Below are 288,358 nucleotides of genomic sequence, written 5' to 3' on the forward strand. Positions count from 1 at the left end.
CCAAATCACTATTGATCAGAGAAATGCAAATTAAAACAACTCTGAGATACCACTACACACCTGTCAGATTGGCTAAGATGACAGGAAACAACAATGAACAATGTTGGAGGGAATGTGGGAAAACTGGGATACTGATACATTGCAGATAGAATTGTAAACGGATTCAACCATTCTGGAGAGCAATTTGGAACTATGCTCAAAAAGTTATCAAACTGTGCATACCCTTTCATCCAGAGATCTTAAAGGAGGGAAAGGGACCCACATGTGCAAAAATGTTTGTGGCAGCTTTTTTTGTAGTGGCAAGAAACTAGAAACTGAATGGATGCCCATCAATTAGAGAATGACTGAATATATGGTATATTAATATTATGGAATATTATTGTTCTGTAAGAAATGACCAACAGGATGATTTCAGAGAGGTCTGGACAGACTTACATGAAATGATGCTAAATGAAATGACCAGAATTGAGAGATCATTATACATGGCAACAACAATATTACATGATGATCAATTCTGATAGACATGGCTCTCTTCAACAATGAGATGATTCAAATCAGTTCCAATTGCTTATTGATGAAGAAAGCCATATACACCCAGAGAGAGGCCTGTGGGAACTGAGTGTGGACCACAACATAGTATTTTCATGCTTTCTGTTGATATTTGCTTACATTTTCTTTTCCTTCTCAGGTTTTTTTTTTTTTCCCTAGATCTGATTTTTCTTGTGCAGCAACATAACTGTATAAATGTGTATACATATATTAGATTTAACATATATTTTAACATATTTAAATGTATTGGACTACCTGCCATCTAGGGAAGAGGGTGGGAGGAAGGAAGGAAAGTATTTGGAGCAGAAAGTTTTGCAAGGGTCAGTGTTGAAAAATTACCCATATGTTTTGTAAACAAAAAGCTTTAATTTAAAAAAAAAAAAAAAAAGGAAATCCCATATATAACAAAAAGAAAGTTTTTAGCGGGAGGTGTCCAATAAGGAAATAAGGAAAGGGTCAGGGGATGGTGCCCATAGGCAGGGAGCGTATGGTGAATGGGGTGAATAGAGATAAGCACTGCACTGGGAAGTTTGAGGGGCATGGCACTTCTCTGGTTCTCAGCTCTCCTTCACTCCTTCACTGTTCATGTGCCCTTGGAGTATCCTCTGCTTCTTGATCCTTCTCCCTCAATTCTGTCTTTATGGGTGGGAGAAGGAGTAGTGGGAGGGGCGGCAACACCATTGGGTTTTGCCTTCCTCTTATGTCCTAAAAACGAGAGGCATTAGTTAAAGCAAGGGAGGAGGGACAGGATACATTTGGATTGGGAATAGAGGCATACCCTGTGATTGAAGAACCTGACCTTAATGGGCCTCTAAGATGAAATCAGAAGACACACTCCTTTTAATCTAGAAGTTATTAAAGATCTGAAAAAGCCTTGTACCCTGTATGGGTCTACATCATCTTGTATTAGAATATTAGTAGAGAATTTGGCTTATGAAATCCTAACCCCTAATGATTAGAAATCCATAGCAAAAACAGCACAAGCAGACTAAAGCCTTATTCTTTACCCAGTGTTTGTGGCTAGAATCTTGTTAAAGGCCATTAAACAAGTAATACAATTATCTGAGAAAGATATACTAACAAGATATACACCTTTTATACCAATCTACAAATTAATGTTTGCTGTGAAACCATCATCCCGAGAGGCGAATTTTATTGACCAAAGTTCCAAATTTTACACACAGGTCCCTCTTAAGGATAGCCTGTCTATTACTTAATTGGTCATGGGTTTTTGAAGAAAAGGTTTCTAAGATCTCTCTTAAAGGACCAACCATCTTTACAGATACATCTAAACATAACATTTGTGCTGTATATTTTCCTGACTTAGCTTTAAAAAGAGTAGTCAGAACTTCCTTTCAGTCCACTCAGCAGGATGAATTGTATACAATTATGCTATTTCTCCCTGGAGATGTAAATATAATATCTGATTTCTAACATAATAGATTTCTAACACTTTTTAAGGAATTTCAGGAACAAGTGAGAAACCACTGAGTTAAGTATTACCTTTTGAAAGTCCCCTCTCATACTGGTTTTCTAGGACCTATTTCTTTTCTTTTTTTTCCCATAATTATAACTTTTTAAATTGTTAATTTAATTAATTAATTAATTTGATGATTTAAAAATTAATTTAAAAAGCCTATCTGGATCCTAGGCAGGCTAAGATACATTTTGCTACAAAGCTACAAAAGGTCATATTATCCAATCAATCAAATCAAATCAAATCAAAATAATTATTCTCTCTCAGTTCTCAAGAAAGCTGGGTTATCCTTACATGCTGACTCCCTTTAGGGCAGGATAAGTACTCTAAATGTGTAACTATTAACTTGTGGAAGTGATCGCATGGGCTGTTTCCAGGGGCCAATCTTTCAGTCAAAAACCAACCAAGGAACTTGGAGACAGCCTCAGGTCAGATCAGCCGCTGGTAGTGAATTTTTTTTTTTTAATAACTTTTATTGACAGAACCCATGCCTGGGTAATTTTTTTTACATCATTATCCCTTGCACTCACTTCTGTTCCGACTTTTCCCCTCTCCCTCCACCCCCTCCCCCAGATGGCAAGCAGTCTTATACATGTTAAATATGTCACAGTATATCCTAGATACAATATATGTGTTGCAGAACCGAACAGTTCTCTTGCTGCACAGGAAGAATTGGATTCAGAAGGTAAAAATAACCCTGGAAGAAAAACAAAAATGCAAGCAGTTTATATTCATTTCCCATTGTTCCTTCTCTAGGTGTAGTTGCTTCTGTCCATCATTGATCAATTGGAACTGAGTTAGATCTTCTCTTTATTGAAGAAATCCACTTCCATCAGAATATATTCTTATACAGTATCGTTGTTGAAGTGTATAATGATCTGGTTCTGCTCATTTCATTTAGCATCAGTTCATGTAAGTCTCTACAAGCCTCTCTGTATTCATCCTGCTGCTCATTTCTCACAGAACAATAATATTCCATAACATTCATATATCACAATTTACCCAACCATTCTCCAATTGATGGACATCCATTCATTTTCCAGTTTCTAGTCACTACAAAAAGGGCTGCCACAAACATTTTGGCACATACAGGTCCCTTTCCCTTCTTTAGTATCTCTTTGGGGTATAAGCACAGTAGTAACACTGCTAGATCAAAGGGGTATGCACAGTTTGATAACTTTTTGAGCATAGTTCCAAATTGCTCTCCAGAATGGCTGGATGTGTTCACAATTGCACCAACAGTGTATTAGTAATTAGTGTATTCTTACACAATTAGTGTACTTCCAGGACCTATTTCTTATGGAAACTTGAAGGCAGATCAGATCACCTTCTCACCATGTATGCCAAGACTCCCCTATTTCAGGTCGTCCAAAAATCTCATTCTAAATATCATCCAGCTGCAAGAGTTTTATGTCTGTAGTTTGGGATAACAAAAGAGAAAGCTAGAAGCATAGTAAAAGCCTATACAACTTGCCTTCCTTTCTACACTCCTACACTCCCTCCAGGGAAGACTCCTCCAGGTTTAAGGCCCAATGAAATTTGGCAGATGAATGTGACCCATTGTAAATCTTTTGGCCATCTGTCATTTATCCATGTTGTCATGGCGATCTTCTCAGAATTTGCTTTTGCAGTGCCAGTAGCAAAAGAGATGGCCCCAGTAGTCACTGAATTTCTTACACAGGCCTTTGCAATTATGGGTGTGCCACAAGCAATAAAAACAGATAATAGACCTGCATATACTTCCAAACATTTTGCACACTTTTGTGCACAGTATTAGATTTCACACCACTGGCATACCCTTCAATCTTCAAGGATAGGCAATAGTAGAGAGGAGAAATAATGATATCAAGATGTTCCTCCAAAAACAAAAGAGAGAGGGAACCACAGGTAACCCTAGAGAACTTCTAAACTTAACTTTTTATACTATTAATTTTTTTGTTTTTGGTGAAGATTCACTGGCTCCAACAGACAGGTTTCATAACCTGCTGGAAGGGCAGTATCAGTGTGAGCAGCTTCACTATCTTTAGATAATTTCCAGGTGATGTGGAGAAATACAGAAAGAGGGTAATGGAAGAGACCAGACAGACTAACTGCTTGGGGCAGAGAGTTTGCTTGTGTCTCTACAGATGAAGAAGGAATCTGATGGGTGCTGATGCACCGTTTCTGCCTTGTCCATTAGAGAGAGATGGAAAAAAAGACGACCCAGGAAACATTGGGTGGTCCCATAGCTGACTACGTTAGTCACTGAAAGAGTATGGTTGTTACCCCTATGCGTATGGCAGTTGACTAATAAGGAATATTACCATGACTATAAAAATAATTGCTAACAAGACTGATACAGAACTTCAAAACCTGCAGGAATCATTGGATTCCCTGGCATATGAAATGATGGATAAATAGATTAGCTTTGGACTATCTTTTGGCTGCTTTAGGAAGTATATGTATGGTTGTGAATTAATAATTATTTTCTATACTTTCCTTCTGGGCCTCATGTAAGTCTTTTATAGTATCTTGTTTATTCACATTGCTTGTTATATTACTACTTGCCTGCTGAATCTTGTTTTATGGACTTAACTATTGATGTATACCTGCTTCAATTAAAACAAAAGAAAGTGGGAGTTGTAGATGCCTGCAGATAGGGGGGAATCTTGGGCAAGATATAAGATCATTTAGTCTTTTTTTTTATTATTATTATAACTGTTTATCTACAAGATACATGCATGGGTAATTTTTCAGCACTGACAATTGCAAAACCCTTTGTTCCAATTTTTCCCCTCCTTCCCCCGACTTCTCTAGATGGCAGGTTAACCAATACATGTTAAATATGTTAAAGTATATGTTAAATACAACATATGTATACACATCCATACAGTTATTTTGCTGCACAAGAAGAATCAAACTTTGAAATAATGTACAATTAACCTGTGAAGGAAATCAAAAATGCAGGCGAACAAAAATAGAGGGATTGGGAATTCTATGTAGTGGTTCACACTCATTTCCCAGAGTTCTTTTGCTGGGTGTAGCTGGTTCTATTCATTATTGAACAAATGGAGCTGATTTAGTTCATCTCATTGTTGAAGAGAGCCATGTCCATCAGAATTGATCATCATATAGTATTGTTGTTGAAGTATATAATGATCTCCTGGGTCCTGCTCATTTTACTCAGCATCAGTTCATGTAAGTCTCTCCAGGCCTTTCTGAAATCATCCTGCTGAAGACCATTTAGTCTTAAAGGAACTTTGCTGACATTTCTGGTTTGGTTTCCCTGTCCCCCCCTAGGGGCATCTCAGCTTTCCTGAGAAGTTGGGAGAGGGCTGACAACCTGTGTTGTAACTAAAGTAAAGTTGTACTAAAGTGGCAAAGAGACATCTGCACACAATAGCAAGTTGTTTATGCACTTGCATGTGCAGTGTGCTATAGTTATATAAGTGTATTAGGGTATATAAGACTGAGAAATTTTGTGTAAACGAACTTCTGTTTGATCATCCTTGTGAGTTCTGCCCCTTCATTCCTCACCTATGATCAGGATTCGGGTTGGTAGCAAAATCTTCCTGTGAGCAGGTCCAGACAGAATATTTCCATTTTGATGAAGTCTTCTGTTGTGTCTGGAGCTCTCTGGAGGATCTCAGTACGAGCCCAAGTCCTTGGTGGTCCTTAGAAGAGGAGTGAAGAGGCGGGACTCACATGGATGGTCAAACATGGAGTCCATTTATTCCAAAATTTCTCAGCCTTATATACCCCTACATAACTATAGCATACTGTGCATGCACTAATTATACATTGTATGTTGAACCACATAAATAACTTGTTATTGTATGTAGATGATTTGCCACTTGGTGTCACAATACAGGTTGTCACTACCTCCTGACTTCTCAGGAAGGCTGAGAGCCCTAGGAGAAATGGGGAGTCAAACAAGACATTGTCAGCAAGTTCCTTTTGGGCTGAAGGGTCTTATACCTCACCCAGAGTTCCTCCACTACCTATGGCCTTCTACAGTCTTCAATGTTAGGTGTGGTTAGCAGAATTGATAATAATTAATCCTCAAGGCAGGCAAGGAGAAGGCACTGGCAGAGATCAGTTATTTCCATGGTCTCGCCCTCTGGGGAGGCCTTCTAGTCTGAAATCGAAGTATGTCAAACTTCTGAGACCCACCCTCTATAGAGGTTTCAAGCAGTCTCATTATAGGCCATCCCATGTCTGTGCCTTACTATGGATCAGTTTGCCACAGCACTCTGCCTCGTGGTGTCTTTCCCTTGCCCCACCATGCATATGGTATCTCTCCTCATTCCACTATGCTTCCCAAGCTCACTTCTCCTGACAGCTAAGAAACTCTTTCAGAGTGCCAAACCACATCATTTTTACTTGAATTCTAACATCTGCCCTCCTGTTCAATTTGTTTTTATTTACTCCATAATTTCTCTTGGTACATGTTCTTCATGTTTCTTTATGTCATTTACTATCACTAGATCTAGAATGCCACATGGAGACACAAGTCTCTCTCAGAAGTAGTGTCTTGGCGCCCTGAAGTCAGGATGATATGAGTTCAAATCTGACCCCAGACACTTAACACTTCCTAGTTGTGTGACCTAGACAAATCACTTAACCCCAATTGTCTCAGCAAAAATTAAATAAATGGTGTCTCACTGAAGAGGTCAGAGTAGCAATTCCTAGTTTAAAATAAACATGTGACAAATTCACAATGGCCACTTTATTTGCCAAAAGGTAGGTTTATTTAGAAGAGATTATAGACAAAATGAAGAGGCAAAATAGGTGGCAAGAGTGGCAAATATGAAATAGATCCGGGAGAGCAATAGGATTATCATGATCAAAGAAAGGAGTTTGGAAGAATTTATTAAAGGAATATGCCATGAGGCAGAAATATGTTACTGGCAGATTAAATCCAGAAAGGAAAATCCATAAGGAAAAAGATGACATTAAAGGGAAAACACTGAGAAAAAGAGAGACAGAGAACCTTATAGTGGGACTTAGCAAAGATCTTCATCGTGGGTATATCTTTTATAGGGCAAACACAATCTTGTGGGTTTCTCAGGGGAAGTACCAGGAAAAATTTGGTAGCTCAGAGGGAGGGATCAGGATATGAATGGAAGGCACCTGGCAGAGGATGTCCCAGAATTGTCTAAAGATATGCTAATGTCTTAAAGAGTGTTTAAAGATTACCACAGATTTGAGGAACAGACAATGGAGACTGATCAAGAGTTTCATTCTTACAAATCACTATATAAACAGGATAAACTGGGACTTGGTTATGCTTGATAATAGCCAGATAGTCTTCCTGACAAAGAGAATAAACTTAAAGTCCATTATCACCCTGAAAGTATAATTTTCTCTCAGAAGTCCTTAATACCCTAAGATTAAACCCATGGAAAGTTCTATTGTTAGAGAACATCCCCACTCCTATCCCATCCCCAAGAATGTTCTTCAATGAGCTCTCTTCTCATCATTGGGTTAGAATGTCCCTTTTCAGTCTCTTTACCTCATTCTCCCTCATCTTACTCTGAGATTATAGGACTTACTTTTTCCTTCATTGTTTTTTACCTTTATCTTTAGTCCACACCACTGGAAACCATGGGATTCAGTGACCTATTTTTATTTCATATTTGTCTTTTTCTGTATAGTGATTCAGTGATAGAAATATCCCTGACAACATCCATACAGAAACAGGTATGTAAGTGATTTTGGCCAGTGATGTCGACTGAAAAGCTTTCCAGACAGGTTGTGTGGAGTGCAATGCAGTACTTGTTTTCAATGCAGTATGTTTCCTTAATAGGTGTCTATTAGGAATTAAGGAGTACACAGAGGTTCTCATTATGACCAGATACTTCCTCCTCAGCAGGAAACCACCTCAGAGTAATCACTGAGAAAGGTAACAAATCAAACCATATACAAATGCCTTTTTTCTTAAAAAAGTTTGAGTCAGCTTATGAGGAATCTGAAACTTTTAAATGCTCAATTATACTAAAAAAAACCCAATGAATTTGCCACCATGGCACATGTCTCACTACCTTGGTCTTCAGTCACTTATTTACATAATTGAAAAGGAATCTGAGAAATGTAAATATGTAGTTACAAAAAATTGGGGATAGAGTGGGAGAAGAGCATTCACTGAGGTCTGAACCAGCATCAAACAGAGGAGATTCATCTACCTAAAAGGGACACACTCAGAATTCTAAATAGAATTGGTGAATTTTTGCCAATTCTTGGCTAAAGTTTTTTTTTTTTAAAGCGCTAAAGGCCGTTTTGGAAAACAAGATAGTACTTCATTGAAGAGAGCAAAGCATTGTTGATACCCTAGTAATAATCACAAAGTTAACATCCAATTGAGCTTGGAGTTAGGAGGTATCTTTAGAAGTTCACGGAAAAATCAGCTCAGGGAGTCAAATGGATCAACCCATTCAACAATCTGCCCAGTTCAACTTGTAATAGAGATGTCATCACTGGAAAAGACAAAGTCCAGCTGATGGGAAACCAGGCCAACTTATCCACCATTGACACAACCCATCACAATTAATTTCATTAATACTCCTTGGGTAAAGGGAACATGCAGGTCTTGCAAGTCATGAGTAATGAGTTGCCAAGGCCATTAATCTTTCCTACATATGGATTATTATTATACTATACAAGTTTCTGCCTATTATACCTACATGGACCCTGTCTATATATCTGTGGAAGAGCCTCAACCAAGTTTCTTTTTAAAAAAATGCTTTGTAACTAACTTAAACCATTTGAAAAAACATCCTTTTAAAATACTAATAGAATCTACTGGATGTTTGGGAATTGACTCGAGAGGGCCTCATGAGTCAGTGATAGTAAGAGTTATCCACAGGGTTATTCCTGGAACCTGATGTTAACAGTTGCCCCGTTGAAAACCCAACCAACCAGAGTTCAAATTGGGGCTATGAAAGCAAAGGGAATACTATACAAACTTCAGCTAATTTCCTTTCTCTTCCCAATATGATCCTGCAGGATTATTTAGAAGGCCCTGGAACTTAGATGAATGTCTTTAACTTAAACATACAGTAAGCAAAAGAGTTTGACATGGGAAAAAAAGCATTGTAGTAGTATTAGCAGAACTGAGTTTGAGACATCATTTATCTGGTCTATTAAAAGTTTCAGCCTCATTGATAAAGTGGGGATAAAATTACCAAAGAATGTTACAGCTGGAGAAAACTTTAAAGATCATCAAATTCAACCCTTATTTCAGTTGGCCAGGCAATACGCATTTACTGAGTGCCTTGTTAAATACTGGAAAAACAAAGAAAAGCAAAAACAGTTCCCAAATTTAAGGAGCTAACATTTTAATGAGAACAAAAAACATGAACACAACTAGGTACTGTTGTAGTAGTAAGTAAGTGAAAGTTAACATTAGAGGGGAAGGCACTAGCAATAGCAGGGATCAGGACTCCTCATAAAACATGAGATCTGAGATATTTTGAAGGAATCCAGAAAAGTTATGAAGCAGAAATGAGGGGAGGAAGGTGAGGAGAAGGAAAATTTCAAAGATGCATAGATACAAATGTCCTCCATTCTTAAAAAGAAAAAAATCTTCACTAGATACCACTACTCCTTTGAACTCTTTTCTTCTCCCTTTTCCAAAAAAATTCATAGAAAAGTTACCTATTCTTGTGGCCCCTCCTCACCTTTTCTGGTTTCTGACTTCACTGAAATTATTCTCCAAAACTTCCAATTATTTCTTAATTCCTAAACATGACAGTTTTTCTCCCATCTCATTAAGCTTGTCTTTGACAGGGAATGAATGGGATGGAGTGGATGAGGTTCCTGGCTGTTTCAACATCTTTGGTCAATTACTTCTTTGTAATATCATTCCCGTGGAATCTTCTGATAAGGCTAATTCACCAAACATGTTTTTGGTGGAATCAATGAGCAAGATCAGATAGGGGATCTTGTATACCTCTTAAAGTATACAATGCCTCACCCATTTCTGGGCCACAGGATCAGTATATCATGATAGCACTCTTTGGTGCAATTATGATAGTCTTTACTATCAAACTCTGCAATTAGTCTGTTGACCAACTATTAAGTGCAAAACACTGATTAAGTGTTTCTGGAATTGGACTGAAAGATTAGTTACCATATTTCTTGATCAAAATGACCAAAGAAAAGAAATATTTACATCTGGGGTGGAGGTAGGGGGAAGGAAGTTCAAGTAAATGTAAACAACTCCGGCATATTTTTCCAAGAAAAATTTTATAGGCTAATTTAGGTCAAAGGATACCTAGTTTCTTTTAGAAAAATCTTTTTATCACCCTGGCATGGATTCTGTCAATATAAAGTAATTATTAAATAAAATTAAAAAAAAAAAGAGATAGTAAAAGGATATGAACAGATGATTTTCAGATGAACAAATTGAAATTATTTCTAGTCATATGAAAAGGTGCTTTAAATTGCTATTGATCATTGAAATGCAAATTAAGACATCTCTGAGATACCACTACACACCTGTCAGATTGGCTAAGATGACAGGAAAAGATAATGATGAATGTTGGAGGGGATGTGGGAAAACTGGGACACTAATACATAGTTGGTGGAACTGTGAACAGATCTAACCATTCTGGAGAGCAATTTGGAACTACCCTCAAAAAGTTATCAAACTGTACATACCCTTTGACTAGCAGTGTTTCTACTGGGCCTATATCCCAAAGAGATTTTAAAGGAGGGAAAAGGGACCCATATGTGCAAAAATGTTTGTGACAGCCCTTTTTGTAGTGGCAAGAAACTGGAGACTGAATGGATGCCCATTAATGGAGAATGGCTGAATAAATTAGGATTAAAATTTTATGGAATATTATTGTTCTATAAGAAATGACCAGCAGGATAATTTCAGAAAGGCCTGGAGAGATTGATTCTAAGTGAAATGAGCAGAACCAGGAGATCATTCTTTACAGTAACTATAAGACTATACAACATTCAATTCTGATGAATGTGGCTCTCTTCAACAATGAGATGATTCAAATCAGTTCCAATTGTTTAGTGATGAAGAGAGCCATCTACACCCAGAGAGGACTGTGGGAACAGAATGTGGTTCATAACATAGCATTTTCACTCCTTTTGCTGTTGCTTGCTTGCATTTTGTTTCTTTCTTTTTTTTTTTTTTTACTGGTTTGATTTGATTTTTCTTGTGCAGCACAATAATTATATAAATACATATGCATACATTTGATTTAACATATATTTCTGCCATGTTTAGCATATGTTGGACTTCTTGCCATCTAGGAGAGAGTGTGGGGGAAGGGAGGGAAAACTGGAACATAAGGTTTTTGCAAGGGCTAATGTTGAAGAATTGTCCATGCATATGTTTTGAAAAATAAAAAGCTTTAATAAAAAAACTTTTTAAAAAATATGATATGTAACAGTATCAATGCCAAGTAAATTAATGCAGACAACTAGAACCAATATAACTTTAATTTGACATAATAAGATGGTAGAGGGAAAATTTTTTTTTAAAAGAATGACTAAGTTTAATTAGTTTTAGAATACTAATTCTCACAATTGTATTTCTGCTAGCCCAGAAGGAATTATCTTTGACTTGAAGGCATTTTTTCTTCTTTACCTTACCCCACGTGAATAACCACGAATAAATGAAAAACTCAAGATACATGTATAATTACTTTATAGGTATTTCTTCTGGCATAGTATAAAATATGTGTCATAAATAGTTAAATACTTTTCCTCCTACATATGGAATGGTTAGATGTGCACAAAGATTAATGTTTCATGAGTTATTATCAATAATATAAAAAGGAATACTACTCTTCTTGTTAAGAAGCCACTTTCATGATACAGTCACACACAGATATACATGCTCTTTTCTTATATTGCAATCATTATCATCATATTGCTATATACACCTCACATTATTAGTTTGATGTATGAAGCTCCCTTTTAAGGCAATCTGTATGAAATTATATTACAAAATCGGTTTTGTTGTATAAAATTTCAATTAAACAGGAAAAAACCAACAAACTGACATATGACCCATAACTCCTAAGAAAGCACTAAACCTAGAGGAAAAAACCCTTTCTTTATACAACTATAAAAAATTTTAAGCTGCTTTGCAACTATCCTTTACTAAAAGTTAGATACATTACACCATTCTAGCAGCAGATTAATAAATACGAATTAAATATTCTATTTTACAAAAAACATTTAGAATGGTTGATGTAAAAGTAAAGAGACTAGGGGACAGACAATTCTTACAAAGTCATATATGTTATGAAAGAATAAGACCACATTCAGATGAAAGACTTGTTACTGCTAACACCACTCTAGAGACAATTATGTGAGTTGTTTTAAAATAATATGGTACCCTGGTTGCAAATATTATTATTTTTTAAAAACTGAGCTTCCAGGAACTAAGAAAAAGACTATTTGTTTCATAGCTTTTATTAAGCAAACTTTATATAACCACCACATAGTGGCAAGAGATATATAATAGCTGTTTCCAGCTATAGAAAAGTATTGAATCCTACACTAACATACAAATCATTGAGATGTAACCTACAAAAAAAAAGAAAGAAATATTTCAATTTGTATTTCATTTTCTTGAAGGCATTTTTCATAGAGACCATTTTCATTTTCTTGGCATTTCTGTGGGTGCTGCTCAGTAACTATTTTCATGGCCAGCCAAAATGTAGAGATTGCTGTGTGCTGTAGGATTTTCTGTTGGCCTACTTTCCAAAACGACAACCCTGCAATTAAACCAAACCAAAACAAAAGGACTGTTTAGAAGGAAAAGTACACATTGCACACTGCACTAGAATTTCATTTCACAGTTCACATTCTCATAAGATTACACAAAGAACACAGAAGTGGAATTATGTTTGGCTTTAAATTCAATTCCTGAAAAATCTAAAAATTCTTCATAAAGGTTCTCACCTTAAAGAACCAGAAATCTTTATTATATGGAATAGCTCTGGGAGGGACAAAGGAGGTTAGGTATGAAGGGGCAATTTTAGGCACTGCAAAACCAAAATATGTCAACAAAAATTTTCTTTAAAAAACCAAAAATAAGAGTTTATTCATTCTTAAATAGAAAACTATTATTTTATATTTGTTTTTGAAATTTGAGTTCTAGGTTCTCTCCCTCACCCCAACCCAAAGTTATGAAACTATATGTGAAGTTACGCAAAAAATTTACATAAAAGTCATGTTGTGAAAGAAAACACAGATTTCTCATCCTAATGAAAAGCAAAACAAAATTTAAAAAAGAGTAAGAAAAACACAAGTCTATATTCAGACACAACTCAGTTCCTTCTCAGGATATGAATAGGATTTTTCATCGGAAATCCTTCAGAGTAGTCATTAATCACTGCACTGCTGAGAATAGCAAAGTCATTTATATCTGGTTATCCCAGAAGACTACTATTGTAGACAGTACATTTCACTTTGCTTGAGTTCATAGAGGATTTTCCAGGTTCTCTCCCGCCCTCCCCTCCCCCCGGCCCCGAAAGCATCCTGCTTATCACTTCCCATAGAACAATATTCCATCACAAACACATACCATACTTTACTGAGTCATTCCCCAATTGACTGATGGGCATCCCCTCAATTTCCAATTTTTTGCCCTGAGAAAAGAGCTGCTATAATTTTTATACCTATAAGTCATCCCCCCCCCCTTTTTTTTTTTTAACTTTTTTGGAATTCATGCCTAGTATTGATATTGTTAGATCAAAAATTATGCATGAATTTATAGCTCTTCGGGCATACATTCTTTAACAGAAACAGAAATGCCTAGCTAGGAGAATGAGTGAAAGAAGCCCAATTCATCCCAAGAGATCTACTTGGACTAGTTCTGAAGGTAGTGAGAAAACAGTAGCATCATCACCTTTCTCTCTAGGGCATATGTAAGCCGTATCAATTATGGACCATAACAGAATAGCTTGAGGAAGAGGTTTAAGAAATATGGAAGATTAAATCTGACCATCACTGAAATTATAACATGAAACAAAACACAATTCACATTTAAATAGATAAACTTTACCTCTGCCTAACACTCTCTCCAGGAGAGGCTGCTTTTCTTCTTCTATCACAATAAAAGGGGACCTAGATAACTGGGCAAACTTCTGGCTCCTTTAGGGATCCTTTTGGACTACAGTTCCTTCTGGTGCCACTACTTTCATGTGTTCTCATTAAATTCCCTCTATTCTTTGAGCACCCTAGTCGTGATCCCTGTAATTATTCATTACTAGCTTCTGAGTCAGTATTTCCCTTACTCAAATGCCTGGCTTTCTTCAGTACTTGGCTCAGTATTTCTTTCCATTTTAAAATCCTATTCTCATACTGGAAAATTTCAATATTCCTGTTGACATGTCCGCTGGATGCCTCAGATTTGAGTCATCAACCTGCTTAATTCCCATGATCTTTATTGTTTCAAGGAATTCACATCTTTGATCTCACCATCATAGTAACTATCTATCTTACTTCTATGCGCTTAAATTGTAAAATTCCATTCTCTGCTCATAATCTGCTGCCCTCCCATTTCTCCCTTTGTCTTATTCTCCCTATATTTGTTCATAATTATCATTACCTGGTGTTGGCCTATTCTATCATCTTTGCTCTGGCTACACACTGTACTTTCTACAGGTTTGTTTTCCCTTATTTTGACTTTTGCTGTTCTTTCAGGTATCCCAGTTTACATTTTCCTCTGTGCTGTTTTACAAATGAACTTGTATGCTAAAATGGGGTTGCTACTGGTTATCAGGTTTCTTTGGTTGGCAAGCAGATTACATTTGCAAGGATTTTTAGGCTTTTTTAGTCTTCTCATTGTGGCCTTCCAAAGAACTAGATTTGGGGAGTAAGATGTGACCTCAGAGACCATCTAGTTCTATTCATACACAAAAGGAATTTCCACTGTAATATATCTGACAAATCTGATATCTGCTTCAAATCTAAGAAGGGAGAACCTATCACCTCTCAAGGAAAGCAATAGGCATTTTGGGATCTATGTTCTTCTTTGCAGTTTCCATCCATCGCTCTGATTTTTGACTTCCAGAGCCAAATAGAACAAGTCTAATTACTTCTCTAGTAAACAGCCCTTGAAATATTTGAAGATAGTTAAAGGCCTCACAAGGATTATGTGACATGGACTCAGGGACCTGGTTGCCTTCCTCTGGACATGCTCCAAGTTAGCAGAATTGAATATAACATTCCAGATAGAGCTAATAAGAGCAGAGTAAATGGAATTATTGTTTGTATACTCCTGGAAGCTATATCCCACTCAATGTAGCTCAAGATTATAATAGCTTTTTTTGACTAGGACATTATATTACTTACTCATATGCAGTTTGCAGTCTACTAGCCCCATCCCCAACATCTTTTCAGAACAAATGCTGCCTACTTTTACCTTTCGTTTGGTGAAGCTGAACTTTTAGTACCCCAATGCAAAACTTTCCATGTATCTCTACTGAATTTCATTTTATTAAACTTAACCCAATGTAGCTTGTAAAAAATTTTTTTGGATTTTGACTCTGCCATTTGATGTGCTGGAAACACACCTTCCAGTTCCCAAATGATTCTGTCATCTGTAAGTTTGATGAGCAATGATCTATGGTTTATCGAAGACACTGATAAAAATGTTAACTATTCCAAAGCTCAGCACACATCTCTGGGCACTCCTCTGGAGACACTTTGCTAGGCTGATATTGAACCTTTCACAATTATACTTTGAGTTCTAAACCATCCATTTTTTATCTTGTTATTGTTTTTGGTGAGGCAATCAGAATAAAGTGACTTGCCTAAGGCTGAATTTGAATTCAGGTTTTCCCAACTCCAGGGATAGTGCTCTATTCATTGTACCACTCAGATGCCCCTGAACTATCTGATATAACAAATGTCCAATCCAAATCTCTCCATCTTCTCCATAAGAATAGTATAAGATAACTTTGCAAATTTCTCTAAGAAATACTAATGACAGTTAATGTTTTTATTCTTATCCAATTCTTACTTTTAAGAATCAACCTCTTATTTAAAAAAGATGACTTGGCATTGTTGTAACTGCATGAAATAATGTCTTTTCTTCTTTATCCTTTCTTCTAACTTTTAAAAAAAAATTTTAATAGCTTTTTATTTACAAGTTATATGTATGGGTAATTTTACAACATTGACAACTGCTGAACCTTTTGTTCCAATTTTTCCCCCTCTTTCTTCTAACTTCATGATAATTTTTAGCTTAGTCAATGGACTGACTGAACAAAGGAAGCTAATTCTTACATAATTCGCATATCAGTAGCCAGTTATTTCCCATATGATATAGTAAATTTCATTTTTTGTGATGTTGTCTGGTACCTTTTATATTTTGGAAGAAAATATTCATAAAATAGTATGAGCTTCTGAGTAATCAACAAGGTTTGAATATCTTATTTCTTTATCTTAGACCATATTTCGCTATCCTTCCCTGTATCAACTTCACAATGAAATTGAGTATCAAAATTTATGCTGAATAAATATGCAGATCTTGTCATGGTCTTTATTTAATTTCTTTGTCATTCTTTGCAATGGTTACTGGTTAAAAAGTCACATTTATTTTTTATACTTATCCTGAGTATTTTAAGAATGACTACTTTATGTAAAGATTTTTCTTATTGCTTAGGGAAACACAGTGAATCCTTATATTCTCTACCATTTATAATCTGTGTGATTGTGTGCAAATTATTTTAACTTTATGGGGCTCAGTTTCCTCATCTGTTAAAATAGAGATGATGACAAGATAATCTCTTAATGTTCTGACTACGTTTACATCTTTCTCATGAACTCCTTCATTTGCCTAAAAGAGAAAAATCTGTGGGCCATCCATTTAGTTGTACCTTTTACATTTTCTAATTTCATGTTAATACTGATGTGGTTTATTTTTTATAAGATCTATTAATTTACTGGTTTTTCAGAAAAGATTTCATAGTTAAGGTACCAATAATTAAACTTTTATGTACAAACTGTCCAAAAATAGTGTACCCCTTTTCTTCATGACTGTCACTTCAAGAATACAAGGGAGTGGATGAGATTGAGTATTATTTTTTATTTTCTTTTGTACCTTTGCCCCCAAATATATCATCAGGTAAACCTGCTTATTTTGATCTCTATATTTAATCTTTTAATCCTTAGACAATCTATTATTGGGACTAGCAACATAAGAATTTAAATTGAAAATCACTCAATGAGCAATGCTAAGATAGATAATGGGTATAAATTTGCTCTAATAAAATACAGCATATGACTTTTATGGGAGAAGTAGTGTAAAAGCATTTCAGGACTATTTATAACTAGAAGAAATATACTGGTTTTGTATCATGTATCAAAAAATGAGATTATATTGAGGGCAGCTACGTGGCACAGTGGATAAAACATCACCCCTGAAGTCAGGATGACCTGAGTTCAAATCTGGTCTCAGACACTTAACACTTTCCTAGCTGTGTGACCCTGGGCAAGTCACTTAAACCCAATTGCCTCAGCAAAAAAGAGAGAGAGAGAGAGAGAGAGAGAGAGAATATAGATGATACCCCAAGATAGTAAATGATCAAGAGATAGTTCTGTAGTTATGTTAAATAAATTTCTTATAACATTTATGGAAATAACCTAGATTAAAATTCACATGAGATGGCATGAAGGAAGAAGGGATAAGCAACTGGCTGTCAATTGCATCAGAATATGAAATTTTAACTAAAGGAAAAACCTGTATTTTTTTTTTAAATTACATTAAGAGTCAGATGACATTAAACCAAGGGCCTGTACAAAGGTTTTTTTTTTTTTTTCTTTTTACTGATTGTACTTGGTCAATAAATATTATATCCTACATGGAATAGGTTACTTTTATGGCAGGCAAGCAAGAAAGAATGGATATTTTGTTTTCCATGTAGTCTAGTCTGAGAGAAGGGAAAGAATTTTGGTGAATGGTACATTTTTGGATGTATCTTTAATTTTCTTCACAAAGAGAACTAAGTTTCCTTAAAGTAGACTGAGAAAACAAAGAATACGCTATTCCTTTTCATGGATGAATAAATGCTGAAAATTCAAGCTGAATTTTAAAATAACTGTTAGAAAACAATCTGAAATATTTTAGAGCAATTAAAGTGTCTGATATTCTTCAAAGCAAAGATATGTGCCTTAATTTTAACTTTGAACCAACATGATTAACATTCTTTAGAAATAGCTATATTAGTTACACCACTAAGAGATCTCTAAATTGACTGATTAAATCAACAAGAAAATTAGAAATTTCCTGAAATAGCTGAGTATATATCATGGATTCTGTTTTTAGCATTTACAATCCTTTAATTTTTTAAAAAAATTAACTAGTTATTACCTGTCAGAGCCTAGCAAACGGAAAACTCTAGTTTCATCTGAGATCTCCTGGGTAACCTAAAAAACATTAATAATGATAAATTAAATAGCATGTCAAATCACAAATATAAAATTTCTTCTCATATAGCATAAAATACAGTAAATACATTTTCACAACAATATTTATTTATTTAAGGCGGTAACCATTCTTTCAAATCTATCAGCATTTACGAAGAGCCCAGTTAGGGGCTGTGAGAAATAGAAGACATACATAAGATGTGATCTCTGCTCTCAAGAAGTTTACAGTCTTATTGGAGAGAGAAGAGGAACAAAACAATTAGCAATGAATACAGAAACATATACCGAGTTTTGTAGAGCATATTAAGCAGATCAGAAAAGTAGAAACCATCAATTCTACATATGTATTCTTTCTTACACTTTTTAAAGAATATGTCCCATTAACAACCCTCTTATAGTTTCATTCATTTCTGCGCTTCTTTCTGGCCCAAAACATCTTCTTGTAAGATTAGATCAACTCTAATTAGTTAGCAGTTTGTAAAGATTCCAACATATAACCATATTCAAATACCCTCCAAACAACAAACAATCACCCTATGCAGCTACTGTCCCATTTTCCTGCTTTCACTGTTAAAACTTCAAAAGATCTGTCTATATTATATCCAATTCTTGATTATTTCACTTTCTTTGTGGCTTTAAAATGTGTCAAAATTTCCATTTTTTTTTTGAGGGGAGAGACAAGGCAATTAGGATTAAGTAATGTACCCAAGGTTACACTGTATGTCAATTGTCTGAGGTCAAATTTGGACTCGGGTCCTCTTGCTCATTACTCTCCTATCATTATGCTGCCAAACTGTCCTGTTTTAGATTTGTTTTTTCCTTTATGGCAAAGCAGTTGGGGTTAAGTGACTGGCCAGGGCTCACATAGTAGGTTTCATATATGTATGCTTTGGGAAACGTGCCACCTTCCTTCCTGTTTGTGATGCGCCCAGAACAGAGATTTCTTAGTTTTATTAATGAAACCTTAATTCCTAACTTCTTTTCTAGTTCATAGCTCTCCAATAGTTCCTACAGATCTTCAACTTTGACTTTTGTCATCTTTTATCATTGTTTATAATTTAAGGTAACAATTGTTTTAACTGGCATTTATTTTACTATTAAAATTTAGAGCACCCTTACCTGATTATTTTTAAAAGTTAGTTACTTTTTTGAGAACCACTTGTCCATATCCTGTTTTCATTTATACTTGAGAGAATGGCTCATGGTGACATATTTGTGTCAATTCCCTTTATGTCTTAGAGATCAGACTTACACATATGAGGCAAAGAATATTATCCCCAATCAACTTTTATCCCCTTTTAACCCTACCTAGTTGCACTGATTTTTGGGGAGGTGTGCAAGTCTTTCAAATTCATGTAATTTAAGTTATTTATTTCATTTTGCATTAAAAATCCCCACTACACTAAGCTGCTTTTCAAATTTGCTTTCTAAAGCTATTTAAGTACTGAAAACCTGGCATCTTGGTGACAAAATCTTTGGTCATAGCAACTTAGGAAATATATCAAAATATAAAATAGCTTCTGTCTTCTGAAAAGACTGTAGTAGAATGGCAGTAAAGATAGAAGAATATAGCAAGAATCATTTATATCATCTATAAACTTTTATGTGGTTATTTGTACTATAAAATGTGAGCCTCTTGGTCAATAATCTAGACAAACTGGACATACTACTATAGAAACTAAATCATAACACTTGTCGAGTTTGCTATAAAAGAAACTAGAATAAAGAAGGAAGTTTCATGTGAATGGAAGGATAGTTCACAGATACTTTATGCAGGGGAAAAGTAATTGGTGAATTGGCAAAATATAAAGCACATAATTTCATGAAATACCTAGCAATTTTATATTACAGTGCTCAAGTATGTGGCTTGATGTACTAACATAAAAGTCCAAAATCTTGAACTTAAAAAAACAAACAAACAAACAAAAAAAAAACCTCAAACAAAAACTGAACTCATTTCTATATAAACAAACACATACATACAAATTGCCCAGGAAACTGTGACTATTTCATACTGTTTGCTTTTTTTTTTTCTTAAGCAAAATAAATTCTAAGTGTTACTTTTTGGTTTTGTTTTATTTTTAGTTCTTTTCAAGTCAGTCAACAAGCTTTTATTAAATGCTTAATACATCCTAAGCATTGTCCTCAGTGCTGGGGATATAAAGAGAGGCACAAGCAATTCCTGCTTTCATGAAGTTCACAGTTTTATTGGGGAGTTATATATAAACAACTATGTATATGCAAGATATAATGGGGTAAATTGATGATAATTTCAGAAGAAAGGTTCTAATATTAAGAAAGACCAGGAAAGACTTCTAGCAGAAGCTGAAACTTTTAAAAAGCCAGGGAAGCTAGAAAGCAAAGATAAAGAAGAAAAGCATTCTAGAGATGGGGATCAATCAGTAAAAATTCATGATTAGAATAGAAGTGTCTTATAAGAACAGTAAGGAGGCCAGTATCATGGAATACTGAGTGTGATTTATTTTTATATTTAATCATTTGTCTTTTGTCTGTTTTAGGTAAGAGGTTCATCACCTTCCTCTCATGTTTGTGTGTTCTCTAACATACCCCAATTGTGAGAAATATAAAGTTCCATTATCCTGCTTTGCCCTTTCTACTCTACTATATTCCTTTTCCCATTTTAACATCCTAAAGAAAAGAATTAATCTACCCACAATTGTTTTGATTTCCTTATTTAATCCTTTTTGAATTAATTTTGAAGACATTAAAGAATACTTGTTTCTTCTCATGCTTGAATGTTAGTGATACATTATTATTCTGTTCTAATTGCTTAAAATACATTTACCTGTCTTTTGAAAGTTTTATCTTTCTAGTTCAAAAGTCTTAGTCAGTTCTATTCTTTTCTTTTGTGTGTGTGTGTATAAATTTTTTTCCAGTTACACGTAAAACAATTTTTAACATTTGTTTGTAAAACTTTTGAGTTCCAGATTCTTTACCTTCCTCCCTCTTCATCCCACCCCTTCATTTAAAGGATACAAATTGTGCAAAACATTTCCACAAAAGTCATGTTGTGAAAAGACTTATTCCCTCACTCTCCAAAAAAATAAAAAAAACCTTAAGAAAAATAATTTTTTTAAAAAAAAAAAAAAGGATGCTTCAATTTGTATTCAGACAGTCAGTTATTTCTCTGAGTATGGCTAGTATTTTTCATCTTAAGTCCTTCAGAGTAGTTTTGGATCATTGTACTGCTGAGAATAGCAATTGCTATTTACTTTGTACACAGTACATTTCATTTTGCATTAGCTCATGGAGGACTTTTTAGATTTTTCTAATAGTGTCCTGCTCATCATTTCTTAGAGAATAATGGTTTTTCACCATAATCACATACCACAATTTATTAAGCCCAATTGATGGGAATGCTTCCAATTTCCATCTCTTTGCCCTAAGAAAAGTCAGCTCTGAGCTTTTCATCCAGAATGATTTAAGTACTCTATTCCATTAAAGATCTGGTTTTTGGGGATGGGGAAGTGTGGGGAATATAGGATTACACTCAAATGGTGCTGACCAAGTTATTTAGTAGTAAACCTCTCTGTCTTAAAATACTGTATTTCAAAATTTCTTCTGACTAATAGTGAAGCTGCCAGATTTTGCTTAATCCTGACCATAGTTAGTGCTCAAATTCCTTTGAGAGAAACTTGCAATATTTTTCTATGATGCAGAAATTCTGGAAATTATTTCAGGAGATGAAAGATGGATTTTTTTCTATCTTCTTTAATATTCTTTTGTTGTAGTAGATTTCAACAATTTTATTTATGATTTCTTGAAATAAAAGTGCATAGGTTTTTGAAAAATCATGGTCTGTTTTTGAGTCGTTATTTTTTATATTACGTACTTTATATTCTCTTCGACGTTTTTTTCAGGTTTTTGATTGTTTCACTATTTCTTACTATTTCTTGGAGTAACTAAAGTTTGTTTCATTTATTAATAGTTTTCAGAAAGTCTTATTCCTTGGTAAAGTTTACCATATTCTCTTCCAAGTGATTTATTCTTCTTCACATTATTTTCTAGTGCTTTATTTTTTATTTCTTGCTTCTTTTCTTTAAGGCATTAGTAGACATTGTAGAAAGGCCACCAATTTCTTCTTGAAATTGTTACAGAATTACTGTCTCCTTTTGAGAGATCTCTAGGTTTGCAGTAATTTTTTATAGTGGTTGGCATTTTCTTTGATTCATTTATCTCTCCGTTATTAAAAGTTCCTGAATTGGGCTTTGTGCAAATGCCATTCTCCATCCCTTCTATACTTCTATTAAGGTTTTACTTGGTCTGGGATAGGGTCCTGTGTTTCTCTGTTGACTTCTACTTCTTGGGTTCAGGTCCTTCTGCCTATTTGAAGTTTAAACCACTGGCTTTCAGGACCCTTTCTGGCATCTCACAGCCTCAGAGGTAGGGCATCCTGGTCTAAATGCTGTGGTCTCCTTCTGGCTACTGCTGCTGGTTCTCTAGAACCTCCAAGAGCCTCACCTCATGGAGGCTGCCTTGTGATGCTGCTAGTATTCCTTTTTCTATTGGCTTTGGGCTTCTGATTGATAACTGGAGTAGAAGGAATAATTTATCAATGGATTTCTTTATTTGAGCTCTTATGAATTTTAAGTTTTGTTAAGAGTATAAGGAAAGTCTGAAGCATGTGGAAACTTTTTAAAAAAGTATCTATGAAATTCTATGTGTTACTTTCAAAACTGTCTTTCTAGTCTAGGCTCCTTTCTGTTTTCTGTAGCCAGTCAACAAATATGCACCATGCTTAGTGTTAGGGATACAAAGAAAGGCAAAATATCACATTGCTTGATTATATTTATATGTGATAAGAAAGGGTTGTTTTTTTTATTTGGAAACAGAGAGTGGGGAGAATTAGGAGGGAATAAGGCCTAACAGTGATGCCTCCCATTCCCCCAAAAGAGGAAAAGAAAGCACAATGCCAGAGCAGTTTTTAAAATAATATATAGAACAGAAGATGAAACATTTGGAGAGACAGTCAAGAACAGCTTGGCATATGGGATTTATGATGTATTTTTTAAAAAGTGAACAAGTAGAATGTAGCGAAGATCTGCATTTTCATAAGCAATCTTCTTCCATTAGATCCCATCAATGAGCTTCTCCCGATGATTAACAGTTGATATTAATTGCCAGTCAGACAATTAACTTTTAACTGGTACAAAATATCACCTTAATTCAAGGGCAGAAGTCCATAGAGAGTCTAAGGGAAAGTGGGCTCAAGTTTGGAAGGCATGAGGTATCAAAGAAGATAACTTCTGGTTCTTGGAATTGTGGTCCTTTGGCTCTCCTGATAAGGTCCTTCACGAAATTCCCCTGAAGTACCAAGTGTTGCTTTTTCTTAATCTCCTGAAGCTGCCTTCTCTCACTGTGTCTACTGCTGTTCCAGGGACACTGCTAGGATAGTGATGACAAGATAGATTTTCTGACCCTTCAAAATTCACCTGCTATGATAACTATATAAATATGTATGCATATATTGGATTTAACATATATTTCTACCATGTTTAACATATATTGAACTACTTGCCATATAGGGAAGGATGTGCGAGGAGGAAAGGAGAATTGAACACAAGGTTTTGCAAGGGCTAATGTTGAAGAATTGTCATGTATATGTTTTAAAAAAAATAAAAAACTTTAATAAAAAAAAATCCACATAAAAACCAAAATTCATCCGCTAGTCAAGGAGGGAAACTGAGGGGCTGGAGTTTATATAGCCTTGTATTTCACACCAAATAAATCCTTCTCAGAAGCTTGGATAAAACCATCCTGTCTTCTGGGTTGGTCAGAAACCTGAAACCCGGAATCCAAACTAGCTTGATATTCTATACAGGTTCCAGAGAAAATGACTGGGTCATTGCAAACAATTCCAACAAACTTTCTATGTAGTGTCATTTCCCTTCTTCCAATTCATTCTTTCCAAATTGAGAATGGATTTTTCAAACTTAGTTTAATGGCATCAATTTGTTGACTGAATAAAAGTATTTTCATCTGATAAAGACATCACTTTATTTTACTTTTTATATTTTACATATATATATATATATATATATATATATATATATATATATATATATAAAACTTTATACTTTACACTTTATGTTTATATATCATTTTACTTATATTATTTTAATTGGAGGTAGGATGATTTTGTGATTCAGCTAACTCCTCCACCTCTAAATTTAAATGTATTAGCACAGAGTAGAAATTGAATATACTAAATAAACTCAGATATAGACCTAAGCACAAATGTCCCCAAGGTCTTTTGAATCATAAAAATTTAAAACACTGAAAAATCAATGAAAACAACTGATAGAAACTTACTTCATCAGACTTGAAGCTTTTCCCCTGCATTCCATGTTTCCAGAAAGCTAACACACTGTCTTGAAGGCATACTAAGAAAAAAATAATAAATTTAAACTAAAACCAGTATCTGATGGTTTACTATAAATTTTGTTTGAAACTTTTAATATAAAGAACAAGGAAGTTGCTTTAGTGTCTGGTGTAAAATCTCAGAGTTTATATCATTAATTCCCAACATTTTTGTAGCTAAGTCAATCAATTTTTTGTTTCAGTAATTTGCTGGAAATTGTTTATATGAATTTTCAAAACTATATCCCCTAAATACTCATTTACACTAGAGGAAAGTTATGATGATCTTAAGATCAACATTATTCACATGTTTTATAATCCACAACTAATTCTTTAAAAGGAATAAAACACAGATAAAACATATCTAATAATTAGTTTCCAATAATAGGTAACCAATTAATTAAGTAACCAATAATAGAGATTTGGAATTTGGTAATTAGGGTGTCCAGACAAAAAATTATTATGAAAATTCAAAAAGAAGTAGCAGTAAAGAGAAAGTAAGGTGCTGTTACATAAAATTCTTATAAAAACCCCGCTATTTATAGAAATTAGATACCTTATAATTTAGTTGGGATGAGGAAGTTGTTTTTTTTTTTTTTTTTTAAGAAGAATGCTCTCAGCATGATTTTGCCCAACATTTAAAATAAATTACAAATGATGGATTCATAAAATGCTTTAAAAAACAATGTTTTTATGAGAGGCAATTGTGAATGAGAAGAAGAGCAGATCTGATTCATACTTGCTAATGTGACCCCAGGCAAATCATTTAACCTTTTAGTACCTGGGGCAATTTTCTATTACTGTAAACAACAAGTGTGAAACTGAACTTTTTTTTTATGGGTGTTCCCTTTAATGAAACCATAGGTTTAGTTTAAATAATAATAATGGTAATATTAGTAATATATGAACTGTTACATTTGTTTGTTATTTAGTCATTTTAATTGTCAGACCCCATTTGTGATATTCTTGGCAGATATTGGGATGATTTGTCATTTCCTTCTCCAGTTCATTTTACAGAAGAGGAAAGGGAGGCAATTAAAGTGACTTGTCCAGGGTCAAATAGCTAGTAAGTGTCAGATCACATTTAAATTCAAGTCTTACTGATGCATTGTTGGTGGAATTGTGGAATCCACCCATTGTGGAGAGCTATCTGGAATTATGCCCAAAAAGTTATCAAACTGTGCATACCCTTTGATCCAGCAGTGTTATCAACTTATATCCCAAATAAATATTAAAGAAGGGAAAGGGACCTGTATGTGCCAAAATGTTTGTGGCAGCCCTGTTTGTAGTGGCTAGAAACTGGAAATTGAATGGATGCCCATCAACTGGAGAATGGTTGGGTAAATTGTGGTATATGAATGTTATAGAATATTATTGTTCTGTAAGAAATGACCAGCAGGATGAATACAGAGAGGCTTGGAGAGACTTACATGAACTGATGCTAAGTGAAATGAGCAGAACCAGGAGATCATTATATACTTCAACAATGATACTGTATAAAGATGTATTCTGATGGAAGTGGATTTTTTTGACAAAGAGATCTAACTCAGTTTCAATTGATCAATGATGGACAGAAGCAGCTACATCCAAAGAAAGAACACTGGGAAATGAATGTAAACTATTTGCATTTTTGTTTTTCTTCCTGGGTTATTTTTACCTTCTGTATCCAATTCTCCCTGTGCAACAAGAGAACTGTTCAGTTCTGCACACATATATTATATCTAGGATACACTGCAACATATTTAACATATCTAGGACTGCTTGCCATCTAGGGGAGGGGGTAGAGAGAGGGAGGGGAAAAATCGGAACAGAAGCGAGTGCAAGGGATAATGTTGTAAAAAATTACCCTGGCATGGGTTCTGTCAATAAAAAGTTATTATAAAATAAAAAAAAATAAATAAAGTATAAATAGAAAAAAATATATAAATTCAAATCTTATGTATTCTAGGCCCAGCCCTCTACCCATTTCACCACCTAGCAGCTTACATTATAAGCCATGAGGCATCCCTAAATTGTAAATTTACAATTAATGTAAAGTTTCATAATAAGCAGTGATAATTTATTAAAGAAATAGGCATATTTAGAAAGACACAAGTATGTTGGTCAGTCTTAATATTAACAAACAAGAAGTAATGGTCTAGATATTTATATCTTTTCAGAGAAATTAACAAGCATGGACCATAGTATAAAGAAATTAGAAAAAATTAATTACTTATATAATATTTATCTTAGCATCAAAACATTTGGTAGTTTGCGATTTTCTAGTTCAGTAAGTTTAACTTCTTTCCCTCAACTAGTTGTTTTCTCTATTCAAAAGCTGGATTGATGGCTTAATACATTTTATGTCAAGGTTAAACTCCCAGACTTGAAAAGATAAATAAGTGTACAGGTTTGGAGCTAGAATAGAACTGAAGAAGTCATCTATTCCAAAACTTCAATTACAGATAAGGAAACTGAACCCAAAAAATGTTCAGATAGTAATATAGTAAAACCAGAACTTGAACTCAGATCCTGTGTTAAAAATCACTGCTCTTTCTACAGGATCATAGTATTCTTCACCTTCAAGTGACAAACTTTATTTTCAAATACAATTTCCACCTCATGACAAAGCTTAAGCTTTTGTGATTATCATATCAATATAGTGTTATAAACCAAAATTATCATATCCCAAAGGGAAACTACCAAATGTTTTGGACTTCCAATTTATGGCAATGTTTATTTTCCAAATTATTAAAAAGAAATTCTGGTTCACAAAATCTTTTTCACAAATCTTCCAGCCAGTGGACTTTCTTTTCAACACATGCCATTTAATGGGCCTCACTTCATCTATCTATCTATGATTGATGAGATGAATAATATTTCTTGTGCAAAATATTAGCAAACATGAAAGAACATTTTTGATAATATATAGACACTCTAGAATCATATAAGGATAAACTAAACATATTTGTCAGTTTTAAAATTTTTGTTCTGTCTTTAAGGCAAGTGAAAATATTACAGGTATAAGGGGAGATTAAAATCAATGACCATTCACAATATATTGAACAGCATTTTACAGATAAGAAAGTCTTAATATATCGAATATCCTGTCACAACACATAAATAGCTCCATAGTATGTAACAAACTGGACTCGATATAACTCACTTGATGGAATAAAGGAGACAATGAAAAAAACAAATGTAATTTCAAATTACTTAGAATTTTTCTTTAAAAAATTAGCTATGATCTAGTAAGCTAAATATAGTTTGAACAAAACCTATTTTCCTACAAAAAATATTAAAGAAAAACTTATTGACTTACCTACAGATTCAATGCAAAAATCAAAACTTAGCTCGGAGGCCAGTTTCTTGCTTGACTTCAATTTTCCTTGAAGATTTACAATTTTCACAAATCCTCAAAGAAAAAAATTCAGAAAAATCAAGCATGAAATAAATATTATAAAAATAAATGTAAACTGATATACATGCAATAAGGAGAAGTTTTGAGAAAAATAATTATAACTGTGTCAAAAGTACCTTTTCCTCTCAATGTATATATAGTCAGTAAAGAGTCAGTTTGTTTTGCTTCTTAATTATGATTTAATATGTATTTCTGCAAAAAAGAGTCTTTATTAAAATGCCCCCTTTGGAAAGATGGTACATATTATAAGTTCTTTATTTATAAAGCACACAAAATATTATAGTATCTGTAGTGGAATATTAATATATTAAATTATTTCAGAAAGAAAAAAAAATTTTTCTCCCTATTAAATTATTATTTAATTGATACAAAAGTAGTCTTTCATCTTAATAGTTCATTTGTACAAAGTATTAAAGAATACATTTTCCTACATTTTGATTTCCTTGGAGGAAATAAAATTGACCATGAAATTTAATACGAATTAAGATGAAGAATACATATTAATTTCTTAATTTTCTCTAAGGTTTAAGTTTATCAGCTCCATTTTCACTTTGACCATAGCAGCTCTCTTTTTTTTCAAAACTAAATTCTTATCCATAACCATACTTTTTGGCTAAACATCCAGCTTTTGCCTTATGGAATCCTGCTTGTAGTATTAGTCACTAATTGTCTCAAGTTTATTTCCTGGGCCTGGGATCTTCCAAATACCATTTTTACTCTTAAGAAACAAAAAAAACAATTCAATAGCCCAAGAAACTTATGATTGTATTTTATTGATTCTAATTAATAAGACATTACTAGTATTATACAAAGTGCTTTTGAAATATTATCTTATTTGATCTTATAACAATCTTGAAATGTAGGTCTTCTTATTAGCATGATATTAAAGTTGAAGAAATTGAGACAAACAGAAATTAACTGCCTTGTCCAATCACTGTTTGGATCATAGGTTAAATTTAGAAGGAATTTCACAGGTCATCTAGTCCAGCCCTTTCATTTTATCGATGAGGAAACTGTGGCTCGGAGAAATTAAGTAACTTGCCCAAAGTCATTATCAGCTAAGATTTGAATTAAGATCCTATTCATTTTGATGAATCCCAAATTCATCAATTTTTACCTTTCAACCACTACATGAGGCCTTCCCTAAGTTAACCATGCTTTTAAGGACCTCTATTATCACATGGCACATTGTTTTGCAACTTATGAATGTATTTCAGAGATTATTGTGCATTATAATTGATCTATATTTGTTTTTCATTCTCCTACTGTGTAGGAAGCTCTAGGAAGGAATGTTAACTACATTTACTATCTGTACCCTGGTATAGTGTTCTATGTAAAACGTATTTTACAATTATTTTTATAAATACATCTTACCATCTAGAATAGAATGAAATTATAAAGAACTACAATTATTCTAAGCACATTTTAATTTCCTTGATAATTCATAGAATAATTCATGATTTTATAAGATTTAACAAATATCATTTATCACCATACAACAGCATCAGGAAAATAGTAATTTGATCATTCTGGTTGTTTGCACTGACATTAGGATGCTTTTACTTGAGGGGAGGAATTTTTCCCTAGCACAGTGCCTAGCATATGGTAGCTATTTTAATATTTATTGATATATCAATTGAAATATGGAAGTTTGCTGCATCCATTTAGAGTTGACTCTATAAAACTCAATCTTTCTTATTCCTTTGGCATTGGCAACAGGGTATTAAAAGGTTCTCATCTGTAGAACAATGAGGTAAGTGATCTCAAATTTGCTTCTAATTCTTTAATTCCACTAAGCAAGATTCTATGGACTACTTCCACAGAATTACAAAGTAGCATATTGAAGTTTGCCAAAAAATATTAATAATATATTTTCTCAAATGTTTTTACTCCTATATAAATGACTAAAATTTCCAATTCATTTAAACTTATTATAGTCAGTGAAGCAAAGTCAAATACGGAATATATTCTAGGAATCAGGGCTAGTAATCATACTATTTCTTATAAATTTTAAGTTACACAAAACAAACTAAATATTTTAGGCACAAAAGAAAAAAATTTTAACAGCTAAGTAGGCATCTCATGGAGAACAAAGAAAATTCTGAATTAACTACCAAACAATCAATTTTTACTAGGCAAAAAATTACTGTCAACATGAACTAAAATGGGATAACCATGAAACTTTTTGAAATAAAGTTAAATTTTGCAATTATATAAACTGTTACAAAACAAACAAGAACCGTACTTACTGTCTAAACACACTAAAACGGTATCTCTTTCCAACTGTGTCACATGAATGGAATCTAATTGCTGGGTGCCTTGATGAAAGAAAAAAAAAAGGTTGTAATTATGTGCAATCTTAAAAAAATGCAAAGCACAGAAAACTAGAACTTGGATTAAAGATAGTTCAGTCAAGACATATAGTAAAGAAGAAAAGATGATAAAAGTAGGCTTGCATTCCAGACTTTAAAACATATTACAAAAGCAGTTACTGAAATCATTTAGTTATAGGTAAAAAACGAAATAGAGTAAGAGAAGAAATTCTAATTACTGTCATCCATGCAAATATAGACCTCCCCAAAATGCTCAGTATATTTACAGAAACTAAAAACTAGGGAAAGCATTTATTATCTAATGAATATACTTAGAAAAATTGATCAACTATCTAGGCTAGAAACATGTAGAACCCATACATTCCACTGTTACCTTGCTAAGTTCAATTAGACGACAACTAAGTTAAAAAAAATTGCACAAAAATGGAAATGGATCAATATATTTATATTAATTGTGGGAATAGATAAGTCATCTATTAAAAACAAAAGGAATCAAAGAGAAGATAGATGTATTTGATTATATTAAATAAACGGTACAAATTGGAAAAGATGAAAAAGATGGGAACAGTTAATGTCAGAGTGATTGTAAAAAGATAGGCATTAGGCACATTAATGAACTGTTCATTGTGGTGTTCTAAGTTAGTTCAACTATTCTGAAAAGCAATCTGTAATTGTGCCAATAAATAGCTAAAATTTCCACAAACGTGGCTTAGAAATTATGTTAGGCATATAACCTAGGAAAATCTTTAATTAAAATGTACCCTCTTCTCCCTCTCTCCCCCACCCCACGGACATGTACACAAGCCCTAAAACATTTACTGCAGAATTTCTTGTACTAGATAAAACTGGAAATAAAGTAAATGCCCACTGATTTGGCATGGCAAAACAAACTTAGTAAAAGAATATAATGGAATATTATTGTTTTAAAAAACAATAGCTACCATATGCTAGGCACTGTGCTAGGAAAAAATTCCTCCCCTCAATTCAATACAGAAAACATGAAAAGACTTAAATGAATTTATGCAAAATGAAGTAAGCAGAGCAAGAAAAACAAACACAATAACTAAAGTAAACAGAAACAACACCCAGATAACAAAACCAATTATAAAAATCCAATTTGGTCCCAAAGCAGACATATAAGAAGATAACCCTTCTCCTTTGCAGAGGTGGGGAGGGGGAAAGATAGGGAACATGAACATTGGATTTAAGTTTTAAAAAAAATTTATTTTTAAATTATTTGTTATGGACTTCTGGGGGCGGAGCCAAGATGGCGGAGCAGGCACACACGACTCTCTAAGCTCCTCTCATTACCCTCATAACCAACTATTTAATCCAGTCTCAAAAATAACTCTTCATTGATTAAATTCATGAAGATTAGAAGCACTACAACTTACTAGCCAAAGTCAATCCAGAAAATTGCCAGGAAAGATTTGTCTTGAGGGGCCAGGAACAGACTAGCACAGGCAGCAAGAGAGTAGCGTCTGAGCAGACCAGGGGCGGGGGTGATCTCTGTGGCTAGAGAACTTATAGGGACCACTCTGCTATTTCTGCCTTGACTACAAAGCAATAAACTGGCAGAGAAATTAAAGCCTAAAACAGAGGGTACTCTAAAAAATGCCAGAACCTAACGAGATCTGGCTATAACCCCTCAAACCCGGAAGTGACTCAGACAGACTTTACCGCAGCCCTGCGGCCACATCCTGCAGTTCGGGCTTTTGCGGGGACAGTTACTAATCTGCAAGGCAAGGGGGCACAGCCTGGGCAGCCTCTAATCGGCAGAGTTGGGGGCTCAGCCTGGGGCAATAGAACCTCCCCAGCTGACTGCGCTTCCCAGGCTTCCCGGGCAGACATTTCGGATCCCTGCAAATACATTCACTGCTCAACTGCTAATACCCAGAGTGCCAGGGCAGGCTTTGGCTTGGGAAGTGAAATTCTCACTGCTCAGCATCTAGCCCCAGGGCAGTCGTTATCTCACACAGTGGGGGATCTTTGAAGGGCACTTTCCTAACTCAGCCCTGCAGGCCTGAGCTACTTTCCAGTGGGGAACTCTTTTCCCAGAGCACTCCAGTACCTCGCTGCTTTTTGCAGCCATCTGGCAGGACAGCTACCCGTCCATATACCTTTCACTGCTCTGCAGAGGAAGCTGGTAACCTCCTGGCTCTGAAGCCAGACCTTACAGGCTTTAACAAAATGAGTTAAAAAAATCAAAAGAACGATTGATAGTTTCTTTACAGAAAGAGAACAGCTTTTCAACCCTGAAGAGACTAATAGCAGACAGTCTCCAGACAATTGTTGGTCTCCAATACAAAAGGCTTTCCTAGAAGAGACTATTAAAAACCTTAAAAGAGAGCTAGAAGAGAAATGGGGAAAGGAAAGAGAAGACATGCAAGAGAGTACGGAAAAGGCACATAACTCACTAAAAGAAAAATTTGATAAAGTGGAAAAAGAAAACAACTTCCTGAAATGTGAATTGGAAAAGGTAAAAAACTCCCAAGAAGTGCAGGGAAGCAGAATTTGTGAATTGGAAAAAGAAAATAACTCACTAAAAAAAAAAAAAAAAATTAGTGAAATGGAAAAAAATTCCATAGAGCAAAACAACTCAACTGGACATATACAAAAAGAAGTAAAAAAAGCTTATGAAGAAAATAACTCACTAAAAATCAGAACTGAACAAATAGAAATGACTGATTCATTGAGACATCAAGAATCAGTCAAGCAAAACCAAAAAAAATGAAAGATTGGAAAAAAATGTCAAATATTTACTTGGAAAAACAACAGACCTAGAAAATAGATCTAGGAGAGATAACCTGAGGATCATCGGACTACCAGAAAATTATGATGAAAAAAAGAGCCTAGATACTATTTTACAAGAAATAATCAAAGAGAACTGCCCAGAAGTAACAGAACCGGAAGGGAAAATAGGCGTTGAAAGAATTCATCGAACACCTTCTGAAAAAGACCCTAAAATAAAGATTCCAAGGAATATTGTGGCCAAACTTCAGAACTTTCAGACTAAAGAAAAAATTTTACAAGCAGCCAGGAAAAAACAGTTCAAATACCGAGATGCCACAATAAGGGTCACGCAAGATCTGGCTGCCTCAACATTAAAGGATCAAAGGACCTAGAATCAGATATTCCAAAAGGCAAAAGAACTTGGAATGCAGCCAAGAATAAACTACCCAGTTAAGCTGAGTATTTTTTCCCAGGGAAGAAGATGGACATTTAATGAAATAGAGGAATTCCATCTGTTTCTAAGGGAAAAAACCAGACTTAAACAAAAAATTTGATCTCCAACAACAGGAATCAAGAGAAGTAGAAAAAGGTAAAAGAAACTCTTGAGAACTGTATTTCTGTTGTGGATATACATAAAAACCACAAGTATAATTTGATTTTACCGATATAACATAAAAAAGGGAAGTAGAAATGGAAAGGGGATTGTGTCAGAAAAAGGGAAGAGGGGAGATAAAAAGAGGGAAACTATATGCGACAATGAGGCAAAGGAAACCGATCATATATGAGGGAACTTAGAGAGGGGGAGAAACATTGTGTGAATCCTACTCTCATCAGAGTTGGCTCAAAGAGGAAACAATTGACATATTTGTTTTACACAGATTCTTCTCTCACTTCATTAAAAAGTGGGAGAGGAAAAGGGAGAAAGAAAAAGAGTAATAAGGGAAGGGTACAAGAAAGGGGAAGGGATTCAAAGGGAGGAGGAAGGGATACTAAAGAGGGAGAGCTGTGTGATGTTAGTGGGACCAATAAGTTTAATACTAGGGAAGAAAGGAAGGAGGGCAAGAAAAAGAAAAGTATAATCTGGGGATATTAGGATGGCAGGAAATACAGAATTGGTTATTTTAACCGTAAATATGAATGGGATGAACTCTCCCATAAAGAGGAGGCGGATAGCAGACTGGATCAAAAGTCAGAACTCTACAATCTTTTGTTTACAGGAAACATATTTAAAATAGGGAGATACATACAGAGTAAAGGTAAAAGGCTGGAGCAGAATCTATTATACTTCAGGTGAAGTCAAAAAAGCAGGGGTAGCCATCCTTATCTCAGATCAAGCAAAAGCAAAGATTGATCTAATTAAAAGAGATAAGGAAGGAAACTATATCTTGCTTAAGGATATTATAGACAATGAAGCAATATTAGTATTAAACATATATGCACCAAGTGGTATAGCATCTAACTTCCTCAAAGAGAAGTTAAGAGAGTTGTGAGAAGAAATAGATAGCAAAACTATAATAGTGGGAGATCTCAGTCTTGCACTCTCAGATTTAGATAAATCAAATCAAAAAACAAATAAGAAAGAAATTAAAGAGGTAAATAGAATATTAGAAAAATTAGGTATGATAGATCTCTGGAGAAAACTGAATGGTGACAGAAAGGAGTATACTTTCTTCTCAGCAGTACATGGAACCTACACAAAAACTGAACATATATTAGGACATAAAGACCTCAAAATTAAATGCAGGAAGGCAAAAATAGTAAATGCTTTCTTTTCATATCACAATGCAATAAAAACTACATTCAAAAGTTAGGTGTAAATAGACCAAAAAGTAATTGGAAACTAAATAATCTCATCTTAAAGAATGATTGGGTGAAACAGCAAATTATAGACACAATTAATAATTTCACTCAAGATAATGACAATGGTGAGACATCATATCAAAATTTATGGGATGCAGCCAAAACACTAATAAGGGGAAATTTTATATCCTTAGAGGCTTACTTGAATAAAATAGAAAAAGAGAAGATCAATGAATTGGGCCTGCAACTTAAAAAGTTAGAAAAAGACCAAATTAAAAACCTCCAATCAATTACTAAACTTGAAATTCTAAAATTACAAGGAGAAATTAATAATATAGAAAGTAAAAAAGCTATTAAACTAATAAATAAAACTAAGAGTTGGTTTTATGAAAAAACCAATAAAATTGATAAACCTTTGGTAAATCTGATTAGAAAAAGAAGAGAGGGAAATCAAATTAGTAGTCTTAAAAATGAAAAAGGAGAACTTTCCACTGATGAAGAAGAAATTAAAGAAATAATAAGGGGTTACTTTGCTCAAGTTTATGCCAATAAATTTGATAACCTAAGCGAAATGGATGACTACCTCCAAAAATATAGGCTTCCCAGATTATCAGAGGAGGAAATAAATCGCTTAAATAGTCCCATTTCAGAAAAAGAAATAGAACAAGCTATTAATCAACTCCCTAAAAAAAAATCCCTGGGACCAGATGGATTTACATGTGAATTCTACCAAACATTCAAAGAACAATTAGCCCCAATGCTTTATAAATTATTTGAAAAAATAGGGAATGAAGGAGTCCTACCAAATTCCTTTTATGACAGACATGTTACTAATACCTAAACCAGGTAGGTTGAAAACAGAGAAAGAAAATTATAGACCTATCTCCCTAATGAATATTGATGCTAAAATCTTAAATAAGATATTAGCAAAAAGACTACAGAAAATCATCCCCAGGATAATACACCACGATCAAATTGGATTTATACCAGGAATGCAGGGCTGGTTCAATATTAGGAAAACTATCGATATAATTGGCCATATTAATAATCAAATTAACAAAAACCATATGATCATCTCAATAGATGCAGAAAAAGCATTTGATAAAATCCAACATCCATTCTTATTAAAAACTCTTGAGAGTATAGGAATAAATGGACTTTTCCTCAAAATAATCAGGAGCATCTATTTAAAACCAGCAGTAAGCATCATATGTAACGGGGACAAACTGCAACCATTCCCAATAAAATCAGGAGTGAAACAAGGTTGCCCACTATCACTGTTACTATTTAATATTGTATTAGAAATGCTAGCTTTGGCAATAAGAGTTGAGAAAGAGATTAAAGGAATAAGAATAGGCAATGAGGAAACCAAATTATCACTCTTTGCTGATGATATGATGGTATACTTAGAGAACCCCAGAGACTCTACTAAAACATTATTAGAAACAATCCACATCCTCAGCAAAGTTGCAGAATACAAAATAAACCCACATAAGTCATCAGCATTCTTATATCTCACTAACAAAACCCAACAATTAGAGTTACAAAAAGAAATTCGATTTAAAGTAACTACTGATTATATAAAATATTTAGGAATCTATCTGCCAAGGGAAAATCAGAAACTTTATGAGCAAAACTACAAAACACTTTCCATACAAATTAAGTCTGATTTAACCAACTGGAAAAATATTAAATGCTCTTGGATTGGGTGAGCAAATACAATAAAGATGACAATACTACCTAAATTAATCTATTTATTTAGCGCCATACCAATCAGACTCCCAAAAAACTACTTTGATGAACTAGAAAAAATAACAACCAAGTTCATAAGGAAAAACAAAAGGTCAAGAATTTCAAGGGAATTAATGAAAAAAAAAATGAAGGTGGCCTAGCTGTACCAGATCTAAAATTATATTATAAAGCAGCAGTTACTAAAACCATCTGGTATTAGCTAAGAAATAGACTAGCTGATCAATGGAATAGGTTAGGTTCAAAGGACAAAACAGCCAATAACTTTAATAATATAGTGTTTGACAAACCCAAAGACCCCAGTTTCTGGGATAAGAATGCATTATTTGACAAAAATTGCTGCGAAAATTGGAAATTAGTATGGCAGAAACTAGGCATTGACCCACACTTAACACCGTACACCAAGATAAGGTCAAAATGGGTTCATGACCTAGCCATAAAGAATGAGATTATAAATAAACTGGAAGAGCATAGGATAGTTTACCTCTCAGACCTGTGGAAAAGGGAGGAATTTATGACCAAAGAAGAACTAGAGATCACTATTGACCACAAAATAGAAAATTTTGATTATATCAAATTGAAAAGTTTTTGTACAAACAAAACAAATGCAGACAAGATTAGAAGGAAAAAAATAAACTGGGAAGACATTTTTACAATCAAAGGTTCTGATAAAGACCTCATTTCCAAAATATATAGAGAATTGACTCTAATTTATAAGAAATCAAACCATTCTCCCCAATTGATAAATGGTCAAAGGATATGAACAGACAATTCTCAGACAAAGAAATTGAAATTATTTATAGACATATGAAAATATGCTCCAAATCATTATTAATCAGAGAAATCCAAATTAAGACAACTCTGAGATACCACTACACACCTGTCAGATTGGCTAGAGTGACAGGGAAAGATAATGTGGAATGTTGGCAGGGATGTGGGAAAACAGGGACACTAATACATTGTTGGTGGAACTGTGAACACATCCAGCCATTCTGGAGAGCAATTTGGAACTATGCTCAAAAAGTTATCAAACTGTGCATACCCTTTGATCCAGTAGTGTTTCTAGTGGGTTTATACCCCAAAGAGATATTAAAGAAGGGAAAGGGACCTGTATGTGCCAAAATGTTTGTGGCAGCCCTGGTTGTAGTGGCTAGAAGCTGGAAAATGAATGGATGCCCATCAACTGGAGAATGGTTGAGTAAATTGTGGTATATGAACGTTATGGAATATTATTGTTCTGTAAGGAATGACCAGCGGGATAAATACAGAGAGGACTGGCGAGACTTATATGAACTGATGCTAAGTGAAATGAGCAGAACCAGGAGATCATTATATACCTCAACAATGATACTGTTTGAGGATGTATTCTGATGGAAGTGGATCTCTTCGATAAAGAGAGCTAATTCAGTTTCAATTAATCAAAGATGGACAGAAGCAGCTACACCCAAAGAAAGAACACTGAGAAATGAATATAAACTGCTTGCATTTTTGTTTTTCTTCCTGCGTTATTTATACTTTCTGAATTCAATTCTCCCTGTGCAACAAGAAAACTGTTCGGTTCTGCACACATATATTGTATCTAGGATATACTGTAACCTATTCAACATGTAAAGGACTGCTTGCCATCTGGGGGAGGGGGTGGAGGGAGAGAGGTGAAAAATCGGAACCAAAGTGAATGCAAGGGATAATGCTGTAAAAAATTACCCTGGCATGGGTTCTATCAATAAAAAGTTATCTTAAAAAATTATTTGTTATACAGAATTGTTTGTTTTTTTGTGAAGAGAAGAAGGGATACAAAAAAAGGAAGAAGTTTAGATGATATAAAAAGATAAATAAAAACCTATTTAAAATAAATTAAGCAAAAAACCCAATATAATCAAAAGAAAAAACTATCATGTTTGTATAAAAACTTGACATCTAAAATATGAGGAATTATTTTAAAAATGTATTGTAATTACTTGTTCCTGGCAGACAAAGCATATGAACTAACAATTTACAAAAGACATATATTGATAGTAATCACTTGAGAAAATGACTTATCTAATTGGAGATATAAATCAAAACAGCTTGGAAGTACCATTTCAGATATCACAATGGCAAAAATAATGCAGAGTTAATGAAATAATGGTGGTGAGGTAACAGAACATTAAGGGAAATATTCTGGAAAGCAATCTGGCAATATCAAATTACAATAATCACACTTTTTGATCCAATAACTTCATTGCTGAAAACATACTGCGTGAATGTGTTCTAAAGTTTTAATAATAGCATATTTTATTAATTGGCAGAAAATAAAAAAACAAAAAGTGAAAGCAACAGAATGGTTAAATGATGGTGCAATAATGTAATAGAATACTAAGTACATTTAAGATCAACAAATAGGATCAGCAACTATAGAAAAAGAGCATGGGGGTGACAGAAGTAGTTGTTTCTGGAGCTCTCAGATCACATACATTATAAGGGGGCTTAAGGACCTGGTCAGATTATAGGAGGCCCTTTGCTGGTACTGGTACAGAACTCTCTATTGTATTACCCATACTTGGATTTGAATGGCACTCTTGAGTGGCAGTCCCAGGCTGAAAAAGAGCATTAGCACACCAGAGTTTGTGATTATAGGGGAGTAGGGGACTCCTGTCATAATTTCAGGTGAAGAGTGTGGTCACTTACAACTAGAACATAGGTCAGTAGAACAGTAAATGCATTTCTCCTTAGACCATAATATCTTGGAAGAATTAAAAACTTACAGACTTCCAGAACTAGCTCTGAAAAAACCTAAAGCCAGGAAAGAGCCCAACTTTAAAGTTAAAAATCAAGAAGCAGGCTAGATAAAACACAAAATATCCTACCACAGAATATTACTATAGCAATAGAGAATATCAAAAAGCAATCTCAGAAGAAGATAACAAAATCAAAACTGCAATACTCAGTCTCAAAAGAAAAATGTGAATTGGATTCAGGTTTCAGGCTCAGAAAAGAGCTGAAGAAGGGTTTTAAAAATCAAAAAACAGAGGCAGGGAAAATACTGTGAAAAGAAATGAGTGACGCAAGAAAATCATGAAAAAGAAAAAACTAATCACCTATCTATACTCATATGAAAAAAATCACTACTAAAAAAAATACTGATTAAAAATTAAAACAACTCTGAGCTACCAAGCTATACCTACTAAAGAACTGTGAGTAGAATTGTGAACTGAATAGAACACCAGCCCTGAAGTCAGGAGGACCTGAATTCAAATTTGACCTCAAACACTTAACACTTCCTAGCTGTGTGACCATGGGCAAGTCATTTAACCCCAACTGCCTCAGCAAAACAAAACACACAAACAAACAAAAAAAAGAACTGTGTGAACTGAATCATTCTGTAGAGCAGTCTGGAACTATGCATCAAAGGCAACAAAACCACGCATATGCTCTGACTCAAGCAATACAACTAGTAGGTCTATATCCCAAAAAGATTAAAAAAAAAAAAAAACAAAGAAGAAAATAAATATATGTTCAAAAATATTTATAACAGCTCTTATAGTAGTGGTAAAGTGGAGAGAATGCCCATCAATTGGGGAATAGAGACTTACATGAACTTACACAAAATGAAGTGAGCAGAACAGGCAAATATTATACCTAGTAACAATAATATTGTATGATAATCTGAACAACTCAGGTATTCTCATCAATACAATGATCCAAGACAATTCCTAAGAACTTAGGATGTAAAATGGCTATCCCATTTCCAGAAGAAAGAACCAATAAAATCTGAACGCAGATGGAAACATACTTTTGTTTACTTTCTTCCTTTTCATTTCTGTTTATGTTATGTTATATTTCCATGTTACGTGGCTAATAAGGAAATATGTTTTGCAAGATTATAAATGTATAACCTATATCAAACTGCTTGCTTTCTCTAAGAGGGAGAGATTTGGAACTTGGTTGTTGTTGTTGTTGTTGTTGTTTTTTTGATAGCTTTATTTTCAAAATATATGCAAAGAAAGTTTTCAACATTTATCCTCGCAAAACTTTTGTGTTACAAATTTTTTCTCCTTCCCTCATCCCCATCCCCTCCTCTAGGCAGCAATTATTCTACACACATTTCCACAATTATTATGAAAAATCAGATCAGAAAGAAAAAAAAAAGAGAAAGAAAACCAAAAAAAAAAAGCAAACAACAACAAAAAGAGTGAAAATATTTGTGATCTGCATTCAGACCCCATGGTCCTCTCTCTGGATGCAGATGGCTCTCTCTATCACAAATCTATTGGAACAGGCCTGACTCACCTCATTGTTGAAAAGAGCCAAGTCCATCAGAATTGATCGTAACATGATTTTGTTCTCTAGATTCTATGTGCACAATGTTCTCTGGGTTCTACTGACTTCACTTAGTATCAGTGGAACGCAAAGTTTTAAGAAACAAATGTAAAAAATTATTTTTACACATATTGGGGGAAATAAAATATTAAATAAATAAAAATAATTACAGAAAAACTTTTACAAAATAATTCAAAGAAAATAAAGCATAGCCAGAAGAACAAAATAACACTAATTACAACCATAGGGAGAGGGATTTGACTTCTGAATGGAAACTCCCCTTATTCATATAGTAGATCATCTTCTTGTAGCCTTTGAGTTGTCTGTGATATAAGAGATAAAATGATTTGGTCAAGAGTTACATGTTTCAAGAAGGGTGGGACTTCAACCTGGATTTTCCTGGTTTTGAGACCAACTTTCTAGTCACTCCACCATGCTCTTTTCTCCATTATATTATTGTGCCATTTAAGAGGAAAAGTAAACTAGAATGAATGGACAAAGTACCTTGATATTGGAAGTAACTGAAAAGTTATGGCATTCTGTGCAGAAATTTATTTACATACAAATAGTGAAGCAAATTTAATGAATTTTAGAAATGGTATTTATTAATCAAATAATAAAGAAGCATTTATATATGACAGGCATTGAATTAAGCAATGATATAAATACAAGGAAAGAAATCCCTATTTTATTGTTATTTTTTTCTAGCTCATTAAAATAGTTTCTTGGGAGTCTGATTGGTATAGCACTAAATAAATAGATTAGTTTAGGGAGCATTGTCATCTTTATTATAGTCGCTTGGCCTATCCAAAAGCATTTAATATTTTTCCAATTATTTAAATCTGACTTTATTTCTGTGGAAAGTGTTTTGTAATTTTCTTCATATAATTCCTGACTTTCCTTTGGTAGATAGATTCCCAAATATTTTATGCTATCGACAGTTATTTTGAGTGGAATTTCTCTTTGTATCTCTTGCTGTTGGATTTTGTTGGTGATGTATAAAAATGCTGAGGATTTATGTGGATTTATTCTGTATCCTACAACTTTGCTAAAGTTCTGAATTATTTCTAATAGCTTTTTAGTAGAATCTCTGGGGTTCTCTAAGTATACCATCATATCATCTGCAAAGAGTGATAATTTGGTTTACCTCATTACCTCTAATTCCTCTAATCTCTTTCTCAACTCTTATTACCGAGGCTAGTGTTTCTAATACAATATTGAATAATAATGGTGATAGTGGGCAACCTTGTTTCACTGCAAGGTTGATCTTACTGGGAATGGTTCCAGTTTATCCCTATTACATATGATGCTTACTGATAGTTTTAAATATATGCTCCTGACTATTTTAAGGAAAAGTCCATTTATTCCTATATTCCCAAGTGTTTTTATTAGGAATGGATGTTGGATTTTATCAAAGCTTTTTCCGTATCTATTGAGATGATCATATGGTTTTTGCTAATTTGGTTATTGATATAGTCAATTATGCTAATAGTTTTCCTAATGTTAAACCAGCCCTGAATTCCTGCTATAAATCCTACTTGGTCATGATGTATTATCCTGGAGATGATTTTCTGTAATCTTTTTGCTAATATTTTATTTAAGATTTTAGCATCAATATTCATTAGGGAGATTGGTCTATAATTTTCTTTCTCTGTTTTCAAGCTACCTGGTTTAGGTATCAGTACCATGTCTGTGTCATAAAAGGAATTTGGTAGGACTCCTTCATTCCCTATTTTTTCAAATAGTTTATAAAGCATTGGGGCTAATTGTTCTTTAAGTGTTTGGTAGAATTCACATGTAAATCCACCTGGTCCTGAGGATTTTTTCTTAGGAAGTTGGTTAAAAGCTTCTTCTATTTCTTTTTCTAAGATGGGACTGTTTAACCAATTTATTTCTTCCTCTGTTAATCTGGGCAAGCTATATTTTTTAATGTATTCTTCCATTTCATTTAAGTTATCGAATTTATTGGCATAAAGCTGGGCAAAGTAATTGCTAATTATTGCTCTAATTTCCTCTTCATTAGTGGCAAGATCTCCCTTTTCATTTTTAAGACTAACAATTTTATTTTCCTCTTTCCTTTTTTAAATCAGATTTACTAAGGGTTTATCTATTTTGTTGTTTTTTTCCATAGAACCAACTCTTAGTTTTATTAATTAATTCAATAGGTTTTTTACTTTCAATTTTATTAATCTCTCCTTTTATTTTTAGAATTTCAAGTTTAGTATTTGACTGGGGGATTTTAATTTGTTCCTTTTCTAGCATTTTTAATTACAAGTCCAATTCACTGACCTTCTCTTTCTCTATTTTATGCAAGTAGGCCTTTAGAGATATAAAATTTCCCATTATTACCACTTTGGCTGCATCCCACACATTTTGGTATGACATCTTATTATTGTCATTTTCTTGGGTGAAGTTATTAATTATGTCCATGATTTGCTGTTTCACCCCATCATTCTTTAGTATGAGATTATTTAGTTTCCAATTATTTTTTGGTCTATTTTATCCTGGCTTTTTATTGAATGTAATTTTCATTGCATTGTGGTCTAGTTTGAAGTTTTTATGTTCTAATATATGGTCAATTTTTGTATAGATTCCATTAACAGCTGAGAAGAACTCCTTTCTGTCTCCATACTTTTCTAGTATTCTATTTACCTCTTTGACTTCTTTCTTATTTATTTTGTGGTTTGATTTATTTAATTCTGAGAGTGCAAGGTTGAGATCTCCCACTATTATAGTTTTACTGTCTATTTCTTCTTGCAGCTCTCTTACAGAAATTCCTATTTTAAAAGAATCTGAATTCTAACCATAGAAGAGTATATTCATATAAGTATATACAGAATAAACACCATTAGAATAAATATGAGGTAGTTAAATATAAGGTAAAAGAAGGGGCATTAGCAGTTGAGAGTGGGGGGAAAAAAAAACTTCATGCAAAAAGTTAAATTAAGCCATAAGCATTTATTAAGGTCTTTTATCTGCCAGGTATTATGCTAAGTCCTAGAGATATAAACAAAGGTCCATAGTCTTTGTTGTCAAGCAACTCATAATCTGAGAGACAACATACAAACAATATGGGCAAATATATCATATAAAGGATAAATTGAAGAAAAAACTCAAAGGGAAGGTGCTAATAAAATTAAGTAGTGATATTACTTCACTATTTTAGAGTTGTAAATAACCATATCCTTGAGGGAAGAGAGGGATTCTGAGGCAGAGTGAGTAGGGATACATTTTCCGCAAGGAAGAGAACAAATGAAAATGTAAACAACTAAGGTAGCATGCCAAGTATAAGTCTGGCTGGATTTCAGAGAAACTGATGTCCATTTAGAATAGAAAGATAGTCTGGAAAAGCCAGAGGAATTGATATTTGGTCCTGAAGACACTAGGGAGCCATTGGAATTGATTGAGGAGAGTGACCTAATCAGATTTTCACTTAAGAAAAATCACTTTTGACAGTTGTATAAAAGGCAGACTAGAATGGGGAGAAACTTGAGGCTTCCACTTAGAAAGCCATTATAACAGTCTAGGAAAGCAGTGATTAGTATCTGAATTAAAGTTTTGTGAGAAGAGAAGAGATTACAGAAATAGAAGGAGCAAGGTTTGGGAAGCAATTTGAAATACAGGGTGAGGGAAGAGGAAGAGTTGAAAATGACATTGAGGATATAAATTGAGGAGATGAAAAAGATGGTACTTTTAACAAAGAGAAATATAGAAGAAGAATGGATTTAGGAGAGGGCGGAGAAAAGATATTAAGTTCTCTTTTTGACATAGAAAGTTTAAGATCTTATGTCCTAAACTGATGTGTGGGATGGGTATTAGACCCCCTTTCCCAAATTAACTAATCAAACATCTTCAGGTGCAAAAAGAAAGCATTTATTTAATCCCTGCAGAGAGAGGCCCAGACATATCTGGGTAGTTATCCCACCTCCTGCCATGTCACATCTGGAACTTGGCCAGATTCTGACTTGTCCAGGACATAAAAAGGAAAAGACCTGAGCTTTTTCATTGGATAGACTAAAAGGAAGTAACCATCCTTGACCAATAGTCACAAATGTTGTCTGCCTCCTATGGGTCATCTCACTTCCTGTAACTTCACTAACTTCCTTCATCCCAAGGTTCAAGGCTGGAAATAGTGATCATGTGACTTCCTCAGTTTCCTGACCTATAGGGATCATGTGACATTTCTCAATACTGAGAAATACTTCATCCCATCAGTTTCATTCACTGATGATATAGGACTGAAGTTCTAAGGAGAGACTATAGAGTTCTGAGTCATCTACACAGAGATGCCAATTAAAATTATGAAAATCTCAAGAAAGAAAGTAGGGAGAAAAGGGAGTTCGAGACAGACCCTTGGAGAACACCAATAGCTAGTGACCCATATGATGAACCATATGAATGTTTGCACAGGAGAAAGGAAGAAGAAAAAGTATATTGTCATATGCTGAGTATATTGTCATGAAATTCCAGAGAAGGTCCAGGAAAAGAAGATGGTCAATAGTGTTAAACGCAGCACAGATTTCAAGATTAAAAACTTGGAAAAGACCATCAGGATTGGAAATCAAGAGATTTTTACAATAAGTCACAATCATGAAGAGATGCAATGTGATTAGTGAACACAGCTGGCTTTAAAGTCAAGAAGATATGTACTTGTGTCTGAAACATTCTGACATTCCAAGTTCCCCACTATCATCCAGGAATTCTGGGATACTTCAAATTGCAGAAAAAGTACTTAACTAGAGGAAGTTTCCTTTGTATAGTTGAAATTGCAAGGTCTAGTTATAATTCTAATAATAAACTATTAAAAAAGATGAAATTAGAGATTAAAGGTAGGCTAGTTTATATCCAATAATAAAGTTTCAGAGAAGGTGCTGCTCTTGTATGGGGGAGTTCCTTCATTATAGGCTTAATTCCTATTTTGGATCTGTTATATTATTTCATATTCATGACAAAGAAGAAACTTTTCAAGTAATTTAAAACTTTAAGTAATTTTCAACTAAATGTCATTTCTGGTAACAGCACTGTGAAAAAGACTAGTGTAAACAAAGAAAACAAAGATCCGATTATCCATTAGACTTGCCCTTCTCCCTCTTCCAACCTTTCAAGAGTAGCCCAAAGGATCTTAGCTTAATCTACTATATATCTGTAGTCATCTTGAAATGGTTTAAAAGACAAAGATGCCAAAGTCTAAGGGTATGCTCTTTATGACAGAATATAGTCATTAGATTAAGCAGTTAAAGTATAAAGGGAAATGTCTAATTACTTAGAAAGAATAGCACAAAAAAGTGATCTTGTCCAGAACAGTTGATCAGAATGGAAAAATACCTTGGGGTGGGGAGAAAAACATTTAACTTCTTGAAAAAACTTAAGTAATACTTTATAATGTTTGAAGAAGTTGGCAAAATTTCCTTAGTAAATTATCTTATATTACAATACAAGAGACACAAATTCCTGATTAAAGCATCAAATTATATTTAAATGATTTTCTCTTTATTATGGAGGTAGGCAAGGAAAAAACCTAAAACCAGTTATGTTTATTTGTTAAATTTGCTTTTGTTACATTTACAAAATAAACAAACAACAATTTACATTCTAAAAGGAGAAAAGAACTCTACTCACCTGCACCAATTTCTGTAAACCATGAAGATGCGGAATTCAAATTGATTGTCTCAAATTGAACAACCTGACCTGATTCAATCCCCTTGCTAAGAGCTACACACACCATGGGGTATTCTTGCTCTGGTATCACTAACATTTCAAATACATTCAAAGGGCTTGGCAAAGGAAAATCAAAGTGCTGCAGGAAAATAAATGAAAGAGCTTTAGTTAAGATATTTTCTTTTCTATTATTCAGACAGCTAATGAATATACCAAATATGTATTCACTTCAATGTGTAATTCCAGAAAGCACTACTTTTAACAGAACTTATAACATGATGTAAGTTTCTAAAAATGTGTTATATGATTTGATTCAATCTTCAATAATGTGAATTTTCTCTAAAGATATTAGCTTAATAAAATTAAATTTACTTATATTAAAGAATAAATTAGTGAGGAAGTTTAGAAAAAGACACAGTACTTTTAATTCTGATAAAATTTTGATACCAATAACAACTCTTTATTAAATTATCAGAAAAGAAATTATAAATATAGAGAATATACCTTTATCAACATGAATTTCTGCATTGGCTCATACCATTGAAGCAAAACAATTCCAGACTGCAAAGCTCCACAGAGGTACTTGTGTCCTGTGTAAGGATTTCTCACTTGAAAGAAATATAAAACTATGAATATCACCTAATTATAACAAGAAATGACAAATCTAAAAGTACTAATATCCAAGTTTTTTTCATATTATCCTCCTCCATTCATTTCTAGTCAAAATGAATTACTGTTTTTTTCTTCAAATACGCTGCACTCTCACTTCTATGTCTATGCTCATGCAGTTCCTTCCCTTTGCTAAGAATTCCCTCATCCATTAAAGTTACATCAAATACCAGGTCCTCCAAGAAATCTTGGTTAATTAAGAGCTTATCAATTATTCTGGAAAGAATCTAAAACTTGTATTCACAAAAACTGCACATAGTCTTTGACCCAGTGATAGCCCTATACACATACCCCAAAAGAGATCAAAGAAAGAGAGAGGTAAAAGATTCATATGCAAAAACGTTTAAACGGGCACTTTTGTTGCAGCAAAGAAGTGGAACAAAGGGAGTATCCATTAATTGGGGATGTCTCAACAAATTAGGGTATACAAATGTAATGGAAGATTACTGTAACTATACTAAATGTTGAAAATGACAGAATGAGAGAAAACTATGAAGATTTGTATGAATGGATGCAGTTAAAGTAAGAAGATTCAGATTAACAATTTGTATAATGATTGCAGTATTATAAAGGAAAACAATTGTGATAGACCTAAGAACTAACTTCAAATGACTGGTTTCCCACCCCGTGGCAAAGAGGTGAAGGATTAGATGTACAGAACAAGAAGTCATTTTAAGACATGGTTAATGTATAGATTTTGTTTTCTTTCTAATTTGTTGTGAAAGAGTTTTTTAACAAGAAGGAAAAAAGGAAAATTACTCATAGAGCTCCTATTACATGCCAAGCACTGTGCTAAACATTTGACAAATATCTCAAGTTAATCTTCCCAACAGTTCTGTGAAGTAGATACTTTTATTATCCTCATTTTCCAGATGAAGAAACTGAGGCAAAAAGTGGTTAAGAATATAGAGCTAGTAAGTGTTTCTCAGGCCAAATTTGAACTCAGGTCCAACACAACAAGAAAGAAAATTTGAGGGGAAGAAAAAGGTAGTGACAGATATGCTAATAAAAAGAAAAAAAGAGTATCAATGAATTATGTTTGTGGAATGTAGAGAAAATGATGAAATCTGGCCTTATTGTTATATTGTTATTAAAAAATATTTAGTAAATGTATTTTAATGCATAAGTAAAGTTTATTATTTGATATGACTGAGGTTTGCTGAGATTTAGAAAAAAAGTTAATTCTATTCATAGAATGTCCTTATTCATCAGATAGAGAAGAGGAATCAGAATACAAACAACAGACATGGATCATATTTTTTTATTAAAGCTTTTTATTTTCAAAATATATGCATGGGTAATTTTTCAACACTGACCCTTGCAGAACCTTGTTTAGCAAAAAATTCCCTACCTTCTCCCCACCCCTCCCCTAGAGGACAAGTAATTCAATATATGTTAAACATGTTAAAAATGATTATATTATTTTTTTAAACTTACTCTCGTGTATTCAACATATTTAGATAATCTGAAAAGTAAAATTATCTTTAAAAAGATCTTTCCAAACAAAATAATGTTCTTATCACTTAACAATAGAAAAATAATGCTGGAAACAATTATTAAAGATTGATTTTTTAAAAAGTTTCTATTAAGCTAATCTGATAATATATCAATGAGCTGTTATTTCCTAGGTATGAGATCGCTAACTAATATTACAAACTAAATATAACTCAGTCTTTAAAGAATTGTTTGAGGCTACTAAACAAAATAAGGACAATCAAGTTTACTCTTGGTGTTAATATTATACACTTATGTCCTTTTTTCAAAATTCAAATACTTTACATACTTTTAAAAGGAACACTTTGCCTTTTATTAAAGCTGACCATCATAACTCTCTTGGCAGTCAGTATAAGTTAAAAGGAGAAAATGCCTTTCAGATTATTCTTCCTCTTTTTTACTTGAATCCTCAACAATAAAAAAGGTTCAATAGTGTTGTTACAAAAATCATTATTATCTGTGCATTAATAACCTTAAGCTATAAAGTACTAGGGGGTATGGGTGCTTTTATATATTATGTAGCTCAATAAACAGAAAACAAGCACAGAACAAAAACATAAGCAATCAAGCATTTATTAAATTTCTAATATGTCCAAAGCATTATGATGAAAATGTAGATGTAAAAACAAAGTGAAACAATCCCTCAAGTGGCTTATATTCTAATGAAGGGAAATGACATGAATATCTATATCTATTTATCTATTTATAGATAATAGTTATAGACAAAACACCTGGGTAGGAATATAAAGAATATATATTAAGTAGAAAAAAAAATAACCTTAGAGGAAAAGGTACTTTCAGTGAGAAAGACTAGGAAATATCTCATGTAGAAATTGATGTCTGAGTTGAGTCATGAAGTCAAGGATTTCAAAAGGCAGAGGGTAAGGAGGGGGAACACTCTAAACACTGATTATAGCTAGTTAAAAAAAAAAAAGTTATGAAGACAGTAGATAGAACACTGTGTATGATGAACAGCAAGCAGGCCAGGATACAGGTTGAGTACTTGGAGGGGACTAAAATATATACGAGAAAATGGAAAAGGAAGAATGGCTTCAAATGTCAAACAGTAGAGTCTATATTTCATCCAAAGGGAAATAAGGTTCTGAATTTATCAAATAAAGGGATGATATGTTCAGGCTTAAGCTTTAGGAAAATTACTTTGGTAGGAGGTTTGGTTTGGAAGAGGAATTGAAATGAAACTTGAGGCTGAAAGATTAAATGGTTAATTCAATAAGACAGGTAAGAAGGAATGAGGGCCTGAACTGGAATGGTGGCATCTGAGGTAAATGTGTAGAGTGGGTGAAAAGAGAGGCACAGAGAACACCAAAATGGGAATCTGAATGTTTGGAAAGACAGTAGTTCTAGTCAAGAGGAAAGGTGGGAAGAGGAATGAGTTTGGACGAGACAGATGAGTTGATTTGGACATGCTGAGTTGGAGATATTTAAAGGAAATCCAGTTCAAAATGACTGAAATAAAAGTTGTTGATGATATGGAACTGAAACTCAGAGGAAAGCACAGGGCTGGATATGTAAACTTGGAGTCATCTTCACAAATGACAATTATTACCATGGGAAATGTTAAAGTCATCAAGTGAAAGAGTACAGAAAGAAAAGAGAAAGCATAAGAAGAGAGAAAACCTTGGAGTACATTCAGTTATTGGGAATAATGTGGATGATGGACAAAATATGGGGAACTGTTCAGATGAGAATAAGAATTAGGAAAGAGCAGTGTCATGAAAATTAGAAAGTGAGTATAGAGGAGCAAAGTAGTATTATCAAATGCTAAGGAGAACTCACATAGGATAAAGGCTAATCAAATCATGGCATAGGAAAGTAATGGAACATTACTGTATCACAGAAAATGAAGAGATAAAAAAAATTCTTGGTAGTATGAACTAATACAAAATAAAATAAGCAAATCCAGAGACTAATTTATACAGGGACAGCAACACTGGGAAGTAAAATAATTTTAAAGAACTTAATGACTCAAATTAATGCAATCATGATGTCTATAGAGTATCTATGATAAAGCATGTTCTATAGGGACAGCAACACTGGGAAGTAAAATAATTTTAAAGAACTTAATGACTCAAATTAATGCAATCATGATGTTCTATAGAGCATCTATGATAAAGCATGTTACCCACCTCCTGACAGATAACTGATGAATAAATTTAGAAGATTTTTTTTTAAATACTGTCACTGTGTGGATTCATTTAACTTGACTATATTTATGTTACAAGAATTAGTTCCTCCCTTTTTTCCACTAGATTTTCAATGGGACAGAAGCAGTGATGTCCAAAATAAAAGGTCCATTAAAACTTTCTTTAAAATGTACAGAAAAGGAGGAAATTAGAAGGAAACAGAAACAAGCAGTATAGGTTTCAAAGTAACAGATAGAATTATATAATCTCAAAAAAGCTATTCAGTGGTGATGTAATTTCATAGAGAATCCTTTTTAAGGTTCTACCATGTATATAGAAACACTCCTTTTTGGTATTTAAATTCAGAATAAATTTTTTTTTTAAAGATTATGGGTAATTCTGAATCCAATTCTCCCTGTGCAGTGGGAGAACTGTTCGGTTCTGCAAATATGTATTGTATCTAGGATATACTGCAACATATTTAACATATATAAGACTGCTTGCCATCTTGGGGGGGGGGGGGAGGAGAGAGGGAGGGGAAAAAACGAAACATAAGTGATTGCAAGGGATAATGTTGTGTAAAAATTATCCTGGCATGGATTCTGTCAATACAAAGTTATTATTAAATAAAATTAAATTAAAAAAAAAAAAAGATTATGGGTAATTTGAGAGGGAAAGTTTTCAGTTAAGTCGGAAGAAAGAAAGTCAGATTTTAGCAGGTTTAGAAGGAGATATAAGGTTAGGAAATGGGGAGACAATAATTAAACTTTTTCAAGGAGTTTGGCTGAAAAAGGGATGAGATAAAGGATGATTATCAATATCAGAGATGATGGGATTTTAAAAAATTCATTAGAAGATGGGTGATACTTGAATGTAGACAGCAGAGAAAGAACCAATAAATAAGAAAAGAAGGAAGATTGAAGAATGGTATAAGAGAATGACAATAGAAACTATATTCTGGAAAAGATGGGATGAGATTTCAATGATTAATGTAGAGGGACTGGCCTTCACAAGAAGGACCACTTCATCACAGGCTAGAATAAAAGAAGAACTCGCAATAGATGACATAAAGGGACTACATGAGAAGGAGAGAAGAGAAAACTCACAGATGAATAGCTTTGATTTTCTTGCTAAAAGATGGGGCAAAATAAGAAGTCCCCAGATGAAAGGGTTACTATGGAAAACTTTAAGAGAGAAGGGAAAGTTCAGGGAAAAAAAAAAAAACTATTATGGTTTGTGAAACAGAGAATCCAATATGGAGTAAAACAAATTGCTTTGCTTCTATAAAGGCTTGCTTCAGATTTGCTACTGTAAATATGTAGTGGATCAAGTTAGCATGGTTCTATTCAAGAGCATATAGGCAGGAGATGTAGAAGATAGTGTTAATATTCCAGAGTTGAGGTCAGTATGAAGTATGAGTATATCAATTTGAATGGCAAGGACAAGGGAGAGAATTGGCACTTATTAAGCACCTATTATGTGCCTGGTACTGTGATAGGTGATTTATAAATATAAGTAGGGATAGAATTAAACTAGTTCACTAGAGTGTTGATATTTGGAAGGAAAGAAAATGTAGCCAGTATGATGGCCTAAAGTACTAAGGAATAGAGAGACAAAAAGTCCAAAGAAAATGAAAAGTAAGTTTTGGAGGAATAAAGTACAGAAAGAGATGGGAGTTATATATTACGTTCAGCTAAAGAAACTTCATTACGTGTGAATGATAGCAAAATCAAAGTGGAGGTCATAACTTTGGTGAATCAAGGAATGAAGGGCATTTTAGTCAACAATGTATATATTGAAGTACCACAGAATGGGTCAAGGAATGGTAGTGGAGGGAGTCTTTGAGCCAGGCAATTGAATTCATTTGAGAAGGGAACAAGAATATCTTGGAGACCAGTAGATATCAGGAACCAAGATCTAGACAGAGTGCTAAGATTTAAATTTAGGGGATCTCAAAAGAGAATGAATGAGGACAGTAGTGCAAGGGAGTCTGGAACTGGCAATGGGGAGAAAGGAAAAGTCAGACTTTCCTTCAAGAACAACTGATTCAGATGGTATGAAGAAAGGTATAATATCAAGCTAAACCAAACCAAATCAAACCATGATAAATATAGTCCTTAGAGGAAGACAATAAAATGCATTTAGAATTATACACATAAAATAACAATATATGGTCCTCAAACTTTTTAATACTATGATCTCCCAGAGATGTCACCAAAAAAGAAAACACAAAACCCTAATAACTCTATAACATTATTTGGAACACTCTTCAAATAATATTTAAATGCAAGCCTTTATCATCCAATTAAAAAAGCATATTTTTACTCACCTATGCAACATTTGTGACAACCTTTTGTATCTGGAATCTTTGTTGTTAAGGCAAACTTCCTGAAATTATAAAAAGATCTTAAAATACTCTGCTATCCTCTTTGATAAGATATATTCTACTTTTCAAAACACAAACTAGATTTTCTTTTAATGATTATTGGAGAAAATACTTCTTCTATCGATTTGGATTTAAAATGTTATATTTATGTCTTTTATTTTTATATTAGAAACTTCTGGAACTACCCTCTAATCTCACAGATAGATTCAGCCTGAATCGTCCTTTCTAAGAGAAAACACAATTAAGCATAAGCATCTGATATTGTGACCCAATCTGACAATGTATCCAATATTAAGGCTTAGTAAGTAATCTTTTGGCTCTCTGTAAAATAATATTCCAATCCATTCATCCACCTTAGAGTTTGTTTTTTTCCCAACCATTCCCCCAAAGCTTGTGATAATGGTTTTTATCTGATGGTTTCAGCCTCTTCAAGACCTCAATTAGGGTTTTCTTGGTAAAGCTACAAGAGTGGTCTGCCTTCCTTCATTTTGCACATGATGAACTTAGACAAACAGGATTAAATGACTTGCCCAGGTTCATACAGCAAATGTCCAAGGCCAGATCTGAACACAGGAAAATGAGTCTTTCGGATTTGGGGCCCAGGAGTCTATCCAGTGCTCCACTTAGCTGCCCCTAATCCTTGTGTTTTGCTACTACAGAGAGTAATACAATGACTTTTAGACAATAGTCTTTGTTTTTATCTTTGATTTTTCTAAGATATATAACTGGTAAGTATAATTGCTTGATCAAAATCACTTAAGTACTTTATTCTAAGTTGATAATCAAAATGGCTGAACCAATTCACAGATCCAACAGAATATGAATGTGTTTGCCTTTCTATAAGACCTCCAACATTGACTATTTCATCATGTTTTGGCCAATCTTTGTCAATTTTCCACATGTGAAATAAAATTATATATGTTTTCATTTAAATTTCATCAATAATGATTTGGAGTATATTTTCAAATGGACTTTTTAATATGCAATTGTTTTGAGAATGCTATATCTTTGACCACTCAGCCATTGGGATGTAGCTCCCATTCTACACATTGCATATTGTGTCAATATCAAACTTTTATTGACAATACCTAATGCAAATTTTTTCCCACTATGATTCTTCTAATTCTATTTATATTAATTTCATTCCTTACACAGTCAAAGTTGTCTATTTTATCTTTTATGATTGCCTCTATTACTTGTTTAGGAATCCTTAATTAAAGATTTTGTCTGCTTACCTAACATTTTCATATTTTTTTCTTGTTAATTGCTTTTTAGTTACTGAAATACATTTTAATAGTTTTCTATAATTTTAGAAACTAACAGAATTTGATAAAATTTGCTCTTAAATTAAAGTAGTACTGCCTGCTCTAAATGCATGAATTAATTTAGGCATCATAATCACTTTTAAGTTAACTAGTACAGATATTGTAGAGGACAGCAGATAGTGGGGGAACTCTGGGAAAGATATATCTGAAGCAAAGGTATTTACAGCAAGGTGTTTACTCAGTGTGATTGATGAGATAATTGTTCTCTAGTTCAAATATACTTAGTGTGATATAATGATGTAATCACTCTAGTATGATGTAATGATATAATCACTCCAGTTGGCATACACTTGGTGTGATGTAATGATGCAATCAGACTGAGGTATTTAAGGGGCTGAGAGGACTGGAAAAGAGACCTCAAGTTGGATCTCAGATTCAGACTCAGACACGAATACAGAGGAGACACAAAAGAGGACTCAGATATAGGGGAGACATAGAAGATGGAGACAGAAACAGAGATCCTCCTGGTGGCTCTCCTGCCTTCATCACTCCTCCACCTATGACCAAGGTTTGATCTGAGATCCTCCAGAGAGCTAGTGTGGACATACACCAGTCACAGTAAACATTTCCCTTCTTAAGAATGTTTGTAATTATGTACATATATAAATCTTTATTGTGTGGTGGCAGATCAACTCTCAGATATATTATGCATTTTGTAGTTACTTTAAATGGAATTCCTCTTATCATTTTTTCCTGATTTACAAACAAGTTCATTAAAAAAAAAATGACTATTTCTCAAAATAACAAAATCAATATTTTTGTACCTTGGCAATATTCGGTCTGGGAACCGGTGAGTTTGAATATGGGCAGCTAATCCTGGTTTTTTGGCTTGTTCAAACAAGGCTATTAGATTATGGGAATAGAGCTGAAATGTTTTTCCTACAAAAGAGAAATATGTTATTTTTGTTATACACATCCATAACAGATTAATGCAATTTTCAAATAAATGTGTAAATATTTACCTTCTAGAAATAAAGAATCCAGAAATGTTCAAAAAGCCAAAGCCAAAGCCAAAGCCAAAAAAAAAATAGAAATTTTAAAAAAGTTAAAACAATTCTGAATAAATTTCAAAAGTGGCCAAAATTATGTTTTATAATAAGAAATAAAGTATTTCTTGGTAGTACATACTAAAATGGAATTTGCTTTTAAATTATGTTTTTAAAGAAAATTAATTATTCACAGTAGCACACACAACAGATATAATTATTTATAACAAGTAGGGATAAGGAGAGGTACGGCAAGATGTGCAATACAGACTAATAAAAGCACTTTGTAATACAATTAGAATATAAAGCAAAATATTCTTTTCACCATGACAAACACATGGTGTTCTTATCCTGCTCATATCCTAGAAAAACCGATATGTTTTTTCTTGTTCATTGCCACATACATTATGATAGCTACTGTGTTTCCCCGATAATAAGACCTATCCCGAAAATAAGCCCTCCCCTTACTGTGTAAGATTCCTCTAAAATAAGCCCTCCCCTGAAAATAAGCCCTATTGAGATTACTACTGTAGTGAAGGTGATCCCTGCGCTACACGCTACATTACGGTACCCTCTGTATGCACCGTCCCTCCTCCCTCCCCCCTGAGTGAAACGCACGCCGCACTCTGAGCTGCATCCAATCAGAGCTGCAGCAGTGAGTGTGTCATCCTGTTCTTCCCCAGTGATTTGCTTGCTGGCGTCATTGAGAGCAGTGCCGGGGAGGAGAGCTGAGGCAGGGCTAACATAAAAACCCGGTATGTAAGCGGGAGTGAGGGGGCGTGATGGAGGATAAAAGAACTCAGGGGGCATCATGGAGGATAGAAGGAGCACTCAGGGAGCATGATGGGGTTAAAACATTATTGAGGGGCATGATGGAGTGAAAAGAAGGACTGATAGTCATAATTTTATTATTCTGTCTGTTTTGACCCCCGGACATGAGTACAAAAAGGAAGAGCTATACTGTTGAGTACAAGAAAGCAAATGTAGAGGAGTCACATGGCAAGAATCTTGCAGTTTTCTGTAAAGAAAAATTTTTGGATCTTCGAATGGTCAGAAAATGGAGAGCAGATTATAATAACCTCAATCAACAGGTGGATGAGGGAAAAGGGAAAAAGCGCAGGTCTGGATCAGGTCGGCAACCCTTATATCCTGACTTGGAGATCCTCATTGGTGAATAGATTGCTGACAGGAGAGCAAAGGCCTTGGTTGTGCGCAGGGCTGATATTCAAGCATTTGCCCTTTCAATGGCACCAGAGTTTAAAATGGTCTCAGAAGGATTCAAAGCATTACAACACTGGTTAGATGGTTTCCTTCAATGGTATGAACTGTCCCTAAGAAGATCAACAACACTGTTTAAGCTGGAAGATGCTCAAGTTATTAAATGTGCACTTGCATTCAAGTCCTTTATTGATAGGATCGACGTTTCCAAGTACCAAACCTGCAATATGATTGCTATGGATGAAACTGCAGTGTTTATGGGACAAGGATCTTAAACAACAATTCATCACAAGGATGCAACATCAATCTACATTCCCACCACTGGCTATGAAAGTGCACGGGTCGCCTGTGTTTTGGCAATTCATTTGGATGGAAAGAAAGCCACACCTCCAATCATCAGTAAGGGCAAGAAAGATAAGATTGAACGTGTATCAGGCATTTACGTTCTTGAAACCGAAAAAGCCTGGTGTACACAAGCCTTTATAAGAAAGTGGGTTGATTTAATGCTGCTACATATTATGCGAGGTAACCAAAGAGGTCTGATAATCTGGAATTCAGCCAGCACTCACCATGCTAAAGAAATGAAGAACTTCCTTGCAGAGAGAAGAATAGATCAAGTAGATTCTTGCAGAAATGACTGCCTATCTCCAGACCCTTGATATTGCAATAAACAAGCCATTCAAGGACCATTTGCGCATGGAAGTCAATGACTACATTGAAAATAGAATGGAAAGAAATCAGGTGGAAACTTTGTGGAAGCCCTGTCTGCAAGAAGTCATGACTTGGGTGAAGAAGTCATGGGATAAAATTACTGACAGCTGTGTTGCCAAGGCACTACGAGCAGGTTACCTGGACAAGACATGTTCATTTAAAAAGAGCTATATTGCTGGACATGACAGATCGGGTCCACTTCTTCTGAAGGAAATAGAGGCGCAAGACATCCAGGATGGAATTCAGGGTATGGACACTTATGACGATGTTGTTGAAGAAGATGACATGATCATTATTGAATAAAGGTACTTTTTTTTTGTTCACATTTACCTGTTTATTAAAATTGCTGTCAATGTTCATTAAAAAAAGCCCTCCCCTGAAAATAAGCCCTCTGGTGTTTTTCTGTCCAAAAAAAAATAATAAGACAGTGTCTTATTATTGGGGAAACACAGTATGTAAGTATCAGGTAGCTATTTACATTAATTTAGTGGGTTAAATATAAATAAAAATAGGCTAAAATCAGCGAGTATGAAATCAAAATTCATAAAAAATTAAGAACATTTAAAATAGATGTCATCAGTTTTTGCTGCTAAGTTTTGTATAATATTGAATAATTTTGGCAAATATTTATTTTAGTAAGCCTAAAAGTGATTCTTTGAAACTTGATCAAAAGACAATACAAAAACATTGTCATCTAAATGATGAATGTCATTATAGGTGTAAAATCATATATTTTGGGGTAGTATGACTTTTAATGTTGTCATTACAGCACCACCATTCAGTAAGTCATCCATGTTCAAAATCTCAAAATTATCTTTTTCTTGTGTATTCATCAATCTCGTGTATGTGCATGTGCACATGTGTGCGCACACATGCAAGTATGTGTTCTATTTATTACTTAGGAGCCCATGAGCTAGCAAGTTTTTTAAGTTATCTAGTTAAATCCTTTTATTTTATGGATGAGGAAACAGCAATATCCCTAGAATCCATTCCTTCCTTTCTAATTCTACTGTTACCTTAGAATGGGTTCTAATACCTTACAACCCTCTAATGGTCTCTCCACCTTTAGTTTCTCTCTGTTCCAAGCCATACTTCATATCATTAATAGATTAATTTTCAACTAATCTGTGTATAGACTTGACCCTGTCACATCAAAATTTATATCTTTAGACTACTTTTTAAGATCCAGAAATTAAGTGTTTTGCAAACCTTTCTGGACTCTATTCTCTTCCACATGAAATATACCACAAATAGACAGGCCAATTTCTTGTTTCTTGTATATATCAATACTTTCCTACTTCTATCTCACTCATCCTTTAGGACTCAGCTCAAATGTTATCTCATTCAAGGAACCCTCCCTGATCCCCTAATAGCATATTATCTTTCCTTTTTCTATATTCTTTTTGCATAAATGTACAGGTGGTATATTTGTGTATGTACAGTCAACCTGCCCCAATCCCTACTAGATTGTAAGCTTCTTAAGAGAAAAATCATATCTTAACTATATTTTTATCTTTTTTTGATGTCCTGCAGTTTCTTGTTCACTAGGCAATTAAATGGCTGTTAAATTAATGAATAAATATTCACTAAGCACCTGCTATGTTCAAGAAATGGTACTAGGTAACCAAGATACAAAGATGAAAAAACAAATGAAACTGCAACATTCTTATTAAATAAAAATTATAGTTACCAGAAGTAGAGAATTAGGATGTGATGCAAATTTGGTCTCTTTAATTAGAGGAGAAGGGGACATTGAGAAAAAAAAACAGCTAGAAAAAATGATGACTATCCTTGAGTATAAGTCCTGACTCCAAAGAAATTCTACAAATCTGGCCTTGTCGGACCTACTAATATTTGTAAGAAGTTTTAGCTCCCTTTGTCTAACTTAATTAAAAACTGTGAGGACTATGAGAACTTTTAGTTATCCAATGATCATACATCCATTGGATTGGATGACATACTGAGTAGTTACATAAATAATTTCACCTTCCAGACAAAGATAGGACATCCAGTACTTGGCAGTAGCATGAAAATGTGATGATCCAATACTATTGCAAAGAAATGAATAGTATGGATTGAGAAGGGCAGTTTTATGTGTTAATTTTATGTATCAGTTCAGAAAGAAAAAAATTCAGCATTGAAAAATTTACATAGTAACTTCAGTTGAAGCTTATTTCTTCTCTGTATAGAAAGAACTTCATAGATAAATGAAGAATACAAGATATTTGCAGGAGGAAAGGCCACATCTCAAAAAAAAAAAAAATCTGAATTCAAGTATGTTCCTGTACTTGAGAAATTATTTATACAAAATTCAAATACTACTTCAAATTTGTTCTGTAATACAGGTCCCTGAAAAATCCCTACCAAATAATACTTATTGATTCAATTTAAGTCATTGAATATAAGTAATAATATACCATTATATTTACTGAAAAATTTGCTATAACTCAGATTTTTCACTAATGTAAAGTGATGTTCCCACTGGTTAAATAGAAATTAATAAAGTTGAATTATTTTGAAAGTTATATTCAATAGTAAAAAATAGATGAAAAAGTACACATATTACTGGAAGGCAAGAGGCAGTATAAACCCTAGCATGATATTAGATTTGTTCACTATAGAAAACCTAGAGATGATAGTGAGGTAAACCCCTAATGCTGATTTCTGGATGATATATAAGAAATTCACTAAAATTATTCAAAACAGAAAAAAGAACAAAAGCGTTAAAATCTTATAAATTTTAGCTGGCATAGTGAATCTGCATGCTACAAAGCTATTTTACTAAAATAATCAAAACAGCATTTAGTTTTCAGTAGTTTAGATTAAATTAATTGAATATGTACCATGCTTCCTTTTTGACATATATTATTAGGCTATCACATACATACCTGATAATGACATTAATGTATTGTTAATAACATACAGCCAGGTACATTTCCGTGGAAATAACTATAGAAAAAAAATCAATATTTTAATATAATATAAAATGAAAATACACAGGCACTTAATTCTTCCATTTCCATTATACAGATATTAAAATATGGCTAAGATAAATCAAAGCTCAACCAAAGGGTAGCACAGCAGATAAGTTCATGACGGATGTGAACAGACTCTAAGATATAAGAAATAAAAACATATGAAGAATAACTGGAGTAAAGAATATCAATAAAAAATGTATGAAAAAAAAGATGGGTTGCTAATATGATTAGAAAGGAATAAATGAGAAACAGTTTATCTCCCTATCATCCTGGCCATGTAAAAAGAAAGTAAAGAAAGGTTCCTAGTATTTTGGGTGGACCATCTTGTGATCAACTGGAAGGGTTCAAAATGAGAAAGATGATCATTTCATTGAATTCATATCTAGACCATATTTAGAAACTGATAGAGAAATTACAGGGCCAGATCAAAAAAGAAATCTTCAGGGAAATGCAGTCAAGAGGTGAGAGAATTGGCAATCCTATCATAAAAAGATTATTTTAGGAACTGGGGATGTCTAGTGTGAAGAGAAAAAAGCTTTCTTTCAAGTATGTGAAGGGCTATTAGGTAGAAAAAGAATCTAGCTTACTTGGCTTTTGCCTCTGAGTTCATTACCAGAAGCAAAAGAAGAAAGTTTAAGACAGGTAGAATTAAGTGTGATAGGAAGAGGAAAAATAAAAACAACTTTCTAACAAAATCAAAGGCAGTGAATTTTCAATCACTGGAAATTTGCAAGTTGGAATTTTCACTTGTTGGGAATATCTTGGAGAAGATTCTTTTTAAAAGATTAAAACTAGATGACACCAAAGGCCCATTCTAACAGGTTCTATTAGATTGACAGACTTTAGAGCACTATGTAATTGTCATTATTACTAATACTTGACAATAACAACACATTAGTATTAGATGAGAGAGCTAGTTTGGTGTCAGAAGATCCAGGATTCAAGACCTGCCTCAGATATATACTGGCTGTGAGATCTTAGACAAGTCATTTAACTTCTCAGGGAACCAGGCAATTCTTTAACACATAAAATTACTAATTTGAATTATTAGAGGGAATTTCTTAACTGGTACATTTTTAAACCAATAAAATCTGGATTCAAACATAAAAAGTCTATATTTTATAATGAGTAATAAAATATGATATTTCTAAAGAAATATTAAGCATAGGGCTTGAATAAAATACAATTATCTGGTTTTTCCTACTTAATAAAATGGAATTCCAACTTGAAAGTTCTTACTTACCTGTTCCATTGTTGCCTCATGTAGTTCATTTAGATTCAATGTGTAAATACCATCTTCAGTTCCAAAAATAATGTACTGATCTAAATGGAAGAGATGAAAATTTTACAAATGAATTACATCTAATTGGTGTAGTGAAATTGCTCCTTAAAGAAAATAGAGCACTATTTCAATTAGTTATTTTGGCCCAATTATAGATTATATAGCAAAAGATCACCTTTAAAAAAATGTTAGTTTAAAAATTTTTATCACTCCACTTTTCTTGATCCTATTATACCAAGTGTTTATTTTTCTAAATGTTTCTACAATAAATTACTTTACCTAAAAAGAGAAGCACTTATACAAAGAAACTTTTATTTGTTCTGCCAGTAAGTTACAGAGGTGATTAGATTGAGGTTGAGAAAGTTCTTAAAATATGAGAAAATGCCCCTTAGACAAAATCTCATCTTGTGAATGAGACTTTTATGTTTCTTCTCTTTCATTAATCAATCTGGCATGTCATTAAAAAATTCATATTTGTGATATTTTTCTTTTTTTATCACTTTCATTTTCAAATAAGTACCTCCCCTTTTCCGACTCAGTGAACTCTGGGCAATAAATAATTTTTTTTTTAAATTCAGTAAAACTACCTAAAATCAACTGAGTCTAAGAGTTTAGGCACATTTATAGTCCCATCCTTCTATAAAGAAATGATAAAACTTTTACATTTGCTCATTATTTTTCTTAGAGTTCCACTTGGTCATTAGGTAATATACATATATGTTTCATATATACACATTGAACAGTTTCATTTTTCATTGGCAACGTCAGCATTGTGTGGTTTCCAGGTTCTGTCTACTTCACTCTGCAATGGTTTGCATAAGTCTTCTCATGCTTCTCTCAATTCTTCAGAATTCTTTGCTTCTTATAGAACAGTAACAGTTCCTTACACTCATGTATAAAACTTCTTCAGATATTCTAAATCCAATAAACATCCACTCTGTCAACTTAGTTGCTTCCAATATTTCACTAAGTGCTGCTATGAATAATATCTAAATACATATATATTACCTTCTTTCTCTTGTCATATGTTTAAGATGATCAGGGAAACTGAGTAAACTTAAACCACTGGATTCTTACCTGCATTAACCTTAATTCTATTGTACTTGTCATTTTGTTAATATCCTTAAATTTTACCTTTTGTATCAGGATGTATCCAGGATGTTGCACAATTTATCTTCAAAGGGCAACCATCAAAAACCTTTGAAAAACATGCTCCCATCTTCAAAAACATAAATTAGAATGATTATTTATTTCAATGTAGTCATCTCACTTTTTAAAAAAGAAAATTAATTTCCATAATTTGGGATCTTCCCCCCTGCCTCCCATATTCTCACATTAAATAGCACTTAACTATGACTATGACATATATACTAAATTATTGCTTACTCAAACTTTTATGGATTCCTAAGTTAGCTTCAATGTTCAATATAAGTATTTAATTGTATGTTATATTTATGCAATGATTATATTTACCAAGGAATCTCCTATAAGGTTGACATGAGAGCACAGGACTAACATATCTGTTTGACATCAATTCTTTAGAAAAAACTAAAAGTATTTCTTGACAGACAATTTGCAAAAGTTCTGTTCACACAAATGGGGTAGATTGTATCTTTGTGGATTAAAGAGTAAGATTTGTGGCCAAAACTGCTATTGGCAATGTTAAAAATATCAGATAGTTGTACCTCATTCCTACTAATGGCACGATATTAACTGTGTTTATCATCAAACACGTAAGAATTTTCTCCTTAACCACACACTAGTGGCAAAGCACAATGCTGCTTAGGTTGCTAGTCTAAATGATGAAGACTATTTAAGCCAAAATAAAGTGAACTACAACTAGTATTACCTTAATTAAAGTCTTTTAATTTTAATTTAATAACTTTAAAGAGGAATTTGTAAACTTAATTTCCATAACTTCTCTGACAAAATATATTTTAAGTTCCAAAATAATAATTTAAAACAAAACTTTATTCTGGAAAATAATACTTGACATTGGAATTGCCTAGAGTTATTTTTTGGAAGATATGATTTGACTTATGGATTATAATAAATAATGATTAACAGCATTTATATAGTATTTTCAGGCTTGCAAAGCTCTTTATGATATCATTTCATTTGATCAAGATAGGAGCTATTATCTCCATTTTACAAATGAGAAAACTGAGGAAAACAGACATTAAAAGTTGATTTGCCCAGTAAGTATCTGAGGTATGACTTGAACTCGTTTTTTTAATTCCAAGTATTGAACTCCATTCACCATGACACTTACCTACTAAATCCATATAACACAGCATTATAAATAATAGTATGCAATCCTACTTTATATTTATACAATAACTTTCTTCCAATCATATTACTCAATAATACATGAAAATTTCATATTAAAATATTTCTTACCAAAACTTTTGGGGTTGGTGGAAGGCCATTGATGGCTGGTTTCTGTGGGAAAAAAATGTTTTAAAAAATTGAATTTTGTGTAAGGCATAGAAAAATGTTATATATTTATATATTAAATATTAATCAGAAATGTCTAATTAATAACATTAAATATTCCATTCATATTGTAACTATCTTACTTATTCTAAATCAACAGTATGGAATACCTACAGGAAAGTCTCGCTTGTCCTTTTTTCGTGGTAACTGTGGTGCTTGTCCTAATCCTCCTGCATTTTCACTAAACAGTTTCAAAACACCATCACCATTTCCTAAAAAAGAATCACTAGTGTAAAGAAAAATGACTATACTTCATACACACATTATCATCACATTTTTAGCAGGCTTAATGTATGAAGCTATTTTAAACAGAAAATGGTTCCAAAAAAACTAATTCTAAATAAAGAAAAATAGTTATTTTTTTCAACTTTTCAAATTTAGCTCTGAAAAATTCAGGTTATCGGATCCTGTAGGTCATACCAAGAGAGGAAGTCTCGATCCCAGGAATAAAACTTTGTCTTCTGTGAGCTTGTGGAGCTCTGTTCTCTGAACTGGGACAGCATTTTATGGTTGATGACTTTTCTTCATCTGGAAGATTGTCCTCAGAATAATAATTTATCTTTGGCTAAAACAAAAGAAAATAAAATCCTACTTAAATATACTTGGATCAAAAAGGTTTTGCTCTATGTCCTCTTCTTCCTCTATTTGCTCACTTGGTGATTTCATCACAACTCCTGGGGTTTTAAATATCCCTTCTAAAGAGAAGACTCCCAGATCTACACATATCCATCCAAACATTTCCTAAACCACTACTATATATAGTTCTCTTCTAAGTTTCAATCCTACATCACTAAATGTCTTTTGGACACTTCAAACTAGATATCCTAGAAATATTTTAAATTTGCTATGAGCAAAATTTAACTCATTATCTTTCCCTCCAAACCCTTCTCTCATTTAAAAACCTCTATTTTTGTCAAAGACTTTCCTGTCAGGCCTTACATAAACTTGGTATTATCCTTGACAGCAAGGATAGACAGGATCTACCTGTCCACATGTGGATAATCAATGGACAAATCTTGCCATTTTTCTATTTATGGAATCTTTCACATATCATCCCTTCTCTCCACTCAGATAATGACCGCCATATTTCAAGTTCTCATAACTTCTTGCTTAAGATTATTACAGTATCCTCATTTCCTGCCCAAGCCTCTTATGGCTCCTGTTCATCTTAGACAATGCTGCCTAAGTAATTCTCTTTACAAAGATTTTTTTTCCTTTCAAATATTTTTTCTAATTACATGTAAAAACAAATTTTTTATATTCTTTAAAAAAAATTTTTGCGTCCCAAATGCTCTGCTTCCCTTCTATTCTTCTTTTAAATAGCAAGCAATTTGATATATGTTATACATGTGTTATCATGCAAAACATTTCTATATCATATTGCTGTAAAAGCAAATACACAAAAAAAATCCATAAAAAATAAAGGGAAAAAGAGTATGTTTTGATTTGCATTCAGATTCCATCAGTTCTTTCTCTGGAGGTAGACGGCATTTTTTTTTTTTTAACCATAAATCCTTTGGAATTTACACGTATATTTGACAATTTGACCCCCACCTACTTAACCTACTTCAGTGGCTTCTTGTTGTAAAATATAAAATTCTGTTTAGCCTTTACAGTCAGCCCTAAACAACACGGTCTCAATCTTTCTTTCTCCCTTTTATTAGACATTACTCCCTCTTTCACAAAGTTAAACTTCCTATTTCTGTGCCTTTGTCCTAGGCCCAGATCCTAAGCCATTTTTACCTTTGTCCCAAAAAGTCAAGTACTATTTTCTGCATAAGCCTTTCCTAATCCTCCCAATTGCTAATACTCTCATTCTAAAACTATCTTTTATTTTACTACTAAATGCTTTCTACTTATGCTAGTATATATTTTTATGTCTCCACATTAGAATGTAATCTTTGTAAGAGATTAATTATATATATATATACATAAATTATATTTGTATCTCTAATACCTAGCAGTGCCTGGTACACAGTAGATGCTTAATAAATACTTGTTTATTATTTAATAAAAGTGAAAACATCAATCATTTGTCATGGAAGTACTCTACAGGTAAAAGTCCTAAGTTTTTCTTTCTAACAGCAGGGTTCACTAAACAATCAATTAATCAACAAACATTTCCTAAACCACTACTATATATCAGGCATTGTTACCAGGTACTAAAGGCATAAAGTCAAAAGCAAAAATGGTCCCTGACTTCAAGGGGCTTACAACCTAACCAGAGAAGACAACATGAGAAGGGGATACATCCCTTAATGTATGAAGCTGTTTTGAACAGAAAATGGTTCTGGGAAGGACAGGGAAGAACAATCCAATACAAAGATGTGGTGCCGAAAAATGGAATGTTGTGTATGAAGAATAGCAAAAACATGAATTTGATTAGATTTTAGCAGCTATATAGGAGGAATATGATTGGAAATGTAGTTTGAGGCCAAGTTGTGAAGTTTTATATTTCATCCTAGAGGGGGTGGAAACATAGACACTTGGGGAATGACATGGCTAGAATTGCATGTTAGAGAAATCAATGTGACTGGTGTATAAAAAGGTGGATTGGAGATAAGAGAAACTTTTAGGAAGGAAGAAAAATTACGAGGAGAGTAGAATAAACAAGAACCGAGGACCTAAATTAGTGGTTTTTGTGTAAGTGTAGAAAAGTAGTTCTATGTGAGAAAAAGGACAAGATATGAAAAACTGAGAGGATATGCAAGATAAGTAAAAGTGAATAGAGAAGGATAATAATCAGAATGTGAACTTGGATGCCTCCACGGATGGTGATTCCCTTCACAATAAAAGGAAATTTCAAAAGTTGGGAAGGTTTGGGGAGATCAATATACAAAATAATGAAGTCTATGCCTGTAAGAAATCCAGTGTGGGACTTAGTCCAGAAGAAAAACTAAGACTAGATGTTTATTTCTGCAAGTCATCTTAATAAAAATGATAATGGACATTGATGAAGTTATCAAAAATGGAATGGTTTTAATTTCCTTATCTGCAAAAAGAGGGAATTGAATTTAAAGATTTCTGAGACGTCTTCTCATTCTCAGTCTGTGAACCAAAGAGTTTATAATAAGATATGTCAAGGAATGATTCTTGGTAATATTAGATAAAAGAAGTGAAAGAAAGAAAAGAGCCAAAGTTATAAAAATTGTTGAATTAAGTGCCAACCTAAATGGTGGTAACTTTGAGAGAAATTGTGATGTTTGGAGAGATAAATTTGGGAAGGAAGAAATTAGGGTCAATTTTGGAAATTATACATTTGGGGAAACACACAGAAAACCAGGTGAATGTCTAGAGACAAATTTAGATTTTACACCATAAATCATAGTAAGTTCAAAATAAAGATCTTGACATCTTAATCTCTTTCTCAATATAAATTAAGGCCTTAAAAGGTCCTGGAAAGACTAAGTCTCCCTATCTCACCAAGGCTAGAAGTATCACATAGTCATTCATAGTCTAAGCTCACTGATGAGAAAGCATGAAGGACTTGATATGCTCCATTTCTAATGGTCAACCTAGTGACCCACTACTCCTAGAAGGATACTCAACATATTGGTGGCTGACACAATTAGGTCACCCAACAGGCTTTAGCTCCACTGTAGCACAGAACTTCCAAGATGAAGCAATCCACCAGATGAGGCACTATCTACGCTTTCTTAGTAACAGGGACCATAGTCCTCCAATACCACATCTGATACATATTCTGCATTATATTATATTATAATTTAATATGTAGGAAATGACTTATCAACTATACTGAGATTTTTCTCATTTACATGGAATTCATAAAAAATATTATTAGATAGTATGCTTTTTTTAAATTAGAAAGTTTCCAACCGAAGTTCAGTTTTTTATATTTTGACAAAATTCAATTATTCATAAAATATTGGAAATTTTGCACCTTACCTTAGGAGGTAGTGGTGGTGGTACTGCATGCTTTAAAGTTGACCTAACACAGGAATAGGATCTTTTAGAAAACAAATTAAAAGGAACATAAAATATCATCTTCTATTTAAATACAGAAACCATTAGATCTAAGAAGAAATTCTGAGTATAAAGAAATCTAATTCTCTTTGAAAGGAATATAGGTCAAAAAGTGCAGTTTATATATACATAAAAAAATCTTTTGGGAAAATACTAGAATGTCATCATAGTTTAAAACTATATTTTAATTTTAATATTAAAACATGTCTACAAAGTGAGACATTCTAAAGACTGAAAACTGTCTCCTTATTGTAGTAGTCTGAATATATCATTTATATTATAGTTTATGATTTAGAAAGCAATTTTCTTAACAATCTGAAGTGTAGAATATTATTCCTATGTTATAAGTGAGGAAACTGAAAAACAAAGAATTCAATGATCTACCAGGTCATACAACTAAATATCAAGTTGAGAACCCTTGCCTGTTTTGTTTTATCTTTTTTTTTTTAAATCAATTAACTATTCCATTTCTAATAATAATAATAATTACATTGATTGTGCGAATGTGTCTGAGCATATGCAAAAACTTTAAAAGTCCTTCCTATCTTTCCAATCTTCTTACACCTTACACCTTAATCCCTTCTCCATATGATCTAGGGACACTGGCCTTGCTATTTTTTGAACAAGACAATCCAACTCCTCAAACTGCATTTTCACTGGCTGTTCCCCATCCCTAGAATTCTCTCTCTCCTTATCTAGATCTCTTGGCTTTGTTCAAGTCCCAGTTAAAATCTCACATTCTACCAAAATGCATTTCCTGGTCATACTGAATGCTAGTTTATCCTACAGTTGTTTGCATGTTGTCTCTCACATTAGAATGCAAGCTGCATGAGAGTAAGAAATACTTTCTCTTTCTTTTTCATTCTGACCTTTCTCTTTATTACCAGAACTTTACTCTGTGCCTAGGCTTGCTGATTTACTGTATCAGTAATACTACCATAATTAGTTGAAATGGGAATGACATTAACTTACTGTTAGTAAACTCAAAATGCTAATCTACCTACTACACTATGCAAAAGCTATTTTTCAAAACCAGAAAGAAATATTAAAATATATCCACGTATATAACTATGAAAGGGGAACTACGTGGCACAATGGAAAGAGCACTAAGCGAGGAGTCAGAAAGACTCATCTTCCTAAGCTCAAATTCAATCTCAGACACTTACTAGTTTGTACATGACTCTGGGTTTAACCTAATTTGCCTCAGTTTCCTCATCTGTAAAACAAGCTAGACAAGGAAATAGAAAACTACTCCAGTACCTTTTGCAAGAAAACCTTAAATGGAGTCATGAAGAGTTGGGCACAACTGAAAGATGGCTGAACAACTAGAACAATAACATATAACTATTAAAAATATATAAACTTATACTAGCATTCAATCTCCAATGTTATTCAGGTACAATTGTATATTAACTGTTTCTCATTTGAAAGTACATAGATAAATAATACATAAGAAGGTTTGTAAAAGTTCCTTTTTTCATGCATTCACTTATGAAAGAAAAAAATTATCTATACTTATTAAGTCATTACCTGCTCGTATTTGCACTATCTACAAAAGGATTCCACTGTAATGAAAAGTCTATGTCACCAGATACAACCTAAAAAAACAAGAAAATAAAATTTAATGTTATATACTGAAAAAAAGATGAATTACTGTTTGATTCAGGAAAAACAATATTTCCATTCATTCATTTAATCTACTCATCAATATGCATTTATCAAATACCTATTATGTGATGATAGATACTTTGTCAGGAAATAGAAATTTAAAAATGAAATAATCTTTAATTCACAGAATTGGTATCCTAATGAGGAAATAGTAGCAAAAAAACCCTATATTGCTATATTAGTTAAATATAGTCTATTACTCAAATAACTATAAAGAGAATAAATATAAGGTAGTTGAATACAATATAGTTAGCAAAAAAAAAAAATGAATTGAAGAGAGATTTTACATAGAAAATGGTATTTGAGCTGTTATCTTGAAAAAAAGAGAGAGATTTTTAGGAGGTAGAGGTAAAGAAGAAATATATTCAAGGCATAAGGAAGAAAAAGGCCAGTGAAAATGTATAGAGATGGGACTTGTGTTGTGTAGAGAGAGGAAGTTTAGCTAAAAAATGCAGAGAGTAGTAGGGGGAAAGAAGTTAATGAAAAACAGGATTGGAAAAAGGGGGGGATAAGGTTGCAAGTGTAGAAAAATGTGATCAAGAAAAGAACAGCAATCTAATAAGACAAAAAATGTGAAATTGCTATAATCTAAATAAAAACCAATAATGTGAAAAATACATCAACTTTTTTTTTTATAAACATAAAGTGATAAACTATAATTAGAAAGGATTTCCATTTTAAAAATTGAGACAATGGCAACAAGAAGTGACAAGGATAGAAAAATAGAGATTCTCTTAAGTCCAGAACCATAAATTAGATATTTCACGAAAACACATATATACCTACATCTATTTATAGCTACGTCTTTATCTCTATCTCAAAGAAAGAACAGTTAAACCTTTTCATTTCAAATTGAAAAAATTTCAACTTCAAAAAAATAAAGGAAAAAGTGAAAAAGTTGTCAGCTAATTCAAGAATACATTAGAAAACTAAGAAGGTATAAAAATAACAGAATTTATTATAATTTTACAGGAACTGGGAAAGGAAAAATAAGCCCTAATACTCAGAAGATGGAAATCAACTACCCCAAAGAGACATTGGTTATATAAATCTAACAAGTTAAGTAAATATTTTCAATTATTAAAAAGGACAAATCACTTTTTAAAAATACGCTATCAAAATTCATACCTGAAGGAAACTTGTATATATCCAAAATAAGATTTTGAGTCTTATAATTTTTTCATGTGTGAAATCAAATGATTGACTTGAAAAGAAGATAACTTTTGTTTAAAAATGAAAACAAAAAAAATTACTAACTTACCATTTCATCACGTGCTTCTGTTTCTTTTCTTAAAGGAGGTTCAAATTGTAGCTTGTCAACTACAAAATACATATTAAATAATTATATTTTCAAATGTTAAATACTCATGGGAAAAATAAAATTGATAAAACCTAATGTTGTCTGATAAACAGGTGTACGTACACACACACACACACACACACACACACACACACACACACTTTACTCATATTTTACTAAAAATTCAGATCAATACAATACTTTTTTAAGCTAACTTTTTCTATTATTCTACACTGGGCATGAATATGAATATTTCAATAAATAAAGAATAGAAAAAAAGAAAGTGAATTTAATTATCTCCGACTTTAAAAAAAATTAAATTAAATTTAGTACATTAAAGCTGTCTTATTTGTCAGTGTTACTCTGTAAATCTCCTTTCTTCTATGAATCTTCTTTAATTCTTTTTGTGAAATCAGATAGCAGAAACTTATAATACTCAGATTAATGTTTTATCATTTTTTCCTATTCTTCAAATCTCCTTGTTTTTACTTGTTTATTCAATAATTTTCTTTTTGATTTACATGAACTGAAGTTGAGTGTAGTGACAGAACCAAGGGAATACTGTATACAGTAACAAGATTATATGATGATCAACTATGATAAAGCTAGCTCTTCTCAGCGACATAGTAACTTGAACAGACTTGGAATGAAAAATACCATCCTCATCCAGAAGGAATATTACGGAGACTGAATGTGGATCAAAGCACAGTATTCTTGAAGTGGGTTGTGGTTCCCTTTAAGAAAATGTATTTTCTATTGATCTGTGATTCCTTTCAGATTCCCAGACCATCCTGGCTAAGACATATCCTCCCCAGACAAGTTGTCTTTCCAGGATGCCAGAGCCTTTGATTCAATTATAAATCCTGGTCAAAAAGGATCCCTTTGAATTCTAATAGTAGATCTGGGCTTGTCCCATCCCCTTTCTGACTTGCTTGAGCTCTCCCAGCCCCTACTAGTTCTGATCTGCTCCGATTGTCCCAGCTCCAATATAATAAGCTTCCATCAACTAAAGTCTTTGCAGATGGATCTTAGCAGCTCCCTTTACTGCCAGGACTTTCTGTCCACTGAGAATTGCATTCTCAGTACAAAACTCCATTTTCCATAGATTTGAAATCTCTCTGGTTAAACTAGCTATAGAAGTCAAGTGTCTGGTTAAACTGATTTCTATCTAACAATAAACTTTCATTTTGCAACTAATATTTGGGAATGAGTGAATTCTTTCACTCCTAAAACCTGTGGTCAATTTAAAGAGGGTTCTTAATAACTCTCTTATAGCCACTACCCTCTAGACCACCAGGAATTTAGACCACTCAAACAGCATCATTCTCACTTTTTAAAATTTGTTTTTCCTTTCTTGTAGGTTCCCCCCCCCCCCTTTTGGTCTTGCACATAACAAATATGTTTAAAAAGACTGTACATGTATAACCTATATCAGATTGCTTGTTGTCTTGGGGAGTGGAAAGGTAAGGGAAGTAAAAATTTGGAACATAAAATTTTACAGAATTGAATATTTGTAATTGAATGTAAAAATTTGAGTTAGGATTTTCTCATTTATTGTTTTTCTAAGTTTTTTTTTTTTTTAGTTGTATGCCCAATTCATTGATCTGTTCTTTCTCTATTTTGCTAATGAAAGGATTTAACAATCTAATTTTTCCCCTAAGGGCTGCTTTGTATATAACTAAGTATCACAATGTTTAGAGTGCTGACTTAGGAATGAGGAGGACTTGAGAGAATATCTTGCCTCAAACACTTACTAGATAGATTTACGACCCTGAACAAGTTACTTAAACTTTCTTAATTTCAATTTCCTTTATTGTAAAAGGGGAGATAATAATGGTACTTCCTTCACAAGGGTTATTATTAGGTAAAAATAAAATAAAACATGTTAAATATTGCCAAACTTTACAACACCATAAAACTATTACCTAAAATTATTATTATCCCCAAAATCTTGGTATATTTGTTTTTCCTTTGAAGAAATTATCTAATCTTTTTAGCATGTGTTCTTGTGCCTATCAATTTTTTAGGATTAAATTCTTTAGTCTTCAACTAATTTGAAACCTTTGTTCACAGGTTTATTATAATAATTATTATATTTTAATGCTTTGTGATTGATAAAAATATTTTTTATTTTCTTTGTTTTTAAAATTTTTACTTTAGCATATGGTCAATTTTTGTAAAGGTGGCAAAAGTGACAGAGAGTTACGTATATTCTTTTCCACCATCACTGAATAACATCACAACGCTATTATATCTGACTCTTGTAAAGTTGTATTATTATTAAGTTTAAACTCCTATTCACTTTTCTATTAGATTTGTCTAGGTTTAAGGGAAATAAACTGAATTTGCTGTCTATTTCTTCTTTTGATTAACTTTTCCTTTAAATATTTGCATGCTCTGCCATTCAGTTTCCACCTATATAAATTCAAATCAACAAGCACTTATTAAGCTCATAGTAAGTGATATGAACTGTGCTAAGTACTGGGGATACAAAAGAAAGGTCATTTAAAATGATCCTTGACTTTATGGAGCTCAAAATCTAATTGGGGAAAAGGGATAATATGCAAATAGCCTAAGAAAAGACAACAATATGTGTATACATATGTATATTATACACACATACTTCATAAGCATATTATGTATGTGTACATATATATGTAAATAACATCTGAAACTAAATAATGCTATGTACTCTCATTAAATGGATTTTATCATCTATGCTCATCGATTAAACTATTAAACCTATGCCTATTGTTCTTAACTTATGTCATAAGTGTTAATTAAATCTCTACATAGTATGCTTACTATTTACTTTTATTTGGTAGTAAAAAAAATTATTTGTTTAAAAGGGGAATGACAATTCAATTTTGAATCTTTTTTAAGGCATACAATTACAATGAATTGAGATACATCAAAATTAGTAAGTCTCATTTTTAAATAAGTAATCAGTAAGTCTATTTTTAAAAAATAAAAAAAATTATTTTTGAAAATAGAAAAACCACAAAACTGAGTACTTTTAAAACCTGTGACAATGGCATACATTTAGATATCATTAGCCTTTCAAAAAGGTTTCAAAAAAAACCTTTTCTATGCTCTTTTTCTAAAAATCATGTAAAGACATTTATTAATCCACAATCTATGATTTGTGATTTTTGACAATATACTAATAATTTGCAACTAATGTTTTAAAAATAACACCTCATTTCCCAGAATGAGTCTTTGTTTTAACAAAATAATTAAAAAGCTGTCAAATGAAGATTGCAAAAACAAACCAAGTTTTCATATTCTTTTGTTAGAAAATAATTTTAAAATCTATAGTATATATTCAGCCCTGAACATTTTTAAAGAAATACAAGAACTTTTAACCCCACAACATAATGACAAATTAAAATATATCATAAATCCATACAATTTATCTCTGATGCTGTTCGTTCGGCTCTGACATTCCTATTTGCAGATCGAATAGTGTGACGGACAACTGCATGGGGCTGTAAATGCAACATTATAAAATAATTGAATTTCAACAAATATTTTGTAATACAATGTCTCCAAAACTTATTAACAATGATGAAAATCAAGCATAAGACAAATATAAACCCAAATAAAAACTATAACAGATTTTAGGCTACAGGATAATTTTGACAATTGTGTGTTTAGTCAAAGGCTCCTTAAAATACAGACAATTTATAATTCAATCTTTAATATTTCATATCATTTGCTTTTGAAAAAGTCTTGCTCATTAATTCAAATTCTACATGTATGATTTAAGAAAATATGTAAATTCCTTTTTTGGGAAGGGGGTAGAGAGAGGGATTAAATGTGTAGATTTATTGGGGATTTTATTAGTTAACTGAAGGAATTAATTCACAACAGGACAAAATGGTGCATCCCCATATCTATTCTCTAAGCCAACCCAGGTATTAACATATATAAATCTTGACTATTTCTGGTCAGTGAACAAACATGTAAAAATTTTGTTTAAAAAACTGGTGATTTTTTTTTCTATTAAGATTCAATGATCACTTAAAATAAATCAATAACCATTAAACAATTTCAAAAGAAAGACATACAATATAAAATGGGTCCACTTTATACATTATCAAGAGATAACTATATCATTTTTAAAAATTAAATTCTATAATATGTGAAGATAGGAAATGAATGGAAAATTAAAGAAAAAGAGTAACAAAGGCAGAAAAAGACTTAGAAGTATTAAAAAAAGAGAGAGAGAAATGAGATAATGACATGAAGACTGTGAGTTTTTGGAATACTGTTACTGAAAATTTTAAGCCATGTTGTGTTTTCACAACCACAAACAAATTTGTATACATGTACACACACACACACATACACACAACACACACACATACCCCATCCCTCCCTGAAGTATGAATGAAATAAGCAGAGGACCAGATATGCCTCATACTGATCTGGACTTTAAAAATTGAACTGATTTTACAACAATAATTTCTGGAGATGTTATCAGTAAACCTGACTGAATAAAACTGCTTAAGAAAATAATGGAATTACAACAGAAACAAATTACCTTGAAGACTCTAAATATAATATAAAATCTTTTGTTTCAAAAATTTTGCAAATTGGAGAGATAAAAAAATATCATTCATGATTTTCCATTATGAATTTTTTTGAGATGTGTTCTAAGTGCATTTGGGCAATGCCATGGGCAAACACTTTTTCTTGCTGGTCAAATGCAATGCTTATAAGCTTAAAAATTGTTTTTTAATTGATAATTTCTTAAATATATACAGCAAAGAAAATATGTTATCAAATTCTTGACTAAACATGACTAAGGGCAGAAGTTTGCGCTTTGGTCAGAATAATGTAGCATTTATGGATCATATCATAAATGAGAGAGAGAAAGGCTATCTAGTGCAGTGATGAGCATAGAGATTATATGTTTCATGTCATATACCTAATTCTAATTTCTTAATGGCTTTACTGGGAATTCAGATTATAAAAAATTAATCTAGGGATAAAGAGAATAATAAAGAAAACACATTAAAAAAGACAAGATTTGCTATCATTAGGAAATGCAGTTAGGGAAGTTACAGATTTTGTAGGCTAATCAGTTTTGTGGGTCAAATTTTTTAAACAATATGAAATACATTATTAATTATATCTATATATGTATTTATTCTCCAATATGAGAGTAAAAATACTTCCTCACCTCAAAATCATCATCATCTCCTTCGATATAATGTGCATGGTTGTCGGGATTATTTACTTTGTCCAACAATTCAACTGCTAGTGCCCTTGAGAGACCGGGCTGTCCTACAAAACTATGCTTGATAAAAAAACAAAAATATATTGAAATTATAATTTTATATATCATCTACAAAATTCATTATTTTACTTTTTTCATTTAGGAAATGGTATAAAAGCAGTTAACAAATGAGCAGTTAAGTTGCAAATAAACTTAACAAGGTATCAATCAAAAGATAGATGGGGCATGATAGCAGCTGAGGTTACACCCAGAGACTCTTTAGAAGATCAGGATTCTGATGTGATTAATCAGCTTAAAAGTAATCACATGACACAAAGAGATTACAGTTGGGGAGAAAATAGGCCTTTTAACCCAACAGGGCAGTGTCCAGTGCAAACAGCTCCAATGTAATTGTCAGATGATGAGGAGAAATCCCAAAAGTGGTAAATAGAAGGGAATTAGATAAGTTAACTGAATTCCATGTCATTTGTATACAATTTACTTATAGCAAGCAATGAAGAATAACTGAAGGCCAGTTTCTTTTACTAAATTAATTGTCCCAAATATGAAATGAAGGTAAAAATTTTGCTTCAATTAGTACTATATTTTAAGGCATAGACCAATGACTACAAGATCGAAATGGTTCAGTGCAGCCCATTCATTATTCACTATTAAAAAAATAATAATAATCAAACCAAAATACAAATCAATAAAGAGAATCTTCATATACAAAAACCAAAATATCTGAACCATGAAAAAAATTTTTTTAATGTTTTTCTTTGATAATTCTGGCACTGCTTTTCTTTTCTTTTTTTTTTATTTCATAGATTTTTATTTACAAGTTACATGTATGGGTAATTTTACAACATTGACAATTGCCAAACCTTTTGTTCCAATTTTTCCCCTCCTTCCCCCACCCCCTCCCCTAGATGGCAGGATGACCAGTAGATGTTAAATATATTAAAGTATAAATTAGATACACAATAAGTATACATGACCAAACCGTTATTTTGCTGTACAAAAAGAATCAGACTCTGAAATATTGTACAATTAGCCTGTGAAGGAAATCCAAAATGCAGGCAGGCAAAAATATAGGGATTGGGAATTCAATGTAATGTTTATTAGTCATTTCCCAGAGTTCTTTTGCTAGGCATAGCTGGTTCAGTTTATTACTGCTCCATTGGAACGTATTTGGTTCATCTCATTGCTGAATATGGCCAGGTCCATCAGAACTGATCATCATATAGTATTGTTGTTGAAGTATATATAAGGATCTCCTGGCCTTGCTCGTTTCACTCAGCATCAGTTCATGTAACTCTCTCCAGGCCTTTTTGAAATCACCCTGTTGGTCATTTCTTACCGAACAATAATATTCCATAATATTCATATACCACAATTTATTCAGCCATTCTCCATTGATGGGCATCTATTCAGTTTCCAGTTTCTGGACACTACAAAGAGGGCTATCTGGCACTGATTTTCAAAACAAGCATGATTGCTTACATTTGTGGACTTGTATTAAAATAATAAAATTACAAACCACAAATCCCCAAATGTCTTATTCTTATATAAAAAAAATTTTGGTTACTCTAAGAGTAACCATTACATATATATAAAACAACCCTGAATATTTCTATTCAAAATTTCGATGCAAATAAGAACAAGTGAATTCTAATAATAGCTCAAAATCCTGTTTGAAATAACAAGTAAAAATTATTTAATTAAACACTTACAGTTAGAAGTCTTTCAGCTGTTGGCCTCTTTTTTGGATTTTTGGTTAATGCTATTTTGACAAAATTATGGAATGTTGATGACCTTTAGATTTAAGAAAGGTATAGACATGTTTCATTAGTACTGGTTTTATATTACTGACATTATTCCTTAAATGTAATTTATAAAGTCTGAAAAGTATCAATATATATTTGAGACCATTTCATACCATAAAGTTGTAAAATATAAACAAAAGTTGAACTTATTCAGTTGAAAATATTTAAGCCACTATATCAAATAAGAATTAGATGATAATTGCATAACAATGCAATTACTAAGAATGATTATAAGTGTGTATGTGAGGGGGAAGTTGGATAACTAAGAATACAAATTCAGAAAACAATTTCCTCTTTATATTTCCTAGTGTTTAGGCATAGTTATAAGGCTATCCCAGAATTTTAAAAAGGCCAGGTAGCCCAAGAAGCTACTTCCACTTTTCTTAGGGAAAAGAAGCAAAGAAGAAAAGCTGAGACCAAAAGTGGTATTAGTAATGGAAGGAGCTTTCTTATCACTTTCAGGTTTCTTGGGCTAGGAGAGTGTTGCAGAATGCTATAATGGAACTAGTATTGCTTTTGGCATGAACTAAGGTTGATTCTGGTGCTGCTACTTATTACCTGTGTGATTTTGGGGAAATCACAACTTCTCTGAATATATTTCCTCTATTCTAAAAAAAGAAGGTTAAATTATATGATCTCTAAGGTTATTGCCAGCTCTAAATTCTCTCTCTTTTTGTTTGTTTTTTGCTGAAACAATTGGGGTTAAGTGACTTGCCCAGGATCACACAGCTAAAAAATGTGAAGTGTCTGAGACAAATTTGAACTCAGGTCCTCCTGACTTCAGAGCTGGTACTCTATCCACTGTGCCACTTAGCTGCCCCCAACTCTAAATTCTGTAACTCGAAAGCGTCTATATGATAAAGGTGGCATTTTTGCTACTACCATAATACCTATTGGGGGTTAGGAGAATGAAGGACCAATTGGCCACTTAAGAGACAGGTAATGACTTTCTCCTATAAACCACCATAATTCATAAGAAAGTGGTACTAAAGTTATTTGACTTTTGACTGTCAATTGATTTAAGTACCTTGAAATGGAGGCACTAAAGGATGATAAAGATACCTAGTGGCTACAGAAAGTTCTTAACTTGGAAAGGGAATGGGGAACTCAACTTTTGTAGTACAAATTATTCATAGATAAAACCACTTTTTAAAGTGAAAACAAAATTCCGATCAAAGTTAACAAAAGTGAAACTAATGTAACAAAATGGGTTCCAATTGCCTGTGAAAGCAAGATAGTGATTATTTAAGTGTTTAATGGAATGGACACAAATGAGGTAAAATTTTAATTGGCAGATGATTGCTTAATATCTATGCTCTGCTCCTTTGTCAGTTGGTGTAGGCTGCTAATGCTTCAATTTGAAAATGAAGATATATAAATTTGAAGTTAAACCATGTTTATGTGAAATTTTAAAACCACTATAATATTAGTTTCATTTCTTAGTGGCACCACCACTATCATCATTCAGGTTATGCATTTAAAAGTTCTCCCTATTTTAAAACCAGCTTACATATCAAATTGATTCATATCAGACTACTAAATACCACAATGGAATACCTTTCAGTAATGGAAGAGCAGTATTGCTCTATTGAAGAGAATTGTAATTAGGCTATTTAGTACCCTTCCTCCCAAACTATCTTGTGTTTAATTGCTTTGCACTAAATTGTATTTTCTATATATGTATATATATAAAATATACTTATCTCTCTGTAACATGTAGGCAATTTGAGAAGAGAGATTGTCATTCTCTATTTAAATCGTCAAAATGGTTTTCCTAAGGTAGGGTACAATCATGTTACCCCTCTCTACTCCATAAATTCTAGTGATTCCTTATCACCTCCAAGATCAAATATAAGTTCTTTGTCAAATAAGGTGTTTCATAACATCTTCCTCTCTATATACACAGGTTTCCAATCTTCTTATATTCTCATGTGCTATGTGATACAGAGATACTGATCTCTTTGCTGTTTCTTGAACAATATACTCATCTCTCAGGTTTGGACCTTTTCCACTAGTTGTCTCCCCTGCTTTTAATGCTCTTCCTCCTCATTTCCACCTACTAGTTTCCTTCAAGTCCCAGCTAAAATTATTCCTTTTAAAGAAAGCCTTTCTCAATTCTTCTTAATATAGTGCCTTCCCTCTGTTCATTATTTTGAATTTATCCTGAACATAACTGGTCTATACATAGTTGACTGCATATCATTTTTCCTATTAGATTGAATTTCTGAAGAACAGGGTCTTTTCTTTGTATCTCCAGTGTATAGTAGTGTGATATACTGTAGGCAGTCAAATGCTTGTTGATTCATTTACAATATGGAAAATTCAGGATTCTTTGGTTTTGTAAACCAAGCCCCTGCCTCCCTTCCCCAATAAACCACAAATTATAAAGTCCTATAAGATAATGAGGTAGGCTTTTTCCATTATTTAACAAATTTATGTCACCAGTAAAGTAAATTTTTAAAAAATATCTATTAAAATATGCTGAACATAAGATAGATTTAAATTCAAATCCTGTCTCAGAAAGTTACAAGTTTTGTAACTCTGGACAAGTCACTGAACTTCTATCTGCCTCGGTTTGTTCATCCATAAATTAGGATAATAATAGCACAGGACTGTTTTGAGGATAAAATGAGACAAATCTTTGTAAAGTCCTTTGTAAACTTTAAAGCAGCTAGAATAGAAATTTAATTAGGTGAGTTTAAATTTCAGTGATGGCTGTGTCTTCTATGTTGTTTCTTTTTCTTGATTGGAGATTATCAAATGGAGGCAGTCTTGTGAGTCAGAAAGGTTGAGATACTTTGGATTCTCAGTTGGTGCTGCCTGAATTCCAGAATGGGCCTCTTCTTTATCTAACTGAAGACCCATCCTAGCTTGCTGTCTTTCAGCAAGGAACTTGGAGGTAATTAGAGAGTACAGTGATAAGATAAAATGTTTAGTAATTAGTAATCCCACAGATTGCATTATGTTTTGGTGTTTTAAGTATCAACTTCCCATGAGAATAAATAACACAATGTATTGTGACTATTGCTTATGTTTTTCCTATTAATATGCTTTTGAGAGTTTTGCCGTATAGAAAACATTTCTTTTATATAATTGAAATAAATAACTTTCCTGTTTCTGATCTACATTGTAAATTGAGTACTCTTCTACTTGTCATTTTGAAAAACCTCTAAATATGAGCTCAATGTAAGTTTAAGCAAATACATTTCCCTGGAGCTGTGGAGTGAGTATCCAAAGAAATGAGTGACAAAGACAGAAAGAGACAGCCTGATCATCATTTTAGGAGGGCACTGCTCCACAAGGACTGTCACCTGGTACATGGAGGAAGAGCAGAGAAGGGTTCTATAGTGAAGAAAAAGAAATCACTAAATTCCTCAGATCCCTTGGGCCAGTCAGAGTTGTGAATGTTTAATTATTTAAAAATAATAAACATGAAGGAAATTCATTTTTATAATAAAAATTAGCTCCTGAAAACATGCATTTAGTGAATATTTGTTTTATTTTAAATTAATGAATGTAAGGTGCTTAAATTCACATTTTGAGCCAGAAAGATAAAGAAAGATACATTCAGGGCTATAAAATAATTCAATTAACACCATTACCACCACCTCTGCCTTCCCACCTGCCATCTCCCTCCAAAAAGAATGTTTCCCAATTTTAAAAAAATTGCCTTACAAATAAAATAAAAGTCCAGTCTTGTTAATCAGTTGACCACTCTAGAGAAACAGTTGTTACTTTACTCTTAAAGGCAAAGCATCTCCTACACATGGATGGATAGATGCCCATTTGCCTTGGGTAGGCAGTGACTTATTTTGTAACAGCACATTCAGATAGCCATTAGAATCTAAAAATCTTACGATATTTTGGATTTGGGTAAATAAAGAGTTCCTCTACCTACTCTAACTTAGCATTACAATTTATACTAGTTTTATATTAAAAAACAACCCTATTCAAAACAGTTTTGGATTTATATTGAGGAAGGAATATTATTTTACTTTTTAAAAACTAACAACAACAAAAGATTTAAGAAACTGTAATTATATTTAAATGTAATGGGTGAAAGTTTCAAATGATTATCTTTATCTACACCCATTCTTGAATTATTTCAATTTTTAAGAAATTTCCCTTAAAAAAAATGCAATCATGCTATATTTGCCGAAATGCATTATGTTGAGAAATAGAACTGATATTATGGCACTTTTAACTTCCACATAAAGACCAACTTAACAGATGTTCCAATGTGACAAGCAGAGAACACTATACATTTGTGTCACAAACTTGCCTGGAATATACAGATTTGTATTTGTTCTGAAATCTGATATGCTATTATTGCCTACACTGTCAGGTGGAGTGGATTTGAAATGTTACATTCCCCCATTTTAATTGTCTTTGATTTTAACTTTGTTTTCACTGTAAAAAATAAATGTATTTCATGTATGTTAAATAATAAACAATAATGTGTCCATTGCTTCATAATTCCATTCCCTGTTCTCCCCCACCTCCAAGGTCCCTTCTTTTCTAGGTTTTAATTTCCTCAGCTATAAAACAAAGACATCAGGAAATGTATCTAAGGTTCTTTTTATCCCAAAAAAGTCTATGAATATGTGCATTTTGACTTACCATTTTGTCTTTTCTTTTAGCTTTGGAGGTTGAAAATTGCTTTTTGACATTAAGAATAAAGCTCTGAAATGAAAATTACAATTAAATAGGTTCATCAATGTATCCTTACTTTTATTAAATATTCAGTGTATAATACTAATACCATAGTGAATTTACTGAAGACAGATTAACTTATGAGCTATTCAAATAATAATAATATATATACACATGTGTGTATGTATGTATGTATATATATATAAATACATATATATTTATATTATATATATCAAGCTTATATTATACAAACAAGACTAAAAAAAAAGAATGGAAAGGTTTCTAGAAATTGCAAAGCTCCTTTAATGATTCAGGCTATTCCTAAGAAGGCTCATTTTAAAAATATTCCCAGTTTCCCATCAATCTAAAGGACATAGAAGACAAGAGTCATCAAAGAATAGGACAATAGGTATCAAACAAAAGGTGATAGAAGTGAGCTGGCTGCTGGAACCAATAATCAACAAAGACAACAAGAAAAGAACTAGAATAAAACCTGCCACCACAAAAATATATAACAAGAAATGAAGATAGGTTAGTTCTAAGGAAAGGGCCAAAAAGTATCATGGGGATGAGTTAGACCTCCAAGGCTTAGGAGACATCTCAACAGAAGAAGGCACATAGATCCATTTGGGTACTGGACTTATCAATGAAAATATAAATCATCGTGCTTGGTCACTTTATTGTCTAAAAAGTAAATCCTGCTTACTGCTAGGAGGGTATTTAGCTGGAGCTTCTACTGCTTTAAAACTCAGTCATGGGAGCTGCAAGTTTTCAGAGCTTTCAAAGTGGTATATGATGTGGAAGGGTCTTTCCAATCCTGCTGGCCTAAGCTCTGCAAGTTTCTAATGCAGGTTTGGGTATGCTGGCTTGTGGCTGATTGAGTTTGAGTAGACAATTGCTGCACTTGCTCATTGTTAGCACACTGTGGGTTCATAGCAACTGGACTTTGACTCCCCTTTGATTTTGGTCTCCTGTCTTAGGTGTCTGTGTTGAGCTAAAGGTTAGAATGGAGTCACTACTCTGCTCCTGGGCCACACCAGTTTCTAGACTTCAAAGCAGGATCAATCAGTCCTCAAATTGGGTCCTATACATGATCATGCCCATTTCTCTACACCTTGGGTCTATGGGCCAGAAAGATAATTGTAATGGGCTGAGGCTCAAGTTGATGCACCGAAGTCTCAAGCACATGAGGCTAAATAGTAATTGGACCATACTCTATTAATATATAAGCTTGCACAAAGAACAGTTGGTAGAGCATGAAATTCTTAATCTCAGGGTCGTGAGTTCCACAGTGGGCGCCAATTGCAATGACCGCATATTTAAAATTAGGTGGAGTCAGGAATTCAGGTTAAGGGAAAAATCTTCAATCTTTATTGAAGTGAAGAGGTGAAAAAAGATTGCGATAGCAATATGGGCAGCTGCAACAGGAAGCCAGCTAGCAGAGAGAGACCTGAGCTGAAAGGCCCTCACAATGGCAATGCAAGCAGCTGTGTCAAAACGCCAGCCAGCAGTCTCTCCTTCCCCTTCCTTTTCCACTCCCCTGCCTCCACCCACCAAAATCATCATTTCCTATACAACACATCAGGACTTGCACAAAGAGTGGGTGGGGGCCATTGTTTCTCCAAGCTTATATATTAATAGAGTATGGTCCAATTATTATTTAGCCTCATGTGCTTGGGACCTCAGTGCATCAACTCGAGCCTCAGCCCATTATAGATAATCTGCCAGATACCACCTGTTCTTGTTCATGGTGCTAATTCAGATCCTCTGGGATCTTGTTTTGTTGCTGTCCTAGTGTTCACACAGTTCTCTTCCTGTCCCTGAGTGCTAGGATACTCCCCTCCTCCTCTGCTATCTCTATAACCATGCTGTGTTCCTGAATAACAGTGTCCTAAAACTTGTATTCCTAAATTGCTCTGGAGTGGGAAAAAAAATGGCTCATCATGACTTTTTTCCTAGTTTGTTGTGGAGAAGTGTGTTAGAAGAGCAAGGCAAAATTAGACAGAGTGATACTATAAGCAAATTGGGAGAACGAGGAATAGTCTACCTCTCACATCTGTGAAGAACTAAAGAACATTATAAAATGCAAAATGGATAATTTTGATTACATTAAGTTAAAACATTTTTGCCCAAACAAAACCAATGCAATCAAGATTAGAAGGGAAACAAAGCTGGGAAGATGTTTTTTAACAGCCATAGTTTCAGACAAAGATCTCATTTCTATATAGAGAATTGACTCAAATTTATAAGAATACAAGCCATTCCCCAACTGATAAATGATCAAAGGATATGCAATTTGTAGACAAAAAAAGTAAAGTCATTTCTAGTCATATGAAAAAATACTCTAAATTATTATTGATCAGAGAATTGCAAATAAGACAGCGCCTAAGTACCACTACATACCTCTGAGATTGACTAAGATAATGATAAATGTTGTAGGGGATGTGAGAAAATTGGGACATTAATGCATTTTGGAAGAGTTGTAACTGATCCAACCCTTCTGGAGAGCAATTGGGAACTATGCCCAAAAAGCTATCAAACTGAATACTCTTTAGTATAGCAGTGTCTCCACTGGGCCTGTAACCCAAAGATATCATTTAAAAGAGAAAAGGACTTACATGTACAAAAATGTTTGTAGCAGCCCTTTTTGTAGTAGCAAATAACTGGAAATTTTGTGGATGCTCATCAGCTAGATAATGGCTGAATAAGTTATGGTATATGAATGTAATGGAATATTATTGTTCTATAAGGATTAATGAGCAGGCTAATTTCAGAAAGGTCTGGAAAGACTGTTCACATTGAACAGATGTGAAGTGAAGTGAGCAGAACCAAGAGACATTGTAAACAGTAACAACAAGATTATGTGATGACCAACTGTGATAGACTTGGCTCTTTTCAACAATGAGGTGATTCAAGGCAATTCCAATAGATTTGTTTTTACATATGAACTTTGTTGTTATTTTTTCTAATTCATCAAAGTAGTTTTTTGGGAGTCTGATTGGTATAGCGCTAAATAAATAGATTAATTTAGGTAGTATTGTCATCTTTATTATATTTGCTCGCCTAATCCAAGAGCATTTAATATTTTTCCAGTTGGTTAGATCAGACTTAATTTGTATGGAAAGTGTTTTGTAGTTTTGCTCATAAAGTTTCTGATAATTCCAATAGATTTGTGATGGAAAGTGCCAGGTTGTGGATCAAAGCAAAGCATTTTCACACTTTTTTTTTGTTGTTTTTTGCTTGTGGTTGTTTGCTTGTGGTTTTTTTTTCTTCTGTTTTTTTCCCTTTTTGATCTGATTTTTGTTTTTGCACAGCATGATGAATATGGAAATTTGTTTAAAAGAATTACCTATGTTTAACCTATATTGGATTTCTTACTGTGTTGGGGTGGTGTCTCACCAGAAGAGAAAGAAAAATTTGGATAATGGAGTATTGTGAAGATGAATGTTGAAAATTATCTTTACATGTATTTGGAAAAATTAAATATCACTAAAAATAATATATATATTTTATGGGATGGCTCTATATAAGAGGGAAGAGAAAGGATACTGAAGAAAATTATGATAAAACCCCCAGAAAATTTTTTTTAATAATTTTTTATTGATAGAACGCATGCCAGGGTAATTTTTACAGCATTATCCCTTGCATTCATTTCTGTTCCGATTTTACCCCTCCCTCCCTCCACTCCTTCCCCGAGATGGCAAGAGTCCTTTACATGTTGAATGGGTTGCAGTATATCCTAGATACAATATATGTGTGCAGAACCAAACAGTTTTCTTGTTGCACAGGGAGAATTGGATTCAGAAGGTATAAATAACCCGGGAGGAAAAACATAAATGCAAGCAGTTTATATTCACAGAAATTTTTCTTAATAAAAATTGTTTAAATTTATGAATTAATAAGTGATCTTTACCTTTATAAGTGGGTATTTAGCTACATTTTTCTTGAATCATCAAGAAAGATAGAAGAGTTGAGAAGTAATTATTGGATGTCTTCCATTTTCTCTTTTCAAACCCTAAGCTTCTTGTCAAAATTCACTCAACTTTTGTCAGTATTTTAAAAGCAGATTTTTAGGCCCTTTAAAAGTAATTTTTTTCCTGATAGAAACCTAAAAATATATGATTGATATTTAACACAAATTAGTCATGAGGCCCTTGCTTCATATTATTCTAGAAAAAGACAACCTCGAAACCCCTTGATTTAATTTCCCCTATTCTCTCTTACCTCAGTTCCTAGTGACTAAATGATCATTCTTTTATTTTTAGATTATTTTAATTTTTTCTATTTAAAAATTTATTTAATATTCCCCTCCCCCCCCAGTTACATTCAAAACAATTTTTTTTTTACATTTGTTTTTAAGATTTTAGGTGGGTCCTCCTGGACTATCCATTAGTTAGACCTCTATGGCAGATCCACAAATTGCTTTTCAGAATGATTGATCAATTCACAGCTCTACCAATAGTTCATCTGTATATGTACCCTTCATGGGCTTCCAACAATTGTAATTTTCCTTTTTTAAGCACCTCTGCCAATTTGATGAGTATAAGGTAGAAGCTCTGATTGAATTTAATTTGCTTTTCTCTTACTGTTAGTAATCCTATAGCATTTTTTCATATTGTTGTTTCCAATTTGTCTTTTTTAAAAATTATCTTTGTAACTTTTTAGTATGTACTTATTAATCAATGATTTCCATTCTTATATTTGTATCAATTTCTTATGTATCTTGAATTTTAAGCTTTCATCTGAGAAATTGCCACAATCCTTTTCCTAGTTGAGTTTTCCTTAAAATCTTAATGTAACCAATTTTGTTTGTACATAAAGCCTTTCAATTTTATTCAATTATATGATACTCTCTCATTCTTTGGTTAGAAATTCTTTCCTTGTAAACAAGTATGAAAGGTTTCTTGCTCCCTTGATTTGTTTATAATATGAATCTTCACTATATATGAACCTTTATATATATATTTCTTTTTTTCTTTTTTTTAACATTTATTTTCCAGTGTTCTTTCTTTGGGTGTAGCTGCTTCTGTCCATTATTGATCAACTGAAACTGAGTTAGATCTTCTCTTTGTTGAAGAAATTCACTTTCAGAATACATCCTCATACAGTACTGTTGTTGAAGTATATAATGATCTCGTGGTTCTGTTCATTTCGCTTAGCATCAGTTCATGTACGTCTCTCCAAGCCTCTTTGTATTCATCCTGCTGGTCATTTCTTACAGAACAATAATATTCCATAACATTCATATACCACAATTTACCCAACCATTCTCCAATTGATGGATTCATTTTCCAATTTCTAGTCACTACAAACAGGGCCTTTTGGGGATATAAGCCCAGTAGTAGCATTGCTGGATCAAAGGGTATGTACAGTTTGATAACTTTTTGGACATATATATATATATATATATATATATATATATATATATATATTTCTATTTGGATCTTATTGTAGTTTGTGGTACAGTGTTGATCTAAACCTATTTTTTTCTAGACTGCTTTCCAATGTTCTCAATAGTTTTGCAGAATACTGAGTAACCAAAATCCTTATATTTTTTCACACATTATAGTACTATGTTCAACTGCTTCTGGGCTCATGTTCTATTAAACAACTTTTCTCTTTTTTAACTGGGAACAAATAGTTTTGATAATTACTGTCTTGCAGAATAATGAGATATAATATTGCTAGACCTGTTTCATTCCAGCATTTTTTTTCATGAATCCTCTTGAGATTCATGACTTTTTGCTTCTCCAAGATGAATGTAGTTTTTCTAGTTTTATAAAGTAACTGGTAGAATGATCAGGATGATATTGAATCTGTAAAATTATTTAGGGAGTATGATCATTTTATTATATTGATATGGACCAACCATGAGCAATTTATATATTTTCCCAGTTTTAAAAATCCAAATATTTAATTAAATAAATGTAACAATTTTCCTAAGAAATATTTTGTGGTATTCCTCGCTTTCTCACACTCTATCTCTCCCCACCAATTGAGTCATCAATTCTATCTTTATAACATTTCTTGTACATGTCCACTTCTCTCCTTCTCCATGGCAACACCCTGGTCCAAGTCCTTATTATTTCATACCTGGAATCATATTAACAGTCGCCGGTTGGTCTATCTCAAGTCTCTCCTAAACCTAACCTGAAGTCAACTGTCAAAATGATCTTCAGTCAACAAACTGAAGTTCTTCCCTATTACCTCCAGGAGCAGCATTGGCTGAAACTCTCCGTTTAGAAAACCAGAGTGAGCTCCATCTCCACCCCATCCCCCAAGTCTCCTGCCTTAGTTTTCTAATCAAGGTTAATAGTGATTTGTTCTCTAATGGAGATGCCAAAGTCAGAGAGACCATGACTGAAATGGGTTTCCAGTATCTAGGTTTGCTAGAGGCAATTGGGTCTCCTGATGCAGCTAGCATTAAGTGTCAGAGATGAGCATAATCAGTCATACCTGAAAGCCAGTTAACTTTCCCTAGGTGCAAACTAATCCTTTCACCTGAAGATTTGTCCTACCTCTTCCCCACCCACCCGAAAGATGAACAGGAAGGAGCTGAGAATTATTAACCCACCTCCTTAAAATGTCCACCAGTCAGGACCAAATGATGTACTGTCAAGCCAATCAGAAGGAAGACACAACCAGATTTAAAAGACTATGCCAGCCCTCACTCAGGATTTTTTTTTTTTTTAACAGAAATGGAAATGAATCAGAGAATCTTTTAATAAAACAGTTTTTCTGCCCTATTAGGAAACGTATGCCCTGCAGAGAATTGCTTCAGTTTACCCTTTTATTAAATTCTACTCATGACAGTGTCCAGTTATTTTAAGTTTTATGATTATTTTAAAAGGAATTTCTTTCCTATTTCTTCCAGCTGGATTTTGTATAATACATAGCAAAAGGCTTTTCTTTTTTCTTTTTTTTTTTTTTTGGTGGGTTTATATCCTGATGCTTTACTGCAGTTACTATTTAAATTCATTTTTTAGTTTAACTTTATAGGGTTTTCTAAAGTAAGCCAGTATGTCATCTGGAAACAGTTATAATTTTGTTTCCTCCTTGCATTTGCTTATTATTCCTTAAATATCTAATATTAAAGGAAACAAGGAATAGTTATGACATGGACACATTTTGATGTACGATAAAGAAAACTAGAATTTTTCCATTAGAAACAATGCTATATCTTGGTCTTGGACAATTCGTCAAATTAAGGAAGAATACATTTATTCCTAATTTTCTAAAATATATTTTTAAATACACAGAGTATTGTATTTTATCAAGTTTTCTTTTTTTTTGCATCTAATGATGTAATTATGTGACTTGTACTTTAAAAAATTATTAATAGAGTTATTATATTTATGGGTTATGATGAAATGGACAGAACATAGGATTAGGAGTCAGAAAGACCTGAGTTAAAATTCTCCCTCAGACACCTCTGAGGAAGTCACAATCTTTCTATGACTCAGTTTTCTCTTCTGTAAATAGGGATAAAAATAGTATCTACATTATAGAGTTATTATGAAGGTCAAATGAGAAAATATATATTGAAGGTTTTACAAATCTTCAAATACTGTATAAATGCAATAAACAAGTAAATCATAATTATATTGGACTAAGCTTGATTCTTCACATAAATTCAATTTGTTCATGGTGCATAATATTCTTCACATGTTGTTATCCTCACTTTGCTAATATTTTGTTTGGTATAACTATATTAATGCTTATTATATTATATTAATATATTATTTTCTTTATCATTCCCTAATTGAGATAACTTATCTAATGATAGGCTAAAATATGTAGAGAATATAAGATACTATTGCATAACTTTATTATTATTATTTTTTAAAGCATTACCTCAGATGGATGGCCACAGAATACCAATGACACCCTTCAGATATTAAGGAAAAAAAGGAAGGTCTCTAGCACTCAGTAGTAGATACTTTGTAGAGTAACCTTTATGGAAGACATTGATGAGAGCAGTATAATAAGATGGACAGAGTAGGCTTTGATATCTACCCTTCGGGAAATAAAACCACAGATCCAATTAGTATTTAAAGAATTTGACGGGATCTCTTCTTTTCCTTTTTTAAAATTTATGCAATATTAGAATTGCTTTTTGAATATTTGATAGAATTCTCTTTTAAATTTTAATCTGGTTCTGAATTTCCATCTTTCCAAGTTGCTTTATGACATATTAAATTTCTTTTTCTGGTTCATTTCAGCTTTCTATTTCTTATATTGTTAAACTGGGCACTTACAATGTATGTAAATAATCATCTTTTTCATTTAATTGTCATTTTTATTCAAATATAACTAGGGCAGCTAGAGAACACACTGTATGGAGCACCGGAGTAGGGAAGCAAAAAGACTGTCATCAGACAACTTGCAAGTTACCTCAGACTCAGATATCTTTATCTGTTAAATAAAAATAAGAGCATCTTCTTTACAGGGAAATATTATAGTACTTTTTAAATGCTAGCTTTCAGTATCATTCTCTAATAATTTCTTTAATTTAATCATTTGTTATGAATTCTCCTGTAATTTAATTCAGTTAATTTTTTTCTTTATTAGATTAGCAAAGTTTAATTTTATTTAAACTTATTTTGAAAAATTTAACTCCTAGATTTTTTAACCAGCTCATCTTTTTTCTTCTTTTTTTAATTTTCAGAATGTTTTTGGTTTTGATTGAGGTTTTTCAATTTGTTGCATTCATGTAAATTTTTTTCTAATAGCATTTCCAATTTACTAACATGTTATTTCTCTCTCTGGCTGACAAAAACATTTAATAAATTTTCCCTAAGGATCACTTTTGGCTGCATACTGAAATTTTTTCACATGCTCTCTCAATGTTGATTTTTAGTCAGATTATTATATATAATACATACAACAATAGAAATTATACTGGTATGCTGTCATCAGAAAAGGTGCTGTGCTCTATAAGCAAAGCAGAATTGAATTAGACAAAAGAAATTCACAAAATCAGATGCACATAATAGAGATGCACAAAATTAAAGAAGGTACCCCAAATGTTCATATGGACTATTTGTGACTGATCCACAGCAGAGCATTCTGAATTTGTATTGGTGTGATCAGCCATAGTTGAACATATTGAACATATTGTAACTTTGCTCTAACATAGTGATGTCATTTTGGTCCTCTTCATGAATGGAGGACAATAATCAACCAATGACATATTTTATTATATATATTATATAACACTGCATATCATATAATATATATTGCATTAGTTTCTTTTTTTAATTTAAAAATTTTGTTATTCTGAACTTGACAAACATCAAGAAACATGAGCATATGCATATACAAAAGAGAAAATGAAAACTGATGAACTGTTATAACAAAAAGTGTTGTTATAAATATTTTTGTATATTTGAATCATGCCTTTTTAATTTGATTTCTCTGAGGTATGACTATTATTACTAAATCAAAGTAAAGAAGGGACCCTGAAACTCTCTAAAACTCCTTGAAGGACAAATTCTCCTTGGATTCTGCCACTGTGGGTACCCCGACCCAAGGACAAACAGCTTCATTCTGTTGTCTGGGTGGGGCTGGTTGAGTTCAGAGCTGAAGATACCAACCCTATTCATTTGAAGATTTTCTATTCAATTCAGATGGGGCTAGCCAGCTCAAGCTGAAATCCAGCTTGTAGATAAAAAGAGCCAACTAGGAACTCCACCCACTAGCCCAGCCCCCATGGAACAGGCTTGGTTTGTAGCCAAAGACCTCTTTTGTAAAAAGAGCTAACTTGGGGCTCAATCCTTGCAGAGGACTTAAGATGTCAAGGAATCTCTCTTCCTGGCATAGCAAGTCTCTGCCCACTGGAATAATATTCTCTTCTGGAGCTACCCTCTCTTTATCTTCACCTATTTTCCTAAGGAGACTTTATGCCTTTCTGTCAGGATTTCTCTAAACTTTACTCCTCCACTACTTTACTTCCCAATGCCTATAATAAACCTCTTTTATCAGTCTAGCTTTTTCGGGTTTGTAAATTCCTTTACAGAGAATCTCTGCGCCACTGGAAGGGAGTTCCCCCAAACTCCCTACCCTTGCGCCGAATCCCAAAGGGGTGTAAGGGAGCCAACCTCTCCATTTGGTTCCCTGAATCCCGAACCTGCCACTAGACCTCATCATTTAACTCCCTAACCAGCAGGAACTGTAATCTCATTTTAGTTCCCTAAATCTAGACCCCATCATTTGGTTCCCTGACAGAAGGAACCCCCAAACCTAAATCTCATCAAAAGGGCATTTTTAAAAAAATTTTTTATCAAATAAGAATACTTGAGAAAAGAAAAAAAATACATCTACTTGTGACATAAAATATACATAAATATATATATATATATATATATATATATACACACACACATACATATTCCTTTCTATTAGTTTAGTGCCTTTTGTTTTAATTGCTTTCAGCAAAGTACATTAGTGTGCTTTTTTCCCACAATTCCTCCAAGTGTCATTTTCCCTTTTAAAAACAACCTTTGCCAATCTAATGAGTATAAGTTGAAACTTCAGTTATTTTAATTTGCATTTCTTTTATTACTAATATGAAGCATTTTTTCCCCAACTTTGTTGATAGTTTGGATTTTGTACTTTTAACAACTGCCAGTTCATACCCTTTTACTATTTATCTTTCAGAGAATGGCTTGGGTTTTTATATAAATTAATCAGTTATTCCTTTAGTCAGAGTGCTGGTTAGCTACAGGTCCATTTATAGGAATTCACTCTCACTTCTCTATCTTCCTCAATTCTCCATACTTCTGGTTGTCTTAAATTATTTAAAATAAAATAAAAACTTAGTATGATGTAAGTTTTGGTAATTTTTTTCTTTTTTTATAAAGCTTTTTATTTTCAAAACTCATGCATAGTTTTCAACATTTACCTTTGCAAAAGCTTGTGTTCTAAAATTTTTTTCTCCCTCCCTTCCCTCCACCCTCTCCCTTAGATAGCAATTAATCTAATACATGTTAAATATGTGCAATTCTTCTACACATATTTTCATAATTATCATGCTGCACAAGAAAAAATCAGATCAAAAAGGAAGAAAAACTAAGAGAGAAAACAAAATGCAAACAATAACAAAAAAGTGAAAATATTATGCTGTGATCCACACTCAGTTCCCACGGTCCTCTCTCTGGGTGTGGCTGACTCCATCATAAGACCATTGGAACTGCCTGAATCACCTTACTGTTGAAAAGAGCCATGTTCACCAGAACTGATCATCACATAATCTTACTGATTGTGTGTACAATGTTCTCTTGGTTATACTCACTTCACTCAGCATCAGTTCATGTAAAATCTCTCCAGGCCTATCTGAAATCATCCTGCTGATTGTTTCTTATAGAACAATAATATCCCATTACATTCATATGCCATAACTTATTCAGTCATTTGTCAACTAATGGGCATCCACTCAGTTTCCAGTTCCTTGCCATTACAAAAAGGGCTGCCACAAACATTTTTGCACATATGTGTTCTTTTGTCTCCTTTATGATCTCTCTAGGATACAGGCTCAATACAGTTTGATAGTTCTTTTAGACATAGTTCCATATTGCTCTCCAGAATGGTTGGATCAATTCACAACTCCACCAACAATATATTAGTGTCCCAGTTTTCCGGCATCCCCTCCAACATTCATCATTATCTTTTCCTGTCATCTTAGCCAATCTGAAAGATGTACAGTAGAATTCCTAATTTTCTTCAAGACCTAGCTCAAATTTTAAAAAATCAGAGCTTCTTAATGATCTTTACATCTGCCTTCCACAGACTGGTGAAAACTACAAATGGCTCTTCAGAATAAAGTTTTAAAATGTTTAAAATAAAATACATAGGATTATGAAGGAAACCAATTATATTAAACAATAGTTATAAAAATATTTTTTAAAACCAAATTCACATTGGTGTAGTGGATAAAGCACCAGTCCTAAAGTCAGAAGAACTGGACTTCAAGTGTCTGGCCTCAGACTCTTAATACTTTCTAGCTCTGTGACCCTGGGCAAGTCACTTAATCCCAATTGCCTCAGCAAAAAAAAAAAAAAAGGGCCAAATTTACAGACTCCAGATTATGAACCTTTAAATAAAATAAAGCCTTTCTTGATATTTTCAAAATTACCTTTTATTTACTTTGTAGATAATCAATTATATACATGCATATTTTGTTGACTAATAGAATAAGTCATTTAAGTTCTTTAAATGTAGAGACTAACATTTTTGTCTTTTTAATCCTCAGTACTTAACAGAGCTCTAGTTCATCGTAGGTGCTTAATATAATTAATTATAGTAAAAAAGAATAAAGAAATTTATAGAGAATATACATTTTTTGTCTTTTTATCCTCAGTACTTAACAGAGCTCTAGTTCATAGTAGGTGCTTAATATAATTAATTATAGTAAAAAAGAATAAAGAAATTTATAGAGAATATCTTTCTTCCTCTCTCTCCCTCAAAATCCCTATTCTCTTCCTCCCAAATATAAAACTTATTTTGGCCAATACCTTCAATCTTTTCCCTAATCTCATTTTTTTCCCCAGATTAAGAGTAGGATATTTGGTTTTTAACCTTTATATTTTCCCTGATAACTCCTTAGGGAAGATCAGTATGAAAATGATCAATAAGGAAGGAAAAGGGAAAATTGTTAAAGATCTAGAAAATCAACATGCCAATAATCAGTTCTGGAATATGTGAAAACCAGTTTCATGACCAATTCTTTTCTATTTCCAATGAAGTGAAGGAAAGGAAAAATGGGTTCAACTTCCAGAAGAAAGCTAAAAATTTAATGAAACTTTCTTGAAATGTTCCCATTATTAGCATTTCCAAAGATTCTAAAAATGTTATTAACCTAAAGAACATGTTAAACTTTTAATTAATACCTCATTGGATGAAGATCAAACATAGGTGGCTGAAGTTCTCCAAGTTCAATTGCTGTTATTCCTACTGCCCAAATATCACAAAGTTGGTTGTATCCACCATTCTTTTCCACAGCTGCAACTTCTGGAGCCATCCTGCAATATGTTTGTATTGTATACGGAAGTTCATTTAAAATTCAATATAGTGTCATCAATGAAAAGAAAATTTCTATTTTTAAAACCCGATAACTGAAATCTGTTTCTTCCAATTATATACAATACAGTTCTTAAAAAGTTATAAAAGAAAATTAGAATAACTTCTACAGTACAAAGCAGCTCTAAGATATAAAGATTCTCCCCTACCCCCATATAGTCTTTTTTTCCCCCCTTTTTGTTGAGGCAATTGAGGTTAAGTGACTTGCCCAGGGTCATACAGCTAGGAAGTATTAAGTGTCTGAGGCCAGACACTTGAACTCAGATTCTCCTGACTTCAGGGCTGGTGCTCTATCCACTGCAACACCTAACTGCCCCACATAGTCTTTTAAAACAATGTTTCCCAAATTGGGGGAAAACGACACATAGCTAGCATTTGTACAGAGGGCTAAAATACTGTTATAGCAATAAACTGTTCCTCCTCTTTTCTGGACATTTTCCCCTAAATTACTTAAATATACTAAAATATCTACAAAGCTTAAAAAGAGTTCTTGATTATAGTATCGCTGTTCTCTTAGGTGAATGTGAAGTCTGACAGCATTGGGAACTCTTACTGTCTTATGGTATAACTTCTACATCTCTTACTGTACTTGTCTCTCCAGTATATGAATATTATTGGGAACTGATAGTTTTTAAACATGCCAACAATTCAGCACTATTGATTTCCAGGAAATGTTAAACTTCACTGATTATTCTGACCCTATGTCTCATATACTGATAGTTCCCACATTTCAACTGGGCCCTTCTACATAGCTATTCTGGTACAAATATTAACAATCTTATCAACACCAAATATTTACTGAAAAACTAGCATTTCAAAGCTCTGTGGTAGGTAGATGTAAGAAATGATAGCTTAGCTTATAGCATAGTTGCTGAAACAAGACACAAAAAATATATAGATAAATATCAACAAAAGAGTATGTATAATGCCGAATAAAATAATAAGAAAAAAATAAATAAAATAAGAAGTCCAGGGGATATTATTAGAGTAAGAGCTCACTATGAGCTGGGATGATTAATGAAAATCCAATGATAAGGTATTAAAATTTTAAAGGATATGAAAAAAAGCATTCCAAATAGTGAGGAGACAGTGATGGTATGTATACAAAACTGAGAAAACAAATCCAAATATTAGGAGACAAAAAATATGTTTTTTGATTGAAGAATAATTCACACATAGAAAAATAATGTGAGACAAGTTTAGGGAAGCAGTGCATAGGCAAAAATGCCAGAATAAGAAATTGAGAATTATTTTGTTTAAAAATGGAGGTTTCTTAGAAGCCTTTGAAAAGAGGAATGATGTGTCAAAAATATTCTTGGCACAGTAGAGGGACAGACAAAACTATTAGAATACCATTTTTTTAGTCCAAACATGAGATGAGATGATGGTAGTACAAATGAAAAGGCAAATTCAAGAACTAATAACTCTTACACCTATGCTTTCAGTGGTGTTTATAAAAAGAGAAATCAGGAATTAGAATCATTACTAATTTCCAGTAATAACTGGGAAGAATAAGGCACTGAAAAACAATTTCCAATTGCATATATTAAATCATAGTTACGATGAAATTAGAGAGGAGTTAAGTATTTCAATAGTGTCATTTTTTCCCCTTCTAGATCAAAGGTTCTTAACCTTTTTAATGTATCATGGATTTCTTTCTTAGTCTGGCAAAGACTATGAATTAATAATATTTAAATATAGTTAAGAATTATGGGTTAAGAATTAGACCATCAAACTTTTATTTAGTTATAATTACATACAACAATCTTAAGGCAGATCCTAATCTTTAATAAATGGTGAAATACTAAATCCAATTAAGGTTATTTCTTACCAATAAGGGGTACCAATGAAAGATTTCCTCTTTGCAATGGTAGCTGTTATTTTTGCAGCCACACCAAAGTCAGCTTAAAAAAAAAAAAAAATTACTACATTCTGAAATGATTTCAGGCTTTTGTGCATCTTAATAGAAAATTTTATCTACCATACATATAAAATCATTTAGTATAAAGTCATGCAAATAAGTCAGAGATAGAATCTAAAACTAAAGTAGAAACATTATGTACAAGTTTAACATTCTATTCATGAAGCTTGAAAAACAAGAAAATTCCCTGATCCTTTTCTTTTGTTTTTGGCCTTATCAGAATTTAATTTTTTTTTTAATTTTGAGGGACACTGAGTCTCTATCCCTCTCTCCACCAGGCTGGAAGAACAATGACCACTTATGGATCCGATCTCACTGCTGATTCATACCAAAGTTTTAACCTGATAAAACTATATATTATATATATTATATATGAATATATATATATAAATATACATATATATATATATATATATATATATATATATTACAGTTTATAATTAGGATTGATTTTCCTCTCTTCAGGAAGCTTGTTAGTCTTTTGTTCCTAAGGGTTCTCCAGAGTTTAGATTGAGTGCAAACACACAGTCAGTTTTAACCTGACTGAAGCTTAAAATCTCCCAACTCAAGCAATCCATTAGGCTCAGCTTCCCTAGTAGGAGAGACTATTGATATATTCCAGCATTTTCAGCTACTCATATTATACTAATAATTTCTAAAATTTAGTAATAAATTAAGAATCTTGAAATGACATACCTAATTTAATATCACCATAGTCTGTCAATAAAATATTTGCACCCTAAAACAAAAATACAAACATTACTGAATCAGGATTATGCATTTCTATGTCTTTCTACAGAAAAGCATAACAATTTAGATATTTTAATTTACCTTGATATCTCGATGCATTTTCCCTTTAGTATGTAAATAAGCAAGACCCTAAAAAAATGACAAAAACAAAATAAATGTGTGTGTGTGTATGTGAGCGCGCACGTGTGCACATATGTATAAACATAACAGGGGGGGAAAACCAACAATCCAAAAATGTTCCATTAAATCATCAGCTTAATAAGAAAGTGAAATATCAAGAGTCTGGGTAAAAAAAGGGGGTGGGAGGAGAGGAGGAATGAAGGAGGAGAATGAGAGAAAGTTTCTTAACAATTAATACTGAGGGTTATGGTTAAGACCTATAAAAATTTTTTTTTTAAAATCACCTGATCTAAAAACATTTATTGTGACTGTGACTTACAGGGGAATGAAATTAATAGAGTATTATATATTATACCATATAAATATTTCCTTTTATTGATCACTACTTATTACTTCTCAAAGATTTACAGTATGTCTCCTGGATGAAATTCACAAATTTTTACTACATTATCATTCTTCATATTCAGAAAGGCCTAACTGGTCTTGCTGGTCTTTTCAGTAATTTGCTGTCCCCACTTTCCAACACACATACTCAATAAACAAGAAAATTTCGCAGTCCTCTTAGACTAAGAAGGGTGGTTAAATATATTAACATAATTAATACATAATAATCAAATTAAAATGTCTATAAAATGAATGGACTGGAATTTCTCCTTTCATGTCTGAAGTTCTATGATTTCTATACTTCACATTACCTCATATAATTAGTGGAAAAGTTAATCTTTCAGGGTATAAACAGGGGAAAGGTCTCTCATACCTGAGATAGTAAACATAAAGGCAAGCAAAAGGTATCAGTTATCTCCTACTTGAAGGAAAGGGGGCAATCTATACAAGATTATATGTGTATATAATAATCTATATAAGAAATACATTCTATGATTATTAAGATGCAATAGATTACCCATTCTTTAGTAGTAGTAAATATGCTTTCCCCTATCTACTTGTTGAGGAAGAAAGGACTTAAGAACAATTAAATAAATAATGGGGTTTGGAGGGTGTGGATGAGAGAAGAAAGAACTTACAGGAATTTCAAGACTATTCAAATTAATTAAGTTTTAACTCTTTTTTTGTTGTTTTTTGTTTTTATTGTTTTCTCCCATAGTATTCAACTTCACTTCATTCAGTTAGAGCTAGTCTCCAAAAAAAAAAAAAAGTTAAAAAAAAAAACAAAAACAACTAAGCATTTTAAATCCAATTTGTGGAACTTCGTGTAAATTTAAAATACCACAGAACCTGAAATTTTGTTTAATTCAAGTTCTGGGTCAAATTCAACTGACCCAATGGGCTAATTAGTCTAGAGAGATTAAGTGGCTACATGGAAGAAATGGAATTTAAAATCCAATCTCTTTGACTCCTAATTGAATGCTACTTCTGTATGAGACTGCCTCCTGAAAAAGCAAAGTTTATTCTTTATATACTCTTCAAAAAACTTTGAGAAAAATAAACATTAAAGCCGTCTAAAGACAAAAGAGTTGAATAGCAACTAAGAATGTTTATATTTTGTCTCCTAAATTAAGGTAAAGCGAACACTCCTCATCCTCAATATTTAGCGTAGTAGAGCAAAATTTATCTTTAGACAATTAGATCAGAACATATTAATGTACTGGTTCCTAGAACAGTTAAAGGGGGAGGGCAAGTGCTTTGGGCCTAAAAGAGCAGCAGGGAGTCAAGATGTGGCTTTGCAAGGGGGGGAAACAATTGGATTTTGCCTTCTACTACCACTACACCAAGACTATTTCTAGAATGAACTTCAAGCCTTGTACAACTCCAATCACATGGATACGTTTTCTTCTTAGAAATGAAAATGAGCAACCTTTGGGGAAAGCTAGGTCAGCAGGAAACTGTTTAAGGCATATAATTACACAGCAAAAAATACAATTAACATTAAATTAGGATTATTATAGCAATAGATAAAGAAATGCTAACAATACAGTACTAGACAAAGGGCAAAATGAAAAAGAAATAAATCAAACTTTCCTAACATTTCCTATAAAGAGAGTGTGGCTCTTTCAGGTCAGAGACATTTTTGGTTTTGTGTCCTCAGTGCATAATATATAGGCACATAGTGCCTAATAAATGTTTTATTTAACAAATAAGTGAAATTTTTTTGTTAGAAGAATCTGCCTTGCTGTGCTAATTAAGGCAGAAGCTTTTAATTAGAATTAGAGATTTTTATGATTACAAGAGTCATACAGTATAGTTCCTAACCTTTCTAAGTTTGAGAAGTATTTGATTGAGAACATAATGACAAAAAAGGAATTCAGTTAAACCTTAAAATGACTTTTTATCAATTACAAAAGCAGTAATATATACATATTGAGAGATGTTATTTTTCAATCTAAAGCAAGTATACTTATTTACTGAGTCAAAGGAATATTTGGAGCCCCCTTAGAAAAAGTTTACAATGCCCTGCATCTAAGTCTGGAAAGAGGTCGGGAGCCTAAAAGTCAGGAATCACATTCATTTAGATCTTCATTTTACAGATATTTGAGAAAGAATCCGTTTTTTATGGTCATGCACCTTGTTAATGGAGTTATTGGGAATAAAAAAATCTAGATCTCTTGCCACCCAATTCAAAGCTTTTTCTTCTACTTAAAGCCATAACCAGCTTTGGGAATAGCAGCAAAACAATTTGTTCACTGTTCTCAATTCTATGTCTCTAATGTGTTGCTGTTATAAAGAGAATGATCAGGACTAGACCTATGATTTTATTGATATAGGGAACTCCCAGGCAAGGAAACTCCTAATACTATTACAACTCAACATGAAAATTTTTAGACTTAAAAAGAGAATGGTACAGAATGGTGGTATCAAAATCTTTTATTGATTTTGTTGAGCATTTCCCAATCACCAGTTTGGCTGAACTTGAGTGCTGTGGGTTCTCCCCAAGGCTAGGAGCTGGTCACACCCAATGCTCGTCTATAACACAGTTAAATTAAGGATTTGCCATGGATCACACAGCTAGTATGTGTCAGAGATAGAACTTGACCTGAAGCTTTGAGGATAGTTTTCTTTCTACTATGGCACATTAAATGCATACATGAATAGGTATGTATTGCTGTACTATAGGTTTCTCCATACAAGAAATAAATTTTAACCTATTTGCAATGATGTCTTGCTCAGATGACAGCCAAAAAATCTTCAAATGGCTTAAGTTGAATGTTTTGTATTTCTAAAGAAGCTACTTGAAAATGAGTAAGAGATTAGATTAGTTGGCCTCTCAAATTCTGTCTAGCTCTTAGATCTATGATCCTATCTATTGACAACACAGAAACAACAATGTCCTCAATTATAAATTAATACACTAATCAATAATTGTAATTGATTTGTTAAAAAGACTTTTTAAATTTAAAGACATAAAATTATTATATGCTAGTCTCAACAGGCTTTCTAGTAGACTGGTATATAGGAATAGTGCTGCTAATAATAAAGTTCCTGGGTTTGTCTTTTTTTTTTTCTTTTTTTCCTGGGCCAATCAAAATATTTGACTGACTCTGAAAATGGCCAGTAATATGTATATTAATTCACAAAAATCTTAAAAGCCATCAAGTTCATCATATTTTTCTCTCAGATATCAAATAAGCCCAGCTTTCCTCAATGCTTTGTGCTTTCCACAAATATCTATTGGTAACTTACACCAAAACAGAAACAAAGCACTTTCCTCAAAGAAGTTAAATTATTGGGTACTGGTAATAATATACAAGCAGAGCTGCACCAAACATTGGAGATATTTCCAGGAAGCCACCTCAATCCCTATACAGTAGAACTTTATTCCTCCCCATCCTACCCATTACCTCTGTTTAGGAACTGAGTTTATGTGAACTTGTCTATTCAATAGCTTAACAGAAGAACAAACCAGGCTCTCAGAAGAAGATAATAATCATAAGGATTTATTTATTTTTAGCTTATCCGTTCCCTTATCTTTGAGGAGGAGGAGGAGAATAACCATACAGTTTCACATGTCAAATTATCTTTCGTGCTATATATATACAAGTACCTGTAATGTTTCTCTGCAAACATAAGCTATCTGTAATTCTGACAATGGTCCAGTAACTAGAAAAATAAAAAGATCACATTTTTACACATCTAGCATAACATATAAAACAATTAAGAGCAATGCAATTTTCTAACAAAAATTATTCTAAATGAAAAAGGATATTCAAAGTAATTTAAAATTATGTATATATGTGCTAGTAAAACAAGCAAAAGAATATAAACAATATCCACAATTATTACAATGATGTAAAAATAACATAAAAATGAAGCTGAACTTGGAAAAGGGGTAATACTGCATATATATCAGACAGTTAATGTGTTTGGATGGTTTTATTAAACTATTTTTTTACCACTTTGTTTTTTAATCTTTTTAAAAGAGACTGCTTTGGAAGGATGTATTTGGAAATAAAGGAGATATAAAAACAAAAAGCATCAATAAAATAGCATTTAACATAAAATGTATATATAAATATATACCATTTAATATAAAATATATATGACACCAGTTCACTTCCTTTGTGCCAATAGATTTCTTACAATTTTAAACTGAAGCATTCATTAAGCATATACTGCCTGCAATGGCACCAGAATAAATGAAAACAAAGATTTAAAAAGGAAGTAATAAACAGAATCCCTGTCCTAAGAAATTCATATTCTAATAGAGTAGACAAGACAAAAATAAATATTTGTACATATTAAATATTATGTAATACACATATACAAATGAGGTTTACAGGGCTAGAATAACTTAAAAGTTTTCGTGGTGGTTGTACTTTCCTTAAGGTCACTTTGTATTCAGTGGAATTCTCTAGTTTCTCATAGATTAACCCATCTTCGGGGTTGCTATGGGGTAAAAGGATAAAAAAAAAGTATAAAGCAAGGTGGGGAAGATCATGAAGTATTACAATTTCTACATCTTGCAAATGAATAAGGCTAAACTTAATGAGTGAAGTAAGACGAGTGAGGAGGGAAAAATACATAGACCCATTTGTATTAAGATCTAAGTCTTATTTCTAATCTAAAAAAATCAGAACCTGCCAAAATACTGGTTGTTGGTATACGGGGGGAAAAAATAGCATTACTAAGAAAATGCTGGTGAAATTCTGAGGGCAGAAAACTTTGCTTCTCAAAAAAAAAAAAAAAAAAAAATTGGTGGTAGAGAGCTTTCAATTGGTCTGAATTTAGACAAGCAAAATTCCCCACAAGTTCAAAATTCCAGGAAAACTCAGATTCCAGCTCAATTTCAGTGTGTATGTATAAATAGGAGAAAAGAATAAAGGGAAGAATAAGGTCATAAAGGCAGAGAAGAAAGAAGTATGAATTTAATCATTGAACAATCGGTCAAACTCATGGAAGAAATGGTTAGGAAGAAATTGAGAAAAAAGCAAGATGGGGAGAGGGGAGATGAAAAGGAGAGTATAAACATTTATAAACGTTACTATGAATGGGTAGACTCATTTGTAAATAGAGAATATTAGAATGTATTATCAAGGAGAATAAGTTGTTAGAACAAAGATTCACATGGTTAAAATGAGGGTCTAGATCTAAAATATGCTTTAGGTAAATCCAAAAAAAGCATCAGTAACAATCATCAGACAAGGCAACCATCAAAACAGAGATAGTTAAAAGTAATTATTAGAAAAACTACATTATTCTTAAAGGAACCACTGACAATTAAAAAATACTAATATTTAATGTATAATCATCAAATTGACATAGCATCTAAATACCTGAAAGTAAAATTAGCCACATTAATGGCTAGAGACCACAAGAAAGGGAGAAACCAAAAGAATTGCAGACTTAATTGTATCCCTTTTATAGCTAAACAAGTCTAAAAAGAGATAAAGGATAGAATTTTAGAAAAGTTAAGGTGACAACTGAAAATAACAAAGATTTCTCAGTTACACAAGAATGCCCTTACAAAAACTGACCATGTGATAAGGCATAAAAACCTCATAAACAAATGCAGAAAAATAAAAAAATTAAACATCCTTTACTGACTACACAAATACACAAATGGTCAATAAAAGGTCTTTGAAAAACGGAATTAAACCTAAATGGAGGCTATATAACATGAACTTAAAGAATTGGTAGATCAAGGAACAAAATATAAAAACCATAATTTCAATTTTAAAAAATGAGAAAAATGAGACAACAAGCCAAGATATTTGTAATACAGAGTGATAGTTAAAAATTGCCTTGCCCTTAACTGCACAGCTGAAGCTATTCAGGACACGCAGACCATAAACATTCCAGGAAGTATCCAAAGCTTTGTTCTTATCTAGTTAACAATTACTTGTACATAGCTAGTTTCAAACACTAGTTTTCTATTAAGCATTCCAATGCCTATTTTGGTATAAAACAATTTATATCTCTTTTACTTGGAGAAAGAAAGCAGCTTCTGGTTCCCTGGGATATATACAGTAAAATACTTATGTTCCAAATAGATCTTTTCTGTGACTCCTAACTGTTCTTAAATCTGCATTACCGATCTATTAAAATTTCTATGCTAATAATGACCTTGGAGCTAGAATTCTAGTCTAGACAAAGATGACTTTAAAAACCCAGCATTCTCAATACTCTGAACTTTTGAGGACCATGCTAAATCATATTTTACAGTTTTTTGTTGATGTTTTTTGAAGAGGTGCATTTTCAAAGACAATGGAGGAGAAAAGGAGGAATGTTTGTTTACTCTTGCTATACCTTTGAATTAAATATTTCTTTGTAAAACTAAAAAACAATTAAAAAAAAACATATAGGATTATGCATTAAGTGAGGGAAAGGTAGACTAATGCAAATCTTGTGGTGCCAAAAAGATTATTTAGCAAAGTTTTGAATAAAGCTTTCCTGAGCATTTTCCAAAAAAAAAAAAAAAAAAAAATCTATGCTAAGATAAAGCAGTCTATTATGACAGAAAATTAAATTAAAAACATTAAAAAGTACAAAAGGATGAGGAGTGGGTGGAAAGGATAGTTCCCTTAATATGATAGAAAGCAAAGCAAAAGCTAGCATTTTCTTGAAAGGGAAAAACCATAGATTTTTCCAGTACAATTAGGTTACAGCCAGGAAAACTACTATTAGCATTCTTATTTGAAATAGTTCTAGAGATGCCATTTACATGAATATAATGTCTGGGCTAGCTTTCTGGAGATCCCCCAGATGGGCCTTGGTCTCGGCAGGATAGTCACCACAAGGATGTTCAGAAATAGAGTCTAAAGTCTTTATTGTCTCGTTCACAGTCTGTGCATACAATTCATTTTTCTGAGTGAGAGAGAGAGAGAGAGAGAGAGAGAGAAAAGGAGTTCTAACTGCTCTCGTTATAGCTAAGTCATAAGAGTATACAGCAAAAATGTTATGTTTGGCTGCACCTGTAAAGATAGTTGGTCCTTTAAGAGGAACCTTAGAAAATTCTTCAAAAAATCCATTGCCAATTATGTAATAGACAGATTATCTTTAATGGAGACCCGTGTGTAAAATTTGGAGCTGTGGCCAATAAAATCTGCCACACTCTGGGATGGTTTCACAGCATACATTAATTTGTGCATTAGTATAAAAGGTATCTATCTTGTCAGGTCTTATCTCATATAATTATATTACTCACTTAATGGCCTTTAATAAAATTCTAGCCACAAGCACTGGGTAAGGAGTAAGGCTAAGGTTGTGGTGGGAGGGTCACCCACTCAATCACACTTTCTCCTTGATGAAGGACTGCTGTGGGTGTCTCTTTGGTAGCAAAAACTGGTATTTCCAAAGGTTTTTCAGTGACTCTCTCAACCCATTGGATAAAGCCAGTTCAACCTCTCTCAGAGCCTCTTGAGCTTCTTTTGTAAGCTGGCGTGGTGAGTTTAAAGCAGTGTCTCCCCTTAAAATGTCATATAATGGCTGTAATTGATAGGTAGTTAAGCCTAAGACTGGACGCATCCATTGGATATCTCATCAATTTTTGAAAGTCATTTAAGGTGTTCAATAGTTCATATCCTATATATTGAAAAGAGCGTGCCTTTGAATTTTTTTCTGGAGCTATGTGCAATCTGTAATTCCTTAGTGTTTCTATGGTCTTTTGTAGACATGCTTCTAACATTTGCTCCTCAGGTATACACCCCAAGATATCCATGTAATGTAATAACATAACTTTTAGAAACGCTTTTCTTACAGCAGTAAGAGCAGCAGCAACATACATTTGATACATAGCAGGGCAAAAATAGCCCACAATCCCTGTGGCAAAACTGTCCATTCATATCTTTTATAAGGCATAGCTAAATTAATGCTGAGTACTGAAAAGGCAAATCTTTTCATATCTTCCTTATCTATCCTTATCCATATATCCATATTCACATCTATAGAATAGAAACAATCCTGAATGTCTATAACATAAAGAGGCCATTCTCTAGGAACTGAGTAGAAGATGGAAGGCCAGGCTGAAAAGCTCCCATAGTTTCTATCTGTTCATTTACTTTTCCTAAATCAGTCAACATCCTCCATTTCCCAGATTTCTTTTTTTTACAATAAATACAAGGGAATTCCAAGGAGTTAGAGAAGGTCCTAAGTATCCTTGGTCAAGTTGCTCCCTTACTATATCTAATAAGGCCTGATTTTTTTCACTTGTTAAGGGCCACTATTCCACCCACTCTGGTGTATCAGTTTTCCATGGAATGGGAACAGGGAGAGTGCAGGCAGGCCTTCAACAGCAGCCTTGCCTAAAAAGCCAAAATAGTCAATTGTAATCCTAACTGTTGTAAGGCGTCTCTTCCCCATAAAATGATGGGAACTTTTTCAATTACAAAAGGAGTTAAAACTCCTGTTTTACCTTCAAATATCCACCTCAAAGGAGAAGTACTAAATTTTGGCAGCACTAACTGCTATTGATTCTCCTATCTTTAGGACATATCTTTAATCTTTGGCCAATGACTGGGCCAGCTGGCATCTCTGATGACTGTATGATTTGCACCCATGTTTACCAACCCTTTTAGTGGCATGCCATTTACATAGATAGTGAGCATAGGATGGTCAGCTGTAACAATTCAAGTCCAGAATATTCCTGAATTCTGTTGTTGGGAGTCAAAATCTCAATAAATATCACCAATTGCCTATTAAGAGTATGTATCAGTAAACCTGATGCTACTACTACTTCTCCTGGGTTGATAGATTACATATTGTCTACCTCTATTAGTAACGGGGATATTAGTTACACATTACCCCATTTCCCAAATCAGTGTATGGATAGACATTGTTTTGTAAGCACTCTCAGGAGGTGAAATAATCAAGCCTACTGTGCCTGGAGGCAAAGGATCCATAGGCCAGACAAGGACAGATTTCACCTCTCCAGGGGACATCTCAGTAGTCCCAGCGGCATACAGCTTTACTCTCCCTAATTGCAATCTCCTTCCTCCATCAGGTTGCTTCTGATCATGTTGGAGTATGGAACTTCTAAAGACTCTCTAGGTGTAACAGTGGCTGCCATCATGCCCCAAGTGTTTTTTTGCCTAGGGCCCTAGAGTTGAGCCCTGCTTCCTATTTCCCTGAGTCAATCTACATTCTGATGCCCAATGGAAGCCTTTGTTGCATTTGGGATATAGTGTTTTGGGTCTTGTTCTCCCACCCTGTTTTTTATGCCAACATTGAGCTTTCAGATGCCCTACTTTTACCACTTTGAAAGCATTGAAGAGTCTCTCTGGAAGTTCTTTGCCAAAAGGGACCCTATCTTCCCATGTTGAGATCTTGAAAAATCTGCATCATAGCCTAGGTATAAAAGGTATTTGTGCCTTCTGTGGCACAGCATCATATGATCTCCTCTAAAGGAGCATCCTTGTGTAGTCCTAGTATAATTCTTCTACAAACCTCATTAGCATTTTCTCTAGCAAGTTGTATTACCATAATTTCTGTTGCTACACTTTCACTAATAGTTCGTATGACAGCTGTCTGCAGACATACCACGAAATCAGCAAAGGGTTCATTTGTACTTTGCACTATTTTCGTAAAGGCTTCCCCTATATATTGTCTTCTTGAGAGGGTATCCCATGCTTTGATAGCAGCAGAAACAATGTGCTTATATGCTGCTATAGGGTAATTAATCTGTGTTAAAGTGTCTCCATAAGGACCTAAACCTGCTAGTTGTTAAAAGGTGACGGTTATATTAACTCCAGGTTGCCTATTTCGTTGGGCTTGTATTCTGAAGAGTTCACTATATTCAGAAAGCCACAACAAGTTTTGTCCAGGTTCTAAACATGTCTTTGCTATAGATTTCTAATCACTAGGGGTTAAACTTTTATAAGCCAAATTCTCTAATACCATCTTAACAAGAGACGATGTAGATCCATAAAGAGTGCAAGCCTTTTTCAGATCTTTGATAATTTCAAGATTAAAAGGAGTGTATCTTCTCCTTTCTTGATCTGAAGATTCAAACTCTTCAATCACAGGGTATGCTTCTATTCTTAAAACAGATGTATCCTGTCCTTCTTCTTTAGCTTTAACTAAATGCCTTTTGTAATCATGTCATAGGAGGTGGACACTCCCAGCTGCTGCATGGGTAGTACTAATGGTGTCACTGCCCCTCCCACTCCTCTTTCTCCCTCCACATATGAAAATGGAATTGAGGGAGGAGGGTCAGATGATGGGGAATGCCTGCTCGGGTGTAACTGAGCTGTGAAAGTGAGAAGCACCACACTCTTTAAGCTTATCAGCATGATACTTAAGATCCAAGTCTCTATACCTTTCAGCTGCTTTGTCAGTACCATCCCCCTCCTTTTCTTTCTCCTCACACTTCCTTGTCTGGCTCCACATTAAAATTTTTCCTTTTTTTTTTTTTTTTTTTTTAAAGAACTTATGGGCTTCTTTAAAGTCAAGTGTATTATATTATACATAAGGAATGTTTCCTCAGGAATTGAATCAGGACTCATAGCTTCATAACATTCAAATAGTTGCTCTTCCACTAGTTCCCACATCTCTGGCTCTAATTTTTCTTCCTTAGATAGCCAAGGAGATGTGCACTCTAATATATTTAAGAGCCCAGTGATCTATCTCTGAGTTACCAACAAACCTTGCTTCTTTATTAACTAACTATGCATGCTACACACTCCCTTCAGAGTGGGGAAGGCTCTTTTCTTAATACTTGCCCCATTTCAGCTAAAAAATGAAAGTGACTAATTTGTCCCTTACCAAAGTTTTCCACTTGTCTTTTTTTTTTAATCACCTTATTTCTGGGTCACAGGGACTTCTCCACTGAGCTTACAATCACATCAGTTGAACTGCTTTGTGCCCTGCTTTGCAAAGCCCTGCATTTCTAGGATCTCACATTTGGCTGCCAGAATGTAATGTCTGGGCTAGTTTTCTGGAGGTCCTCCGGATGGGCTTTGGTCTCAGCAGGACAGTCATCATGAGGATGGTCAGGAATAGAGTCTAAGGTCTTTATTGTCATATATATATATATATATACATACATACATACATACATACACACACACACACACACACATATATACATATATATATACTAGAGAACCATTATCTCATCAATTCCACTGAGTTAGCACCTTGTAATTTTCCTTGTTTCAAGGAATTAAATGACTAAATCACACAGCTATTAGGTGTTAGGTAATTGGAGGTTGGATTTAAACTCAGCCCAATTTAAGAATCAGTATTCTATCCACTGTGTCATCTAGTTGCCCAGCTTTTTTTTTTTTTTTTTAAGATAGCACACATAAAGGTTTAATATTTAAATAAAATTAATTAAAATAATTAACTTCAGCAACATAGCATTATATAAACTAAACTCACAAAACCAGCAAGAGATAAATAGAAAAAATTTACATTAAAAATCATTCTAGAATGTACAAGACATCTAAGATACCTACTATTACCAATGTACATAAAAAATTTTTTTAAAGAAATAATTGGAGATTAATTGCTTATGGTATGGCCATACCAATGTAATAAACATGATAATGTTGTTTTTGTAGTTTAAGTTGTGTCTGACTCTTCATGATTCCATTCTCAAATAGAGAACTAATGCAAATATATGAGAAATTACTTAATAGCTAATTGGTAAAAGTTCTCAAAGTAAAAAAATTCAACTATCAACTACTTATGAAAAAATGCTCCAAATCATGAATAATAAAATATAAATTAAAATAACTCTAAAGTTTCACCTCATACTCATTACATGGGTAAAAATGACAAAAATGAATAATGAAAACCACTAAAGGAGGTATAAGAAGATAAGTACACTAATGAAATACTGGTAGAAACGTGAAGTGTTCCTTCCCTTCTGAAAACTATTTTGGAACTGTACCTAAAAAAGTCATTAAACTGTATGTACTTTTAAAATTCATCAGTTCTAGTACTGCACCTATTCCCAAAAAAAGATTAAAGAAGGAGGAAAAGGATTCAAATGTACAAAAACATAATAACATTTTTATTGTAAGAAAGAAATAGAAATAAAGTAGGTGTCCATCATTGCTGAACAAAAGCTATATAGCTTTCATATGACTGAAATGGAGTATTAGCACACCATACAAAATGAGAAAAAGGATGGATTCAGACAAATAGGAAAATCTTAAATGTAATGATGCAGAGTATACCGAATGAAAACAGGAGAAAAATTATACTTTTGGGGGTGCTTTTGTTCACAGGAAATGGAGAGGGAAAAGTTGGTGGAAGGAGTAAAATATTAGTGATCTTGAAAAAGGAAGAAAATAAAGGAGCTTCAATTAATTATTAAAAATAAACATAAGAAAGCAAAAAGGAAGTTCAGAAGAAACTGTGTTGACAAGCAAGGCAGTGCTGGAACTATCATAGAAATTTTTAATTATAAAAAAGTTGTATGTAGTAGGAAAAAAAAAACTGCATCAAGTTTACAGTTTCATATACAATTTCCTTTGTTTTTTGGTATATGTAAGTGTTTGTACCTGTTGAGATTTAAGTTCATTAATAAAAAAGAATATCAGAGGAAATAAAAAATTTTTTAAAAAGAATACATCATATTGGCCCTGCAAGATAAGATGTAAGGACCCAGACGAGGTTAATGGCAGTATTCCTGGAAAGAAGATGTCCAGAAGGTAGCATTTCCAGAACTGAGTATGTGATTGTAGATAAGAACAATGTATTGTGAGAGTATAGAGAGGGTCAAGGACGACAAAGGTAATAAAATGGATACTTCCAAACTGTCTTTTCCATTATCATTCAGCAATCCCTATTACATTTATGGTGCAACTTAACTCCTAGATGCAACATTTATTAACTTTCAGGTTATTCCCCCTCCTTTCTCAAGTTTTTATCTGGCTCAGCCTTATTTACAAATTTACTCCTATCTTCATACTTAGAGGACCATTCATGTAAATGTCCCCCAAAATACCCTGACCTCTCAGTTTACCAACTTTCCAAATTTGCAAAAGTCCATCTTTAATCTGCCTCAGAAACACATACTCATAATCATTACCTTGATCTAACCACCACCCAAAATTGTTCTTATCTATACTCTCCAATCACAACCCAATATCCTTCAATTTCTCATTCTGCTTTATCTGTCCTAAGCCTATACTTACTTGTCTCTACTATAAATGAATTTCTTTGTTCCTATTTTCTAGTTCATCACTTATGTTTTGGTGTTTCTTCTTTCTCTAAACAGATCTCTACATTATCAGATTAACCATACAGTCAGCTACTCTGAAATTCTTTGCTTCCTTGTTTTTAACACATTGCATGCATCATACCAAACGACTTGGGTTACCCATCACTGTCGACTTAATACATTCCTACATTGATGAGCACTAAATACTCATCAATGACTTCATTACAAATTTATGTTATCTAATATCAACTGGTTCCTCAATACTGCATGATTTTATTTTTTCCTAAACTTTCTCCTCTCCCCTCAATTCTTCTATATAACCCTCTCCTGACTCCTCAGCAGAAAGAAAAATCTCACCTCTTACTCTGCCTAGAAAAGAGCAGATACAAGCTCCTTCTTTTTCCTTAAGAACACACCAGAAAGCCTCTCTACATTATGCCTCATCCTCTTCTCCTACGTTTTAGGTCTCAGATGAAGAAGTAGACCTTCTCCACTTTGTCTCTCTTTATACTTAATTCATTCACTCTTTGCTCTTTATCTCATTCCCTTGCTTTCTCCAAAAAGTCTGCTTATCCAGTGAATTCTTCCATCCTCTGCCTTTAAATATGCCCATTCTTAGAAAATCTTCATTCAGCTCTATAAATCCCAAGTCATCATTCTCTATCTTTTCTCCCTTTGAAAAACAAAAGGCCTAGGAGGAAAAAAAAAAAAAAGATCTATAAATCAACATCCCCTCCTATCAACCTGTCATACCCTGGGAATCCAGTTTCCAATCCTACCATTCTATTAGAACCACTGTGTCTAAGCTTTCCATAATTTCATTAATTATCAGAGCCAACAGCCTACTCTAAGTCCTCAATTTTCTCTGAACTCTGATATCATATTGTCAAATGTATCCCAGATACTTGAACTTAATATACTGTAGATATTTAAAATTCATTATGTACTAAATGAAAATCTTTTGTTTCCCTCAAAAATCATCTTTCCTCTTAGCCTCCCTACTTCTTTAAAAGCACTACTATTCTACTGTTGACTGTTTCCTCTCTCCAAACCTTCTATTTACTAAGTCTTAACACGTCTATAAATTCTATATCTCTTGTAGCTATCCTTTGGTCCCACTGCTTTTAGTCTTTCTCCTTTCCAATGTATCCCTTCATACAACTGCCAAATCCCTATTCCTAAATTACAGATCTGTAGCACTCCTTACTCAAAAAGTTTTCAATGGCACCCTATTGCTTTTAGGATAAAATAAAAAACCCTCAGTCCAGGGGTAGGTAGGCATCACAGTGGATAGAGCACTATCCCTGAAATCAGGAGGACCTGAGTTCAAATGTGGCCTCAAATACTTACACTTCCTAGCTGTGTGACCCTGGGCAAGTCACTTAACCCCAATTGCCTCAGTCAAAAAAAAAAAAAAAAAAAAAAAAAAAAAAAAACCACAAAAAACACAAAAAAACCAAACCAGTCCATCCCTAGTCTGGCTCTCACCTATCTATCTAGTCTTAGTTCATATTATTTCTTTTATAAACTTGCTAGTCAGTCACTCTTCCCCACCACAGATTCTCTTCATTCTATCTTGAGACCACACCCTCCTCAGATCACAGAATCTCAAGTTTCCTTTAAAAGCACAATTTGGATTTCACTTCCAACAAAAGGCCTTTCCTGATCCCTTGAAATATAAGCACAATTGAAATTATGTTAAATATACTATATATATGTGAATGCCAAGCAAAATGTAGGATCCTAGAAGGCAAGAACTATTTTGTTTGTGATTTTTTTTTCCCCAAGTACCTGACACGGGATCTTGCAAGTAGCAGGTACTTAAATGAAAAGTAATGAAAATGAAAGGTAAAATGAATAGAAAAAGGGAGAAAAATAACCCAGGAACCATGAGTTATGTTTGTTAAGAGCTTTGCAGCCAAAGGGAAATTAGATGTAGGACCATAATGTGAGGGAACATCAAGGGTAGATTTTTCTTGAAGAAAGGTTTAGGCATAAGACAGGGAGATGATGAAGAGGAGAGAAAGGACTGATGGATTGGAACTTCCTGAAGTAAATGGGAAGTGGGGCAGAAGAAAAGGCTTAGGCTTAGCATGTAGAAGGGTCACCTCATCTTCTAAGAATGGAACAGAAAAAGAGAACTTTATGGGTGAAGAGACAAAATAATAATGAAGAAAGATGAAGAAATTCCTAATAGAAAGTCCCATTTTCCTCAGTAAAGTACAAGTCAAAGTCATCAGTGGAAAAATATGTAGTTGGAGACTTCAAAAGAGAAGAGAAACTTTATGATACCCTACAGAAAACATGACATTCACTCTGAGGAAAAAAAAAAAAAACACTGACAAGCAAAAGTTACAGCTCATAGGACATTAAACAATATGAATTTTTAAAGGATGAATAAAGCACAATTGTGTAATTTTCTTTAGAGGTATCTCACTGTTCAGTAATGAAATAGAAAAAACAGATGGTAGGGAATACTCAGGATTGAGGACTGGCAACATGTGAAAGGAAAAAGGACAAAGGAGAGCAAGAGTGGCAAGGGGAAATGGCAATGAGCAATTCAACAGGTTAGCTAAAAAGTAATAAATCTAAGTGAGCAAAGTGAAGTCAAAACAAGATGAAAGACATGAAAAATATGGAAAGTTGGAGGTTACAGTGGAAATGAACAGATTTAAGAAAAATGGAGACAGAAGAGGGAAGAAAATAAGATAATGATTAAAAAGATGAATTTTAGAATCCATATCCATGGTAAATGAATAGTTTGGATTAATTATGAGATCTCAGGTCATCCCTTGGGGAAGGCAAGAATCATGTGAAGAGCTTGGAGAAATAGAATTCCAGAATGTCTGAACAGTAAAGATAGCCTCATCCCAAGGATAAATGAAAGTGTTGTGGTAAGGAATAAAAGTGTGAGCCAGTTACTGAAATACTTGATAAAAGAGAAAAAGTATCTACCTGGAGGGCTAAGCGATGACAGCAACAAGGTTCCAGATAAGGTGAACTTCAAAGATGGCAGGTAACTGACTATCAGTTAGGATATTAAGAGTTATCAGAGAGGAGACTTTGGAAATAGCAGTGAGAAGCAAGGGTGATGCTCTCTCTGAACCCATGAACCAAAGAACTAAAGAAGTAACAATCAATACTACAGAAGGTAGTAGATGAGGTATATCCTGAAAAATACAGATAACTATAATATGGGGAAAATGTGAGAAGAGATATAGAATGAATGATATAAATGAAGAAAAGGCATAGCATTCCTGTACCTAAAAGTTGCCTTGAGAAAAGAAAAAAAACTTCTAGGAATTTCTTATAAATATTTTAAATGTGTTAAAAACAGTTACCAAGAACAAGGAGTAAAAAATTTATAATACTTTAAAGCCAATACTGACTTCTTAAATTTCATTTAAATGATAGTCAATTTTTAATGGATCTTATCAACAACATGGTTTCATGACACTTAAACACTGGATACATGTCTCAGTGCTATACCAACAAATGTTTAACAATTATCTTGCTGAAAAAAATGTGATGACACCCTTTTTAGTTTAATCTACATCATTAATATTTTCTCTATCATTTTCTTAAATCTAGGCAATCAACAAAAAAATCATTCTTATATTAATATTTTCTTATATTTAATTTAAAATTTTATTTTTTTACTTGTCATTTCTCATGGGCTTCTAAAGTGTTCTGCTTTTTAAATGAAGCACTAACAAGCTTTCTTTCTAAACTGATTCTATGTAACTAAATTCTCACAATAATGGATAGTGTGCTTATTAGAATTCTTTAGAATTCTTCTAGTACATTTAGTCCCCTCTCCTACATACATATCACAATATAACTTCAAAAAAGGTGAACCAACCTTTAATTAGAATAACCACTTTGGTTGACAAATGGGTTAAGTAAGCTTTGCTATATTAAAAGTTTTTCTGTTTAAATGACTGGTAGCTAAGATGCCAAGCATGTTAAATAGTAAATTTAAATTTTATTCCCCAAATTTCTCATTTGTTAACTTGTTAAATTTTACTTTGTATACAGATTTATTTTAAAAAACAGTTCTCTTAAGGGAAGATGGATAAAAGTTATACTTAGAAAAGTTTTTTCTTTTGTGTAAGTTTAAAAGTGTAAAAAAAACTATACAGTACCATGGTAAATGTCTTGAAGTGATCCACCACCACAATATTCCATACAGATCCATAATTTTTCCCGACTATTATGAAAAAGAAAAAAGAGAAAACATTGGAAGTTAGATTCTAATTCTCAACAATTAAAACATCAATCAATTAAAACAATTAAAACAATTAAAAAAGGAATTTGGAGATTTTTGAGTCAGAAAAACTCAGTCTTTCTGCAGTATGACCCTGGGCAAATCAATTAACCTCTCAAAGCCTTAAGTGAATTTCTAGGTTTCAATGAAAAAAATGCAATGCTGGTTTGCTTTGGTAAAGAAAGTTCCCAAAATTACCCTGGCATGGATTCTGTCAATATAAAGTAATTATTAAATAAAATAAAATAAAATATTATTAAAAAAAAAAAAAAAAGAAAAGAAAGTTCCCATACCTAGAATTCTTCAGAAAAATTAAATCACAGGTCAAAAACAAAAGTAACAAAAACTTTTTTTATAAAATGTTTTTAAAATTGCTTCTCTTAGGGCAGCTAGGTGATGCAGTGGATAGAATACCAGCCCTAAAGTCAAGAGGCCTTAGACACATAATACTTTCCTAGCTGTGTAACTCTGGGCAAGTCACTTAACCTCAATTGCCTCAGCAAAAAAAATAATAAAATAGATAAAATAAAAATAAAATTGCTTTTCTTTCTCTTCTTTCATGCAATTAAGGCTAAAAGAATATGTATCAGGGCAATAGCCTAATAATCACTCTTTCTCCATAAAATTCTGTCCTTCATTGAGTAAGAGCTGTCTGACTCTGTCCTAGCCTAGAATGATATTTAACTGGTTTATTTAAAAAGTTGTAATTTCTAATGTATACAACATTATTGATACTTGTCTTAAATGCAATTGTAATCAAACTACTAATACTTTGGAATACAACAAAGGCATAGATTATCTATCTATCTATCTATCTATCTATCTATCTATATAATTTATTAATATATCATCCAATTCGAGCTAACAAACATATGTTGAGGATCTAATGAGTTCCAAGAATTAAACAAGGCTAGGCAGTTATAGATCAAAATGTAAAACTTTCTGCTCTCAAAGAGCTTACCTTGAAGGAGAAAGGAAGGCAATGTGTATACAGATAAGCAAAAACAAAATATATTCAAAATAAATTGAAAATCTGGGGGAGAGAGAAAACATTAAGGAAGTGGAGAAAACCAACAAAGATTTTTTGTTGGAGGTAGCACAGTCACAAAGGGAAATAGGTTATCAAAAGACATAAATGAGAAGACAGATCATTCTAGGCACTGGAACAGCCTGTGCAAAAGAACAAAGATGGGACACAAAGCAGAGTCATCTAAAGAAAGATAAAGCAACCAGTTTGGCTGGAACATAAAGTGCGTTAGGAGTAACAATAAGAAATCAGTTTGGAAAGATTGGTTAGAGCCAAATTGTAAGGGGTTTTAGGCCATCAAAGGGATTTGTATTTTATCCTACAGCCATAGAAACTCCCAAAGAAGAATAACATGAATTAAAAAAAAAAAAAAGATGGTAGCCTCTGTAATTTTATTTTTTAAAAACTGCAGCTCTTTTAACAGAAACAGGTAACTTCTTTTTTGGAGTGAGAATTTTTTTGGTTACCCTTTATATAATTTTAAACTATTTTGATTAAATTTTTGAAGATAAAATGTTTTTATTATTAGTTTAAATTACATAGTAGTTTGGAAAATAATTAGCATTCTTACATGTTAAAAAAATGTCAACTAAGAAAAGAAAACTTTTTAAACACAAAACCTTAAAGTAGAAATATAATGCAAATTAATATAATAAATACCTTCAAAATATATACTACTTTAATCAGAAATTAATTATTCTACCCCTTGGGGCTAAATTAATTACAATATCAGTGACTATTTATTAAAGTACCCTCCATCATTTTCAGGGAATAAACTGTTTCACACAAGCAACTTTTTAAAATAAAATGTATAAATGCCAATATTTTAATAATTTTAAATGGAAATCTTTTTAAAATGCTAGAATATAGCAGAGTAAATGAATTTGAATTTGGTTATCAATACATTAGAATATTAAACAAATACAAGTGTGAATTATAATGAGTATTCATATTATAAATATTACCAAAGAAATTAAGAATTAGAATCAGCAAATCAAGAGAATTTGAGAGTTGCAACTATTCAGATTAGCCCATACATGAAAAGAAATTACCACTATGATATTCTTGAAAAGTAGCTGTTCAGTCTGTTTGAACACCACAAAGCCTAAATTAACTGCCTTTTCTTTTCTTCAGTAAAATATGAGGTTTTAAAGAGAAAGATATGTACAAACTACAATTAAGAGTACATCATGTATTTTAAGATTAAAATACTAAATTCCTTGTTGGGAATATTATTGTTCTACCAAAAAGGATCAGCAGAATGCTTTCAGAAAGATTTATATGACCAAATGTTAAGTGAAGGGAGAAAAACCAAAAGAAGATTGTATACAGCAACAACAAGATTATGTGATGATCAATTGTAATGAACTTTTTAAAAAAGTTTTTTATTGACAAAACACATGAATGGGTAATTTTTCAACTCTGACACTAGAAAATATTTCTGTTCCAACTTTTGCCCTCCTTCCCTGTACCCTCTGTCCTAGATGGCAGGCAGTCCCATATATATTAAAATGTTAAAGTATATGTTAAGTACAATATGTGTGTACATATTGTATTTACATATACAGTTCTCTTGATGCACAAAAAAATCAGATTTAGAAAAGTAAAAATAACCTGAGAAGAAAAAAAATGCAAGCAAACAACAAAAAGAGTGCAAATGCTATGTTGTGATCTACTCTCATTTCCCAGTGTTCTTTCGCTGGGTATAGTTGGTTCTGTTCAGCATTAATCAATCCTTTTCTTGCCGAAAATAGCCACTTCCATCAGAGTTGATCCTCATACAGTTGAAGTGTGTAATGATCTCCTGGTTCTGCTTATACCACTTAGCATCAGTTCATGTAAGTCTCTCCAAGCTTCTCTTATTCATCCTGCTGGTCATTTCTTACAGAACAATAATATTCCATAACATTCATATACCATAATTTACTCAGCCATTCTCCAATTGTTGGGCATCCATTCAATTTCCAGTTACTAGCTACTACAAAAAGGGCTGCCACAAACATTTTTTGTACATACAGATCCCTTTCCCTTCTTTAATATCTTTTTGAGATATATAAGCCCAGTAGTAACACTTCTGGATCAAGGAGTATGCACAGTTTGATAACTTTTTAACTATAGTTCCAAATTGCTTGCCAGAATGGTTGGATCTCTTCACAATTCCACTAACAATTCATGTGACCCAGTTTTCCCACATCCCTTGCAACATTTATCATTATCTTTTTCTATCATCTTAACCAATCTGACAGGTGTAGAGGGGTATTTCAGAGTTATCTTAATTTGCATTTCTCTGATCAATAGTTATTTGGAGCACCTTTTCATATGAGTAGAAATAGTTTCAATTTCATCATCTTAAAATTATCTGTTCATATACTTTGACCATTTGTCAATTGGAGAATGGTTTTATTTCTTTAAATTAGAATCAGTTCTCTATATATTTTGGAAATGAGGCCTTTATCAGGACCTTTAAATGTAAAAATGTTTTCCCAGTTTATTGCTTCCCTTCTAATCTTGTTTGCATTAGTTTTATTTGTACAAATGCTTTTTAACTTGATATAATCAAAATTTTCTATTTTGTGATCAATAATGATCTCTACTTCTTTGGTCACAAATCCCTTCCTCCTCCACAAGGGTGAGAGGTAAACTATCCTATGCTCTTCTAATTTATATATAATCTCATTCTTTATGGCAAATCATGAACCCATTTTGATCTTATCTTGGTGTATGGTGTTAAGTGTGGTCCATGCCTAGTTTCTGCCATACTAATTTCCAATTTTCCCAGCAGTTTTTGTCAAATAGTGAATTCTTATCCCAAAAGTTGGGGTCTTTGGATTTGTCAAACACTAGATTGCTATAGTTATTGACTATTTTGTCCTGTGAACCTAACCTATTCCATAAATCAACTAGTCTACTTCTTAGCCAATATCAAATGGTTTTGGTGACTGCTACTTTTGTAATATGGTTTTAGATCAGGTACAGCTAGGCCACCTTCATTTGATTTTTTTTTCATTAATTCCCTTGAAATTCTCGACCTTTTGTTCTTCCTTATGAATTGTTGTTATTTTTTCTAGGTCATTAAAATAATTTCTTGGGAGTCTGATTGGTTTAGCACTGAATAAATAGATTCGTTTAGGGAGTATTGTCATCTTTATTATATTCACTTGGCCTGTCTAAGAGGACTTAATATTTTTCCAATTATTTAAATCTGACTTTATTTGTGTGGAAAGTGTTTTGTAATTTTGCTCATATAATTCCTGACTTTCCTTTGGTACATAGATTCCCAAATATTTTATGCTACTGACAGTTACTTTGAATAGAATTCCTCTTTGTATCTCTTGCTTTTGGATTTTGTTGGTGATGTATAAATGGTGAGGATTTATGTGGGTTTATTTTGTATCCTGCAACTTTACTAAAGTTTTGAATTATTTCTAATAGCTTTTTAGTAGAATCTCTGAGGTTCTCTAAGTATACCATCAAAGAGTGATAGTTTGGTTTACTCTAATTCCTTTAATCTTTTTCTCAAGTCTTATTGCTGAGGCTATACTGAATACAATACTGAATAATGGTGATAGTGGACAACCTTGTTTCACTCCTGATCTTAGTAGGAATGGTTCCAGTTTTTCCCCATTACATATGATGCTTAATGACAGTTTTAAATATATGCTCCTGACTATTTTAAGGAAAAGTCCATTTATTCCTATCCTCTCAAGTGTTTTTATTAGGAATGGATGTTGGATTTTATCAAATGCTTTTCCTGCATCTATTGAGATGATCATATGGTTTTTGTTAATATGGTTACTGACATAGTCAAATATGTTAATAGTATTCCTATTAGTGAACCAGACCTCCATTCCTGGTATAAATCCTACTTGGTCATGGTGTATTATCCTGGGATGATTTTCTGTAATCTTTTTGCTAATATTTTATCTAAGATTTTTGCATCAATGTACATAAGGGAGACTGGTCAATAATTTTCTTTTTCTGTTTTTGTCCTACCTGGTTTAAGTATCAGTACCATGTCTGTGTCATAAAGAATTTGGTAGGACTCCTTCAATCCCTATTTTTCCAAATAGTTTATATAGCATTGGAGTTAATTGTTCTTTAAATGTTTGGTAGAGTTCACATGTAAATCCATCTGGTCCTGGATATTTTTCTTAAGGAGTTGATTAATAGCTTGTTCTGTTTCTTTTTCTAAAATGGACTCTTTAACAAATTTACTTCTTCTATTAATCTGAGCAAGCTATATTTTTGAAGGTATTCATCCATTTAATTTAAGTTATTGAATTTATTGGCATAAAGTTGGGCAAAGTAACTCCTAATTATTGCTCTAATTTCCTCTTCATTAGATTTTCCTTGTTTTTTTTTCTAATCAAATTTACCAAGGGTTTATCTATTTTCTTGGTTTTTTTCACAGAATCAACTCTTAGTTTTATTAGTTCAATAGTTTTTTATTTTCAATTTTATTAATCTTTCCTTTTATTTTTAGAATTTCAAGTTTAGTGTTAGATTGGGGGGGATTTAATTTGTTCTTTTTCTAGCTTTTTTAGTTGCAAGACTAATTCAATGATTTTCTTTCTCTATATTATGCAAGCAGGCCTCTAGAAATGTAAAATTTCCCCTTATTACCACTTTGGCTACATTCCACACATTTTGGTAAGTTGTCTCATTATTGTCATTCTCTTGGGTAAAATTATTGTGTCTATGATTGGCTGTTTCACCCAATCATTCTTTAGGATGAGATTATTTAGTTTCCAATTACTTTTTGGTCTGTTTTCCCCTGGCCTTTTATTGAATATATTCCTGAATATTGAATATATTGAATTTTTATTGCATCATGATCTGAAAAGGATGCATTTACTATTTCTGCCTTTCTGCATTTGAATTTGAGGTCTTTATGTCCTAATCTATCGTCAATTTTTGTATAGGTTCCATGAACTGCTGAGAAAAGTGTACTCCATTCTGTTTCCATTTAGTTTTCTCTAACTTTTTTAGTGTTCTATTTACCTCTTTAAACCTCTTTCTTATTTATTTTGTGGTTTGATTTATCTAGTTCTGAGAGTGCAAGATTGAGATCTCCCACTATTATAGTTTTGCTGTCTATTTCTTCTTGCAACTCTCTTAACTTCTCCTTTAGGAATTTAGATGCTATAGCACTTGGTACATATATGTTTAGTATTGATATTGCTTCATTATCTATGTTACCCTTTAGCAAGATATAGTGCCCTTATCTCTTTTAATTAGATCAATTTTTACTTTTACTTTTGCTTGATCTGAGATCAGGATGGCTACCCCTGCTTTTTTTTTTTTTTTTTTAACTCTGTATGTATTGACCTACTCTAAGCATATTTCCTGTAAATAACATATTGTAGGACTCTGGCTTTTAAATCAGTCTGCTATCTGCCTCCACTTTATGCGGGAGTTTACCCCATTCATATTTATGGCTAAAATTACTAATTCTGTGTTTCCTGCCATCTTGTTAACCCCAGATTATGCTTTTCTCTTTCCTTTCCCCTTTACCCCCCTCCCCAATATTAAACTTGTGAGCACTACTTGTCTCACGCAGCCCTCCCTCTTTAGGATCCTCCCCCCTCACCTCCCGAGCACTTTCCCTTTTCTTAAACCTTTCCCTTACAATGTCTGTATTCCCTTCTATTTATCCTACACCTTTTTGCTTTTCCCCTCCCACTTTTCAATGAGGTGGGAGAAGTTTCTTTGCAAATTGAATATATCTAATATTTTCTCTTTGACCCAATTCTGATGAGAGTAAGAGTCACACTATGATCATCCCCCTCCCTTCTTTCCCTCAGATATAATAGTTTTCCTTTGCCTCTTCATGAGATGTAGTACTTCCATTTTTCCCTTTTTCTGCTACAATTTCCTTTCCACCTTTAGATTCTTTCTTATAACAATAAAACCAAATTATACATATATTCTTTATGTATATTAATAACAGAAATATAGTTTCCAAGATTTCTTTTTACCTTTTTTATGCTTCTCTTGAGTCCTATATTTGGAGGTCAAACTTTTTTGTTTAGTTCTGGTTTTTTTGGTCAGAAATAAATGGAATTCATCTATTTCATTGAATGTCCATCTTCTTCCCTGGAAGAAAATGCTCAGTTTGGCCAGGTAAGTTATTCTTGTCTGCATATCAAGTTCCTTAACCTTTTGGAATATCAGATTCCAGGCCCTTCAATCCTTTAATGTGGAAGCTACTAGATCCTGAGTAATACTTATTGTGGTTCCTCTGTATTTGAATTGTTGTTGTTGTTGTTGTTGTTTTTGGCTGCTTGTAGTATTTTTTTCCTTGGTCTGATAGTTCTGGAATTTAACCATAATATTTCTTGGAGTTTTGCTTTTGGGATCTCTTTGTGTAGGTGACCAATGAATTCTTTCAATGTCTATTTTACCTTCTGATTCTATGACATCTGAGCAGTTCTTTTTGAAGATTTTCTGAAATATAGTGTCTAGGCTCTTTTTTTCATCATGATTTTCCAGGAGTACAATAATCCTTCATTATCTCTCCTAGATCTATTTCCCAGGTCTTTTGTTTTCCCAAGGAGGTATTTAAAATTTTTTTCCACTTTTTCATTTTTTTTTTTGGTTTTACTGGACTGGTTCTTGGCATATCCTTGAGTCATTCATTTCCATTTGTTCACTTTTTTATTTTTAATGAATTATTTTCTTCATTTACTTTTTTTTATTTCTTTTTTGTAATTGTCCAATTGAATTTTTAAATGAGTTGTTTTGTTCTAAAGAATTTTTTTCTATTATGCCAATTTTATTTTATAAGGAGCTATTTTCTTTCTCCAATTCACTGATTCTGTTTTTTAGGGAGTTGATTTTTTTTTATCCACTCTATTATGAACTTGACTTATCTAGACCTTCTTGCAAAGCTCCTTTTTCTTTCCCTCATTTTTCTTTTAGTCCTCTTTTAACAACTTTTTAAATTTCTTCTATGAGAGCCTTGTGTGATGGGGACCAGGTTATATCATCATTTGGAGGTTCATCTGGAGACAATTTGTTTTTAGTTCCCTCAGGGTTTGAAGTCTGCTCTCTTTCAGTATAGAAGCTATCTATAGTTAGACCCGGCTTTGCCTTTTTACTCATTTTAACAACAACCAAAAAAACCCCTGCAGTGTGCTTTTGGGGCAGTGTGGTGTTACCAATCTTCCTCAACCAACTAGGAAGTAGTAGTGAAGCAGCAGTGGGACAGCAATGGCTGTGCTAGGATCAGCTTCTGCAGTGGGATTAGCATTTATGCTGTGGTCAGCATCTGCACTGTTGTGCACTAAGATCGTGTTGAGTCCTTCCTGGTGGTGCTGGGTGGTATGGCCAGGTTCCAGAGAGACTCTAGCATTGTGGGGTTATAGTCTTTACCCCCTATTTTTATTGCTTTTCTAATGATCTCCTGGTTTGCTGCCAGAGCAGAATAGCCAAGACTATGGTAATGTTCTCCCCATAAATTTTCAGCTGGAGATCACACCCCACCCCCCTCCAATCTGCTCAGCATGAGCTGTTTTCTGTGCTCTCACTGCCTACCTGATTCTGCGCCTGGCCTAACCGTCCCTGCCCGGGAGCAAAAACAGACCTTTTCTGGCAAATGTCAAGATTATCTTCTGTTGGTAATGTGTTGTACTCCCAATATTCATGGGTTTTGACAGTCAAGAGCTAATTCTGAGGATGAGTTTTGTAAAAATAGTTTGAGGAAAAAGGAGAGTTTAGATAGATGTGTGTGTCCTCTCCACCATCTTCAATTTGTTTTTTTTTTCCTAACAATGAGGGAATACAGGCCAGTTCCAATAGATTTGTGATGGAGAAAGCCATCTGCATCCAGAAAAAGGATTACTGGGAATGAATGGATAATCAGAAGGTAGTAATGATGAGATGTGAGAATGTAGAAATTCCTGAAAAACCCTAAGGCAAGCTGGCCCTGGGAATGTCACAAACAATGCTGACTCCTACCACTTCTCAATTGTACCTCTAACTCATAATATTAGCACATCAACCTAATTTTTGTTTCTCTATACTATAAAATTATCTTCTTGTTTCTGCCTCTTTGCTAAAATTCCCTTGAAAATTAGCCCACTGCCACAATAAATATTTGCCCCTTAACTTGGAAACTATGTGAATTTTTTCATGACACTCAGGACACCAACCAAGGGACCCTAATCTTGTTTTGGGGTATGTTCTCCCTCAACATGCTGATTCAATGGCTCTCAAGGCCTGTTCCTGGTTTCCTGGGGATAGGACTGTGTTCCTCTTTTACCCAGATGTACCTTCAAGCAACAAGTAACTGTTAGTATTAGTCCTGTCTCAATAAAGCGTCAGAGGTCTTCTGTTAGTTTTTAAGTACATACTATATTTATTCTTGGTGGTCCTCTACTATTCTGGATTTTTAGTTACCCTAAAGATTTATAAGTCTTTTGCTTTTAAGATTGTTTTTGTCTCTTTCCTTTCTATTAGGTGTCATTTCTTGTCACTTTGCCTGCAAGTCTAGAAGTTCTTATTTATAATTTGATACCTCTTATCTGATGCGTGCTAGGTAACCAGATCATGGACGACGTAGAAGATATTCCTGTGATAGAAGGCACTCTGAAGTCTCTTCCCAACTTTTAAGTTTTGCAATAATCAATTCTAAGGATTCTTTCAGGATAAGACTAAGGTAAAATAAATTTTTACCTTATTAATTTATTTTCAATTTTGTCCAGGGCATATATAGTTGCTGGATAAAGTGATCTCTGAATAAATAGGATGTTACTGTATATGGAAAGGGGAACCCTAGATGAATTGTAGAAATTTGACAATTACAGAGAAATAGTATGAAAATTGAAAAACACATAAATAATATGGCATTCAAATGAAAGAATGGTTACAAAAGTGGTTTAAAATGCAAAGAGAAGACAGTCTGATTTTTTTTTACCTGAGATAGCTCCCAAAGTAAGCAACAATATTGCAGTGTTTACATTCTTTAACCATATATATTTCTTGCTGAATCAAAGAAAAATCATCTCCTGAAAAACAAAAACAGTCACATCAGCATCAAATGACCTCTGTATCCAGAACATTTAAAAAGATATTTCATTCTTATGGGGTAGAAAATACTATGGGGTTGGTTATAGGGTTAAAAACCAATATTTCATTTACAAATATTAACCTTCCCCAGTTTATTACTGATACTTGATACTGATGTAAACTGTGTCCCCTTTACTCTTTGGGGGAATAAGGGTTGAAAAGGAATCTATGGGGGAAGAGTGATTGATTCAGGGTCTCAAACCCTCCAGACATCTTTGCAGAAGTTCTAACAAGATTTTGCCCACTGATGAAGATATTTTCTTCTGAGTGTAAACCCATCTTTGCAAACTATCCTGCCAGGTTTCTTTGCCTCTTAAGAAAGCTGTCTTCTTAATGCAAATAACTCTCCTTTTGCCACTAACTTTGGGTTTGAGAATTTTTTCCAAAGAATCTGCGGCACCAACCAGAGGGAATCTCTTCTGCAATACCGACCAGAGGGGATCTCTTATCAATTCTTGTACCTCATCAATATCATATTCAATTATAATTTTACATAGAAACAGGATATTTAATTTAGAGGGTAACCTAATGCAGAATGTTGCAGACTAGAAAAATTAAAAGGTCCTTATCCTGCTAAAGATACTCCCTACAAAATTTTTATAACTTTCTTCTAAAAGCAAAGAAAGCAATGGAATTATTTCCCTCCTGGTTCATTTTGAATGCCAAATGAAGCTTCTAATTTCTTTGCCTGCCTATGAATACTTTTAACAAAGCTCTTTTTATTTTTGAGATGTTTTAAAATTAAAATAACCAATAACTTAAGTAACAAAATAAAAACAAAAATAAGTAATAAAATAATATGCAAATTTCAAAATATGAAGCACTAATCGTTTCAATAAAGTACCAAATGAATTAATAACAAAAGTTATACTTATTGTACCTTATGTCAAATCTGTTTAAAGTTCCAATTATTTTAATATACACACATACATTATGTAATTCTAAGTCAATGACTATTATCCTGAGTTTTATGACACCATAATAATCCATGAACTTAATAAATTTAAATTTATTTAGCCATATATTATTTTAGTTTCAAACACTCATAGATTAATGATTATTTCTATTTTATTCTTATTTTTCTATTATAAAATAAGTAGGTAAAAGGTGGTTTGTTTTTTTTTGGAAAGGGGTCCTTTTTGTCTTTTTCATGTTATTTTTGGGGAGAAGGGAGGGTCTAGATTTGTGATTTCATGGGTGTTCAGAATTCCCAACATAGAGACTCCTTATACCAAGATAAATCAGCAATTCACAATGCAACTCATAGCTTTCAAGCATTTCCTCAAATACTAACAGGTTAAATTGACAAAAGATAGGATAATGTTAATTCAATTAAAGATCATGAGAATAAGAAAACAGACCACAAAGTAAGACACCAAAACCAGAAGAAAATAAATGGCCTCTACATCAGGAAAAAAGCTGTGTTGCATCTATGAAAAAATATTTGTAGACAAAGGAAAGTTATTCAAATCAGGATCTGATGGACAAAGGACCCTTGTAGATCTTCAAGAAAATATGAAATTGAATGGGACCAGGTAAAGATTTATTTAGATGCTCTAAGATCTTAGGCCTAAGTTTCAGGAAGTCATGTGATCCCTATTCTCAGAGGGCTGTAGGGCAGAAAAGGTTAGACCCTATGTCTAAGCTTTAGGAATTTATGTAATCCACAAGAAGTAGACAGCATTGCTGACCACTGGTTACTTCCTTTTCAGTTCATGTAATGAACCCAAGTCTTTTGCTCTATAATTCAATCCTTGTTTCCGGCCCTGGGCCATGCACCATGCTAAACTAATCAGTTGATATGCTTGGATCTCTCTTTGCAAGGATCAAATAAATGCTTTTGATTTGTATCTGAAGATGTCTTTGAGTAGTCAGTTTGGGTAAGTGGGTCTAGCCCCTTGTCCCACCCAAAATCATAGAAAGATTTTCATGAGTGGTTTAAAAGAGAAACAAAAAATTTTGGAAGAATTTATGGCATGCATAGCAGAAAAGGGCAGAAAATGAAAAACCTGAATCAATACTGTGAAGTTTCATAAAAGGAATGAGAAATTAACTAACGATGCAAATACACAGAAGAGAGAGAACATAGAAAGAAGCAAAAAGCAATGATATTAAAAGAAAATATGATTGCAACACAGGCAAAACATATTATAAAAAGACAAGATGTTTAAATACAAATTAAGGATTATAAGTCTCCCAGAAAAAGATGACAACTCAAAAAATCTAAAGAGTATATAATATAAGAGATAATCCAAGCAAACTGTTCAAAAATAGAACAAAGTTCCACTCAAAGAATCCATAGATCACCTGCAAAGAAAACAAAAAACAAAACAAACAACCATCTTATGCTTCAAACTATAAGATACTCAGAGGGTAAATTTAACAATTTCAGGCAAACAAAAATTCTGCAAACTAAAAAGAAAGTAGCTTGAAAATTTGGTTGTCGTGCACCTATTAGAAACCACAAAAGGGAATGGAGAAATGCATTCCAAAGAATAAAGAATCTAAAGATACAGTCACCCTGAAAAACTGGGCTAAGCCATAAAGCGAGAAATGGAGGTTCAATAATAAAAGAGGCATTTGAAATATTCCTAAGGAAAAAACCTAAGAAAAAATTTTTAGATCTACAAAAACTAATACTGATTCATCTGTAGGTGAATTGTGAGTTTTAGTTTGCAATATTTCAGTCCTGTTTCTTCATTACTGGAAAAAAAAACCCAATAGTAAAATAGAAGTAGAAATGACAGGATGAATGGGCAATTAAAAAAGAGAAAGAAGGAGAGGGAAATAGCGATGTACTCTAATCAAGTGAACAGCTAGCACTGAATGGAAAATAACTCCCATTATTCCCAGGAAAAAGTAAACCTACAAAAAATGAGCCAAAAGACAAAGGAAGAAATTAAAAAGGGAAACCTAAAAGGGAAAATCTTGTTGCAGAGGTGCCACTGATGAATGTTCTTCAGTGAGAAGAGAATTAAGTTTATACAGAGAAATAGGGACCTTACAATGGATGCTATTTAACAGAGATTTTTGCTTAGGGAGATTGATTACTCATCTGAACTCAGAAAGCTTCTACAATTAACTGTCACTTAAAAAGAGATCCAGAGTAGAGATTTCAAGGTAAATGGGGAGGAAATGACTGAGCAGAGTTAAAGAAAAATGTCAATAAAAAACTACACAATCAGGGACATACTTACCAAGGAGTAATATCTTTTCTACTACTTACTGGTATTAGTATTTCTAAGAGTGAGGCAAAACTAAAAAGGGAGAGAAGGGGGAGGCAGATGATAAAATTAAAATCTGCAAGGCAATAGTAGAAACTATTAGAAGATACCTCAAAAGTTTTAATTTCATGAGGAATATAGAGAATAAAGTATTAAATAAGCATAAGGAGTGAATCAGAGAATAAAAATCTAAAATAAATAAAAAGGGTGGATAAGTAATGAAAATAATGAGGGAAAGAAAACTTTTTTTTTAAACTCTCGGAAGTTCAGAGAATGAAACTAATGAATAAAAAATAAATGGGAGGAGAGGACAGGACAGGAAGATATTGGGTACAACTTTACTACTTAACTGGGAGGAAAACAGGAAAAGAATTAGATATTTAGATAAAAGCAAGAAAAATAAAAAAGGAACAAATAAAACTTCACAACTATGGAAAGGGTTAACTAACTTGAAAGACAGAGGTTGCTTGGGGCTTGGCCTCTGAGGCAGGAAGTAGTGTCTGACAGGAGTTAAGGAACTGCTATAGGTTTCTTGAGATGGCAAAGAGCATGTCCTCTTGCCAGATCTCCTCGTGGAAAGCACTAACTCCCGAAGCCTTCTTTCTGAGGGCTCTGCCTATGCAGTTATGACTGGGCTAGGCATGGCAATCGTAGAGGAGAGGCAGCATAAACAGGCAGCTCTCTTACTCTCTTGCTCTTGCACTCTTGTGTTCTTGCTTCCTATGACCCCCACTGAGAGGATGACTGAATAAAGAGAGAATGGTTGCACCCTCCTGGTCAGTCTGTCTCTGTATGATCCAGGTTGGAACCTGAAGGCAGATGAGCTGGCCTAGTCGTGGCCACGGATGGGTGGGCAAATAGAGTAGCCTTAAAGGACACTACAACATAGCACTACTCTTATAAAAAAAGAGGGGGGAGAAATCCCTAATTTGGAGAAAAAAAATTCTCAAAACATGAAAGATAAATGAAAGAAAATTTAAACCCAACTTATAATTTTAAGTATAAATATATAAAAGTATAAATAACAGTCTAACAAAAGGAGAGTGATGGGATGAATAAGAAATCTCTAGTCTGTTGCTTACCATAAATATATTTTAAAAACAAAGACATACCACACAGAATATAATAATAAAAACAAGAAACTGGGAAAAAATTTGCTATTTAAGCATGCAATTAGAAAAAGCAAAAATAAACATTCAAAACATAAAAAGGGATTAAAAGAAAACTATATCATGCTGAAAGGAACCACAGACAACATGCCAATTTTAAATATGACAATATTCTGTAAATGCATTTAGCAAATAAATACAAAAGGGGATTGTTAATTAAACTACAATGACATAGTAACACAAACAGTAAAGTATATAGACCTGAAAAAAATTTTGAAAACTAGAGCTAAAAAATTTATGGTATCTACTAAATGGGATTCCTAAAGAATATACTTTCAGTGCCAAATGGAATTTTGACAAAAACTGACCCTATATTGAGGCAGAGATACTGAAAAAAAAAAAAAAAAATGAAAAGGTAGAACCACTTAATGCATTCTTTATACATCATAGTGCAATAAAAAATAATAATGGATTCAGGAAGCACAAACAAAAAAGACCAAATACTAAATAATAATTAAGTCAAAGAATAAATCAAAGAAATGATGGTTACATAGAAGAAAATGATCATACTGAAAACAGGATGCCCAAATTTCTGGAACAGCTCTAAAAAAGATATTAGGAAGAAAAAAAAAATCACATGGAAAAATAAGTCACCTAAAAAGGATTTTCATTCACTCAAAAGAGTTTCACATAAGAGGTCCTATGAAAAAAACAAATTAATATATTTTACATTTTATCACATTCAATTTGAATGTTAGCCCATGGAATTAGTCCATAATCATATATGTCTTGCACAGGGGATGCAAAAAGACAATCAACTGGAACTAAAACTGAGTAGGAGGAAGAAAGAATCTGGATAGTCGATGTTTTTAAAGATCAAATTGTCTATGTGAAACAAAGATTTATCCTTTTAATACCAATCTTCTCGTGATGCCATATATCAATCTATTTGGCCCATATAGCACATAAAATAGCACAACCATAACATTCTAAGAATAAAAAATTTGAGAGTGTATATATACCACAGCATTAAAAAAAAAAAAAAAAAAAGACTCCAATTAACTGTTTCCTTTTCCCATTTAACCACTCCCAAGGTTCTTTCTAGATCAGTCTCAATCTGGCCACAAAAAAACACATCTTAGAATTACTCCTACTAGATGAGGAATTGAAGTTCATTTCTTAATTATTTAGTAGTAACCCACTAGCATTGAAGCTTTGGAGTATAAACAATGTTAAGGAAGTGCCAAAATATGGAGGAACATGCATAGAAAGTCTTGTATACAATTTTGCCCCCCCAAAAAATATTTATAGATGTCTTTTGTATTTACATCTCAGTCATTTCCCCATATCTCATTCTAGAACCCTCTTTTTTGACAGAAAAAAAAAATTACCAAAAAAAGCAACAGAGAATCCATGTTCAAATATATGTTATGTTCTAGTGAGGCTCCCCACTTCATTGTTATGATGGAGGAAGCATATTTCCTTTTTCCTTTGGGACCTCTAATGGCTTTTCCATTACCAATAGTTCAACTCCCATACAGAGATCTTTATGTTTTCTGGCAGTCAATCTGTATTTTATTCCAATTAATTCTTTTTATACATTTTCTAATAATTCAGCTAATTTCCCCTACATTTCTCTGAATTTCTTATTGACATCATTTATTAGTGTATAATACTGTTCAATTACTTTAATTCTCCATGATTTTTTTCAGGTATTCCCCAACTGATGGACTGTTTCCTATTCTTTGCTAGTACAAAAAGTATTCCTATGAATATTCTAGTACATATTGAAGCTTTCTTTCTGTCTTTGAGACAAGATTACAAGACTAGCTTTCTATATTTTATACCATTCTGCTTCTCTTTAAAAACAAATAAGAAGGGTCAGCTAGGTGGCACTGAAGTCAGGAAGACCTGAAGTCAGGAAGACCTGTGTTCAAAGCTAACCTCAGACACTTAACACTTCCTATCTGGGCAAGTCACTTAACTCCAACTGCCTTAACCAAAAAAAAAAAAAAAATCAAATGAGTAAAGGATGAGATTTGGGGTAGAAAGGGACAAAGAGAAAAACATACACACACACACATAAATTTAGGTGAGAGTCTATGTCTTACCCCAACTAGCACAGCTCTAGATACTTCCAACAAATAACTGACAAAAGTAATTAATAAAGTAGTTGACAAAATATTAAGAAATTTTCCTATAACTCTATAACAATATAATCATAAATAATAATGAGATAATGACTACTTTATTAGGTAATTTTATCAGTTACAAAACTCTAGTTGGATGATGAAAGAAATACAATTGCCTCAGAGGATTAGTGATTTCCTTGAGCCAATATATAAAATAGCAAGTTGGGAGTGTGGTCAGTTTTGAAATGAGAATGCCTTGAGGAGACAAACTCTTTAGTCTGAATCAGAGAGCAGGAGCAGGAAGAAAGTATAGAGAAAAAATCAAGAGGAGTACTAGACTCCTTCCCTCAATTTTTTTTCATTAGCTGAAGCATAATTAATTCTATTCCAGTCCTTAATTTTTCCTTAATCTCCCTGTATCTGTCATTTTAAAAAATGTGTTTCTTGTAAAAATAATCAGATTCTGATTTACAATCCATTCTATTATCCATTTCTTGTTTATGGAGAATTCATCTCATTTTTATTCAAAGTTACAATGATTAACTGTACATTTTATTCCATCCACTTTTCATTAGTGTATCCTTCTCTCTTTCTCTTTATCCTATCACTCCTCAAATGTTTAATTACTTTAAACCACTGCCTCCCTAATCTACATACCTTCTAAGAAGACTTTCTTTATCTTCTATCTCCTTTATATTCCTATTCTATAATTGGCCCAACTTTCTAAAAAATGTCTCTTTTACCCTTTTCCTCTCCTAATCTTCCAATTTCTTTATAAGTTGAATTTTTATATCCTTGTAAGATGTATATGCCATTCCCGCTTTAACCTAAATCTGATGAGAATGAGGTTCTAGCATTACCAGCTTTACCTACCAGATTTACCCTTCCTTCCTCCACTAAAAAATAGTCAGGTTCTTCCACTCAAAGATCACTTGTATGAAAGAACTGCTCCATTTTACCTCTCCCTACTCAATTTTATTTTTTAGGATCATTACATTATATTCAACCCGACTCAATCTATATCTACTTTTATTTATTTAATACTTTTCCTGAAAGCTTTTTATTTACAAAATATATGCATGGGTAATATATCCAACAATGACTGTTGCAAAATCTTTTCTTCCAAACTCTCTCCCTGCCACCCCCTCGTTCCAACTCCTTCCCCTACCTGGCAGGTAGTCTAATACATGTTAAATATGTTAAAATACATGTTAATTCATACATACACATACAGAGAATTATCTTGCTGTACAAGAAAAATCAGATCAAGAAGGAAGAAAAAGAAAAACTGAGAAAGAAAACAAAATGGAAGCAAATAACAACAGAGAGAATAAGAATGCTATATTGTCTTCCACACTCTGTTCCCATGGTTCTCTCTCTGGATGTAGATGGCTCTCTTCATCACTAAACAAGTGGACCGGTTTGAATCACCTCATTGTTGAAAATAGCCACATACATCAGAACTGTTCATCGTATACTTGTCTTGTTGTTGTATATAGTGACCTCCTGGTTCTGCTCATTTCCCTTAGCATCAGTCTATATAAGTCTCTCCAAGCCTCTCTGAAATCATCCTGTTGGTCGTTTCTTACAGAACAATAATATTCCATAGCATTCATACACCATAATTTACCCAACCATTCTCCAATTGATGGGCATCCACTAATTTTCTAGTTTCTTGCCACTACAAAGAGGGCTGCTACAAACATTTTAGCATATGTGGGTCCCTTTCTCTTCTTTAAGATCTCTTTGGGATATAAGCCCAGTAGAAACACTCGCTGGATCAAAGGGAATACAGAGTTTGATAACTTTTTGAGCATAGTTCCAAATTGCTCTCCAGAATGGTTGGATCTGTTCACAGGTCCAACCTTGTATCAGTGTATCAGTTTTTCCACATCCCCTACAACATTCAATGTTATCTTTTCCTGTCATCTTAGCCAATCTGACAGGTGTGGAGTGGTATCTCAAAGTTGTCTTAATTTGCATTTCTCTGATCAATAGTGATTTGGAACACCTTTTCATGACTACAGTTTCAATTACTTCATCTGAAAATTGTTCATATCCTTTGACAATATGAGTCAATTCTCTACATATTTTAGAAATGAGGTCTTTATCAAATCCTTTGGATGTAAAAATGTTTTCCCAGTTTATTGCTTCCTTTTTAATCTTGCCTGCATTAGTTTTGTTTGTACAAAAACTTTTAAACTTAATATAATCAAAATTAACTACTCTTGTGATCAATAATGATCTCTAGTTATTTGGTCTCAAATTCCTTTCATCTCCACAATTCTGAGAGGTAAATTATCCTATGTTCTTCTAATTTGTTTATAATATCATTCTTTGTTTCTAGATCATGAACCTATCTTGACCTAATCTTGGTATATGGTGTTAATGAGTGGGTATATGCCTACTTTCTGCCATTCTAGTTTGCAATTTTCCCAGCAGTTTTTGTCAAATAATGAATTCTTATCCCAAAAGGTGGGGCTTTTGGGTTTGTCAAATACTAGACTGCTATGGTCATTGACAATTTTGTTCTGTGAACCTAACCTATTCTGCTAATCAACTTCTCTATTTCTTAACCAGTGCCAAATGGTTTTGATGATTGAAAGTGTTTTTAAGGTAAATGAACTATTAATTAGTATGATTGAGAGGAGAATAGCCACTGATACTTCATATGAGATTATGCAGCAATCTGCTTTATAATATAATTTTAGATCTGATACAGCTAGGCCACCTTCATTTACTTTTCTCTTCATTAATTCCTATGAAATTCTTGAACTTTTGTTCTTCCAGACGAATTTAGTTATTTTTTCTAGATCATTAAAATTGTTTCTTCGGAGTCTGATTGGTATAGCACTAAATAAACAGATTAGTTTAGGGAGTATTGTTATCCTTATTTTATTTGCTCGACCTATCCAAGAGGACTTGATATTTTTCCAATTGCTTAGATCTGACTTTATTTGTGTGGAAAGTGTTTTGTAGTTTTGCTTATATACTGCCTGACTTTCCCTTGGCAGATAGATTCCCAAATATTTTATACTATTGACAGTTACTTTACATGTAATTTCTCTTTGTATCTCTCGCTACTGGATTTTGTTAGTGATATATGAGAATGCTAATGATTTACGTGGATTTATTTTGTATCCTGCAACTTTGCTAAAGTTGTGGATTTTTTCAAATAGCTTTTTAGTTGATTCTCTAGGGTTCTCAAAGAATACCGTTGTATCATCTGCAAAGACTGATAACTTGGTTTCCTCATTACATACTCTAATTCCTTTAAACTCTTTTTCTTCTCTTATTGTCAAAGCTAGCATTTCTAATACAATATTGAATAATAATGGTGTTAGTGGGCAACCTTGTTTCACCCCTGATCTTATTGGGAATGGTTCCAGTTTATCACCATTACATATGATGCTTGCTAATGGCTTTAAATAGATGCTACTGACTAGTTTAAGGAGAAGTCCATTAATTCCTATATTCTCTAGTTTTTAAAAGGAATGGTTGTTGGATTTTATCAAATGCTTTTTCTGCATCTTTTGAGATGATCATATGGTTTTTGTTATTTTAGTTATTGCTATAGTCAATTATGCTAATAGTTTTCCTAATATTGAACCAGTCCTGCATTCCTGGTATAAATCCTACTTTGTTATAGTGTATTATCCTGGGGATGATTTTCTGTAATCTTTTTGCTAATATTTTATTTAAGATTTTTGCATCAATATTCATTAGGGAGATTGGTCTATAATTTTCTTTCTCCATTTTCAACCTAACCTGGTTTAGGTATCAGTAGTACCATGTCTGTGTCATAAAAGGAACAAAGTCCTTCATTCTCTATTTTTTAAAAATGGTTTCTATAGGCTTAGAATTAATTGTCCTTTAAATGTTTGGTAGAATTCACATGTAAATCCATATGATCCTGGGGATATTTTCTTAGGGAGTTAATTAAGAGCTTGTTCTATTTCTTTTTCTAAAATGGGACTATTTAAATAATTTATTTCCTCTTCTGTTAATCTGGGCAATCTATATTTTTGTAGATATTCCTCCATTGCACTTAGGTTTTCAAATTTATTGGTATAAAGTTGGGTAAAATAACTTCTAATTGTTGCTCTAATTTCCTCTTCATTGGTGGATAGTTCTCCCTTGTCATTTTTGACAGTAAATTTTTCTAATCAAATTAACTAAAAGTTTATCTATTCTGTTCTTTTTTTCATAAAAATCTTAATTCTTAGTTTTACTTATTAATTCAACAGTGTTTTTTACTTTCAACTTTATTGATCTCTCCTTTTATTTTTAGAATTTCAAGTTTGGTATTTGATTGGGTTTTGCTTTCTTGTTTTTCTAGCCTTTTTAGTTGCAACCCTAATTTATTGATGTTCTCTTTCTCTATTTTATGCAAGTAAGCATCTAGAGATATAAAATTTCCCCTTATTACAATTTTGGCTGTATCCCACAAATTTTGGTATGTTGTCTCAATATTGTCATTCTCTTGGACGAAATTATTGATTGTGTCTATGATTCTTTCTTTAGGTTAAAGATTATTTAGTAACCAATTTCTTTTTGGTCTATTTTTCCCATGCCTTTTATTGAAGGTAAATTTTACTGCATCATGATCTGAAAAAAAATGCATTTTCTGATATTTCTGCCTTTCTGCATTTGATGAGATCTTTATGTCCTAATATATACTCAATTTTTGTATAGGTTCCCTGAACTGCTGAGAAGAAAGTGTACTTTCTGTCTCCATTCTATTTTCTCCAAAGATCTATCATATTTAGCTTTTCTGGTATTCTATTTACCTCTTTAACTTCTTTATTAGTTTTTTGTGGTTTATCTAGTTCTGAGAGAGGAAGGTTGAGATTTCCCACTATTGTAGTTTTACTGTCTGTTTAACTTCTCCTTTAGGAATTTAGGTGCTACACCACTCGGTGCATATATGTTATCATTGATATTGCTTCATTACCTATGGTACACTTTAGAAAGATATAGTCTCCTTCTTTATCTCTTTTAATTAGATCAACTTTTGCTTTTGCTTGATCTGAGATGGGATGGCTACCCCTGCTTTTTTTATTTTTTACTTCACCTGAAGCATAATAGATTGTGCTACAGCCTTTTACCTTTACTCTGTACGTGTAGCTCTCCTTTTAAATGTGTTTCCTGTAAACAACATACTGTAAGATTCTGGCTTTTAGTCCAGTCTGCTATCTGCTTACATTTTATGGGAGAGTTCACCCCATTCATATTTATAGTTAAAACTACTAATTCTGTATTTCCTGCCATCTTATTAACCCCAAGTTATACTTTTCTCTTTCCATTTCCCCTTTCCCTCCTCCATAGTATTTTACTTATGAGCACTACTTTCCTCAAGAATCCTCCCCTTTTAGAGACCTTCCCCTTTTCTTATACCTTTCGCCTACTATTTCTTTTCCTTTCTATTTAACCTACCCCTTATCTTTTCCTTTTTCCCCTCCCACTTTTCTATAAGGTGGGAGAAGTTTCTTAGTTAAACCAAACATATCTAATATTTTTTCTTTGAGCCAAATCTGATGAGAGTAAGATTCACACAATATTCATCACCCTCCTTTTTTTCTTCAATTATAATACATTTTCTTTGCCTCTTCCTGAGATGTAATCACTCTCATTTTACCTCCACTTTCCCTTTTTTTTTTTCCTGTTATAATTCCCTTTCCACATCTGGTTTCTTTTTTTGTAACAGTAAAATCAAATTATATATGTACTCCCTATGTATGCCTATAACAAAAATCCAGTTCTCAAGAGTTTTTTTTTTTTCTTTTCACCTTTTTATGCTTCTCTTGAGTTCTGTATTTGGAGGTCAAATTTTTTGTTTAGCTCTGGTCTTTTCATCAAAAATAAATGGAATCCTCCAGTTTCACTGAATGTTCATCTTTTTCCCTGAAAGAAAATGCTCAATTTAGCAGGGTAATTTCTTCTTAGCTGCATTCCAAGTTCCTTTACCTTTCAAAATATCAGATTCTAGGCCCTTTGGTCTTTTAAGGTGGAAGCTACTAGGTGCTGAGTAATCCTTTTTGTGGCTCCTCATTATTTTAATTATTTCTTTCTGGCTGCTTGTAATATTTTTTCCTTGGTCTGATAGCTATGATATTCCTTGGGGTTTTAATTTTGGCATCTCTTTCAGGAGGTGTTTGACTTCTCTCAATGGTCATTTTACCTTCTGATTCTATGATAGCTGGGCAGTTCTCTTTGATGGTTTCCTGAAAAAAAGTGTTTAGGCTCTTTTTTTTATCATGTATTACAGGGAGTTTATTAGATTGTCTCTCCTAGATCTATTTTCCAGGTCAGTTGTTTTCCTAATTAGGTATTTTACATTTTTTCTATTTTTGTTTATTTATTTATTTATTTTTGCTTTTACTTTATTGATTCTTATTATCTCATTGAGTCATTCATTTCCATTTGTTCAGTTCTAAATTTTAGTGAATTATTTTCTTCATTTACTTCCACTTCTTTTTGTATTTGTCCAGTTGAATTTTTAAATGAGTTGTTTTGTTCCATGGAACTTTTTTCCATTTCAGAAACTCTGTTTTTTAAGGAGTAATTTTCTTTTTCTGTTTCACAAATTCTGTTTTTCTGGGAGTTCCTTTCTTTTTCCATTTTATCAAATCTATCTTTTAATGAGTTATATGCCTTTTCCAAACTCTCTTGCAAAGTTTTCGTTTCCTTTCCTCATTTTTCTTCTAGCTCTCTTTTAAGATCCTTTTTAATTTCTTCTAGGAGAACTTTGTGTGATGGGGACCAGGTTATATCATCTTTTGGGGTTTCATCTGGAGACAGTCTGGCTTTAATCTCCTCAGGGCTTCATATCTCTTCTTCTCTTTCAACATAGAAGCTGTCTATTGTCAAGAGTTCTCTTTACTTTTTTACTCATTTTTTTAAAAAAAGTTAAGGTCTGCTTTTAGGGCAGGGTAGGTTTTCCAAGCTTCCTCTGCATTCAGTGACTTCCTCTATAAGTGGCTGTGGCTGTGCTGGGTTAGTGCTGACTCACTCCTGATGCTGGGTGGGTGTGGTCAGGTACTGTGAGATTCTGGCATTTCAGGGGTTCACTATTGACCTTTTGTGTTTGTGTTGGATGTTTTCTAACTTCTCTGCTGATCCACTGGAAGAGTGGCCAACACTGCTGTAGATTTCTGTGGATTCCTTCCCATAGATTCCGCCACAGGGAGTGTGCCCCACCCCATGGAATCTTCACTGACCCACAGAATCTGCACACTTGGGGATTCTTTACGATCTACACTGGGCATCTTGTCAGGGAGATGATATCAAGACATGCAAGTGAATTGGATTTAAGTGACAGAAGACTGTACGAGGTCAGAGAACACAACTGCCTCTTAGTTTTCTTGTATGATCGGTATCCCCTCACATGAAGAGATCCATTCTATAGGGCTGAGTTAGACCTCCAGCAGCCACTGGCAGATTGCTCTTGTATTACAAGATGCCTAATGTGGGGCACTAAACATTGGGCCCTAGACATGAGACTCTGGACTTAAGGCCCTACAATTAGCAGCTCAACTGACACAATCATAAGCTCAGTGGACAAGTCTCTGTGATCTGGAAATAGGATGAGTACAAAAATAAATAAGTGGGAAAATTTGGTAAGGGCTAAACTAGTCACTTTTGTTTTTCAGCTGAAAGGGGGCAAATATTAAAAAAAAAAAAAGAGAGAGAGAGAGAGAGAGAGAGAGAGAGAGAGAGAGAGCGCCTGTCACACCCCGAGGGGAGTATGTAGCATGCATAGTTAGGTTAATAGAGAAGCAAGATTTGTTGGTAACTCAGAAGCAGATCACTGCACTCTTAAATATATTAGAGTGCAGGTCTCTTTGGCTCTCTAAGGAAGAAAAATTAGAGCCATAGATGTGGAAAATACTGGGAGAGCGACTAATTGAATATTATGAAGCTATGGGTCCTGATTCAATATCTGAGGAAACATTCCTTATGTACAATATAATACAATTGGCTTTAAAGAATTTCACAAGGTCTAAAACAAGGAAAAATTTTAATGTGGACAGCCAGACAAGGAAGTGTGAGGAGAAAAAGCAAGAGGGGGGTGGTACTGACAATGCAGCTAGAAGGCATGGAGAGCTGGGCAGAAAAAGAGTTAAGTATCTTAAGAACATTGCTGATGAGCTTAAAGAGTGTGGTGCTTCTCACTTTAATGGCTTAGTTTCACTCCTGCCTACACCTGAGAAGGTACACTTTGGGCATTCCCCATCTCCTGACCCTTCTCCCTCAATTTCACTATAGTGGGCAGAGAGAAGAGGAAGAGTGGGAGGGGCAGTGACACCATCAGCATCACCCATGCAGCAGTTTTGGCCATGCCCTGTGACACAATTACAAAAGGCATTAGTTAGAGCTTAAGAGGAAGGACAGGATACATCTGATTTGAGAATAGATTGACTGAAGAGCTTGACTCTTCAGGGCTAGTCAAGAGAAGATACATACCTTTTAATCTGAAAATTATCAAAGATCTAAAAAAGGCTTGCATTCTTTATGGGTCTACATGACCTTAAGTTAAGATACATTAGAGAATTTGGCTTATGAAATTTTAATCTCTAATGATTGGAAATCAATAAGAAAGACATGTTTAGAACCTGGACAAAACTTGTTGTGGCCTTCTTAGTATAGTGAACTCTGTAGAATATAAGCCCAATGAAATAGGCAACCTGGAGTTAATATACCAGTCACCTTTGAACAATTAGCAGGTATCTTATGCAGACAGTTTAGCACAGATTAATTACCCTTTAACAGCCTATGAGCAAATTATGCTCTGTGCTGCTATCAAAGCATGGGACACCCTCCAAGAAGACAAGATAAGAGGGGAAGCCTTCACAACCATAGTGTAAGGTCCAAATGAACCCTTTGCTGATTTCGTGGGATGTCTACAGAGAGTTGTCATATGAACTATTGGCAAAAATGTAGCAACAGAAAGATAAGACAACTTGCTAGAGAAAATGCTCATAAGACTGTAACCTATTCAACATGTAAAGGATTGCTTGCCATCTGGGAGAGGGGGTGAAGGGAGGGAGGGGAAAAATCGGAACAGAAGTGAATGCAAGGGATAATGTTGTAAAAAATTACCCTGGCATGAGTTCTATCAATAAAAAGTTATTTAAAAAAAGAAAAGAAAAAAGAAAATGCTCATAAGGATTGTAGAAGAATTATACTAGGACTATAAAAGGATTCTCCTTTCAATGAGATCATAAGACACTGTGCCACAGTGGACACAAATCCTTTTATGCCCAGACTGTAATGCAGGCTTTTCAAGATCTGAACATGGGAAGACAGAGTCCCTTTTGGGAAGGGAGTTCCAGAGAGACTCATCAATGCTTTTCACTGTGGTAAAGCAGAGCATCTGAAAACGCAAAAGTTGGCAAAAAGATAAAGTGAAAAAACAGGGTTGGAGAACAAGACCCAAAACACTGTCCAAAATACAATAAGGGCTTGCAGTGGGCATCAGAATGTAGATTGACTCAAAGAAATGGGAAGCGGGGCTTGGCTCCAGGGCCCCAAGCCAAAAAACACTTGGGGCATGATGGCAGCCACTGTTACACTCAGAGTCTTTAAAAGTTCAGTATTCCAACATGTTAAGTCAACTGAGAAGCAACCTGATAGAGGAAGGAGATTGCAATTAGGGAGAATAAAGCTGTATGCTGCTGGAACTACTGAGATATCCCCTGGAGAGGTGAAATCTGTCCCTGTCCAGCCTACAGATCCCTTGCCTCCACACACAGTCAGCTTTACCATTTCACCTCCTAAGAGTGCTTACAAAATAGTATCCATCCATACACTGATTTCGTAAACTGGGGAATGTATACTTAATGTCCTAGTTACTAATACAAGTAGACAATATGTGACATACCAACCAAGGAGAAGTAGTAGCATCAGGTGTCCTGATATAAAATTTGGTGATATTTATCCAGACTTTGATTCCCAACAACAAAATTCAGGAATATTGTGAACTGCAGCTGTTATAGCTGACTGTCCTATGATCACTATCTATGTAAATGGCATGCCACCAAAAGGGTTGGTAGACACAGGTGCAGATCATACAGTCATCAGAGATGCCAGCTGGCCCACTCATTGGCCAAAGATTAAGGCAGGCACCTATATGTCTGGCATAAGAAGATCAATAGCAGTTAATATTAGTGCTATTCCTTTGAGATAGATATTTGAAGGTGAAACAGGAGCTTTAACTCTTTTTGTAATTGAAAAAATCCCCATCAGTTTAGGGGGAAGAGACGCCTTACAACAGTTAGGATTACAATTGACTACTTTGTTTTAGGCAGGGCTGCTGTTGAAGACCTGCCTGCACTCTCCCCTGTTCCCATTCAATGGAAAACTGATACACGAAAGTGGGTGGAACAATGGCCTTTAACAAGTGAAAAAAATCAGGCCTTATTAGATGTAGTACAGGAGCAACTAGTTCAAGGACCTTCTCTAACTCCTTGGAATTCCCCTGTATTTGCTATAAAAAAGAAATGGAGGATATTGCCTGATTTGAGAAAAGTAAATGAACAGAGGGAAATTATGGGAACTTTTCAGCCTGGCATTCCATCTCCTACTGAGTTTCCTAGAGAATGGTTTCTTTGTGTTATAGACATTAAGGATTGTTTCTATTCTATCCCTCTGGATAAGAAGGATATGAACACATTTGCATTTTCAGTGTCCAGCATTAATTTAGCTGAGTGTTATAAAAGATATGAATGGACAGTTTTGAAACAGGAATAAAAAAATAGCCCTACTATATGTCACATGTGTGTTGCTACTGCTCTTACTCAGTAAGAAGAGCATTTCCAAAACTTATGTTATTACATTACATGAATGTTATAATATCTTGGGATGTGCACCTGAGGAGCAAATGTTAGAATGTCTACATGTAGCATGTCTACAAAAGACTATAGAAACACTAAGGAACGAAAAATTGTATATAGCTCCAGAAAAAATTTGAATTCACACTCCTTTTCAACATTTAGTATATAAAGTAAATCCTAAGGTGCTTAAAACAAAAGCTTTCTTTAAGAACAGAGAAATTGAACACCTTAAATGACTTTCAGGAATTGATAAGAGATATCCAATGGATACATCCAGTCTTAAGCTTAACTACCTATCAATTATAACCATTATATGACATTTTAAGGGGAGACAGTACTTTAAACTCACCATGTCAGCTTACAAAAGAAGCTTGAGGCTCTGAGAGAAGCTTGAGGTTCCAATGTGGTTGAAAGAATCACTCAAAAACCCTTGGAAACATCAGTTTTTGCTACACAAGAGGCACCCACAGCAGTTCTTCATCAAGGAGACAGTGTGATTGAGTGGGTGAACTTCCCAGCACAACCAGACCAAAGTCTTACTCTTTACCAGTGCTTGTGGCTAGAATTTTATTAAAGGTCATTAAGTGAGTAATATAATTATCTGGGATAAGACCTGACAAGATATACATCTTTTATAGCAATGCATAAATTAATGTATGCTGTGAAACCATCCCAAAGGGGAAAATTTATTGATCAAAGCTCCAAATTTTACACACGGGTCTCCATTAAAGACAACTCATCTATTATATAACTGGCAATAGGTTTTTGAAGAAAAGGTTTTTAAGGTTCCTCTCAAGGGACTATCTTTACAAATGCGTCAAAACATAACTTTTGTGCTGTATACTCTCAAGACTTAACTATAAAGAGAATAGTCAGAACTTCCTTTCAGTCCACTCAGCAGAATGAATTGTATGCAATTATGCTAGCTCTTACTTATTATCCAGGAGATGTAAATATAATATCTGATTCGGCCTATTTTCGCTCTCCACCTCCCTTTGGTGTTCTCACCCTTCCTGTGTTCTACTTGAAGCAAGGGATACTTACAGTAAGAGGCATTTATTTAACAATAGCAGGGTATTTATAGTTAGCACTTTGTCAGTGTGATGTGTTGATGATATAATAGTTCTCTAATTGGCACATGCTTAATGTGCAGTAATAATGTAATCACACTGAAGTATTTAAGGGCTGAGAAGACTGGAAATAGGGACACTCCATCTTTGATCATCCTGGTGACTCTCCTGTGTATTTCACTCCTCCTCTAAGACCAATGTTGGTCCCAAGATCCTCCAAAGACCTAGTCTGGACGGTATATTTTGGCACCCAATTTGGGGATTCTAGAAAGCATACAACACCTTATCCAAGGTCACACAGGGAGTTAAATTGGAGAGTTGGGATTTGAACATGTTTACTCTGATTCCAACTTCAGTGATCTACTTGTTCTTGTTGTTTGTCCTTTCTGGAAGAGAACCACAATGTCAGGGAGATGATGCCAAGACAGGAAAGTAAACTGGATTTAAGTGAGGGAAAGCTTTGCAAGGTCAGAGAATGCAACTGCCTCTCAATCGAGAGGTCAGAGAACATAACTGCCTTCAGTCTCCATGTATCATCATCATCCTCTTACATGAAGAGATCCATTCTACAGGTGTGAGTTAGACCTCCAGCAGCCACTGGGAGGTGGCTTCTGTACACACAAGATCTGTGTTCAGATGCTTGTGTTTAGCTGTCACCCTCCCATTTCCAATTGAAACAGACCTTTTCTGGTGATCTTGGAAATTATCTTCTGCTGCTAATTTGTTGCATTCCCAATATTTGTGGATTCTATCAATCCAGAGGTATTTCAGAGGCTGGATATGCTAATCAGTCTGAGAGTTGTAGGAGAAGGTCAGAAAGAAACATGTGTCCTCTCTGCTATCTTGGCTCTAACCTCAGAAGTCACCCCATCTTATATTTTCTTCCAAACTCTCTAAATAAAAACATATTCTTTTCCCCAAAGATTTTGGCTTTATTAAGTCTTTTATAATTGACTTTTAATATTTACCTTCTTATATTTTTCCTGAGTCTAGCAAATCAAATTATCCATTGATTTCTGTCTTTTCTTTATAAATACCACAAAGTCCTTTAGGTTTTGTTTTTGTTTTTTCCATTCAGGATAACACACAGCTTTTTTTGAGTAAGTTATTTTTAGTTAAAATCCCAGATTCTTTGCTCTGCAGAATACATTGTTCTATGTCCTTTATGTACTATGTCCTAGAAAAAAAAGCAATTGAAATACTGTAGAATTATTCACTATAACACACTATACTGACTGTAACTCCACAGTATTTCAATTGCTTTTTTCTAGTTCCTTGCAGTATTTTCTCCTTGTCTTGGGAGCTTTGAAAACCCAGCCATATGAATTTTCATCTTAGGATCTCTTTCAGGTGGTGATCAGTGTTTTGTTTTGTTTTTTATTTCTATTTTGCCCTCTCATTCTAAAACTTTATGGATAATTTTCCTTAACAATCTCCTGAAGTATACTACTACCTAGACTCTGTTCAATAATTCTTATATTGCCTCTCCTTGATCTTTTCCTCAGGTCAATTGTTTTTCTAATGAGAAATTTAATATTCTTTTTTTTATTCTTTTGATTTTGTTTTATTCTTTCTTGGTATCTTATGAAGTCAATAGCATTTTAAACTATTATATACTTTAATGAGATATTGTATCTCCCTTTCCATTTGGCCAATTCTGCCCAGAACTGTCTTGAAAGTAAAGTATAGAATTTATTACATGCTTGTTTTTAAAGAGTAACTGACATGAAATGAAGACTCATGGTTTTAGTAACCTGAGGTCTCAGCAGATAGATTTCAGGAGAGTATACAAATATGGAAGGGAAACAAGTATATTTTCATTTCTGTATCTCGGATTTCTTTTGTAATCCATTTAAAAACATTATATACATAAAGGCAAAAGTACTTCTGGTGAGAATGTACAAATGGTGAAGAATTAACTGGTGTAACAGATTTAGAACTGGGTTGAAAATTAAATATTCTTTTGTGGGAATTTTATAGTTATAATGAATAGGTTTCAATTTTTAAAAAATAAATCCATAAAATTACTTAGGTAAAATTATAGTCAATTATTGTAGAACAATTAGATTATAGGAAAAAAATCTAAGTCTTACTAGTCTCTGCTCTACAACCAATTAGTGTGAACTTCTGAAAATCATTTAATACTCTGGATTTTGACTTTCTTTACCTGGAAAATGAAAAGATTACAATGAATGATTTTTTAAAACTCTTAAGAGAATTTCCTTATTAGGCTTGGTTTGGAGCAGAAATGTCAAGAGTATAACAAGTACATGACTATATTTTAGAGAAAGTTCAAAAGATAGGAAATGGTCAATTTAAAAAAAAATTTAATAATGGTTTTTTATTTTCAACATATGTACAAAGATAGTTTTCAACATTCATCTTTGTAAAACCCTGTGTTCCAATTTTTCTTCCCCTTTCTTCCCTATCCCTCTCACCTAAACAGCATGTAATCCAATACAGGTTAAACATATGCTGTAATGGGCGGAAGCTCGAGTTGATGCCCTGAGGTCCCAAGCACGTGAGGCTAAATAGTAATTGGACCATACTCTATGAATATATATGCTTGGAGAAAGAATGGCCCCCACCCACTCTTTGTGCAAGTCCTGATGTATTGTATAGGAAATGACGATTTTCATAGGTGAAGGCTGAGGGACAAGAAGACAGGCAGAGAGGGATTGCTGGCTGACTTCTTGTCGCAGCTGCTCACATTGCTATTGCAATCTCCCCTCACCTCTGCTGGCTGGGTCCTGTTGCAGCTGCTCACATTGCTAATCTCCCTTTATCTAAAAAAGAATAAAGATAGAAGATTTTCCCTTAACCTGAATTCCTGACTCCGGCTGATTTTAAATACGCGGTCATCACATTTGGCGCCCAAGCTTGGGAACCAACGACCCTACTTTCACTGAAGAAGTCTCCAGTGACCAGGAACTTAGGTGAGTATAATAGACAAACAGGGAACTTATTTTCTTAAAAACTAAACTAGTAATCTTTTTTGGCTGAAATGGGACAGATGCTAGCTAAAGATTCTCCATCTCCACCTCCCTCGCCACTCCCATCCAGGAGTGGCGCTATAGAAAGCATGCTTAAGCTGATAGAAGGACAAGGGCTACTTATAACTTGGGAACAAATAGCTAGACTTCTTGATACATTAAAACGCACCTCCTCTTGGTTCTTAGAGGAAGAGCAAATCTCTCCAGATAATTGGACATTAATTGGGCAACAGCTCCCGCATATTACAACGAAAATGGTCCTCATTCACTTTCCATCGAGTCATGCTGTTTCTGCAATATACACAGTTGGCCTTTAAAAATCTTATAAGTTATAGAAGAAAGAAAAAAAGCTCTAGGAATAGCTAAATGGGGAAGCCTGAGATAAAGGAGGAAGACAATGAACAGAATAATGACCATATCCCCAAGGGGCATGGAGACTTAAGTGAGGCTGAAGGGTATGGTGACTTTCCACTCAAGGAGGCAGCTTCAGCCCTACCTAAGGAGCAGGTAATTGACTCTCCTCCATCAACTCCACCCTCAGGGATGGAGGGAAGAGGGGTAATGGGGGGAGAGGGGGCAGTGACAGCACCAGCACCCCCCCCCCAGCATCTACCCACTCCTATGAGTAGATTGCAAAAGGGACTAATTAAAGCCAAAGCAGAAGGGAGAAATGTAACAGAACGCCAAGCTCACAACTCTTCAGGTCAAGAAAGTAGAAAATACCACTCCTTTTGATATAGAAATCCTCAAAGACCTGAAAAAGGCTTCCACTCTTTATGGGACTACATCAGCTTATGTTAAGATGTTATTACAGAACTTAGCTTTTGAAATCTTGACCCCTAATGACGAGAAATCTATAGCAAGGGTATGCCTAGAACCTGGACAAAACTACTTGTGGCTTTCTGAATATACTGAGCTCGGTAGGATATAAGCCCAACAAAATAGTCAAAGTGGAGTTCACGCTGCAATCACCTGTGACATACTAACAGGTGTAGGTTCCTATGCAAACATCGCAGTAAAGATTTATTATTCCATAGTAGCATATGAGCAAATTGCTGCTAATGCTATCAAAGCGTGGGCTTCTCTCCACAATGAAGACGACAAGGGTGAAGCCTGACTTTGTGGGATGTTTGCAGACAGCTATCGCAAGAACAAATGGGGAAAATGCAGTAACAGACATTTTGATAAGGCAACTTGCTAAGGAAAATGGTAATGAGGTTTGCAGAAGAATTATACTAGGACTACAAGGATACTCCTTTAGAGGAGCTCATAAGATGCTGTGCCACAGTGGGCACAAATGCCTTTTATAGCCAGGCCATGATGCAGACTTCCGAAGATCCCAACATGGGAAGACAGGATCCCTTCTGGTAAGGGACTTCCAGAGAGACTCGTCAATGCTTTCAATATGGTAAAGTAAGGCATCTGAAAGCTCAATGTTGGTATAGAGACAGAATGAGAAAACAGGGTGGGAGAACAAGACCCAAGACCCCAGGTCCAAAATGCAAGAGAGGCTTCCATTTGGGCCTCAGAATGTAGACAGATTCAGGGAAATGGGATGAAGGGCCCAGCCCCAGGGCCTCAGGCAAAAACCACTTGGGGTATGATGGCAGCCAATATGGTACACCCAGAGAGTGCCTAGAAGTCCAGTATGCAGACATGACCAATCAGCCAGGAAGCCATATGATGGGAGAAGGGGATTGTACAATCAATCAGCTAGGAAGCAACCTGATGGGAGAAAGGGATTACAATTGGGGAGAATAGAGTTGTATGCAGCTGGGACAACTGAGATACCCCCTGGAGAGCTGAAATCTGTTCCTCTCCAGCCTATGAATCCCTTTCCTCCAGGCACAGTAGGCTTGACCATTTCAACTCCTTTTTGTACGTATAAAAGTGTCCATCCATACACTGATGTGGGAAACTGGGAAATGTGTAGATAATATCCCAGTCACTGATACAGGTAGACAATGTGTGACTTATCTCCCAGGAGAAATAGTAGCATCAGGTTTACTCATACAAAATCCTAATAAGCAACCTGGTGATAGTCACCTATATTCTGACTCCAGACCACAAAATCCAGGAATATAGTGGACAGCAGCTGTAACAGCTGACTTACCTATGCTCATGATCTATATAAATGGCCTACCATTAGAAGGATTGGTAGACACAGGTGCAGATCGTACAGTCATTAGAAGTGCCAACTGGCCCAGTCACTAGCCAAAGATTAAAGGAAACACCTACATGTCTGGTGTAGGAGGATCAGTAGAAGCTGAAGTTAGTGCTGCCCCTATGAGATGGACTTTTGAAGGCAAAACAGGAGTTTTTAACTCCTTTTATAGTTGAAAAGATCCCCATCAATATGTGGGGAAGAGACGTTTTACAACAAGGTTAAAAATGAGTACTCGGTTTTTTAAGCAGGGCTGCTGTTGGAGGCCTGCCAACACTTTCACCTGTTCCTATCCAATGGAAAATTGAAACACCAGTGTGGATAGAACAGTGGACCTTAGGTAGTGATAAAATTCAGGCCTTATTAGATATAGTACAGGAGCAGCTTGACCAAGGACACTTACAACCTTCCCTAAGTCCTTGGAATTCCCCAGTGTTTTTGTAAAAAAGAAATATGGAAAATGGAGAATGTTGACTGATTTAAGAAAGGTGAATGAACAGATGGAAACTATGGAAACTCTTCAGCCTGGTCTTCCATCTCCTACTCAATTGCCTAGAGAATGGCCTCTTTGAGTCATAGATATTAAGGATTGTTTCTATTCTATCCCTCTGGATAAGGAAGATATGAAAAGATTTGCCTTTTCAGTGCCCAGCATTAACTTAATTGAGCCTTATAAAAGATATAAATGGACAGTTTTGCCACAAGGAATGAAAAACAGCCCCACTATGGTGTCAAATGTATGTTGCTGCTACTCGTGCTCCAGTAAGAAAAGCATTTCCAAAAGTTATGCTATTACATTATATGGATGATATATTGGAATGTGCACCTGAGGAACAAATGTTAGAAGCATGTCTACAAAAGACCATAGAAACAGTAAGGAATTACAAATTGTACATAGCTGCAGAAAAAATTCAAAGACATGCTCCTTTTCAACATTTAGGATATGAAGTATACTCTAAAGTACTTACAGTACAAAAACTGTCCTTAAGAATAGAGAAGCTAAACACCTTAAATGATTTTCAGAAATTGATAGGAAATATCCAATGGATGCGACCAGTATTAGGCCTGACTACCTATTAATTGCAACTGTTTTTTGATATTTTAAGGGGAGACAGTGCTTTAAATTCACCACGCCAGCTTATAAAAGAAGCTCAAGAGGCTTTGAGAAAAGTTGAACTGGCTTTATCCAATGTGGTTGAAAATGTCACTCAAAAACCCTGAGAAATATCAGTTTTTGCCACACAAGAGGCACCCACAGCAATTCTTCATCAAGGAGACAGTGTGATAAGAGTGGGTGAACCTCCCGGCACAACCAGAACAAAGCCTTACTCCTTACCCAATCCTTGTGTCTAGAATTTTATTAAAGGCCATTAAGCGAGCAGTACAATTATCTGGGACAAGACCTGACAAGATATACACCTTTTATACCAATATACAAATTAATGTGGGCTGTGAGACCATCCCAGAGTGGCAAATTTTATTAGCCATGGCTCCAAATTTTACACATGGGTTTCCATTAAAGATAACCAGACTATTACATAATTGGCGATGGATTTTTGAAGAAAAGGTTTCTAAAGTTCCTCTTAAAGGACCAACTATCTTTACAGATGCATCCAAACTAATATTTGTGCTGTATACTCTCATGACTTAACTATAAAGAGAGTAGTCAGAACTCCTTTTCAGTCCACTCAGCAGAATGAATTGTATGCAATCATTCTAGCTCTTACTTATCCAGGAGACATAAATATAATATCTGATTTGGCCTATTCAGTAGGTGTGGTACAAAGAATGATCACAGCCCAAATAAAATTTGCAGCCTCTAATATATATCAGCTCTTTTAAGAAACTTCAAGAGCAAGTGAGAAAGCATCCAGGTAAGATTTATATTTTGCATGTCCACTCTCATAGTGGACTTCCAGGTACCATTTTTGATGGTAAATGAAAGGCAGATAGCCTTCTAACTATGTTGGTCAATACTCCTTTATTCCAAGAAGCCCAGGCATCTCATTCTAAATATAATCAGGCTGCTCGAGCTTTATGTTTTCAATTTAGAATAACAAGAGAGGAAGCAAGGATCATAGTAAAAGTCTGTACGGCTTGCCTTCCTTTCCATGCTCCTACGTTGCCTCCAGGGAAAAACCCTCGTGGTTTGAGACCTGGCAAATGGATGTGACCCATTATAAATATAAATCTTTTTGTCGTCTATCTTTTTTATCCACATTGTGGTAGACACCTTTTCAGGATTTTCAGGATTCACTTTTGCAATATCAGCAGCAAAAGAGTGGTCACTTAATTCCTCATACAAGTATTTGCCATTATGGGTATGCCACAAGCAATAAAAACAGACAATGGTCCTGCATATACTTCCAAACATTTTGCATACTTTTGTGCACAGTATAAGATTTTACACACCACTGGCATACCTTTTAATCCTCAAGGACAGGCAATAGTAGAGAGGAGAAACAGAGACATTAAGACGCTGGGAGGACAAAGAATTATAATTTTTTAATGTAAAATAAATAGTATTAATGAATTAAAGACATATAGCTAAAGTTTATTAAAGAACTAAAAAAAAATTGGCAACATATATTGTATCTCTGTGAACTATTGGTTCAATACTATTTTCCACCAAGGAATTCACTTACAAAGGAATTGTACTTTGAAAGACAATAACAATTCACTAATCTGATGGTGATAGCTAACAAAAAGCCAATTTTTTTTTCTATGGAGCAAACAGCTTGGTTTCAAATCTCCAGAAAGACATTTTTTAAAGTTGTCATGGAGAGTCTCAAAACTCCTCAGAAAGGATTTTTTTTTAATTTTTTAATAACTTTATTGATAGAACGCATGCCAGGGTAATTTTTTACAGCATTATCCCTTGCATTCACTTCTGTTCCAATTTTTCCCCTCCCTCCCTCCATTCCTTCCCCCAGATGGCAAGAGTCCTTTACATGTTGAATGGGTTGCAGTATATCCTAGATACAATATATGTGTGCAGAACCGGACAGTTTTCTTGTTGCACAGGGAGAATTGAATTCAGAAGGTATAAATAACCCGGGAAGAAAAACAAAAATGCAAGCAGTTTATATTCATTTCCCAGTGTTCTTTCTCTGGGTATAGCTGCTTCTGTCCATCTTTGATCACTTAAGGCTCTCTTTATCGAAGAGGTCCACTTCCATCAGAATACATCCTCAAACAGTATCGTTGTTGAGGTATATAATGATCTCCTGGTTCTGCTCATTTCACTCAGCATCAGTTCATGTAAGTCTCACCAATCCTCTCTGTATTCATCCTGCTGGTCATTCCTTACAGAACAATAATATTCCATAACATTCATATACCACAATTTACTCAACCATTCTCCAATTGATGGACATCCTTTCATTTTCCAGCTTCTAGCCACTACAAACAGGGCTGCCACAGAAAGGATTAAAAAAAAAAAATCACACACATAGTAGAAGGAATTTCATTCTGATCCTGATCATTAAGAATGTGTGATAACTGAGATTCCGTTTATTTCTACTATGAAAATTAAGTTTATCTTACAGCAAATTACTGTGTAAGCTGGACTACAAAGATAAATGTTTTATTTTAAATTTTTTCCAAACATTTTAACACCTATAAAAAACACAACTGATGTGCTAAAACAGAAGATTATCTGTTCAGTAGGAAACAGCATGCTGTCGGGGAAAAAAGCACTCAACTTGGAGTGAAAACCCTGGGTTTTAAGACCTGATTATCTAGTTCCTCACTATATGATCATAGGCAACTACAATTTTCTCAAGACAAGTACCCAACTTCTGATGTTACTGGTCTAAGTAATTTCCTCTATCAATGAAGAGACAAAAAAAGAAAAGAAGAGGTTACAGATGAGGTCAGATACTATTGAGCTATTGATTAATATTAAGAAATAACCACTGGATTAAAAAGAAAAAGAACAAGGTATGTGGGGTGGGAAACCAAATATATAAAGATTTAAGACATTAAGTGGGAAATGAAAAAGTAGAAAAAGTAGCCAAATTTTCTTAAGAATATGACGCAAAAAGGGAAGGATAGTAGGATCAAATGAAACCATCCCAACTGCAAGACAAAAGAGCCATGGGCATACTTAACAAGAAAGGAACAAGAAGACTAAAAATTACAGGAAAAGGAGATGTCTAGAGAGGGGGGAAAAAGAAAAGAAGTTAGAACACAGAAGGTAAGACTAAAGGAACTGGCAGTATGCAACTGATTTTTTGAGATTTCAGAAGCAGAAGGTTTTTTTTTAATAAAGCTGAGAGAACTGGTGGATAGAACTGAAGAAAAAAAAAGTGCTCAGGTCAGCTGACCTCAGATTTGTTTTGTTTTGTTTTGTTTTTGGATAAATTATGGTAAATCCTGCTTCTGGCAAAGAGGAAGGTGTGACATATGACTTGAGAGAAAAGAAAGAAGTTTTGGTTGGAACTGTCCTTAAATCAAGCTGTTTAGAAAATGTTTTAAGCTTTTTTTAAAAATCATTTTTCATGCTTTTAGTTTTTAATACATATTTAGTAATAAATTAATTAAAAATTAAAATTAGTTGCCAGTGGACTGACAAATTCGAAAAAGAGAAATGAGGGCTTTTTGCATTCTTAAAATTTGTATTTTTGTTCTTTAACCTCCAATGATTTTCACTGCCAATAATTTAGAATATGTAGATTGTTTTTTTCCATTTCCATGTGGTTTTTAGCATTTATGCCACGTTGTTTAATAAAACTGAATTAGATTTTGCTTTTTATTTTGGAACAAAATTCAGGGACTATTTTATTTTTAAAATCATGACAATATGTTAATCAATTTTTCAATATTTAGATAAGACACATCAAATAAGTCTAGAACAACCTCCATTTCAGACATAAACTAATTTTTTTATTATTAAAGTTTTTTATTTTCAAAACATATGTGTGAAGTCCGGGTTAGCTTCCTGGAGACCTCAGAATCAGCTGGAGTCAGGATAAGCAAAAGTCCTTAGTCTTTAGGGGGAGCAATGAAGTGTCTAAACAAAACTGCCACATGCTCTCCACCAACCAACCTCCCTTCTCCTTATCCTCCTCCAAAGTGACTCTGGCTTATGTTACTCCACCCTCTAATCCGTCCTATGATTATCTGTACATACCAAAAGATCAAGCTAGCACAGAATAGTGAGAAGGGCCATTTTTCTAAGCATATGCTAATAGAGTATAGTCCGTTTAGGCAATTAGTCTTAAGTGTTCGGTTGTCTGATTCCAGTGTACCTATTCAGAGTTTCAGCTCTTTACAACACATGCATAGATAATTTTCAACATTCACCCTTGCAAAACCTTTTGCTTCAAATTTTTTTCCTCCCTTACTTCCACCCCCTCTCCTAGATGACAAGTAATGCAATATATGTTAAACAAGTACAATTCTTCTATATATATTTCTACAATTATCATGTTGCACAAGAAAAAACATATTTAAAAAAAGGGAAAAAATTGAGAAAGAAAACAAAAATGCAAGCAAATAATAAAAAGAATAAAAATACTATGCTATGATTCACACTCAGTCCCCACAATCCTTGCAAAATCCTTACAAAAGTAAGGGGCATTGGAAGTCACTGGGATGGCAGCAAACAGAAATGAATTAGGATACTTTTGGCCAAACTAAAGTCTCTAGCATTCTGTCCTGACACATCACAGAAGTTAAGATCTAGTTTCAAAAATCCAAAGGAACTTAACAAACTGAGACAATAATCAGACAAGGTTAATTAGCCTACATGATCCATGAAAAGCAAACAACTCTGCCCAAAAGCACTGCCAGGGATGGAGCCTAGCTTTGGTACAAAAGTCACAATTAATGAACTAATGAGAAAGATTCAATCAATAAACACCCTGTTAAACACTAAGTATATAAAAAAGAAAAAGTTCCTTCTCATATTCAGGAAGTTAATCCAATGAAGGAAAATAATATACAAAATAAAGTTGAAAATTCAACTTCATCCTGCATAAAATGTTTGTAGTAACCTTTTTTGTAGTGGCAAGAAACTGGAAACCGAGTGTATGCCCATCAATTGGAAAATGGCTGAATAAGTTATGATATATGAATGTTATGGAATATTACTGTTCTATAAGAAAAAATCAGCAAGATGATTTCAGAGAAGCCTGGAGAGACTTACCTGAACTGATGCTAAGTGAAATGCGCAAAACCAGGAGATCATTGTACATAATGGCAACAGTAAGATAATACGATGATCAATTCTGATGTACGTGACTCGTTCTAACAATGAGATGGTTGAGGTCAGTTCCAATGATCTTATGATGAAGAGAGCCATCTACACCCAGAGAGAGGACTGTGGAAACTGAGTGTGTATCACAACATAGCATTTTCACTCTTTTTGTTTTTTGCTTGCATTTTTTCATGTTTTCATGAGCATTTTTTCATACTCATTTTCTTTCCTTTTTGATCTGATTTTTCTTGTGCAACAAGGTAATTGTATAAATATGTTTACATATATTGGATTTAAGATATACTTTGACATGTTTAACATATACTTGTCATGTGGGGAAGGGATGGGAGGAAGAAGGGGAAAATTTGGAACACAAGGCTTTGTGTATCCATCCATGTTTTGAAAATAAAAAGCTTTAATTAAAAAAAAAGAAAACAAACTTCGCCTTGCATCCATTTGCCTTGCATCCATTTGCCTATACAATCAGAGGGTACTGAGGAAGTTTCAGTATCAAAGTAGAATCAATCTTTATGATTAGCTTATCCTAAGGAAAGTATGGTATTTGTTCATGGAATTGAAACCAAACAGAACAGTTATTGGGAAAAGATGAGCTGATGGCAGAGATGAATAAACACAAGGTACTGACAAGTTATACAGAATTCTAACAGATTCAAATATACTCAAATATCTAACCACGAAGAAGGGAATAACTTCATTAACAACTGCAAACAGAGACACTAGGACAAAAAAGAACTTTTTATAAAAATTACCTAAATATCTAGAAGCAATAAAGTGCTTTGTTTTTTGAGTTTTTTTTAATGAAATAAAAGCTCTAAAGGAAAGGACTGAAAGGAGAATAAATTTAATGGACCATAAAATGGTTAAAAAAAAAAATTAAGAAGGGAAGAAGATTATGCTAAGGGTTAACTATAGCTAACAGAATACAGACTGAATAAAAAGTTTGGATTGAATAAACCTCAAAAGAAAAGAAGTTTCTGAGTAATAGCAGGAGAAGTTATTAGTGGCAAGAGAGCAAGGAGTATCCAGTAAGTCAGGGAATATGAATAAAAGTACAGTCAATATTGGAAAGGCCAGCCAAGAATATAATATCATCATATGAGGTAAATTTTTCTTTGTATGTTAAAATTTTAAAGGGCCATGATATAACAAAAGTTTATTTTGAACTGTAATTTTCCTCATTAAATATATTCATGTTACCTCTCTGGAATACCTACTGCTATTCCAATATTTTAAACTCTATCAGTAAGAACTTCAATAAAAATTCAAGAATATTTTCAAACAGATCCAATTAATTTATAATGTACCTTATACTACACTTAAAAGTACTAAGCTAGACAGGCTTTCTCACTTAATCCAAATTAAAATTGGGCAGTACAGGCAATGATACTACAACACATAATATGAAACAATGTAAAGACAGAGAATGAATCACATTTCTATGATTCAATGAATTCAATGACAATCAAAGGGGCAATTTAGGAGTCCAGGAACTAAATACTTGAAGAGACATTAAAAATATTAAAATAACTTGTACCTCCCAAGAAATAAAAGATATCATTTGTGATCCCAGAATATATTCCACAGACTCCACCATTTGCTATTTCAATTATATGCCTTATATATATAATGTTCTAAGTAATGTCTGAAAACCAAAAAGTTTTTAATGATCCAAAAGTAGAATCAGAGACAAATTTTATATCTATATGTTTTGTGAAAATTCATAAGTCTACAAAAAGTTGAATGCTATTTGTTTTTCAAGTGCTCAATTATGCTAGTGTTTATTTTTAACCTAAGATTAATCAAGTGTATGATGTCTCCCTTTTGCACAAAAAGATGACAAAATGATATAAATAAACCATTTAGTTGAACATACAATTTTCAGGTGCATTGTATAATCTATTCATTTTGAAAGAACAAACCGATACTTTATTTTTATTTACAAACCCTCAGCATGAAGCAAATTTTGAATATTACATATATAATTTTTTTTATTTATGATTAAAGCTCATAACCATATACAAACGATATTTACCATAAATCAAGTAGTACAAGGACTTTTAACTTTTAAATAAGCTTTTTAATAAATGATGCATAAATATCCTAGTGACATATCAAAACAGATTGACTTAATTTGGGAAGAAGAAAAATATACAAGAAGATATAATAAGCACTTTAAAAAAATTATAACATTTGTTCATTTACTCCAGTAGAAAAATATACATGAACAATTTTAAAGGAAAGGAAACTTACCAGGTTCCAATTTGATGATTTTGACTGCAGCCAACTCTCCTGTATGTAAATTTCTAGCCTAAAATGAAAAAAAAAAAATTTTAATCATTACAAAAACAATCTTGCTCTTTTTATGAGAAGACTACATAACAAAAATCAATTGATTATTTGTGTTTTTTGTTTAAAAATATTAGGAAATATTGTTATAAAAAGTAAAGGTATTAACTATATAATAAAACAACACAAAACACTTCACTTACTAAAATGAATTATTTTATTAGAAACAATATAAACGACTTCTGGAGGCAGAGCCAAGATGGCAGAGATGACAAACATTTCTCTCTGACTTTTTTTACAACCTTCACAGTAATTACAAAATCCAGCCTCTGAATTAGCTCTGGATGGGCAGAAGCCACAATATTGGGAATGCAACAAATTATCAGCAGAAGATAATTTCAAATATCACCAAAAAAAGATTTGTTTCAATTGGAAATAGGAGGGAGATGGCCAGGGCAACCAGTACAAACACCAACACAGACAACTCAGAGTCCCAGGATAGAGAATTTACTGGAGGAAACAGACCAGAAAAGATCTCTTTCACTCAGAAATGGAAGAGGCAACGAAGCAGAAAAAGCTGACCACAAATGCCAGCACAGATAGAGCAAAGTCCCAGGGCAGTCTCAGTGGGACTTCTACAGGGAAGAGAGTTTGCAGGAGGAAGCAGACCAGAGAACGTCTGTTTCAATTGGAAGGGAGAGTGAGACAGTGAGGCTCAAGCAGCTGACCACAAATGCTGCAGAGACAGCTCAGAGTCCCAGAGCAGTGCAGTCTAAGGGTGGCTGAGCAGACGCTGACCATAAAAACCAGGGCACACAGCACAGAGCTCCAGAGCATTGCTGATGACTCCACATGGCAAAGCTGAGCCTAGTAGTGAATCAGCACTGGTTGTTTGGAAAACCTCTCCCGCCCTAAAGGCAAACCTTAACTTAAAAGAAAATGAGTAAAAAAGTAAAGAGGACTGTAATAATTGACAGCTGTTATGGTGAAAGAGAAGAACAGATTTAAAACCCAGAAGAGACTGAAGGCAGATTACTCTCAGATGAAACTCTATAAGGTGAAATAATCTGGTCCTTATCACACAAGGCTCTCCTAGAAGAACTTAAAAAGGATTTTAAAAGAGAGCTATTAAAAAATGGGAAGAGGAAATGAAAACCTTGCAAGATAGTTTGGAAAAGGTAACACAAAATCAACATAGTGAAATGGGAAAAGCATATAACTCATTAAAAGATAAGATTTGATAAACTGGAAAAAAAAAAAAAAAGCAACTTCCAGAAAAACAGAATTTGTAAAACAGCAAAGGAAAATAACATCTTAAAAAACAAAATTTGTGAAATGAAAAAAGAAAATTACTTAGAAAGCAGAATCTGTGAAATGGGAAAAAATTCCATAGAACAAAACAACTCGTTCAAAAATTTAATTGGACAAATACAAAAAGAAGTAAAAAAAAAAAAAAAAGTAAATGAAGAAAAAAAACACACTAAAATTCATAACTAAACAAATGGAAAAGAATGACTCAATAAGGCAATAAGAATCAGTCAAGCAAAACCAAAAAAATGAAAATATGTAAAAAACCTAATGGGGAAAACAACCAACCTGGAAAATAGATCTAGGAGAGATAATCTAAGGATTATTGAAATCCCTGAAAAACATGATGAAAAAAAGAGATTAGACACTATTTTTCAGAAAATCATAAAAGAGAACTGCCCAGATATCACAGAATCAGAACATAAAATAGACACTGAAAGAATTCATTATCACCTACACAAAGGGATCCCAAAATTAAAACTCCAAGAAATACTGTGACTAAATTCCAGAACTATAACACCAAGGAAAAAATACTAGAAGCAACCAGAAAAAAATAATCCAAATACCAAGGAGTCACAATAAGGATTACTCAGGAACTAGCAACTTCCACATTAAAGGATCGAAGGGCATAGAATCTTATATTCCAAAAGGCAAAGGAACTTGGTATGCAGCCAAGAATAACTTACCCGGCCAAAGTGAGCATTTTCTTCCAGGGAAGAAGATGGACATTCAATGAAACAGGTGAATTCTATTTATTTTTGAGGAAAAAACCAGAACTAAACAAAAAGTTTAACCTCCAAATATAGGACTCAAGAGAAGCATAAAAAAGGTAAAAAGAACTCTTGAGAACTGTATTTCTGTTATGGGTATACATAAAGAGTACATGTATAATTTGGTTTACTGTTATAATATAAAAAAAAAGATCTAGAGGTACAAAGGAAATTGTACCAGAAAAAGGGTAAAGTGGAGGTACTACATCTCATGAAGAGGCAAAGGAAATCTATTATATCTGAGGGAAAGAATGTAGGGGGATGATCATAGTGTGACTCTTACTCTCATCAGAATTGGCTCAAAGAGAAAATATTAGATATATTCGATTTACAGAGTAACTTCTCCCACCTCATTGAAAAGCGGGAGGGGAAAAGCAAAAAGGGAAGGCATAGGATAAATAGAAGGGAATACAGAAATTGAAAGGGAAAGGGGAGGACTCCCAGGGAGAGGAAGGGATCATAAAGAGGGAGGGCTGCATGAGGCAAGTGGTACTCATATTTATTACTGGGCAGGGAGGTAAGAGGAAAAGGAAAGAAGATGGCAGAAAATATAGAATTAGTAATTTTAGCCATAAATGTGAATGGGGTAAACTGGGATAAACTCCCACATAAAGCGGAGGTAGATAGCAGACTGGATTAAAAGCCAGAATCCTACATTATGCTGTTTACAGGAAACACACTTGAAGCAGGGCAACAATACATACAGAATAAAGGTAAAAGGCTGGAGCAGAATCTACTGTGCTTCAGGTGAAGGCAAAAAAGCAGGGATAGCCATTCTGATCTCAGATCAAGCAATATCAAAAATTGATCTAATTAAAAGAGATAAGGAAGGGCACTATATCTTGCTAAAGGGCAGCATAAAAAATGAAACAATATCAATTCTAAATATATATGCACCAAGTGCTATAGTATCTAAAATCCTAAAGCAGAAATTAAGAGAGTTGCAAGAAGAAAGAGACAGCAAAACTATAATAGTGGGAGATCCCAACCTTGCACTCTCAGAATTAGATAAATAACACCACAAAAAAACTAAGAAAAGTTAAAGAGGTAAATAGAACACTAGAAAAGTTAAGTATGATAGATCTTTGGAGAAAACTAAATGTAGACAGAAAGGAGTACACTTTCTTCCCAGCAGTTCATGGAACCTATACAAAAATTGACCATATATTAGGACATAAAGACCTTAAAATTAAATATAAAAAGGCAGAAATAGCAAATGCATCCTTTTCAGATCACAATGCAATAAAAATCATATTCAATAAAAAGCCAGGGGAAAATAGGCTAAAAAGTAATTAAAAACTAAATAATCTCATCCTAAAGAATGATTGGGTGAAACAGCCAATCATAGACACAATTAATAATTTCACCCAAGAGAATGACAATAATGAGATGACATACCAAAATGTGTGGGATGCAGCCAAAGCGGTAATAAGGGGAAATTGTATATCTGTAGAGGCCTACTTGCATAAAAGAGAAAAAGAAAATCAATGAATTAGGCTTGCAACTAAAAAAGTTAAAAAAAAAAAAAGAGCAAATTAAAAAACCCCAATCAAACACTGAACTTGACATTCTAAAAATAAAAGGAGAGATTAATAAAATTCAAAGTAAACTATTGAATTAATAAATAAAACTAAGAATTGGTTCTATGAAAAAACTAAACTCGAAATTCTAAAAGTAAAAGGAGAGATTAATAAAATTGAAAGTAAACTATTGAATTAATAAATAAAACTAAGAATTGGTTCTATGAAAAAAACAACAAAATAGATAAACCCTTGGTAAATTTGATTAGGAAAAGTAAAGTGGAAAACCAAATTGTTGTCTTAAAAATGAAAAGGGAGAACTTTCCATGAATGAAGAGGAGTTGCTTTGTCCAACTTTATGCCATTAAATGTGATAACTTAAATGAAATGGATGAATACCTTCAAAAATATAGGTTGCTTAGATTAACAGAGAAAGAAGCAAATTCGTTAAATAGTCCCATTTTAGAAAAAAGAAATAGAACAAGCTATTAATCAACTCCCTAAGAAAAAATCCCCAGGACCAGATGGATTTACATGTGAATTCTACCAAACATTTACAGAACAATTAACTCCAATGCTATAGAAACTATTTGAAATAATAGGGAATGAAGAAATCCTACCAAATTCCTTGTATAACACAGACATGATACTGATACCAAAATTAGGTAGGAACAAAACAAAGAAAATTATAAAAACCAATCTCCCTAATGAACACTGATGCAAAAATCTTAAATAAAATATTAGCAAAAAGATTACAGAAAATAATCTCCAGGATAATAAACCATAATGAAGTAGGATTTCTACCAGGAAAGCAGGGCTGATTCAATATTAGGGAAAATATTAACATAATTGAGTGTTCCTATTAAAAACACTAGAGAATACAGGAATAAATGAACTTTTCCTTAAATTAGTCAGTAGCATCTATTTAAAACCATCAGTAAGCATCATATGTAATGGTGATAAATTAGAACCATTCCTAATAATATCAGGAGTGAAACAAGGTTGCCCACTATCACCATTACTATTCAATATTGTATTAGAAATGCTAGCCTTGGCAATAAGAGATGAAAAAGAGATTAAAGGAATTAGAGTAGGTAATGAAGAAACCAAATTATTACTGTTTGCAGATGTTATGATGGTATACTTAGAGAACTCCAGAGCTTCTACTAAAAAACGATTAGAAATAATCCACAATTATAGCAAAGTTGCAGAATACAAAATAAATCCACATAAATGATCAGAATTTTTATACATCACTAACAAAATCCAACAGCAAGAGATACAAAGAGAAATTCCATTTAAAATAAATGTCAATAGTATAAAATATTTGGGAATCTATCTACCCAAGGAAAGTCAGGAACTATAGGAGCAAAACTACAAAACACTTTCCATACAAATAAAGTCAGATCTAAACAATTGAAAAATATTATTCTCTTGGATAGGTCGAGCAAATATAATAAAGATGACAATACTACCTAAACTAATCTATTTATTTAATGCTACACCAATCAGACTCCCAAGAAACTATTTTAATGACCTAGAAAAAATAACAGCAAAATTCATATGGAAGAACAAAAGGTCAAGAATTTCAAGGGAACTAATGGAAAAAAAAAAATCAAATGAAGGTGGTCTAGCTGTACCTGATCTAAAACTATATTATAAAGAAGCAGTCACCAAAACTATTTGGTATTGGCTAAAAATAGATTAGTTGATTAGTGGAACAGGTTAGGTTCACAGAACAAAAGAGTCAATAACTATAGCAATCTAGAGTTTGACAAACCCAAAGATCCCAACTTTGGGGATAAGAATTCACTGTCTGATAAAAACTGGTGGGAAAACTGGAAATTAGTATGGCAGAAACTAGTCATGGACCATAATACGGACCTTAACACCGTACACCAACATAAGATCAAAATGGGTTCATGATTTAGGCATAAAGAATGAGATTATAAATAAATTAGAAGAACAGAGGATAGTTTACTTCTCAAATTTGTGGAGGAGTTAGGAATTTGTGACCAAAGAAGAGCTAGAGATTATTGATCACAAAATAGAAAAATTTGATTATATCAAGTTAAAAAGCTTTTGTACAAACAAAACTAATGCAGACAAAATTAGAAGAGAAACAATAAATTGGGAAAACATTTTTACAGTTAAAGGTTCTGATAAAGGCCTCATCTCCAAAATATATAGAGAATTGACTCTGATTTATAAGAACTCAAACCATTCTCCAGTTGATAAATGGTCAAAGGATAAGAACAAGACAATTTTCAGATGATGAAATTGAAACTATTTCTATTCATATGAAAGGGTGTTCCAAATCACTATTGATCACAGAAATGCAAATTAAGACAACTCTGAGATACCACTACACACCTGTCAGAGTGGGAAAAATGACAGAAGAAGATAATGACAAATATTGGAGGGGATGCGGGAAAACTGGCACACTGATGCATTGTTGGTGGAGTTGTGAACAGATCCAACCATTCTGGAGAGCAATTTGGAACTATACTCAAAAATTTATCTTACTGTGCATATTTTTTGACCCGACAGTGTTACTACTGGGCTTATATCCCAAAGAGATATTAAAGAAGGGAAAGGGACCTTTTGAAGTGGAAAAGCTGGGCACTTCATTGTATGTGCAAAAATATTTGTGGACCCTTTTTGTAGTGGCTAGAAACTGGAAATTAAATGGATGCCCATCAATTGGAGAATGGCTGAGTAAACTGTGATATATGAATTTATGAAATATTATTGTTCTGTAAGAAATGACCAGCAGCATGAATACAGATAGGCTTGGAGAAAATTACTTGAACTAAGTGAAATGAGCAGAACCAGGAGATCATTATATACCTCAACAACGATACTGTTTGAGGATGTGTTCTGATGGAAGTGGTTCTCTTCAATAAAGAGAGCTAATTTAGTTTCAATTGATCAAAGATGGACAGAAGCAGCTACACCCAAAGAAAGAACACTGGGAAATGAATATAAACTGCTTGCATTTTTGTTTTTCTTCCCAGATTATTTATACCTTCTGAATGCAATTCTCCCTGCGCAACAAGAAAACTGTTCGGTTCTGCACACATATATTGTATCTAGGATATACTGTAACCTATTCAACATGTAAAGGACTGCTTGCCATCTGGGGGAGTGGGTGGAGGGAGGGAGGGGAAAAATCGGAACAGAAGTGAATGCAAGGGATAATGCTGTAAAAAATTACCCTGGCATGGGTTCTATCAATAAAAAGTTATTTAAAAAAAAAAAAAAAAAAGAGTGAAACAAGGTTGCCCACTATCACCGTTACTATTTAATATTGTATTAGAAATGCTAGCTTTGGCAATAAGAGTTGAGAAAGAGATTAAAGGAATAAGAATAGGCAATGAGGAAACCAAATTATCACTCTTTGCTGATGATATGATGGTCTACTTAGAGAACCCCAGAGACTCTACTAAAAAGTTATTAGAAACAATCCACACCTTCAGCAAAGTTGCAGGATACAAAATAAATCCACATAAGTCATCAGCATTCTTATATATCACTAACAAAATCCAACAGTTAGAGTTACAAAAAGAAATTCCATTTAAAGTAACTACTGATTGTATAAAATATTTAGGAATCTATCTGCCAAGGGAAAATCAGAAACTTTATGAGCAAAACTACAAAACACGTTCCACACAAATTAAATCTGATCTAATCAACTGGAAAAATATTAAATGCTCTTGGATTGGGTGAGCAAATATAATAAAGATGACAATACTACCTAAATTAATACAATTCTGATGGAAGTAGCTATCTTCAACAGTGAGAGGATCCAAATCAGTTCCAATCAATCAGTAAGGACAAAACCAGCTATACCCAGTGAAAGAACACTAGGAAATAAGTGTGAACCACAACATAGCATTTGCACCCTTTCTGTTACTGTTTGCTTGCATTTTTGTTTTTCCTACCAAGTTATTTTTACTTTCTTTCTAAATCCAATTTTTCTTGTGTAGCAAGACAACTATATAAATATGTATACATAAAAAAAAGAACACTATAAACAAAGGGAAAAGTCATATACTCTTTCTTCCACTAATCTCTTGGGTGATCTGATTATGAGAGATCAGGAGTAACAATGGACATAACGATTTTTAGTTTTAAATTAGGAAAATGTTTCATATAAGTATAACTTTATTTTCTCAGGTCATGTACATGGGGAATATGCAGACAACTGGTGAAAACAAACAGCATACTTTAGATATCTGAAGAGTTTGATTCCTGAAAGGCAAAAAGAAATATATCAGAAGGCTCCTGCTCCCTGATTTTGAGCATGTGCAAACATTCTGATATTAATTCTGGTCTTCTAGCTGCCTAGTGAACATAAGTTTTTTTGACCAGCTGTGAAGCCAGAACAGGGTACATTCAAATGGCTCCAATCAACTAAATCCAACTGTCCTGCTATACTTCTGTCCTGTGTGCCTAAGATTTGGTGAGACAGAGATGCTGTAAAAACCCTCAATGGAGAGAGGCTCAGGGCCTTTATTTTTATCTGAGCCCAATATATAACTCATGATTACAGGTCTCTGTTCTTTGTGTCTGTGTTCTTTCCAGATTTTAGGGGAGTCCTTGCGCCAGGAAAGGTAATAATCACCTGGAGACCAGACTGATTTTCAAAGGAAAGAGTTTCATTATCATAAAAGGAGAATGGGACCAACCACCATCAGGTGACTGGTTGGTTGGAGTGGGTAATATGGTTTGGGTACTAATAGGAAAAGGCAAGTGCAATCTCCTCCAAGAGTGGGGAGGGTTGTTTACTCTTTAGCCATTGGTTAGACCCTCAAGGGGGATGTTTTCTCCCTAACTATTAGCCAGATTTTGTCAAAAACAAGAAGGACCCAATGGTTTTGGGGATTGAGAAAGGAGGAAGGGAGAAAATTTGGAATTCAAAGTTTTAAAAATGAATGTTAAAAATTACTTTGACATATAACTGGGGGAAATAAAGTACTGAACTTTTTTTTTTAATAAAAGGGATATACTTTAATAAAAAGTGAATAAAGAGGAAATTAAGACAATTGTTAGGAGCTAATATATAATAATTATATACCAATAAATTTGATAATTTAAATGAAACAGATGAAAATCTACAAAAATATAAATTATTCAGAAGAAATAAAACAAACCTGTATTAGGAAAAGAAATTAAATTAGTCATCAATGAACTTAAGAAAATATTCTGGGGGCAGCTAGTTGACACAATAGAGTACCAGTCCTGAAGTCAGGAGGATCTGAGTTCAAATCTGGCCTCAGACATTTAACACTTTCTAGCTGTGTGACCCAGGGCAAGTCACTTAACCCCAATTGCCTCAGCAAAAAAAGAAAAATAAAGAAAATTGTTGGAATCTTTACAAATTACTAACTAATTAGAGTTGATCAGATCTTAAAAGAAGATGTTTTGGGCCAGAACCTGAAACAAGGTACTAAGTAGAACTAATTAGTACAATGCTTGTGTTTACACCTTTACTCAAGGGAGTTCACAAGTATGCCAGATTCACAAAGTAAACTTTGTAACTTTGTGAATTCACACCTCCCTTAAAGCTCTTAGGGCCAGAGAGCACTATGGGAGAAAACTCAAAATCCCTCTTTCGCATATCCCACAATTCCTCCCTCTTGTATAAAAGAAACAGATAGAGGCTCTAGGGGAGATTTCAGCAGAATTACACCAGAAGCCCTCTCTCTGAGGCAAGACAGATTCAACTTGGTGCTGGCTCTGGAGGCTGAAGAAAGCAGAGGCCAGAGCAAAGGACAAAGCGGCAAGAGCTCTTGGAACAAGCAGAGAGATAGGCCTCTAAGCTAACGGGTTATATTGGAGATAATAAAAGATCTGAACTTTTATCACCCAGCTGCGTATTGAGAGAGAACTATTCTACTTATTTTAAAAGAAGATCACCACAAAAAATATCCCCAGGACCAGATGGATTCACAAGTAAAGTTAACCAAACATTTAACAAACAAATAATCCCAATACTATATAACTATTTGGACAAACAGGTGAAGAAGGAATCCTACCAAATTCTTTAAAGACCTATTTCTCTAATAAATTATTGATATAAAAATTCTAAATGAAAAAATCAGCAAAGAGATTACAGAAATTTATCACCAGGATAATATGCTATGACCAAGTGGGATTTATATCAGGAATGCAAGGTTGGTTTAATATTCGGAAAACTAGCAGCATAATGGACCATATAGTAGTATATGATATAACTATATTATCATCTAAACAGATGCAGAAAATGTCTTTGACAAAATACAGTACCCATTCCTTTTAAAAACATGAGAGAACATAGGAATAAATGGAGCTTACTTTAAAAATAAGTAATATTTATCTAAAACCATCAGCAAGCATTATCTGTAATGTGTACAAGCTAGAAATCTTCCCAATACAATTGGGGTAAAGGATGCCCATTATATCATCTCTATTATTTAATATTGTGCCAGAAATGTTAGCTATAGCAATAAGAGAAGAAAAAGAAATTAAAAGAATTAGAATAGACAATAAGGAAAATAAAACTATCACTCTTTGCAACCGATATGATGTTTACTTAGAAAATCCTAGGAAATCAACTAAAAACTATTTGAAATTATTAATTTAGCCAAAGTTGCAGGATACAAAATAAATCCACACTAATCATAATTTTTATATATTGCCAACGAAGTCCAGCAGCAAGAGATAGAAAGAAAAATTTCACTCAAAGTAACTGTAGACAATAGAATATATTTAGGAGTCTGTCTATCTGCCAAGACAAACCAGGAACTATATGAACACAATTATAAAACCCTTTTCATACAAATAAAGTAAAATCTAAACAAATATGAAAGTATTAATTGCTCATAGGTAGGCTGAACGAATATAATAAAACTGACAATTCTAACTAAATTTCTTTATTCACTGCCATATCAAATGATCAAAAATGTTATTATAGAGCTAGAAACAGATACTAACAAAATTCACAGGGAAGAACAAAAACTCACGAATAACAAAGGAATCAATGAAAAATAAAAAATGTGAAAGATGGTCTAGGCATACCAGAACTCAAACCGTATTACATAAAGCGGTAATTATCAAAACAACCTCGCAGTGGTTAACAGAGTAGTGAATCAGTGGAATATGTTAGGTATAAATTACATTGTAGTAAATAACCATAGTAATCTACTATATGATTAAACCCAAAGATGCAAGCTTTAAAGACAAAACTTTAAGGGAAAACTGTAAAGTAGCATGGCAGAAATTAAGTACAGACCAACATCTCCCACTGTTTACCAAAATAATTTACACATAAAGGGTGATGTCATAAGAAAATTAAGAGATTAAGAAATCTGTCAAATTTATGGATAAGGGAAGATTTTAAAACTAAAGAAGACATGGAGTGCATTACAAAATGTAAAACATAATTTTTTATTTTATAAAATTAAAGTTTTGATGCAAACAAAACCAATACAACCAAAATTATAAGGAAAACAGAAAACAAGGAGAAGGGCCAGCTTATGACAGAGGGAAGATTCGCAATTAAGAATCCAAAGTTCTTATTTCTCAATTTCTCAACTGAGTCAAATTTATAAAAATGCAAGTCATTCCCCAATGACAAATGGCCAATGGACACGAACAGTCAATTTTCAGATAGAGAAATCAATGTTATCTAAAACCATATGAAAAAATACTCTAAATCACTACTGATGAGAGAAATGTGAATTGAAACAATGCTGAGATACTATCTCATGGCTATTAGAGTGACTAATATGACAACAAAAGAAAAATGTTGGCTATTAGAAGGGAAGATATGTGGAAAATAGAGACACTAATACACTGTTGGTAGAGTTGTGGATTGATTTAACCAGCTTTTTGTTTTGTATTGTTTTGTTTAATTTTTTGTTGATTTTTTTAAAATAGGGAGAAAAAACAAAACAGAACAGAATATTGTCATGTGCCCGACAGAACATCAAGGAGGATTCAAAATATGTAACAATAAATTTCCAGTTCAAGAAAGGAAATATAATAATTGAAGAAATTACATTCAGGAGTATCCATCTTTTCTTTCCTTCTTGTAGGCTGTTCTTTCATTCTCTGCTGCACACTTTTTTTTTTTAACTTTATCCTTTATTCCCACAAAGGATCACTTTGAGGTGGTGATCAATGGCTTTTTTCTATTTCTATTTTCCCCTTATATTCTGTAATTCCAGGACAATTTTCTTGGATTATTTCTTGTATTATTGTGTCAAAGCGTTTTTGGTTTTGGTTTTGGTTTTTTTGGGGTTTTTTTGGTTACAGCTTTCAGATATTCCAATTATTCTTTTATTTTTCTCTTCTTAATCTATTCTCCAGATCTGTCCTATATATCACATTCTGTTCTATTTTTTTTTTCATTCTTTATATTCTGTTTTGTTATTTCTTTGTTTCTTATAGCTTCACTAGCTTCCCCTTGCCCAATTCTAATTTTCAAAGAATTTATTTTCTTCTTTAAGAACTGTATCTTCTTTTCCAGTTAGATAACTTTTTCTTCCCATAATTCTGTTTCTCTTGGATGTTTGAATTTTTAGTTTTTCCTCAATTTCTCTCATTTGATTTTTTAATTCTTTTTTGAGTTCTTTTATAAATTTTCTCTGTGTAGGGAGCCATTTAACATTACTTTTTGGAGTAGAAGCAGCTTTTTAAAATTTCAGTATCATCCTCTGAAGATGAATCTCAGTCTTCCCTATTCCCAAATTAAATTTCTATGATTGACTTTTTCATTTTTTGCTACTTCATTTTTTTAAAATGAGAAGTATTAGTGTATTAGTGTAAGTAACTTTAATCTTGGGGGGTGATAGTGCCTCTAGCTTCACTTCAGCTCTCCCCTGACCTAGAACCACAAACCAAAAGTTCCACCTTCCTGTAAGTGCAGACAGCCAGTAGTGTCCTCATCCCACTACCTCATTATTTACACAGTTATGCTAGTTCCTTCTTGTCCAGATCTGCATCTCTGTAGCACAGTTAGACCTGGAGTTCTTAATCAGCTTCAGACCCCAACTCCACATGCAATCCTGGAGGTGAAAGTTTCTGTGATTCCTGGGGAGGCGCCAGCCAAATCCAGTTAGCCCCAGAGTTCCCCACTTCATGTTTCTGTGGACCTAACCTGGAGATATTTACACTTCACACAGTTTAATCTCCAGCCTGGGATCTTTCTTCAGATTTTGGGATTATGCCAGAAGGATCCTGTCAACCACAAATCTTCCTGATTTTTTACCAGTCTATGTTTGCTCTGTGTGGGAAATCTGGAGAGCTTGAAATTTATTGGATCTATTCCATCTTCTTCTCAGAACTCTCTCCCCTCAACTACTCTTGAGAACAATTTGGAACTATACCCAAAAAACTATAAAACTGTATGCATCCTTTGATCCAGTAATAATACTGTTAAATCTTTATCCCAAATACATCCAAAAAAGAGGGGTGGTAAGGGGGAGGCCTAATTGTACAAAAATAACTATAGTATCTCTTTTTGTGATAGCAAAGAATTAACTTCCCACTGTCTCTTATTTCTTTTCTTGTTTATTCTTCTACCTCTCTTTTTGCCTTTTAAAATCTTTTATGAGAACTTAAGCCTCTTTGGGCTTGAGACCACTTCATATCATTCTTGAGATTTCCCATGTGGGCATTTTGTTTTTGTCTCAGTTGGTGTTTTGGTCTTCACTGTCATAATAATATCTTTCTATGGGCAAGGTTCTTTCCTTTTCTTTTGGTAGTTCCTTCTTTTTTTAGCTTTATGGTCGAGCTCTGCTTCTGGGATAAAGGGGGAACTGTCCCAAGCTTCCTGTGCAGCTCTGAGCCTTAGATCTGAGCACAGGGCAGGACACAGCCTGTTTTCCCAGAATTTACCAGACTGCTCCACTGGTCTGCTCCTCTACTGAGCCAGGATCGAGAGTCTAAGTGGTTGATCTGTTCTCACTGGCTTTCTGTCTAAGTTGGGCTAAAAACACCCAGTGAGGTGTTCTCACCTCAGTGAGACTGACCTTTCTCAAAGCTTTTCCAGTCTATTTTGAGCTGGAGAGTGGTTTCATTCTTTCATACTCTGTTCAGAGTCTTGGCTTCGTGTGATTTTTTGAGGGAAACTAAGAAACCTGGAGCAGCTTTCTGGCTTCACTCCATCATCTTAGTTCTACCTCTCTCCCCACTATCTCTCAACCCCCATATTCAATTTGCTGGCAAAGCCTGTTAATTTTTACCTTTGCAACATCTCTCAAATAGAGCCCCCTCTCTCCTCTGACACTACCATGTTTCTAGTGCAGGTCCTTAAGTCTTTCCCTAGTATAATCCATTCTCCATTTGGTCACTAAAGTTTTTTTTCCTAAGACACAGGTCCAATCATGCCACCTCCCTATTCAAACTCGAGTAGTTCTCTATCACCTTTCACCATCAAATGCAAAATATTCTATTTGGCATTCAAAGCAATTTACAATCCAACCCTTCTTACCTTTCCAGCCTTCTTCTAGTCTTCCTCCCTGATATGGACTCTTCTAAAGCACTCCAGGCTCTCTGCTCTGAGTATTCTTTTTGGCTCCCCTCCATGTCAAGAATGTTCTCCCTTCTCAACTTTGCCTATTGATCGCCCTGACTTCCTTTGAATCCCAAGTTAAATCCCATCATTTGCTAGAAACTTTCCCCAACCCCTTTTACTTCTATATGGCATTCCTTCTTTTAACTATTTCCTACTTCTGTATATGGCTTATGTGTGTATATATGTATGATATAGATATGCATATTGTCTCCCTCATTAGACTATAAGTAATCTCCTTGAGGTGAGGAATTGTCTTTTCTTTTCTTTTTTTTTTTTTTTTTTTTGGGGGGGGGGGATAGTGCTGAGGCAATTGGGGTTGCCCAGGGTTGTACAGCTAAGAAGCGTCTGAGGTCAGATTTGAACTCAGATGAGGGATTGTCTTTTGCTTCTTTCTGTATCCCCAGAGCTTAGCACAGTAACTAAAACAAAATAGGTACTTAATAAATATTTATTATTTGAAAACAGTTAAAAACTCCCTGAATGGAAATAAAAATATGATCTAAATAAAGAAACAAATTATTCAGAGGTTGGTTGAGTCACTATAATAAAGGCATCATACCACACTACCAAAGGATTACTTTATGGAATTAGAGGAAAAAAATATTTGAAGGAATAAAATTTTGAGAGAAATAATGGATGGAGATGGAGAAAATAACAGAATCAGATCTCAAATTATAGTACAAAACAATAAGCATCAAAACAATTTAGTACTACTTAAAAAAAGAGATCAATCATTGGATTAAATGAAGTTCAGAGCATACAGAAGAAAATGAACTAATATGCTACTACTTTTATTAATTGTTTCAACTAGCTTTTTAATTTAATCTCTAGGATTTTCCAAGTATATCATCATATCATCTAAAAAAAAACCAAATAGTTTTATTATCTCATGGCCCATTCTGATTCTTTCCATTTCTTTTTCTTCTCTTATTGATATTGCTAGCATTTCTAATATAATACATAACATTGGTGATAGTGGACACCCTTCTTTTACTCCTGATATTATTGGGAACACTTCTAAACTTATTTTCATTCTAAAATATTTATTCCAGCTCTCTTTGTTGAGAACAAAATACTGAAAACTGAAAAGACGCCCATCAAGCAGGCTGATTTAAGAAAAAATATAGACTTCTATGAAATACTGAAGAGTGAAATAGAACCAAAAGCACCATAAGAGTAACAATATTCAAAGAATAATTGTGAAGTTATTCTGAATACTGGACTCAAACTAAGTACAAAGAACCTAGCTATCTACCTCCAGAGAAAGAACTAACAAATACAAGTATGCACAGTGTGGTTTTACATACATATCTACTGACAATCAAAAGAACTAGGGTTGTGGACTAAAATATCATATCCAGAAAAATTATCCATAATATTAAATGAAAAAAAATGGACATTCAACCAACTTGCGGGTTTTGAGGACTTTCTATCAATCAAATGTAACATGAGAGACCCAATATCAAAGACCAATTTCAAGGAACTCAACATGGATAAATGGCTTATGGTGTGTTTTTTTACATGGGAAATGTACACTATATGTTTAAGATTCACATCAACAATAGCAGAGTTCTAAAGAAAGATTGGCAAAGTTAAGGTAAAAATAGCAATATGTCATACAATTGAAGTGCAAAGGAAGAATAGAGAAGCATTAGAGGGGGGAGGGAGGGCTCATAGTTCTGGAAATCTACTCACATTGGGAATAGGTTTAATAGACAACAGTACATATGTACCATGAAGGATATATTGGAAGGGTACCTTCCAAAATCTTTAAAGAAATAAGAGGGGAGGGATAGGCACATGGTAAAGCAAAGGGAGTGGGAAGAAGCCAAGGGAGGGATCTGTGGGTGTGGGGAGGTTAAGTAATAGCAAAGCAAGTTCAAGTTAAAGAGCAGAATTACAGCAAAGTCAGCATGGATAGGAAAGGGTGTGTGTGTGTGTGTGTGTGTGTGTGTGTGTGTGTGTGTATACACATAAATATATTTTTTTCTTAACTACAGCTTGCTTGGGAGGGAATGAAAACAGGAAAAAGAATAAAGTAAATAAGGTGTGCAGCAGAGAACAAAAGAACAGTTTACAAGGAAGAAAAAAATGGATATTCACAAATATAATTTCTATAATATATATACTTTGTTGATCTGATAATTTATTGTTATATATTTTGAACCTTCTTTGATAGTCTGTGAGCACATGACAATGTTCTCTTTTGTTTTGTTTTTTGGTTTGCATTGTTTTTCTATTTTCTGGGGTTTTTTATTATGTTTTAATAAAATAAAATGAATAAATATGTATAAAATTTAAAAACACACCTGGAATAAAAAAATTAAACTGATTTATAGTATCAAGTCATTTAAACAAAATAACACATAAAATATGTTAAAAAAAAAATAACAAATTAGTTAAAGGAAAAAATACCTTTTGGATCTATGTTTAGGGGAGAATTCTTAACCAATCAAGGGATAAAAAGGATGAGAAAAAAGAAAATGAACACTTTTAGTTCTATAAAATTAAAAGCTTTTGCAGAAACCAAATTATGTAGGCTAAAATTGGAAGAGAAACAGTTAGTTAACTGTTCAACCAACTTGCGGATTTTGAGGACTTTCTATCAATCAAATGTAACATGAGAGACCCAATATCAAAGACCAATTTCAAGGAACTCAACATGGATAAATGCCCTAGTTAGGACAAATTCCCTGCAGCAAGTTTCTTTGATAAATGCCTCTCAAATATATAACTGATTCAAATTCCAAGGGCATATTCCAAGAGGATTCTCAATCCTCTGCATTTATCCTTTTCCATAATGGTGCAAAGTAACTTTTAATCTACAAAATTCAATTCATTCTAGCTATTTTGAAAATTAACTGAGTTATCAGGAAAGTCCCTAGTAGAACTTGGAGATGGCTTAAATCACTGGTTAGGAAGACCTAAGAATACTATAACTAAGTGGTCCTAAAAGACAGTTTACCATAATTATCAAGGTGCGGTCTGAAGGACACAAAGCATATTGCCATTGGTGTCTTGTTGGTATATGTCCACAGGCAGTTAATTTAGTAATCAATACCCCAGAGTTTGACTGGTGAAATGTGTCAAAGTAAGCAGCTTTTTACTGGGAAAGATAGCACCAGACACATTATCAGAAAGGCAGGAAACAACAAATGCTTATCTTGCATTAGATGGGGAAGGAAAGGAAACAAAGACACACAGAAAGATAGAGACAGAGTCATAAAAATTTACTAAGCTAAAGTAAGGGAAGGGCATGGATTCAATTAAGTACAGCTTCCAAGGGCAAATTTATGGTGGGAGGCTGGAAGGAATAGGGGATTTCTCATCTAGTCATATCCCAGATGTTTTGTACTGAGGTGATAAGGAAGCTAATTTAATGGCCTGTTTTAGTCCCCTGAGTCAATCAAGTCTTAAAGATATTTTTAATACCTCATAAGGAAAAACTATTTGAAGAGAAGGTAAAATTCTTAGAATTCAGCTACTATTTGTCTTAACCTTCCCTTGTTCAAGGCCATTATCCTCAGAAAAGGAAACAAAATCAAAATGGGAATTGACAGTCTCATATTCCCATCTATGTTGAGTAGGAGTATCATGTTTAAGGAGAAGCAGTTGATAATTTAAAGGAAGGGCAATCATTACAGGAGGATCTTCCAAATCATACCAAAGAAGAGGAGCTGAAGGAACTCTTGAGATATTTGGTCTGGGTCTGGGGAAGAGAAACTTGAGAACAAGACAGAGTAAAATAACTGAAGAGCTGTCATGTGGTCAAGGTTTAGATTTGTTCTGCTTTGCCTCAAAAGGAACAACTGGCAATAATTGAAAATAAAGCCTTGGAGAAAAAGCTGGACTTGGCATGGATATTGTAGAAAATAATCTTGGACATCGGGGGCGGGGGCAGAGACAGCACACATTTCTTTCTGACTTTCTCCTACAGCCCTCAGAATATAGCAAATCCAGCCTCTAAATTAGGTCTGGACCAGCAGAACACACAAATATTGGGAGTGCAACAAATTACCAAATTGGTAGATCACCAGAAAATATCCGTTTCAATCTGAAATGAGATGGAAGCAACCAGCACAAACAGGTGAGTACAAATGCCAGCACAGACAGTGCAGAGTCAAAGGGTGGTACAGATTCTGCCAGTTGGAGAAGACTCCACATGGTAAAGAATATATACAGGGAGGAATCTTCAGAAGTAGTGTTGGCTACTCTGCCCTAGCAGTGAGCCAGTAAATCAGCAGAGAAGTTAGAAAACATCCAACACAAACACAAAGATCAATAGTGAATCCGGAAATGCCAGAATCTTACAGGACTTGATCATGCCCACCCAGCACTGGGAATGAGTCAGCACTGACCAAGCGAAGCCTTGGCCAATTAGAAGAAGCTTGGAAAAACTTCCCTGCCCTAAAAGCAGACCTTAATGGTGTTTTTAAAAATGAGTAAAAAAGTAAAGAGAACTCTGATGACAAACAGTTTCTATGCTGAAAGAGAAGAAGAGATATGAAGCCCTGGGGAGAGTAAAGCCAGATTGTCTCCAGATGAAGCGCCAAAAGGTGATATAACCTGTTCCCCATCACAGAAAGTTCTCCTAGAAGAAATTAAAAAGGATCTTAAAAGAGAGCTAGAAGAAAAATGAAGAAAGGAAATGAAAACTTTGCAAGAGGGTTTGGAAAAGGCATAAAACTCATTAAAAGATAGATTTGATAAAATTGAAAAAGAAAGGAACTCCCAGAAAAGCAGAATTTGTGAAACAGAAAAAGAAAATTTACTCCTTAAAAAACAGAGTTTCTGAAATGGAAAATTTCCATAGAACAAAACAACTCATTTAAAAATTCAACTGGACAAATACAAAAAGAAGTAGAAGTAAATGAAGAAAATAATTCACTAAAATTCAGAACTGAACAAATGGAAATGATAACAAGAATCAGTCAAGCAAAAGCAAAAAAAAAAAAAAAAAAAAAGATGAAAAAATAGAAAAAAATGTAAAATACCTAATTAAGAAAACAACTGACCTGGAAAGTAGATCTAGGAGAGACAATCTAAGGATTATTGAACATGATGAAAAAAAGAGCTAACGAATGTTTGTGGCAGCCCTCTTTGTAGTGGCCAGAAACTGGAAACTGAGTAGATGCCCATCAATTGGAGAATGGCTGAATAAATTGTGGTATATGAATATTATGGAATATTATTATTCGGTAAGAAATGACCAACAAGATGATTTCAGAAAGGTCTAGAGAGACTTACACAAACTGATGCTGAGTGAAACGAGCAGGCCTGGAGATCATTATATACTTCAACAACAATATTATATGATGATCAATTCTGATGGACCTGGCCATCCTCAGCAATGAGGTGAACCAAATCAGTTCCAATGGATCAGTAATGAACTGAACCAGTTACGCCCAGCGAAGGAACTCTCAGAGATGACTAAGAACATTACATTGAATTCTTAATCCCTATATTTCTGTCTGCCTGCATTTTGGATTTCCTTCACAGGCTAATTGTGCAATATTTCGGAGTCCAATTCTTTTTATACAGCAAAATAACGGTTTGGTCATGTATACTTATTGTGTATCTAATTTATACTTTAATATATTTAACATCTACTGGTCATCCTACTATCTAGGGGAAGAGGTGAGGAGAAGGAGGGGAAAAATTGGAACAAAAGGTTTGGCAATTGTCAATGCTGTAAAATTACCCATACATATAACTTGTAACAATAAAGGATTAACACGTGAAAAAAAGAAAGAAAGAAAAAAGAAAAAAAGAGCCTAGACACTATTTTTCAGGAAACCATTAAAGAGAACTGCTCAGATATCATAGAATCAGAAGGTAAAATGATTATTCAAAGAAATCAAACATCTCCTGAAAGAGACACCAAAATTAAAACCCCAAGGAATATCATAGGTAAATTTCAGAACTATCAGACCAAGGTAAAAATATTACAAGCAGCCAGAAAAAAACAATTCAAATAATGAGGAGCCACAAGAAGGATTACTTAGGACTTAGCAGCTTCCACTTTAAAGGACCGAAGGGCCTGGAATCTGATATTTGAAAGGTGAAGAACTTGGAATGCATCCAAGAATAAATTATCCTGCTAAACTGAGCATTTGCTTTCAGGGAAGAAGATGGACATTCAGTGAAACTGGTGAATTTCATTTATTTTTGATGAAAAGACTTAAGCTAAACAAAAAAACCTGACCTCTAAATATAGAACTCAAGAGAACCATAAAAAAGGTAAAAAGAAAAAAAAACTTTTGAGAACTATTTCTGTTATGAGTACACATAGAGAATACATGTACATGATTTTACTGTTATAATATAAAAAAGAAACTAGAGATGGAAAGGGGATTATAACAGAAAAAAAAAAAAGGAAAGTAGAAGTAAAATGAGGGAAATTACATCTCAGGAAGAGGCAAATAAAATCTATTATAATTGAGGGGGGGGAAAGGAGGATAATGAATATTGTGTGAATCTTACTCTCTTCAGATTTGGCTCAAAGAAAGAATATTAGTTATACTAGGTTTCACCAAAAAACTTCTCTCACCCTAAAGAAAAGTGGAAGGGGAAAGGGGAAAAGGGAAGGGTAAGCTAAATAGAAGGGAAAACAGAAATAGTAGGGGGAAAATATAAGAAAATGGTCTACTTGCTTGAGGCAAGTAGTACTCACAAGTAAAATACTGGGGAGGAGGGAAGGGGAAAAAAGAAAGAGAAAAGAATGATTTAGGGTTAAAAAGATGGCAGGAAATACACAATTAGAAGTTTTAATGGTAAACGTGAATGAGTGAATTCTCCCATAAAACGTAAGCAGATAGCAGACTGAATTAAAAGCCAGAATCCTACAATGTTGTTTACAAGAAACACATTTAAAGGATAGCATGTCCTACATATGTATATATAGAGTAAAGGTAAAAGGCTGGAGCAGAATCTAATATGCTTCAGATGAAGTAAAAAAAGTAGGGGTAGCCATCCTGATCTTAGATCAAGCAAAAGCAAAAATTGATCTAATTAAAAGCGAAGGAACTATATCTTCCTAAAGGGTACCAGAGATAATGAAACAATATCAATAAACATATATGCACCATGTGGGTAAAGGGAAAGAACTCTGAGAAAAATACTTAAGGATCAGTATGATTGATTTAATCCAACAAGAAGGTATTAACTCAGTGGAATTGATAAGACAATGGTTATCTAGTTTAGACTGGTGATTAAAACAAGCCTAGATACTATTTTTCAGGAAACTATCAAAGAGAACTGCCCAGATATCATAGAATCAGAAGGTAAAATGACCATCGAAAGAAGTCAAATACCTTCTGAAAGAGACACCAAAATTAAAACCCCAAGGAGTATCATAGCTAAATTTCAGAACTATCAGATCAAGGAAAAAATATTACAAGCAGCCAGAAAAAACAATTCATATGATTCTCTAGTTTACATGTACTTAGTACTTAGTATAGTTCTACAAATTGACACCTATTCTATAAGATAACCCTAAACTACGATGATGTACTTGTAATAGAGTATTTAAACTGAGGACAAAGTCAGCCGAAGCGATTCTATCTTTAATCAACTTTGTGGTGACTCTCCTGCTTCCTGCATTTCTCCACTGAAACGAAGACCCATTCTAGAGAGCCTTCAGAAAGCTAGCAGGGCCCCAGGTGAAGGAGACAGATTGTGAAGGAGATAATAAAGATTTTGGAGTTTATCCCTGACTATTCTTGTGATGATTACTCTGCTGAAACCAAGACTGGTCCTGAGACCTCCAGAAAGCTAACCAAAACATTACAGCATCTAAATTCCTAAAGGAGAAGTTGAGAGTTGCAAGAAGAAATAGATAGTAAAACCATAATAGTGGGAAATCTCAACCTTTCTCTCTTAGAATTACATAAATCAAATCACAAAGTAAATAAGAAAGAAGTCAGAGGTAAATAGAACACTAAAAAAGCTAGATGTGATACATCATTGGAGAAAAGAGAATAGAGACAGAAAGGAGTACACTTTCTTCTTAGCAGTCCATGTAAACTATACAAAAATTGACCTTACATTAGGACATAAGACCTCAAATTCACATGCAGAAAGGCAGAAATAATAAATGCATTTTTTTCAGATCATGATGCAATAAAAATTACATTCAATAAAAGGCCAGGGGAAAATAGACCAAAAAGTAATTAGAAACTAAATAATCTCTTCCTAAAGAATGAATGGGTGAAACAACAAATCATAGACACAATAAATAATTTCATCCAAGAGAATGACAATAATGAGACCAAAATTTGTGGGAAGCAGCCAAAGCAATAATAAGGGGAAATTCTGTATCTCTAGATGCTTATTTGCATAAAATAGAAAAAGAGAAGATCAATGAATTGATCTTGCAACTAAAAAAGCTAGAAAAAGAACAAATCAAAAACCCCAAATACCAAATTTGAAATTCTAAAAATTAAAGGATGAATAAAATAAAAAAAATTATTGAATTAATAAGTAAAACTAAGAGTTGGTTTTATGAAAAAACCAACAAAATAGATAAACCTTTAGTTAATTTGATTAGAAAAAGTGTTACTCTCAAAAATGAAAAGGGAGAACTATCCACCAATGAAGAGGAAATTACAGCAATAATTAGGAGTTACTTTACCCAACTTTATGCCAATAAATTTGACAACCTAAATGAAATGGAGGAATATCTACAAAAATATAGATTGCCCAGATTAATAAAAAAGGAAATAAATTACTTAAATAGTCCCATTTTAAAAAAAAAAGAAATAGAATAAGCTATTAATCAACTCCCTAAGAAAAAATCCGCAGGACCAGATGGATTTACACATGAATTCTACCAAATATTTAAAGAACAATTAACTCCAATATTATATAAACTATTTGAAAAAAATAGGGAATGAAAGAGTCCTATCAAATTCCTTTTACGACACAGACGTGGTAATGATACCTAAACCAGGTAAGATGAAAACAGAGAAAAGAAATTAGAGGCCAATCTCCCCTAATAAATATTGCTACAAAAATCTTAAATAAAATATTAGCAAAAAGATTACAGAAAATCATCCCCAGGATAATACACTATGACCAAGTAGGATTTATACCAGGAACGCAGGGCTGGTTCAATATTAGGAAAACTATTAGCATAAGTGACTATATCAATAACCAAATTAACAAAAACCATATGATTATCTCACTAGATGCAGAAAAATCATTTGATAAAATCTAACACTCATTCCTGTAGAGTAACCGTAGCGAGTATAGGAATAAATGGACTTTTCCTTAAAATAGTAATATCTATTTAAAACTATCAGCAAGCATTATATGTAATCAGGATAAAACCATTCCCAATAAGATTAGGGTGTAAAACAAGGTTGCCCGCTACGACCATTACTATTCAATATTGTATTAGAAATGCTAGTTTTGAAAATAAGAAAAAGAGATTAAAGGAATTAGAATTGGGAATGAGGAAACCAAATTATCATTCTTTGCAGATGATATGATAGTATACGTAAGAGTATCCCAGAGAATCAACTAAAAAGTTATTAGAAAAAATCCACAACTTTAGCAAAGTTGCAGGATACAAAATAAACCCACATTTATAAATCATCAGCATTCTTATACATCACTACCAAAATCCAACAGCAAGAGATAAAAATAGAAATTCTATTTAAAATAACTGGCAATAGTATAAAATATTTGGGAATTTATCTGCCAAGGGAAAGTCAGGAACTAACAAAACCACAAAACACTTTCCACACAAATGAAGTCAGATCTAAGGAATTGGAAAAATATCAAGTGCTTGTGGATAGATTGAGCAAATATAATAAAGATGACAATACTCCCTAAACTAATCTATTATTTAGTGCTATACTAATCAAACTACCAAGAAACTATTTTACTGAACTAGAAAAAATAACAACAAAATTCATCTGGAAAAATAAAAGACCAAGAATTTCAAAGGAATTAATGAAGAAAAAAGCAAATGAAGGTGGTCTAGCTGTAGCAGATCTAAAACTATATTATAAAGCAGTGGTAATCAAAACCATTTGTTACTGGCTAAGAAATAAATTAGTGGATCAGTGGAACAGAGTAGATTCACAGAACAAAACAGCCAATGATTATAACAATCTAATATTTGACAAACTCAAAAACTGCTAGGAAAATTGGAAATTAGTATGGCAGAGAGTAGGCATATATCCATACCTTAACACCATATACCAAGATCAGGTCGAATTGGGTTCATGATCTAGACATAAAGAATGATACTATAAACAAAAGTTTACCTCTCAGATTTATGGAGGAGGAAGGAATTTGTGATGAAAAAAGAACTAGAGATCATTATTGATTATAAAATAGATAATTTTGATTCTATTAAGTTAAAAAGGTTTTTTACAAACAAAACTAATGCAGACAAAATTAAAAGGGAAACAATAAACTTAGAAAATGTGTTACATCCAAAAGAGCTGATAAAGGCCTCATTTCTTTTTTTTCTTTTTTTTTTTTTAATTTAATTTTATTTAATAATAACTTTGTATTGACAGAATCCATGCCAGGATAATTTTTACACAGCATTATCCCTTGCAATCACTTATGTTTTGTTTTTTCCCCTCCCTCCCTCCTCCCCCCCCCCAAGATGGCAAGCAGTCCTATATATGTTAAATATGTTGCAGTATATCCTAGATACAATACATATTTGCAGAACCGAACAGTTCTCCCACTGCACAGGGAGAATTGGATTCAGAAAGTAAAAATAACTCGGGAAGAAAATCAAAAATCAAATAGTTCACATTCATTTCCCAGTATTCCTTCTTTGGGTGTAGCTGTTTCTGTCCATCATTTATCCAATGAAACTCAGTTAAGTCTCTTTGTCAGAGAAATCCACTTCCATCAGAATACATCCTCATACAATATCATTGTCGAAGTGTATAATGATCTCCTGGTTCTGCTCATCTCACTTAGCATCAGTCCATGTAGGTCTCTCCAAGCCTCTCTGTATTCATCCTGCTGGTCATTCCTTACAGAGCAATAATATTCCATAACATTCATATACCACAATTTACCCAGCCATTCTCCAATTGATGGGCATCCATTCATTTTCCAGTTTCTAGCCACTACAAACAGGGCTGCTACAAACATTTTGGCACATACAGGTCCCTTTCCCTTTTTTAGTATCTCTTTGGGGTATAAGCCCAATAGAAACACTGCTGGATCAAAGGGTATGCACAGTTTGATAACTTTTTGGGCATAATTCCAGATTGCTCTCCAGAATGGCTGGATTCGTTCACAACTCCACCAACAATGCATCAGTGTCCCCGTTTTCCCGCATCCCCTCCAACATTCATCATTATTTTTTCCTGTCATCTTAGCCAATCTGACAGGTGTGTAGTGATATCTCAGAGTTGTCTTAATTTGCATTTCTCTGATCAATAGTGATTTGGAACACTCTTTCATGTGAGTGGTAATAGTTTCAATTTCTTCATCTGAAAATTGTCTGTTCATATCCTTTGACCATTTATCAATTGGAGAATGGCTTGATTTTTTATAAATTTGAGTCAGTTCTCTATATATTTTGGAAATGAGGCCTGATAAAGGCCTCATTTCCAAAATACATAGAAAAAGTGACTGAAATTTAAAATAGTTCAAGCCGTTCTCCAACTGATAAATGGTCAAATGATATGAACAGACAATTTGTAGATGAAGAGATTGAAACTATTTCTAATCATAAGGAAAGGTGCTCCAAATCATTATTAATCAGAGAATCACTCTGAAATACCACTACACACCTCCCAGATTGGCTAAGATGACAGGAAAAGATGACAAATGTTGGAGGGGATGTAGGAAAACTGGGACACTGATACATTGTTGGTGGACCTGTGAACAGATCTAAGCATTTTGGAGAAAAGTTTGGAACTATGCTCAAAAAGTTATCAAACTGTGTATACCCTTTAATCTAGCAGTGTTTCTACTGGGATTATATCCCAAGGAGATCTTAAAGGAGGTAAAGGGACTCACAAACAAAAATGTTTGTGGCAGCCCTTTTTTGTAGCAGCAAGAAACTGGAAACTGAGTAGATGGCCGTCAAATGGAGAATGGCTGAATAAATTATGGTACATGAATGCTGTGGAATACTATTGTTCTGTAAGAAAGGATGAATGGGATAATTTCAAAGAGGCTTGGAGAGACTTACATGAACTGATGCAAAGTCAAATGAGCAGAACCAGGAGGTCATTATACAGAGCAACAAGAAGACTATATTATGATCAATTCTGAAGGAATGTGGCTCTCTTCAACAATGTGAAGATTCAAACCAGTTCCACTTGTTTAGTGATAAAGAGAGCCATCTACACCTAGAGAAAGAACCATCGGAACAGAGTGTGGAATGCAATATAGCATCTCACTCTCTTTGTTGTTATTTGCTTTCATTTTTTTTTCTTTTCCTTCCTTCTTGATTTTTCTTGTGCAGCAAGATGACTCTGTGTGTGTGTGTGTGTGTGTGTGTGTGTGTGTGTGTGTGTATGTATACACATATAGGATTCAACATGTATTTCAACATATCTAACATGTATTGGACTACCTGCCAGTTAGGGAAGGAAGTGGAGGGAAGCAGGAGAAAATTTGGAACAAAAGGTTTTGCAAAGGTCAGTATTGGAAAAATTACCCATGCCGAGCAAATATAATAAAGATGACAATATTACCTAAATTAATCTATTTATTTAGCACTATATCAATCAGACTCCCAAAAAACTATTTTAATGACCTAGAAAAAATAACAACAAAATTCATATGGAAAAACAAAAGGCCAAGAATTTCAAGGGAATTAATGAAAAAAAAAAAAAAATCAAATGAAGGTGGTCTAGCTGTACCAGATCTAAAATTATATTATAAGGCAGCGGTTACCAAAACCATTTGGTATTGGCTAAGAAACAGACTAGTTGATCAATGGAATAGATTAGGTTCAAAGGACAAAACAGCCAATAACTTTAATAATCTAGTATTTAACAAATCCAAAAACCCCAGCTTTTGGGATAAGAACTCACTGTTTGACAAAAATTGCTGGGAAAATTGTAAATTAGTATGGCAGAAACTAGGCTGAACCCTAGTTAACCCACACTTAACACTATACACCAAGATAAGGTCAAAATAGGTTCATGACATAGGCATAAAGAATGAGATTATAAATAAATTGGAAGAGCTGATGATAGGAAGGTTAATTTAAGCAGACAGATGAAGAGAAATCAGGGAGATTTGGGATTTTGGGGCCAAAGAGAAGGACAGCAAAAAAATGGGGAAAGAGGGAAAAGTTTAAAAAAAAAAAAAATTCAGATATCCAATAAGTGAGAGCTACTTCTCTTTTTTGTTATTTCTTCAAACCAAGATGCACAACATAGTATCAATGATGGTGAAAAACAAACTCTGAGATCTGAGATACCTCCATCAGTCATCAAAGACAAAAGGTAAGAATTAGAACTGAACAAGCCTTCTTTGGAAGCTTTTAGCACCACAGAAATTTGTTACATGGGTTGAATAATATTTATTACCTAGACTAAAAACTCTGAAACACATTGTAATGCCAGAAAATCTAAAACTGAGGGAAGGAAAGGGAGAGGAATTCTGGTTTGAGGGTGGGATTTTTGGTAGTTACTATAAACATAAAATGTTTTGGAAAAGTTGAACAAGATGGGTTGAGGAAAATAGAAGATGGATTGAGTCTCCAAAACTCCAAATACTAATTTCAATTGCCTTCAGCCTACCCACAGGTCTTTTTCTGAGATACTTTCAAAATGGCTGAGCATTAATCTGCTGCCTCTTATTCAGAGCCTGCCTTATATAATTTATTTCCAAGGCTCTTATAAGAATTTCATAAATAAAGGTATCATAAATCAGAATGGTATGAAGTAAACCTGAGGTGAGGCACAATGGTAGAGCAATAGGTTTGAAGTCAAAAGACCTAAACTCTGATCTTTAGTCTACTACTTAACACCTGCATGGTTTAAAGTCTCTAGGTCTCAGTTTTCTCAATGATAAAAAAATATATATACATGAGGGGTAGAAGTAATGATTTTTTTTAGGTTTCTTCTAAATATTACTCGCTGATAAAATAAAATTTTTAATTCAATCACAACATGCAGAATTCCTAATCACATCTCCTATTAGCTTTAGGCAAGAAAATGGGGAAAAAACATCTAATTTTATTCACTATTTTAATTATATCTTTTTGTTCCACCAAAATGAAGAACTGATGGGGCAATGGTTCAAACACTGTAATTTTTCAACCAGATTTCTAAAACAGAAAGCTGTACCAGTCTCTTTTATAATGAAAGGCACTGAGATCTTTTAGAAAAAAAAAAATTACATTTCCTAAACAGAGACTCTACAGATTCAACTCATTAAAGAGCTCTTTCAGAAATTAAACGGTACAACTGTAGAGTATGATTCATACAGTAAATTCATTTCTAGTGGTTTGTAACTATGTGTTATTCTTGATTATGCTTCATTTTCATCCCCCAAAAAATGAACATAATTTCCTCAAACCTTCCTTTAAAAAGACTTTTACAGAATAAGAAGAACCCTAAATGTGGGTAGCATTAGGAAAAAGAATAACAAAAGAATCATATCATCAATACCATAAGGCAATATACATATCTCTATTCCTAATCTTTTTATGTATTTAAAAAATAAAAGCCCATTTGTGTTCTTGAATTTTTAAAGACTTTCAAGCATTTGGAACACTAGTTTGGGGTTTTGTTTTTTCATTTGTGTGACTTTGCTAAGCAGTAGGAATATGAAGAAAAAAGTAGTCCTTGATATCAAAGAATTCACTTAACAGACACTAATGGGGAAAACAACATATAATCATGTATATAATAAACATACATATGTATATGATATATACAAATAAGATTCACTGGGGATAAATTGGAGATAATTATAGAAAGGCACTAATATTAAGGACTATGGAAAGCTGGGACCAAGGAAGCCAGAAGATGGACATGAGGAGGGAGAAATTTCTAGCTATGGGGGGCAGTCAGGAAAAATTCAAAAAGAAGGTAATGTTACTGGCAAGGAACAGCGAAGAGGCCAGTGTCACTGAGAAAGAATGGTTCTCAGAGATTTGTAAAAACACAGGAAAGGCAGAAAGATGCCATGTAACAAAGCTTTTTTAAAAAGCTACTAAAGTTTCCGGAATAGTAATAAAGTATGACAATGAGTGAAGGCCTATCATGGGAAGAGACATTTAGTAGGATAGGGCTACTGGAGTCCAAGCCTGGGATGATAAGGACCTGCCCCAAGGTGGTAGCAGTATGAGAAAAGGAATATAAATGGATGCATAAAAAACATGCTCCAAATAACTACAAAGAAGAAAAATGCAAAGCAAAACAATTCTGAGACTTTATCTTATACCTTGCAAATTAAGATGAAAACAAAACAAAACAAAACAAAAAAACAAACAGAAAACAAATAAAACAATCATTGTCAAAGAAAGTTGTGCATATCCACACACTATTTGCAAAGCAGTAAATTAGTCCAACTTTTCTGTATATTAATTTGGAAGTCCGCAAGAAATGTAACTAAACAGTAAATACCCTTTTTGCTCTAATGAGCCCCTTCTCTGTGCTCTCTACAAAAATCAAGAATAGAAAAAATGGTCCAAAAGAAACCAAAACAGCGTTTTTGTAGAACTAGAAATTAGACAAGTGTGCATTAATTGGGGAATAAATTTAAAACTATAGGATTCAAATTATTTGAATGTAACAAATTATACTATATAGTAAATAGTGAAAATAAGGAATTCAGAGAAACATGGGAAGCTCTGCATGAAATGATACAAATAAAAAGAGCCAAAAATAAAATATATAAAATATCTATCACAACATAGTAAATGAAAAGTAAAACTCTTGAGTATGACACAGAAAACCAATAAAAGTTCTTTATGGGAAGGGGAAGGAGAGGAATTCATAAAGTTTCCTTTCCCAAAACATTTTGCATGTAAAGACAAAATACATCAATAGATCATATTTTTTTAAAAAGAATACTTCAAAACAATGTCAGTATTATTTATGTTTGTAGAGGGCTAATATTTAGTAGGTCCATGAATGGGAGGAGTCCAGTCCAGATATTGCTGGGACCTGCTGTTTGTGAGGGTTCTGGTACTGGCTCACTATCTCCTTAACAATGAATGAAAGATATACTCTAGATAAATTTAGAATAATCTTGATAGAGAATACATGCGACAGGAACAAGGCAGTACAACTATGCTATTTACAACTCTGTTTTGACAAATACCTTGTTATTAATAGTTACTATTACTTATGATCCTGTTACAATAGATATCTTGTTATTGCTAGTTAGGGTGGAATTAGGATGTCAAAGTATGGTCTATGAATTAACATTGGAAGGTATATGGCATCACCTGGAGATACCTAGTGTTAACATAACAATAGTTTAAAGAGTATATAAACCCTAGCTCTCAGATTAATAAACAGAGATTGCAAAGCACAACTTCCACCTGACCTTGGACATTCATTTCAGATTCATACTCTTGGTTTTCACTAGAGCTGGACACCAACAGATGGTGCATAGAAGAGGGACTTCAGTAATCAGGCAGAAGAGTGCCCTTTTGATGAGCTCAACAATTAAGGTAAGCAGGAGGTGAAAGTAATGTATCACCAGGCTGACCCAAGGAATAAGATATAAGATATCACATATAAAATATAATTATCAGATTTTTTTAAATGAAGTATAAAATATAAAATATGACATATTATAAAAATACAAGATATAAAAATAAAAATATAAGATATAAAGTTTAAAAATATAAAATATAAGGTAAACTTTATAAGACTGATCCTTGTCCAGGTGATGTCAATATGTTACATATATTGAATAGGAATAGGGCAAAATCAATCAGGTAGCAGAGACAGAAAATATTATCTGAAAATATTCTCTGCTTTTACAACTTTAGATTGGTATTTAGTGGCTAAAACCATTTTAGATAGAGGAAACTATTTGATATGGAAGGCATTGTTTTTTGAGGAATGCCTAGAGAAAAAAATACCAGGGAAAATTGAGAGGAACATCTTATATAAAAATCAGGGGGGGGGGGGCGGGGGGACTGGCGGTGTAAGAGCTAAGATGGTGGAGAAGACATACACATCTATCCAAGCTCTTCCTTGCCCTCTGACTACTTCTTTTATGAAAGGCCTCAGAATTGATGCTTGACTATCAAAACCCACGAATATTGGGAGTACAACACATTACTAACAGAAGATATTCTCAAAATTTGTCAGAAAAGATCTGTTTTTGCTCGCAGTCAGGGATGATTAGGCCAGGCACAGCATCAGGAAAGTTGGCTGTAAGAGCACAGAAGGCAATTTACACTGAGCAGACTGGAGGGGAATAGGGTGTGGTCTCAACCCAAGGAAAATTTGCGGAAAGAACTTTATCTCACTGTGAGCTACTTTGCTCCAGCAGCAAGCCCGTAGACAGCAGAGAATCTATATACACAGGAGGTAAAGACCGTGACCCGAAAACACTAGAGTCTCTTGGGACCTGGCCACAGAGTGACTAAGCATGATCTCAGAGCACAACTGCTGATACCAGTGCAGCTGGTAAATGGGGAAAGAGAAACTTAGCAAGAAGGTCTGGATAAGTCATGTTACTCATTGAAAAAGAGAGTGAATAAAGAAATCAATTCCCTGAAAGACAAAATTAGTGAACTGGAAATAGAAAATAACTCTTTAAAACATAAAATTGAGGACTTCTGGCCAAGATGGCAGAGAGGGCCTACATAAGCGCTGTGTTTTCTCTCAGAATAATTTATTTCATGACAAGCTTCAGAATTAGTGCTTAACTAAAAAAAAAACACAAATAATTACCAAGAGAAGATATCCTCAAAATTTGCCAGAAAAGTTCTTGGGTGGGGACGGTTAGATCAAGCACAAACTGAAGGAAGGCAGCAGCAGCACAGCAGACAAAGTAAGGCAGGGAGCTCACAGCTGAGAACACTGGAGGGGAGTGGGGTATGATCTCAGCCATTTCTGCAGGGAGAGCATTATTACAGTGTTGACTACTTTGCCCTGGCAGCAAGTCAGTAGACAAGCAGAGAAGCTAAAAACACAGAGGGTGAAGAATATAACTCCAAAAAGCTAGGGTCTCTCAGGACCTGGCCACACCTACCCAGAGTGTCTCAATATGCTCCCAGAGTCTCATAGCGCAGACATACCAAAGCCATTGCTGTCCTGTGAGTGCCTCACTGCTGCCGCCACAGAGTGCCTTCTGTAGAGGAAGCTCAGCAATATCATCCAGCCCTCCCCGCCAAAAAAAAGCAGACTATTTGTTTTTCTTGTTAGTTTGTTTTCTTTGTCTATTCTTTGACAAAATGAGCAAAAAATTAAAATGCACTCTAATTACTGATAGCTTCTATATACATAGGGAGCAGACTTTAAACCCTGAGGAGACTAAAAACAGACTGTTTCCAGATTAATCCCCAAGGAGAGGATATGATATGATCCTCAACACACAAGACTCTCATGAAGAAATTAAAAAGGCTCTCACAGTAGAGCTAGAAGAAAAATGGGAAAAGGAAAGGGAAGCTTGGCAAGAGTCTCAATAAGTCATCCCACTCATTTAAAGATAGAGTGGATAAAGAAATCAAATCCTTGAAAAACAGAATTAGTGAGTTGGAAAAAGAAAATACTCTTTAAAAAATAAAATTGGAGAAATGGAAAAAAATTCCATAGAACAAAACAACTCACTTAAAAACTCAATTGAACAATTAGAAAAAGATATTTTAAAAGTGAGTGAAGAAAATAACTCATTAAAAATCTGAATCAAACAAATGGAATTGAATGACTCGAGGAGACACCAAGGATCAGTCAAACAAAACCCAAAAAATGAAATAATGGAAAAAAATGTCAAATACATTCTTGGGTAAACAAAAGACATGGAAAATAGATCTAGAAGAAACAATCTGAGAATTATTGGACTTCCTAAAATATAATGAAAAAAAGAGCCTGGACACTATTTTCCAGGAAATTATCAAACAGAACGGCCCAAATGTTATAGAAATAGAGGGTAAAATAGACATTGAAAAAATTCATCGATCACCTACTGAAAGGGACTCTAAAACCAAAACTCCAAGAAATATAGTGGCCAACATCCAGAACTATTAGACAAAGGAAAAAATACTGCAAACTAATAGAAAAAAAATCAATTCAAATATAAAGGAGCCACAATATGGATTACTCAGAATCTAGCAGGGTCCACATTAAAGGATCAAAGGACCTGGAATATGATATTTGGAAAGGCTAAGGAACTTGGTATGAAGCCAAAAATAACTTAACCAGCCAAAATGAGCATCTTTTTCCAGGGAAGATGGACATTCAAAGAAATAAGTGAATTTCATCTATTTTTGAGGAAAAAACCAGATCTAAACAAAAAGTTTGATCTACAAATATAGAACTCAAGAGATATCTAAAAATGTAAAAAGAAATCTTGGGAACTATATTTCTGCTCTAAAGATATATAAACAACACATGTATACTTTGTTCTAGAAACTAGAGGTGGAAAGGAAATTGTATGGGGAAAAGGGTAAAGTGGGGATACTACATCTCACGAAGAGGCAAAGGAAACCTATTATATCTGAGAGAAAGAACGAAGGGGGATGAACATAGTGTGCATCTTACTACCATCAGAATTGGCTTAAAGAGAAAAATATTAGACATATTCGATTTATGGTGAAACTTGTCCCACCTCATTGAAAAGTAGGAGGGAAAAAGTGAAAAGGGAAGGAGTAAGCTAAACGAAAGGGAATATAGAAATTGTGAGGAAAAGAGGTAAGACAGGGGGAGGAACTCTTTAAGGTGGGGGAGGGATGCTAAAAAGGGAAGGCTGTGAGAAGCAAGTGGTGCTCACAAGTTTAATACTAGGGAGGGGAGTAAGGGGGAAGGAAAGGAGAAAAGCATAGACAGGGGGTTAACAAGATGGCAAGTAATACAGAATTGGTCATTTTAATCATAAATGTAAATGGGGTAAACTCCCCAAAAAAGAGTTAGCAGACTGGATTAAAAGCCAGAATCCTACAATATATTTTTTACAGGAAACACACTTGAAGCAGGATGATACAGACAGAGTAAAAGTAAAAGGTTAGAGCAGAATCTACTATGCTTCAGGTGAAGTCAAAAAAGCAGGGGTAGCCATCCTCATCTCAGATCAAGCAAAAGTAAAATCTGATTTAATTAAAAGAAATAAGGAAGGGTACTATATTTTGCTAAAGTGTAGCATAGATAATGAAGCAATATCAATATTAAACACATATGCACCAGTGGGTGTAGCATTTAAATACTTAAAAGAGAAATTAAGAGAGGTGCAAAAAGAAATAGATAGCAAAACTATAATAATGGGAGATTTCAACCTTGTACTCTCAGAATTAGATAAATCAAACAACAAAATGAATAAGAAAGAAGTCAAAGAGTTAAATGGAATACTAGAAAAGTTAGATATGATAGATCTTTGGAGAAAACTGAATGGATAAAGAAAGGAGTACACTTTCTTCTCAGAAATTCATGAAACCTATACAAAAATTGACCATATATTAGGACGTAAAGACCTCAAAATTAAATGCAGAAAGGCAGAAACAATAAATGCATCCTTTTCAGATCACGATGCAATGAAAATTACATTCAATAAAAAGCCAGGGGAAAATAGACCAAAAAATAATTAGAAACTAAATAATCTCATTCTAAAGAATTATTGGGTAAAACAGCAAATCATAGACATAATTAATAACTTCACCCAAGAATGACAATAATGAGATGTCATGCCAAAATGTATGGGATGCAGCCAAAGCGATAATAAGGGGAAATTTTATATCTCTAGAGGCCTACTTCCATAAAATAGAGAAAGAGAAGATCAAGGGAATTGGGCTTGCAACTAAAATTGTTGAAAATGAACAAATTAACCTCCCCATAGTCAAACACTAAACTTGAAATTCTAAAAAAAAGGAGAGATTAATAAAACTGAAAGTAAAAAAAATATTGAAATAGTTAATGAAACTAAGAGATGGTTCTATGAAAAAATCAACAAAATAGATAAAGCCTTAGTAACTCTGATTTAAAAAAGGAAAGAGGAAAATCATATTGTCTTAAAAACGAAAAGGCAGAACTTGCCACTAATGAAGAGGAAATTAGAGCAATAATTAGGAATTACTTTGCCCAGCTTTATGTCAACAAATTCAATAACTTAAATGAAATGGAAGAATATGTTCAAAATATATAGCTTGCTCGGATTAACAGAGGAAGAAGTAAATTGGTTAAACAGTTCCATCTTAGAGAAAGAAATAGAAGAAGCTATTAACCAACTCCCTAAGAAAAAATTCTCAGGACCAGGTGGATTTACATGTGAATTCTACCAAACATTTAAAGAACAATTAACTCTAAATGCTCTATAAACTACTTGAAAAAATAGGGATTGAAGGAGTCCTACCAAATTCCTTTTATGACACAGACATGATACTGATACCTAAACCAAGTAGGTTGAAAACAGAGAAAGAAAATTACAGACAAATCTCCCTAATGAATATTGACGCTAAAATTTTAAATAAAAATTAGCAAAAAGATTACAGAAAATCATCCCCAGGATAATACACTATGACCAAGTAGGATTTATACCAGGAATGCAGGGCTGGTTCAATATTAGGAAAACTATTAGCATAATTGACTATATCAATAACCAAACAAACAAAAACCATATGATCATCTCAATAGATGCAGAAAAAGCATTTGATAAAATCCAACATCCATTCCAATAAAAACACTTGAGAGCATAGGAATAAATGGACTTTTCCTTAAAATAGTCAGGAGGATATAGTTAAAACTGTCAGTAAGCATCATATGCAATGGGGAAAAACTGGAACCTTTCCCAGTAAGATCTAGAGTGAAGCAAGATTGCCCACTATCACCATTATTATTCAATATTGTATTAGAAACACTAGCCTCTGCAATAAGAGTCGAGAAAGAGATTAAAGGAATTAGAATAGGTAATGAGGAAAACAAATTATCACTCTTTGCAGATGATATGATGGTATACTTAGAAAACTCCAGAGATTCTACTAAAAAGCTATTAGAAATAATTCACAACTTTAGCAAAGTTGCAGGATACAAAAAAAATCCACATAAATCCTCAGCATTTTTATACATCACCAACACAATCCAACAGCAAGAGATACAAAGAGAAATTCCATTCAAAATAACTGTCAATAGCATAAAATATTTGGGAATCTACCTACCAAAGGAAAGTCAGGAATTATATGAAAAAAATACAAAACACTTTCCATACAAATAACATCAGATTTTAATAACTGAAAAAATGTTAAATGCTCTTGAATATGCTGAGCGAATATAATAAAGATGACAATACTCCTAAACTAATCTATTTATTTAATACTGTACCAATCAGACTCCCAAGAAACTATTTTAATGACCTAGAAAAAATACCAACAAAATTCATATGGAAGAACAAAAGGTAGAGAATTTCAAGGAATTAATAAAAAAAAAAAAATCAAATGAAGGTGGCCTAGCTGTACCTGATCTAAAACTATATTATAAAACAGCAGGCCCCAAAACAATTTGGTATTGGCTAAGAAATAGATCAGTGGAATAGGCTAGGTTCACAGGACAAACTACTCAATAACTACAGCAATCTAGTGTTTAACAAATCCAAAGATCCCCACTTTTGGAATGAGAATTCATTGTTTGACAAAAATTGCTGGGAAAATTAGGAATTAGTATGGCAGAAATTAGGCATTGACCCACACTTAACACTGTACACCAAAATAAGGTCAAAATGGGTTCATGACCTAGGCATAAAGAACGAGATTATAAATAAATTGGAAGGGCATAGGATAGTTTACCTCTCAGACCTGTGGAAGAGGAAGGAATTTGTGACCAAAGAAGAACTAGAGATCATTACTGATCACAAAATAGAAAAATTGGATTACATCAAATTGAAAAGTTTTTATACAAACAAAACTAATTCAGACAAGATTAGAAGGGAAGCAATAAACTGGAAAAACATTTTTACAGTCAAAGGTTCTGATAAAGGCCTCATTTCTAAAATATATAGAGAACTGACTTTAATTTATAAGAAATCAAGCCATTTTCTAATTGATAAATGGTCAAAGGATATGAACAGACAATTTTCAGATGAAGAAATTGAAACTATTTCTGGCCATATGAAAAAGATGCTCCAAATCATTTTTAATCACAGAAATGCAAATTAAGAGAACTCTTGAGATACCACTACACACCTGTCAGATTGGCTAGAATGACAGGGAAAGATAATGCGGAAAGTTGGAGGGGATGTGGGAAAACTGGGACACTGATACATTGTTGGTGGAATTGTGAATACATCCAGCCATTCTAGAGAGCAATTTGGAACAATGCTCTAAAAGCTATCAAACTATGCATACTCTTTGACCCAACAGTGTTACTACTGGGCTTATATCCCAAAGAGATTTTTTAAAAGGGAAAGGGACCTGTTTGTGCAAGAATGTTCATGGCAGCCCTTTTTGTACTGGCCAGAAACTGGAAACTGAGTGGATGCCCATCAATTGGAGAATGGCTGAATAAAGTGTGGTATATGAATATTATTGTTCTGTAAGAAATGACCAATAGGATGATTTCAGAAAGGCCTGGAGAGACTTACATGAACTGATGCTGAGTGAAATGAGCAGGACCAGAAGATCATTATTTACTTCAACAACAATACTACATGATGATCAATTATGATGGATGTGGCCCACTTCAACAAAGAGATGAACCAAATCAGTTCCAATAGAGCAGTAATGAACTGAACCAGCTACAACCAGGGAAAGAACTCTGGGAAATGACGATGAACCACTACATAGAATTCCCAATCCCTCTATTTTTGTCTGCCTGCATTTTTGATTTCCTTTACAGGCTAAATGTACACTATTTCAAAGTCTGACTCTTTTTATACAGCAAAATGACTATTTGGACATGTATACATATATTGTATTTAACTTATACTTTAACATATTTAACATGTATTAGTCAACCTGCCATCCAGGGAAAGGGGTGGGGGGAAGGAGGGAAAAAGGATGGAACAAAAGGATTTGCACCTGTCAATGCTGAAAAATTACCTATTCGTATAGCTTGTAAATAAAAAGCTATAATAAAAAAAAATTTTTTTTAAAGAACGAGATTATAAATAAATTAGAGGAACATAGGATAATTCACTTCTCAGACTTGTGGAGGAGGAAGGAATTTGTGACCACAGAAGAACTAGAGATCATTATTGATCACAAAATAGAAATTTTTGATTATATCAAATTAAAAAGCCTTTGAACAAACAAAACTAATACAAACAAGATTAGAAGGGAAGCAACAAACTGGGAAAACATTTTTACAGTTAAAGGTTCTAATAAAGGCCTCATTTCCAAAATATATAGAGAATTGACTCTTATTTATAAGAAATCAAGCCTTTCTCCAATTTATAAATGGTCAAAGGAAATGAACAGACAAATTTGAGATGATGAAATTGAAACTATTTCCACTCATGAGTGTTCCAAATCACTATTGATCAGAAAAATGCAAATTAAGACAACTCTGAGATACCACTACATACCTATCAGATTGGCTAAGATGACAGGAAGAAATAATGATGAATGTTGAAGGGGAGGTGGGAAAACTGGGTCATTGATGCATTGTTGGTGGAGTTGTGAACAAATCCAACCATTCTGGAGAGCAATCTGGAATTATGCCCAAAAAGTTATCAATCTGTGCATACCCTTTGATCCAGTAGTATTGCTACTGGGCTTATATCCCAAAGAGATACTAAAGAAGTGAAAGGGACCTGTATGTGCAAAAAATGTTTGTGGCAGCCCTTTTTATGGTGGCTAGAAACTAGAAAATGAATGAATGCCCATCAATTAAAGAATGGTTAGGTAAATTGTAGCATATGAATGTTATGGAATATTATTGTTCTGTAAGATATGACCAGCAGGATGAATAGAGAAAGAGACTTGGAAAGACTTACATGAACTGATGCTGAGTGAAATGAACAGAACCAGGAGATCATTATATACCTCAACAACAATATAGGATGAGTATGTATTCTGATGGAAATGGATATCTTCAACAAAGAGAAGATCTAATTCAGTTCCAGTTGATCAATGATGGACAGAGTCAGCTATACCCAGAGAAGGAACACTGGAAAATGAGTGTGAACTGTTTGCATTTTTGTTCTCCTTCTCAGGTTATTTTTACCTTTTGAATCCAATTCTTCCTGTGCAACAAGAGAACTGTTCAGTTCTGCACGCACATATTGTATCTAGGATATACTATAACATATTTAACATTATAAGACTGCCTGACATCTAGGAGAGGGAGTGGAGGGAGGGAAAGGAAAAGCTGGAACAGAAGTGAGTACAAGGGATAATGTTGTAAAAAATTACCCATGCATATGTACTGTCAATAAAAAGTTATCCCCCCCCCCCAAAAAAAAATAGTGAAATGGGAAAAAATGCTATAGAACTAAATAACTCATTTAAAAACTCAATTGGACAATTACAAAAAGAAATTTAAAAAGTAAATGAAGAAAATAATTAATTAAAAATCAGAACTGAACAAATGGAAATGAATGAGTCCATGAGACATCAAGAATCAGTCAAGCAAAATCAAAAATTGAAAAAATAGAAAAAAATGTTAAATACCTACTTGGAAAAACAGACCTGGGAAATAGATCTAGGAGAGATAATCTAAGGATTATTGGACTTCCTGAAAATCATAACAAATATAGGAACCTAGACACTATTTTACAGGAAATCATCAAAGAGAACTGCCCAGATGTAACAGAATCAGAAGATAGTCAAACTATAACCACCTTGACTATCATTTCTCCTCAGAACTCACTGGAGACAGCTCAGGGCACTAAACCTAAGAATAATAATGCTTCCAGCCCAGTGTCCTCAGCTGTTATCAACTATTATAAGCAGCCCTAGAGGGTGACAGCCTGGCTCCTCCTTCTGTAAGTGCTATAGCATGGCTGCTGAGGACCCAGAAAAGAAAGTTCTTATTTCCTGAGTCCTGGACACTGTCAAATGGTTCAGTATCAGAAAGTGATGTAATTTTATCAGTGGAAATGACACTGGAGAAGAAGCATTATCATCTGCTTTGCCATTTCATCATTAAAGGCCATAGAGCTTTTCTGACTTGCAGTTAATTCTAACCCTGTGTATCATTTCTCCCAGTAGACTGTGGGCTCCTCCGGAGTAGGGACTGTCTTTACTTTTCTGTTTGTATACCCAATGCTTAGTATAGTGATTACACATAATAAACACTTGTTTACTATTTTATTCTTTCATTTCATCATTTTCTCTCTTAGCACTGTGCCTGACAAATAGTAATAACAACAGCTAGCATTTATATAGTATATTAAGGTTTGTGAATTGTTTTACAGATTTCTCATTTTATCCTCACAATATATTCCAATCCTGGGAGGTAGGGGCTTTTATTATCCCCATTTTATAGATGAGGAAAATAAAGTAGAGGTAAAGTGATTTACCCAGGGTCTACTAGTTAAGTATCTGAGAACAAATTTGAACTCAGGAGAAACTTGCTGCAAAAATCTTTTCCCACTTAACTTTTTCACTTTTTGTTTTAGCTATATTGATATTAGGTTTACTTGTTGTAACAGTTATGTTCCCAGTGCTTTTACTGTCTATAATCAATTGTGTGACCTGTTATAAACTGCAAAGATTTGGCATCACCAACCACATGGACCAGTTCAAATTCATTTAGACCCAGGACATAGTCCTTCACAAGGTAAGGGGCAAAGGGATAGAGTTAGCAAAGTTTAAGATTCCTGGTTTTCTTTATCCAATTATTCCTTTAGGTAGCTGATACATTGTTTTGTTTTTGCTATATTTCTGGTTTAGTTTTCTTCCCTCTCTGTATTTGCCTATGTGAGGCTTCTTTCATCCCTAAAATCATGGTTGACTAACAACTGTCCTAAGTTAATATAAATGGTGAAAGGTCTGGTATAAGAATTTAAGAACCTTACTATCAGAAAAGGATATGGTTAGAGCAGTGTTCCAACCTCTTTGATTTCCAATGCAAATTAGTTTTTTCTTTAAAAGTATTGAAATTGTCCTAGAGATTTGTCTGATTCAATCTGTATAAAATAGGTGCTAACCTTATCATAAAGGATAAACAACTAAAAGCAAATAATTTACATTTGATTTGTAGTCCACCAACTACTCATTCTGTAGTTTAATTTCCCATTTGGGCTTGTGCCATTTTCTTACTTCTGCTTCAATAAAGATCTAATGAGTATCAGCTTACTGCAAGGATTAAAGTGGCAGGAAAAAAGAGACAAAACCCAAACTCTTTCCAGCCTTTTGATTTTTACTAGAAGGTAAACAGCATATGTATAAGTAAGAATATACATCCATACATATACACAAACATGAAAATATGAGGAGCTTTATATAAGAATGACACTTACTTGAATCAGTCCTTGATTCAAGAGGGAATGGGAGAATGAGAAATGTTTTAGTTAATAATTAGATTTTTGAAGGTGGCCCATGCCTTTTTTGTTATCATGTTATATATTTATTCAAGTTGTTGATAATCTTCACAGGGCCAGTAACAGTTTCATATAGCATCTCAGTGAAGATCTCCTTCCCAAGTTGATAGGAAAACTTTATCTGTATTCATTCAATCATTTTAAAATTCATTTAATTACAATATCTCTTCCTTAAGAATAATATGGGATACTTTATTAGTCATTTTGCTACAGTCTGAATAAACTAAAGTTACATTATTCCTACCCATGCCTTTCTATCTTGTGCAATCTTTGTGCAAACTACTAAGGAGTAGTGGAAAAAGGAAGACTTCCCAAAATGATGACAGTTTTAGATATCTAATGTAACCCATCTTAGACCCTTCTTGAGGAACTGATCTTACATGAGGTAGATTCTTCTTCTTTTTCTTTCTTTCTTTCTTTTTTCTTTTAAAAATTACTTTTATTATAAGTCTTCATTCACTTCAACATCATGGTTCAGAATAGAAGCCTATCAATCCTTTTTTTTTTTTTTTTTTGAAATAACTTTTTATTGACAGAACCCATGCCAGGGTAATTGTTTACAGCATTATCCCTTGCACTCACTTCTGTTCCGATTTTTCCCCTCCCTCCCTCCACCCCCTCCCCAAGATGGCAAGAAGTCCTTTACATGTTAACTAGGTTACAGTATATCCGAGATACAATATATGTGTGCAGAACCGAACAGTTTTCTTGTTGCACAGGGAGAATTGGATTCAGAAGGTATAAATAACCCAGGAAGAAAAACAAAAATGCAAGCAGTTTATATTCATTTCCCAGTGTTCTTTCTTTGAGTGTGGCTGCTTCTGTTCATCCTTGATCAATTGAAACTGAATTAGCTCTCTTTATCAAAGAGATCCACTTCCATCAGAATACATCCTCAAACAGTATCGTTGTCGAAGTGTATAATGATCTCCTGGTTCTGCTCATTTCACTTAGCATCAGTTCATGTAAGTCTCGCCAGTCCTCTCTGTATTCATCCTGCTGGTCATTCCTTACAGAACAATAATATTCCATAACATTCATATACCACAATTTACTCAACCATTCTCCAATTGACGGGCGTCCATTCATTTTCCAGTTTCTAGCCACTACAAACAGGGCTGCCACAAACATTTTGGCACATACAGGTCCCTTTCCCTTCTTTAGTATCTCTTTGGGATATAAGCCCAGTAGAAACACTGCTGAATCAAAGGGTATGCACAGTTTGATAACTTTTTGAGCATAATTCCAAATTGCTCTCCAGAATGGCTGGATATATTCACAATTCCACCAACAATGTATCAGTGTCCCTGTTTTCCCACACCCCCTCCAATCTTTCTTTCTTTCTCTCTCTCTCCCCCTTCTTTCCTTCCTTCCTTTTCTTCCTTAATTCTCTTCCTTCCTTTCCTTTTTCCTTCCTTCCTTCCTTCTTTTTCTTTCTCTTTCTTCTTCTTGTTTTTTTTTTGCAAGGCAATTGGGGTTAAATGACTTGCTACAGGTCATACAGCTAGAAAGTAAGTGTTAAATGTATGAGGCCAGATTTGATCTCAGATGGTCCTGACTCCAGGGTTGGTGTCTATTCATTGTGCCATCCAATTGTTCTCAATTCCTTTTTTTTCCCCAAAAGATAAGTTTATTTAGGGGAAGAGATTACAGACAAAATAAGAGATAAAATAGGCACCAGAAGTGGCAACTATGAAATAGAATTGGGAGAACAGTAGGGGGGTTACCAAGAAGAGGAATTTGTAAGAATTCATTAAAGGAATGTGCCATGAGATTTGGATATGCCAAATACTGGTAAATACTGGTGAGTTAAATCCATAGAAAAGGTTAGCAGACTAACCAGATTTCATTGTAATAAGGAGAAAGGCGCCATTAGAGAGAAAACAATATGTGTGTGAAAGAAAGAATACCCCATATTCAGCTTAGTCCTGGAAAGAATTTAGCAAAGATCTTCTTGAGTAGATCTTTTATAGGGGAGATACAGCCTTGGGGTTTCTCAGAACCAGAGAAGAATTTGGGAGCTCAGAGGGAGGAGACAAGGAGGAGCCAGATGGAATGGCAGATCAGGTCCCAGATCTGTCCAAAAGCTAATCAATATCTCAAAGGTTGTTTAAAGATGCCCAGAGGATAGACAGTAGAAGTTGGTAGAGTTCCATCCTCAGAGTCACTATATATAGGATAGTCTAGGAACTGGTTGTGCCTAATAATAGCCAGAAGAGCTTCTTCCTGACAAGGAAAAGAGAGTAAGTCCTCATCATTCCCCACTCTTTGATTTGCTCCAGAAATCTTTCAAAAAGTGGGGGGGGAGGTTGTCCCTAAACAGAAGACAATGCTGAAATATTTGAAGCCATTTTGGAGGTCAAATCTAGAGACACAAGTTTTACTTAACAAGTATAGAAGCTGTCTAGAATTTGGGAGTAAAATATAGTGGCCTAAGTTTGGTGACACCATAGGGGTACAAGATTAGTAAACAGTACACAGTAGTACAGATTAGCACAGGGTCAATTTGTACCTTACTGAGGGCCACTCAGATACTAGACAGTATTTTGCTGGTGTCCATTCACTCAGTGATCACTTTTCCCCAAACAAATAGGGCTCAAAGTTCTTTGAAGTATAGGGTGATTATCTAATCTTCTGAAACTTCTTCCTGCTGGGAATGGGTACAGAATTGAGTCATGTTACAGTCAGAACAATGATGAGCTGGAAAGGTGGGTTAGGTTGAAGCAAGTTATCCATTGAATTCTGAGTCAGATCTCTGAAGGTAGTCAATAACAGCTGTCTACTGCTAGTCATTTGAAGGCAAGTTGACCAAAGCCTGGAAGAAAGCAAACTTAACATAGAACTTGGGGACCGTAGCATTGCAACTAGCAAAGTGGTTGCTTGGATAGCCAAGGAGACATGCTAAAGTGTTCAAAAGGCATTGGGTAGAGAGAATGACAGGTTGGGAGTGGGGGTCTGAGTCTTCATTTGGAGGCATTTATCTTGATAGAGCCTTCAGAAGTGTTTAGAAAAGATTTATCTTACAATCTGTAGTTTTGCAAAAAAGTCATTTCCCCTCTTATATGAGACCACAGGAGGTAGAGTGTCAATAAATTCTTGTTGATGGAAAGATTTGTGCAACTTGAAGCAGAATGAAGAAAGAAGATGCAGGAGAATAATGTATATAATAACTATATAGATAATGTTTTTTAAATCTTTAAAAGGAAATTAGTTCTTAGTAATCATAATAGTTGCTGTTTGCTCTGGATATAATCCAGGTAATGAAATGCTATTACTTCCTATTGGTAGAGACTATGTTATAGTTATAAGTATAGTATATTGTTTATGTAACACTCTCATATACTCATTCCCACAGTTTACACTAGCAGATTGGGCCCCAGATAGTTGGTCTGGCTACTTTCAGAATTTTAGGGGCAACCTGTAAGTGGCTCCTTCTAACACTATCTCCTTAGCTGTATTGATCTGCTTCTCCTTAATTAGACATTAGATCTATTTTTTATTTTTATTTTTGTTTTGTTTGAATTTTTTTGCAAACTTTATTTTTTTTAGTTTTTTATTTTCAAAACATATGCATGAATAATTTTTCAACATTGACTCTTGCATAATCTTCTGTTTCAGATTTTCCCCTTCCCCTCACACTCTCCCCAATAAGTAATCCAATATATGTTAAAATATATGTTAAATCCAATATGTATAAACATATTTAAATAATTCTCTTGTTGCACAAGAAAAATCATATAAAAAAGGAAAGAAAATGAGTAAGAAAACTTTAAAACAACATTAAAAAGAGTGAGAATGTTATGTTGTGATCCACATTCAGTTTCCATAGTCCTCTCTCTGGGTATAGATGGCTCTCTTTATCACAAGATCATTGGAACTGGCCTCAATCATGTTGGAAAGAGTCACATTCATCAGAATTGATCATCATATAATATTGATGTTGCTGTGTACAATGATCTCCTGGTTCTGCTCATTTCACTTAGCATCACATGTAAGTCGCTCCAGGCCTTTCATAAATCATCCTCCTGATTGTTTCTTATAGAACAATAATTCCATAACATTTATATGCTATAACTCATTTTCTAGTTTCTTGCCACTATGAAAAGGGCTGCCATTAAACATTTTTGCACATGTGGTAGACCCAATTTTTTTTTTATTACAGCTTTTTATTTACAAAACATATGCATGGGTAATTTTTCAGCACTGACCCTTGCAAAACCTTCTGTTTCAAAATTTCCCCTCCTTCCTGCTCCCTCCTCCCCTAGATGGCAGGTATTCCAATACATGTTAAAATATATGTTCAATCCAATATATGTATACATATCCATACAATTTTGCTGCACAAGAAAAATCAGATCTAGAAAGAAAAACAAAACCTGAGAAGGAAAACCAAAATGCAAGCAAACAACAACAAAAAGAGTAAAAATGCTGTTGTGGTCCACACTCAGTTCTCACAGTCCTCTCCGTAGGTGTAGATGGCTCTCTTCATTACTGAACAATTGCAACTGGTCTGAATCAATTATTGTTGAAGAGAGCCATGTCCATCAGAATTGATCATCATATGATCTTGTTGTTGCCATGTATAATGATCTCCTGGTTCTGCTCATTTCACTTAGCGTTAGTTCATGTAAGTCTCTCTAGGCCTCTCTGAAATCATCCTGCTGGTTATTTCTTACAGAACAATAATATTCATAACATTCATACACCATAATTAATTCAGCCATTCTCCAACTGATGGGCAGCCACTCAGTTTCCAGTTTCTAGCCACTGTGAAAAGGGTTGCCACAAACATTTTTGCACATTTGGTTTCTTTCCTTCCTTTAAGATCTCTTTGGGATATAAGACCAGTATATGAGGCAAAGGGTGTGCACAGTTTGATAACTTTTTGAGCATGGTTCCAAATTGTTCTCCAGAATGGTTGGATCCGTTCACAACTCCACCAACAATGCATCAGTGTCCCAGTTTTCCCACATCCCCTCCAACATTCGTCATTATTGCTTCCTGTCATCTTAGCCAATCTGAGAGGTATGTAGTGGTATCTCAGAGTTGTCTTAATTTGCATTTCTCTGATCAACAGTAATTTAATGGAGCACCTTTTCATATGACTAGAAATAGTTTCAATTTCTTCATCTGAAAATTGTTCATATCCTTTGACCATTTATCAATTGGAGAATGGCTTGAACTATTACAAATTTGAGTCAATTTTCTATGTATTTTAGAAATGAAGCCTTTATCAGAACCTTTGAGAATGTAAAAATGTTTACCAGTTTACTGCTTCCCTTCTAATCTTGTATGCATTAGTTTTGTTTGTACAAAAACTTTTTAAATTAATATAATCAAAATTATCTATTTGGTGTTCAATAATGATCTCTAGTTCTTTGAAATTCCTTCCTCCTCCACAAGTCTGAGAGGTAAACTATCATATATTCTTCTAATTTATTTATAATCTCATTCTTTATGTCTAGATCATGAACCCATTTTGACTTATCTTGGTATATACAATGTTAAGTGTGGGTCAATATCTAGTTTATGCCATATTAGTTTCCAATTTCGCGGTTCACTATTTACCTTTTTTGTTTGTGTTGGATGTTTTGTAACTTCTCTGCTGATCTATACTGGCTTGCAACCAGGACAGAGTAGCCAACACTAGTGTAGATTTCTCCATGTAGATTCTCTGCAGTATGGAGTCTACACCTCCTGGCCTGCAGAGAACACACACTACTCTGGGTCTGCACAGTGCATGCGCTGGCGTCCTGTGCTCTGCCTGCCTGTGCCTGGTTACTTCCTTCCATGCCCAATTGAAAGAAACCTTTTCTGGTGATCTTCAAAATTATCTTCTGCTGATAATTTGCTATACCCCCAATATTTGTGGATTCTGCCAGTCCAGACCTAATTCAAAGGCTGAATTTGCTAATTAGTTGAGGGTCATGAGAAAAGATCAGAAAGAAGTGTGTGTCCTCTCCACCATCTTGGCTCCACCTCCCAACTTTTTTTTTTTAAAGAATGTAAGGTCCTTTAAATCAGAGACTGTTTTTTGCTTTTGCTATTCTATTCCTAGAGCATGATTCGCTGGTACATAGGAAGTATTAAGTTGTTTTTTACTTTCTCATTCATTAATATATGTTTCAAAATAAGTTTCTAATTTAAGTAAATAAAAAGTAAATCAAATTCCAGAGAAAATAGAAATGAAAATTATCATAGTGGGGGAATGCAATGTATTTCTCTCATATCAAGACAAATTTAATCAAAAGACAAGTAAGAAAAAAGTTAAGGACCTGAATAGAACTTTAGAAAACTTAAATATGATAGAGCTCTAGGGATCATCAAATAGTTGTTGTTTTTTAAAGGGGCTTTCCATATTTCTCAGCTATACATGGCACTTTTACAAAAGCATCATGTGTTAAAGCATAAATACTCACAAAATCAGAAAGCAGAAATTTTAAATTCATTCTTTACTGAATACACTGAAATAAAGTTATATTCAAGAAAGGGCCTTTGAAGAAAGTACTAAAAATAATTGGAGACTAAATAATTCAATCTTCTGACTACTACCTCCTTCAATCTGTCTTCCGTTTTTACAACGATTCCCCCCTTTCTTATCCCTTTTCCCTTCTACTTCTCTATAAGATGAGACAAGTTCCATATCAAATTAAGTATGTCTGATTATTCTCTCTTTGAGCCAAATCTGATGATATTAGGGTTCAAATGATGTTCATCCCTCCTCCCTTCTTTTCTTCAACTATAACAGATCTTTTTTGCCTCTTCATTTGATGTAATTTACCCCATTTTATCTTCCCTTTCCTATTCCTCCAGTACATTCAATTTCCACCCCTAGTTTATTTTTTTTTACCATCACAATGAAGTCAAATTATACCTATGCCCTCTAAGCATATCCCCCAAAAAGATATTGTTCTCAAGAGTTAAACATATCATTTTCCCCATATAGAAATGTAAATAGTTTAGCCTTTATAAAAAATATAGAAATTTTTCCTTTCCTTTTTACCTTTTTATGCTTCTCTTGAGTTTTGTATTTGAACATCAAATTTCCTTTTCAGTTCTGGTCTTTTCAGCAAAAATAATTTCAAATATTTTCCCTTGAAAAATAATGCTTAGTTTTGCCACACAGTTGATTCTTTACTGTAGTTCAAGCTCCTTTGCCCTCCAGAATATCATATTCCAGGACCTTAAATCCTTTAAAATGGAAGTTGCTAGGTCCTAGATAATCCTGATTGTGGCTGCTTGATATTTGAATTCTTTCTTTCTGGATGCTTGCAGTATTTTCTCCTTGATGTAATAATTCTGGAATTTAGCTACAATGTTCTTTGGAGTTTTCATTTTGGGATTTCTTTCAGGAGATGATTGGTGGATTCTTTCAATGGCTATTTTACCATCTGGGTCTAGGACACATCAGTTTTCCTTGATGATTTCTTGAAAAATGTTGTCTAAGCTCTTTTTTTCATCAAGGTTTTTCAAGTAGTCCAATAATTCTTAGATTGTTTTTCCTGGATCTGTTTTTCAGGTCAGTTGTTTTTCCAATGAGACATTTTACATTTTCTCCTATTTTTTTCATTTATTTTGGTTTTGTTTGACTGATTCTTGATGTCTCATTGAGTCAATCACTTCCATTTGTTCAGTTCTAATTTTTAGTGATTTTTTTTCTTCAATTAGCCTTTTTACCTTCTTTTGAATTTGGCCCATTGATTTTTTAAATGAGTTGTTTTGTACTGGATTTTTTTTCCATTTAACTAATTCTATTTTTTTAGGGAATTGCTCTCTGTTTCCACTTCACCAATTTTGTTTTTTAGAAAGTTGTTTTCTTTTTCATTTCACCAATTCTGCTTTTCAAGAAGTTGTTTTCTTTTTCCATTTCACTAAATCTATTTTTTAAGGAGCGGTTTGTTTCCTTTCCCAAAGCTCTTATTTCCTTCTCTCATTTGTCTTCTCTTTTAAGATTCTTTTTGAATTCTTTCAAGAGAGCCTTTTCACCTGGAGACTAACTCATATCATCTTTTGAGGCTTCATTTGGAGATGTTTTGTCTTTAGCATCTTCAAGGTTTGAGGTCTGTTATTCCCTGTCTCTATAATAGTTATCTATGGTCAGACACCTAGTCTGCTTTTTTGCTCATTTTTAAAAGTTGAGGTCTGTTCTTGGGGCAAGGGGGAGATTGCCCCAAATTTCCTCCACAGGGGACAGCAGCTTCATGTTGCCCTGGGGCTAGTGTTGCCAGCTTCCTTTCTGTGCTGGGTGGGCGTGATCACAACCTTCTTGTTATGCTGGGAGGTTCAGGGACTCTAGTTGAATTGAAGTTAGTCTGCTAATCCACTGGTTTTTGAACCAGGACAGAGTAGCCAATGCTGCTGTATTTTGGCTGTGAGTCTTCCAACACCAATAGATTCTACCAGCTTGCAGAAGTTTCTCTATCCTGGGTCTTCCTACATTGTGCTGCGATGCTATGCTTATGCTGGCCTGCAAATTACCCACAAACATACATATACACCACCCGATTGAGACAGAGTTTTCCTGTACTTCTTCCAAAATATCTTCTGCAGGAAATTTATTAACACTCCAAATATTTGTGCGTTCTGTCACTCCTAAACCTGGTATGATACTGAGAGAAGCCAGGAAGAACTCAAAGACCTGTCTACTCTCTGCCATCTTGGTTCTATCCCTACTAAATAATTCAATCTTAAAGGACGACTGGGTCAAAAAACAAATCATAGAAATAACAAAAACATCATCAAAGAGAATGATAACAATGATACTACGTGAAAATTTTTGATATTCAGTTAGGAAAAAAATATTAGGGGAGAACTTCTAAGAGATGAAAACAGAAGAAAATCATTTAAAAATGATTTAAACAGAATTTGGCAAGCAAAATTAAAAATAAAAGCAAACCTAAAAAGCAACAAATTTTAAAACCCTAAATAAATTCTGAGAATCAAAGGCACTAATAAAATTGAGAGCAAGAAAAAAAATTCATGAATAAAACATGGGCAACATTTTTAAACTAATAGTTAACCTGACAAAAAAGGAAAGAAAACTAAATTGCCTGTTTCAAAAATGAAAAAGAATTCACAACAATTGAAAATGAAATAAAACCAAAATTAGGAAATTTTTAAACAGGATAGTCTATATTAATTTTTTTTAAATCAAAATTGCATCAATACCAAAAAAATCTTTTGATGAAATATAATGCCTATTTTGGTCAAAATTTTGGAAAAAAGCACAGGTATGCATCTTTGCTAATAGGATAAATAATAACTATTTCAAATCAACAGCTAGCATGATGAAGATAAATGAAAGGCTTTTTAAAATGAAATCAGAAACAAAAGATGCTCCAATATAATCATTTGTTGACATAGCACTGGAAACGACTATAGCAATAAAACGAAAAAGACAAAGAGTAAGCATAGACAAAAGGGAAACAAATCACTGATTATTTTTTAGAGGATGTGTGGTCTTTCTAGGGATTCCAAAGAATCAACTAAAAATTAAATGATAAATAACTTCAGCAAGATCACCAATATATATAATAAATCCATATAACCCTTAGTCTTTTTGCATACTAGCCAAAATAAAACAAAAAACAAGTAGAGATAGAGAAATCTCCTTCAAAATAACTACAAAATCTATTTAGGAATATACTTACCAAGAACACACAAAGAAACTAAGTGAATTCAATTAAAAAAAAAAAATACTCCTTACAGAAATTCATGCCTAAATAATTTTTAAAATATTATGTGATGCAGTGGCTAGAACACCAGCCCTGAAGTCAGGAGGATCTGAGTTCAAATCTGGCCTCAGACATTTAACACTTCCTAGTTGTGTGACTTTGGGCAAAGTCATATAACCTCAACTGCCTCAGGGAAAAAAAAAAATATGTGTTCATGAATAAGTCACACCAATATGACACTAGATTATTCAGTGGCATGCCAAACACTATGAAAGGTTGTTTAGAGAACTAGAAAATAATATATAACAAAATTCATCTGGAAGGAAAGGGGAAGATTTTCAATCAAACTATGCTATATCAAAACCTTGCTACTCATTGAAAACTAGAGAGATAGATTTGCTACACTAAAAAGAAGCAAACAAATATAGCATCATATGCCATAAGATAATGTGGCATAAACCCCAAGACCCAAACTACTGGGGTAAGTCCCCTCCCCCCCATTTTTACTTTCAATTCCAAATTCTCACTCCATTTCTTCCTTTTCTCATTATGTGGAGTTCAAACATCTAAGAATGACAGCCATTCTCCAATATATATTGTTGTTGTTATTTGTCCTTCCTTCTTGAAGAGGATCATGACATCAGGGAAGTGATGCCATGACATGCAAATGAATTGGATTTGAGTGAGGGAGGGCTATGCAAGGTCACCTGCCTCACTTTCCCCTCCAAAGCCATCTGGGTTCAATGGCAAGATATAGATCAAGACAACTGGAGATGGCCCTGGATGTCTCCAATATATAAATGGTCCTAAGATATAAAGACAATTTTCTAAAGAAGAAAGGCAAGCCACCCAACATCCATACAAAAAAAAAAAAAAAAAAAAAATGTTCCAAATACTAGTAAGTGAAATGAAAATTAAAACTGAGGTTCCAAATCACACCTGTCAAGTGAACAAAGATGATAAAAAACAAAAATGAAAACTGTTGGAGGGGCAATAGGAAGACAGGCCCACAAATGTATTATAAGAACCTTAAAATGATAACTTTCAGAAGCAATTTTGAATTGTACTTAAAAGTCACCAAACTTTACATACCTTTTAACCTATCTATACTTCTACTAAGCATATACCCAACCCAAAGTAATCAAAAAATGAAGACTTTACAAAAATATTTTGTTATCTTTTCTTACAACAAAGAACTAAAAACTAAATAAATACTCATCAACTGGGAAATGGCGGAACCAATTATGGTACAGTAATTTAATGGAATATTGAATGACAAAGAACTATCAAATAATAAAAAAGAAAGCTTCAGAGAAACTTGGCAAAATTCATATGAATTAATGTAAAGAAAACAGAACCAGGACACTTTATACAATAACTATAATAATGTTTAAAAAAATCCAAAAACTTTTAAGTTACAACTTTTGTCAGTTCAGTGGCCAATCAAAACTCCTGGAGATATATGATGAAACATTCCTCCCCTAACTCAGAAAGGTGGTCTGATGTGGGAAGGATTCCTCTCTTTCTGATTCCCAACCTCTCCCCCCCCCCACCCCACCCCCAGTTAATGTAATTACCCTTTAATTCACAAATCCTGGTCCCTTTGTATTCCAATAGAAGATTTCGGCCTCTCCCAGCCCTACCTGGATCTGAGCCAACTTTGGGACTACACCCAAAAGCACCTCGAGCTAAATCTCCCATTATAAAAGGGACATGTTGGGATCCCCTCTTTGCAGAGGTCCCAAACATGCTAGCCATGTGAGGACCCTCTGTCCATTGGACCTTCTGTCTGGTGCCCTCCTTATCTCTACCTTCATCTATCTCCTTACTTCCAAACCCAATAACAAACTTCTTTTATCAATCTAGCTCTCGGGCCAATAAATGCCTTTATTGGGGACTTGCACAGCTACTGGATCTCATTTACCCCGGTATCCTTGCGCCGAAACCAAGGGGGTTGCAGGGGTGCTATGTTTGATTCCTTGTACCCCAAACATGCCACTAGACCTCAACTAAACCCTAATTTCATTTAGGTATTCCCATATCTAGACTTCAACAGGTCAATCAGAGCCAAAAAATGAAATACATATTTTTAGGCATGGCTAATGTGTTTTACTTGACTATGCCACATTATGAATCAATGAAACAAAGTAAATACACAGCAGAGATAAAAAGAAGATTCAAAGAGTAATAGAACAAGAAACAGCTTTGGATCAAACATGTCAAAATGAGCATACACTTAAAAAAAAAAAACAAGTCATAATGAAATTTGTGGTTTCATATACAATTTCCATTCTGTTCTTTGTACAAGTACTCGTGCACAAAAAATAGAAAACATTATATTTGTGAATGTTTTGTCTTTTATTTGGAAATAGAGAAGGCAGTACTTTTATTTGGAAAGAGAAAAAAGGATGTTGTAGGGCACAATGAATTGGTAGTAACAATTATGCCACTTCCAAAAGAAGGAACAAGTATCAGTTAATGTTTTTTTTTTAAATACAAAGAAGCAAGCAGAAGGAAGTTTGAGAGACAAAGACAAGTAAAACAGCTTCAGCATATGTATTTATGTATGTATATGTATATATATATGTATATGTATATATATATATGCCATAAATAATACAGATTTAGTTTTACACGTAATATCTCCTTTTTTGTTCTTTGTATATGGATACTGTCATTTGCCATGTTTTTTACTTTAAAAAAAATTTTTTTAAGCTGTACCAATTACAGATGCTTAAAAGTAAAATGTTGGCCTTGGAAGCATTCAAGCAAGAGGCTCAAATAAGCCTTATCTGGTATGTTATAGTAGGTATTCCTTCCAGGAATTAGTTGGACTAGATTTCTGTAAAGTTCCTTTCCAACTTTATAATTCTGTGATACAAAAATCAGTCACATTCTCCAAAATCACTGAATAAAAATTTAGTAAGCCCAAAAAAAACTTTGTAGAGACTGGATTAAATCTGTAAAAATTCTGCTTCCCTAACACCAAAGCAAAAGACTTTTTCATAGTCTTTTAGATGATTTTCAAGACAATAACAATAATAATAACAATAATTGTTAATAATCAAATACAATAGTAATATTCTATGCTAATTAAAACCAAACTTTTTCAAAGGACTTTACAAATTAATAAAGCAGACAAAGAAAATGTTAACATTCTGTTGCAACTCTTTTCACACAAGTTAATTTAATATTTCAAATGTAATTTGTCAAGAATAGCACCCTTAGACTTGGAATCCCAAAAGTCTGGATTTGAGTTCTAGCTTTTCAACTTAATGAGTGACCTTCAGAATTTCCTTTTATCTCTCATTTACTGTTGCTAATCCTTTCCCATTCTTCCAAAATACTTTCAAGATAATTTTTCTATCTATATTTGAAATTAACTTTTGTCATGAAAGTTGTTATTGTCAACAACAACAAAAAAAAAAAATTGCCAGGGAAAATAAAAATTAGCAAGTCATAAGATTAAAATAACTTACCTATGAAAGCTAGAACCAGTAAACAGAATTTTAATATATCAGACATGAGAATACTGTAATTCAAATGCTTGCATCTACTCTCCAGTTTCCCCTCAAACTTAAAGCAATTAATTACATATCCTTCAGACTAGATCAACACTTGAAATTTATAAGAAAAAATTGTTCTAACATAATAGAAGCAAAAAATAATTGCTATTAAAACTATATTTAAATGGATAGTGACTGATCTTTAAAGATAGGAATTAGCAAATCACAACTGAGAGGTTAAATCTAACCTAAATAAAAATTTCAAGTAGCTTGTGGTAGACTCACTGATGCAGTCAAAAACTAGTCCATGAAACTTGAAAAATGATAATGGGAGCCACACAATCTTTCTCCCAAGTTTTTAATTTAATTGAAGTACAGACACTTCAAATAGCCCAATAAACCAAGTAAATAAATAGAGGCACTTAAAACATTTTCTAATTCTTTTCCAAATCCCTCCTCACAGCTCTTTTTCATATAAGTGCCTGACTAGACCCACATTATTAGTAGTACAGTTTCTATAGCATTTTAATTTTTTTTGCATTTTAATGCATTTTAATTTTAATGCATTTTTATGTTTTTTAATGCATTTTAATGTTACAGTCTGCTTACCATAAATTATTTCATTCAATCCTTGTAAATTTCACTCAATCCTTGTAGTATTAGCAATATTACCTCCATTTTATAAAGGAGAAAATTAAATTTTAGAGCGATCAATTCACTTTCCCAAAGTCATTCATTAAACAGCAATGTCAGAATTCAAAACCAGGCTTTTGGGTCTCCAAGTCCAAGGCTCAATTAAGATCATATGGAGCTAGCCTGGCCCAAAAAATCAATGAAAATACCTAGTTAAAGATAAAACATTTGTTAAGAGATTATTGTTTGCCAGGCATTGTACTAACAATATCTGATTTATCACAACCATCAAAGTCTATCATTGGTCTATCAAAATAAGAGATACATCTCTATTTTAGAAAATGAATATTTTAGAACACATACACGTTTAATAGAAGTCAATTTCAGGACTTAAAAAAAAAATCTAATAGTTGATGTTGTTGCTGCCTAAAACATTGCTGATTCCTGTTTTCTTTCTATCCTCAAAACATTTATGTTACTGAAAATTTCATTGCTACTCTCTTAAATTTCTCCTGTCCTCTTAAATCTAGGAGTCTTCTACCTGGCTTAGGTAATTGGAGCAAAGTGACATTGAATTGAATTGATAATTGAATTGACAGAGAATGAATATTCACACACTCAATGCTTTCTAGGAAAAGGTCAGAGTAATTGGCAAACATCCATCACTCATAGTTTAACCTGACTCTCCAGGAAAATAGATCACTGGGTCTATTCCACTAGATTCTAAAAACATTCTAGAATTGCCCCAGAAGATCATTTGTCATAGTAAGGTCTTCTACAAGCCAATTCCAAGGCATTCAGGGAATGCCCATATACTAAAATCCTACCCAAGAAATTAATGAGCACATTAGGGCCAGGCTAAGGATTAACCTGAAAAGTACTATGCAAATGTTGCATTTGTCCTACTGTGTAATCTAGCTGGGGCATTTGCCTGCTAACTGATTCTTAAAGTGCTAGAACAAAAGGCTTACAAATGAGATGTGTCAAATTTCTACTGAAAACTGCTAAGTAAATTTTATAGTGGTTACAAAGAGAATTTGCCAATTTTAAAGCAATCTTTTTTGTCCCTCACATTTTTCCCCTTTGTTCCTTTCTTTTTCTCTCTTCCCTTCTTCATTTTCTGCTCCTGCTCATAATATTACATTTTTTTGTATTAGTCATAAAGTACAGAAATATTGGAAAACTTGTAATTATTCAGTGTGGCAACTCCTGCTATGGAAACTTCCTGAATCTAAATTCATCAATCTTCTCTACTATATAAATCCCTTGTATTCAAACAACCCAACTCACAAAAACCACCTTATATAAGTTCCCAATACATGGATTTTATAATCTTAACCATAAAAGGAATATTTCAAGGCTATCTTCAGAAGACTGACTTTTTTATATGAAGTATAATAAAGTAATAGCTAAACCTGAATAAGTGATAAGAAAGATTTCCTCTTACAAATTCTGAGTAATTGCAAATGTCAATGAACTTATTAAAACAATATAATTTACTTTTAGAGGAATCATTATCTCTGACATCTAATGTAGAAGAAATAAAAATTCTCTTATACTTGTAATAGAATACTACATTCTAATGCTTGATTTCTGTTCACTGAGGCAAATATCTGTGTAATAATGTAAAATTGCATTCTATTCAATTATGCAAATACTGAAAGGATAAGGGCACAAAATTCAACTCAATGTGTTTGTCTTTTTTGGATGGGGGAAAAGGAAAGAAGGAAATGGTACAATGCTCTTCCTAAATCAATTTATATAGGAAGACTAACTTATTTAAAAAAAAAAAAAAAAAAACTCGTACTTAACTTCTTTGGCATTTTCATTCTAAAAATATATCAGGGAAGGAAAAAAGTGAATACGTGCCTATTATTACCTGCTTTATTAATCCATGGAATTCTAGCTCCTTAACTAATATATAATAAAACTAAAATAAAATTATCTTTGAGTTACATAGTAATCTTTAGTTCCAAATTAGATACTTCTTTATCCCTTATTCATTTCTTGCGATCTACAATGGCTAAAGGAAGAAAGGGATTTGTAAAGAACTGAAAGGTGGTATTTACATTTTGGTTTTCCTTCTTTTTAATATAGTTAGATACTCTCTGCATCTTCCAGAAGTTAAAAATGTGAGGTTGAAAAAAGAAGGGAGTCAAGTAAGGAACAAGGATGATATGGGTAACTGTTTCTTCAGGGCGGTGAGCTAGGAAAGCCTGGGACAAGGGAGGAAGAGTTTTCAAAGTACTAAAGAAGAAAAGGAAGTAAAAAAAGATTATTATAAAACTATTTTTTCTTCATTTTCTTCTCAAAAATGTGGACTAAGAGAAGAGGGAGATAGAAATAAAAATATTCAAAATTAAATATAATTTAAAACATGTAAACATTAAAAATATGTAGATGGACTATAAATAACTCTGAAATTCTAAAAGTTAAATACAGTTCTAAAAAATGGATAGTCCATATTCAAATTTCTAAGACTAACTATTTCAAAAAAAAAAAATCAGGAAGATAATATGAATGAATGCACCCATTTTTTCCAACTGAAGGACACATACAAGACTAAAAATTAGCTCTATGCAGAATATCAGTCCCATAGGGATAATGATAAAAGTATGAATTGTTAATATTAAGTAGAAGACAAAAAAAAAGCAAAACAAAAAATTGCTTATACAAAACAGCAATTGATTCCAAACTAGATAGTTTGGACACTGAGCTAGCTAGTCAGGACACCCTTAAGAAAAAGAATTAGAACATGAGTTCCTACAGGGCAGGAATTAAGTTTCTGCCTTTCCAAGTAACCCCAGCAACATCAATTAGCTATTAATGATCAGACTTCTACTGGGATTCAATTACACCTCACAACAAAGATTATATTCTTTAATATATTGTCATTATTGACTTTAATTTTACACATGCTTTTCACCTGATCCACTTCATTAACTTCAGACATCTAGTACTAAAACTTGGCATATATAAATTTAAAAGTTTTTCTACAAAAAAAGCAATTCCTTGAATTACAAGGCAATGTAAATAATATGAAACCTATTTGAGTATGTGTAAAGTGGTCCAAAATGAAAGACACTTTAAGATAAAGCTGTTGTGGATCCTACAGGTTCAAAGTTTTAAATGCTAAATAAGTAGGAGCAGGAGGGGTTGATCAATGAAATCGCGGTCGTATTCCTCCAGGAAATATAAACACAAACCACAGAAATCATACAATTTCTTTTTCTTTCTTTCTCTTTCTCTGTGTGTTTTTCTCTGTCTCTCTCTCCTTTCTCTCTGTCTCTTTCTTACTCCTTCCCTACCCTCCCTCCCTCTCTCTCTCTCTTCCTCTCTCCACCCCTTTCCCTGTAAAGTGACAAGGCTTAGTAAGGTCCCATGTCACTGAGAGGCCCAGGTGTTCATACGCGTCACTCACCTTATAGACATCCCCATAGGTGCCACTGCCAACTCGCTGGACCAGCTCGAAGTCGTGCTGGGGATTCCGCCTCAGGATGTCTCCGGTGGGTCGGGCCGGGACCTCCATCTTCCCTCGGAGCCGGGTGCCTTTCTGGCACTGCCCAGACTGCACCAAGTTCAGGGTCCGATTAATTACGAGGGGTAGCGGCAGCTACGTTTCCAAACATGGAGCTCAGTGATCCTTGTCTGCCTTTCCCCGCGTGGGTAGTTGCCTGCCCCGGAGGAAAATGAGATAAAGACGGAATCAACGCCGCCGCCGATCTGGAGGCCCCTGGAAATAGCAGCGCACTCTCCCGGCCGCCCACTCAGCCCCCGGCAATAACCCCAGCCTGCCAGCGCCCCCCAGTTCCCCACCCCTAACCCATCCCGGCCAGAGATCCCGGCTCTTCGGGCCCGCTCCACCCCGCCCCCCTCTCTGCTAGTGCTCCCAGCATCCGGCTCCAGCCAGTTTACTGTCGGTCCCTCTCAACCTTTCCAGCTTGCGTTTATCCCGTCCTCTAGGTTTCCTGTCCTCCTCCCAGCCAATACTCCCCCAAGTCCTCCAAGATCTCTGCACCTCTCCTGGGCAGAGCTCCGAGATCCCGTCTCCAGCCTGGCCTCAGATCCCCCGCACCCCTTCCTCTGTATGCTTCTCTCTCTCGCTCCCGGGATATCCCGGCCTAAGCTTCCCTCTCCGTTCCCTGGGGCCTATATTCTTCCTGTTTGGTGCTCCTGGTTCGGGCTCCCCGCTCCCCTCACGCCGCCGCCCGCTCTTGCTGCAGCCTCGCCCGAGGCAGACGAGCGGCTGAAGTCGAAAAGAACCGAAGATAGGGCCTTAAGGAAAGTGTGTGTGTGTGGGGGGGGGGGGGGGGGGGGGGGGGAGAGGGAGGAAGGGCGGAAGGGCAGCAGCGGCCTCGGGGCCTGCGCTACGCCGGCTGCCCGGGAGAGGCCCGGCCCGGTTGACTGTGCTCCCTGCCTCAACGGCCCTAAATCCTCCCTGCTCCCCCAGTGTGGGTGCGGGCCCAGCTCCAGTCGGGACCTGAAGCCGGGGGCCTCGCTCTTTGTCTGGCCTCGATGCTGGCCAGTCTCTTCCTTCTCCCCAGCTGCGTCAGGCCAAGCTCGGAAACGGCGAGGCCTAGCTAGGAGAGAGGATTCGGGGTCGCGCTTCTACATCTAGCGGCCTCCCCCGAACTCACCGTGTTCCCCACTCAAGGGCCCGATCTCGGAGTAGCCCGCTCCTCATCAGTCTCCGGAACCGTGTGTGTGTGTGTGTGTGTGTGTGTGTGTGTGTGTGTGTAAGGGTATATGAGTGTGTGTATTCCTCTCCAGCCTGCCCGACCTGAACTCTAGCCGCATGACTCGAGCGCCACCCAGCGGTCTAAGCAAGCCAATACAGCCTCTCCTGCACTCTCTGGTGCCTGGGGACTTGCCCTGGATCTTCCCTTCTCCTTGCGGGCATTCCATTGTCTACCCACACTACTGTCCGGGAAAAGAGAAAAGAGAGACATCTAGTGGGAGAGAGATCCAAATTCTGGGGAAAGAGAAATGAAAGGAATATGCCCATGATAGCATGACACAGGGTGTGGAGGATAGGGAAGTAAATGCCAGGTGAATTGAGCAGAGGCACACCCTACCCCACCTTGTTTTGCAAAGCGTCCCCTGTGCTATGCTTCCTAAGGTAGCTCAGAACACCTGCACAACCTGTCTCTCGACTGATTTCTCTAAAGAGAAGACTTATGAAGGGCCCTGATTATGCATCCCAACTGTCTTGTTCAACAGCTTGACAATCTTTTTGCCATGCCAAGAATACAGCTTTTTGTAATGTACCGATCCAATCCAATTATGCCAGCCACATCTTCAGTGTGTGACTTTGGACATCTCATCATATTTGACTGTTTTCTCCAGGTCTTTGTCAAAAAAAAAAAAATCCAATACAAAACAAACCTTGAGACTACGAAGGTTTTTCCAATATATACTAAGAAGTTTATGAACCATCTATAATATCAAAACTCTTAATAAAGAGCATTAGCAAAAGTTTTAAATGTTAAATAGTTTTTTAAAAATAGTTACGGTGTTTCAGCTCTAATCACATTCTGAAGATAAATAATATATGAGAAAAATTATTTTTGTTGTACATCATAGACTGATCAAAAAGAACAAATGCAAATTGAAGACTTAACTGCCCCACTCTCATATTCATAGTTGATACAGATAGAAAAAAATATAACAATTGTTGAAAGAGTTGTGGGAGAATATAAACACTAATATACTACTGATAGAGGTGTGACTTGATCCAAACATTCTGGAAAGCAATTAGGAGCAATATCTAAAAAGTTGTGCACTCTCTTGCACTGTTATGCTATTATAAGACATATACCCCAAAGACATAGAAGAAGTGTGGTGAGTACTGGTATAAATATCAATATAAATAACAATAAATGCCAAAAATATTTATAGTCGCACTTTTTATTGTGGGAACAGGATATTTTCATTATTCGAAGAATAGCTGAACAAGTTGTGGTATAAAAATAATTACTGCAATGTACAAAATAACAAAAGGAATGAATTCAGAGAAATTTGGCAAGACTTACATGAAAAAAAAAATAACTTTGCTTTTTCCTGATTCTGCTCCTACCAAATTCCTCTTTTGTCTCTTAGCTGGATCTTCAGACACTTCACACCCACTAACTTTGGCAGTCCCCCAAAACTCTGTCTGGGACACTTCTTTTCTCCCTCTGTACTATTTTATTTAATGATCTCATAATTTCCCATGGTTTCAATTATCTATATACAGATGACTCTTAGACTTCTTTGTCCACACCTAACCTTTCTCATAACCTCCACTCACATCTCTAACTGCTTAATAAACATTTTAAATTCAATTCCCTTTCCCTTCTAAACTTTCCTATTATTGTTGAACCTACTACCTTCCTCTCAATCACCCAGGTTTGCAACCTAAGTATCATACTTGACTCTCTTGTAAGTATCATCTCTTGATTCTCTTTAACCCCCCACATCTAATCAGTTATCAAATCCTACCATTTCTACCTTCATGATAACTCATATATGTACCCCTTCTTTCTTCTGACACTGTCACTATCTAGTTGCAGGACTTCATCACCCCATACTTGTATTATGGCACTATTATGCTGGTTTGTCTCCCTGCCTCAAGACTCTCCCCACTCTATCTTCCCCAGTCTATCCCTCCAACATCCATCATTTTTCTTTTTTGTTGTATTAGTTAATCTTACAGTTATTTTAAGTGAAATTTATCTTTGTCTCTTGTTGCTAGGCTTTGTGGACAATAATATATAGAAATGCTAATGATTTATATGGTTATATTTTACATCTTATAATTTTGCTGAAGTTATTAATAATGTCAATTATTTTTTTATTTGATTCTTTAGGGTTCTTCAAGTATGTCATTATATCATCTGCAAAGAGTGATGGTTTTGTTTACTCATTACCTTCATTGTAATTCCTTCAATTCCTTTTTCTTCTCTTAATATGATAGTTAGCATTTCTAGTATAATTTTAGATAATACTGATGATAATGGGAATCCTTGCTTCACCTCTGATCTTATTGGGAAACATCTAACTTATCCCTATTTCAGATAATATGTGCTATTGGTTTTAGATAAATACTAATTATTTGGGTTTTGATGACTTAGAGTGAGTGTAAATAGCAATTGTTTCTCTTCTGGCCAGAAACCCTGTCAATCTTCCCTCCTATTTGTGTGTGTGTGTGTGTGTGTGTGTGTGTGTGTGTGTGTGTGTGTGTGTGTGTGTATGTTTAATAGGCAAACTAAGCTATCTTTTGCCTCATTTTTTTTTTACCTAGTCTTAAACACAAATACAAATTTAGACCTGGGAAAGATCTTAGCTTAAAAATGCCACTGTTTCCCACTGCATCTGCGATTATCTCCAGTCATCCTGATCTATACCTTGCCAGTGGATCCAGATGATCCTAGAAGAGAAATTGAGATTGTTCACTTTGTACCACACTCTGTCTCACTTAAATAAATTCACTTGCAAGTTAAGACATCACCCTCTTGATGTCATTGATCCTCTTCAAGAACGAAGGACAAACAATTTAAAATTTTAAGATAACTATTCTTATGTTTTCTAGTGTTTTTATTAGGAAATTTGTGTTATATTTTACCAAATGTTTTTTTCTGCATTTTTTCGCCATTCCTGGTATAAATCACACCTAATCATAGCATAGTATTTTCATAATTTATTGTTACAACCTCCTTAATAGTATTTTATGTAAAATTTTTCATCAGGATTCATTAGGAAATTTTTCTGTTTTTTCTCTTCCTAGTTAAGGTATCAGCATCATATTTGTATCACAAAAGGAGTTCTTTGTCTGTTTTTCCAAATAGTTTATATAGTATTGGGATTAACTGTTCTTTAAATGTTTAGTGGAATTCATTTATAAATACATCTGGTCCTAGGAATTTTTTCTTAAGGAACTCATTGATGGCTTGCTCAATTTCTTGTTCTAAGATAGGTCTATTTACGTATTTTATTTCTTCTGTTAATTTGGGCAATTTATATTTTTATAAATATTTGTCCATTTCATTCAGATTTACTGACATATAATTGGGTAAAATAATTCTTAGTAATTGTTTATATTTCATGTTTGATAATGAAGTCACTCTTTTCATTTTTGATATTGAGAATTTAATTTTCTTTCTTTTTTAAAAAAATCAAATTAATCAATGGTTCACTTAATTTTATTGTGGGGGGGAGGGGTCCCATAAAAACAACTCTTAAGATGTAGCTAGGTGTTGCAGTGGAGCATCAGCCCTGAAGACAGGAAGACCTGAGTTCAAATTTGGCCTCAGACACTTACTATTTCCTATCTGTGTGACCCTGTGCAAGTCACAACCCCAATTGCCTCAGCAAAAAAAAAAGAAAAGAAAAAACAACTCCTAGTTTTGTTAATTCAGTGGTTTTCTTACTTTCAATTTTATTAATCTCTCTTTTCATTTTCAAGATTTCCAATTTGGTGGTTAATTGTGGATTTTTCATTTGTTCTTTTTCTGAGATTTTTTAAATTCCATGGCCAAATCTTTGATCTGCTTTTTCTCTATTGTATTTTTGTAAGCATTTAGAAATATACATTTTCCTCCAAAATACTGCTTTAGCTGCATCCCTTAAATTTTAGTATGTTATCTCATTGTTATCATTCTCTTTAATGAAATCAAGCATTCCTAATAAAAAGATCAGAGCTGAGTAGAAATTAAGAAATGCAAATACAACCATCAACAGAAACCTAGAAAGGTAAATCTATTTGAGCTCTTAGAAGGGGCTGTAGAATGTGATGGTGCAATCATTCTAATGAGAAAAAAAAATCAAGTGTCCCATAAAAATCTTAAAGTATTCAAAGGGTATTCAGGGAGTTAAAAAAAAAAAAAAGAAGAAGAAGAAGAAAAAGCACATTAGTAGAGCTTGGAAAATATTACGTCAGATCTTTGAACAGGAGAAGAATTCATAAGTAAACAAGAGATAGTGAGGTTCACAAGAAGTAAAACTGATCATTTTGATTATATAAAGTCATAGCATTTTTATACAAACAAAACCAATGCTGCTAAAATTAGAAGAGAAGCAGGAAACTGAGGCAAGTTTGAAATCTGTGAAGCAAGTTTTTCTAAGAAAGTTTTTCTCATTAATGAAATAAACAAAGGATATGAATAGACAATTTTCAGAGGAAGAAATTAGGGGCATTTTAGTCATATGAAAAAATGCTCTAAGTCACTACTGATTCAGGAAATGCAAATTAAGACAATTCTGAGGTACCACTACATACCTTTCAGATTGGCTAAGATAACAGGAAAAAGATAATGATAAATGTTTAAGGGGATGTGGGAAAACTGGGACACTAATACATTGTTGGTGGAGCTATGAACTGATCCAACCATTCTGGGTAGTAATATGGAATCATGCCCAAAGGCCTATCAAACTGTGCATACCCTTCAACCTATCAGTGTTTCTACTGAGCTTGTATTCTAGAAATATCAGAAAAAAAGGGAAAGGACTGCAAAAATGTGTTTGTAGTCATAAGGAACTAGAACTGAGCGAATGCCTATTAGCTGAGGAATGGCTGAATCCAATGAATGCAATGGAATATTATTGTTCTATAAGAAACAATCATTAGGACAATTTCAGATAGGCCTGGAGAGACTGATGCTGAGTGAAGTGAGTAAAACCAAAAGAACATTGTACACAGCAACAACAAGACTATGTCATGATCAACTGAGATGAATCAGGCCAATTCCAATAGACTTGTGATCGCCATCTGCATCCAGAGAGAGGATTTTGGGAAATGAATGTGGATCACAACATATTTTCACCTTTTTTTTTGTTGTAGTTCACTTGATTTTTTTTTGTCTTTCTCATTTTTTCCTCTTTTGATCAGATTTTTCTTGTGCAGCATGATAAATATGAAAATATGTTTAGAAGAATTGTATATGTTTAACCTATACTGGATTACTTTCTGTCTAGGAGAGGAATATGGGGGAAGGCAGGGAAAAGATTTAGAACACAAGGATGAATGTTGAAATATGGAATCATGCATTTTTTTGCATGCATTTTGAAAATAAAAAGCTATTTTTTTAAAAATAAGAAAATAAAATAAACAGGAAAGTAAGTCACATTTATAAAAATAAAAGCCATCCCCCATCTAATAAATGGTTTCAGAAAAAGCTGGGAAGACTTATAGAAATTGATGCAAAGTGAAGTGAGCAGAATCATGAGAACAATTTATATCGTAACAGCAATTTTAAAAATATCAATTGTGAAAGACTTGGTACAATTGTCACAATTAAAGTTAAGTTCTTATAGAACAATAATATTCCATTACATTCATATACTATAACTGATTCAGCCATTCCCCAATTGATGGGGATCCCTTAAGTTCCAGTTCCTTGCCACTACAAAAAGAGCTGCTGCAAACATTTTTGCACATATAGGTCTTTTTCCTTTTTTTATGATCTCTTTAGGATGCAGATCCAGTAACAGTATTGCTAGATCACAGAGTATGTACAGTTTGATAGCCCCATAGGACTCAAAAAATATTTTTCACCTTGGATGTAAAACTAATGGATTCAGAGTATAGACTGAAGCATACTTTTTTCCTCTTTTTTTTTTCAGAGCATAGTTAATGCAGACATTTGCTTTGCATGACTTCATATTTGCAAAGGTTTTATATTTCTTCCTTTCTCAATATAGCAAGGACAGAAGGAATGGAGGTAGAGGAAAGGAGAGAATTTGGAACTCAAAATAAAAAAAAAAATTTTTTTAAAAAGGTAAGCTGAGGATAATTTGTTTCTGTTCAAGTTTTTAAGAAAGGAGACAAAAGAGAATGAAAGGAAATGAAGGAGAAAGGAGATGGAATTTGTTATTTCTCATAATTGATAAAGTATGAAATTATACAAAGTAAGAAGGGAATATCAGATTGATGGAACTGAACCCTGAACCCTGAAACTAGATTTGGGGTCTCAGACTCCGAAAAGTCTGGGAAAAAGCATACTTTCCCAGACAAGCCTTTTCCAATTCAATTGGAGATTTTGGTCAAATCACCGTCCATTGATCTTGTAGAAGTGGCCCAGATCCTCTAAATTCCAGACCCTGGTAAAAAGCCTTTAAAATGATTTTATTTAGTTGGAGATCTGGGTCTAATACTCTATTGAATGGCTTGAAACTCCATGATTAGAACTCTTCTTTCAACTGGAAACCTAGGCCTGGGGGCACTGACAAAATTGAGGGATTCTTATTCAATTTTCAATGGAAGCCCAAGCCTCAGACTGCCAATAAAAGACAATTTTGAACTCCAAATATTGCAGAAGTTCGAAGTAGGATTATGCTTTGCCAAGGAACCTCTCTTCTTGGCACAGCTGCCTGCCAGGACTCTTGCACACTGTGAAGATACCCTCTTCTCAGTGATAATGTTTATTTCCCTAACAGGACCTCTTGCCACTAAGAAGTCTGATTTCCTAGCAAAGCTGGCTTCTCAGTGCTAATAAAAATCCCTTTTACCATTCAGACTTTTCGGATTTGTGAATTCTTTCATGTTGGACCTGCATCTCCAACCACAGGGGATTCTCATACTTCAATTCTCTATCACTAGAACTGCATCAAGATAAATCTTACTGTTTTCAGAAATGGACAAAAGACTTCAAATAGACATATAAAATTACATATATATACATTATATATACTTCAAACGGTACATTCAGTATAGAAATACATCAAAGTCAACAGGTAAACAAATAGATGAAAGAGACTTAAGAGAAAGGATAATGCCAGTGATTGTACAGTCAAAAGCAAAACCTAGAAATTGGGAAATGGATGAATAAAAGAGAGGACATGAATGTAATGGAATATTATTTCATTGTGGGAAATGAAAAATAAAAAATAATTTTACCTGATTAATCTATTTATGCAATACCATTCCAATCAAAATGATAAGGTACCAGAGTACAGAAGTGTTGAGCTCCCAAAGCTATATTTGGGTTTCAGGCTGGTATCATGAGGTATTTGGAAAGAATTTATAGGCTTAGACCATCTCCAAATTAAGAGGCAAAGATTTTATTGTACTGCTGGCAGTGGGCTGATTTCCCAAAGGGAGTTTTAGCCTTTAACAAGGAAGAAGATGCCATAAAGCAGACAAAATTCCTAGAGAACTTGTTGCCATAAAGCAGGCAGTTACTAATGGACCTTTTATTACAAGGATGAAGGAGGAAATAACTTGATGTCATTAAGAGGGTTAAGTTCTTAATGAAATAGCAATTCCATAAGATTGTCAGAGCTCCTAATGAACCTGCAAAAAAGTGGGGGACAAGTAGGTTTTTTAAAGGAGAAAAATAACTGGAGATTTGACACATATAGTTTGGGCTTTTAATTGGATACAGTAACTGTGGGGTCATAGGATTTTTCAATGAAAGAAATGCAAGGAGATAATCCTGTCAGTGTTCCTCCTTAATAGCCTCAGGTAGTAACTTGGCTTCCCAATTATTTACAATAATTCAGGCCCTTACTTATTAAGGCCCCTCCCTATGAGCTACCAAGAACCTAGTGTCTTTTTGCAAGGGTGTTATTCACCCCCTCAAAATTACTAAAAACAAAATTATTTAGAAGAACAAAACATCAAGAATTTCAAAGAAACTAATGAAAAAAAATGAAAGGAAAATATAAAGGGAGTAGAAGACTTCACATCAAGATATCAAATATCAAAACTACCTGGCTAAAAAATAGAAAGCTAAATCAGTGAAATAGAACTGACATGCCATTGATAGTAAAATATTATAGTAACCTTATGCTTGACAAACTTAAGTTTTAAAGATAAAATTTAGTAAAAATTATTAGGAAAGCTGGAAAACAATCTGACAGAATTTGAACATAGATCAGTATCTTAAAACCATGTACCAAGCTAAATTGAAGGGGGTTAAGTGATCAATCCAAGGTCCAGCCTGGCCAGCTCATTAATGTGTCCATGACAAAGGAAGCAGGAGATCTATTTGGTGCTATTGGAACACCAAAAACATACAAGTTGATCCCAGCATCAGAGAAGAAGGTGTCCAGCAAAGGCCAGGGTCATCAGCACATCTTCAAGCTAAAAAACTTCATCAAAGCTTCTGAAGCAGTTTCTACCATAATTACTGCAAAATCAATATTTCACAAGGAAATGTTTTATCAAATTGGAGATGTTCTATCTGTAGTTGATGAACAAGATAGAAAAAAGTAGTAATGCTCAGAATAGGGGCTTTAACCAGTATTGTGAGAGGAACAAGGCACTAAAAGGGCTCATCCTGTTGTGCCACAATTCCCTTTTGATGTCCTGGCCTAGTTTCTCTAATTGTCCTCTTTAGTTACTCTGTCTCAGGATATAACCTTTCCCTTTTAATGTTTGAAGAGTTAAAGGTCTACCTCAGTTGTTCTGCCCCAAAACCCCGGGCTATAATCATTCCCTCTTAAATGGTTGATGAGATCAAGGTTTTATATCTTTAGATTATAATCATTCCTTTTTAATGTTTGACAGGATAAAGGTTTATCCATTTTAGATGTTATTAGACTATCAGTAACCTCTCCAGTACCTCCCTCCATTGTGTCATTCTAGGTGCCTCCCTCCATTAGGTTATCCCCATCCAGGTACCTCCCCCAAATGTCATTGTTCTTATTATCCTATAAAAGAGTCTTGCTGTCTAATGCTCAGTGCTGGGTTCTTTGAGATGATAGTCCTGTGCAGCCCTGGAACCAAGATCCATTTGATCCCAGTATTTATCTCCATTTAATAAACTTATTATGGTCTCTAATCTCTGTCTTGCTCAGTTTCTTCAGCACTACAATCCCCACAATGGCCAGTCCCAAAGATCAGTTTGATCTAGTATCTTATATCATAGAAGCCAAAGAGGATTGTGTGGGATGCAAAATATCCTTACCCAAAATGACTACTCAGAGTTCACTCAAAGTAGAAGCAGAAAAGGTTATTTATTACAGCAACTCATGAGTGGTGGGGCAGTTCCACTTTGAGATAAAGAAACTCATAGCAGGAGGGCCCAAGGCTCATGGGTACACATCATTTTTATAGATTTTTGTTACAAGAGATTACACCACAAATTAGAAAGCATTGGGGCCTCCTAATTGGATATTGCTGCCAAAAAAAAAAAAAAAGATGGGAATGGAATGTTCAGTTTCCCTGAAATTTTTAGGGAACCACAAATCAGCAGATAACCAAGCTGACAGTGTTTAAACTAATAGATTAAATAATGTCAAACATTGATAAATGCCACCAGTTTCAGTTAAGTAAATATGTCTGTAACTGGTCTAGATTTAAGTAAATAGAGGCCTACACATAGGTCATAGAGAGATACAGAAATAATGAAAATAAAATAAAGACAAAGCATTCACATCCCTGTAAGTTCTTAATTTCATTTTTCCATTCCATACAGGATGTTCCAAGTAAAATGAAATATTTGGAATTTGTTTGTCATGCACCTTCAGAATATTTCAAGTCTCAAATCTCAACATTCCCCACTGTCTTCACTAGACCAGAGAAAGGGTACATATAGACTGATGTTGGTCCTACTCCTGCAATAACAGTGTTCAATAACTTGTAGTCTAGGATGGCTTTTTAAGACTGAATTTTCCCATATTCTCTGTCATAGCATTATAAAATGTCCCTCAGTATACTTATTGAAATTGTTGGCTAGCTAAAGAAATAACTTTTTTAAAAAAGCTTTCATTATTACCAGATAGGCAAGTAGAATATTCTTAGATATAGTTAGTTTTTTCTTCACTCATTTATAATCAGTCTTTTTAAAAAAAATTATTCTGAAGAGTACTTATATAGAATACGATAGGATAGATATCTACTTTGCTGAGCTAGAATCTCCTGCAGTGGAGGAAGCTTTTGATGAAGGTAGTCCTTGCTTTTCCTAGAATATATTGCTGCCATCAGTGTAATGATGCATGTGTTAGCTTCTTATTCCAAATGATGATCAGTTCTGATGGATATGGCTCTTCTCAACAATGATCTTGTGATGCGAGAGCCATCTATACCCACAGAGAAGACTGAGTGTGGATCACAACAGCATTTTTACTTCTTTTGTTGCTGTTTGCTTGAATTTTTTTTTTCCCTTTTTGATCTAATTTTTCTTGTGCAGCAAGATAATTGTATAAATACATATGCCTATATTGGATTTACATATATTTTTACTATGTTTAACATATATTGGATTACTTGCCGTCTAGGGGAGGGAGTGGGGAGAATTGGAGTATAAGGTTTTGCAAGAGTGAATGATGAAAAATTATCCTTCCATATATTTTGAAAATAAAAACTTCAATTAAAAAAAAGAATACGAGTGATTCCCCAATTATTAAATGATATGAACAGGCAGTTTTTCAATGAAGAAATCCTCAAGAATTCAAAGAAACTATAATAGTCATATGAAAAAATGCTCTAAATTATTATTGATTAGAGAAATGCAAATTTAAGCACCTTTGAAATATCATCTTCTGCCTATCAAATTGGCTAAAATTGGGGAATGGCTAAATAAATTGCAGTAAATGATTGTGATAGAATCCAACTGTTTATGAATACATATACATATGTGTGTGTGTGTGTGTGTGTGTGTGTGTGTGTGTGTGTGTGTAAGTATAAGTATATGTGTGGATCACAACAGCATTTTTACTTCTTTTGTTGCTGTTTGCTTGAATTTTTTTTTTCCCTTTTTGATCTAATTTTTCTTGTGCAGCAAGATAATTGTATAAATACATATGCCTATATTGGATTTACATATATTTTTACTATGTTTAACATATATTGGATTACTTGCCGTCTAGGGGAGGGAGTGGGGAGAATTGGAGTATAAGGTTTTGCAAGAGTGAATGATGAAAAATTATCCTTCCATATATTTTGAAAATAAAAACTTCAATTAAAAAAAAGAATACGAGTGATTCCCCAATTATTAAATGATATGAACAGGCAGTTTTTCAATGAAGAAATCCTCAAGAATTCAAAGAAACTATAATAGTCATATGAAAAAATGCTCTAAATTATTATTGATTAGAGAAATGCAAATTTAAGCACCTTTGAAATATCATCTTCTGCCTATCAAATTGGCTAAAATTGGGGAATGGCTAAATAAATTGCAGTAAATGATTGTGATAGAATCCAACTGTTTATGAATACATATACATATGTGTGTGTGTGTGTGTGTGTGTGTGTGTGTGTGTAAGTATAAGTATATGTGTGGATCACAACAGCATTTTTACTTCTTTTGTTGCTGTTTGCTTGAATTTTTTTTTTCCCTTTTTGATCTAATTTTTCTTGTGCAGCAAGATAATTGTATAAATACATATGCCTATATTGGATTTACATATATTTTTACTATGTTTAACATATATTGGATTACATAATATTATTATTCTCCAGGATAGGGTGGGTAGGAAAAAAAATAAAAGTGCACAGCAGAAAACAAAAGAAAACTTATAAGGAAACACAGAAAAGCTAGATAGCTTTGAAAACAACATGTAGTATGTATTACATGTTTTTGTTGTTTTTTTTTAAGTAAATAAATGTATGGTTTTATATTGAATCCTCTCCTTACATTCTGCTGTGTGCATGGAAATGTTCTTTTTTTTCTCATTTGTATTTAAGTTTAAAATGAATTAAAAAATCACAAAAAGAAATTAAAAATATGATTGCAGAGAATCTGGGTAATATGAATTGCTAAAGTCTGAAATGAGTAATAATAATTTATACAAGTGATGTGGCTGATGTAACACCAAAAGGGGTTACTGAATTCCTGGCACATGAAGTAATGGACAATAGATTGGTTTTGGACTATTTCTAGGACTTAAACTCATGTTGATTCATATTATTTGTTACATCACTACTAGCCTGTGTTATATTGCTATGTGCTTATGTAACTTATGTAATAGCTCCCATGTTGATGGATTTATGTATACCTGTTTCTTTTTTCTTTTTTTTTTTATTTTTATTTAATAATTATTTTATATTGACAGAATCCGTGCCAGGGTAATTTTTTTTACAACATTATCCCTTGCACTCGTTTCTGTTCCGATTTTTCCCCTCCCTCCCTCCACCCCCTCCCCTAGATGGCAAGCAGTCCTATATATGTTAGATATGTTGCAGTATATCCTAGATACAATATATGTTTGCAGAACTGAACAGTTCTCTTGTTGCACAGGGAGAATTGGATTCAGAAGATATAAATAACCCAGGAAGAAAAACAAAAATGCAGATAGTTCACATTCGTTTCCCAGTGTTCTTTCTTTGGGTGTAGCTGCTTCTGTCCGTCATTTATCAATTGAAACTCAATTAGGTCTCTTTGTCAAAGAAATCCACTTCCATCAGAATATGTCCTCATACAATATCGTTGTCGAAGTGTATAATGATCTCCTGGTTCTGCTCATTTCACTTAGCATCAGTTCATGTAAGTCTCGCCAGTCCTCTCTGTATTCATCCTGCTGGTCATTTCTTACAGAACAATAATATTCCATAACATTCATATACCACAATTTACCCAGCCATTCTCCAATTGATGGGCATCCATTCATTTTCCAGTTTCTAGCCACTACAAACAGGGCTGCTACAAACATTTTGGCACATACAGGTCCCTTTCCCTTCTTTAGTATTTCTTTGGGATATAAGCCCAATAGAAACACTGCTGGATCAAAGGGTATGCACAATTTGATAACTTTTTGGGCATAATTCCAGATTGCTCTCCAGAATGGTTGGATTCGTTCACAACTCCACCAACAATGCATTAATGTCCCAGTTTTCCCGCATCCCCTCCAACATTCATCATTATTTTTTCCTGTCATCTTAGCCAATCTGACAGGTGTGTAGTGGTATCTCAGAGTTGTCTTAATTTGCATTTCTCTGATCAATAATAATTTGGAACACTCTTTCATATGAGTGGTAATAGTTTCAATTTCATCCTCTGAAAATTGTCTGTTCATATCCTTTGGCCATTTATCAATTGGAGAATGGCTTGATTTCTTATAAATTTGAGTCAGTTCTCTATATATTTTGGAAATGAGGCCTTTATCAGAACCTTTAACTGTGAAGATGTTTTCACAGTTTGTTGCTTCCTTTCTAATCCTGTTTGCATTAGTTTTATTTGTACAAAGGCTTCTTAATTTGACGTAATCAAAATTTTCTATTTTGTGATCAGTAATGGTCTCTAGTTCATCTTTGGTCACAAATTTCTTTCTCCTCCACAAGTCTGAGAGATAAACTATCCTATGTTCCTCTAATTTATTTATAATCTCGTTCTTTATGCCTAGGTCATGGACCCATTTTGATCTTATCTTGGTATATGGTGTTAAGTATGGGTCCATGCCTAATTTCTGCCATACTAATTTCCAATTATCCCAGCAGTTTTTATCAAATAATGAATTCTTATCCCAGAAGTTAGGGTCTTTGGGTTTGTCAAACACTAGATTGCTATAGTTGACTATTCTGTCTTGTGAACCTAACCTTTTACACTGATCCACTAATCTATTTCTTAACCAATACCAAATGGTTTTGGTGACTGCTGCTTTATAATATAATTTTAGATCAGGTACAGCTAGGCCACCTTCATTTGATTTTTTTTTTCATTAATTCCCTTGAGATTCTCGACTTTTTATTGTTCCATATGAATTTTGTTGTTATTTTTTCTAGATCATTAAAATATTTTCTTGGAAGTCTGATTGGTATAGCACTAAATAAATAGATTAGTTTAGGGAGTATTGTCATCTTTATTATGTTCGCTCGGCCGATCCAAGAGCACTTAATATTTTTCCAATTATTTAAGTCTGACTTTATTTGCGTGGAAACTTTTTTATAATTTTGCTCATATAATTCCTGACTTTCCTTTGGTAGATAGATTCCCAAATATTTTATGGTATCAACAGTTATTCTGAATGGAATTTCTCTTTGTATCTCTTGCTGTTGGGTTTTGTTGGTGATGTATAAAAATGCTGAGGGTTTATGGGGATTTATTTTGTAGTCAGCTACTTTGCTAAAATTATGAATTATTTCTAATAGCTTTTTAGTAGAATCTCTGGGGTTCTCTAGATATACCATCATATCATCTGCAAAGAGTGATAGTTTGGTTTCCTCATTGCCTACTCTAATTCCTTTAATATCTTTCTCGACTCTTATTGCCGAGGCTAGTGTTTCTAATACGATATTAAATAATAATGGTGATAGTGGGCAACCTTGCTTCACTCCAGATCTTACTGGGAAAGGTTCCAGTTTTTCCCCATTGCATATGATGTTTACTGATGGTTTTAAATATATGCTCCTGACTATTTTAAGGAAAAGTCCATTTATTCCTATGCTCTCAAGTGTTTTTATTAGGAATGGATGTTGGATTTTATCAAATGCTTTTTCTGCATCTATTGAGATGATCATATGGTTTTTGTTTGTTTGGTTATTGATATAGTCAGTTATGCTAAATAGTTTTCCTAATATTGAACCAGCCCTGCATTCCTGGTATAAATCCTACTTGGTCATAGTGTATTATCCTGGGGATGATTTTCTGTAATCTTTTTGCTAATATTTTATTTAAGATTTTAGCATCAATATTCATTAGGGAGATTGGTCTATAATTTTCTTTCTCTGTTTTCAGCCTACCTGGTTTAGGTATCAGTACCATATCTGTGTCATAAAAGGAGTTTGGTAGGACTCCTTCAATCCCTACTTTTTCAAATAGTTTATTTAGCATTGGAGTTAATTGTTCTTTAAATGTTTGGTAGAATTCACATGTAAATCCATCTGGTCCTGGGGATTTTTTCTTAGGGAGTTGATTGATAGTTTGTTCTATTTCTTTTTCTGAGATGGGATTGTTTAGGATATTTACTTCTTCCTCTGTTAATTTGGGCAAGCTATATTTTTGGAGGTATTTTTCTATTTCATTTAAGTTGTCGAATTTATTGGCATAAAGTTGGGCAAAGTAACTCCTAATTATTGCTCTAATTTCCTCTTCGTTAGTGGCGAGTTCTCCCTTTTCATTTTTAAGACTAACAATTTGATTTTCCTCTTTCCTTTTTTAAATCAGATTTACTAAGGGTTTGTCTATTTTATTGGTTTTTTCATAGAACCAACTCTTAGTTTTATTAATTAATTCAATAGTTTTTTTTACTTTCAATTTTATTGATCTCTCCTTTTATTTTTAGAATTTCAAGTTTAGTGTTTGACTGGGGGTTTTTAATTTGTTCCTTTTCTAGCATTTTTAGTTGCAAGCCCAATTCATTGACCTTCTCTTTCTCTATTTTATACAAATAGGCCTCTAGAGATATGAAATTTCCCCTTATTACCACTTTGGCTGCATCCCATGCATTTTGGTATGATGTCTCATTATTATCGTTTTCTTGGGTGAAGTTATTAATTATGTCTATGGTTTGCTGTTTCACCCAATCATTCTTTAGTATGAGATTATTTAGTTTCCGATTATTTTTTGGTCTACTTCCCCCTGGCTTTTTGTTGAATGTAATTTTCATTGCATCGTGGTCTGAAAAGGATGCATTTACTATTTCTGCCTTACTGCATTTGAGTTTGAGGTTTTTATGTCCTAATATATGGTCAATTTTTGTATAGGTTCCATGAACTGCTGAAAAGAAAGTGTATTCCTTTCTGTCTCCATTACATTTTCTCCAGAGATCTATCATATCTAACTTTTCTAGTATTCTATTTACCTCTTTGACTTCTTTCTTATTTATTTTGTGATTTGATTTATCTAATTCTGAGAGTGCAAGGTTAAGATCTCCCACTATTATAGTTTTACTGTCTATTTCTTCTTGCAGCTCTCTTAGTTTCTCTTTTAAGAATTTAGATGCTACACCACTTGGTGCATATATGTTTAATATAGATAGTGCTTCATTATCCATGCTACCCTTTAGCAAGATATAGTGCCCTTCCTTATCTCTTTTAATTAGATCAATTTTTGCTTTAGCTTGATCTGAGATCAGGATGGCTACCCCTACTTTTTTGACTTCACCTGAGCATAGTAGATTTTGCTCCAACCTTTTACCTTTAATCTGCATGTATCTCCCTACTTCAGGTGTGTTTCCTGTAAACAACATATTGTAGGATTCTGGCTTTTAATCCATTCTGCTAACCGCTTCCTCTTTATGGGGGAGTTTACCCCGTTCACATTTATGGTTAAAATGACCAATTCTGTATTACTTGCCATCTTGTTAACCCCTGTTTATGCTTTTCTCCCTTCTTTCCCCTTTACCCCCCTTCCCAGTATTAAGCTTGTGAGCACCACTTGCTTCTCACAGCCCTCCCTTTTTAGTATCCCTCCCCCCGCCTTAAAGTTCCTCCCCCTATCTTACCCCTTTCCCTCCCAGTTTCCGTATTCCCTTCTGCTTAGCTTATTCCTTCCCTTTTCACTTTTCCCTTCTCACTTTTCAATGAGGTGGGAAAAGTTTCACCATAGATTGAATATGTCTAAAATTTTTCTCTTAAAGCCAATTCTGAAGGCAATAAGATACCCACTATATTCATCCCCCTCCATTCTTTCTCTCAGATATAATAGGTTTCCTATGCCTCTTCATGAGATGTACTACCCCCACTTTACCCTTTTTCTGGTACAATGTCCTTTCCACATCAGTTTCGAGAACAAGGTATACATGTATTCTTTATACATCTTTATAGCCGAAATATAGTTCCCAAGATTAATCTTTACCTTTTTAGATTTCTCTTGAGTTCTATATTTGTAGATCAATTTTTTTGTTAAGTTCTGGCTTTTTCATCAAAAATAGGTGAAATTCGCTTACTTCCTTAAATGTCCATCTTCTTCCCTGGAAAAAGATGCTCATTCTAGCTGGGTAAGTTATTTTTGGCTGCATACCAAGTTCCTTAGCCTTTCGGAATATCATATTCCAGGCCCTTCGATCTTTTAGTGTGGATGCTGCCAGATCCTGGGTGATCCTTATTGTGGCTCCTTGATACTTGAATTGGGTTTTTCTAGCTGCTTGCAATATTTTTTCCTTCGTCTGAGGGTTCTGGCATTTGGCCACTATATTCTTTGGTGTTTTGATTTTAGGATCCCTTTCAGTGGGTGATCGATGAATTCTTTCAATGTCTATTCTATCCTCTGTTCCTATGACTTCTGAGCAGTTCTCTTTGATAATTTCCTGGAAAATAGTGTCCAGGCTCTTTTTTTCATCATGCTTTTCTGGGAGTCCAGTGATTCTCAGATTGTCTCTCCTGGATCTGTTTTCCAGGTCTGTTGTCTTCCCCAGAAGGTATTTCACATTCTTTTCCATTGTTTGATTTTTTTGGATTTGCTTGACTGATTCTTCTTGTCTCCTCGAGTCATTCAATTCCAATTGTTCGATTCTGATTTTCAGTGAAGTATTTTCTTCACTCACTCTTTTAAAATCTTTTTCTAATTGTCCCATTGAGTTCTTTTGTTCTGTGGAATTTTTTTCCATTTCGCCAATTTTGTTTTTTAGAGAACTATTTTCTGTTTCCAGTTCACCAATCCTATTTTTCAAGGATTTTATTTCTTTATCCACTCTCTCTTTAACTGACTTCTCCAGGCTCTTTTGCCAAGCCTCCCTCTCCTTTTCCCATTTTTCTTCTAGCTCCCTTGTGAGAGCCTTTTTAATTTCCTCCATGAGATTCATCTGTGCTGAGGAACAGATGATCTCCTCCTTTGGGGATTCACCTGGAGACTGTGCGTTTTTAGTCTCCTCAATGCTCTCTATCTGTATAGAAGCTGTCAAGGGTTAGAGTCCTCTTCAGTTTCTTGCTCATTCTGTCTAATAATCAAAGACAAACTAGCAAAGAAAAAAAGAAAAAACTGGAGTCTTTCTTTGGGGAAGGGGCTGGGTGGTGTTACCAAGCTTCTTCTACAGACTGCGGGGGGCAGCAGTGAGGCATTAGCCCTACTGTGCTGCACCTGCGCTCTGAGATCCCAGAGCGTGCTGAGTCACTGGGGGGGGGGGGGGGAAGAGAAAGGAGGGGGGGGAATGGCAGCCAGGTCCCAAGAGACTCCAGCTGTTTGGGGTTGTATTTGGGCTGCTGACTTGCTGCCAGGGCAAAAGTATCCAGTCCTGTAGCGAAGCTCTCCCCGCAGAGACGGCTGCAATCACTCCCCACCCCCTCTCCAGTCTGCTCCCGTGCTCTCACTGCCGCTGCCCGCTGCCTGCACCCGATCTAAAACCGTCCCAGCCCTCCAGTAAAAACAGACCTTTCTTGGTGAATCTCAAGGATGGCTTCTCTTGGTAACTATTTGTGGGTTTTTTTTCAGTCAAGCATTAATTCAGAGGCCTGTAATGAAATGGATAGTGATAGAAAACGCGGAACTACACAGCTGTGTGCCTCCTCTCCGCCATCTTAACCGGAAGTTCCTATGTATACCTGTTTCAACTGAGACCCTTCAGAAACCTGCTAATCTGGTTAGATTCCCCTTTTCCTTTGGTGTTTTCATCTCCTTCCTGGGACGTTAGGGAGAACATGATCACCTCCTTTTTTGGTGTTTTCACCTCTTTTTTGAGGAGTCAGAGAAGGCATGATCACCTTTTTTGGGGGGTTTTTACCTCGTTGAGAACTCAGGGAGGGCATGACCACCTATGTTCTAAAACAAAAGAAAGTGGGAGATATTATAGGCCAGAACTCTGAACTTGCAACAAGGATTCTTACAAGGTGCTAAGTCAGTGGAATTGATGATACAATGGTTATCTAGTTTATCATGATGATTAATAGTTCTCTGAGTTCAGTATGATCGATTTAATCTTACAACAAATAATGGTTTCCTAGTGATATGATAGGTTTATACTCAGTGTAGAGCATATAAGCTAGGAGCCTCAGCCAGATTGAAAGAGGGCAGAGAAGACAAAGGACTAGAGGCAGGAGCACAATCTCAAAGCCAAGAAGAGAGATTCATTCCATCTTCGGTCAGGCTCCTGGTGGCTCTCGTGGGGTACTGAGAGACAGATTCATTCATCCCATCTCACTCCCTATGGTGGTAGGCCTATCCTCCTGCATTTTCTCCATGGAAATCAAGTCCTCTCTGAAGGCCAAGAAAAAGCTAGCTGAGCACCAGGTGAAGGAGACAATAAAGACTTTTGGACTTAAACACCTGGCTATTCTTGTGGTGATTACTTAACTGAAAAGGAAGGCTATAACAGAGACCTCCAGAAAACCAAATGAGAACACTACATTTTGGTGTCCAAACGTGGAACTAAGAACTTACATCTGTGACCCAGAAATTGGGGCAAGTACAAAAACAGACAAGAAGGAAACTTTGTTAAGGGCTAAAGTAGTATTCCAGCTGAAATGGGACAAATGTTTAGAAAGGAGCCTTCTTTTCCACTTCAAAGAAAATGTGTAGAGAGCATGGTTAAACTCATTAAAAGCCAAGGTTTAATTGTAACTTGGGAGCAAATCATTGAACTTTTAGAAACATTACTATACACATCTCCTTGGTTCTTAAAGGAAAAAGAATTAGATCCAAAAGAGTGGAAATTAGTAGAAGAGCAACTATGTGAATACAATGATAATGGTACTGATTCAATTTCTAAAGAAACTTTAGATAGATAGATAGATAGATAGATAGATATAGATATAGATATAGATATATAAACTTAATACAATTGGCTTTAAGGAATTATTAGTATTAGAATAAGAAAAAAGAAGAAAGAACAGGAGGGGGAGGATACAGAGAAACTAGGTGAAAAGGATGAAGAATTACATAAGAAAGGAGTTAAGTACAATTCTGATGAAATTAAGGAGTATAATGCTTCACAGCAGAAGCCATTAGGGCATTTCCCCATCCCCTGACCTACCCTCCTCAATGAACCCTTCATGGGTGGTGGTAGAAGGAGGAGGGGGAGGGGCAGTGACACAATTAGCACCACCTACGAAACAGCCTACTACAAGATTACAAAAGGCACTTTTTAAAGCTAAAAAAGGACAGGATATATCTGATTTATAAATACATACCCTGTGATTGAAGAATTCGGTTCTTTAGGTCAAGCCAAGACAAGATACACTCCTTTTGATCTGAAAATTATTAAATACTTGAAAAAGGGTGGCACTCTTTATGGGGCTACATCTTCTTATGTTAAGATGGTATTAGAAAATTTCGTTTATGAAATTTTAACCCCTAGTGATTGGAAATCCATAGCAAGGACATGTTTAGAACCTGGGTAAAACTTGTTGTGGCTTTCTGAGTATAGTGAACTCTGTAGAGTACAAGCCCAATGAAATAGGCAAACTGGAGTTAATATACAAATCACCTTTGACCAACTAGCAGGTAAAGGTCAGTACTGCAGACACTTCAGCTCAGATTAATCACCCTATAGCGGCAAATGAGCAAATTGCTGCTGCTACAATCAAAGCATGGGGTTCCCTCTCAGGAAAAGATGGAGGGGAAGACTTCACAAAAATAGAGCAAGGTCCAAATGAATCCTTTGCTGATTTTGTGGAGCATGTGCAGACAGCTGTCACAAAAACCACTGGAGAAAATGCAGTTACAGGAATTATGATAAGACAACTTGCTAAAGAAAATGCTAATGAGGTTTGTAGAAGAATTATTCTGGAACTACACAAGGATGCTCCTTTAGAGATCATAAGATGCTGTGCCACAGTGGGCACAAATGCCTTTTATACCCAGGTTATAATGCAGAACATGGGAAGACAGGGTCCCTCTTGGCAAGGGACTTCCAGAGAGATTCATCAGTGCTTTCAATATATTAAAGTAGGGCATCTGAAAGCTCAATGTAGGCAAAGAGATAGAGTGAGAGGATAAGGTGAGAGCATAAGTCCCCAAACCCTATGTCCAAAATGCAACCGAGGCTTCCACTGGGCCTCAGAATATAGATTGACCCAGGGAAATACATCCAGAGAGTCTTTAGAAGTTCAATACTCAGATATGATCAATCAGCAGAGAAGCAATCAGATGGAAGAAAGGGATTACAACTGAGGAGAATATAGGCTTTTTTAACCTGACAGAAGGGCAGTGTCCAGTGCAAGTAGCTCAATGTAATTACCAGATGATAAGGAGAGGTTTAGAAAGTGGTGAATGGAAGGGACCAGATAGATTAACTGCTTGGGGGAGAGGGTTTGCTTATATTTCTACAGATGGAGAAGGAATCAGATACTAGCCGTATTCGCCTTGTTCATCGGAGAGACACAGAAACAGAGAAAAACCACGAAACAAAGAAGACCTAAGAAACATCTGACAGTGAAAGAACATGGCTGATAGACTGTTACAGAATTTCAAAACCCACAGAAATCATTGGATTTCCTGAGATAAAAAACTGTTGATAAGACTGTTGTAGAACTTCAAAACCCACAGGAATCATTGGATTCCCTGAGATGAAAAATTGTTGATAGAACTGTTGCAGAACTTCAAAACTTGCAAGAATCATTGGGTTCTCTGACACATGAAGTGATGGACAATAGATTGGTTTGGGACTATTTCTAGTACTTATGATATGTATAATTCCTCACATTGATTCATGTTTGCTACATCACTACTAGACTGTGTTGTTATGTGCTTATATAACTCCCATGTTGATGGATTTAGGTATATCTGTTTCAAGTGAGACTCTTCAGAAACCCACTAATTTGATTTGATTCCCTATTTCCTTTGATGTTTTCATTTCCCTTCCTGAGACATCAGGGAGGGCATGATCACTTCCTTTTTTGGTGTTTTCACCCCTTTTTTGAGCAGTCAGGGAAGGCATGATCACCTCCTTTTTAGGGTTATCACCTTGTTGAGAAGTCAGGGAGGGCATAACCACTTATGTTCTAAAACAAAAGAAAGCGGGAGATGTTATGGACCAGAACTCTAAAACAAGGATTCTTACAAGATGTTAAGTCAGTGGAATTGATGAGACAATGATTATCTAATTTATCATAGTGCTGAATAGTTCCCTAAGTTCAGTATGACTGATTTAATCTCACAACAAATAATGGTTTCCTAGTGATATAATGATTGGTTTATACTCAGTGTAGAGCATATAAGCTGAGAGCTAAGCTCTCAAGGTGAAAGAGAGAGAGATTCATTTCCATCTTCATCAGCCTTGTAGTGGCTGGCCTGGCCTCCTGCACTTCTCCACTAAAACCAAGACTCCTGAAGGCCTCTAAGAAAGCTAGCTGAAGCCCCAGGCAAGGAGACAAGACTTTGAAGGAGACAATAAAGGATTTGGACTTCAGCATCTGGCTATTCTTGTGGTGATTAAAATGAAGGCTGCCCCAAGACCTCCAGAAAACTGAACTAAGAACACTACAATTTCCTAAAGTTTTTCTGAGGCCAAACGAGATAATAATAAAGTGCTTACTACTGATGAGGTTTGGTGCAAGGCAGAGAGTGTGGGAACCCCTTCTGGTCAGCACAGGTGCTTTATAAAAAAAAATTTATGAACCCAAAAAGTTAGACTAGCAAAAAGAAATTTATTGGCATTGAGAAGTCAGCCTTTGCTAGGAGGCTAACTTCCTCAGTGGCAAGGTCTCAACAAAAAAGTAAAAATATAGCAGAGAAGTCCTGGCAGAAAGATAAACAAGGGTGTAGAGAAATCCTGGTAGAAAGATAAACAGGCAGGGGGTCCTTGCAGGCAGGGCATCCTCGCAGGCAGCTATGCCAAAGAGAGGTCCCTTGGCCTGGCATGTTCCTTCTTTGTCCCTCTGCCAAGTTCTATTAGGGAAATGGAGGCTGACACTGAGAAGAAAGAATGCCTTCTCAGTGGACAGGGTCCTTAAAACAGAGCAAACTGCTTTGGACCTTCTGCCAGATCCTGACAGAAAAATAGGTGAGAGAAATAAAGAGGGATTAATGATGAAATGAGAATATTTTCTCAGTGGGCAGGGAATCCTGACAGGTAGCTATGCCAAGGAAAGAAAGAGAGGGGTTCTGTGGCATGGCATAGTCCTGCTTTTAGTTCCTCTGCAAATAAATGAGCCCCAGTGGTACTAAGCCAATCTTCAGCTCAATAAGAGTCTATAAAAATCTAGAGATAGTTGTCCTGGACTCAACTAGTCCCACCAAGATAACAGAATGAAACCACTTTATCTTGATTCCCTGAGGCAGGCCTCTCCTGGAGAGTTTCTCAAGCCTTTCCCCCAAAGTCAGAGCACAGCTTCAGGGTCCCCCACATCAATACTGTGCCTAGCATATAGTAAACACTAGACAAATGTTAGCAATTATTATTTCTAATTGTGATTGTTTTGCTACCAGAGTGTTGCTTCAATTATTTTGGCATATATGCCATTTTTAAAAAAATTTACCCAGCTCAAGATATGTTCTACATAGTGGAATGATTAAGTTAAAGGTTGAAGATTTTTACAATTTTTTTCCCTAACTTTCTCAGAAAAATGAGACCAAAACCAAGTTCCACTAAAGTATTAAGCAAGCATGCTTAACTCCCCTCCAATACTGGCCATTTCCTATTTTAATGCATCTTTATGTATTGAAGCTAAAGTGAATGAAAAATGCATATTATTATTTAGTGATTTCAAGCATTTTAAAATAGCTGATACTCCACAATTCACATTTTGAAAATTTGCAATTAAAAAAAAATTTGCAATTTTAATGAGAATAGTTTGGACAGAAGTTGGACTGCTTCTCAGGGATTAAAAAAGGTTCTAACCCCAGACTACTGGAACTCTGAGGGTTACCAAAAAGTAACGGGTGATGCCTTCTATTATTGGGAAATGAAACAATAGTATCTGGGATGCCCTCTCCCCTAGGTTGCTCCAAAAAAATCTTTAGGAACTCAAAACTGGGCCCCTCAGGCAGCTCCTTTTCATATTACATTTCTATCCTCTCTACCAGGTCAAGGAGAATTGATCTGTAGCAAGAAAAGTGCTAAATCAGGGCCCCACCTCTTCAAGCTTAGACTACTAGCAGTTGTGAAGGAAGAAAAATATTAGATTGAATATTTGAGAACCGAACTTAACATCGCACCCGGATTTTCACCATCCCCTTCCCAGATGGAACAGATGTTCCAACTGCCCACTTTACCCAGAACTCCTCAAATTCCGGACTCTACCTCCCTTCCCTCTCCCCCTGCCCCAATTCACCCAACTCCCTTGCCACGTTGGTGGGGCAAAAAGTGAAATAATTGCCAAAGTGCCTAGAGTCCAAACCTGTTCTGCTGAACTCTGGCCACACCCGTAGTCACAGGATATAACTGCTTGCTTTCTCTGCTCTCTTCCAATTCTCAGCTAACCAATCTGGACCATATTTTTGACAAGACTCACGGATCCAAGGAATGTTGTGGGAAATTGCAGTTGCTAGGAAATGAAAGTGAGTGTAGTGTTTTTTCTTTGAAAGTAGTGAGTTTCATTTTTTGAAGGCCAAACAATCTATTTTTTCTCCAATAATTTCAGATTCTGACTTTTACTATGAAATTTTAAAAAAAATGCAAAGTATTTATTAAAAAGTTGCTTGAAATCGCTACTAACAATAGATTCTCAGATACTTGACATATTCAGTCAATCAATAAACATTCTAATCACGACATCTAACCCAGAAACAAAAGAATGCAATAATAATAATAAACTCTTAATTTAAGTTTCCCTAGAGAACTGCTACACAAGCAGATATACTTGAATAAAAGAATTCAAAGTCATCATCACCTTTAAAAGAAATATTTAGGAGGTGGTGGGAAATAAGGAACAAACTCCTGCAACTTTTAGCTATAGTTCTTATTTGTTATCATCAAGTCTCAAGTCGAAATGCAAATTAAGACAGTTCTGAGATACCACTACACACCTGTCAGATTGGCTAAGATGACAGGAAAAAATAATGACGAATGTTGGAGGAGATGCAGGAAAACTGGGACACTGATGCGTTGTTGGTGGAGTTGTGAACAAATCCAACCATTCTGGAGAGCAATCTGGAATTATGCCCAAAAAGTTATCAAACTGTGCATACCCTTTGATCTAGTAGTGCTACTACTGGGCTTATACCCCAAAGAGATACTAAGGAAGGGAAAGGGACTTGTATGTGCCAAAATGTATTTGTTGTGGCTAGAAACTGGAAACTGAGTGAATGCCCATCAATTGGAGAATAGTTGGGTAAATTGTGGTATATGAATGTTATGGAATATTATTGTTCTGTAAGAAATGACCAGCAGGATGAATACAGAGAGGCTTGGAGAGACTTACATGAACTGATGCTAAGTGAAATGAGCAGAATGAGGAGATCATCATATACTTCAACAACAATACTATATGAGGAAGTATTCTGACAGAAGTGAATTTCTTCGACAAAGGGAAGATCTAACTCAATTTCAATTGATCAAGGATGGACAGAAGCAGCTACACCCAAAGAAAGAACACTGGGAAATGAATGTAAACTGTTTGCATTTTTGTTTTTCTTCCCGGGTTATTTTTACCTTCTGAATCCAATTCTTCCTGTACAAGAGAACTGTTCGGTTCTGCACACATATATTGTATCTAGGATATACTGTGACATATTTAACATGTATAGGACTGCTTGCCATCTGGGGGAGGGGGTAGAGAGAGGGAGGGGAAAAGTTGGAACAGAAGTGAGTGCAAGAGATAATGTTGTAAAGAAATTTTTTTCAAAATTAAAATAAATAAATAAATAATAAAGTCTCAAGTCACAATTATAGTTTACAGCTATATTCCCATGAGAGTATCTTCTCTCATTTAAATTGCACATAAAGGCATATTCCTTTTATGAATTCTTCCAAACTATTAACTTAATGCTCTCCAAGTTCTATTTCCTATTCACCAATCCTGGTGTCTATTTTTTCTCTTTATTTTGTTTGTAACCTCTTCTCATAAATAAAAGAATGATCATTGTAAATTTGTCACGTCACTGGACCCCAACATTTGGTGTACCTATTGCTCTCCTCAATCTCATCACTTGGTACTGTACCTCAAAAACAATAAACTCCAAACATATCATCTATTGTAGCAGCCTTTTCAAACAGTTCTGCTACAAAGGTCAGAAGAAATATAGGACAATATTTGGGATCAAATGAGTTTTTTTCAGGATAGGAAAAATAAGGTTAAGTTCACCTTAAAATCATCAAATGATGAATTCTTCATTCTTTTTACTTGTATTCTCAGCACTTAGCAGAGTCTGAAACACAGTAAGCTTTTATTACTAATTGCTTGATTAAGTTCATAGTTCTAAAGATTTATTTTTTACCCTTTAAAATAACTCATTCAAGGATTTTGTCTATAATAATTCATAACAGGTGTGAACAGGGCCAGAACTCTGAACTTGAAACAAAGGATTCTTAGAAGGTGCTAAGTCAGTGGAATTGATAGAATGGTTATCTAGTTTGGCATGGTTCAGTATGGTAGATTTATCTTACAATAAATAATGGTTTCCTAGTGATATAATGATTGGTTTATATTCAATGTGGAACATTCATATAAGCAAGGACTGAGAGCTACAGAGGACAAATGCACTAGAAGCTCTCGGAGCCAAGAAGACAGAAATTCATTTCACCTTCATCAAGCTCCTAGTGGCTAGTCTGGCCTCCTGAATTTCTCTACTGAGACCAAGGTCAGTCTGAAAGGCTCTCCAGAAAGCTGCCCAGCCCCAGGAAGGAGATAATAAAAGATTTGGGCTTTAACACCTGGATGTTCTTGTGATGATTACTGAACTGAAATGAAGGCTGCTCCCAGAGACCCCAAGAAAATTGAACCAGAGAACATTAAACTTTGGTGCCCAAACAGAGACCAAGAACCTTCATCTGTGACCCAGAAATTAGGGTGAGTACAAGAAGGAAACTTTGTAAAGGGCTAAACTAGTGCTTCAACTAAAATGGGACAGATGTTTAGAGAGGAGCCTTCTTTTCCAATTCAAGGAAAATGTATCAAAAGCTTGGTTAAACATATTAAAAAACAAGGTTTGATTGTAACTTTGGAGCAGATCATTGAACTTTTAGAAACAGTACAGTACACGTCTCCTTGGTTCTCTAAGGGAAAAAATTAGATTGAGATGAGTGGAAATTAGTAGAAGAGCAATTATGTGAATACTACAATAATAATACCTGATTCAATTTCTAAAGAAACACTTTATACATATAACTTAATACAACTGGCTTTAGGAAATTACATAAGTTATAGAATAAGAAAAAAGAAGAAAGTGCAGGAAGGGGAGGATACAGATAAACTAGGTGGAAAGCATGAAGAATTAGACAAGAATGGAATTAAGCACAATTCTGATGAAATTAAGGAATGTGCTGCTTCACAGCAGGACCCATTAGGGCATTCCCCAATCCCTAACCTACTCCCCTCAATTAACCCTTCATAGGGGAGGAAGAAGGAGGAGGGGAAGGGGCAGTGACACAATCAACACCACCTATGAAGCAGCCTATGACAAGATTACAAAAAGCATTAGTTAAAGCAAAAAGAGAAGGGCAGGATATATTTGATTTGATAAATGCATACCCTGTGATTGAAGAATTTGATTCTTCAGGTCAAACCAAGAGAAGATACACTCCTTTTGATCTGTAAAAAAATTAAGGATTTGAAAAAGGATTGCACTCTTTATGGGGCTACATCATCTTATGTTAAGATGTTACTAGAGAATTTAGCTTATGAAATTTTAACCCCTAGTGATTGGAAATCCATAGCAAGGACATATTTAGAATGGACAAAACTTGTTGTGGCTTTCAGATTATTATGAATTTTGCAGGATACTAACCCAATGCAATAAGCAAACTGGAGTTAATACACATATTATCTTTGACCAACTAGACGGTAAAAATCAGTATGCAGACAATTTAGCACAGATTAATTACCCTATAGCAGTATATGAACAAATTGCTGCTGCTGCAATCAAAGCATAAGGCTCCCTCCCAGGAAAAGATGGAGGGGAAGCCTTCACGAAAATAGAGCAAGGTCCCAATGAACCTTTTGCTGATTTTGTAGGACATCTGCAGAGAGCTGTCTCAAGAACCAATGGAGAAAATGCAGCTACAAGAATTATGATAAGACTTGTATTTGCTTGTATTTCTACAGATGGAGAGGAAATCAGATGGGTGCCCACGAGCACCTGGAGAGAAACAGAAAAAGAGAAAAAACCTTGAAATAAAGGAGAAGACCTAAGAAACATCTAACACTAAAAGAGCATGACTGATAATAAGACTGTTGCAGAACTTCAGAACCAGCAGGAATCATTGGATTCCCTGAGATATGATAAGATTGATGTAGGACTTCAAAATCTGCAGAAATCATTGGATTCCCTACACACATGAAGTAATGAACAATAGATTCCTTTTGGACTATTTCTAGGACTTATGGACATGTATAATTCCTCATGTTGATTCATGTTATTTGTCACATCACTACTGGACTGTGTTACTATGTGCTTATGTAATTATGTGTAATACCTCCAATGTTGATATTATGTACACTTGTGTCAAGTGAGAGCTTTCAGAAACCCATTAATCTGGTTTGATTTCCCATTTCCCTTTGGTGTTTTCATCTCCCTTCCTGAGATGTCAGGGAGGGTGTGATCACCTCTTTTGTGGTGTTTTCATTCTTTTTTTGAGGAGTCAGGGAAGGTGTGATCACCTCCTTTTGTGGTGTTTTCACTCTTTTTTTTGAGGAGTCAGGGAAGGTGTGATCACCTCCTTTTGGGGGGTTCTCACCTCTTTGAGAAGTCAGGGAGGGCATGACCACCTATGTGTTAAAACAAAAGAAAGTGGTTGATGTTATGAACTCTGAACTTGAAACAAGGATGTTTACAAGGTACCAATTTTTTTCCTCTGAGGTTCTGCTTAGAAATTTTGTTAAGTTTTTCCCTTGAGTACTTTTAACACACAATATTTCTTTATTGTCTGGGATGTTTTGTTTTTATTCTTGTTTTCTTCATATTTTTAGCCTCAGTTCTTGGTTTGGGATTTTGTTCTTGGATCAGCCCTCTTGGATAGGTTAGGTGGGTTTTGCATGTTTCAGTCTGCTTTTTCACCTTAAGTGGAATTGATGACACAATGGTTATCTAGTTTAGCATGGTTCAGTATGATTGATTTAATCTTACAACAAATAATGGTTTCCTAGTAATATAATGATTGATTTATACTCAGTGTGGAGCATATAAGCAGGGACTGAGAGCCACAGAGGACAAGCACACTAGAAGTTCTTGGAGCCAACAAGACAGAAATTCATTTCACCTTCAGTCAGGCTCCTGGTGGCTGGCCTGGCCTCCTGCATTTCTCCACTGAGACCAAGGCCAGTCTAAAAGGCTCTCCTGAAAGCTGCCCAGCCCTAGGAAGGAGATAATAAAAGATTTGGACGTTAACACCTTGTGGTGATTACTGAACTGGAATGAAGACTGCTCCCAAGACTCCCAGAGATTCTTAAGAAAACAGAAACAGAGAACATTACAGCATGTGATCTTTTCTGTGGTTTCTTAGTATTTGAATTTTTTTTTTCCCTGATTTCTTGCCATATTTTTTTTTTCTTTGATTTGGAATATCTGAATACTGACTCTGATATTGCAGGGTGGTTCCAATTCAGAATAAGTTTCAAGAAGTGACTTGTGGATAAATTCTATTTTCATTTTATCCTCTGGTTTTAATAATCAATTTTCATTTGATTACTTGAACTGTAAACTCTAAATTTGATAAGAACTCTAAACAGCTTATTCTCAAGAATTGTTAAAATGAGCCCATCTTATTTCTATTATCAATCATAATCAGACTGTTTTATTGCATACAATGATGTTAAGTCAGAACTCTTAAATCAGCTCATCTGATGCTGAGAACTAAGAAAACTTTGTACACAGCAACAACAAGACTATGTGATGATTAATTCTGATGGACATAAGCTCTTTTTAACAGTGAGGATTCAGGCTAATTCCAATAGACTTGTGATGGAGAGAGCCATCTGCATCTAGAAAGAGGACTGAGGGGATTGAATGTGAATCACAAGATAGTATTTTCATCTTTTTGGTTATTGTTTGCTTGCTTTTTGTTTTCGTTCTCATTTTTTTCCTTTTTGATTTTTCTTGTACAATATGATGTCTGTGGAAATATGTATAGAATTGAATGTTTAACATATATTACAAACAAAATCAACTCATCTGAGCTCCATTGTTAATCCATTCATCCAGTCTCCAGCCTCTGAAACTGTCTTGATTAGCATATCTTTAGATGAGTTTGGGGCCTGGTCAGTCATACCTGGTTCCTTCTCTATCCCTCCCTGGCCTTTCCCCAATTCCTCCCACAACTCTCTCTTCACTCCCTAGACCTTGCCCCTGCTCCTCCTATTTCCTGAGGCTTTAAAGAAGTTGTTCCCTGCCAAGAGTACATTGATGAATTTCCTATGATTTTGCCTTGACTAGTCATATAAGTCCATGAGCTATGTCACATAATAAATGGCAAACCTTTGTAACCTGTGGTAAATATCTGACTTTATTGTTTCATGTTGCTAACTATTTTGCTCTCCCAAATGTATTTCATATTTCTATTTTATATTATCACTTCAGTAGGATGAGGGGTTTTTTTGTTTGATCATGTTTTCATGAAATTTGTTAAATCTTTCCAAGCTATTTGGCACAGCAATTTTTGACTGTATAGATCTTATATTTCCTATTTTTTCCAATCTTTGACTTTGTTCTATTAATTTTTTTTTTTTTTTGGGCAAGGCAATTGGGGTTAAGTGATTTGCACAGAGTCACATGCCAAGAAGTATTAAGAGCCTGAGACTGGATATGAACTCAAGTCCTCCTGACTCCAGGACCAATTCTCTATCCATTATACCATCTAGCTGCCCCTAATCTTTTTTTCTCATCCCTAGAATCAGTATGTTTGGCTTTCTTCATTCAGTTTTTCAAGGAATCTAATACTTGAATGTTTTCCACCTTCTGTTCTAAGCTATTTCTTGTAGTTGAGTTTTTCTTTTCTTTCCAATTTTCATTTCACTAGTTTAGCTACTAGTTTAGCTCTTAACAAAGTAAGTTCCCTGTTTGTCTATTAAAATACTCATCCCATTTCCAGTCTTTAGTCCACATTGAGCACCAAAATGTAAAGTCTGGACTAGATCCCTGGAGGCCTCAGGATCAGTCAGAGTCAGGATAAGTAAAAGTCCTTGGTCTTTAGAGGGAGAAGTGAAGGAGAAAGACAAACTGCCAGGAGTTTTGCTAAGGATCTCTCCTCTATTCTAGAATCCAGAATTTCTACATTTCTCCTCCTTGTCCTGCTACCAAGTGAGGTCTGGCCTCTGTCACCCCAGACAGAGTGGGTGTCTAATCCTTGCCTATGATTATCTTTACACCAAATATTGAGTAAGAACCAATGGTAAGAAGAGCCATTTTTCCAAACATATGCTAATAGAGTAATTGTTGAAGCTTGGTTGTCTGATTCAAGCATACCTTTTAAGAGTTTCAGCCCTTTACATCTTATCATAATTTCTGTTGCTACATTTTCACCAATAGTTTATATGACAGCTGTCTGCAGATGTCCCAGGAAATCAGCAAAGAGTTCATTTGGACCTTGTGCTATTGTCTTCCTGGAAGGGTCCCCCCTGTTTTGATAGCAGTGGAAGATATGCTGCTACAGGGTAATTAATCTGCTTTACAGTGTCTGCATAAGGACCTAAAACTGCTAGTTGAGCAAAGGTGACTGGTATATTAACTCCAGTTTGCCTATTTCATAGGGCTTATATTCTTTTCTTTTTTTTTTTCTTTCTTATTTTTTTTTAACTTTTTATTGACAGAACCTGTGCCAGGGTAATTTTTTACAATATTATCCCTTGCACTCACTTCTGTTCCGATTTTTCTCCTCCCTCCTTCCACCCCCTCCCCCAGATGGCAAGCAGTCCTATACATGTTAAATATGTCACAATATATCCTAGATACAGAAGGTAGAAATAACTCGGGAAGAAAAACAAAAATGCAAACAACTTACATTCATTTCCCAGTGTTCTTTCTTTGGGTGTAGCTGCTTCTGTCCATCATTGATCAATTGAAACTGAGTTGAATCTCTTTGTCAAAGAAATCCACTTCCATCAGAATACATCCTCATACAGTATTGTTGTTGAAGTATATGATGATCTCCTGGTTCTGCTCATTTCACTTAGCATCAGTTCATGTAAGTCTCTCTAAGCCTCTCTGTATTCATCCTGCTGGTCATTTCTTACAGAACAATAATATTCCATAACATTCATATACTACAATTTACCCAACCATTCTCCAATTGATGGGCATCCATTCATTTCCCAGTTTCTAGCCACTACAAACAGGGCTGCATTGGGCTTATATTCTACAGAGTTCACTATACTCAGAAAATCACAACAAGTTTTGTCCAGGTTCTAAACATATCCTTGCTATAGATTTCCAATCATTAGGGGCTAAAACTTCAAAAGCCCAATTCTCTAATAACATCTTAACATAAGATGATGTAGACCTATAAAAAGTGCAAGCCTTTTTCATATCATTGATAATTTCCAAATTAAATGGAATGTATTTTTTTTCCTTAACCTGAAGAGTCAGACTCTTCAGTCACAGAGTATGCTTCTATTCTCAAATCAGATGTATCCTGCCCTTCATTTTTAGGTTTAAATAATGCCTTTTGTAAGCATGTCATGGGGTTGGACAAAATTGCTACATGGGTGGTGCTGATTGAGAAGCACCACACTCCTTAATTTCATCAGCACTGCACTTAACTCCTTTCTTGTCTAATTCTTCATGCTTTTCAGCTGCTTTGTCAGTATCATCCCCCTCCTGCTCTTTCTCCTTTTTCCTTATTTTAAACTTGTGGGATTTTTTAAAGCCAATTGTATTATGTTGTATATATAGAATGTTTCCTCGGAATTGAATCAGAACCATTATCATTATAATATTCTATTAGTTGCTCTCCCACTAATTTCCACTTATCTGGTGCTCATTTTTCTTCCTTAGAGGCTAGTATAATGAATGCTGAATGCATAGATCTTATATTTCATATTGATCTTTATAGCATTGGATTTTTCTTTCACTACCAGATACAACCAGAGCTTCCTTTTGCCTAATGGATTTATTACTACTAGACAATTAGACAACTAGCTTGTCTTCTGCTCTTCTCCAGTAGCATGTTGGACAACTTACAAGCTGAGGGGACTCATCTAATATCATCTCTTTTATCATTTTAACCCCACTATCCACGGGATTTTCTTAACCAAGATACTGCAGTAGTTTGCCATTTCCTTCTCTAATGGATCATGTTTGTCAGAACTCTCTCTACTATGACTTACCTGTCTCGGGTAACCCTGCACAACATTGTTTCATTGAGCTGCACAAATTCCTCTGCCAAAACAAGGCAGTAATCCAGTAGGGGGATTTAGAAGATTCCTTATATAATTCAGTTTCAATTCTACCAAAAGTATCTAAATTCTAAAGAAATTTGTATGTGTAGAAACATGAACTTTTCATAGCCATAAGTTCATAGTATTTAGAACTTGAAGGGATTTCAGAGACCAAGTAATCCAACATCATCATTTTACAAATAAGGAAACTAAGCTTGAGAGAAGCCAAGTGACTTATCCAGGGAAATATGACCAGGAAATATCCAAGGCAAGATTTGAACCCAAGTCTTGGTAACATTGCCTTTAATTACATGATTATTCATTAACCTCATAATTATTCTGTAGTCTAAAGTCTACTAATATAAATGCTTTTTAGAGCAGTAAATGCTATTCATAATAAGTTTTTTTTTTAAATTTAATTTTATTTAATAATAACTTTGTATTGACAGAATCCATGCCAGGATAATTTTTACACAGCATTATCCCTTGCAATCACTTATGTTTCGTTTTTTCCCCTCCCTCTCTCCTCCCCCCCCCCCAAGATGGCAAGCAGTCCTATATATGTTAAATATGTTGCAGTATATCCTAGATACAATACATATTTGCAGAACCGAACAGTTCTCCCGCTGCACAGGGAGAATTGGATTCAGAAGGTAAAAATAACTCGGGAAGAAAATCAAAAATCAAATAGTTCACATTCATTTCCCAGTATTCCTTCTTTGGGTGTAGCTGTTTCTGTCCATCATTTATCCAATGAAACTCAGTTAAATCTCTTTGTCAGAGAATTCCACTTCCATCAGAATACATCCTCATACAATATCGTTGTCGAAGTGTATAATGATCTCCTGGTTCTGCTCATCTCACTTAGCATCAGTCCATGTAGGTCTCTCCAAGCCTCTCTGTATTCATCCTGCTGGTCATTCCTTACAGAGCAATAATATTCCATAACATTCATATACCACAATTTACCCAGCCATTCTCCAATTGATGGGCATCCATTCATTTTCCTACTTCTAGCCACTACAAACAGGGCTGCTACAAACATTTTGGCACATACAGGTCCCTTTCCCTTTTTTAGTATTTCTTTGGGGTATAAGCCCAATAGAAACACTGCTGGATCAAAGGGTATGCACAGTTTGATAACTTTTTGGGCATAATTCCAGATTGCTCTCCAGAATGGCTGGATTCGTTCACAACTCCACCAACAATGCATCAGTGTCCCCGTTTTCCCGCATCCCCTCTATTCATAATCAGTTGAAACTGATTCTATAATTTTGTTTTGGAAATCAGAAGGAACAAGGCTCCAACACAACATTGTTATTTGGTTGTTTCTCAGTCATGTCTGATTCCTTTTGGGATTTTCTTAACAAAGATACTAGAATGGTTTGTCATTTCTTTCTTCAGATTTTTTACAGATAAAGAAACAGAGGCAAACAGAATTAAGTGATTTGACCAGAGTCACATAACTAGTAAGTGTCTGAGGCCAGGCTTGAACTCAGGAAGAAGAGTCTTCCTAACTCCAGATTCCATGTTCACTGTGTCACCTAGCTAGCTGTCCACAATATAACATAGTATACATATATATATTAAGATGGAGTTCACAGAATCACAGATCAATGATTGCCTTTTGCTTTAGCTACAAAAGTAAAGGTAATCTCTTCTCTTACCTAGCCAAGCAAGTCCTAAGTATAGACTAGACTTGGAAAAGACTTAGTAAATGGCAAATGAAGGCAAAACATCTATGTGTCTATGTTTCAAAAGCATATAGATGTTTTGTTTTTAACTGTCAGTTTCTTAGGTGTAATATTATGGACAATAACTGTCAGTTTCTTAGGTGTAATATGATAGACATAGTTAATTGTAATTTAGAACCTGATAACTTTAGGTTAATTCCTACATTAGGGAATTTCAACAAATGTGTATGGAAAATTCTCTCTCTCTCTCTCTCATTCCGTGTGTGTGTGTGTGTGTGTGTGTGTGTGTGTGTGTATCTTGGATTATTTATTTTTCCACAAAATTTATTTTATTTGAAGAAACAGAATAGGCAAAAAGAAAAACAGAAAAGAAATGCAAAATAAAATGAAACAAAACAAAAGTGTATTCTCTTAACATGTGCCCAGCAGAACATCAGGGAAGATTCAAAATATATGATAAAAAATACCAATTTAAGAAAGTGTGTGTGTGTATATATGTGTGTGTGTGTGTGTGTGTGTGTGTGTGTGTGTGTATGTGCATATTAGTAGAAGAAATTATATTCATGAATGTCTATCTTTTCATTACGTACTTGTAAATTGTTCTTTTGGTCTCTGCTGTACACTTTATTTTCTTCATTGTTTTTTCCCCTTTCATCCCCACCCCTATCCCTAAGCAGGCTTTAGTTAAGAATACACATGTAGAAATATACATATACATACATACATACACACATCCCCCAACATTCCCAAGAAAGCTACGATTAAGAAAAGATGTATTTATATATACATATGTAGATATATACATATCTAAACACACTTACACACACACACACACATACACACACACACATATTCCACCTACATACATGTCTTTCCTATGCCTGCTGAATCATTAAATTCTGCTTTATAACTTGGCTTATTATTACTTCACCTACCTCCATCCAAGGATTCCTCTCTTTTCTTCTTCTCTCACCCTTTGTTTCCCCATCCACTTCTCCCTTCTGTCTTATTTCTTAATAGGTTTGGAAGGTGCTATACCTTTCATGGTATATATATAGTGTTGCCTATTAAACCCATTTCCAATGTGAGTATGTTTTCAGAACTATGAGCCCTCCTCCCCCCTCTAATGCCCCTGTGTCTATTCTTCCTCATTTGTATAACATGATTACTATTTTTACCTTTACTAAAAGGTAACCTTTTTTTTTTTTTTGAGCTTACCCTATTGGTGATATAAATTGTAAACATAAAGCATACATTTTCCCATGTTAAAAAAAAAAAACAATTTGTACATGTTTAAATAGTTTGTCCATGTTGAGTTCCTTAAAAATATTCTTTGATATTGGCTCTTATATGTTAAATTTTCTGCTAAGTTCAGATTTGGTCAATAGAAAGTCCTGAAAAATCTGCAAGTTCATTGAATGTCCATTTTTTCTCATTGAAAATAATAGGGGCAGAACCAAGATGGCAGACAAGGCATACACGACTTTCTAAGCTCCTCTCATCCCCTCACAACCAACTATTAAATTCAGCCTGAAAAATAGCACTTGACTGCTAAAATTCATGAAGATTAGAAGCACACAACTTACCAGCCGAAGATAATCTGGAAGATCGCCAGGAAAGATTTGTCCTGAGGGGCCAGGAACAGACCAGCGCAGGCAGGGAGAGACTAATGTCCTGAGCAGACCAGTGGCGGGGGTGATCTCTGTGGCTAGAGAAGTTATAGAGATGACTCTGCTATAGGCTAACTGTTCTACCTTGATTACAAAGCAGTAAACCAGCAGAGAAATTAAAGCCTAAAGCAGAGGGTACTCTAAAAAACACCAGAACCTAACAAGATCTGGCTATAACTACTCAAAACCGGAGGTGACTCAGGCAGATCTGTAACACAGCCTTGCAGCCACATCCTGCAGTACAGGGCTTTTTCAGGGACAGTTACAAATCTGCACAGCAGGAGGGCACAGCCCAGGGCAGCCTCTAAATGCACAATGAGGGGCTCAGCCTGGGGCAATAGAACTTCCCCAGCAGACTGTGCTTCCTGGGGCACTTCTAGTCCTTGCAGGGCTATTCATTGCTCAGCCCCTAATACCCACAGCTCCAGGGAGGGATTTGGCCTGGGATAATCACACTTTCACTGCTCAGCATCTAGCCCCAGGGCAATCATTAACCTGTACAGTGGGGTTCTTTATAGGTCACTTCCACAGCACCACAGTGCAGGACTGAGTTACTTCCAGGTGAGGAAACTCTTTCCTAGAGCACTCCAGTACCTCGCTGCTCTTTGTAGCTGGTTGGCAGGACAGCTACCCCCATACACCTATCACTGCTCTGCACAGGAAACTGGTAACCTCTTATCCCTGAAGGCAGACCTTACAGGCTTTAAAAAATGAATAAAAAATATCAAAAGGACGATCAATGGCTTCTATACAGAAAAAGAGCAGCTTTTCAATCCCAAGAAGACTAATAGCAGACAGTCTCCAGACAACTGTTGGTCCCCAACACAAAAGGCTCTCCTAGAAGAGACTATTAAAAACCTTTAAAGAAAACTAGAAGAAAAATAGGGAAAGGAAAGAGAAGCTATGCAAGAGAGCAATAACTTCCTGAAATGTGAATTGGAAAAAAAAAAAAACTCCCAAGAAGTGCAGGGAAACAGAATTTGTGAATTGGAAAAAGAAAATAACTCATTAAAAAAAAATTAGTGAAATGGAAAAAATTCCATAGAGCAAAACAACTCATTTAAAAACTCAATTAGACATATACAAAAAGAAGTTAAAAAAACTATTGAAGAAAATAACTCACTAAAAATCAGAACTGAACAAATAGAAATGACTGATTCATTGAGACATCAAGAATCAGTCAAGCAAAACCAAAAAAATGAAAGATTGGGAAAAAAATGTCAAATATTTACTTGGAAAAACAACAGACCTAGAAAATAGATCTATGAGAGATAACCTGAGGATCATTGGACTACCCGAAAATTTTGATGAAAAAAAGAGCCTAGATACTATTTTACAGCAAATAATCAAAGAGAACTGCCCAGAAGTAATAGAACTGGAAGATAAAACACGCATTGAAAGAATTCATCAAACACCTTCTGGAAAAGACCCTAAAATAAAAACTCAAAGGAATATTGTGGCCAAATTTCAGAATTTTCAGACTAAAGAAAAAATATTACAAGCAGTCAGGAGAAAACAATTCAAATACTGAGGTGCCACAATAAGGGTCACTCAAGATCTGGCTACCTCAACATTAAAGGATCGAAGGGCCTGGAATCTGGTATTCCAAAAGGGAAAAGAACTTGGATTGCAGCCAAGAATAAACTACCCAGCTAAGCTGAGCATTTTTTTCCATGGAAGAAGATGGACATCTAATGAAACAAAGGAATTCCATTTGTTTCTAAGGAAAAAACCAGATTTAAACAAAAAATGTGATCTCCAACCATAAGACTCAAGAGAAATAGAAAAAGGTCAAAGGAACCCTTGAGAACTGTATTTCTGTTGTGGATATATATAAAAACCACATGTATAATTTGATTTTACTGATATAATGTAAAAAAAGGAAACTAGAAATGGAAAAGGGATAGTGTCAGAAAAAGGGAGAAGGGAAGATAAAAAGAGGGAAAATACTTCCCACGATGAGGCAAAAGAAACCTATCATATCTGAGGGAACTTAGAGAGGGGAGAAACATTGTGTGAATCCATCTCTCATCAGAGTTGGCTCAAAGAGGAAATAATTGACATATTTGTTTTACAGAGAATCTTCTCTTACCTCATTAAAAAGTGGGAGAGGAAAAGGGAAAAGGAAAATAAAGAAAAGGAAAAAGAGTAATAAGGGAAGGGTACAAGAAAGGAGAAGGGATTCAAAGGAAGGAGGGAGGGATCCTAAAGAGGGAGAGCTGTGTGACACAAGTGGGACCAATAAATTTAACACTAGGAAAGGGGGTAAAGGGGGCAAGAAAAATCTGGGGATATTAGGATGGCAGGAAATACAGAATTAGTCATTTTAACCATAAATGTGAATGGGATGAACTCTCCCATAAAGCCGAGGTGGATAGCAGACTGGATCAAAAGCCAGAACCCTACAATATGTTGTTTACAGGAAACATTTAAAGCAGGGAGATACATATAGAGTAAAGGTAAAAGACTGGAGCAGAATCTGTTATGCTTCAGGTGAAGTCAAAAAAGCAGGAGTAGCCATCCTTATCTCAGATCAAGCAAAAGCAAAAATTGATCAAAAGAGATAAGGAAGGAAACTATATATTGCTAAAGGATACTATAGACAATGAAGCTATAGCAATACTAAATATATATGTACCAAGTGGTATAGCATCTAACTTCCTAAAGGAGAAGTTAAGAGAGTTGCCAGAAGAAATAGACAGCAAAACTATAATAGTGAGGGATCTCAATCTTGCACTCTCAGAATTAGATAAATCAAACCACAAAACAAATAAGAAAGAAATTAAAGAGGTAAATAGAATATTAGAAAAATTAGATAGATCTTTGGAGAAAACCGAATGGTGACAGAAAGAAGTATACTTTCCTCTCAGCAGTTCATGGAGCCTATACAAAAATTGACCATATATTAGGACATAAAGACCTCAAAATTAAATACAGGAAGGCAGAAATAGAAAATGCTTTCTTTTCAGATCATGATGCAATAAAAACTACATTCAACAAAAAGTTAGGGGTAAATAGACCAAAAAGTAATTGGAAACTAAATAATCTCATCTTAAAGAATGATTTGGACATCATACCAAAAGTTGTGGGATGCAGCCAAAGCAGTAATAAGGGGACATTTTATATCTTTAGAGGCTTACTTGAATAAAATAGAGAAAGAAAAGATCTATGAACTGTGCTTACAACTTAAAAAGCTAGAAAAAGACCAAATTAAAAATCCCCAATCAAATACTAAGCTTGAAATTCTAAAATTAAAAGGAGAAATTAATAATATTGAAAGTAAAAAAACTATTGAATTAATAAATAAAACTAAGAGTTGGTATTATGAAAAAAAAAAAACAATAAAATAGATAAACCTTTGGTAAATCTGATTAGAAAAAGGAAAGAGGAAAATCAACTTGTTAGTCTTAAAAATGAAAAGGGGGAACTTTCCACAATTGAAGAAAAAATTAGAGCAATAATAAGGAGTGACTGTGCCCAACTTTATGCCAATAAATTTGATAACCTAAGTGAAATGGATGACTACCTTCAAAAATATAGACTTCCTAGATTAACAGAGGAGGAAGTATATTGCTTAAATAGTCCCATTTCAGAAAAAGTAATAGAACAAGCTATTAATCAACTCCCTAAGAAAAAAATCCCCAGGACCAGATGGATTTACATGTGAATTCTATCGAACATTTAAAGAACAATTAGCCCCAATGCTATATAAGCTATTTGAAAAAATAGGGAATGAAGGAGTCCTACCAAATTTTTTTTTATGACATAGACATGGTACTGATACCTAAACCAAGTAGACTGAAAACAGAGAAAGAAAATTATAGATCAATCTCCCTAATGAATATTGATGCTAAAATCCTAAATAAAATATTAGCAAAAAGATTACAGAAAATCATCCCCAGGATAATACACTATGAACAAGTAGGATTTATATAAGGAATGTAGGGCTGGTTCAATATTAGGAAAACTATTAGCATAATTGACTATATCAATAACCAAATTAACAAAAACCATATGATCATCTCAATAGATGCAGAAAAAGCATTTGATAAAATCCAACATCCATTCCTAATAAAAACACTTGAGAGGATAGGAATAAATGGACTTTTCCTTAAAATAGTCAGGAACATACATTTTAAACCATCAGTAAGCATCATATGCAATGGGGAAAAATTGGAACCTTTCCCAATAAGATCAGGAGTGAAGCAAGGTTGCCCACTATCACCATTATTATTCATTATTGTATTAGAAATGCTAGCCTGGCAATAAGAGTCAAGAAAGAGACTAAAGGAATTAGAGTAGGTAATGAAGAAACCAAACTATCACTCTTTGTAAATGATATGATGGTATACTTAGAGAACCCCAGAGATTCTACAAAAAGCTATTAGAAATAATTCAGAACTTTAGCAAAGTTGCAGGATACAAAATAAATCCACATAAATCCTTAGCATTTTTATACATTACCAACAAAATCTAACAGCAAGAGATACAAAGAGAAATTACATTCAAAATAACTTTTGATAGCTTAAAATATTTGAGAATCTATCTACCAAAGGAAAATCAGGAATTATATGAGCAAAATTACAAAACACTTTCCACACAAATAAAGTCAGATTTTAATAATTGGAAAAATATTAAGTGCTCTTGGATAGGCTGAGAGAATATAATAAAGATGACAATACTGCCTAAACTAATCTATTTATTTAGTGCTATACCAATCAGACTCCCAAGAAACTATTTTAATGATCTAGAAAAAATAACAACAAAATTCATATGGAAGACAAAAGGTCGAGAATCTCAAGGGAATTAATGAAAAAAAAAAAAATCAAATGAAGGTGGCCTAGCTGTACTTGATCTAAAACTATATAATAAAGCATCAGTCACCAAAACTATTTGGTATTGGCTAAGAAATAGATTAGTTGATCAGTGGAAGAGGTTAGAGTCATAAGACAAAATAGCAATCTAGTGTTTGACAAACCCAAAGATCCTAACTTTTGGGATAAGAATTCATTATTTGACAAAAAGAGCTAGGAAAGCTGGAAATTAGTATGGCAGAAATTAGGCATGGACCCACCCTTAACATCATATACAAGATAAGATCAAAATGGGTTCATGATTTAGGCATAAAGAACGAGATTATAAATAATTAGAGGAACATGGGATAGTTTACCTCTCAGACTTGTGTAGGAGGAAGAAATTTGTGACCAAAGATGAACTAGAGATGATTATTGATCACAAAATAAAAAATTTTGATTATATCAAATTAAAAAGCCTTGTACAAACAAAACTAATGCAAACAAGATTAGAAGAGAAGCAACAAAGTGATTTTCACAGTTAAAGGTTCTGATAAAGGCCTCATTTCCAACATATATAGAGAATTGACTCTATAAGAAATCAAACCATTCTCCAATTGATAAATGGTCAAAGGATATGAACAGACAATTTTCAGATGATGAAATTTAAACTATTTTCACTCATATGAGTGTTCCAAATCACTATTGATCAGAGAAATGCAAATTAAGACAACTCTGAGATACCACTACACACCTGTCAGATTGGCTAAGATGACAGGAAAAAATAATGATGAATGTTGGAGGAGATGCAGGAAAACTGGGACAATGTTGCATTGTTGGTGGAGTTGTGAACAAATCCAACCATTGTGGTGAGCAATCTGGAATTATGCCCAAAAAGTTATCAAACTATGCACATACCCTTTGATCTAGCAGTGTTACAGGGCTTATATCCCAAAGAGGTATTAAAGAAGGGAAAGGGACCTGTTCGTGCAAAAATGTTTGTGGCAACCCTTTTTATGGTGGTTAGAAACTGGAAAATGAATGGATGCCCATCAATTGAAGAATGGTTGGGTAAATTTTAGTATATGAATGTTATGGAATATTATTGTTCTGTAAGAAATGACCAGCAGGATGAATACAGAGAGGCTTGGAGAGACTTACATGAACTGATGTTAAGTGAAATGAGCAGAACCAGGAGATCATCATATACTTCAACAACGATACTGTATGAGGATATATTCTGATGGAAGTGGATTTCTTCGACAAAGAGAAGATCTAACTCAATTTCAAGTGATCTATGATGGACAGAAGCAGCTATATCCAAAGAAAGAACACTGGGAAATGACTGTAAACAGTTTGCGTTTTTGTTTTTCTTCCCGGGTTATTTTTACCTTCTGAATCCAATTCTTCCTGTTCAACAAGAGAACTGTTCATTTCTGCACACATATATTGTATCTAGGATATACTGACATATTTAACATGTATAGGACTGCTTGCCATCTCGGGGAAGGGATGGAGGGAGGGAAGGGAAAAGTTGGAACAGAAGTGAGTGCAAGGGATAATGTTATAAAAAATTACCCAGAGAAAACTGGGACACTAATGCATTGTTGGTGGAGTTGTGAACGAATCCAACCATTCTGGAGAGCAATCTGGAATTATGCCCAAAAAATTATCAAATTGTGCATACCCTTTGATCCAGCAGTGTTTCTATTGGGCTTATATCCCAAAGAAATACTAAAGAAGGGAAAGGGACCTGTATGTGCCAAAATGTTTGTAGCAGCCCTGTTTGTAGTGGCTAGAAACTGGAAAATGAATGGATGCCCATCAATTGGAGAATGGCTGGGTAAATTGTGGTATATGAATGTTATGGAATATTATTGTTCTGTAAGAAATGACCAGCAGGATGAATACAGAGAGGACTGGCGAGACTTACATGAACTGATGCTAAGTGAAATGAGCAGAACCAGGAGATCATTATACACTTCGACAACGATGTTGTATGAGGACATATTTTGATGGAAGTGGATTTCTGTGACAAAGAGACCTGAGTTTCAATTGATAAATGACGGACAAAAGCAGCTACATGTCAGAGACCATGTCCTTGAACACTGCCAGAGGCCATGTCCTTGGACGCAGGAGACAAAGAGCTAAGAAGAGCAGCAAACACCCTAAATTCCTGAGATTAGATAATGTGTGTCCCAAGAAATCGGTCATCTCCGCCCAAGATCTAGATAACAGTATACTCTAGGATTTCCGCCACACCTATGGTCCGACATTCTTCTCATTGTAACCCCCCACTCAGAAATCCTATTTAATTAAACTCTCTTCATTCATTAAACAGAGACATTCACCATCTTAAAGCTTGAGTTGCCTCTCTGTCTCTCCGATCCTGTCCCCAAGCACGTGGTGCTTTACAGACTGGTTGTCTTACAGAGCCTTTGCTCTCCCTCGGCCCCGGCTCTGCTCGATGACCCACTGTTGATGTCCTGCCGGACAGGACAGCTACACCCAAAGAAAAACACTGGGAAATGAATGTAAACTATCTGCATTTTTGTTTTTCTTCCCGGGTTATTTATACCTTCTGAATCCAATTCTCCCTGTGCAACAAGAGAACTGTTCGGTTCTGCAAACATATATTGTATCTAGGATATACTGCAACATATCCAACATATAAAGGACTGCTTGCCATCTAGGGGAGGGGGTGGAGGGAGGGAGGAGGAAAAAAAAAATCGGAACAGAAACGAGTGTCAATATAAAGTAATTATTAAATAAAAAATTAAAAAAAAAATAGGAAAAAAAAAATTACCCAGACATGAGTTCTGTCAATAAAAAAGTTATAATTATTTTTTTAAAAAAGAAAATAATAGATAATTTTACTGGATATTATATTTTTAATTGCAGGCCTAGTTCTTTTGCTTGTCTATACATATGATTCCCAGACCTATGGTGTTTTACTGTAGCTGCCGCTAAGTTTTGTACAATTCTAATTGTAGCTTCAGTGTTTTATTTTTGTTGTTGTTGTTTTATTATTTCTTGCAAAATTTTCTCTTTGATCTGGGGATTTTGAAATTTGGCAATAATATTCTTATCTGTTTTCCACAAAGGATCTCTTTGAGGTGGTGATGGGTGAATTTTTTTGTATTTCTACTTTCCCCTCATGTTCTATCACTCCAGGACAATTATTTCCTGCATTGTTGTGTCAAGGTTCTCGTTTTGGTTACAACTTTCCAGCAGTCCAATTATTTTTACATTTTCTCTTCTTGATCTGTTTTTCTCATGAAATGTCTCCCATTCTATTCTATTTTCTCATTCTTTGTAATCTGTTTTATTTCTTGATTGTTCATAGATTCACTGGCTTCCCCTTGCTCAATTCTAATTTTCTTTCGCTTCCTTTTGCCCAATTCTAATTTTCTTTCTTTCTTTCTGTTCTTCCTTCTTTCTTTTTTTTCTTCTTTCTTTCTTTCTTTGGCAATTGGGGTTAAGTGACTTGTCCAAGGTCACACAGCTAGGAATTAACTTTTTGAGATCAGATTTGAACTCAGGTCTTCCTGACTTCAGAGCTGGTGGTCTATCTACTGTGCCACCTCAATTCTAATATTCAACAAGTTATTTTCATCTTTGAGACTCTGTACCACGTTTTCTAATTAACTTTTTTTCATAATCTTGTTTTTCTTGGATGGTTTTGCTTTTTTTTCCTTTACTTTTTCCTCAGTGTTTGTCATTTGATTTTCAAATTCTTTTTTCAGTTTTTCTATAAATTCTCTCTGGGCTGGGAGCCATTTAATGTTACTCTTTGGGGTAGAAGCTTTTTTTTTTTTTAAACTAAATTGTCCTCTGAAGATGAATCTTCCTTGTTCCCATTATGTTTCAATGGTGGGGTTCTTTGCAGTTCAATTTTTTTTTTCTTTTAGTAAGAGATATTAATGGAAGCAACTGTATTCATGGGGTGAGGGGATGATGTCTCAAGCTTCCCTTCAGTTCTACCCTTTGACCCCAAGCCCCAAACCATGAGCTCCACTGCCCTGCAAATGCCACAGCCAGCAGTGCCCCTGCCCTGCTGCTTCTGCACTCACCAGGTGCTGGTTCCTGCTTGCCCAGGCCTGTGTCTCAGCAGCACAGGTGGGCCTGTTGTTTCTAATCATATGAGTTTCACTCTGTGTTTCTGCACTCAAACCCTGACTAGACAAACAGTCAAGGAGGTGAAAAGTTTCTATGGTTCCTGCTTAGGTTCTAGCCACATCCACATAGTCCAAGAAATCATCCCTTGATGTTTCTATGGAGCTAGCCTGGAGGGGTTTTTACTTTGGGACAGGTTAATGCCAGCCTCGGGTCTTTCTTCAGATCTTCAGTTGTATCAGGAAGACCCTTGTTCTGCCTCAAGTCTTCTTGATTTTTCACCAATTTATGCTCTCCCTGAGGAGCAAATTTGTTGTATTTGTGGGGGAAATTGGCAGAGCTTGAAATTCATCAATCTCCTTGGCCTTCTTCCCAGAATCTTCTGGAAGAACCTGGAAAAACTTTTTTTAAAAGTTCATAAAGGACAGTAAGTTCATTTGACTAAGACTTTTTTTCTACTGTGGAAAAAAATCCTTGGCACTTTGTATTTCAGCCAATGTCTATCAACAATAGTTTACTAATATGCAATCATTACTGCTTGGATGGCCAAATTTCTTCTTCTATTTGGAATTCTCAATGAAGCAGTGTCTACTTACTTTTATAGTAAAAATAATTCAAAAGAAAAATTCTGCTGCACAGTGGTGTAACATTTAAGTTTCAAGTTTTTTAAAAAGAAGAACTATAGAACATTATGAAATGCAAAATAGACAACTTTGAATATGTTAAATTAAAAAGGTTTTGCACAAACAAAACCAACACAACCAAGGTTAGAAGGAAAGCAGAAAGCTGGGGGAAAGATTTATAGCCAGTGTTTCTTAAAGCCTAATTTTAAAATAATGAACTGTCAAATTTATAAAAATACAAGTCATTCCCCAATATAAACAGACAATTTTCAGAAGAGGAAATTAAAACAATCTATAGTTATATGAAAAAAAAAATGCTCTAAATCACTATTGATTAAAAAAATGCAAATTAAAACAACTTTGAGATACTACCTCACATGTCTCAGATCAACTAAAATGACAGGAAAAGATAATGATAAATGTTGAAGGGGATGTGGGAAGACTGGGACACTGACTCATTTTTGGTGGAGTTGTGAAATGATTTAACCATTTTGAAGAGCAATTTGGAACTATGCCCAAAAAGCTATAAAACTATGCATAACCTTTGATTCAGAAGATTCTATAGCCCAAGAAAATCATAAAAGGGGAAAGGACTCACATGTGCAGCTTTGTAGCAGCTCTTTTTGGAAATTAATTCCCATCAATTAGGGAATGGCTAAATAAATTATGTTATAGAAAAGTAATGGAATATTATTATTTTATTTTTAAAAATGATAAACATGCTGATTTTAGAAAGACCTGAAAATATGTACATGAACATGAATTGATCCTGAGCAAAATTAACAGAACCAGGAAAATATTGTACACAGTAACAAGATTGTGCAACAGACTTGACTCTTCCCAGTTATTCAGTGATCCAAGACAATCCAATAAACTCTGGATGGAAAACATTATCCACATCCAGAGAGAGAATTATGGAGATTGAATATAAATCAATACATGCTGTGTTCATTTTTTTCTTTTTCTTCTGTTTTCTTTTTTCTCTTGTGGATTGTTTCTTTTGTTCTGATTTTTCTCTCCCAACATGATTGATAAGGATATATGTAAAAAAATATATATATGAATGTACATGTGTAACCAAAAAAAATGTTGTTTTTAAGTGTAACTGGGAAAAAGAAAAATTTCTTTAAAATAAGTAAGGAAACTAAGGTTAACAGAGGTTTATGGTATTGCTCTAAGTAAGGGAAGATTTGAATTCTGGAGATCCAGCACTCTATCCATGTCAGTATTAATTTTAAAAACATTACTTCTCAATTTAGTCATTTAGTGCTAATTTCAAGGAATCAGCATTGCTTTCAGAACAAAATATATTCCTATAGTTTGGGGATAGGATTGTAACAAAAAATTATAAGTGCCATGACTGCCTAAGACTTTCTGAATTGTAAAATTACTTATAAGGTTACAGAACACAGGAATCAACAATTTTCTTTATTTTTAGGGCAGGATGGCATTTTACTGAGTTCTATAATACATAAATGCACAGAAATATCAGAACCAAATGTCTTCACTAGAAGTAATTTAAAGGAAGTGCATGGAATTAAATGAATGAAGACACTCCCATGGGAATATAGTCTTAAATTATACCTTAATTGTGACTTCAGACTTTATAAAAACAAGTAGAGTTATAGTTAAATAGCTGCTGGTCTTCGATTGTCTTGAATGAACATTTCCCTCCTGTTTCCCACCATTTCTTTATTGGCATTTAAGTACTTCTTTTAAAGGTGATGATGGCTTTGAACTCTCTTATCTAAGCATATCTATCTATATAGCAGTTCTTTAGGGAAAATTAAATTGTTTATTATTATTGACTTGTATTCTTTTGTTTCTGGGATAAATCTCCATGATTAGAATGTAAGCCTAGATCCCCCCAAACAATGGGAGAAAAGGTCAGTCTAGAGAACTGGGGGTTTTGAAGGTTTCTGCATTCAGGCTATTTAATCTGGTATTTTGCAGTTTGTGCTTTGCCCTCCTTTTGCTGACAAATACCTTGTCACATGGAAGATGCCCTTTCTCTCAAGATCATAATAAGCCCCTTTTTGCTTTTTCTTACTCTGAGAGTCTCTAATTGTTTTTGTAGTCAGCATTGTCCCACACAGTTTGGGGGTTCATCCAGGATATTTCCTATTTATGTGGGGTCTCTTCTGTACCAAATCTTTGGGCAGATATCCTCCAGAGAGCTCTCTGATGGTCTTGATTTGACTCAGGAACTCCCACTCCTATTGGGTAAACACCCAAAGAGAGGTACTCAAAGAAAGTAAAACTGGAAGGAGGCTAGCAAAGAGAAGAAAAAAGAATAAGCTACTGTGGACCTTAGGAAAAGAAATTAGCTAGCTCTAAAACTATCTTTAGGAAGAATTGGGATGAAGTACCAAAAGATATAGGGATTAAATACTGTCATTTTGTTTGTATCTCCTCATTAGATAAAATACGCTTAAGGTACTATACTGCTTGCTAAATTTTATGTTGCGCAATTTGTAAAATTGTATGAGCTGTGCTTTAACATTTTGTCAACCCAGTTGGATATGTGATATAAATTTTGTAAAATTTAGTTTAAAGTTATTTAGAATATTAATTTTAAAGGTTTGTCTTGCTTTCTTCTTTTAACAATGAAATAAAAGCAAGAAAATTTGACTTATAAGAATATGTGTAATTGCAGAGCAAAGTGTTTCTGAAAGGTGTATATTATTCCTCCGGAATGTGGGAGCCTAACTCCAGAATATTTAGGTTATCATCCTTTGAAATGTTCCATGGAATGCCTTACCCAGGGTGGGAAGGAGAGGTCCCATCCTTTCAAATAAAGAACAAGTTTTTAAGAAATTATATGCTGGCCATGTCCTCATCCCCTGTTAGCCTTTAGGAAACAAGGATTGCTGGCCCAGACAACACTTTTATAGTTTTCAGTTTGTAGGAGAGTGGGCATTTATTAAGTTCTGGAAGAAGTACTTAACCCATTGCAGATAAATGAGACTACAATCTGACGGTTGAGAACATCAGGTTTAAAGAACCTGTGGAAGAACCTCAAGAATAGATTACTAAAGACAATTTATAATCTCTAAAATTGACTTTGCAATTAGGAATGTTTTTGTTGGAGGTGGGAATGTTTGTGCTTAGAGGAATTTTAACAATATTGATTTTGTACCTGTTATTTATATTTTTAGAGGCTCCTCAATTGGAGGAAGTTGAATTAACTTTTTTAGGATGAAGAAATTGTTAATTTTGATAGGGTTTTTTAATGTGAAATTAAGATTTTCTATATTCTGAGTTTTAGTTGGTTGTATTGAGTAATTTTTAAACTACTCTCATTGTTTAGGGAGATTCCAAGAATAGTGTCTTTGTTCCTTTGAACATTGTTAATAACATGTTTTGATATAGATTTTTTATTGAGTATCTTAAAGTAAAATGATTTGTGTAATATTTAATTTAAAATCTATCTACTTAGATATGAAGATAAGCTGTGAACTTCCCAGGATGGATCTCTTACTGTTATCAATGTAAGAGTATAGTCAATATTTATGTAGGATATGTGATCCTTGGGAAAGGGACCCACAGGGCAAAAATATTTGTGGCAACCCTTTTTGCCATGGCAAGAAACTGGAAATTGAATGGATGCCCATCAGTTGGAGAATGGCTGAATAAGTTTTGGTATATGAATGTCATGGAATATTATTGTACTATAAGAAACAACCAGCAGGATGATTTTAGAAAGGTCTGGAGAGACTTACATGAACTGATGCTGAAGGAAATGAGCAGAATCAGAAAATCATTGTACATGGCAACAGCAAGATTATATGATAATCAATTCTGATGGACGTGGCTCTCTTCAACAATGAGATGATTCAGACACAGTTCCAATGGTCTTATCATGAAAATGCCATCCATACCTAGGGAGAGGACTGTGAGAAATGAGTGTGATTCACCACATAGCTATTTCACTCTTTTTTGTTGTTTGCTTGCATTTTATTTTCTTTCTAATTTTTTTTCCTGTTTGATTTGATTTTTCTTGTGCAGTAAGATAATTGTATAAATATGTATGCATATATTGGATTTAACATATATTTCTACCATGTTAATATATATTGAATTGCTTGTCATCTAGAGAAGGGAGTAGGGGAAGGGGAGGAAATTGGAACACAAGATTTTGCAAGGGTTAATGCTGAAAAATTACACACATATATTTTGAAATGAAAAGCTTTAATTTAAAAAAAAGGGGGGGGGAGGGGGCGGTGTAATATGTGATCCTTGAAAGCTAAATTCACCGGAAGCTTTAATTAATGAGACTTGTTATTTGAGATAAAATCTCTTGGGAACTGTAGTGGATGTTATTTGGAATTTTGAATTCAGATATGATTGTCTAATGGATCAAGGCAGTAATCCACCATCTGAAAGGAATATGACACAAGCTACTCAAAGGAATGTGATCCTGAATTGTTACAGATGGAATTTAGTATCTGAGCAAGATTGGGAGAATAACCTTGGCCTCCACTTAAGGTGGTATCCTTCTTACTCAGTTTCCTAGAGGTATTCCTTTGGATAAGAATCCACCTGATTATTATTGAGTAGCTATAAGGTGGAAATGTTACTGCATAATTGGTTGTCAGTTGTTGAACTGAGCTAAGGATGCTTTAATCCTGACATGTATGTGCTCTCAGATTAATGCCTAAAGGGCTGATTTTTTTTTTTTATTATAATCATGTCCTTGTTTTTTCCTCTTATAGCAATTTTTATAATCAGGGCAAGTGTTCAATAGATGTAAAATCTTGCCGTTTACTATCTGAACATATGTAGTCATTAAGTAAGTATTTATTTGGCTTATTCATCTATCTGTTGATAGATGCATATATATGTCTGTTTCTTTTAGTATTTTGTTGTTGCTGATCGGCATTTTTACTTGTGAAATATTACCTACTCTATTATTGGGAACACAAATGATTGCAGTGATGGATGGCCCCAGAGGGGAGTTGGGGAGTATAAAATCTTAATTTATATGCTGAATAGGCTCATTAGACTGCAAGTTCTGGTCTAAATAATTATTAACCTTCTGGCACTGGATTTGTTACAGTATTAAATGTTTTTGTTACATAAGAGTATGAAGGTATAAAAAGGGGGAAAGTCTCTGAAATAAATGGATTCCATTTTCCCACCATCCTTAGGAGTCCCATCTCATCACTTCTCCACTAGCACAGTATATTTTAATCACCCCAACGTGGGGGCTTCACAAAGCATAGTATGTTTTGTCACCCCAACTTGGGGACTCTAGAAAGTGCAATATTTTAATAACCCCAGTGTGAGGGCTCTAGAAAACAACAGTACGTTTTGTTGCCCCAACTTGCGGGCTCTAGAATACAAGATACAACAACCATGAGGTTGGCGTATATCCTTAGCTGACAGGCTAAATCCTGAAAGGGACTTAGCACCCTAAAAGAGTTAGCTGTAGGGAGGAGAAATGGGATTGGAAAGCATAGTGGAATTAGAAGAGCTACCATGTGCTATGGGGGAAAGACACCACAAGGCAGGATTCTGTGGTAGGTTACTATCCAGAGTAGAATGGCATCCATGAGATAGCCCATAAGTAGGCTTTATAGGGAACATTTAACCTCAGGGACATAACTGGGATTTCCACAGAAGAAAGATTAAGCAACCTGGAGAGGGAGGTCCAGTTAGACAAAGAGGCCCCAGTAGAAAAAAAGGGCAAGCCTGGTCCAGAGGGACTGGAGACTGAGAATAAAGTAGTTGAGGAAATGCATCAAGAATGGTGTGAGAGATCTTCGAAGGATAATAAATAAAAGAGGAGGGATTTTGTGGAATTAACTGAGTGAAGACATTCTCATGGGAATATAGCCTATACTTTAATTGTGACTTGAGACTTTATAATAACAAGTAGAGTTATAGCTGAAAAGCCGCTGGTGTTCAATTGTCTTGAACAAACATTTCCCTCGTTTCTCACTATATCTTAATTAGCATTTAAGTACTTCTTTTAAAAATGTTGATGGCCTTAAATTCTCTTATGGATGATATCTTCTTGTATAACAGTTCTCTAGGAAAATTTAAATTAAAACTTTATTATTATTGAATTGTGTTCTTTTGTTTTTGGGATAGTTTCCGGGGTTTAGAGTATAACCCTACACTCCCCCAAAACAATGTGAGAAACGGTCAAGGGTGGAGGGGGAGGAAGGGTTTCTTCAGTTCTATTTAATCTGGTATTTTGAAATTTATGCTTTGCACTCCTTTTGCTGTCAAACACCTTGTCAGATGGGAGATACCTTTCTCCTGAGATAGTAAGAAACTTCTTTTTTGCTTTTTCTTATTCTGAGAATCTTTGATTGTTTTTATGGTTGATAACTATCCCACACAGAAGGAAAACAAATTTAGGGAATTTGTATGGATAGATATTTTGTTTTTTAGAAGTCAACATGTTAACTTAAATGAGAGAATTCTTCTTCAAACAGAGGAAACAATTGATAATATTTTGAAAATGGAAGATATCAAGTCCAATGAGTAAAGATTACTGTGACTTTAAAGCTACTGGAAATCTTCCTAAGAAATTGCTCAACAGCATAAAGATATTCATCAGAAGTGAAGCTTCAAAATATTTTTGTGGATTTTTTTTTAATTCATAGAACATAGGGATTGGGGCTGAAAAGCTTTGGGGGAATTTGCTTAGGAATCAATAAGAACTAGCTTTAAAAAGGATGATAATAGTGAGAGCCTCTTCAAAATTAGACAGTATGGCTATATGGAAAAGGTTTATAGTGCCTTATATCTACTGAGATATTGTATGCATATTCTTTTGTCTTAGAGTGAAGTGACAGCATTATAACCAGTGAAAGGAAATGGTTCTGATATAAATTGAGATCTTTTGCGGGGGAAGGGTTGGAAAGGCCTTGATATGAATTGTGAGGAGATATGAACCTTTGAGAAGGGTGCTCCTGACTCTCAAATTTTGGGAGGGGCACACCCTTCCCAGAGGACTCCAAGACAAGTAATCTCATTCAAATGGAAATCTCAGTCTGCAGCATAGTCAACATCCTCTATTGAGTGGCTCAATAGCTCCAGGCCAAGACTGACCTGATATAACCAAGTATTTGTCCATCTATCTTTGCAGAAATCCTAAAAGGATTTTGCCCACTGATGAAGATATTTTCTTCTCAGTGCAAACCTATTGTAATGCCAGAGAAACTGAGCAAGATAGAGATTAGAGAGTATTTAATAGTTTATTAAATGGAGAGATATACTGGGATCAAATGGATCCATGGTTTGATCCCAGGGCTTCATTCATGATACTATCATCTCCAAGAATCCAGCTAACAATCAGAGTTCTCAATGACATGTGGCTCAAAGGCAGGGGATAGACTGAGGCAGGGGCAGAGTCAGAGTGCTGAGTGTAGAATGGGACTCTGACAGAGTGGAGTGAGCCACTGGAGATGAGATGATATAATCAGGGGGAGGAACCCCTGGAGGAGATGGGATCTGACATTCCAATAGCTTGGGATGGGGAGAGGCATTCTGATATTCTAAAACATAAGATCTTTTATCCTTATCAAATATTCTGATAAAGAGAGGGGGAAGGTTTTACAGAAATGAGAAGCAAGGAAACTGAGGCAGGACTGAGTCAGGATAATTAGGGAAACTGAGTCAAGACAATAAAAGAGAACTGTGGCATAACATTCCACACTCTCTTCTTAATATTCAATATTCAAATCATTGAATTACCTTCCTCTAGAAGATCTTAGCACCATAATTTTGATCAACCCTATGCAAAGCAAATAAACCAAACTAAAACTAGAAAAATGCAAGGACTTATGGCAAGGACCAGTCTCTTCCTGATAACCCCAGAATTATTAGCATCAAACAGCATTCTTCATTTAGGGAGACACACAGGCCTCCCTGTTCAGGTTCTCTGCATTTGGGGAGCATCTCAACCAGAGAATCCAATTTGATATGGACAGTTCAGTGTGAGTTAAGTCTGTGGTCATTTGTGCATTAAACTCAGCCGCTGCTGAATATAGCAGTGCTCAAGACAGTCCTGCTGCCCTAAGAGGGGCACCCCAAGTCTGTCAGGGACTCCAAAAGAGGGAAAAAGTGGGGCCTGGAGTAGTTCCACCTATCCCCTCTCGATGGAACATTAGCTGCTACTAGGAAAGAGATTTCTGAGCAAAATATGCAGTTAGACCAAGGCAGGCAACCCCCAACTGAGTCCTGATATCAATACTAATTAAGGAACTGAGGTAACAGAAGTAAGAAATAGATCAGAGACTGCCAGTCCCAGGACAGGTGTATGATTATTGTTTGTTTCTAAAGAATAATCCCCAAAACTGAGTCTGCCACGGCAATTCCAGCAGAATAAGGGAATTCAAAGTTAAAGCACAACCACCAAATCATAGTCTAGTAAATTTAAGTAAGGAGTAAAGGACTTCCAATTAAATCTGAACTAGTAAGGTGGGGGTAGGGCAGAAGTACTTAAGAAAAATATATCAGTTTTTCCCAATTTCCTGACCAGCTTCAATCAGTTTCCTTCCTCCCTTTTTTTACACAGAAAAGAAGTTATCTAATGATTATTCCACATATAAATCCCAAGAGTGAATCACAATTCCTACACATAATAGACTAGTAAATTTCCTAAAAATCCCTCAGACATATAGCAATAGTTAAACAGTTTTAACAAATCCCAGTTTTAACAAATCTTAAACATAGTGATACAGTTAAAATCTTAACAATAATTCAACCACTTTCCTACTCCACAATATCAGTCCAAATTACATCAGGCACATGATCTTCTCAAAAACTGCTTTATGCTGAGAAGTCCAGAGAGGGCATAGCCATGCTGCCTGCTACTAAAGTTTCAGACGGGCCCATCCAGAAGCAAGTCAATATCTGTAATTTTGACCAAAATCTAGAACAAAAGAAAACAAATCTTAACAAGTAAAGGTTAGATCAGACTGATACAAAACATGAAGAGGCAAGTATGAATTGGCCAGCAACTTCCTAATAGATAAAACAGCAGGCTTTTGCTCTCTCATTATTTAGAAACCTTTAAAAACTTGAATATCCACAGACACAAATATTCCATAACAGATAGATGACCAGGATAAATACCCATTTGTCAAATATTTAGTATATAATGATTTCATATAACCAGGTATAACATATAACCAGACTGGAAATAGCATAATTGAATTGCATTAAGAGTTTATATTGACCATTGCTTTGATCATAGAAATTAGTTACAGGAGAAAAAAATGCAGGGACACAACCATAATATAAGCAGTTAAAACTTAACTTTCAGTAAAACAGAATAAAATAGCTTTAATTCATTTTTACTCCTGTTAATTGTCAGAAGGTAAAGCTTTAAAACTCCAAATAGCATTAACTATAAATTCAAGGAATTTTACTTCTAATAACAAATTCTATTAACCAAGTTTCAGACATATCCTAAACAGATATTTACCATAATCATATGTTTATGACAGTAAGAATTTGTCTCAGTAAGTTCACCTTTTTCATATCTAAGTAGATGTTCCCATAAGTGAACATTATACATACAAATCAGTTTGCTTTTTAAAATACCCATACATAGACAAATATTTCAAATTACATATTATCCATAACAGAAACATTTTCAAAAGAACAAAAAAATATTATTTTCAGAGGCTCTTCAAATGACCTTAGAATATCCTATACAGATCAACCTAGTATCACATAAAAGAATCCAAGAGGTTCTTACAAATATTAAGCTTTTAGAAATATCATAATCTCATATCAATAACAGTAATAAATTGGTTTCCGAACGTTCACAAGTTAGCTTTCATATTTAACAGAAACATTTTTCAAAAGGACAAGGAAAAACTATTACTTACAAAAGCCCTTTAAATGATGGGCTCAGAATACAATCAATTAAACTTATACAGAATACCCAATTCTACAGAAAGGAATCTGAAAGATTCTTTAAAATATCCTTTAAACCTTTAGAAACAGCCTTAGCAAATTATAGATTAATTAACTTATAAGTGGGCCTATCTCTTGAAATCTTTTGCCAAAGCCAAGGCTCTGCAGAAAGAGGTTGGAACATACTTAGTGTGGGGGGGAATTCCACATGGCCTTTCTTCCCCCCATTCCATCTCCCAAGAGGCAGGGGGGAAGGAAGGGGAGCTAACCTGCCCACCAGGCTTACTTAACTAAGTAGTCCATAGCTGGAGTAGCAGAGAGCAGTGGGTGAATTTAATCTTCACCTTTGAAGACAAAAGATCCCTACCCTACCCAACATTTAAAATAGCAGAGAGTAATAGGGTGGGAGTGGGTTCCCAATAGACTTTTCCTAAGCTTCAACTTAGAAAAGTCAGATCCTAATTGGAGACACATGACCCCTTTCAAGTTAACAGAACTTCACTCCAACAAGTTCTTAAGATTTTACTTTCAAAGATAACCGAATCTAGCCTGCAAAGGCAAAAGTAAAATTATCTCCACAATTTAAAACTGCCTAAAAGAATACTTAGAACAAATCTGGCTTGCAAAGGCAACAGTAAAATTAGTTTCCACAATTTTAAAAATCATTCTAAGCAGATGTTTTCTCCAGCCTGAGTTGAAAGCAATTAGCATAAACTCCTTTTGTTCTCCAGAGGTCTTATCTTAGGTAGCTCCATTCAAGCCATATCTGAATTTAAACTACCCGAAAATGCCAGTTTTTTAAAGTTTAAATCACAAGTAACTTTTAACTAATTCCCAAATTTCTTAATTTAGCAGAGCTCTGAACCAAAATCACAAACAAGTCACATAAAACACAGACATTGACTGAGCAGTTACAACATAAAACAAAACATTTAACACAGACAGGGGCTATCTAGAAATTTTAGACTAGCCCAGAGGGAAGTTTTAATCCAAATGGAGTTTTTTGTTTGTTTGTTTGTTTTTTAGCCAGATGGTGTCTTTAAAAACGACACCCAGATCTGGGATGCCCAGAGTTGTGCCAAATGGTACACAGTGAAATAGCCCAGGCAATAAAATTCAGGATAGCCAAGGTGTTTCTAATTTAGAAATCATTTATTACTGGCTGGAATCGGAGGGACTCTCAGTAGAGTACCATCCCAAACCCAAATAGAGACAGGCTTATAAGCAATTCTTGTTCTGCATTGCAGTTACAGCAGTGACTCGACTTCTCTCTCTCTCTCTCTCTCTCTCTCTCTCTCTCTCTCTCTCTCTCTCTCTCTCTCTCTCTCTCTCTCTCTCTCTCTCTCTCTCTCTCTCTCTCTCTCTCTCTCTCTCGAGAAGGGGATGCTGGGGAGCTTACAGGCTGTCTGACATTGTTAGGCAAGTGTTCTGTCTGAACATAACACTTCCCTTAATTTAGTTTAAGCAACATTTTCCCATAAGCCTGCGGCCCTTTGACCCAGAGATGAGGGGGGCCAGTCTTTTGTCCATTTCAACAGAACCAGATGTGTCTTAGACACCCAGGTAGGGTCCCCTACATCCAGAAAACCCTACTCCCAGAATTTATGCCCATTAGCATTTCATAATTCTGGGAATTCAGATGCTAACATACAGAACAGAACAGGTACCCCAAAATGTACTAACCAGATGGTACTCCCAAAGATACTCAAAGACAGACTTATTCTCCAATGACTGAAATTGGGGTGTCTACCATCAGGCTGTTGTAGCTGAAAACTGCTCTCTTTCCTGGAGGCTCTGGAAAAAAAATCCAGGGGGCCGGCCTCTCCAGGCCAAGAATTTAGATCCCCAGCCACCCTGAGGTCTTAAGGCAGAGACCGGAAAGTCTCTTATCTCTAATCCTGCTCATTTTCTAACATTTTGGTGGGAAGCCTCCAAAATGTAATGCCAGAGAAACTGAGCAAGATAGAGATTAGAGAGTATTTAATAGTTTATTAAATGGAGAGATATACTGGGATCAAATGGATCCATGGTTTGATCCCAGGGCTGAATGAGACTATCGTCTCCAAGAATCCAGCCAACAATCAGAATTCTCAATGTTATACATGTGGCTCAGACACAGGAGATAGACTGAGGCAGGGGTGGAGTCAGGAGTGGGAACAGGACTTTATCTGACAAAGTGGAGTGAGCCCCACAGATGAGATTGTTGTGCCAAAGTTCCCTTTTAATGTTGTGACCCATTTTCTCCAATTGTCCTATTTAGTTATTCTGTCTCAGGTTATAACCTTTTCCTCTTAATGTTTGATGAGCTAAAGGTCTACCTCAGTTGCCCTGCCCCAAATGTTTGATGAGCTAAAGGTCTACCTCAGTTGCTCTGCCCCAAAACCCCAGGCTATAATCATTCCCTCTTAAATGGTTGATGAGATGAAGGTTTTATATCTTTAGGTTATAGATGTTCCTTCTTAATGTTTGACAGGATAAAGGTTTATCCATTTTAGATGTCATTAGAATATAAGCAACCACCTTCCATTGTGTTATCCTAGGGGCCTCCTCCACCATTAGGTTATCCCCACCTAGGTACCTCCCCCATTGTGTTATTGTTCTTGTTATCCTATAAAAAAGCTTGCTGTCCCAGTACTCAGGGCTGGACTCTTTGAGATGATAGTCTTGTCCAGCCCTGGGACCAAGATCCATCTTCTCTCCATTTAATAAACTATTGAATTGGTTTCTAACCTCTGTCTTGCTCAGTTTCTCCGGCATTACATTTTGGAGCTTCCCCAGCGAGATATCAGGAACTGAGAATGGGACTAGGGTTAGAGACATTTCAAGTCTCCACTTTGGGCCTGGAAACAATTGGGGATCTGGGTTTTCTCTTTCTTGGAAAAAGCTAGCCCTCTGGATTCCTCCAGAGGTTCCAGGAAGAAAGCAGTTCACCAGCTGGGGCCACACCTGACAGTAGATACTTTCGATTCGGCCAGGAGAGAGTAAGTCCAATCTGATTTGTTTTTGTCTGTCTGTGTTAGCACCTGGATTCTCAGAATATTAGAATATACTTGCTTGTGCTAACACCTGGGTTCTCAGAATAAATTCTGAGAAGTAAAGTCGAACTGCACGCAGTTGGCACTACCTGAGTGTCTCCTAAGACACATCTGGTGTGGCAGTTAGCACAACTCTGGGCATTCCAGAGTATAAACCTGTGTGTCTTTTAAAGACACCATTGGCTTAGCCTTGTGTGTTAATAATCAGATGTGGTTGTCACTGTTGGGGTGTCCTTGAGACACCATTGCTTGATTCATGATTAGTGTCTAATTGGACGCAATTGTCACTATTGGGGTGTCCATGAGATGCCATTGTTTGGTTGATTAGTGTCTAACCAGACATGGTTGTCACCATTGGGGTGTCTTTGAGACATCATTTGGCTTGATTCTTGATTAGTGTCTAACTGGACGCGGTTGTCACTATTGGGGTATCCTTGAGAAATCCGGAACTCTGGACAAGATAAAAGACTTTTTTCTTTCCTTATCTTGCAGTGGACACCAGTCGTCAAGTGGATTAGGACTTGCAGTTGTCGTTGGAGTTCTTGGAAGCTCTGGCACAATTCTTTAGGAATTGCTGCGGATTGACAAAAAAAGGCTTTCTTTTTGTCTGTCTCTGTCTCTAAGAGATACAAGGGAGGCTTGTTATAATCTAAGAGATATATCTATATATTTAAGATCTACTGTATATCTAAGAGATACAAGGTATTTGGAAAACTAAAAGTTTCTACCTGTCCACAATCTAGACACTCCCCTGCCTCTAAAATCTTTCCTGGAGCAGATGTTTTGCTTGAGGAAACTTCCTTTGTCCAAATCCTTTTCCAGAGACAAAGTCCCTTCCTTTGAATCTCAATGTATTTCTAATCTTTTTTCATCACCAGATAGTCCTGCTCTCAGACAGGGACTCTGAGACATGAGAGGAAATGTATCTTTTAACAACTCCACCCCCACCCCAGACCAAGGAAACACATGACCTTTCTGGGGACCCCACCCTTCTCGGGGGTCCCAAGCCAGGGCTCTCTTTGATCTGTTCTGGGGAGATAACCGGAGAAAAGAGGAGCTGTGGTTGAGCCCTTCTCCCACTCCACTGTTAAATGCAATGGAGTCTCTAATGGTCAGGCTCTAGCCAGGAGGAGGAAGGTCACTGAATTGGGGTGAGTTTAGAGATATGTCTCTGCCCATGGCTGCTACTCCCTGGACAGGGGTAAGTGGTCTCTCCTTCAGGTCTTGCTCTCCCAGCAAGATTTGGTGGCTTAGATGGGCTAACCTGCCCTCAAGTTCCAACATGGTACCGCCAGAGGAGCCCTCGCCATTCACAACGCACCGAGCCAGGTAAGATGGCATCTCTTCCTCTCCCACCCTTGATGTGGCCTTTCCTCCCACTTCTTCCATTGAGTGGAGAGTGTATACATTTGAAAATGGGACTCAATTTCCCTGATTTGGTCATCCTGTGTTAGAGCAATGCCCCTCCCATCACAGCCTTTTAACTGTAGAAGCCTCAGAATTACAGTTTTGCATGCTCAGGAGACTGTCTACAAAGACTGGGGATTCTAAGATGCCATTTGGCTTGGTTTTAATATTAGTGTCCTACTGAATGTTGTAATTGTGTGGTCTAAGTGTGATCAGTGTTCTGTATGTCTTGTATGTTATTTCCTATTTTGTGGCTTAAGATTTTAAAAAAAGGCTCCATTTGGATTATGGGAGGGAAGACTGGAGCAGACAACTTCCCTCAGGGCTATTCTTTCCAGATAGCCCCTAGTATGTGTTGAATGTTAAATGGTGGATAGTCTTTCTGTGTTATTTTTTTGTCTGTGTTAAATGGCTGCTGTATTCTGTGTAATTTGTTTGTCTGTTTTGTTAATTTAAGAACAATGATCAAATTTGGGAATTGGTTATTTCAATACTGAATTCCAGCTGGAGAAAACATTTGATTAGGAATTTAAAGATGATTCTAAATTTGGGAAATGAATTGGTTATCTTTAAGTATAAGATCTTAAAGGAACAATAGCTTGTTAAAGAAGTTCTGTTAACTTACCTGAAAGGGGTCATGTGCCTCTAATTAGATAAAGTATGTAACAAAAGAATCTGACTTTTCTGAAAGCTTCAACTCTGGCCAAGTTGAAGCTTAGGAGGAGTCCATTGGGAATAATGGCCACATGGGAACAAAAGGAGAGAAAGACTCTATGCTGTTTCATTATTTGAAATGAGATAGGAAAAGCAGTTTTATATTACTGGGAATTTAAAGCTGTTTGCTACCTATATTATAACATTGTAAATTATGCTTTAAATCCAGCTGTGCTGGACATGTGGGCTTTATGGAATTCCCCCACCCACCCAACCACCCACTGATTTCTGCTACTTTAAATGTTGGGTGGGGTAGGGATCTTTTGTAAAGATTTAAACTCGCCTCCCTCCCACCCCTCCCCCACTGTTGTTACTTCAGCTATTGGAGCATCTAGTTAGCCTGGAGTGAATTTAGTTCAACTTCCCTCCCCACCTTGTCCCTTTGGGGGTGGAATGGGGGGAAGGGCAGTCTCATGGAATCCTCTCCTCCCCCCTCCCTCTAAACTGTTCCAGACATTTTTTTATCAAGTTGTAACTACCTGGTTCTTGGCTAAAAGCAGCAAACTGATAAGGTTTTGGTAAATATCTATTTAGGATTTGTTACTGGAGGTAAAATTTCTTGGGTTTGTAGTTAATATGTCACTGTATTTTTTTCTCCTGCAACTGATTTCTATAATCAGAGCAATGGTCAATAAGAAATTGTTAATTCAACTATGTCATACCTTGCTGTTTCCAATCTGGTTACCTGTAATCATTATATCCTAAATACTTGAACAAATAAGTATTTAGTCTGGTCATGTATTGGTTACTAGATATGCTAGATAATGTAAGGAATGACCAGCAGGATGAATACAGAGAGGACTGGAGAGACTTACATGAATTGATGCTAAGTGAAAGGAGCAGAACCAGGAGATCATTATATACCTCAACAACGATACTGTTTGAGGATGTATTCTGATGGAAGTGGATCTCTTCGATAAAGAGAGCTAATTCAGTTTCAATTAATCAAGGATAGACAGAAGCAGCTACACCCAAAGAAAGAACACTGGGAAACAAATATAAACTGCTTGCATTTTTGTTTTTCTTCCCAAGTTATTTATACCTTCTGAAGTCAATTCTCCCTGTGCAACAAGAAAACTGTTCGGTTCTGCACACATATATTGTATTTAGGATATACTGTAACCTATTTAACATGTAAAGGACTGCTTGCCATCTGGGGGAGGGGGTGGAGGGAGGGAGGAGAAAAATCGGAACAGGAGTGAGTGCAAGGGATAATGCTGTAAACAATTACCCTGACATGGGTTCTGTCAATAAAAAGTTAGTAAAAAGAAAAAATACATATATTGAAGAAGGAAAAAAAAATAGATATACTAGATAGACAAGGTTTTTTTTAAGGTTTTATAACTAATGAGAGGCCACCTCTTGTAGCAGTCCTTGTGAACCAATCTTTCTATGTCAGACTGTTCTAACTTTTCTTTGTTAGATTGGTTTTTATTTCTAGATTTGGTCAAATTACAGATATATTGACTTGCTTCTGGGACCTACATCAAGCTTTGATTATCAGCATGCCACACTACATACACCCATCCCCCTCCCTGGACTGAGCATCTTCTGCCCATTTTCAGCAGGAAGCAGTTTTTGAGAACCATCGCCCCTTTTCCTGATGTAATTTGGACTGATAGGGGAGTGGGAAAGTGTTAGATTTGTTAGAATTTTAACTGTATTACTGTGTGTTTAAGACTTGAGATGGAATTATATACCTCAACAATGATACTGTATGAGGATGTATTCTGATGGAAGTGGATTTCTTTGACAAAGAGAAGATCTAACTCAGTTTCAATTGATCAAGAAGTAGCTACACCCAAAGAACACTGGGAAATGGAATGTAAACTGCTTGCATTTTTGTCTTTCTTCTCAGGTATTTTTTATCTTCTAGATCCAATTCTTCCTGTGCAACAAGAGAACTGTTCGGTTCTGCACACATACATTGTATCTAGGATACACTGCGACATACTTAACTTGTATAGGACTGCTTGCCATCTGGGGAAGGGGGTGAAAGGAGGGAGGGGAAGAGTCGGAACAGAAGTGAGTGCAAGGGATAATGTTGTAAAAAAAAATTGCCCAGGCATGGGCTATGTCAATAAAAAAATTATAAAAAAAAAAAAAAAAAAAAGACTTGGGATGGAAATTGTTAAACTTGTATAGCTATTGCTGTTATGTTTGAGGGACTTTTAGTCTGTTATGTATATGCATACGTATATGATTTACATGTGGGATGGTTATTTGATAATTCCTTTCCAAAAGAAAAGAAAAAAAAAAGGAGGAAGAAATAGGAAATTGGGGAAACTGGTATATTTTCTTAGGCACTTCTGCCCTACCCCCTATCTTACTAGTTAGGATTTAATTGGAAGTCCTTTAAACAGTCCTTTTCATTTTTTACTCCTTGCTTAAATTTACTAGACTATGATTTGGGGGTTGTGCTTTAACTTTGAAATCCCTTATTCTGTTGGAATTGCCCTGGCAGACTCAGACTTTTTTAGAAACAACCAGAAATTGGATATCTGTCTTGGAACTGGAAGTCTCTCTGATCTGTTTCTCCACTTCTGTTACCCCAGGTCCTTAATTAGTATTTCAGCATACTTAAAAGGACCTTGTAGTTGATATTGGGCCTCTAAAAGTTTGGGGTTTGCCTTCCTTGGTCTAATTGTGCATAATCTGCACAGAAATCTGATCTTTTCTGCAGCCCTGTTTGTTCCTCTGGGCAGGGACAGGTGGAGCTACTCCAAGTCTCACCTTTCTCTCCTGGAGCAGGTTGCCCCTCTGAATGGGCAGCACAACTCTCTTGAGCCCGGCTGCTCTGTAAGCAGAGGCCAAATAATGCACAAATGACCACAGCTGTCCATATTCTCCCCAACTGCAGAGGATCTGACATGATTGAAATAAGGAACTTTGTGTATTGCTGATTAACTCTGGGTTATCAGAGAGAGACTTGACCTTGCCATAAGTCCTTGCATGTTCTAGCTTTATTTTGATTTTTATTTGATCTATTTACTTCACATAGGGTTGTTCAAAATTATGGTGCTAAGACCTTCTAGAGGAAGGTAATTCAAAGATTTGAATAGTTATAAGAGAAAGTGGGGAATGTTGTGCCAAAGTTCCCTTTTAATGTCGTGACCCACTTTCTCCAATTGTCCTATTTAGTTATTCTGCCTTAGGTTATAACCTTTCCCTCTTAATGTTTGATGAGCTAAAGGTCTACCTCAGTTGCTCTGCCCCAAAACCCCAGCTTATAATCATTCCCTCTTAAATGGTTGATGAGATGAAGGTTTTATATTTTTAGGTTATAAACATTCCTTCTTAATGTTTGACAGGATAAAGGTTTATCCATTTTAGATGCCATTAGAATATCAGCAACCTCCTTCCATTGTGTCATCCTAGGGGCCTCCCCCACCATAAGGTTATCCCCACCTAGGTATCTCCCCCATTATGTTATTGTTCTTGTTATCCTATAAAAAAGCTTGCTGTCCCAGTACTCAGAGCTGGACTCTTTGAGATGATAGTCTTGTCCAGCCCTGGGACCAAGATCCATCTGGTCCCAATATCTCTCTCCATTTAATAAACTATTGAATTGGTCTCCAACTTCTGTCTTGCTCAGTTTCTCCTGCATTACAAGATGACATAATCAGGGGGAGGTACCCCAGACATAGGGAGAGGCATCTTGATATTCTAAAACATAAGAGATCTTATCTTTATCAAATATTCTGATAAAGAGGGAGGGGAGGTTTTGTAGAACCGACCTTTGAGAAGAAGGGAAACTTAGTCAGGACTGGGTCAGGATAATTAGGGAAACTGAATCAGAAAAATAAAAGAGAACTGTGGCATAACACTATCTTTGCTAAATTCCTAATTAGGAGTTTGCCCGCTAAGAAAGCTATCTTCTTAGGGTACTGTTTTCTTAGCGTAAATAAACCCATTCTTTGCCACAAACCTCATGCCTGTATTTACTGGAGTTTGCAAATTCTTTCGCAAAACCTGCACACCAGGCAAGGGGGATCCCATTGCTGTTAAGGGATCTCTAACCCTCAATTCTTACACCTCATCACTTCAAAAATATAAAGAAAGAAAGCAATTTTAAAAACTGAAAGAACAGGAAGAGAGAATCAACTAATGAGTATTAAATTGGGGCTTTATTTTTATATGACAATTATTTTGAAATTTCTTTTCATTTCACAGTATTTTTAAACAGTATGTATAAAGTACATATAAAGATTGTTTTCAATATTCATTTTTGTAAGATTTTCAACTCGATTTTTTTTCGCTTTCTCCCTCCTTACCCACCATCCCCTTTCCCAAGACAGCAAGCGATCTGATATAGGTTATACATGTACAATCATTTTAAACTTTTATTCATAGCAGTCATGTTTAAAAGAAAAATCAGAACAAAAGGGAAAACCACAAAAAAGGAAAAACAAGACAAAAAAAAGATGAAAATAGTATGATTTGATCTGTATTCATTCTTCATAGTTCTTTCTCTAGATGCAGATTGCATTTTCCATCCCCAGTAAAAATGGGGCTTTATAGACAAAGCACATTTTTACTTATCTGTTTCATAGCACAGTACAGTGAAATCTGAACCAATAAAAGTAAATATAATATATGAATTGGATAAAGTAAATTAACTTGAGTGAAACGGTTGTATAGACTCAGCACTAAGGCTCTATTTAATTATTAAGGCTCTGGAAGAAGAGCAAAGATTTGTTCTTCCAGCATAAAATGCCTGAGGTAACCTCTTTTGACCCTTGTTCAACTGCTTAGAGAAAAACCTGACCAATTGTTTAATGGCCTGGAGATATCCCAGAAGTTTCCATCCTGGCCATTCCTATCTAATTGATTACTTACCTCTGAAGAAAAACAGACCAAATCCCCTTAGTTACTAGCTCAGTAATTTAGGAACTTTTAACCCCTCTTGCTTAATTGATTACTGAGGCTCCAGTTGATGCACTGAGGCCCCAAGCACATGAGGCTAAATAGTAATTGGACCATACTCTATTAATATATAAGCTTGGAGAAAGAATGCCGCCTCCTACCCCCCTCTCCTCCCCGCCCCCGCCCACTCTTTGTGCAAGTCCTGATGTGTTGCATAGGAAATGATGATTTTGGTGGGTGGAGGCAGGGGAGTGGAAAAGGAAGGGGAAGGAGAGACTGTTGGCTGATGTCTTGACACAGCTGCTCTCATTGCCATTGTGACAGCCCTTCAGCTCAGTTCTCTCTCTGCTAGCTGGCTTCCTGTTGCAGCTGCCCATATAGCTATTGCAATCCTTCTTGCCCATATTGTTATCTTAATCTTTTCTCACCTCTTCACTTCAATAAAGATTGAAGATTTTTCCCTTAACCTGAATTCCTGACTCCGGCTGATTTTAAATGCGCAGTCATTACAATAGACTCCTTTTCTTAATAACATTTTGAAACATTTATTGCTTAACCAAGATCCTGGTACCACAAAAAGCCCACCTGTATTCCAAAGACAAATAAAGAATAAAGATCGAATTGGCCAATAATTTTAAAAGGATTAACAGGAGATGGGTGGGTGAATAGGGTTTCTGTAAACTTCAACTATGTAACTATGCTTCTTACTTCTGTGCTCATAGCCCCTCTCTACTTCCCTAGGATGGTATGAGGCCTGAAGAGAGAAAAGATGTGACATGAACATAGATATGTGGGACATAGAGCTGTAAAATGCCAACTAGTAATCTAATTCTATAATTTGACAAATGAAGAAGGTGGGATCCAGAGAGGAAAGGAGCTTGTCCTGGTGAACTCAACTTTCCACTCCTCTTCACTTCTGCATGTAGACTCCTTCACTTCCTTCAAAACTCAGCTCAAAAATGACACTTTTCAGAAAGCCTTTCTTGATCCCTTCCTGCTGCTTAAATCTCAAAAGAAAGGTAGTAGAGAATTTCAATGACTTGCTAACATACAAATTGGCTTTTCCTATTCCAGACTTTCTGGTGAAGGGACTGCCCCTGCTTCTTGCAAGAATCAAACTAAAGAAATTTTCTGCTTGTACCTAGAGAGGCCTTTGAGCAGTCAATTTTGAGTTAGGATTTTTGCATCCCACACAAACTCATCTTTTAGTTGTAATTTTTTTTGGTAAAAGTCTAAATAGTTACATATTGATTTAATGACAAGGAACTTAGAAAGATTCTATTCTAAGATCTTTATTCCACAGAAAGTACAGTTAAGAAATAAGATTTCAGAGACTTGGAATAAAAAAAGATAAAGCTCTCACTAGTCCTTATTTGCAATAAATAAATAAATAAATACATGCAATAAATTAGCCCAAAAAGTATGTGAATGGAATATATAAAGGCAACTTCGTTTTCCATCAGTTGCTCTTGGTTTCTATTGGTTTCTATTTCAACCTACCTTCGGATACATCCAGCAGCATGATAATGAAATATCCTCAACATGGAGATTGATCCATTCACACTCAAGATCTCAGCATATTCTGTTGCCTCTTCTCTCTGATTGGAGGCCTGCAGGATGGAGAAATAAATTCCTCCCAAAGCTTTCCCTTTATAACAGAGGGCTCAGAACTTTCCATTGTATCATTAAAAAAATGGGTATTCTAATTAGCCATCAGCCTATAAGAAAATGACAGAGTAGATTTCAAATTGTTTCACAAAGTAGACTGAAATGCAGAAAATGGTCTTTATTTCATTCAATAACAATTCCACTGAAGTTATTTTATGTGTTGTATGTAGAGCAAAGCTTCTTAAATTGTTTTCCACTCATTTCCTTTTTCGTCTGAGAAAATTTCACATGATCTCATCTCCAGTCTGAGCCAAGGTATTTCTGGCAGTCTTCATGCATGCTTTGTTCATGTACTGCGCAAAGTGCACATTATGTACTCAGAACCAAGGCTGCAGTAAAGTTGTAAAAAAAAAAAAAAAATACATACACAGTCAAGTGCTGCCAGAAAAACTTCAGATTCATTTCATGTTTGATTTTGAACTAATTTTGGTTGTTGCATACAGAAACGTTTTATACTTGCAAAACTTTTGGACCTCTACATTTAGTTACATGACTCCATGTGGAGTTGTGATTTACAGTTTAAGAAGCTTTGCTGTAGAGAATACAAAGCTATCCTTTGTTCCTTGTCCTTAAGGCATTTACTATCTAATAAGTGAGATGAAATAGATACAAATAACCAAAAGCCAGGAAGGGTAAGAGAAACCAAGTGTGTAAGAGGGGTTTGGAGGAATAAAAGTTCATACTACTAAGTCATTATGAGCATTTGAGTTGGGTTTTGAAAGATGAATGACTACACTCTTGAAAATTGTACATAGAATGGAAAGAAGGGAATGTTCTGAGGACATGAAAAAGCACGGAGCTAGAAAAATGTAAGATATTTTCATAAGGATAACAACAATTTCAGATTGGTTAGGGTGTAGGGTATGTGTTTATATAAGGGAATAGTGGGAAATCAGATTAGAAAGACAGCCTAATTCCCTAATGTTATGAGTGATAAACCGAACTTCAAACATGGTCAACTATTGCAAGATCCTGATAATGGAGGCCACAAACAACTAGTTCTTCCTCTGTCCTGTTTTGCAATTCCATTCTCCTGCTCTCCTTTTACCAGTAATCCAGAGTTAGTGATTCTTTTGTTTTGTTGTATTTCTCTACCCTTTGTAGTTTTAGGCTCAACATAAGGAAACTTTTAAAAATTTCCTTTTTTTTTTTTTAATTCAGTGTTCTATTTTTCCAATTAT

General features: G+C 34.5%; 1 protein-coding gene and 1 pseudogene across 5 annotated transcripts; one reads left to right on the forward strand and one right to left on the reverse strand.

The window, feature by feature from the left end:
* Positions 1 to 11,358: 11,358 nt before the first annotated feature.
* MAP4K5 (mitogen-activated protein kinase kinase kinase kinase 5) lies at positions 11,359 to 219,239 on the reverse strand. 5 transcript variants are annotated; one of them, XM_051978085.1, is made up of 32 exons: positions 219,150 to 219,239; positions 217,934 to 218,186; positions 158,905 to 158,962; positions 126,753 to 126,843; positions 116,687 to 116,751; positions 102,978 to 103,033; positions 98,942 to 98,989; positions 98,807 to 98,849; positions 98,021 to 98,093; positions 96,000 to 96,131; positions 83,080 to 83,142; positions 78,367 to 78,448; positions 76,598 to 76,714; positions 74,819 to 74,897; positions 71,371 to 71,429; positions 69,972 to 70,039; positions 68,364 to 68,424; positions 64,878 to 65,022; positions 64,572 to 64,669; positions 64,362 to 64,403; positions 63,096 to 63,180; positions 61,923 to 62,002; positions 60,590 to 60,650; positions 55,551 to 55,665; positions 53,405 to 53,463; positions 47,273 to 47,376; positions 46,730 to 46,907; positions 30,446 to 30,514; positions 28,098 to 28,190; positions 24,749 to 24,819; positions 18,360 to 18,415; positions 11,359 to 12,753 (listed from the first exon to the last, which is right to left on the reverse strand). In XM_051978085.1, the coding sequence occupies exons 2-32, from the start codon at positions 218,039 to 218,041 to the stop codon at positions 12,666 to 12,668; spliced, it is 2,547 nt and encodes an 848-aa protein (XP_051834045.1). In that variant the 5' UTR covers positions 218,042 to 218,186; positions 219,150 to 219,239; the 3' UTR covers positions 11,359 to 12,665. The 5 variants fall into 5 exon arrangements, with proteins under 5 accessions (XP_051834045.1, XP_051834046.1, XP_051834047.1 ...); XM_051978086.1 differs by lacking the exon at positions 219,150 to 219,239 and adding an exon at positions 218,531 to 218,744; XM_051978087.1 differs by lacking the exon at positions 219,150 to 219,239 and having other exon boundaries at positions 68,364 to 68,406; positions 217,934 to 218,243.
* Positions 219,240 to 227,452: 8,213 nt separating this feature from the next.
* Positions 227,453 to 229,906, forward strand: LOC127546694 (GATA zinc finger domain-containing protein 1-like; annotated as a pseudogene).
* The last annotated feature ends 58,452 nt before the right edge of the window (positions 229,907 to 288,358 follow it).

The sequence above is a fragment of the Antechinus flavipes genome, chromosome 2, assembly GCF_016432865.1.
Source record: "Antechinus flavipes isolate AdamAnt ecotype Samford, QLD, Australia chromosome 2, AdamAnt_v2, whole genome shotgun sequence".
In the NCBI taxonomy this organism is placed as follows: domain Eukaryota; kingdom Metazoa; phylum Chordata; class Mammalia; order Dasyuromorphia; family Dasyuridae; genus Antechinus; species Antechinus flavipes.

Excerpts from the sequence above, each read along its gene's own strand:
- MAP4K5 (XM_051978085.1), bottom strand. The coding sequence starts at position 218,041 with ATGGAGGTCCCGGCCCGACCCACCGGAGACATCCTGAGGCGGAATCCC. Across the intron at positions 68,425-69,971 it reads GATAGTGCAAATACGAGCAG|ATCCTATTCCTGTGTTAGGT; the intron begins GTAATGACTTAA and ends GTTTTCTAAAAG. Across the intron at positions 30,515-46,729 it reads GTTTACAGAAATTGGTGCAG|GCACCCAGCAATTAGATTCC; the intron begins GTGAGTAGAGTT and ends TCTTTCATCAAG.